Source organism: Saccopteryx bilineata, chromosome 3 (assembly GCF_036850765.1).
Source record: "Saccopteryx bilineata isolate mSacBil1 chromosome 3, mSacBil1_pri_phased_curated, whole genome shotgun sequence".
Classification (NCBI taxonomy): domain Eukaryota; kingdom Metazoa; phylum Chordata; class Mammalia; order Chiroptera; family Emballonuridae; genus Saccopteryx; species Saccopteryx bilineata.
In genome coordinates, this window is record NC_089492.1 from 257,874,544 (window position 1) to 258,162,160 (window position 287,617).

The 287,617-nt window shown below is 45.7% G+C and overlaps 3 protein-coding genes and 2 pseudogenes across 6 annotated transcripts; 2 read left to right on the forward strand and 3 right to left on the reverse strand.

Moving 5' to 3' along the window:
* Positions 1 to 232: 232 nt before the first annotated feature.
* ERI3 (ERI1 exoribonuclease family member 3) lies at positions 233 to 131,753 on the forward strand. 4 transcript variants are annotated; one of them, XM_066269382.1, is made up of 9 exons: positions 233 to 253; positions 2,609 to 2,684; positions 16,428 to 16,705; positions 33,547 to 33,663; positions 40,807 to 40,866; positions 46,274 to 46,365; positions 71,931 to 72,003; positions 103,775 to 103,907; positions 131,224 to 131,753. In XM_066269382.1, exons 3-9 carry the CDS (start codon positions 16,451 to 16,453, stop codon positions 131,304 to 131,306), a joined length of 813 nt encoding a protein of 270 aa, XP_066125479.1. In that variant the 5' UTR covers positions 233 to 253; positions 2,609 to 2,684; positions 16,428 to 16,450; the 3' UTR covers positions 131,307 to 131,753. The 4 variants fall into 4 exon arrangements, with proteins under 4 accessions (XP_066125479.1, XP_066125482.1, XP_066125483.1 ...); XM_066269385.1 differs by lacking the exon at positions 233 to 253 and adding an exon at positions 264 to 619; XM_066269386.1 differs by lacking the exon at positions 233 to 253 and adding an exon at positions 264 to 619 and having other exon boundaries at positions 103,775 to 103,874.
* Positions 131,754 to 132,159: 406 nt separating this feature from the next.
* Positions 132,160 to 141,628, reverse strand: DMAP1 (DNA methyltransferase 1 associated protein 1). Its single transcript, XM_066269381.1, has 11 exons — positions 141,549 to 141,628; positions 141,226 to 141,371; positions 140,617 to 140,708; positions 140,177 to 140,372; positions 134,190 to 134,348; positions 133,904 to 134,071; positions 133,476 to 133,661; positions 133,246 to 133,317; positions 132,922 to 132,994; positions 132,494 to 132,789; positions 132,160 to 132,274 (listed from the first exon to the last, which is right to left on the reverse strand). The coding sequence occupies exons 2-11, from the start codon at positions 141,328 to 141,330 to the stop codon at positions 132,215 to 132,217; spliced, it is 1,407 nt and encodes a 468-aa protein (XP_066125478.1). The 5' UTR covers positions 141,331 to 141,371; positions 141,549 to 141,628; the 3' UTR covers positions 132,160 to 132,214.
* A 10,133-nt stretch (positions 141,629 to 151,761) lies between these two features.
* LOC136330041 (transcription initiation factor TFIID subunit 9-like) lies at positions 151,762 to 154,063 on the forward strand (annotated as a pseudogene).
* Positions 154,064 to 205,434: 51,371 nt separating this feature from the next.
* On the reverse strand, positions 205,435 to 224,811 carry KLF17 (KLF transcription factor 17). The gene is made up of 5 exons (XM_066266556.1): positions 224,761 to 224,811; positions 218,648 to 218,716; positions 218,133 to 218,408; positions 205,993 to 206,845; positions 205,435 to 205,679 (listed from the first exon to the last, which is right to left on the reverse strand). Exons 1-5 carry the CDS (start codon positions 224,809 to 224,811, stop codon positions 205,435 to 205,437), a joined length of 1,494 nt encoding a protein of 497 aa, XP_066122653.1.
* Positions 224,812 to 231,036: 6,225 nt separating this feature from the next.
* On the reverse strand, positions 231,037 to 231,713 carry LOC136330043 (protein sel-1 homolog 1 pseudogene; annotated as a pseudogene).
* Positions 231,714 to 287,617: the final 55,904 nt, after the last annotated feature.

The window sequence follows — 287,617 nt, forward strand, 5'->3', positions numbered from 1 at the left end:
CAGTCGGAAGTGAGCTCCCCTCCCCTCTTTTCTGAGTACGTGCAACCTCAGAACTACAAATCCCATAAGGCCAGCCGCGGGGAATCACCATCTTGACATATCGTAGCGCGCATGTCGGCGGGAGAGCGAACTTTTGGAGAAAATAAACCCCGCCTACCTGCACCCCATTGGTCGAAGGAGCCGGTGGCGGGCTCAGCGGTTGGCTACTGCGCCGGCCCGTCCGCCGCGTCGGCCGGGGTCAGAGTGCGCGGAGGTGAGTCGGTGTTGTGGACTCGTGGTGCTGGCTACCGCTATTGAGGCGGCTGGGAACGGGCGGTGGAGAGCGGGCGGAGCGGGCCTTGCTTTAGTCCGGCCGACGCCGCAGTCGGCGCGGGCAGCGCCCGCTGCTGTAAACTGCCTCGAGCGCCTGCTGAGGCCGAGGGAGACGTCGGGGCCTGCACCTGGAGGGAGCCTGCCGCGCTGGCCCCAAGGAGGGGGCGTTGCCATGGCGACAGCCTCTCCCGCTGCGGACGGGGGACGGGGGCGGCCCTGGGAAGGAGGGCTGGTCTCTTGGCCGCCTGCCCCTCCCATTGCTCTCCCCTGGACTTGGATGGGCCCGAGTTGGGGGCAACACCCCGGGGTGGGTGATGTGGAGAGGCCCCCCAGATTGGGCCCGGGTTGGTGCATGCGGGGTGAGGGTCGCAGCGCGCAAATTGTGCGGCTTGGGTGTTGGCCCATGCGCTCACTCTGGATGCATGCTCTACCCAGTAATGCTCAGGCGGAGAGGGAGCGGGGTAGGGCTCTCTCTGCAAGGCAGACTGCATGAGGTGACTAAGGGTGCTGACTTCTTACATGGGATTACCAGGGAGGAGGAAGAGAGGTTTGACCAGAAAGAATAGAAAACCAGGAAGGAGAGTAGATAGAACATCCCCCGTTTCCCTCCCTAACAGCCACAGGTACACACAGGGTTAGCAGTTTGCCTCTTTGAATATCTGTAACAGGTAGTAGTGACGGTGGAAGGAGTGAGAAGGGGCCTAACAGGGCTAGCTTTCTGTTTGTTTTTCCTGCAAATGTTACAGCAACAGGTGCTTTCTTAAAATTAGCTAGCATTGGGGCTTGACTTCGAGTTCTTGCAAAATATAACTGTTCCTTCTAGATTTGGAAGATGCGGAATGTGGCCCTTAGCTGGGGGTGGGGTGGGGTTGGATTCTGTCCTTAGGGCTGGATTTTGCAAACTGGTGATGCCTATCATTGCCTCTGCAATAGGTGTCTGGCTACTTCTATGGCATTAGCTCCTGTCAGACATTTTATCCTTTTCCCAGCCGAAAGGCAAAAAACCACGAATCCCACTGGCTAAAGACTGCACTATTTGAACTATAGTAGGTTGTGATTGGCTGAATGATTTTTGATTGTAGAGTTTCTACTAGAAAGTGGCTTCATCAAATTCTGCTTTATTCTGACTTTATCATACACAGCATGCCTTGTTTTAGTGGGTTCGTGCCTGGAGCTTAAGTATATTATACCTGAATCCCTTACCATTTAAAAGCCAATTTATAAACGGGGACTTGAAGTGTGACTCCACTAATGTGTGTGTCTGTGATCTTGGTTAGAAACCCACTTGGCTGCCTTTCCTCAGAGAGGTGGGGGGTGGGGGAAGGGACCTGCCGACAAGTGATTGATAAGGTTTCCTTTATGGATTCTGTGGTGCTTCACTGGAGCTCAGAGCACTTTGGCAACTTAAGCACTCCAAATTAAAAGCTCATTAACAATTCTTCCCCAAAGATCCTGTAAATAATCGGCTAGCTAGGTCATAGAGCTTTGCTAAGAGCTCTCCTTCCAACTTAAAATTCCAAATAAAAGTGCTTTTATTTCTTTTCATCTTGAAAAGTATTTTGTTTGTGGTGGGGATCTGAGTAGAATAAACTCTTAAATATGTCTAGAGTGGTAGACAGGAATAGATTGGTTCCAAACTTAGACGTTTCTTTGTGCAAAGGGCACTGCTGGTGCATAAGGGCACCTCTGCAACTTTTAAGACCTTTGAACGATCTGAATTAGGTATAAATATGATAGGTGTCCATGGTTATTTGACTTGGGATTTGGTTACCTCGACTTCCTAAGAACTTGAGGTAGACCTGGAAGTATTCTGCAAGTGTTTCCTGTTTTATGTGGCCATTTGCAATATGGCTTTGTGATCTGTGGCAACCAACCCCTCCTCCAATCTCAGCCTCAATTCCTAAATTTTGAATGCCATCATCCTTACTAGTGTCCTCTCCTTGACAAGACTAGGATTCAGGAATTATCCAGAGAGCCACCACTTCATGGCCCTCTTTCTCAGTCCAGGCTTAGATACTGTAAATGTTTAGAGTTTCTGAGAGATAAGCCTCCTTAGGAGGAAAAGTATACCACTAGAGAACATGAATTCACCATTCCAGAAATTTATAGTAGTAGTAGTTTCTGAAACCTACACAGGGACTGTCCTTCCACATAGATGGCTATTGGCCCAAAGTAGTTTGAGTTTAGGAGTTTGAAGTATACTGTTGGTCCTTAAGTTGTTTCAAACCGTAGCGCCTCGGGATTTGATCCTTTGTATTGAAATAGATTTGTTGCAGAGATGTGTATTTATCCACAGCATTGGGGCTTTCCAGCTCTCACAGAACCTTCAGCATCCCCAGCTACCAGCCTTGGCATCTTTGAAGTAAGGAGAGGTGAGAATCCTGCTGCATGGTCAAGGTTGGCTTGACTTCTTCCTTGCGAGTATTTGGGCTTGGAGGGTGTGGGGTTGGGGCTGATACAAATTGTATTTTTCTATAGATTTTTCTGATGAGATACCATATGCTCAAATACCACTGAAACCCAAAGTCTATAAAGTATGAGAGTTGGAGGTGGGGTATCCAGACTCTCAAGTTCTGTAGTGATTTCTTTGTGGGCATTGTATAAACACCTACTTCAAAAAGGTTTAGTAGAGGCCCTGGCCGGTTGGCTCAGCGGTAGAGCGTTGGCCTGGCGTGCGGGGGACCCGGGTTCGATTCCCGGCCAGGGCACATAGGAGAAGCGCCCATTTGCTTCTCCACCCCACCCCCCTCCTTCCTCTCTGTATCTCTCTTCCCCTCCTGCAGCCAAGGCTCCATTGGAGCAAAGATGGCCTGGGCGCTGGGGATGGCTCCTTGGCCTCTGCCCCAGGCGCTAGAGTGGCTCTGGTCTCGGCAGAGCGACGCCCCAGAGGGGCAGAGCATCTTGCCGGGGGGGGGGGTGTGTGTGTGTGTCCCCATGCGGGAGTCTGTCTGACTGTCTCTCCCCGTTTCCAGCTTCAGGAAAAAAAAAAAAAAAATACAAAAAAAAAAAAAAAAAGGTTTAGTAGAGCTGGAATAATTCTTTATTCTGAGAAATAGACATCTTTAGGCAGGAAGAACACATTCATATGGCTTTTGATAATACATTTGACTAAGGGCTTTGGGATCATGGTTTAATTTGGATTATGAGTCATCTTTGGGTATATGGTTAATCCCAGCCTATCTCCATTTTACAAGGATCAGGACTGGCTAAAAAGATGGACCCTGATGATTGATATCGAGAATCTCAGAAGCTGTTTTCTTTAGGGCCACTTTGCTAGGTTCTGGGATTGTGGTGGTAAATAAGGTAGCTACTCTCCCTGACACCAAAAAGCTTACAAATTCATGAAAGAGACAGAGAGTAAAGAAACAATGATAATACACTCTGACAGTGCTATAATGTAAATGTAGGTGCTTTGGGAGTACTCAGAACTAAGTCCCTCACCCAGTCCAGTTGGCTAAGGGAAGGCTTCTCAGAGGAAATAACCTCCTCATTGGGAATTAGATAAAAACATGGGGAACCAAGTGTGAGGGTCAGAGCTTTGTTGAATTTGAGAAACAGAAGTTTAGTGTGATTGAAAGAGTACACTGTGCGCAGGGGGTAGGAAAATACGGTGAGAAATGAAACAGGAAAGGTAAACAGAGGCCAGGACCTTATCGGTTCTTAGGAGTAGGTGTGGGTGGAAAAAATAATTAGACCAGGTCAGTAAACATTTTCTGTAAAGGGCCAGTAAATACACTGCTCATAAAAAATAGGGGATATTTCAAAGTGAATATGAAGCAATAAAATATCCCGTTTTTTGTGAGCAGTATATTTAGGCTTTGTGTGTCTCTATCACTACTATTCAACTCTACTCAACTCAGCTGGTGCAGCATGAAGGCAGCCATGGTACGAAAATGAATGAGCATGGCTGTTTTCCAGTAAACTCTAAGTGGTAGCTGGATTTGGCCTGTGGACCATAGTTTGCCAGTCCTTGAATCAGACTCTCAGAAGAGCAGTAAGAATCTATGCAAAGGTTTTAAGCAGAGGACTGATAATAGATTTGTGTTTTAGAAACTTTACTCTTATTTCAGTGTTAAGAATGAATTGGAGGAGACAGTACTGGGTAAGAAATACCAGTAAGGAGGCTGTGGCAGTACATGGGGAGCATTTGGTATTTCCCTCTTTGAGGCAGTATTTTGACACTTAAAGATTGAGTGTAACTGAATCTTTGTATATCTGTATATTATTGTTCTGTATACTAATTCTCCTGGAGCTTAAAAGATGTCAACTAAAGAATTTGTTGAAGATAACCAGTTCCTAGTTCACAGACTAGGAAAGGTGTAGGAAGGGAAGATTAGTGTCAATTTATTGAAAAGACTGTGAGAGCTCTTTCCTGTTTAAAGAAGTAGGAAATAAATGGAGCCATAGCAGGGATCTTGGTCCTAGGGCTCATAGCTTAATGTCAGTTGCTTTGGACTTCTTGAATTATACTCACAGAGGAGGACGTATTTTCCTAAGCTTTCCAGGAATTATCCTCATTATATGTCCTACTCAGTCTCTCCTTGCTTGTGGCAAACTCATGACCTTTTTTCTGATTTTGGGAATGTCTCCCAGTCAGGCACAGGGGCCAAATAAAGTTGAGTGTCTGATGAACTGTCTTCCTCCTACAAGCCCCAAGTGTACTTGCGTTGCTGAAGGGGGAAGCCTTTAGGTTTTTGATGACATTGTTACATGATTTTGGCTAAGTGACTTACCTCTGAGTTTAGCTTTCCTACCTTAAAATGGAGATAATGGGACTTATTAGGTAGGGTTGGTTAAAGGATTTAATGATATAATATACCTGGTATGTCAAGTTCTTAGCACAGTGTCTTTAACTTTTGTTACTCATAGTATTTTACACAATTAATAATTTTTAAAAAAATCAGCCAGCAGTTGGGTGAGTTGGCTTTTGGCTAAGTATGTTTTGGCTTCTATGATAGAAGCATAGACCCTGGTGGAGGCAGTCCTCAGACAGGGGGAAGTTACAACTAATGCAAGGCACCGTTCTTCATAATGTAAAATTTTCAGACAGCAGGAGTCCCATTTAGAATCCCAGAACTCTCTTTAGGGTGGACGTTAGCCCCAATACCATCAATGAAGCGAACTGAGAGAGCAGCTATCCAAAAGAAATTCACCAAAGTGTGACCAGTCATTTCTCCCAGTCTGTCAGGGTCATTGATTAGTGGTGCCGCCTTGTGGCCCTATATCTTTATAAAGTGCTTCTCACAGTTTTATCACTTTTCACCACCACACTGGGAAGTGGGTCAAGTGGTCAGCATTATTATCCCTATTACCCATTGAGGAAACTGAGGCCCAGTAAGGTTAAGTGTGTTGCCTGAGGTCAAGATGTAAGGTATTGTGAGAGTTAATGCAGATTTGCTTCCAAGTGAAGTTGTGTTAGTTTATTGCTGTGATCTCTCTTCCTTTGAGTGAGAGATGTGTAGTCACTGCAGAAATGCATTCTGATGCATGCCTTGTTCAGATCTGCTAAGGCTTTATTTGGGTCCCACTTTATCCACTTGGTCCTGTTGGGTTTTAATTGATGGCTGCTAGGAACAGGTCTGTTGGGAAGCAGATTCCCTTTGGGTCATTGTGTTTTTTTTTAGCCCATCCTCCTTTGGGGACATTCTTGGGGGAGCCTTGGGTTATAAGAGATTGCTTTGATATGTTCAGAATTGTGCCTTGTGCCCCACAGCTACAGGTAAAATCAAAAGACGGATAATTTATGGGAGTGTCAGAGCTGGCCGCTGGCACCTCAGGAGGCCATTAGTATGCCTGTTCAGACCCTCTGTGTCCTTGCAATTGATTCCTCTTTGCATGAGCTTGATTTGGGAAGCTGTAGATCTGTGGGTAGTGATTGGATGTGACAGTCCAAACACTGGTCCCTAAATTAATCCTTTTAATAGTATTCCAGCACCAAGGCAATGTTGTGTGCTCTCTCTCTCTCTCTCTCTCTCTCTCTCCCTCTCCCCCTCCCTCTAACTGGGAGGACAGAATGAGGTGGTTTACTAGGAAGGAGAGAGAGACAGAAAAAGAAAAGAAGCTTTGCGTGGTGCTTAGGCCCTGCTCTGCTCTCTAACATGTTCTGATTCCAGAGCAGTTGGCATCATGACTTTGGGTATATACATTTATTCAGCAAATGTCAACTCAGTTACTTGTGCCTGGCTCTGTGCTGGGAATAAAAAAATGAATAAAATGTGGTCCTTGCCCTTAAGGATCTATGTTTAGCTCAGTGTTTCTCAGACCTTTTAAACTCATGCACTTTTTAGAAGAAAAAACCTAATCTTATGCTTTTCTTTAATGTTACTTGAAATTTTAAAAAGCATTAAAGCAGTGGTCCCAACTTTTTTGGGGCAATGGACCGGTTTAATGTCAGAAAATATTTTCACTGATCGGCCTTTAGGGTGGGACGTATAAATGTATCACGTGACTGAGACAAGCCTCAAGAGTGAGCCTTAGACGGATGTAACAGAGGGAATCTGGTCAGACCTGTGGTGGCGCAGTGGATAAAGCGTCAACCTGGAAATGCTGAGGTTGCCGGTTTGAAACCCTGGGCTTGCCTGGTCAAGGCTCATATGGGAGTTGATGCTTCCTGCTCCTCTCTCTGTCTCTCTCTCTCTCTCCTCTCTCTCCTTCTCTCTCTCCTTTCTAAAATGAATAAATAAAATAAAAATAAATAAAAAACATTTTTTAAAAATAAAACATCATTCAAACTTAAATATAGCCTGACCTGTGGTGGCGCAGTGGATAAAGCGTCAACCTGGAAACACTGAGGTTGCTGGTTCAAAACCCTGGGCTTGCCTGGTCAAGGCACATATGAGAGTTGATGCTTCCTGCTCCTCCCCCCTTCTCTCTCTCTCTCTCTCTCTCTCTCTCCCTCTCTATACTGAATAAATAAAATCTTTTAAAAAATAAATAAATAAATAAATAAATTTAAAAATAAAACATCATTCAAACTTAAATATAAATAAAATGGAAATAATGTAAGTTATTTATTCTTTCTCTGCAGACCGGTACCAAATCACCATGGACCGGTACTGGTCCGTGGCCCGGGGGTTGGGGACCACTGCATTAAAGGGTCTGACCAGAAACAAGTCAAAGAAATTATATCAGATATGATTTTTTTTTTTGTATTTTTCTGAAGCTGGAAACGGGGAGAGACAGTCAGACAGACTCCCGCATGCGCCCGACCAGGATCCACCCGGCACGCCCACCAGGGGTGATGCTCTGCCCACCAGGGGGCGATGCTCTGCCGAGACCAGAGCCACTCTAGCGCCTGGGGCAGAGACCAAGGAGCCATCCCCAGTGCCCGGGCCATCTTTGCTCCAGTGGAGCCTTGGCTGCGGGAGGGGAAGAGAGAGACAGAGAGGAAGGGGGGGGGGTGGAGAAGCAAATGGGCGCCTCTCCTATGTGCCCTGGTCAGGAATCGAACCCGGGTCCCCCGCACGCCAGGCCGATGCTCTACCGCTGAGCCAACCGGCCAGGGCCTATCAGATATGATTTTTAAGTACACATATGCCTGACCAGGCGGTGGCACAGTGGATAGAGCGTTGGACTGGGATGCAGAAGACCCAGGTTCGAGACCCCGAGGTGTTGCCAGCTTGAGTGTGGGCTCATCTCCTTTGGGCAAGGCTCACCAGCTTGGACCCAAGGTTGCTGGCTCGAGTAAGGAGTCACTCGGTCTGTTGTAGCCCCCCCCATCAAGGTACATATGAAAAAGCAATCAATGAACAACTAAGGTGCCTCAACGAAGAATTGATGCTTCTCATCTCTCTCCCTTCCTGTCTGTCCCTCTGTCTGTCACCAAAAATAAATAAATAAATACACACACACACACACACACACACACACACACACACACACGTATAAGCATACTTGCTATCTTCCATCCTCACCTTCTCCCTGAAAATGACTGGTGGGAAGAGAAACAGATAACTAAAACTTTACAATATAGTGAGATAAAAGTTATGAAATAGGGATAAACTGTGCTACTGGATCACACTTAAGCAATTAACTTTATGATAGAGTGTCAGAGAAAACTGCAAAGGGGGAGATTTGAACTGGATTTTGAAGAAGGAGCAGTAATTTGCCTGGTGAAAATGGAAGTACAGTTTAAAAGAGAGGAAGGAGCATTTGGCAAGGCACAGATTTGTAAAAGGAAACAACACATTTGGGGAGTTGAGCAAGAGCTGGTTGTTACCTGCCTCCTGCCAGTTTCTCTGCCCTGTGAGGTGGGAGCAGTTGCTCCTCCAGAATTGTGTTTGAGAAAAAGCTTTGAGTTCTTTTGTGCTGTAGTTGTTTTAATTCAGACTACCGCTTCCTGTTCCTTCTTTTTCTACTCAGGGCTGCAGTTTATTTTTCTTGCTAAAATATATATAAAGTTGTTATGCAAACACATTTGGATGAATTGGACCAACTAAATTATTGCTTGTGGTTGAGTTACTTTTAGTTAAAGTCACACCTCAGAAGAAAAACTGAAGCTGATATGCATTATTAGCTTTATGGCTGATTGGGGAATTAGCCCAGTGGGAAATGTGGGTCCTCATCCATGGGAGAGGAGAACAGAACCCCAAAGAGTTGAGTGCCTCAGAGCCTTAGTTTTCTCATATGTAAAGTAATAATACTGTTATCCATTTTGCTTGCTAGTTGAGGGGATTAAATGAGATGAAATATGTAAATTCCTAATAGTGTGCCTGGTTTATAGATTTTCAGGAAATGTTTTCTTTTTCGCTTTATCATGTGTTAACAATAGCTTCCTTTTACTGAGCACATACTGTTGTACAAAACGATGTGCATCGTGTGACTAAATTGAACCCCTAAGAGATAGGTGTTATTATAGCTATTATTACAAAGAATATGTGGTAGAGTCAGCATTTGAACCTAAGCTTGGCTAATACCAGCATTTTGGTAACTAGCTATGTGACTCCTTGTTTCTATATCAGTTCTCCGTCTTGCAGGGGTATAAAAGGTTCTGGGGTCAGATGCTGTCTACAAGTGTGCAAGGTGCTTAACTGGGTGAGCGTCCCATACCCTGGCCTTCATCCATTTCTGTCCTACTCATGGTGTGCTAGGAAATAAGCATTTTCCTCTGTGTGTGATGGGGTCACAGCTGACTTACAGGACTTTGTGAAGAGATGTTTCCCAACTCTGGCCTTCTACGGAGTTTGCCCAAGCAACTGGGTATGGCTGATGGGTTAAAAAACAGCAGGCAAATCAGTCACTTCTTTTTATGTGCTTCCTTGACCTGCTCAGACAGACGGGTAGAGTGAATCTCCAGTGGCCTGTGATGTTGCCACCAGAAATTGGTGTTCCTCAAGGTCTTTAGTGATTTTAGCTCTGCTGATAGTTTGGAATTAGCAGCTGTTTCTGATGTTGGGTGAGCTTTCTCTAGCACCACATTGGAGCAGAAGCAGCTGTAGCTTCAGGTCAAGGGAGTGACGGGTTATAGAGAGGAGAATGTTTTGTTGAGTTGAGGATCCAGCTTTAGAGTTCCTTCTTCCATTCTACTTTGGGACCATCAGGAGATTGTGTAGAGGTTCCAGGGCATGTCAAGCCTTGTTGTCTCAACCTTTACCTTTCAGCATACTAGATCTAGCTCTCCACTGTGAGACTGCATAGAAGCTTGGGGGACAGGTGATGAGGCCTTCTGTTGGGGTAGTGGCCCAAGGCCCTGAACTGGAAGTTGGGAGCCCTGGATTCTATTCTTACTCATACTTGCTGTGTGAACCTTGTGCAATCTGTTTCTCTTTTGGGGGCTAATTTTCACTGGCTGGCTAGACTGTGTCACCTCTAGGTTTTCTTTCACCTTTGACAGTCTGATTTTCATAGAAGGTGCTCTGGCATTAGATGCTTTCATTAGATTGAAGATTATGACTTTTGAAGGCATGCAGTTTATTTATATTTTTGCCAGGCTATTTTTAGCTGCCTAAGATAGAGCCTGTGACTGAATGAGTTCCAGACAGGTATTACTGTATTCTCTGTTGATGCCTTGTGACTCAGGTGTCTGAGCAGTTGTAATACAGGTCAGATTGGGACAGAGACGTGCACCAGGACTGGGCCCTGGGGAAGCTGTGGCTGATCCAGGTGCTTCCAGTCAGCTGGACTCAGAATTTGCCTCTGGTGCCTTGGATTTTTTCGGGAATCCCCTGCCTCCCTGTCTGGCTTTTAATGGAATGGATTAAATCTAGGGATATACAAGCCCATATCTTTCCCCTACCTCCCACACCCCCCAGATTCCAAGTATAGGTTGGGGAAATGGGGTAGGAGTAGATCCATATTTCATGATGGGCTTTTCTTCTTTCCTATCCCCCATGTTCCCCTGGCCTGTATATGTGGATATTAAAGGATGGTGCCCCCTCCCCTGGCCCTCCCACTCCCCCCCCCTCCAGTAATGGAAGGCTATAAAATGTCTATTTACCCAAGACACCAGAATGACTCCTCTGTGGTTCCCCTAATCTGGTGATTTGGTGCTTCTCTGGTCTCTCAGGTAAATACAGATTGAGGCTTTTTATAAAGGCATATTATTTCCCTCATTAAATGTGTGTTTTGGCACATGCGTTATTTACCTGACGGACAGTAATGGCTGCAGAGGAGCCATTGGTGTCTGTTGTGTAAATACTCTGCACAGAAACCGTCCTCCAGGGGCTGTGGCGCAGGGCTGTTTCTCCAAATCAGGCTGGCCCCATGGCAGTCCCTATTTACCCCTCCCCTGCCCCGGGGGGGCTGGTCCCTTCATTTTGAGGAGAGAGAGAATCATTCATTTTCCTCCTTGCCATAGGCTACATACTACCATTAATTTACTAGTAGAAAGAAAGGGGTATCTGAGAATAAATGTGTATAAATCTTGGTCTCTGGTGAAAGATGGTGTGCAGAAATACACAGAATCATAAACTGTTCCTTTTGTGTCCTGCCTCTCAACTAGATATCCAAAGTCCTGGTTGATAAATTCTAGTTATATGTTACAAACTGACTAAAGTATAAAGGCATCAGTAGAAAAGAGAAATCTGTAAGAAGCCAGAGAGAACAAGGGCACACTGCCCTGAGGGCAGGTGTATTTCCTGAGAAGACTCTAATGGTGGCAGGAATGCCCATTAAGGGGGTACCAATCGGGGAATCTTCTTTTTTTTCCTTCTTCTATGTGAGAAGAGGGAAGTAGACTCCCGCATGCGCCCCAACCAGGATCCACCGGGCAACCCCCCTCTGGGGCCAATGCTCTGCCTATCTGGAGCCATGCTTGCAACTGAGCTATTTTTAGTGATTGAGGCAGAAGCTCCACGGAGCCATCCTCAGTGCCCAGAGTCAATGCACTCGAGCCATGGCTGCGGGAGTGGAAGAGAGAGAGAGAAAGAGATGGGGTGGTAGGGGTGGAGAAGCAGATAGATGGTCGCTTCTGCTGTGTGCTCTGACTGGGAATTGAACCCGGGATGTCCACATGGCAGGCCTACGCTCTACCACTGAGCCAACCAGCTAGGGCCACCAACTGAGGACTCTTATAGAGACTTGGCATCCTCCCTGCCAGAGGAGAGCATGCGTCCTGTCCTCTGTGGACAGTGAGGAGATTGCTCCTTCACATACTGCCTGTTCTTGGTTTCATTTTTTTTTTTTTTGCATTTTTCTGAAGCTGGAAACAGGGAGAGACAGTCAGACAGACTCTCGCATGCGCCCAACCGGGATCCACCCGGCACGCCCACCAGGGGGCGACGCTCTGCCCACCAGGGGGCGATGCTCTGCCCATCCTGGGCGTCGCCATGTTGCGACCCTCCTGAGTGTCGCCATGTTGCGACCAGAGCCACTCTAGCGCCTGGGGCAGAGGCCACAGAGCCATCCCCAGCGCCGGGCCATCTTTGCTCCAATGGAGCCTTGGCTGCGGGAGGGGAAGAGAGAGACAGAGAGGAAGGCACGGCGGAGGGGTGGAGAAGCAAATGGGCGCTTCTCCTATGTGCCCTGGCCGGGAATCGAACCCGGGTCCTCCGCACGCTAGGCCGACGCTCTACCGCTGAGCCAACCGGCCAGGGCTCATTTTTCTTTTTTAAACCAAATTGCATATGTATGAAAAGATAATTTTTAAAAAGTTTGAAATAGGCCAAATTTACATAAAAATTGAAAGTTCAGTACAAAACAATTTTTTGAACCATTTGAGAGTTATACTACCGACCTTATACCCTATCACCCTGAATACTTTGCATGTGTTCCTACATGCAAGGATATTTTCCTACCTAACCAAAATGTGACCATTAAAACTAGGACATTAACATTGATACTGTTACCTCCATCTAACCCTCAAACCCCATGCAAGTTTTTCCAGTTGTCCCCGTAATGTCCTTTGTAGCAAAACGATTCAGTTCAGAATTGTGTATTGTATTTAATTATCAAGTCTCTTTAGTCTCCTTTAGATTTACCTAAGTAACTATACCTTGACACTTTTGAAGATTATAAGGCTCTTCCTCAATTAGGGTTTGTCTGAAATTATTATATTTAGGTATGCATCTTTGACAGGAATATCACAGAAATGATGCTTTGTTCTCATTGCGTCCTATCATGTGCTGCAGGATTTTGACTTATCCCATTATTAATGATGTTAATTTTGTTCAGTGGATTAAGGTGATATCTGCCAGGCTTCTCCATTGTAAACTTACTCCCTGTAATAAAAAAAATTTTTTGGGAAGATACTTTTAAACTATGTGAATATCCCTTATCAAACTTTAATTAATTAATTAACTAACTAATATCTTTATGGACTCATGGATTTCCTTTTTGTTCAGCACATTATAATCTATTAATATCATTATTTACTTGCCTGTGGGATCCCCTTCAAGCTAACTTCTGCATCCTTTTGATATGTTCCTATCATTGAAAATTTCCTTTCTCTCTGGCACAAAATGTTGCAGGTTCATTTTGTCCTTTCCTTGCCATAGCCCTGGAATCAGTCATTTCTCCAAAGAGCTCTGGAGAATGTTATTTAGAAGGCAACTGAGTGCTATGTGTGCTCATTGCAATTGGAGTGTTGCTGCTTCCTGGCCCTTCAGCAGACAAAGCTAGAAAATATATATATGCATGTGTTTATATATCTGTGTATGTGTGTGTGTATGTTAATATTCACATGTGCCTCTAGCTTCATTTTTATATATTATTTATCAGAAACTGAGTTTGCTCTTTTACCTTCAATTCTAATTCGACACCACAAATTTTTTCCTTTTTCCATGTTTTAATTCTATCCTCTAATAGTAAAAAACCTGGTTTCCATTACCCTTAATATATACCCTTCTTTAATTAATTCCTCTGTTCTGTATGTAAGTAATCTCCCATTGTTGCCACTTCTGTTTCCCCCTCTTGGGTGCCTTTTTAACCCTGCCCATGACTCCCCACATCAGACCCCTCCACCACTTCCCCATGGATGCCCTCTATACCTCACATGGACTGGCATGCTACATCACCTTCCTGCATCTGATGGATGCCCTCCTCACCTACTTGGGCTCTCACACTAACTTCCAGACCCATCTGCTCCCCCTACTCAGCTATTGTTGACACCTTCCTCTGCCACAACTAATGGCTCTAAAGCCATTAGACTGAATTTTTCAGGAAGGGAAGAGAGAGAGGAGCTCTCTGTTTCTTGACTTGAGTTGAACTTGGCTTTTAGAAGTAAGGGAAGAATAGAAGCTAGTGACTATTGGCATGTGGAAGCCTGGTCTCCTAATGTCTGCTGTCAAGACTTCTAGAAGAGAAGCTATTTGATGTTGGTAAGAGCAGATAGGAAAAGCAAGACCTGCAGGCAGGAAGACCTCTGGCTATCAACATATTGTTCATGGAAAGGGATACGGCATATATAGTATGCTGTATGAAAGGTCTAGTGCATTCTAAGATGTAGGAGACATTAATGTTACTCTCTGAGGTTACCTTATGCATTAAGTGGATTTACAGGCCCCAAAAATGGGGATCTAGGTTTGACAAAGTGGGCAAAGCCCAATAGGATAGTAGTAGTAATAATAGTAAGCTAATATTGGTCTATAATTTAGTTGTAAATACAGTTTGGTGCTGGGAGGAGGTGTGTAGCTGTGTAGCTTTCACTTACTCTGTGGCCATTTTGGATTCTCCCAATAGTAAGTGAATATTGAGCCCATATATACTAGATACTTCTCTTAGTGCTTTATGTGTACCCTCTCGTTTCATTCTCACCTAAGGAGTAGGAGCTGTTATTATTGTCATTTTGCAGGTGAGAATTGAACAACAGAGCTTGCACAAGGTGTCATGACAAATAACTGGCAAAGCCAGGATACGAACCTGGAAGCCCTCCTTAATCATAATGCTTAATTGCCTGTAGCATCTGGGGTCTTGTCAACTATTTATATATACACTTTATACACTATATTTACACATTGGAGGACACTAACCTAAACTTCAAAAAGTCCTTATGCATAGCCTGATTTTGATAAGTGAGAGAAGTGTTCTAAAGCCCTGAAGGACTTTAGATCCAAAAGAGAATGAATAATCTGAGCAGACTGGTGTCTCCCATCTCACAAGGCTTCAGTACTGTTCAGGAGTGGGTGGTAGAAGAGTTATTTTGAATTCCCACTTTCAAAGGGATATTGGCCCATTTGCCTTTCTAAGAGATTCCCTAATGAGACTCAAGCCAGCCTTTGTCTACCCCAGGCTGAGTTTTGGCTGTATTTTGTAGAGGCTGTGAAGCTATGGTGAAAACAAGCACAGTGCTTATGCAGGATCCTTGAAGAACTTAGAGAACTTTTCCGTTTTAGCTCTTTTCAGTCTACTCTACATGGAATCTCACTAGAAGTAGGGAAACTGAGAATGCAAACTAGCATATATCCTAATAAGTATGCAGGAAAGTTATTGTATCTCCTTCAGTGAGTCAGGGGAGAGCCAGGATGAGAAGTGATAACTTGGTGTTGTCCCCTGGCCACTCAGGTAGTAGTGACCTCATTGCCTTTGAGTATGCTCTGGACTTCACCGAATACTCTCCTCCTCCACCCTCAGTGAGGGTATAAGTGCTCGTTTGCAGCCTTGCAAAGGCAAGCTTTTGGCTCTGTAAGAATGGGCTTCCAGATTATGGCCATTTCTGTATTGGCAGTGAAATTTCTTGTTTGACTTTGAGGGAATTTGAATATTTGGTATAAAAGAGGGGAAAAACACAAAATTTTTGCTTTGTTCCTTTTTTTTTTAAAGGAAACTTGAGTTATTTAAAACATAGGCTTTGATTTTTATATTTAGTTAGCCCTCTAAGGAGCAGACATTCTGCAAATTTAAAGGGAAAACTTGAAAAGTCATTTGGATTTTTTTTTTTTTTTTGCACATGTTCACTCAGGAACTTTACTGGACTTTTAGCAGTGCCCCATTACTGCCACATCTGGGTTTTCTCTTTTTCTTCCCTATTTAAAAAAGTCCAGCAGTCATTCAAAGCCTCTAGCAGAGAGTGAGTCTAAAGGCAGCAAATGGGAAGGAAGGCCTAAGGCTGTTGCCAGCTGTGCTCTGCAGGCCTTATTCGTTCTCCCAGGGTGCCACTTACTGGTGTGGGGGCTGGGGAATCAGCAGAATACCATGAGCAAGCTGCCCTGTGATTGGTTCTGTTTGCTTTCACATTGGAGAAGGGAGGAGGGTATGTGGAGATGTCAAGAAACAGACAGGAAAGTTAGGGGCAAATGGCTCGGAATGGAACTGAGGAGAGAATCTTGGGTGTTTTCTGCTTCCTGTGAGTCTACTTAGCTCCCAGGACTGATTGTGCAACTGGCTCACCTCATATTACTTTGGAAACCTTAGCATTAATGTTAACTGAGAGCACAGAATTTTTCTCTCCTCTCATTTAGAAATGAATTTTAGAGTTCCATTTAAAGATGAGGGCCAGTGTCACATGTTGTTTTGAGAATGATCTGGGAGACTCCAAGCTGTCATAATGCTGCAGGGGCCAGTATTAGGGTCTTGAACTTCAGTAATGAATACTGTGTGATTTAGAAAAGGGTCCCAGAAACACTGGGGAGTGGTTCAAGTGTGACTATCCCAGAGACTAGGTGGAACAGGGCCACAGTGGGAGGGGAGTAACCCAGGCTCTCTGTTTTTTTGTTTTTGTTTTTTAATTTTCCTCCCCTAAGTTTTAGATGCTTCTGGATATTCAATGCTAGCACCTTTACAGACTGGAGCAGCTCGATTTTCTTCATATTTACTTTCAAGAGCAAGAAAAGTGCTGGGCTCCCACTTATTTTCTCCCTGTGGTGTTCCCGAGTTCTGCTCCATATCCACCAGAAAGCTGGCGGCCCACGGCTTTGGCGCGTCCATGGCGGCAATGGTGTCCTTCCCTCCCCAGAGATATCACTACTTTTTAGTGCTGGACTTTGAGGCCACGTGCGACAAGCCACAGATTCATCCTCAGGTAACTGTTGCATCATTGCTTCAGAAAAGGTGGGGTGGTAAGGAGGGCGGGAGGATAGTCTTGTATCCTGGGATCCAGAGGAACTTTCTCATGTCTTCCTGGCTTTTAGCTACCAGTTGGTGAATAAGAAATAAAAACAAGTAAAAAAAATGTTTTTTTTTCCCAACAGACCAACAATGAATGGTACTTGTTCAGGTTACCTAAGGCATAACAAATCATCCCAAAATTTAGTGGCTTAAAACATCAATAATCATTTATTATCTTTCAGTTTCTGTAAACCAGGAATTCAGGAGCGGTGCAGATGGCTAGTCTGGCTCAAGTTCTGTCCTGAGGTTGAAGTAAATGCCCACTGGGGCTGGAGTTCCTGCCTAGGAAGCAGGACTTGGTTCAGGCATGCTAGGGTAAGGTAGACCTAAGTTTCTGGAAAGAACCAGGTGCATTGTTTCTTTCTGACTTCAGCCTTTGGGAATCAAAATATTTCCATTTGTCCCACCCTTCCTCTCTCCTTTCCCTCCCTCCTTCCTTCTCCCACTACTGTTACGTGCTCTTTAAGGAACACTGTGGTAGTCAGCCTCCAAGATGGTCCCCAGCAGTCCTTGCTTCTTTATATTCATACCTTTGGTAGCTCCCCTCCCAGACTGAATCAGAGCTAGCCTTGTATAGTCAATACAGTGTAGTGGAAGAGACATTCTGAGGCTGTTATAAAAAGCATTGCAGTCCACTTGCTCTTTTAGATCACTTGTTCTGGAAGAAGCCAGCCACCATGCTATGAGGACACTCAAGCAGCCCTGAGGAGAGGCAGATGTGTATGGGAACTGAGGCTTTTAGCTAAAAGCCAGTACCAGCTTGCCATTCATGTTTCTTGGTGCTATCTTGGAAGTGAATCTGCCAGCCCCGTTCAGGCCTTTATATAACTCCAGCCCCAGTGGGCATTTACTTCAACCTCAGGACAGAACTTGAGCCAGACTAGCCATCTGCACCGCTCCTGAATTCCTGGTTTACAGAAACTGAAAGATAATAAATGATTATTGATGTTTTAAGCCACTAAATTTTGGGATGATTTGTTATGCCTTAGGTAACCTGAACAAGTACCATTCATTGTTGGTCTGTTGGAAAAAAAAAACATTTTTTTACTTGTTTTTATTTCTTATTCACCAACTATATTCAGAGACCTTTAAAATTAGTGCTTCTAGGAAGCTTGGCTTAGCAACAGAGAGGCTCCTATGCTGGTGATCTCAGAGTGCTTGGTGTTTGCTTTGGAGGAATGATTGGGAGCTGATATGGCAGTTCATTGTAGCGTGGGAAACTTGGGTATGCCTGGCTCTAGGACTGTAACTCTTCCCTGGGAGCCTGGGTTATCAGGTATGTAATTCTGGGATGCATAGACATGTTGGTCTGGGAATAGTAAGGAGGAGGGAAAAGGGGGCTGTGGCATTAGGCACTTGGAAGACAGGGAGAAGTGAGGTCCATTCTCCCTCACTCCCTCAGAGATAAACTGGGTTCATTTCTCATGATATAATTTTTCCAGGAAGGTGTTCTTTCTTTAGAATAGTAGATTGTTTTTCATAAAGCAAATACCACAACCCTTTTTCCTTCCCCTTTCTCCTCTTCTCTTTCCTATTCTTCCTTAAAATAGTAGTCTGCCTTTGAGGCATTGGAATCAGGCCTACTGAGGCTTGGGAAGACAGGAACAGATTGAGGAGCCCATCCTAAGGGAAAGGATTTTGTATAAAAGGGAGTACAGCTTGGAAGCTACCTGAGTCACATTTACTGCCTCAGCGCATGCTGTAGGGGCTTCTTCTCTGCCTCCCAGAACTATTGGAGAGGCTGGTGGGAGTGCCTGGGTGGTAGGTGGGAATTTTGGTTATGTAGCTTCTCTTAGGCTCAGAATCAGGGATCCCTTTCCTAATATACCATATTATTTCCCTTACTGGTATAGAGTCTGAAATCCAACACATCCATTATACATATTTTTCGTCCTTTTGAACCTGATGATTGCTTGGCACCTTTCTTATGGCCTTTCCTGCTTTCTGCCTCTGGACACATGCCTACGTGTGTTTGTTTCTGAACTTTCAGTTAGATTAGAAACTCAGATAATTATGTAGCTCTGTTTTCTTATTCTGCTGAGGGTCCTACTAATGTTGCTGAAGGTGAAGCCTGATTCATGTCTCAGTTTGGCTTGTCATTTTTAAGAGTATTGTTCTTTTTAATTTTTGTCCTTTTTATTTATTTATTGCAATGCTGAAGACATATTGTAATACAGATTTAAGCCACTTGTATCATGAACTTCCTTCCCAGACTTTGGCACCAAGGCCTTTCAGACCCAGACTGAGGTAGGGCTTCATGCTATTTACCAGGATCTGGGTCTGATTAAAGATTATCTGCAGAATCAATGAACCCTGATGATGTGATTCCAAGGGCACTTAAGGAATTGGCTGCCCTGGTTCATTATTAGCAAAGCATTAGCTGCTGCTTTAGAGAACTCAGGAAGAAGCATTTGCTGTCTTGCTTATCTTTAAAAGGGGAATACGAATGATCTTGGAAATTATAGACCCGTTAGTTTACTGTGATTCCAGAGAAGATACTTGACCTGATCGTCAGATAATCAATCAACAAACAGCTAGAAGAGCATAGGGTACTGAGTAATAACTTACATGGGTTTGTGAAGAAGAGCAAATCCTGTCAGATCAATCTAACTTCTTGCTGTGACACAGTGATGGATTTGCGTGGATCTAGGGCGAGTGATAAATGTAATGCAGCTCCCCTTCATTAAGCCTCTACAATGCTGCGATCAACAGGTAGGAACGTGAGTTTGGGGCCGGGCAGCTCTGCTGGACTGCCCATTGAACCAGTCTCAGGAAAGGGATGAGCAGCTCAGGAGAGGCTTGAGACTCATTGTTAGAGGCAATTTAAAGTGCCCTTCTTCCTCTTAAAAAAATAAAAGTCTTCCCTAAAGTTTGCAGGAGAAGTTGTCAGTCCCAGAAAGGACAGCATCCTTCCACCTAGGGCATCATAAGTCAGATTCTCATTAGAGCCTCTGTGCTCTTTTGGTCTTCTGGTCAACAAGGGCAGTGGGAAAATTGGAAAAGCTTATGATAAGAGAAATAAAAATCATTAGAGGCAAAAATAAGACTTGGGAAGAAAAGAAATTGAATATGGTTGTAGTGACTAATTGCTTATCCAGACTAAATAAATTCATCATATAGGAAGTAATTGTTCCAAGGAGCATGATGATAACTTGCCCTTCATTTTAATAAAGACAAAAAAGAAATGAATTTAAATAGCAGCAGGAAAGATTGAGATTTGGAATGTGATTGAACTTCTAGACAAGGCAGTCAAAGAACTAGAATATGGTGTGCCAGTTAGATGAGCCTTCCCTAGCGTGTTCTCAGAATGCCTTGATGGCTCTTCACTTGACAGGCAGACTTTGTGGGCAGATCTGCACGCGTCCTGGAATAGGCTTGGGATTGTGAATCAGAACCATTTCAACTCCCCTCCTGCCTGGCTCCCAGGAGCTTTCAATACTTAAGGCCCCTGCAGAGTCAACTTCTGATTCTTATGGGAGTGTGTCATTGCCCCTCAGTTATGTAGGAGGCAAAAAGGAATTTTGGGCAGGGGCCTATTTGGAGGCTTGGCATTGGCTTCATTCTCTCTGTCTCTGGTTTTCAGAAATCCCTCAATCAAGTTATTAGAACTATTCCCAAAGAAGTGCCACTAGAAAAACTAACAGGTGTAAGCTCTGCTGTGCTTGGGTATGTAACAATATTGGTTATAAACATAGTATAATGTGATATTTTCAATTTGTTATCCTTTTTACTGTTTATTTTTGTACTTTGCTCAGCCAGGTGAAACTGGAATGGTAGGTTTGCCAGTAATAGGCTTTCACTTTCTGGGTTTTGCACTCATTTTACATGTTTTAATTGAGATCAACATAATAGGTATTGGTTGAATATGAGACTTTTTCCATTTGAAAACATTTTTTTCACTTAAATTTTAATTTAGATGGTTTAAAATGCTTTAAATTGTGGTTCCTTTATCCTGCTAGCAGGGTTTCATGTTGCTCATTTTGGTTGGGGGTGTGCTTGGAATGGTGGTGGTTGTGACCCCCAGGCCCAGGGAGCAGCCTGAAAGCTTTGGTGGAATCTTTAATTGTGCATCTTTAACCTCAGGGCAGTTATCTCACCACCTCAGTGTTCAGAAATGACCAGAGCAAATGTCAGCGAGGAAAATGAGGTGTAGGCCAACACACAGGGGAGGAGGCGGTAACCTGAGCTGTGCTGATGGCCAGCGATGGGGCAGCCCAGCTCTCCTGCTCTGGGGATTTGATGTCCTGGCTGCTGCCTACGCTCCCTCCCTCAGTTCCCCCTGGTCATCCATCAGCTACCCGATCTGGTCTAAGTCTTTATCTCACTGCTCTGTAGCAGCCTTGCTGACTGTTGTCCTTTCCCTCTGTATTCAGGTGCCCCCAACTTTGGAGAAATTTGACCTTTGGGGTTGGGGGTTTTCTAGTGTTTGGTCTTTGTCCACAGGGGCTTTTTTTTTCTTTTTAAATAAGGAATTCTTGAAGAGACTCCATCTGCATTTTGAATTAGAACTATGAGCAAAGGAGTTTCTTTTTATAGAAAATTGTCCAGATGCTGGGTTATTTTGGGAGGGTAGGGTGGGGGAGGGTTGATGGTGGCATGAGAAGGAATAATTCAGGAGAGGGGCATTTGGAGAATTTCAGTATGACAGAACTGACACATAATTATTAGTCTTTTGTGAGAGACATTTTGGAAAACTTTATAGGAAATTGGTTAAGATCCCTGTAAATGAAACTATATTGATTCTCTTCTCATTCAAGGCTGAAAGGCAGGACCCCTGGTCCCCAAACCCCCACCCAGTTCACACATAATGATCTTGCTGTGGATTTAGCTTCTTCTCTCTGCTTTTGATTCCTGCACACATCAAGTACATGGAAAGGCAGTTCCCTAGAAAAAGAGCCTAACCTTTCCTCTCAGCTCACTTTTTCTGGCTGCAGCTCCTCCAAGTGGGAGGGGTCTGGGCAGGCTTTTTAGCAGGAAAGCCCAGTTGTTGGGCTGTAGTCTGTCTGCCTGTGGTCTCAGTCAGCTTGCACTTTTATTTCTGTACAGATAGGCGAAGGCGCTGACGCTATTCTTCTAAACTGGGAAATGAAATGCAAAACCGACGTTAATGTAACGTTATGGTTGAGATTAAATGCACCAAAATCAGGAAATTCAAAGTTATGCTTCCCACAGCAACTATAACTCAGCCTCATCTGGCGTGTGTAGTATTTTGTGTTAGTGCGGATGGTGTTATATGTTAAGACATTAAAGTTAACACCATAAGCAGAGCACAAAATGCTTGAGGGGGCTGAGTTATGATGACTGTGTGAGCCGTAAGTGTTCTTGCACAGGCTCCCGACTCCTGGAATAATTTTTCCCCTGCCCATCAGACCAATTATTGCCTTTCTTTTTAGTATATCTCTGCTTTAACACATCTCTTCCAGGGTCACTATAAGTGAATTCCTCTAATGGTGGCCAATGATGGTGGCAGCTTACTAGCTCCTTTTGTCCTTTTTGTTGCTGCCTCCATAAATGTGGTATTTCCTTCTCCCTCTTCCAAAGCCCCCTCCTCCACCTGCAGTTCCCTGGTGGTCCCTTTCAGGGATGGGCCTCCCCCAGTTCTCACTGTGGCGCCTCACTATTGCTTCCTGAAAGGGAATAACCATTTGCTGTGTCCTCATCTTGGCCCTGTTGTAACTTCACATGAAAACCGAAGGGCCCTTCTTTATTTGGAGCCGACATAGCAATGTAGAAGCAAAATACACAGGGAGTGGGGAACTGATGCATGGTGGGATTACATGATCAAAGTGGGCTTATTTGCTCTATTGAGATAGCTTCTCTACCCTCTACCTTTAAGTTTTCATGATGTGTATATAGTTAGGCTATGGAGTTGCCTAGGGTGGGACCAGGGACTTTCCTTAGGGAGTACTGGGTCACTGGAAACAAAATCACCACATAATTTAGTGCAAATCAGAAAGCGCCCCCCCCCCCACTCCCAGACTCTTAATATCCTGGTGGCCTCTCCAAGGCTGAGACAGCTGTTGGAATGCAGATTTTGTTAGGGACTGGGCTAAGGTTGGTGGTGGGGAAGAGCTCTAAAGAATAGGGCCATTGATAAATGGTGAATGAAATCAGGAACTGTAAACTAACGGTGACACTGAGCTGCCTTTTAAGGTTTTTGTTGGACATGACAAAACCAACCAAGTGGGTAAAGGAATGGGGAGGACCTTATTGTAACTACCTTAGAGCCCATGAAAAGGCCTCTTTTTACTCTTTGAATAGCAACTTCAAGCTCTGTGTTAGATGCTGGGGCTAGAAAGACAAGTAGAAAATGGTCCCTACCCTTAAGGAGCTCATATTTGAGGAGAGTAGACACCATTTAGCAGTATGATAACTACTGTCACATAGGTAAGTTCTTGGTACAATGGGGCACAAAAGAGGGGATTGATCAATACTGCTTGCAGCATAGGCGAGGGTTGCGTAGGCCCCCTGGTAAGAGAAACTTAGGAGACTGGAGAGGGCCAGGCAGGTTTGAGGCTTCTCAGAACTGTTGTAGAAGGTGCTCTTGGGATAGCCAGGAGGAATAATCTAAATCTGAAAAAACTGACCTGGATTGCAGGCTTGTTTGTGGGAATATTAAAAATGAAGAAGAGGGAGGATGAGGACTTTGAACCTGGCAAATATTTCACCATTTGGTTAGTAGGGTTAGTTACATGGTATTTCTCACATTCAAGCTAGACGGTCTTACTGGGATGCTGTGAGTGAGAGTATGAAGGCTGAAAGAGGTTTAAGAGAATTTTAGCCTATAAAGTGTGGGCAAAAAAGGATGAAGGTCAATGAATAAATATGTGAGCTGAGGCCCTGAGGCATCCTCAGGAAGGAGTCATCTGACACCTCAGCTGCCACTGAAGGCAGCACTGGGCCAGGCTGCTAGGTCTCTGGAGAGAGACAAGGGCTTGAGAATGACATGACACCCCACTACCACATCCAGAATTATTGGCAATTTGGATCTGGAGCTGCTAAGTATGCCTCGGGAAGACCCACCTTACATAGATCAGGGAGGTTTGTACCCTTCAAATAGGTAAATGGGTGGAAAGGATTAATGAAGAGGCAGGAGGCCTGGGTAACAAGGGAAGATTTGCTACAGCACAGAAGACTGGAAGGCATGCGGGTGGGGGTTGAGCTCCTCTCTGAGTGGCAGCAACAGGTATATAATAGCCATAGAGAGAAAGCCAGTCGGTCAGGAAGGAATAAGTGGGCAGTGAAATGCAGAGGAGTAGTTAAGTTAGGTCCACAGCTTTCGTCTTTCCCTGTCCCCATCCTTTTTTCTCCCTCAGCGTTATTGGTTACATTTCACACTTTGTAGACTGATCTCAGTTGTTTGACATGAGGAAACTGATGTTAGGAGATGCTTTCTCCATCTCTGTGTTTTGTTGGGAAAAAGGATCCTGCATCATTTTGATTAACATGCCATTGGAATGATTATTTTTTATTCTCTTATCCTGGGTGTTCACAATGCTTTAAAAGCTCCTACAGTCATACATTTATGTGATGTTTTGAGCTCTAGCTGTGAAAATTGAGTCATAGCCTAAAAGCCTGAAATGCGAATGTTCCCAGATTGACACTAGCCCCCCAGGCTGGCAGGTCTGCAGCAGAAGGGCGAGCAGGATGGGACATGCAGGGAAGGGTTTGTGTGGACTGAGTGCTGCTGCAGGCAAAATCCTGTTAGGTGCTGGGAGAATCAGAAAGGAGGTAAATAGACTGTGGAGGGAGAGACAGACAACAGGGAAGCTTTCAGTCTGAAGCTGAGGTATCTTGGGATGGACTGCAGTTTTGAGCCTATCTCTGTATGTCATTGGCCAGTGGGGGATCTTGGTCTATGGGCAGCAAAGCAGATCTGTTAAATACGTGCACCACTTCTCTTCCAGTGCTATGGTCAGTGTCTGGTCCTGGGGAGGCCCTTCTAGCCAAGGTCTGGTCCAAGGCTTAGTTGGAGACCCTGAAGTTCCTGAAAAGAAAGGAGCATACAGAGTCCACAGTGAGGCTGGGGGCTAAATTGGTGAGCCAGAATAGGAAGCGTGAATGTATTGTTGAGTGGGAAGGAAGAAACAGAATGCCCTTGCAAGCCAGAGTTCATGGGAATGGAAGGGAAGGTGCTCTAAGGGGTTAAAAATTGATACAGGGAAACTGGCTAGGAGGTATTATTTGAAAGAGATGTTAGTGGGTTGAACTAAGGTGGTGGTGGTGGGAACGGAGAGTAGTTATGTGTTACAGCCCTTAGATGTGATGGGAAAGGAATGAGCTTGAGAACCATGATTTTAAATAGCTGATAGCTCCTGTGGATACTAGTGGGCTCCTGGGAGTCAGTGGTGCTAAGAGATTTGGTAAGTAGTGGAGTGTGGAATTCAGGGTTATAAATGGAGTGCGCTGAGCTGAAGATCCATATCAGGGAGAACTGATATGTAGTAGGTGAGTTCCTTAGTGGTGATGTGGGTGGGTACTCTAGGATCTGTTTGATGAACTGTTTGGCTCTTGGCCTGTTGGGGGAGGTAGGTGGTGATGGTTGGGTGGATAGGATGATATCTGGCTAGAGAGCTTAGAATCATGCTCTCCAAAAGTGTGATGCAAACTGAGAGCCATGGCTGCAGATCGTGGTGTTGTAAATGGAGGCCAGGCACTATCTGCATTGTTCACGGGTTCTTTTTTCCCACCACTGACAGTATTTGAATGGAAAGACGAACTAATCAACTGACAAGGACTAGGGCATTAGTTGGGGATGGAGGAGCCAACTAATGGGAATGGTGAATGAAATAAAACATGGTATTTTAATAAGGTCTACTTTCACATGACTAGGAAAACAGTGTTGGGGCAGGCCTTAGAGGAAGTTCATGATGATGGTTTGGAATGTGGTGGTTGGTGAGGAGACCCCAGCTTGGCGCCTCAGCATATTGCACAGACTTTAGCAAGCATTGAATCGCCTGGAGGGTTGGTTAAAGCACAGATTGCTGGCCACACCTTCAGGGTTCTGATTCAAAAAGGCTGGGGGTGAAGGCCAGGACCTTGTATTTCTATTAAATTTTCTGTTGGGATGCTGCCTGTGAGGGACCATGTGTTGAGAATCACTGACTGCCTTATCTCTCTCCTCTGTATGGTAGTAATTCCACCTGCCTTACAGAGATGTGGGATCAAATGAGTCAGTGTGTGAGATAAGTGTTTAGCACATTGTGGGCAAGAGATCAGTCTGTGTATTACTTATTTACTGGTCAGTGATTTTCAAATATGCTGTCATGCTAGCACGGCCATATCCCTGTCCTGGCAGCTGGCTGTCAGGTGTGGACAGAGAAAAGAGAACCTATGAAGTACCCCATGGGGATGTAGTCTTCTATGACAAAACCAGCAGCCACTGGAGCTGTGGATGAGGTTGGTGAACAAGGCCTCCTGAAGCCCAGCCAGCCCCTCTGGGTTCTTATACATGTTACCTGATCAGAACCCTCTCTGTGAGTCAGTGGGCTCGGTCCTATCTTGATCACCTGTTATTCACCCCCACCTCTTCACCCAGCTAGTGAGTCATTGGTACAGTATTTGCATTGATTAGAAAACTGGCCTTTGTCTAACCCAGCCTCTGCAGTTCATCTTGTGATCTCAAGCATGTTGCATGACTTTTCCCTAAGCACGGGCTTTGGCTGCATATGCCCCAGTACCAGAATGTGGAATCTGGACCTCCAAAGTTAGGAAAGCTAGGTAGATTCTATTCAGGTGAGAAGCAATATAGCATAGTGGTTCAGAGCACGGACTCTCAAATTGGACTCTATGAATTTGAGCCTAGTCTCTACCACCTACTAGCCGTATGGCTTGTCTTGGGCAAGTTACTTGTACTCTTTATGCCTCCCTTGTCTTATTGGCAAAATGAGGTCAACAATAGTACCAGTCTTATAGGACTGTTGGGAGGATAAATGTAAGTGCTTAGAATAGTGCCTGACATGTAACAGCTATATGTGTCAGCTCTTATTAGTAGAATTACTGCTAGTATTATTCTGACTGATGAGCCTCACAGTAAGCTATTGGGGTATATAGCAGGTGGCTGGGAGGTAGGCCCTTCTTCTCTGGGGAGCATAGAGAGAGCCTGCAGGCCCTTTATCAACATAGTGGACAGAGTCAAGCACGATTTTTTCCCCCTCCAGTGGAATAGTAAGTTGGACTTGGCACCCATCCACTTCCCTGCCCTCCCTCAGTGCTGCCTCTGGGGAACCTTTCCTGTACACAACCTGAGATTTGTTTAAATTAATTTCATGCCTGACCTGTGGTGGCGCAGTGGATAAAGCGTCGACCTGGAAATGCTGAGGTCGCCGGTTCGAAACCCTGGGCTTGCCTGGTCAAGGCACATATGGGAGTTGATGCTTCCAGCTCCTCCCCCCCTTCTCTCTCTCTGTCTCTCCCTCTCCTCTCTAAAAATGAATAAATAAATTAAAAAAAAAAGAGCCTCCTAAAAAAAAAAATTAAATTAATTTCATGACAGATACATATATATATACAGGTAGCTACAAAGAAATCATTTGGTTGCTGGCTGCCCTAAAGGGTCACCTTCACAGAGACCACTAATATCTGAAGTTATTGCAATTGAATATCTAAAAATGTTTGAACTGAGGTTGATCCTGGGTCATGTGCACTTAGAGGTAGACAGAGGTGTGCATACCCTGGGTGAAGATACAGTTTCAAAGACTTCCTGTCTTCTTCTTTTATTGGTATTATGCATATTTTTAAAATTTAGCTATTAGTAAATTATAATTCACTGTGCCACTCCCCCAATAAAGAATAGCAGTATTCATTTTCAGCCTCTTTTCTACATTTTAATTGCTTTGGAGTCTGTGAGGATGGATGAAGAGGGACATGTAGGTAAAAAATCAGCCTTTTAAAGCTCCGATTTTTTTACCCTTCCTTGTCCTGAAACTTCGAGCATCAGCTCTCATCTGTCAAAGTGTAAATCAGCAATTAAAACCCAAACAGCCAAATGCCAAAGATGACCCGAAGCACAAAGCAACTGACAAACAAGTCCGGACAAATCGACGGGTAATTTATAAGCTTTGCCCTAAAATCTAATTATTTGGCAATTCGAATTTGCAGCCAGCCAGGGCTCGGCAATAAATTTAACCCGCCATAAATTATTTAGGAGCAGGCTGTGGTGTAAATCAAAACCACGAGTGTTTGTTTAAGAAATAAGCTCCTTGTGCATAAAATGTCTTTTTTTTTTCCCAAGGAAGAAACTGTTAAGCGCACCATGCCCCATCTGTTGCCCAGTGTACCCCTTACTTTTCCCTCTCGGCTTCCCTTGTCACTGTGGCCAGGAGACTCCTAGATATATTGGAGAAAGGACCTACCTTTCCGTGGGACTTTTATCTAGAAACCAAGTATTTGGATAAAACCCATGTTTTTTTTTGCCAAGTACTACTTTTTCTACCTTGTGGTGTGAGGTTGCTTTTGGATTTTATCAAACTTTTCTGTTCAGGGACACACACTTTTTGGAGTTTTCTTCAGAACGTGAAGAGAAGGGATAGATGAGTCGTTACTGCCTCTAAATTAAGGAAATACCAGTCCCTAGGTTGAGAGGGGAAGCCATGAAAATGATCTGCTCATTCCCTCATTTCACACCGGACTACAGAACCATCAGCTTAGGCAAAGGAGAATCTGTGCTTTGGAAAAAAGGTCTGTAAGCACACTACACTATTAAACCCTCTGTTCCATTCTCAAGAAATTCCAACTGTTTAACCTAGGTCCCTCCTGTTTAAAATCCTTTTTTTTGTTGTTCTGTCTTCAAATATAATCTTATCACTACAGACACTTTAGTTGAAGGGAGTTTGAATACCCTGTAACCAACCTACACATTTATTTCTTGTAATCTACTGATTGTGGGTGTGAAATTTCATTTGAAATGCTGTTACAGTTTTGTCCTCAGTTTATCAAGAAAATCTCTGGGGTTCCTAGTTGAACAATTAGAAAGCAGCTGCATTCAGAACCTTTGCTCCAACTTAAACCTCTGCTCACTTAAAAAGGTAAAAGAATATTTACTTGGTTCTTCTTTTTATCTGTCTTCCCTCCCCTTAAAAAAAAAAAAGACTTTGTAGCTGGCATTTTATTGAGAAAGACAGCAGGTACAATTGATTTAGAATCATGGATACTTTGAAAAACCCACGTTCTAATAAAGCTTTGCCTTAGTTGTTAAGTTGTGGCCAGTTTGCATGCATCATCAACTTTTTGGGTTCCAGTGCTTGACTTTAGACAGCCCAGTGGTTTAGACAACTTGTGGACGGTATAGGAAGTGGTCGGCAAACTCATTAGTCAACAGAGCCAAATATCAACAGTACAACGATTGAAATTTCTTTTGAGAGCCAAATTTTTTAAACTTAAACTATGTAGGTAGGTACATTGTTACTAATTTAATTAGGGTACTCCTAAACTGGCCTTTGCTAAAAACGTCCTCAATCTGATTGAGCTGCATGTGGCTCACAAGCCGCGGTTTTCCGACCACTGGTGTAGGGTGACCAACTGCCCCAATTTTAGCCCTGGAAGTCCTGTGTTCCAGGAAACCCTTGGTCTGGAGAAACAGCAAACTGGGACATTGGTGGTTTTTAGCAGTTGAGGGAGGATGAGAAACCATTTAAAGGTGAGAAGCAAGTGATCTGGTAGAAAGTGCTTTAGAATGTTCTATGTCTGGGTTTAAATTCTGGCTTACCATCTTTGTCACCTTGGGTAGATCACTTCACCTCTCTGTTCCTGTGGAGAGCTCTGCTAAAGCAGGGTGTTTTCTGTTAGAGCCACGTGCTTGGTCTTGCCATTTAACAGCCCCTTTATATGTCTACACACCAAAAGTTGGGAGAGTAAAGTCTGCGTGTTGGAATGGAGCTGGTTGCTGGAGGTGCAAGCTCATGGTCCCTGCCCTCCCCAGGCATGGAGCATAGTGCCACCTGTGTCACTGCAGCCGTAGTGGAAGCTGTTCAGTAGCAATTCCTAAGGACTTTCTGCCTGGAATAGTCCACATTTATTGCTCTGGTAACTTGAGAGCAGCTCTCTTCCTAGGAGATAGTAGACTGAGCTCCCTAAAGACAGTCTTTCAGACTAAAAGAATCAGATCTTTCTTAACCCTTCAGATTTCGAAAGCTTCTAGTCATACTGTTGTAAGTTTCCTTTTCCCCATGTGGAGTCCCAGCTCTGTCCCTTAGTAGCAGTATATCCTTGAGCAAGTGACAACTTCTTTTTGGGCCTTAGTTTATTTGTAAAATAGGGATAATGGTTCCCACCTCATGAGTTGTTAGGAGGATTCAGTGAGATCATTCCTGTTAGCATTTAGCAGAATATCTGCCACATAGTAAACAGTAGGTGAATGGAATGAAGTGATTTCATTTTCCACATGTCTCCAACAGTGTTGAGGTTAACCTCTCTCTACCCTTTCCCTAGACTCTGAGCACCTCACAGAGAGGAGTCACTTCTCAGTGTATGTATCTGTGTCCACACCCAGCCTGTCTGGTAAATAGTAGGTGCTTGATAGTATTGATTTATGACCTGATGATGATGATTATGATGATATGACCTATCTTCCAGGATTAATGAGGGTAAAATGGGAAAATATATTGAAAGCACATTGTAAACTGAAAAGCCTAACACTTGGTATGTCTCTCCACTAAGATACTTATCATAGTGCAGTGTTCATTATTTGTTCACGTATCTTTTCTGCTCACTAGTTTGTGGACTTCTCCAAAGCAGAGACTACAACTTAACTCTAAATCCCACTCCACCACCTGTCTGGTGTCCTGCACATACTATCGTAGATGCTCAGGTGGTTGAACTGAATGCAAATGACATACAAATTTAAGGAATTGTGAAAGTATGAATAGAAAAAGAAAAGAAGTTCTTTCCCTCCTGGTGCTACCTTTATACAAGCAGACACTCAACTCCTCCTTAAAGAAAAATAAGAAGATCCTTTTCATCATTCTAAAGGAATAATGAAATTGCGGGAGGGAAAAAGAGAAAGGGCAAGGATAAGTTTCATTATCAAAGCAGCTGCCCCAGAAGCTGGCGTGAAAGCACGTCTTCATAAGCTCTTGAGATTAATGTGACCAACCTAGTACTTGGGGTAACCTCTCTGAGTTACCCCTCTTTTTCATGGAGCCGAGGTTGGCTTGTTCTTCCTCTCTGAGAGGGTGACAGTGAGCATGAGCAGTTAGATTGGCTCCATTTCCCCAGGGGTGAAGAAGCCAGCAGCAGCCAAGTGAGGATGGAGCTGCAGTGGGGAAACCCACAGACCAAGTTTTCAGAGAATCTACTGGGGTGGGGATGCGGTGCTGGTCAGAGAGGAGCTGAAGCGCTTACTGTTTTATAATAAATACTAATGAAATTCTAGATACATAATAACATTTCAGATATCTAAAACAAGCCATGTGCTTGTAAAAAAGTGGAAAGTGATCAACTTTAAGCCATAAATTCTTGGTAATAGAGGGTTTTTTTCTATTTGTGTTTGATAGATATTTTTGTTTCCAGAGGAATGTCAACTCCTAATTTCATAATGTATCATGGGCTTAAGAAAATTGAATTTAATAAAAGCCAGAGATGAATGGCATCCTTAAAGGTCCCAACACTTGTCTTTATTAGCAGGACAAACTGCAGGTCTCCAAACACTGCTTCTCTTGAAATGAAAGTTTAAATGAAAAGTACAGTTGTGTCACAGGTTAAATTTCATTGTGGGCCCAGCTAACATTGTTACTGAGGAGCTGGCTGTATTTGTTTCCTGAGACACCAGGGCATCCAAACTCACCAGGCTGTGGAGCTCTTTCTGTTGGGGAAGTATTTTTTCTGCTTAGTGCGAGTTGAAGGGTTACATCAGAAATTGAGGAGTCAGATGAGCTGCACCTCAAAGTTGGCTCTTGGAGATCTTGGATATCTGATTTTTTAGGGGGACCAATATGTATTTTGTGTGTGTGTGTGTGTGTGTGTGTGTGTGTGTGTGTGTGTGTTCCTCAATTTTGTTTTTCAGCACCACACTCTTCTGCCTGGCCAGTTTTGTGTGCATTGTGGGGAATAAGAGGCCCAAGGAATTGGGAAACACATTGAGAGGAAGAAGCATCACTCAGCCTAAGCAGCAGTCTGGGCTTCCTCTCTGTTCCCCCTTGGCTCCAGCCTTGTTGCCTCTCTGCCCTTCCTATTTCGGGGGACTCTTGTCAGCTTCCCCATCTTTGGATATCACCCCAGGGAAACCAAGCTACCAGAACCTTTGAATCTTCATGAACTCTGACAACCTTCATTTGGTCTTCAGTCCTGCAGTAATATGTTGGATAAAAATAGATGCTTTAAAAACATGCCTGATAGTAGTGGGTCAATTTAGGGGGTAGGGGAAGGACACCTGGCTGCCCTGGGTAGCAAGGAGATCGGCCATATCTCCTGTCTTTCCGCGTGCCCGTTTCTGAGTACAGTCGGATGTCAACAGCTTCGCTGTTGCTGATCTAGGCTTTCCCTGGAGAGAACCAATTTGCCTTGATTTCAGTGATACTGGAAAGGTCCTTTCCAGAATGGGGGACCCAGGATAGGGATGCAGCCGGAACTGACTGCTGGAACCACTGAGTGGGCAGAGCCCCCCTTCTCTCCCTCTCTGCAGTGGAGGCCTTTCTCACATGCTAATTTTACTCGGAGGATTTTGCTTTTATTTATTTATTTTATTATTTCCTATTTGTCTCTTCCAGATGTTTTCAGGGCAGTTTTTTTTTGTGTGTGTTGTAAACTAATTCCATTCATGTTTTAAAAATTTATGAAAGCGCTAATAAAAATGTCAAAGTAGTAAAAATGTTAGCTTTTCCTCTGCTTTGATTAAATTTTGCAAACTGTTTTTGAATATTAAAAAGCAATAATTTTTTTTATTCTCTCTGCTCGCTTTCCCTCTTCTCTTTGGTGCATGTGTGCTCTCTCCTGCCCTCTCCCCCCTCTGGTGCATTCCTCCCTTCCCAGGAGCGATGTATGAGGCTTGCTGCACAGCCAGCGTTCTGCAAGCCTGTTTGCACATCAGGACCTTGGTGCTGTGCATCTCTATTAAATAACGGAGACAAATTAATCTTAGAGACACCAAACAAATTGTCACTCCTCCTTCTTCTCTTCCATTACGTTCCAGTGGACTGGGAAGGGCTGGTTAAGTGATTTGGAGTGGGGGGGCTTGTTGGGGGTAGGGTTTACTGCCTGAAAGAAAGGTGGGAGGCACTTGCTCCCATTACTCTTACTCAGTTTTCTCTTCTTTAATATCTCCTTTGGTTTTATTTATTATGTATCTTTTTTTTTGTAAAAACAAGAAATTCATTAGCTCTGTTTAAACTTCATATACACTGTACATTAGTCTGATGGCTGGTTATCTGTAAGGCTGGAGACCCAGGCCCCTTCAGGGCAGGGGCCTGGGCTAGGGAAAAGAGGGGCCTACTTTTAGTGAGCAAGCCTGTGCTAGAGAACCACTTGGGGAAATTGGAGCAGCTTGTGCTGCCGTCTTCCTTCCCCTTTTCCAGAGATAATGAGGATGGGCCTGTGTCCGGTCCCTGGAGCTTGTGAGGATATTCACAGTGGGCGGGTTAGGGCTGTAACTGAGTTAGCACTGCTTCACTTACTCAGTCTGGGGTTTGGCCTGGCAGAAGGTAATGAGTTCAAAATACTCCCTCGTCGTTAACTTTGAGTTATTATTTGAAATGGTTGACTTAAAAACAAACAAAAAAAACAACAACTTATTTTTCCTCTTCTATGTCTTTGCCATTGCAGGAAATCATCGAGTTCCCCATCCTGAAATTAAATGGCCGGACCATGGAGATTGAGTCTACCTTTCACATGTATGTCCAGCCCGTAGTCCATCCACAGCTTACTCCCTTCTGCACAGAGGTAAGGGCCCTGGCTCTGGGCAGCAAGGGCTACTAGGGCAAGACCTTTTGGATCATTGGTATACCAGCCAATTAAGGAAAGTTAGGTCTTATCAGCAGTTAAGGCAAGTGCACATTGGACCCAGCAGTTGGCTCTTTACAAAGTCTGCTGTTCCCCTTGGGCCAGTCTGGTCATTGGAGACCCAGGGAGAACAGCGGCACAATCTGTCCCAGCTTCCCCAGTATTTCCCCGTCCTTGTAATCCCTCCCCTTCCTGGTGACGGGGCACTTGGAGTCTAGGAGCAGGATGGTGCTTCTGGGGCTCAGATTCTTTTCAGTTTCATTTCCCTTGGGCCTCTTGGTAAGAGGTGACGATTTCAGCTTCTTAGAAGAAGAGATTCAGACTTTCTAAGCTTTCTGGCGATGTTTCGCTGTCTTTGAGAAAAGGGGTCCTATGTGAAACATTGGTTGAGTTTGTGGGAAGCACACTGAATCAATGAGGAAGGAGAAGGGCAATCCAAGTGGAGTATGAGCACAGCCTGGCCAAGGCTGAAATGTCCTTATCTTTGTCTTAGGCTGATACTATACTTAGCCACCTTATCAGCAGGTTAACAGTGGCTCCATTTTACAGACTGTGAAACCAGAACTAACTGAGATCTTCATGCTTGCTGGAGGCTCAAATGAGCCATTGACAGAAAGGAGGCACCCTTAAGACTCTCATGACTACATGGAGAGCCTGCTGTGGCTGCTTTCCCTGTGATGTGTTCTGTGATGCTCTCTGGTGGCCACGGGCTGTGGTGAAATCACAAGAATGGTCAAGAATATATAGTAACAGAAGTGATGGGAAAACATGAGTGTTTCTAGAATTCTTTTAGAAATTTGGGGCTAGGGTTCATTAAAGACTTCATGCCTTCTTTCAGAGACCTACTTTTACATATGAATGAAACAGGAGGAAAATTCTTGAGTAATCTCAAAACAATCTCCTTGGTGTGAAGGAGGCTGGAGAAGGGTCTGCCTGCCACTGATAGGAGGGCTCAGTGGGCTCTGAGGCTGACTTAGCCCGGACATGAGGTCCTGAGGGTCACTCCTGGGCTTGGTGCCAGTGTTTGCTGCCTGACTTGGGTGGGCATTTTGTTGCAGGCATCCATCTGCCAAGGTGTGTAGTCTCTCAAGCCTTTTGTTGTTCCAGGTAAACGATAATGAGGTTCTTTGTGTGTGTGTGTATGTGTGTGTGTGTGTGTGAGAGAGAGAGAGAGAGAGAAAGAAAGAAAGAGAAGGGAGATAGTGAGACAGACTTCCACATGCACCCTGACTGGGATCCACCTGGGCAACCCCTGTCTTGGGCCAATGCTTGAATCAACTGAGCTATTTTTAGCACTGAGGCTGATGCTCGACCAGTCGACCAGCTGAGCTATCCTCAGCACCCAGGGCCTATGCTCCAACCAATTGAGCCACTGGCTTCAAGAGGGGAAGAGGGCAGGGGAGAGAAGCAGATGGTCATTTCGCTTGTGTGCCCTTGGGAATTGAACCTAGGGCATCTATACATCGGGCCGATGCTCTATTCACTGAACCAGCTAGCCAAGGCAGATATTGAAGTTCTTGTTCCCTTGGGGCTTACTGTTTTTTTCCCCTTTTCCTGGGAATTATCTATATCACCAGGGAGTGTTAATCTGGTTTTTTTTTTTTGCTGCTTTTGAAAAATCAACATTTTAATGGTGATGAAAATCCCCTTCCTTATGAGGAGGGAAGGGAAAACTTTCCTTAAACCAGCCAGTTACTTGAGCCCTCCACTGGCCTGAAAATGTAATGTCTTTTGTCCTTTTCTTCCTCTTCTTTGTGAGTAGCTTCCCCTTGGGGGATCCTGCTCCAGCTAGGCTGCTTGGCATAGACAAGGAGGCCAAAGTTTGTCATGGTTGCTACCTGTTTAGGGATGACGCAGAGCACTGCTGGAACTTGGCCTGGGTAGGAGTGGATGTTCCATAATATTGGGAAAAAAGATCTTTAGAGTAGTGTTGCTGCTGCTTTTTATTTATTTTTGTTTATTTGTTTATTTTTTTAGTGAGAGGAGGGGAGGTAGAGAGACAGACTCCCGCATTCGCCTAGACTGGGGTCCACCCGGCAAGCCTGCTAGGGGGCGTTGCTCTGCCCATCTGGGGCCATTGCTCTGTTGTTTAGCAACCAAGCCATTTTTTTTTTAGCGCCTGAGGTGGAAGCCATGAAGCCAGCCTCAGCGTCTGAAGCCAACTCGCTCAAACCAGTTGAGTCATGGCTGTGGGAGGGGAAGAGAGAGAGGGAGAGAGAGAAAGGAGAGGGTGATGGGTGGAGAAACAGATGATCACTTCTTCTGTGTGCCTTTACCAGGAATCGAACCCCAGACATCTGCAAGTCGGGCTGACTCTCTACTTCCTGTTTTTTGAGGAGGAGGGATTGTGGGACTATGATGAAAGCTATGGGAAGTTTCACTCATAGACACACACAATTTGGATGGTAGTAGGCATGGTGGTGTTGGGAAATCCTTGTTTTGAAAGTGAAAGTATGGTTGTGCTGCAGGCCTTTAGTCTACAATGTCAGGGGTCTCCAAACTTTTTACACAGGGGGCCAGTTCACTGTCCCTCAGACCATTGGAGGGCTGCCATATACAGTGGTCCTCTCACTGACCACCAATGAAAGAGGTGCCCCTTCCAGAAGTGCAGTGGGGGCTGGATAAATGGCCTCAGGGGGCCGCATTGCGACCCGTGGGCCGTAGTTTGGGGACGCCTGATCTATATTTTGTCTCAGGCTTCCAGAGCTCAAAACTCTCCCTGACCTGGTCCCTGCCTTTTTGTCCAGCCTCATATCTCCCTGCTTCATCCTCCCCTCATTTCCTTCATTCACAGGTCACCCTCTCATAATCCACCTCTGTACCTGAAGGTCCTTCTCCTGGATAATGCTCCCACTCTCCTTCCCCAGCCCCTACTTGTCCCCTAGGACTCTGCTCAGAGTCACCTTCTCTGGGCAGCCTGGAAAGGCTGGGTTATGCTCACCCCAACATAACACTGATCGTATATATCATACTGTAATTATTTATCTGTCTGCCCACTAAACTGTGAGTTTCTTGAGAGCAGAAACTAGATCTGATCTATCTTTGTCCCATCATTAGGGCCTGGTACCAAGCAAACACTTAATATGTGTTTCTTAAATGAATGAATATTGTCAAGGAATTATTCAACCTCCACACTTGCTAGAATAACTGTACTGCTGACTTGCTGTGTTGAGTAAGTAGAGTCTTCTTTGAAAGACGTCAGATCATCTAAATATTGCCCTGTCTCTGCACCATGTGGAGCTGCTGTGCAGAGAGAGGCATGGACACAGGATGGGGCTATTCTCGGACCTCATCCAAGCTGGCACTAGCTGCCTTTCCAGCTAGAGGAAATCTTTTGTTAGGAAGTATGAGGAACAACCCAAAGCCCTTGCTTGTGCCTAAGCAGCTCCTCTGGTAGAATTTTCTCTCATGCACAAGAGGTTTTTAAGAACTCAGGTGTGCATACACACACGACACGAGTACACACATGGGCAAATGCTTGTGTGGAGTGGGGAGAGAACGGCTCAGTGCTGTCAGCAAGAGGAGGGATTCTGCTTTGGGTGAGTCTGTAGTGACATACGGGCACTCTTACTGCTGTGTGTGGTGAATATGTTACTGGCCTTCTTGAGGTCCTTTCTTAGTTTCAGGTGATAGTCGGCCTAGAGACATGGTTCTTACAGAGACAGGATGGGATGGGATGTGTTTTATTCTTTCTCAAGCCCTTTCCCTATCACCTCTAGAATCTGCTCCAGCTCATCAGATCTCTGTGTCTAGCAGCTGGACTGCCATACAGTCCCTGACCATGGGCAGTCTTCTGTCATTGTCATTATTGTGAAAAAAGTGGAAAAACACCCATGGTGCTAAATGCCAGTAAAGGGCTTTGTCTTGCACCTGTACTTATAAAGGGTGAGATTTATTGGTCTCTTTGAGCAAGAAAGAGTGGGTCTGATTATCAGATTGCACACCAGAGACAAGTGCTTATGTAATCAACAAACTGTCTTGGTGTCAGAATACGATTATGTTGGAGATAAACTGTGAAAGGAGAAAGTGCTGGATGCTGACATTCTGTTGGCACCAAGTATCCTGGGCTGCTTCCTGTAGTTGCTAGTATTTATGATGAAGCTGGTTCATTCCTGGACAAAGCCCTTATGTGGGTAGGGTATCTCAATAACCACCAGTCGTGTTATCTATCAGTCAGGGTCAAAAGCCCCTCACCTTGTGGTTTCCGAGTTTGGAGAAGCAGGAGTTAATCTGTAATCCCTCAGTGAAAGGATCCATAGAGCACACATAAATTCTTCCTCTCACCTCTCCTGCTTTAAGTAGTTAAGGTCTCTGAGTTCTGTTTAGCCCGTGAGCCCAGGTTCTCAGCTTAATAATACTTGGCTTTGCTCTAGTACCTTTCATTGTGAGGATGTGAAAGCTTTTTACAATTATATATTAATCTAAGTGGGAATGAGCTTAAACTGTAGCATGAAAGATTTAAGTTATGCCTAAAGTAGAACTTCCCAATATTGGTTTTATTAAATTGTCTCTCTTCCTCACAATTTGTGGTATAATTCTTTCAGGTATCTTACCTGTTGTCAGTATCAGGTATAGGGACTGACTTTTTAAACTTCACTCCTCTTCATTCAGTTCCTTGGCAGAGCTGATAACACAGTAGTCCATCCTTGGAGGAATTGACACAGGGGAATGAGGCCTCCCCCTGGAAGGTTGCCTCCAGTTGAACCAAGAGCCCAAGCCCCTGTGTTTCTGGGGGTTAAGTCCTTTAGGAAGTGAGCTGTAGCCATGTCTTGCTGGACTACAAGTTGTATGGGAAGCAGGGGGAGAGAGGGAGCTGAACTTGCTAGATTCCTCCCAGCCTGATGATGATTCTAGGATTGCTGACCACTGGAGAGGAATTTGGGAAAGCCGCGGGATCCTGGAACCCCAGCCTTTACCCTAGGGTGGGAAGAGGCAGGCCTAGTCTGTAGTGAGAGCTCCTACTGAGCAGCACCCCTGCTTTTCCTTTTTGGTAGAATGATTTTCTTTCCCAAATGAGTGATTTTCCTAGGGCCCAGAGCAGGTGCTTCTGGGGTACAGAGATGCTGACCTGAGTGCCATCTCCAAGAAGGGTTCTTGGCAAGGGTGCCATTGGTTTCCTGAGTGTCTGGAAGCCCTTTGGTGTTCAGCTCATCTGAGTGGCCCTAGGTGGGAGCCAAGAGAAGGAGTAGCCCTACCCTTGCCCCAGAAGCTCAGACTAAATATGAATCTGGCACACAGACCCTGGAGCTTTCCAAGAAGTAAGAATGGCTGTAGGCCCTCTTTTCCAGGATAGTCCTGACCCAAAGCTCCAACTCATGGCTTGGCCCTAGAAGAACTAAGCAGGAGAGAAGCTGGGCCAAAAAGGGCCCACTGGTAGTAGTTAGTCTGGCCATGGGAACTGGAGTTGATAACAAGTCTCTGGACTCTGAGCCCTGTGTGCCTGAGACAAAACACAGGGCCACTGCCCTGCTCAGTGTGTGGCTGTGGAAGGTGTTCAGGCTCTGGGTGCTAGTGGGGCGGGGCACAAGAGGCCTGCTGAGAACACATTCAGTGAAGTCTTCATGTGTTTCTTCACTGCTGGCTCCCTAGTTCCTAGAATGGGGCCCAGCATGTTGTAGGCTTTCCATGAATAGTTGTTGACTAAATAAAAGGAGTTTTAGCACTCCAAGATTAAAGCTGCTGACCCAGGGCTCATCTCCTCCTCCACCCCTCTCCCCCAGCCCTCAGTAGATAATCTTTTCTTCTCTTTGGCTCAGGCCCTCCCTCTGCTGGGCAGTTCTTTGGTCTCCCAAGCAAGGAAAGGGTGTGGAGGTGCCAGCTGGGTGGGCATGCTGTGGGTTAAAGCCTTGTGAAACAACAGTGTAGTTAATCTTTCTAATTTATTTTCCTTTTAGACCATGGGAAGTCTGTAGGCAGCAGCTGTTACCCAATTAAAATACAGATTAATATAAAAACAGTTTCTGGAATATAAAATAGAGTGGCTGTGTCCTTACACTTCCTTAAAATACCACCTAATAATGACTTGATGAACTACAGAAACCCACCTAGAGGAACTCAGCGTTCTTAAAATGAAAATTTCTTCCCTAAAAGGTGTGTATTACCATTCCATGTAAGTCGCTATGAAAATAACCTTCCCTCTTAGTGCCAGCGGTTTCTGTGAGTTGCGTATTTGGTATTCATTAAATGTAATTATAGTTTAATTGGAGTTTAATCCAACACCCCCCGAACACTTAAAAAAATAGAAGTTTCCAAGCAAGCCTTCGATGATATTCTCTGTCTGGATGTAGACAGGGCACAGTGGGCATGGCGGTTTTCAGCTGACTTCAGTTTTGTGGACAGCACCTCCTGCCTCATACCCTCAGGGCAGTCTGTTCTAGTCTGTGCTTGAGGGATATTTTCACTTCAAAACAAAACAAAGCAACAAGCTTGTTTCAACCTAAGCCTGACCTGGGTGGAACATAGGCCTGAGAGTCAGAAATTCTCTAGACCAGGTTTGCACATTAGACCTTTTAGCCTGAGTTTCCCCATCGGTTAAGGTGCCTATTTCCTGCTTGGCTGGTTGGTATTGAGGGCCCAGGTATGCTGGGTGAAGGGTGGATGCCTGTGGGAGTCCCCTGGCCCTTCCTTCACTGGCATTAGAGGGGGAAGTGCTGGATCTGGAGGCCCAGAGAAGGGGTGCACTAGAAACCAAGTGTGCCTGTCCTGTGTGATTTTTCTCTGAGTCCGACAGGACCCTCTGGGAAGTTTGGAGGTGAATTTACTTTAGATTGTAATTTGTAGGGAGTAATTGAGCCTATTGAACACACAAGACATAAAATCTTATTATTTTTCCCAAATGAAAGCTGAAGCAGGTCTGAGACATACCCTGTGATCAGTACGTAGATGTGTATCCCTATTTTGGGGCAGGGTGTTGTTGGGAAGTTTACAGTGTGTCCTGGGACTTGGTTCCCAAGGCTTCGGTCAGGTTCTCAGCCAAAAGCAGTACAGGTCAGAGCTCTTTATAGTAGAAGGAGAACGACAGAAAGGGAAGGATTCAGTCCAGCTTTGAGTTTTCCATCCATTGGTCTTTATTTTTTCTTTCAGCTCACCGGGATTATTCAAGCCATGGTGGATGGTCAGCCAAGCCTGCAGCAAGTGCTGGAGGTAGGTTGAGTGACCTTTAATTCCTGACCTTTGACCCCTTCCTGCTGCTTTTCTCTCCCTCCCCTCCTGAGAATGTCGCTGTGTAATTTGACTATGATTATGGCTTGATTAGAATAACATTTGCTGTCACATCAGTGACATGCTGTTGAGAGTATTGAACCATTGATCTGTCATCTCCAGCTGTTCCCATCAGGGTTACTGACAAGATGTCCGAGTGCTGCCAGGAGGTGTGTGGAAGGCCCCCACCCCTTCCTGCGCTGGCCAGTCCTGGGCAGGCTGGGGAGTAGGGGAGCTGTGCTGCGGCACTGTGGGACTGGCCCCTGGGACTAGAGGTGTTTTTGTTTAGCTTTAGTGTTGGCTTCTTGTGGCATGTGAGCACTTCATTAACTCACCCAGAACTCCCCATCGATGGCTTTTGTTTGCTGTCAGCTCCTCTAGGAGGTGCGGCGGGCCCGCCTGCCCCACTGCAGCTTGCCGCTGGACGCGTTGTGCCTGTCAGGTGCAGTGCCTGTACTGGGTAATGATTCCTAATCAGAATAATTACAACAATTGCCTGTGTGAGGGAAATCAAATTAAAGGCTTTAGAACCCTTGGCAGAGACCACACTTCTAGGATGTTCTCCTGAGGGAGCTGGAAAAGGTTAAGATGCAGCTTCTTGTGCTCCAGCCTAAGGGAGTGAGGGAGGGCAGTGCTCTGCCTCAGCTTGTCTCCCAGCCCCCTCTGCCTGAGGCTTTTCAGAGAGGGAGAAGACCCCTCTTTCAGGCCCCCCCTCCCACTTAGTGGCAGGAGAAAAGGCCTGTGGATCTCCTTGGGTGCTTTATTTATCTCGAAGACCAGTACACCCAAAGCTCAGCCCTTGTGAAAGCACAGGAGGAGCAGAGTATCTGGGGAAGGACAGCGCACATCTGCATCGGAGGTAGTTAGCTTAGAGCAGGGACAGTCAACCTTTTTATACCTACTGCCCACTTTTGTATCTCTGTTAGTAGTAAAATTTTCCAACCGCCCACCGGTTCCACAGTAATGGTGATTTATAAAGTAGGGAAGTAACTTTACTTTATAAAATTTATAAAGCAGAGTTACAGCAAGTTAAAGCATATAATAATAGTTACTTACCAAGTACTTTATGTTGGAGTTTCGCTAAGTTTGGCAGAGTAAATCTTTATGAAACAACTTACTATAGTTAAATCTATCTTTTTATTTATACTTTGGTTGCTCCACTACTGCCCACCATGAAAGCTGGAATGCCCACTAATGGGCAGTAGGGACCAGGTTGACTACCACTGGCTTAGAGGAAGGAGGGTGGTGGCCAGGAGAGGGAGGAAGAGCTGTTTGTTTAGCCAATAGGGCCTGTCCCACAGTGGAGAGAAGCACAGACTGAATATCCTGGGGCTCATCAAGATGGAGCCAGGGCCGGAGAAACTGGTGTAGGCTCACCCAGTGGCAGAGTGTGCATCCTGTCCCTGACAGTGTGCAAACCCAGGCTCTGCCCAGTCGGGCCCTGGGCAGGGGCAGGGTTAGGGTATCTGAAATAGATTGGGAGAAAGATAAGATGAGCTCTGAGATGTCTCCCAACCCCACTGACCTAGATGGGACCTGGCTCCTGAGGGAGGCTATAAGATAGATACCTTGTCCCTATGCAGTGTCTCTGTTTGGGGTCCTGGGAGGAAGATGCTTGTTTTGGGCTAGCACTAAACCTTGGCTGGGGGTGGTGGTTATGAGTTTGTTTTCCTCAGAGGTGCCGGTTGAGGGGGAGAGAGATATGGTCTTCAGAAGGCACCCTCCTGTGGACCCCTGGCCGGCTCTGAAGAAAAATGCTCAGAGGGTTCCGAGTCTTGCCCAGGAGGCTCATTCTACTTCTTCAGCATACTTTGTAGGAAGAGGGAAGATTTCTGGCATCACCCGAATGGGGACTCTTTGGCAAGATAAGGAGACCAGATGAGGCTCTGCTTTGTCTCACCCTAAGTTGGTTATAGAGCTAAAGAGCTACCTTTTTGTCCTAACCAAGGCCCTGAGCCAGGTGGCCAGCTAGGTGTGTGCCTGATTCATTTGTTCTTTTAAAAAAAAATCTTTTTCCTTAGCTCCTTTGGCCTGGCCATCCCCACACATCTCCCTTGTCCAGTCTGGAGCCATTAGGACCGTCCCGGAGAGAGGATATAGGAGTGAATGGTGGTCATTCCTTCATCCCAAAACAGGGTCAATGGATGGACTTTCTAGGCACCTGAAAACCTATTTATCCCTCCCTTTCACACTTCCTCCCTCCCTCCCTCCCTCCTATTAGCCATCCACACATTCATCTCCCACCCATCCAGCCATCTATTTATCCATCCATAATCTATGCATCGACCCATCCATCTACCTGTCTGACTCATTTGTTCTAAGTAGGCTCAAGCTGGGCTTCTCTAAACCTTTAGTAGCTGGGGCTGAGCAGGGCTGGCTCAGAAGATTAGGATTATTGGTGGTTCCTCCAACCCTTTATCCATTCAAACTGAGAGGAAAGGAAAAGGACAAGCCTAATTCCAAACATGGTATCACTTTCTGAGCAGGTTCATAGTAGAAGGTGCCCACTAAATATCTGCTGCATGAGTGAATGGCCTAGGCCCTAAGCTTCCAAGAACCGTAGTGAGTGTCAAGTGTTTCTTATGGTGAAAGCCTGGACTTTCTGGGTATTGCCTCCTGACAGTTCTGTCCTAACCTCCTGTCTTTTCCAGGACCACTATGCAGGAGTTGGGGCATTGGGGAGCCACCCCCGCCTCCATGCACATGGGTCACTTACTTGGGGATTTAAGGTCGGTGACCCAGAACGTTGGGTGACCTTGGGGAAAGGGTGTGTGTGTGTGTGTTTGTGTATCTGTCTGTCTGTGCAAAGGATTGGACCAAAATGATTAGAGAAACAAACCATTCAGCATTGGAAGGTCTAGAATTTAGCTACTGGGGAGACCTTTGGGCTGAGAAGGATTCTCTGGTATACTGATTATGAAGAGGATCTGCATAATCTGGCACTGGGCAGCAGCTCTGATGTTTTGCGAGATTGAACTGCCATAGCCATGGACCTAGACAGGATCCTTGGCCCTACTCAAGGACTGCTTTAACACGGGCCAGGCTTCCAGCATCTCTGAGATGTCCAGGGAGCCAACCTACACCTGCCAGAAGTAATCTCACTTCAAGATTCCCATTGGCCCTTCGTTACCTGCGGGGCACAAAAAGCCCTTCACAGTCTGGCCTAACCTAGACTCTAGCCTTAGTTTCTCTTCCTCTTTTCTATACACTGTGGACTGTGGTCACATTACTCCCTACTCACATTTCAATCAGTTGCAAATATCTATTGAGAAGATGCTGTGCTGGGTTAGAGATTAACACAGTGAATAAGACAGATAAGAGTACCTGCCTTCATGGTGGTTATAATTTGGTGGGGAAGGCAGACATTAAACAGATAATTGCTTCTCAAATACAGAATGATTGGGCCTGTGCTTCTGCTTGTAATATGCTTTCCTCTGTTCCATCCTGTCAAGTAAACCCAACCACCAAGCCCTTAATTCATTTATCTTCTATTTATTTATTTATTTATGTTTACATAGATTCTAGGGTCACCCCAAATGCATCCCCACTTCCCCCCTATTCCCCTTGCCTTCCTCCCTGCAGTGCCCTCCCCCCTTCCCTTCAGGTTTATCCCATCCTATCATCCCCTTTTCCTCTGTCTTCTTTTCCTCTGGTTCCTTTGATCCCTCCTCTGTTTTAGTTCCGTTCCTCAGTTCACAGTATTCCTTGGATTCCTCAAATGAGTGAGGTCATATAATATTTTTCTTTCTCTGCCTGGCTTATTTCACTCAACATAATAGCATTTTATCTTCTTTATGAAGCCTTTCTGACTCCTTTTCCTGGAAATGGTAGAGCTGGCCACTTCCTCCTTTTGGTCCTATAGCATTCTGATCACTTCTTTATTGCTGCATCTTTATATTATATTATGATGATCTGCCTTTTCCCACTTCTCAGCCTCTTGTCTATTTTGTGGTAGGCACTTAAATACATTATTGCATTTAATTCTCAAAACAACCTGAAAGGTTAGTCATACTACCTCATTTTATAGATGAAGGAAACTGAAGTTCAGAGGTGTTAAATGACTTTTAAATGACTTCCCATCAGTGACACAGCCAGGATATTAAAGAGCCAAGGTTAGAACCCAGTTGTGTCTGACTTTCAATCCTGCACTTCTAACTTCTGTGCCATATAGTCTTTACAAATGATCCTCCATGTGAGTGGAGCAGTGGTGTGATCTGCTCTACTCCTACTCCATGCCTGGGGATGTCTGAAAAATAGGTGATGCTTCATGAATTCTTTATGATAATTCTGTCATTATATACTGATTTTAGTATTTGTATAATTCACACTTCTAGTGTGAATGCAAATAATAAAACCCATCAAAGGGATGGAGAAAGAGACTTAAAATGTGTTTAGGAGCAATTTCTTTCCCTGTCTAGGTTGAGCTCAGCCTTCAAAAGAATTCACTGGGCCCTGGCCGGTTGGCTCAGCGGTAGAGCGTCGGCCTAGCGTGCGGAGGACCCGGGTTCGATTCCCGGCCAGGGCACATAGGAGAAGCGCCCGTTTGCTTCTCCACCCCTCCGCCGCGCTTTCCTCTCTGTCTCTCTCTTCCCCTCCCGCAGCCAAGGCTCCATTGGAGCAAAGATGGCCCTGGCGCTGGGCATGGCTCTGTGGCCTCTGCCTCAGGCGCTAGAGTGGCTCTGGTCGCAATATGGCCACGCCCAGGATGGGCAGAGCATCGCCCCCTGGGGGGCAGAGCACCGCCCCTGGTGGGCGTGCCGGGTGGATCCCGGTCGGGCGCATGCGGGAGTCTGTCTGACTGTCTCTCCCTGTTTCCAGCTTCAGAAAAATTAAAAAAAAAAAAAAAAAAAAGAATTCACTGAATTTGAATCCTCAATCAGCAGAGGAGAGCTAAGTTTGGTTAATAAACATTTGGTGGAAGAGTAAAATGAATAAGTGAATGATGGAACTGGACTGTAGTCCCTGCTTGGGGATCCAGCCTGTTCTCATGGCCTAGGACAGCCTATGTCTATGCTGGGCTGTGCCTTTGAGAACCATAGGTATTTGTACTGACTTACTGGGATCTGTCCTTATCCTATCTGGGGCAGGCTGCCAGGTAATAGGGGTGTGGAGGGGTTCCCTCCTCCCTAACACCTGGGCTTGTGGGATCTTTCTGCAGGAATTGTCCTGCAAGTGCTTCTGTAGTTCTGAGCCAAGACTGAGAGCCCAGAATGCAGACGGTTGGATAAGGTTACAGTTTTCTTCTGCTCTGATTACAAGCAGCTTATCTGCGTTTTACTGTTGTGGCTCTTCACAGACTCAGGGAAAAAAAAAAGGAAAATCTCATCTGTTCTTGTTGTGTACTTTTCAGAGGGTCGATGAGTGGATGGCAAAGGAAGGCCTCTTAGATCCAAACGTCAAGTCAATTTTTGTCACCTGTGGAGACTGGGACTTAAAAGTCATGTGAGTATGAGAAGGGCTGTTTTGCTGGCAGGGCTTGGAATTTGTGGGACCAGTTCTTGCCTTTTACAGACTTAAATACCCAAGCCTACAGGGCAGCTGGGTCAGGGAGTCCCTGGATTTTGGGGTTGTGTGGAGGAGCAGAGGGCTGGAAGCCCTGACTGCTGCCTCTGGAACAGGGGTGGACAGATCAAGGACTCTACTGGGACTGCTGTTGTTGGGGACTTCCTGCCTTTTCCAGGTCTCACTGCTGAGGACAGCCCTTCAGTTGCAGGGCTACGTGTCATTGCTCTGGAAGGAAGGAATTAAAAGAGGGTCTGTGTGTTTTAACCAGCTGCATAATGTTTATTATTTTAAGTACATTATAAATAGTAACTCATTTTATAATCAGAGGTACTCTTATTATTTCTATTTTATAGATATGAAGATTAGGGTACAAAGAAGTTAAGTAACTTGCTTAAGAACACACAGAGTCAGGATTCAAACCCAGGCAGCCTGGCTGCAGGGTCCTTTCTCTCCACCATTATACTGTGCTGTCCTCTTATCTGGGATACAGTCCACGATAGTCCACCTGAGGGCCCAGTGGTGGGATGAGAGAGGGCTGCTTTTAGGAAGCAGCCTAAGTCACCAGCCTCCTCTGTTCTTCTTTGTCCCCAGTGCCTTTTCTCCTTTGTTTCCTGATCCTGAAAGACTAAACTGGTTCCTTTGCTAGGTTGACACTTCTGCCTCTTGTCTATCCTCGTAGATACCTGGCTTCAGACAGCCCCCAGGGAGCTGAAGTGGGGTAGTGGGGGTGGGGGTATTGTTTGCTGAGGATTGATAGAATCGATAACTCTGTGTTCTTTGTGACTGAAGGTGGCAGCAAGCTGTGTGTGTATGTGTGTGTGTGCGTGTGCACATCTGTGCTTTTGAGGATAGGGTGGGGTGTTGGGAGTAGTGGTTCTGGAGTGACATTTCCTACCAAATCAGGCATTATCTTCTCACCAAGGCCCTTGTTATGCTTTTTGGATTCTGGGCATTGAGGCGAAGTTATGCACCCAGCTGCATGGGTATCAGGCCTGCAGTCGGACACTGACTCTGTAGGTGAGACAGGAGGAAGAACAAGCCCAGGTCACATAAACACCCACACACCTCATCTCCCGCACTGACTGCATTCGTCCAGGTTTGCACACACAGCTCCCGGAGCTCCAGAGGATCTCTGCTCCCAGATAACACTCTTTTGTCAGGGAAATTATATAGGCTGGGCTGATAGGAATCAGAACAGGGTTCCATGAGAGAGTTAGAAGGAGGAAGGCTATTCTTGTTTGGCGTCCTGGGCAGCTTTGAGCACTTGAAGCAGAGAAGGAACTTATGTGGAGCTCCACAGCATAGGAGAAGCTATTCGGGGTGGGACAGGATGCAGAGTGATACCCTGAGTTCCTAGGCTACCCTGGTCCAGGCCAGATGTTCCTCCAGATAGCCTCCTAGGACTCCCACTCTTCTAGTGGTTTTCAGTTTTTGGCTTGTTCATTTCATAAACACATGCATTTCAGATTCATTTGTGTTAACTGTGATTGGCATGTACATACACAAGGTCAGGCAAAAGATGGTTTACATTTGTGAGTACACGAAACAGTTTATTATTGTATTATTACTTATTATTGTATGATTTTCCATATGAACAACTGTAAGCCTACTTTTGCCCCATCTGTATGTGCCTATGACTGTTTTCCTGGGCATGAGGTTGGAAGCTTGTGGCTGGGCCTCCTAAGCTTGGAGCCTGCCCTGTGCTGGCCTGCAGCACCAATTCAGCCATTGTCATGGTGGACCCTGCCAGATTTTGGTGACTCAGAAGGCTGTTCTGTATCTTCACAAGAAGCCATGTAATCAAGAGGAGGAACTGGGTTGTTGAATCTAAGCATATATGAAAGGAAACCAAATTTTAATGAACACATAGCATATGTTATTCACTCCTCCTTTCGTCTGTGGTAGGAGGTTGTATCCCTTTTATCGCTGAAAAAAACAAAACAAAATTAAAAACTGAGGCTCAAATTGGTAAGGACTCATAGCTAGATAGAATTGAATTCTAAGACCACCTAGCTTCCAGAAAGACAAAAGGGGTTGGGCAGACTTTGGACGCTGGTCTGGTTTGGATTGGGAAAGCCAAGGAGGCTCTGCAAGAGTGTTCAGAGGAAGCAGATGTCAGGTGGCAGGCACTGGGGGGAGGACAGCTCCGTGGCTGCCTTTTAGAAGCAGGACTCCGCATAACTGCTGGGAAGGCTCTTAATTAAATGTGTAACAAAATAAAAACAGCCAGAGAGGAAACCTAAGTAGTGCTGCGTGACAGCGCACAGCTTATCGGTGTTCCTGGAACCTCTCGTCAGATGGCTCTCGGCAGAGCCCTCACCTTGTTATGCGTCTGGTAAAGGCTGATGATGAGCCTGACAAGGGTGGTGTTAACCTGACAACCACAACTTGTTAGTGTATGGCTTACTTCTTATTTTGACACCCATTTTCAGATTTAACTAAGTCCAAGAATTCAGCAAATTTTCGTGCTAGTCTCCCAGAGCCATGGCTCCTCGTGCTGTCCTTCCTCTCCCCTAGCCCCGTCTTCCCCAGCCAGCTTCACATCACTTTGGTTGGAAAGGGCCTGATTAGTGAAGCACTGAGAAATGGGAACTGAAGTGGCAGCAGAAATCCCACTGGAGAAAAGAAATCTGCTCCCATCCTAACAAAATCATTTTGTGTCCATCTTTTGTCAAAACTGGATGAGCTGATACTCCAGGTTTATGTGGGCTTTGATGCTACGGTTACAGATTCTGCTTAGGTGGGTTTTAATTTGGGAAGTGCAAATTTAATTTTCTTTCTAAGCATGTTTTAGATAGGACACTTGTTCTGGCATCAGCCCTTGATCAGCTTGCCTTCCCTACCTGCCCTATCTTTGCCTTGCCTTGCCTGGTGTTCCTGAATCTCCCCACAGGGCTTAGTGTTCTTTCACCAGTTTTCTCTCTCTCTCCTTACACAGGCAGGCAGGAATGTCTCTGTAAAGGGGTTCCATCTTTGGCATGGTGGGAGGGTAGGGCTGGTGCAGAGTGAGGGTGACACCTGCACAGGTACTACCCTTGAGGAACTCAAGATTTTAACCGACAGCTTGAAGATCTGGGTTCACCACTGAACAGCGCAGAGTGGCCAAGAAACTAGACCAGAGTATTTCCCAGTGGCCTGTGGGTCTGAGAAGAGGGGCAGATCAGGGAGAGAGAAAGATAGGGGTGGTGGTGGAAATGGAGGGGAGTAGGGAAGAGCTGACATGAGGGAAGGCCTGGCCCTCAGTGCAGTCTGGAAGAGGACCTTTGGAGAAGATCAGGATACTCAGACTCTGCTTTGCTGAAGCAAGATCTAGGGCCTGCTCAGAGTCTGTTGCCAGAACCCTCATCTAGCTCAGCCTCAGCTTCGGAATAGTTTCCTTCCATTGGAGGTTGAATGTGTAAATGCTGGGCTCCATTCCTCATGAGATATGCATACTTCACCACTCTGTTCATGGTAGACCTGAAACATTTCAGGTTTTAGAAAGTCTGGAGATCAGAAGATACTTGCTCAGATTATTCTACTCAGTTTTATTTGGGGGACATGTACTCAGTGAGGATTATTGAGGGTACCCTCAGAGCTGCATTCAATTGGCCAAGACGATTGAAGAGCTGCAGTCACCTGGAGTGAAGTCCCATCGTGATGGAACCACACACTTGGGAGAGAACTGCGGGGTAGTGACTATCCTGTGTGTGTAGGGGGTGGTTATAGGATATAGATGGGAGGCGGGGACCTCTTGGCATCATTTGAGTTGACCGTTTCATCCTTCTTGAAATGCTCTTTATCTTTACTTTTCTACGTCTCCTTTTCCTCTAGCTATTTCTTCAGTGACTTATGGATGCTTCTTTCCTTTTTTCTTAAATTTTGTGTTTATTGAATATCGACGTTTCTTTTATCTCTCTCCCAGTTGTCTTTTCCTTTTATTTTGCACACTCGCACTTACCAGAGTGATCTCATCTTTTGCAGTAGCTTCAGCTATCCTCTGTATGTTGATGTCTTGTAATTTTTTTCTGTAGCCAAGAGTTGGAAACTGACATGGCAGCAGAGATCCCACTGAAGCATCTGCTGTCTGAACTCCAAGCCTTCATATCCAGCTCCCTATTCTCTATCCTCACCTAGATATCTGTTATTCCCTTAAAGCTCAGGGGTTGGTTATCTTTCTCTCAACACTAGACTGCCAACATTCCCTCAGATGAGGACTGGTACTATCTACTCAGTAGATCTGTCAGAAACCTAAGAATCACCCTTGATTCCTTTCTCTAGCCTTAACCAATTAATTGCCAAATCCTGTTGAGTCTTACTCCCAGAGCTTTCTCAGAGTAACTGCCTTTTTTCCATCCCCATTTCCACTGGCTTTAGTTAAGGTCACAGTATTCTTTTTTATTTATTTCTTTTCCAGGTGAGAGGAGGGGAGATAGAGAGACAGACTTCCGCATGCGTCCCAACCGGGATCCACCCGGCACCTGCCGTCTGGGGCCGATGCTCTGCCTTTCTGGGGCCATGATCACACCTGAGCTATTTTTAGTGTCTGAGGTGGAGGCTTCATGGAGCCATCCTCAGCACCCTGGGCTCAAACCAATTAAGCCATGGCTGTGGGAGGGGAGAAGAGAGAGAGAGATGGGAGAGGGAAAGTGAAGGAATGAGAAGCAGATGGTTGCTTCTCCTGCGTGCCCTGACTGGGAATCAAACCCAGGACATCCACACATGTCCCGACGCTCTTCCACTGAGCCAACCAGCTGGGGCCGGTCATAGTATTCTTTGTGGTCACAGTATTGTTTGTGGATTATTACAAAAGTCTCCTAATTAGTCTATTTTTATTTATTGATTTCAGCAAGAGAAGAATTGAGGGAGAGAGAGAAAGATCGAGCTGTTCCTGTATGTGCCCCAATGGGGAATCACACCTGCAACCTATGTACCTCAGGATGATGGTCTAACCAACTGAGCTATCCAGCCAGGGCAAACCAGTATTTTTTGACTCTAGTTTTGCTGCTTCTATTCCATTTTCCTAATTGCAGCAGATTATGTCACACCTATGCTTAGCACCTGTCAAGGGTTTCCTTTGCCACAAAGTCACACTGTTTATTGAGGCTTTCAAGATTCTTGTAGCCTCATCTCTCTCTCTCAATACTGTCTATGCAACCCCCACCCCCAACTAGATGTTCTAGCTGGTCAATTCTTTTTTTTTTTTTTTTTTTTTTTTCATTTTTCTGAAGCTGGAAACAGGGAGAGACAGTCAGACAGACTCCCGCATGCGCCCGACCGGGATCCACCCGGCACGCCCACCAGGGGCGATGCTCTGCCCACCAGGGGGCGATGCTCTGCCCATCCTGGGCGTCGCCATGTTGCGACCAGAGCCACTCTAGCGCCTGAGGCAGAGGCCACAGAGCCATCCCCAGCGCCCGGGCCATCCTTGCTCCAATGGAGCCTTGGCTGCGGGAGGGGAAGAGAGAGACAGAGAGGAAAGCGCGGCAGAGGGGTGGAGAAGCAAATGTACGCTTATCCTGTGTGCCCTGGCCGGAAATCGAACCCGGGTCCTCCGCACGCTAGGCCGACGCTCTACCACTGAGCCAACCGGCCAGGGCTAGCTGGTCAATTCTTAAGGATCCCTCTGACAATCTTTTTCTGGGTGCCTTTTGAGATAAAGCACATGAAGCACATGTACTTATCCGTACATGAAGTTGTATTGGAGCTGCCTCTACTTGTCTGTTTTTTTCATGAGATTATGAGTACCATTGTAACTCTAGAACAATGCTGGACTAGTAGTTGTTCAGTAAATATTTGTTGGCCCTTGCCGGTGGTGGCTCATTGGATAGAGCAGGGGTCGGGAACCTATGGCTCGCGAGCCAGATGTGGCTCTTTTGATGGCTGCTTCTGGCTCGCAGACAAATCTTTAATAATAATAAAAAAATAACGTTAAAAATATAAAACATTCTCATGTATTACAATCCATTCATTTCCTACTGCTCATGTTGATGGTTGCGGGTGGCTGGAGCCAATCACAGCTGTCCTCTGGGACAACACGAAATTTTTATTGGATAAAGTACACAGGACGTTGTATGGCTCTCACGGAATCACATTTTAAAATATGTGGCATTCATGGCTCTCTCAGCCAAAAAGGTTCCTGACCCCTGGGATAGAGTGTTGGCCTGGCTGGCATATGAACATCCCAGGTTCAGTTCCTGGTCAGGGCATACAGGAAATGTTACCATCTGATTCTCTCTCCCTCATTCTCACCCTTCTCTCCTTCTTCCCCTCCCACAGCTGGTGGCTTCATTTGTTTGAGTGTGGCCCTTGGGTGCTGAGGATAGCTCGGTTAAGCGTGTCAGCCTCAGGTGCTGAAAATAACTTGGTACTCGAGCATTTGGCCCCAAACGGGGTTGCTGGGTGGATCCTGGCTGGAGCGCATATGGGAGACTGTTTCACTATCTCTCCTCCTCTCACTTAAAATAAGTAAATAAAGCCCTGGCCGGTAGGCTCAGTGGTAGAGCGTCGGTCTGGCGTGCGGAAGTCCTGGGTTCGATTCCCGGCCAGGGCACACAGGAGAGGCGCCCATCTGCTTCTCCACCCCTCCCCCTCTCCTTCCTCTCTGTCTCTCTCTTCCCCTCCTGCAGCCAAGGCTCCATTGGAGCAAAAGATGGCCAGGGTGCTGGGGATGGCTCTGTGGCCTCTGCCCCAGGTGCTAGAGTGGCTCTGGTCGCAACAGAGCGACGCCCCGGATGGGCAGAGCATCGCCCCCTGGTGGGCATGCCGGGTGGATCCCGGTCGGGCGCATGCGGGAGTCTGTCTGACTGCCTCCCCGTTTCCAGCTTCAGAAAAATACAAAAAAAAAAAGTAAAATAAATATGTGTTGGATAAATGACATGTAAGTAATGGAGCAGGCCTATGGAATCCCTGAAAAAGAATGGATAGTGGGTAGATTCAGGGAGAATGGAACAGAAGATGAAACATTGGGCCTTCCTGTACCTGCCAGAATGTATGGGGCTAGAGAACTGTGCTGCTAATGCCAGGAAGCTCCTGGATTTTCTCACTGCCAGCATTGCTCATTGCCCCTTCCATGGTGGCCACTGCTGAGATGACCCACAGGTCTGGGCCATGGAGAAAGAGTTTAGTTGTAGGAATATTGTGAAGGGATTTCTCTGAGAAAGTTATGCCTTTAGGACTGAGGACTGGGACTACTCTGGAAAAGTTTACATCAGCTAATAAAGATAGCCGGCATTTATTGAGTAATTTTTACATAACAGGGCTCCTCCTCTGCTGTTTACATATTATCTCATTTAACCTTTACCATAATCCTATGACTTTTTTTAACTACCTTGTTATTATAATTTTTATTTAAATAACAAATAACAAAACCAGAGTCCAGAAAGGTAAATTATTTATAAAAGGCACCCGACTACTTTATAGCAGGACAAAGATTTGAACCTCAGCATTCTGACTCTAGAGCCCGTGTGTTGAAGCACTTTGCCATCTGACCATCTGCTTCTGTCTTCCTTCATGCCCATGGCTTTGTGACTGGCGGGAATGCCCTTCCTCCTATCCTTTGTTTGCACTGAGTGACGGCCTTGGGACATTCTCTGACATTGTGGCTGCTGGTACCTGGTCTGGTGATGGAGGTCTGGACTATTCATTTTTTTTTTTTTTTTGTATTTTTCTGAAGCTGGAAACGGGGAGAGACAGTCAGACAGACTCCCGCATGCGCCCGACCGGATCCACCTGGCACGCCCACCAGGGGCGATGCTCTGCCCACCAGGGGGCGATGCTCTGCCCCTCCGGGGCATCGCTCTGCCGCGACCAGAGCCACTCTAGCGCCTGGGGCAGAGGCCAAGGAGCCATCCCCAGCGCCCGGGCCATCTTTGCTCCAATGGAGCCTTGTCTGCGGGAGGGGAAGAGAGAGACAGAGAGGAAGGGGGGGGTGGAGAAGCAAATGGGCGCTTCTCCTATGTGCCCTGGCCAGGAATCGAACCTGGGTCCCCCGCACGCCAGGCTGACGCTCTACCGCTGAGCCAACCGGCCAGGGCTGGACTATTCATTTTAATGTTGGGGGCATGGTTGGCCAGGAAGTATGGTGGGGGACGATTTGGGGCTGTCTGAGAACCTCCTTGCAGAGCTGCAAATGAATGGATCCTCAAGATTTGTTTTAAGAAAACCACTGCCAGTATTGCTTTGGTCACCTCTGTCCCTTAGTATGTTTGAAAACATCAGGTCATCTTATTATGTCTTCACTAAGCCTACGGGAGCCCTTGCCCCTTGTCCCTTGCCCATGGCAGTGCCAGACGACCCCAGCACTGAGCCTTATCACCTTTGATTAGCAGCCTGCTGGGGGAAAGGGCTTGAGTAAGAACTCCCTGGCAGTCTGACTTGTCTCATTTCCCGATACTTTTATCTGTCACTGTAAGCGCTTGGGCTCTCCTCCTGAACTAATTAAGTTTGCATGTGTTTAGACACATTGCCAAATAGGGCTTAGCAAAGCGGAACTGAGCTACATCTCTTTCTGCGTAGGGAAGGAGGGGTCTATGAATACTCCCCCATGAGGGCCCGGGAGAAGCGTGGATGACATGGAGTAGATGTGTGTACAGATGATAGGCATTCTGCTCTGGCTTTCCTAGGGGCACAGCAGGCCTGCAAAACAACCTCTGATTGGCTGGCAGGGGCAAGTGAGGCCCACCCACCAGTTGTCTTAATGAATTGGGCATTCTAAGAGAGCTGAGGATGGATAGAGGACAGGCTCTGAGGTATGATTTTTCTCCAAGGACAAACAAAACTGAATGTCAAGTTTAGTGGGATATGCAGAGGGAGTTTGTAGGGCTGTGTGCTATTTGCTGCCAGCCTGAACCTACCTAGGCCTAAAGCCACCTGTATGGCTAGTAGAGTGCAGGTGGCCTTCTTTCTATGGCTGTGAAAAGTACAATGGAAACATGGACAACTGAAGGCCCAAGTTTTTTTTTTGCCTACAGCTCACTAGTTCCCCTGCTCAGTCTCATGATCTTTGTGAGGTAGCACCAGAGGGTGATGGAGAAAAAGAGCGTAGTATTGCCTAGAATCTCCCCACCCCAGAGGTGGGGTGTAGCCTGGTGGATCACCATAGTGAGGTGATGGCTCAGTATGTTTTTGTGTCAGACTGATGCCTGCCTCTGCCCCAGTGCTGGGTGGCTTGAGGTCTGAGATGCACTGTGGCAGAACATGTTTGGGTCCTATCCAGACAGCAGGTATGGCAGCATTATCACACTGTGGACTCCTTCTCTGAGGTAGGGAGTAAGGGTGTTTTCTACAGAAGGCAGGGGAGCAGAGCCAGCGACAGCCATGGTCAAAGCATCAGTTTGATAGCTCTGAGGCCAACGAGCCAGCTTCCTGGCCATGAACAGGCTCTGTCAGGCCAGGCTCCCAGTGCACACAAAGTGTATGTGTGTGAGGGTGAGAGAGAGAGAGAGAGAGAGAGAGAGTGTGTGTGTGTGTGTGTGTGTGTGTGTGTAGGAGCGGGGGTGTTAGGTTCTGGAAGTTGTATAGGAATTCTGGACCTTTGAGCTGCAGCCAAAGCCCAGAGAGAACAAGAACCAGACCTTCTGCCCTCCCTTCAGCTTCCCTAGAGCCCTCTCGTCAGCAAAGGTGCATCGGGTTAGCCCCAAGAAGGCAGCTGGAGTTGATGGGGTCATGTTTTAGCTGCAGCTAATCCAAGTCACTCGATATAAATCTGTCCCTGCTGCCTCTCCCCCCCTCCCATCCCCAACCCACAGACAGGGAAATGAATCCTGGCCCTCACCCTGAATACATCATGGCAGGCCTCCCTCTAATGAGAGAAGGCCATTCATTGTGGGGTGAAGCTCCCTGCAGAGCCTGAGATGCCATTAATTAAAGAAGAGCCACCTGAAGCCAGTGGTGCGGTACAGCCTGCCACACGCTCAGATGGAGTGGTGGTGGGGTAGCCTCGTTAGCCTGACAGCTCCTTGGGCCGAGAGTTCGTGGGCTTGGAGGAGTGAGGGGTGCCCCGCCTCCACCTGAGACCTCACATACCTCTGGGGCCGGCATTCTCACAAAGGTTTGAGAGCCCCCTCCTGCCCATGTCTTGGGGCCTATCCATTTCTCATGGGCAGGCCCTAGGGCAAGAGCAGGTTTCTGTGGAGGCTGAGCAGGTTCCTGGTTCCCTGCCTGTGCTCCCTTCTCACTCTTCTCCATGTGGTCCTGGTGCTGCAGGCAAACAGGCAGTTCTTCTTGCACCCTTCCCTCACAGCCTGAGTTTGTGGAAGTTGGTCTAGTCTGGAAGGACCGTGGGCCTAGAGAGGCACTGGGGGGAGGGTGCTCGTTGTCTCCCTGGCACACAGCCTCTGGTGTTCCACTTTCTGGGCACTGCTAGGCTGAAGGGTGGAACTCCAGTGGCAGCCCCATCTCACTCCTTGGGAAGGCATCTGAGGGTCTGAAGAATTTTAGTGATTATAGGAACCCCTAGGATGGAGGTTTTACTCAGTTAAAATCCCAATAAAAGATAAAGATATTTATGTAGTAAATAGGCTTTGAGAGGCTTTGGTCTGCACTAGACTTGCTGACTAGATAGCTGTCTGCTGCTTCACTGAGCCTGAAGCAAGTGTTGCTGCCTATCCCTGGACTTACATAGGGAGTTCCCTTGACCATCTGTGAAGGTCTTATTGCCTCCTCTGCTAGCAGGAGGGGCTGTAGGCACTGACACATTTGCTGTAGCTCAGAGTTGTGGTAGCTCACCAGTTTCTGCCTGGGTTGTCAAGAAGACAGATTGGTCTTGTGTCCGTGACTCTTCAGAGCAGTCTTTGGAAGTCTAGTTCTCTGTGGCAGAATTTGATGATAGGCTGCTTCAGAGAGCTTCAGAAACAGATGGAGGCGTAGCTTGATGATCTGACCCACCTCTCCTTCCCTAGAGTTTGCCTAATATGTAATGGAGGTTGCATGGGACCTCCCACCAGGTCATGACACCTAGGACTTGCACTACACTCTATTGTGATTTGAACATTTTTGGATCTTGAGAGGCCCTGGCCGCTTGCTCAGGGTCCTCTGTCTCCTGGTAGATAACGGGGGTGGGGGGTGGTGGGGGGTGGAGGCTGAAGGGCTTATGCCCTGAAATCAAGGAGAAGGAGCCACCATTGCTCTTGAAATTTTTTTCCTTTGGGTGAGGTGAGATATTTTTGTGTTTTCTTTTTAAAACTCTCTGTGTGACTCTTGAGACCCAACATCTAAAAAAAGTCTTTCTAGAAATTAAGGTAAGGAAAAACTATATTGGGGTGCATAAAGTATACGAATGTGAAGTGTACAGTTCATTATGTTTTTATACATACACACACCTGTGTAATCACCACCCAGATCAAGATGAAGAAGCTTTTCCATCATCCCAGAAAGTTTCCTCCGGTCTCTTCTCAGTCAGTAAGCCCTCCCTCTCCCAGGTAACCATTGTTCTGCCATCTGTTACTTTTGTTTAGTTTTTCTTGTTCTTGACATTCACATGAATGGAAGCATACAAGATGTACTCTTTTGTATCTGACTTTCTTTGCTCAACAACAAGAGGTTCATCCATGTTGTTTTATATATCAGTTCAGCCTTTTTACTGCTGTGTAGTACTACATTGTGTTTCTATACTATAGTTTATTCTCCTTTTGTTGGACTACCTACCTTCTTTAGTCCTTGAATACATGTTTGTTGAATGAGTATGTGAATGTTTAGTCTAATAGAATCTTCCTAGGCCTATCAGCTTTTCCCAATCTGCTCATCTATTAAAATTCTAGTCCCTTGGGCATGTGTTCTTTCTTGTCTCTTCTGAACCTTACACTGGCCTCCCTCTTCTATGAACTCCTATGATAAAGAGAGGCTGGGCTGACCACAGGCCTGTGGAGTGGCCTTCAAGCCATACTGACCCATTTTTCTATTCTTTCAGCAGAAGTTTATTGAATACCCATTACATGCCTTATACTGTTGTAGGTATTGAGGATACAGCAGTGAACAAAGAGCTCAGACTTCTCAAACATCCTCCCTTCATGGAGTTTACATCCCACTGCTGCAGCTAGCACTGCCCGCTGTCTTTCGGACCCCAATGCCAGAAGAATCTTAGTCTTGTCCAGGCTCCTGTATCCTGTGAGATTCTGCAGGAGCTAAGTGGCATAGGCCCCAGCTGCCTTGACAAGGCCTCTCTAGGGCTTGTGGGCTTTGATTTCCCTTTGCTGCTGCTGCTGCTGGTTGGCATTGAAAGGGTTTCTCAATATTGGTGCTTCCCTTCCACTAGCCAGTAGTCTGATTCCCTCTGTGAGTGGAGAGAATTAATCTCCAACTTTCTACACCTGTAGGTGAGTGACCTCTGTTTTGTCAGCGCTTGCCAATCTGTCCTTTAATTCCCAGCCAGGGTAATGGAGACAGTACTTTGTGCTAAAGCAAAGCACCAGTCCTTTGAGTGCTGATGCTGCACCAGTCCAGGCACTGGGAATGACAGGGAAGTGCTGTGGGCATCTCCTTGCAAGTGCATGGGCTCCTGGAGGCTACAGGGGAGTTGGCACCTGAGCAGCTTTTGTCCTGAACTTTGTTTGGCAGATTCAAGGAAAGAAGGCACCCTGCTGTCATATTCTCCCTAACCATCATTCGTACAGTGGTGCTGTATACACACTGCTGCAGTGTGGTCTGAAATAGGTTTCTTTTGTCAGGCTCCTAAGAGCATACAAGAGGCTGTGAACACCTGGGAGCAGGGGTCTTGGAAGATGAACGTCAGGGAACTCCAAGGCTGTGGCTGGCATGGTGGCCCATGGTTTAGTGATCTGTGGACTCAGGGGCTCAGCTCTGTAGGACTTTGGGAATGGTGGCTATGAGTGGATGGGATCAATTCTCAGTGTCCCTGGCTAAAGGGTGACATGACTCAAACTTGTTAGTTCTGTAAAACTGTTTCTTCCAAAGCCTGCAGGGATGTTGGTTTGGGGAAGAAAGCCAGCCAGCCCAGAGAATCCCGGGAGCCTGACAGGCCTTTTTCTCTGCTATTCTTTCTTGCAGGCAGCCTGAGGCAGCCTGTCTCTTTGTTAACAGAGTGACAGCAATGTGACACCATGGAAATAATTACTAACAAATCACGGTGCTGACTGCAAACAGCTCTCTGTCTTCAGAGGCATGTCAGGGTGCATTAGAGCAGGACTGGAGAGCGGCAGCGTGGGGGCTGAGGCGCAGCGGCACTCAGCCACTGTCCTCTCCCCCCACCGCCTCCCTTCTGCCATGTCTGACTCTCCTGCTGGTTCCCACTGCGTCAGCTAAGGGGCCAGCTGGACAAGTGGCATGTGGCTGGTCCCACTTCCTCTGGGAAGGTGCTAGGACTCCATCTTTACTAAGTAACACCCGAGTAGTGATAAGATCCAGTAATTTTTCAATTACGGAACCTCCAAAAGTCTCCATTTCTGATTTACTCTCTGCCAGTTGGGACCAGCTTTATCTGCCAGTGTTTTGGGGGTGACAGTATTTTCTCCAGCTGGACCCAGAATGTGGAAGAAGCCTTGCCTCTCAGTGTTGGTTCATCTCCCTTCCCCCACTAGCCCTGGTTTCTTCTTCAGTTGCCATAGTCAATTTTTGGTAAGTCGACTTTGTCCATTCCCTCTTGGTTAGCAGAGTGATTGCTCTGACTGTCAGGGCTGTAAATAATGTTCCTGGTGTGTGTGGCTGGAGGCAGCCGTGTGGGGTGGGGAAAGTGGAAGGAGGAGCAGCACTCCGATGGCTCCCTCTCTCGCCCTCCTCCCCTCTCATACAATATTTATCCAGGGATGGGAGTCAGATGCAGCGACCTCAGGGGTCACCCAGTTAAATAGCTTCTGAACCTCCCTGCATTCTAATTGCTGCAGTTGTCCTTTGCTCTGGAGACTTCTCCTCCCCATTGTCTGCTGAGGCACACACTAATGGCTGTCCTCTCTGGCCCTGCTGGGAGGCATGTGTGTATGGGGGGTGGGGGGTGAAGGGCTCATTGCTACCTTCCTTTCCTCGGGGATAAGGGAATCTAGGGCCTATTATCAAGTGGCGTTCTCTAAGGAGGAGCACAGAATGCTGCTTCTCCCTTGCTCCCTCCCCAAAGCTGGCCGGAGGAGGTCCAAGCAGTGGGCTTAGTTAATGGGGCCAAGGGACTTCGCCGGTTTCTAATCCTAGTGACTCCTCTTCAGGGGAACAGACTTTTTGCATACTTAGCTGAGGAGCATCATGTTATGTTCCCATGGTCCCACATTCAGGGTTTAGAAACTTATGGGTGATATTTCCTGTTGGAATATGCTGTATTTTGCCCAAAGATGGGCCACATGCATAAGTCTCTTTGGCTCCTTGCAGGTCGATTTAGATGATTGACAATGGTAGCATGTATGCCCCAGTTGTTGATTGAAGAGTCCATGTGCCACACATCTTCTCTAGGACGTTCTTGTAAATGTCAGTTACTCAGCTTTCTTCTTCTGCGGAAACTGCCACGGAGGATGCTAAGCACTGTGTATCCTGGAAGCACTGGCATCCCAGCGGTAGCCTAAAGTTGGTCCCTGTTGAGAGCTGCCCTGGACCCAGTAAGTACTACTGTGTTGGGAACTGTAGGGATGCCAGGTGGTCAGGACAGAAGGAGCAGCATGTGCATAATTAACCACAGGCCAAAGGAGGTAGAATATGAGAATGCTATGAAGAAGATACAAAACAAATACTATGAGACCCCAGAGGAGCATAGTAGAGAGACCGAATGGGTAGTATTTCTTTTTTTAGCAGTAAACTTAAAAAAAAAAACAAAAACAAAATATGAAAGAAAGCCTAATATTACAAAATAAAGAAAAGCTGAGCTGTTCTGGTTGAAGCTGGGACAGGGCCCAGCCCCTTCTTCCTCCTCCTCTCTCAGTCCATATAGTAGCCTGGTATCCCTCCTAGAACTCTAGAGCTCCATGGAGCACAGTTTAAAAACCACTAACCCATTCTAATGCCCACCCAGAAGTGTAGCTCTCTTTATACCACACGCTTACACGTCTTGAAGAATTCAGGGGAGCTGGGATCAGTGTGGAGGAGATCAGCCAGGTGTTTAGAGGGAACAGGTGTGTCTTTGAGTATATTGGAGCAGAGGTCACACTGCATCCCAGATCCTGAATGCTTGCAGGATGCCTCTCTGTGCATCCTCCAGAGGGCAATGTAGGCCATACAAAGGCAGCCCAGGCAAAGGGTCAAGATGGCCACGGGCCACATAGAGATTAGTAGGGGATGAGTGAGGTATCTTGGAGACAGCTCTAACTGCTAAGAAGCTCCTGATTTTCCTGGCCAAAAAGAATAAATAGCTCATCAGCTGAGACACTGACCAAAGTGCCTTGGAATCCTCCTGTCACCTGCACCCCCTCTCCTCCTACCCCACTCCCTGCTGCCTGCTGAGGCCTCTGCCATTCCATCTGGAAAAGAGAGCTCTGGCCAGGTCCTGGTGGCAGCTCCAGCACTTCCCGCAGTCACAACAGGTGGGGCACGATGCCCTTTCCCTGGAAAAATTGCCCTGGGAGGGACCCTGGAAAGGCTCTTGTCTTGTTTCACTGGAGAGGGACTGGGAGATGCAAGTTACTTGATTTTATGGGGTATTGGTGGCACTGGCAAGGTGCATGTTATATTGTTCCACAGGATGTCAGTGGCACTGTGTGTTTCATGGGGATATTTATGCGGCCTCCGTATGGGAGAGATGGGATTAGATGTAGTTGGCAAGTGGGCCAAAAAGCGGTGGAGCAGAGGCACTATATACATATACAGTGCCTTTTGGAGGATTCAACAACTGACTGGCAATGGGGATTTGAGGTTGGTTTTCCCTGGCCTATGGGGCGTCGCTCTGCACCCGCCTGTGTTCTGGTTTCTGTTTGGGAACTCTCCAGAGCAGCATGTCTGGGAACACTTCCAGCTGTGCTGCCAGACCCAGACGCAGGTGACGGCCTTTCGTTTGTACCATAGGGAAACCAAGAGGAAATTAAATGTCACTTGCCCCCTGCATAGCAGATCGCTGCCAGATCAGACACTGCTGATCAGAGCTGTGCAGAGGGCACCCTTGGGAACCTTGCAGCCATGCCCTCTGAGCTGTGGTGACTCCCAGGTGATGGCCTGGCTCACTCCCAGGCCTTTCTCTGCCAGTCTGGATTCACCCTGGCCTGGAGCCCAGCTCTGTGCTACATGACAGCTGTGGCCCATGCCCGACCAGAGGTGTGTGTGTGCCAGGGGAAGAGAATGGAGGCAAAGGGCAGTAGAGGACCTACAGTAGACAGTGAGGGGATCAGCCCTTCTTCAGGGGAGCTGTATGGTATTGTGGAAAAAAGCGGGGCCTTCATTAAAAATTAAGAGACCTGGTTTCAAGTCTTGGCTGCACTAGTTGCAGGATCTTGGGAAAGTTACATAACTACTCTGAACCTCTATTTCCTCATCTGTGAAATGGAGATTGTAATAAGCTCTAGCTCTTGACATCTGTAGGGGAAGTAGGTTCCTGTTGGGATTGGTGCCAGTTTCCTTACCCCACCTCCCCTAGGTCTGGGAGAACAGTCTGGAACCCCCTGCCCATCTGTGAAGTGAGTTGGCTGAAATTGATGGGAAGTGGGGTAGGTAGTAAATCTGGCCAGGAAGGCAGAGCTGCTAATCTCTCCGTGCCTGAGACCTTCCTTGGCACCCTACTCCTCTCAGCCAAGTATCATAGGCTGTTATGAATAAGGATGGGTGATGATGGCCACCCTCATAATTATGGGCCTCAGCTGGCTCCCTCTCACCTCACACTTACACTGCCCTTTCTGTTTGGGAGGATTTCAGGGCTTGTCCCAAACCCTCCCTTGCCTTGAAGTCCTAGTGGCAGACCCTCTACGGTGACATTTATTAACAGGGCTTTGGGAAAAGATGTTTTAATACTGAGAGTTTTCCCTAGAAAACTCCCCGCCCCCACCCCACCCCACCCCACCCCCACCCCCCATCTGAAGCATGGCTTGCTGGTGGTGAAATTCATTAGTGTTCCCTGACAGGCAGTGGCGACAGAGACGCTCGCTGTCTGCTTCCCGCTCCCTTGCTCTTGTGCTCCTGCTTCACGCACACTGATATTTAAAGCTGATGGGCTGCTTATAGACTTCTTGTACCATGACAAGTTTGGGGAGGGGGGAGGGAGGAAGAGACAGACAAGGAGCCAGCTGTCACGCTGGTATTTCAAACAGTACTCTCTCCTGACCCTTTGCAGGCTCCAGCAAGTGTATCATCTTTCTGAAGCCTGTGGTTGGAATCGCAACCTGCAGCTGTCCCAGAGGAGGGGGCAAGTGTGGGGCAGAGTGGGCTGAGAAGTCGGCAGTGCATTCTCCCAGGGCTGAACAGAGCAGAGGGACAGAGTGTGTGTGTGTGTGTGTGTGTGTGTGTGTGTGTGTGTGTCTTTTCAAGCAAAGGTTTTGTAAGTGCCCCATAATTTTGTCTTTTCATCACCAGGATTGAGAAAGCCTTTAATCAATAGTCCCTCCTGAAGTAGTGATCATTGTCTTTTATTCTGTGGTTATCTTATGGGTAGACCTGGAAGCTACCTGAGTATGGGAATCAGACTTGATTTCCCTCTTCCCATTGAGGGTCCTGGTCTCAGTAATACCTGCAAATATGTGGTGGAAATTGAGGTAGAAAGTTCGATTTTGTGTCCAGACTGGGGCCTTGGCTTTTGTTCCCTAATATTTGCCTGATGATTCTTTGGATTTGGAGAATGAGTCCCAAGGTGCCTCCTCCATTCACAACTTCTTTCCTCACCCCTAAGCTTCTTGGAATTCGTTTTGCAACTGTTGAGTGGTTCTGGAAGTTCCCCTTTGGCTGTCATCCTCAGTAGTTTCTTGAGTATCCAATACCTGACTTAGGTGCTATCTTCTCAATGCACGTGGCCTAGAAACATCTTCAAAGGTTGTTGTAGGTTTGGTCTCCTCTGACCTCCCCCCCCCCCCCCTCTGACCTTCTTATAGCCAGAATCCCTCTATGAGCGCTTATTTATACAATGTTTCTCTTGGTTGGCTCCTTTAACCTTCACAGAGTAGAGTGTGAAAGTGATGTAACCTGCCTAAAGCCACGGTCACTTGACCAAGTTGTTTCCTAGTGTGACAGAGCCATGACCTGGGTGGGGATTGTATTGCACTCCCCCTCCCCTGCCCCCACCTGGGGCTCTTTTCTCCTCAGGCTCTGCAGTGGGGGAAGTCACTGGGGAGTAGACCAGACTCCTTTAGTCTTGTCAGTGCTGCCATTGGCCTCCTGAATTTTAGCACAGCAGTATGTATGTATGTGTACGTGTGTGTGTCTTGGAGCAGAGAGGGGTTATGGGTAAAAACACCCCGGACATCTGGTAGAGGTGAACCAGGATGCCTTTTCCGCCTGTAGACCTGTGTTTGTCTTGAATGTGATCACTTCCTGTAACCCCCTTTGCTCTCATCTTATCCCCCACACTGCACTCTGTCCTATAGGCTTCTAGAAGGGATTGCTGGCATGAGGCTGCTGTCCATGGGCAGTGCCTCTGTCCCTTCCTGTCCTTGCCGAGTCTGCATCGGCTGGAAGCACTGGGTGCGTGGCCTACCAAGGGAGGCCCAGGCCGTGTCTCTGCCATAGTGCCATCTCGTAGGTGAGATGGAAGCTAACTGGCTTTGATAAGTAGGAGGCTCAAGCATTAATTTTTTATACATCAGCAGCAGCCAAGTGAGTGAATTCAATTATGAGTCTGCTTTCTCTCTATCCTCCTCCCCCCAGTGTGCTGGTTCAGAGCAGAGACTAAAGAACCTGTTGAAATGAGAAACCCCTATTTCCTGGCTTGACCCCCTCACTAATTCGGGTTAAATTGCTATGCTATTGCAGTGGTGACACATTGTGCCTGCCTCTGTTTGTATAAGAGGCTGCAGTGGGGGAGGAAGGACCAATTTGTGCAGAGATAAAAGGTGTCACAGGCAGATAACTAACGTCCCAGCCTCGCGCCTGCTCTCATTGTTGCTCAATTTGTTTCGTGTGGAAGCCCAGCCTTCCCTTTTTCTCCCTTCCCTCCCCTTGCTCATATTTTACCTCGATGCCACAGTGTAATGATGCCCTGCGTAGTGGGGGAGGAGATAGGCACCTCTGGCTGACAGCCCTTCCTGATAACCAAATTCTAGCCCATCCATCACCAGCTACTCTCCTCAACTTGAAGAAAAGTGATCGTGAAAGGTGGGCCGTTTATCACCTGGGTCTGTTTATCTCCTCTGGGTGGGGGAACAGAAACAGGAGGGACAAAGAGCTGTGTCCTCGACTATTGCGGCCTCGGCTGGGGTAGCCTGCTTGCACTGGATGCAGACTTGCATCCTGCTGATTGTGGAGGCTCTGATAGGTAGGACTCTCAGACTGGGAGCCAGTGGGAATCAAGCTTTCCTGAGGCTCAGCTTCAGGACTTGGGGAGAAGCCTAGGAAGTGTGGCAGTTTTGAAATGCAGGACAGCCAGCAACAACATTCTGTGGGAATGTTTGTATTGGAATGAGCAAGTGGAGAGACCTTGTTTGGAAACAAGCCCCACCCATCCCTCATATGTGTCCCCTTGGTAGGAGTTTCCACCTGGCTGGTTGGCTGGATCTGTTGGCCAATACCTTCCCCAAACTAGGTCTTTGGTGCTTCCACTGTCTGGCTGTGGCTTTGAAGAAGATAGAGCTTTCCCCCTGCTCTTCTTCGCTCCTCAATACTTCCCCTTTTCTGCGTATCAAACAGGGCAAAATAGTTTGCCTTGGCAGGTGAGCAGTATTTGTATGTCCTAGGGCTTTTGGACACCAGAACTGGCAGCCTTTAGCAGTCCAAGGTCAGGGGCCCATGGCCTTTTCAGAGAGGGAGAAAGGGGTCAAGTATGGTTCCATATTTGGCTGACCTCCTCCTCTGTAAAGGCTTGAGTCTACTAAAAGAAATAGTGGCATGCATCTACCTGACTTGGGTTGCCCCTAAGACTTGCAGAGAGAAAAGCACAGAAGGAATAGTACCTGTGACCTTTTCTAGCACTGGTGCCTGCTCTCCTGCTGGTCCTATCAGTTGGTGTCTGCCAGGCTGTCTGTCAGACCTCCATGGATGCTGCTGGCTTCCTTGACTCAAGACTAGCAGTTCTAGCAGAGGCCCCTCAGCTCTTCAAAGCTGAGCTCCTGCTCACATGGCTTCATCCTGGCCATACCCATTAGCACGGGTGGCGTTCCCTTAATGAGCTAGTCCCCTGCCTTGGCTGGCACCCAGCTAGTCACACCTGTTTGCCATCAGGGCTGTCTGGACCCAGCCCGAGTGCTGGGCTGCAGGTGGTGGGGCTGGATGTGGAGTGGGTGGGGAAGGCCAGGCTCCTTTCGCTTTGTGCTATACACTTGTTGGGGGGCAGTTTCTCACACCCCTGTTTCTCCCACACTGTTCTCTTTTTTATGAGCAGGGAGGGCTCTCTGCTTTTCTTGTTACTTTAAAGGATAATAGGAGAACTTGAGGAGTATCCTATCTTTTCTAACTTCTCCCTGGGTGGAATAGCCAGGAGCCAGTCAGGTGTTTGAGGGTAGGGTTTGATGTTCTGTTTTGATAACTCTGGGGGCCAGTGTGATAAGAGCAGGGCCACATGTTACGTACTATAAAGGTGGAGCTCTGTCCCTAAACCTCACAGTATTTGGAAAGCAATCATATCCCTCAGTTTAGAGTCCACAGGCAGGACTGGGGGGGGGGGCTTCCTTAAAGGGGGCCCCTTGCATTCATGAAACTGAAGGAAGTTTTGATTTGGTTGAAAAAACCATTCCTTTTTATAGCCTGGACATAATTGGCTCTTTTCTATTGGCCATCAGTGATGTCATTCCGACCCTCATAAAGAAGGGGAAATCACACCTGTGGACTCGGTGCATAAAATTTCATTGGGCAGCAGTAATAAGTATGGCCAGATGATGTTTGGGCAGTTGAGGAGCTTTGTGCCCAGTGATTCCAGCTGCATGGAGACCTGGGCACCATAAACCTGCCTGCACGTTCATGCCCGCAGGCTAGTCCAGGGCCCACTGCCAGTGGCTCTTTTTTTGGGATTAGTATCTAGTAGGAACACACAGCATTCAGACCCTCCATGCCAGGGGACTTTTACCCTTTTCCTTTCCAAATTGGTGGAACCATATACCCGCTGTTACCCACACTGACCCTAGCCATAGGATCCTAAGAACCTTGGGCCCCAGTGTGACCTTGAGCAGTGACCACCGTGCTACCTACTTCTCTAAAGCCCTACTTTGCCTTCCTGGGGACTGTGAAGACCTCTGAGTGCATCTACATAACTGATGCCTTGTGTAGTCAGAAGACTTAGATTACATTTCTAGTTCTGCTCTTGGCTTGCTTTATGTTTAAGCAAGTGCTTTTTCTTCTCTGGGTCTTAGTTTCATCTTCAATGTAGGGGATAATGACTACTCAAACCCACCTTCTTCACAGATTACTCTCTTGGTGCTCTCTAAGCTGGGATAGGGTTCTGTCATAGAAATATGTAGTTGTCTTCCCATGAGGCACCTGAGAGCAAGCTGTGGCCTTTGGCTCTGTATCTCTTGTGAAGATGGGCCTGGGCCCTGCTACATCTGTATTGCTTGTGTCTTGCAGTCATAGGACTGGGACCAACCACAGGCTGGGGGGCTCAACAACTGGAATGCTGTGAGTCTGCAAACTACATGTGTACCTGCATGTGACTGGAGCCCTGAGTGAGAATGATAGTCCTGTTCTCCTCAGCTCCAGTCAGCCATGCAGTATAGACAGCAGTCAGGACTGCTGCTGAGCCATACTTGAGGCTATGTATCCAACCTGTCAATCTGTCTGTCTAGTCTGACCTCAGTATGGCCCCGCTGGTATAATTCAACCTTCAACAGGAGCAGGCAGGATTCTACTGAGCTAGACCCCTACTACCCAGGTAGAAATGCCGACAACTGATGTCTACCTTTGAAATCTTACCGAAGAGGAAGCCTCCCCCTCCCCCAGGGCTAGCCACAGCCAATAAGATTACTGGCCTGTGTCAACTAAAAGAATCAGGGTGCTGGGGCTGGCTGAGGGAGAATATGAGAGGCACCCCAGGACCTCTGCCTTTTGCTGGCCAGTCCCCTGACTTCCTTTGTAGATTCTGCTGCTTCCATTGCCCCCCTCCACTCACAGTTCTTAATGTGATTTTTCAAAAATTGCTGAGCTCAGCAAGCATTTTCACAAATACTAAGGATAAAGAACATGAAAGAAAAATTGAAGAAAATTATCCAAACATTACAGTTCTGCTTCTTAGGCAAACATATTCTCACTCCTAAGGCTCCGTTTTGTCCTTCAAAACCTTACTGGTTTTCTTACATTCTTCATCCTGGTTCCCACATGGGCACATCCTAGATACCCATCATTATGGCCTCAGCCAAAATATCCCTTCCAGGAAATTGACTAGTTGTGGTTCATGTCACTGTGTTACCTGCATGTTTGAAAACTTACCCTTCAGGTAAGATATCTCAAGTCTTAGGAAAGTAAATCCTTACCATACTGCTTGACACATAGGGATCAATTTCCTATTAGTGTTCTGTCAAATAATTGAGGAGTAATGGAAGGAAAACTGAACTGCCTTGAAACTTTCTGGGGTGGAATCAGTCATCTCAAGTGGATTCTCATTTCCAAGCTTCCTAAAAAAGGAGTTTGCACTTGTGGTCTCCACTTTTCTTATTGCTTACTTTTAAACACATCGCAGGCTGCCTTGTGCTCCCACCAGCCCACTGACACCACATTCATTGAGTTTTTCTCAGCTCTCCTCTTGCTTGACTACTCAATGGCATTTGACACTAATGACCTGCATTCTAAGCAGGTTATATACATGGTGAAGCAAAAGTAGGTTTACAGTTGTGAGTACACGAAACACAGAGTTTATTCTTGTATTATTACTTATTAGTTGTATTATTTTCCATATGAGCGACTGTAAACTACTTTTGCCCCACCCCGTATATGAGCCTAGAGAGGGGAAGTTTAGCCTGTAGTTTAGGTTGACCATAGGTGATGTGAAATGGGGACAAAAGAGCATGTGTGACTTTGGGTAACTGATACCCTGAAAATGTCCTGGAGTCCTGCCCTTCCAGAATGGGGGTGAGTTAGGTGAGTCCTGACTCATGGTACAGTATCTGCTGTGGAATTCTCTCTCTCCTACTCTTTTTAAAATTTATTTAGTTTAAAGCTAAAGTGGGTTTATTAGTGAAGCAGTGAGACAGAATGGGCTACTCCACAGGCAGAGCAGCCTCCTGTGGAATCCTAGAAGGAGCTGAGGGTCTGTGACCTGGAGAAGGGAACTCTGGGGGAAGCTTCATGGGCTCTCAGATCTTGGGAAGGTTCTGCAAGGAAGAGATGGAAGTCTCGTTCTCTGTAGTTTCTAAAGGCATACCTCAGGGTGGAAGTTATAAGGAGACAGACTTTGGATGGTCTAAGAATTGAAGGAGTACAAAATTAGAACTGACTGCTTTATGAATAGTGCATTCCCTGTGTGTGGTAATGGTCTGATAGGCGTGGCCTGGTTTCATTTTAGCTTAATAAAATATACAAGATGAGGCCCCTCTGCTCCTCTCGTTCCATACTCTTCCCAGGCAATCTTAATCTATTCTCATGGCTTTAATTTTACTTAAGTTGCATTAATGATTTAACATATTCTATCTCTAGTCCAAAAGTCTCTTTAAAGCTGGGTATCCAGCTGCTTCTTAGATATCATCCCACTGCCTAATGTCCCTTAGGTACCTCACACTCAACAGACATTGAGTGCTTACCATGAGTCAAGCATCTACCTAAAAATGCATTCCTAAAGTCATGCCTCCTTCCAGTGGTATACTAGGGATGAGGCAGGGGGAGCAGTCCACTTTGGTTGGAGCAGAAAGAAAATACACTGTATGTAGAGAATTTAAAAAGCAGTAATAAAATTGACTAAATGTCGGTCTGCTCTGGGTGTCCAGTATGCTCTTGTCTGCCCATCTCCTTCTTTATATCTGTCTTAGTGTGAACACGAAGCTAGCCACAGCGCAAACCTTTGAATTGGGTTCCACTGCTCTCTCCCTGGGCCCCACATCCCCTTTGGCCCTCCTTTACGTCTCCAGTATCTACCTGCTCGCTAGCTCTGTGACTACTGTCTAGTCTCCTGGCTACTATCCAGCTCTTTTAGTATATCGTTTTTGTTGCCTCGGAACAATCATTGTAAACTACAACCCTTCAAAGGCTCTCTATTGCCTGCGGCTAAGCTCTTCTTTTAGCAAGAAAACTCTATGATCTTCCCCAGCTGATACTTCTTTCTGGTGTCTTATTCCATCCTTCCATGTACCCCAGTGCTCCAACTTAAGGCTGTTTTGTCTACTTCTTTTATTGTCCATCCCACTGAACAAACTGTGAGCCCCTTATGAGCAGGAGTTAAGTCTTATTTTTTGAGTCCTAAGTGCCTAACTTATTAAATATCAGTAAATGTTTGGGAGAATGGATTTGTGTGGGTAAAATGGCATCGTTTAGCTAGGAGGGGAGACAGTTTATAAATTCTAATTCAAAGAAAAAACAAGAACAGACTCTTGGCTTAAATTTTGACCTCTTCTGCATGGTCTCTTCTCTATCTTCAGGAGGTCTATTGCAAGAGATGTCAATGTGAATGGAAGTCCCTGTCCAGCTATCTCTAATCATGTGGGTTTTTTTTTCTTTTGTGACAGAGAGAGGGACAGATAGAGACAGACGGGCAGGAAGGGAGAGAGATGTGAAGCATCAGTTCTTCGTTTTGTCATCTTCATTGTTCATTGACTGCTTTCTCGTATGTGCCTTGACTGGAGGGGGGAGGCTACAGTAGAGCGAGTGACCCCTTGCTCAAGCCAGCAACCTTGGGCTCAAGCCAGCAACCTTGGGCTCAAGCCAGCAACCTTGGGCTTCAAGCCAGCGAACATGGGGTCATGTCTATGATCTCATGCTCAAGCCAGTGACCCCGCACTCAAGCTGGTGAGCCCGTGCTCAAGCCAGCGACCTCAGGGTTTCAAACTTGGGTCCTCCATGCCCCAGTTCGATGCTCTGTCTACTGCACCACCACCTGGTCAGGCTCTAATCGTGTGTTTTTTCTCTCTCTTGTCTTGTATCTCTGCCTCTCTGTTTTAACAAAACAACAAGCTAGTGCACTGGAGAGATCGTAGGCTTTGGAGTGAGATAGACTTGGGTTCAGTCTTGGCACTGTCATTTTTTTAGCTATGGCATCCTAGGTAACCACTCTGAATCTCATTTTCTCATCTGTAAAATGTACGTCACACTATGTACCTCACAGCACAATTCTGAAAGAATAATGTGAAAATACAAGTAAGACACTTAATATATTGTTGGCCATCAGAAAATAGTTGCTATTATTTTGAGTAGTCTTCAGGTTGTCACATTTGGATCTGAGGGCTGGATCTGGAACCCAGAGTTCTGGGTGCTGGAGGTGGGGTGCCTTTCTTGGTGGAGTGGGACCCATGGCTGATGGGTTGACCTTTTGAGGTCTGTTTGCCTGTAGACTGTTAGCTTTCCTAGCTTAAGGAAAGGTGTGCCCAACTTGTTCTCTCCTCCCTTTCTTGTAGGCTCCCGGGCCAGTGCCAGTACTTGGGCTTGCCAGTGGCAGATTACTTCAAGCAGTGGATTAATCTGAAAAAGGTACTGTGTCTGAGCCCTGCTTGTGTGCTTCATCTGCTCTCCCCTCCCTTGCTTTCTTTTCTCATTTCTGTTCTTTTTTATTGTTCTTGTCTCTCCTTTTCTTTTTGTTATCCTCCTTTCTCTTCCCTAGCTGACGTACACTGGAAGGTTGTGGCTATTTCTGGGTGTGGGGAGCTGCCTGAGGGCCAGGCTGCTGAGTGGAGTATGTCACTTCCCTACTTGGTGTTACCCAAGTGTTCAGAGAAGTGCCAGTTAAGGGGATTTTCCAGGGTCTTGCTTAGAGCCGACTCTCTGGGTTGAGCTGCATTCCCTCTAGGCGAGATGTGGAGCTAGCTAGCTGAGCCTCTGGGAAAGTATTTTCCTTTGATGTGATCGTGAGTGTGACCTCTGACCCTCCTGCCTGGCCCTGGTAGTTTCCTGTGGTTGGGAGGTAGAGTTGCTTCAAGCTGGCTTTGGTCTTAACCTAGCCACAGCAGAGTCTTGCTCATGTGAGATGGAAACTACAGCCCAATTCTCTTTGAGCATGAGAGAGGACACTAGCACTAATGGAGCAGCAGGAGCCTGGGGAGTGGGCTAGGAGGGGACCCCATGTAGCTAGGAAAGTGGGCTCTGGCAGAGAATGACTCATTCGGAAAACTGTCCTTCCCTAGTGTGTGCTATACTACCTAGGTAAGCAGGAGATAGGAGGGGTAGGAATAGATTCCCAAGAAACCTGGCTCTAGTGCAATCCTTGCCCCAGGAAGCCACTAGAGAGGCCCACCCCATAAATCTTCTGATGTAAGAGCAGCTGCTGTGGGGCAGCCTCGGAAGCCCCATGCCACCAGTCAGCAGTGACTCCCAGGAAGCTCAGAGAAGGAAGAACACACAAGGGGTCATAATGGCTCCCTGGGGGCTCAGAGAAGAGAGGTTGTTGGAGAGTCAGGCTAGGACTGTAAGGATTTGGGTCTTGAACTGGGCATTTTCAGGGGAGGTGAGATATGGTTCTGAGGAGAGGCTTTCTAGGCAGGGGCAACAGTATGCTTTTGGGGGGGCTGGAACCAAGTAACCATGTGAAGAAACAGTGCGAGATGACCTTGGACTTGTTCCATAGGTCCTAGGAAAGCATTATTTGTTGTAACATTTGTGAAGTACTTTCCCTTCCGTCTGCACTCTGGCGTGTTTGTTGTTTGACCCCTGCCTGCCTCTCCTGCCTATCTCCTGTGCACCAGACAACAGCTACTTACTGCTGTCTTTGGCTGAGTTACCTTTGGCCCATGGCCTGCAACTTTACCTGTCTCTGAGGTGCCTCCCAGTCATCTTCATCTGGCATATTCCCTCTCCTTGAAGATTCAGCTCAGGTATCACCTTTGCTGCAAAGCTTAGCAGTCAGTCTCTTGCCTTGAGGATCTTTGACACTTTGGATCATAAAGGGTTGAAACTGAGTCTGTGTGTGTGTTTCCTTGCAGACACAGAGACTGAGTCTGGCTCCTTTCTTTGTCCCCAGTGGCCAGAGCAGGGCCAGGTACAGAGTATGTGCCTGTGAGTGACTGCTGGCTGGCTGGTCCTTGACAGCTGGCTCCACAGTCAAGTCTCACGCTAAACTTGACAGGTTGCATGTGCGGGTGTGGCTAGGCCTGCGCTCCTGGAAGACGGGGTACTGGCTGTCAGAGTGCACCTGAGGCTGCTTGCTGGCCTCGGCAAATGCAATGTGAAGGCCTGGCCAGGCGAGGCAGGCGCTGACCATGAACAATTGCTCTGTGAAGTTCACTAGACTTTTTGGTATATGTATAGCTTCCTGCCTCTAGGTTTCTTGGCAGAAAAACAGGAAAGCAGCCAACCCATGTGGTAACATTACCATTCAGGGCTACGGGGAGGTGGGGGGAGGTGGGCTGTCCTGAGCCTGTTCAGCTTGGTTTTCTGCCAGACTCTGCTGATCTTGTAGAGGGGCAGTGGGCACAAGGGGAAACTGAGGACTCTATTCCCAGATAGTCTCTTGGGTTACCTAGCTGATCTAGGGAAAACAGGTCTAACTCCTTCCTTTCTGCCCTCCAGCCAGATTATGTTCCAGCTTTGCTTGAAGGCCCAGCAGAAGAGAGGTCTTCATTCTAGGCTTTGATTCAGTCCTTGCCAGCAGCCATTCAAATTAGGGAGGCTGCAGGGCCCTGGAGGTCCAGCGTAGTGATCTGTCTGACTTTCATATTGCATGACTTAATGCAGGCTGCACAAAGATTCCTTCTCCTTTAAAAAGGATAACAATAAAAGCAAAGCTAGAGAGGTCATTGCCAAGGTTGTGGGAGTATGCAATAGCCTTACTCTGTGCCTTCTTTCCTCATGTGTGACCTATGCTCTGGCTATCTACAGGGTCCTCTTCTGTCCTTGATCTTCATTTATCTCCCCCCCCCCTTTTCTTCTCTCCTCCACTCCTCAACTCTCCTACAGAGCTTTGCCTTATGAAAAAAGTGGGGAGGGTTCTGGTCTGCCTGGCCATCTAGACCTGCTTAGGAAGTGAGCAACTGGGACTGAATTCACCATTCCCATTTCCTAAGCCTCTCCTCTGAGAAGAGGCAAAATGCTGTCTTTCAGCTGCCCTCTCCTGTTCAGAAATGCTGTGGGTTGCACCAGGGAAGAGCAACTTTTCAGTAACCAGGTTTCCACGTCTCCCGCCTCCACCTACTTCCCCTATAGCAGAGTGGAGAAAACCAATGTTTGCTGACATTTGGAGTGTCATTGAATGATCTTATACTCTTATTGAACTGTCAGCTTAGAGAGGACTTGGGGCCCTGCTTCCAGATCCCTGCAGGAAGTCAGAGCAGTCACTGAGGGGCCAGAAGAAAACACACACACACACACACACACACGTGTGTGTGCATGCATGTGCACATAAATATACACATATATAATCATGTGAATGCATACACCCAAGTAGGCATACCTAAAATTGTTTATAGGTATCCATACATGCATATACCTGTGTGCATATGTACTCACATAGTCACCTGCAGAAATATAGGGAAATATACAGACACAAATTTGTTTACATAAATAAATTCATAAAGTATAAAGACATGCCCATAAATAAACATACACATCTTTATCAACAAACAGTTATTCTTAAGTGTCCTCTGTGTTCCTGGTACTGTGCTAGGCCCTGGAGATAGAATAGAAAAGGTGGATACTAAATCGTTTTAATTGTGTTGTAATACTAAAAAGCTAAGAGTCATGGGATTGTTTCATAAGGGGATTTGACCTAGTGTGGGGTCAGAGGATGTTTCCCTGAGGAAGAGTGGCTAAGCTGAGACCTGAAGGGTGAGCAGGAATTAGCTAAGCATGTGGCAAGGCCCAGAGGTGAGGAGAAGCCTGGCGGCTAGAATGTAAGTTCCATGAGAACAGAGACTTTTTGTCTCTTTTGTTCACTGTTTTGTCCCCCTCAGTAATCATTATTTGGTGGATGAATGACTGCCGGAAGCCTACTGGATATAGGGGAGAAAGGAGAACAGCATGAAAAGCTGGAGGGGGAGGTGGGAGCTCATAGGCCCTGCTTTGGATTTTGATATTTATCCTTAAGGTAAGGGGAAGCTACTGAAGGGTACTGAACTTAGAGGCTTCAAAGGAGAGGGAAAGGACAAGAGCTGTGGGGGGACAAGTGTGGGGTTGAGGCAGGCTCTGTGTTTTAAGATGGAATATACATATGCTTGTTTGCAGGCATTAGAGAAGGAAAGGTTGAAAATATAGGAATGACAGAGGTCTCTGAGAAGGTGAAAGGAGGTGAGATGGAAAGCCAGGTTCTTGAAATTGGCTTTCTTCAGGAGGAAGGTCCCCTCTTCCATGGTGACAGGGGAAGGAGAAGAAAATGGGTGCACAAAGATGCAGGTAGGCTTGTGGATTTGATGATGGCAAGTTGAAGTAGTTCCCATCCGATAGCTTTTCTTTTTCTCTATGAAGTAGATCAGTCATTTGCTGATAACTAATAGGGGAGGGCAGAAAGTGGAAGAAGATTGCTATAGTTTTAGTAAATAGAAGTGTGAGCTGACTTGAGATGTATAGTAGGGTTTTAGGCGGTGCTGAGGATTCAGTTGAGGCTGATGACATTAATTTATAATGAAACTATTCTGTTCAGTTGCATGACTTTTATTTTAGAGAGCTCAGCTGCCTGGCTATGTGCATGCAGAAGGCAGGCATTTAGATTCATCCAGGGTGGAGATTGTTCCATGAAGTGTGATGAAAGGAACAAAGGGGCTGAAGATATTGTCAAGACAGTGGTTGCCAAGATAGACTATGGGATCTAAGCTGGATATTGAGGGAAGAAAAGACAGCAAGGGTCCTAGTAAGATAAGGATTTACATTGGGTGTAGTTGAACATGCCAGATGAAAGGATAAGAGATTATGTTTAGACAGTAGGATATCTGAACTAGTGGTTTCAGAGATGGGTCAGAAAAAGATGTTAGCAGGTTCCAAGGTATGGACATAGGAACAGGTAGCTAAGTTTGGGTGGAGGGAGATTATTGTTGTAAATAAAAGGTCAAGAAATGGATAGGTCAGATGTGACCTCCATAAGGATGTGACTAGGTGGGTATATGCGTGCATACATAATATACATAGACACATACACACACATACTCGCTGCTTATGCACGGACACGTGGGCATAAATGTGTGTACAAGTACATGCCTGCACATACATAGACACAATTCGTGTACATTCAGACTAAGCCATGTAAGTACATGTGTATACACTCACAAATGGTCTGGACTTTCCTCTGATGCCTGGATGGGTTTAGATAGGCTTTTGGAGAGGCAAGCATGCAGCCTTGGGATTCTGAGTCAGTCCTGGCAGACAGGGCTCAGCTAGTTATGCTCAGAAGTCGTAGGGATGGGGGTCACCTAGAATTTAACCGACCCAGCTGTACTAGGGTGCGAAGATTGCTTCTCCACTTTTCTTCTGCCATCTGCGCTGTCTATACCCTGCCACCATGTCTGGATGCTCTGAAGGGGGTGGATCTGGGACGAGCTGTGACAGAGGAAGAGGAAGAGACCTTGTTGGGTCCCTCCATGAACCATTTCTGCCTCCCCCTCTCCTGCGAGTGGACAGCAGGAGAAACTGCTGAAGGGAGGGTTGGTGTCTACGATTGAGTATGACTTTTCCTGACCTTGGAGCATTCAGAGTCCCAATCAGCGCAGTAATAAATTAAGGGCTTATGGAGGAATAAATTCTTGGCCTTAATGAAGTTCTTTGCTGGGGGCCATAGGTCGGGGTGATGCAGATTGGAGGCTCCAGTGAGTGAGCTGAACTAGCTGGGAAGCCATCAGAAGTGGAAGGATCTGAAACTCTGTTGGTTAGGTCACTTTTTGCTGTTGTGAAGATAAAGCTGCGTGAGTGATAGGCAGGCTGACAGAGGCTGGGACTCTATAGAATGGCAGCTGCATGGTGCCCGCTGTGGAGCCCCTCAACTGGGGCTCTTCAGAAGCTAATTTGGAAAAAAACAAGAATGAAACAAAGTGAAATTCAAGAGAGACAGGAGACTTAGGGCCCTGGCAAGGTGTTTGTTTTATTTTGGAGGGAGGAGACCACTCAGTGGTAGGAGCCCGACTGGGGCTGTGGTCCAGGTGTCTGACATCATCTGAAGTACAGTGTTGTCTGTAGGCAGTAGGCAATTATAGGCTGCTCTCCTGGTAGTTCTGAGGCCAGGGAGATAAGGGCCTCTAACTGTCTAGGAAGAAATACATGTACAGAGGACAAGGCATAGGCATCAGGTATAAATGAGGGAATGGTGGGAGCAGGAATGTGACAAGGAGAGGGCGAGTGAGAGGGCGGCCCAGTGCTTGCTGTTGGATTTGATGCTGGAGGGAAGGGGGCTGGAGGCTCCTGAACTGTAGAGCGAAACTAGAACCCAAGCCTCAAAGCTCCACATCCTGAGCTCTTCCTCTTTTTATCCCACCCTTTGCAACATCTGCCCTTGGGTTGGCGGGGAGCTCTTGGGATGTAGTCCAGTGGTAATAGAGGGAGTAGTGCTGGATTGGGAGCCAGGGGCAGTTGGAGCTGGAGAGAATGTCTCCTTTCTTCTCTTCTTCCTGCCCCATGGTGCAGTGCCCTGCCTGGGCTTTTCCTTTAAATATGTCTTACAGCTGTCTGAACTCTGAAATTTTTTTTACTCCTTCCCTCGCCTTGTTAACATGTGTTGCCTTTGGGGTAATCAGGGAAAAAATATTATGTCCTTTTACAATTACCGGGTTTTGGAATATTAAAATGTCTCGCTGCATCGGCACTGTTATTTTGATTGGTATTCTAACCTTTGACTAGCCCATAAAGCGCGCCGCTCCTGAAGCCAATATTGCAGGACTGAAATTTAATTCCGAAATGATTCCAGATAATAGGGAGACAGATAATATATGCATGAAGGATATTATGTTTGGACTAACTGCAGCAGGGCCAGGGCTGGGGAGCTGAATAATAGCCCAGAGTGAGTTATAATCTGTGGGACAGAAATGCCTTACTGTCAGGGCCAGGACAGGAACTCTTAAATCAAAGGCCTGGGAAAGGGTGCCATTGCAGTGTGCTCATTTTGACAGGAAGAACACCAGAGCCAAGAAAGTAGGTATGGAAAGCTGTGGGCCATCATTTTTCTTGAGCAAGAAACCCAAGGCCCTGGATGATCTAGCTCATTGTAGCCTACTTCATAGCTCCTGTCTCTCTAACATTCCAGCCATGTCAGACTTCTTGCTGATTTTCAAATGTACATAATGGCTTCACTTTCTTTTGCTTATTCTGTTCCCTTGGCTTACATTGCCTTTTTCCTTTTAATATGTTGGAAAAACTCCTGTTCATCCTTCAAAACCCTCTTCTGTGAAGCTTTCACTGATGTTCCCTTACTTCTGGTAGACATAGTTAATCCCCTCTTTTGTATGACTTCAGTACTTTGTAATGAATGTTTCACATGCTCCTGTGATTATCTGCTTACACCTTTATGTTTCCCACAAGACTGAGCGACTTGAGGTCTACATAACACCCATCTCTGTATTTATAGTGCTCAGCATGAGGCCTGGCACACACTGGGGATCAATAAGCTTTCATTGAACCTACAGTGAATAATATGCTCCAAAGACCAGATAGCTATTCCCTTGCCAAAATTTCCCAGACAAATAGACTTAGAAGTTAAGTAACTTGCCTAAGAGCACATAGCCAAGAATAGGTAAAGCAAAGATTTGAACCCAGGTAGGTGTGTTCTGTTCTTCAGACCATGTATCTTAGGCAGGTAAGCAGGCATGGATTTGGAGGCCAGGGTAGGAAAGACCCAGATTCCTTCTTTTCATAGCTCAGGACTTGAGACTTATTTGTTGGAAACAGCATTGTTTCTTAACATTCATGGGACTCGAGTCTTGGAAGAGATTGGGCCTCTGGTTACTACTAATGACTTTTGGACAGTTATTTCACACAAAAGATACTTCTCTATTATGACTTTATAACCAGGGGCCAGTAAAGTACCTTAAGAAAGGTACCTAAGTATGGTTTTGGAGAACTCTCAGGGAGGTAGGCAGGCAGAGTACATGGAGCTCCTAGTAATGTGTGAAAACTTCACAGACATTCCCTTCCCCCTTGAGCACTCGGTGGAACTTATATTTTGGGTGTATGGTGATAAAGTACATAATGAAAAAAGCCACAGTGAATTTGGTTGGCTTTTAAGTGGAAGGTTGTGGGCCTTCCCACATAATTATATTTTATTAATTACAATACTATTTATGTGTCCGTAGTGTGGACAAATAGTATGGCTGTATGTGCAACTTATCCTTCTCAGACTTCAGATGGTGCTTGGTGTATACACTGGCCCCTGGGGATGTGGCTCACAGACTGGAAAGCACTGGAACAAAAGATAGAGCTTTGGAGCCAGATAAGCATGGCTCAGACTTCTAATACCACTACCAACTAGCTGTGTGATCTGGAGCAAGTTCCCTAACTTCTCTGAACCAATAAAAGATGACTAATAGCTGACACACAGAACTTAGTCTCTGGAGTCCAGTAGGCTTGATTTAGAATCCTAACTGTGTACTTACTGGCTACTGGCTAAGGGGTTAAGAAGGTCACTTCACTCCTTTCAGCCCCACGGTCTTCCTCTGTAAAACAGGAAAAACAGTGCCCAGTCCTAGAGTTGTCTGAGACTGAAATGATAGCACGTTATACCTCTGTCCCCCGTTGTCCTTGCACTGTCTTTTTTATCCCTGTAACCTGGTCATCTCATGTAGGCTGCAGGGGTGAAGGAGACAAGACTCAAGGTAGACATACAAGCCTTTGTGGACAGGAGCTAGGAAAACAAGGCTCCCTGGCAGAATTCAGGGGAGCACCAGGGAGTAGGAGCTGAAGCACATCCTTGGACTAACTGACCCTCAGCTTACACTGAGGGACAGAGTCGATTAGCTCATTGTCCTTGATTCCAGCTGCCATCAGCGTTCCTGTCTATCCAGTGCTGTACAGTCACATTCACCTTCAGACAATTGCTGGCTCTGTCACCTGTGTTATGACCTTGGACGAATTACTTTTCTTCTCAGAACCTTGGTTTTCTCATTTGTAAATTAGAGATAATGATAAACATGTGCTGTTCTAAATGCTTTTTATAAATTAACTCAGTCCTCAAACGACTCTTTAAGTACAATTATTATCCATCTTACAGATGAGGAACAGGGTTCAACAGTGAGTGATAAAGTAGGCACGTGCATTTAGGCAGCAGACTTCAGAGACCATGCTCTGAACTTATTTGCTCTGTTGCCTCCAGTGCACAGGAAGGAGTCATTTTCACCTGGGAAGAAAGTCAACGAAGTTTTCATTAAGGAAACACTTGAGTTAAACCTTGAAAGAGAGCACATTTCAGAATCCAGGGTGGAAAGGGCATTCCAGACAGGGGGAGATGGGAACAAAGGCCTGGAGGGTGAACCAGCTTGCTGGACTGAAGAACTACAAACTGGTTTTCAGGTTTGTTAGATTACTGTTGTGGGCCAGCTCTGTGTATGCCTCTTAACAGAAGAGAAACAGAGCAGGTGAGCACAGTAAGAAATCATTGCCCAGCACCTAGAGTCGAGCCAGCCTAAGCTGCCTTCTAAGACTGGGGCAGTAGCTCCAGAAAACTGCTATGTTTATGTCCATGTGAGGGAAGAAAGAGTCGATGGGCCTGGGATAGCAGGGAGAGAAGGAGGCCACTGTGCCTTCTAGTGTATTGGCTGTGGGCAGCCTTAGACTGCTAGGCCAGAAGACCTCAGTATCCTTACAGCGAAATGTATGAGGAATCAATTAGATAAAGTCTGTAAAGCTCTTCAAGTGCTGGTGCTTTGTGTGTGGGTGGAGGCCTGGCATAGCCTCAGCCAGGGAGCTGAGCTGTCCTGCCTTGTTCTATGTCCTAGGTAAGTTTGGCCACAAGGGAGAAGGAGCACGGGAGGGAGTTAGGTAAAGGTAGATGGGATTTTTTCTACCTTTTAAAACATTTTTTTTATTTAAGTGAGAGAGACAGAGAGAGGGACAAAGGATGAGTAGGGACAGACAGGAAGGAAGAGAGATGAGAAGCATCAATTCTTTGTTGTGGCATCTTAGTTGTTCATTGATTGCTTTCTCATATGTGCCCTGACCGGGGGGCTCCAGCCGAGCCAGTGACCCCTTGCTCAAGCTAGTGAACTTCGGGGCTTCAAACCAACAACTATGTGATCATATTTGTGATCCCACGCTTAAGCCAGCAACCCCACACTCAAGCTGGTGAGCTTGCACTCAAGCCAGTGACCTTGGGGTTTCAAACCTGGGTCCTCTATATCCCAGGATGATGCTCTGTCCACTGAGCCACCGCCTGGTCAGGCGATTCTTACTACCTTCATGAGATTCCCTGCAGGTGCTGCTGCAAATTGCCGCTACCCTGGAGTTGCTTGCAGTGCCCTCAATGGCAGGGCTTACCAATAAGGCCCACCTTGTGGTCTGCCTGCCTCTCTCGGGCTGCTGCTCAGATTCTGTGCACTGTCAGGTGATACAACTCCTTCATCTTGGTTCCACTGTATGCCTCCTCTGTCTTTCTCTTGTGTCCTTGAGGAAATGAATTCTGAGCTCGTGCTGGAACGGGGGAGAGAAGGGAGCTCTCGGTCTGTTTGGGGCCTGAATTTAAAACTTTTTGGGACCTGGATTGGCATCCTGTCTAAAGAGAGCCTATATTCTAACCCTCAGGCCAGGCGCTAGGGCCCACAGTAGCCCAGGGTGCATGCCTCTTGGTTATTGTGTATGGCCTGATTTGTTCCTGTGCACAGCCATGAGTCATTCAAGGGAAAAGGACTAGATCTGCTTCTTGTCTGAATCAAAAGAGCTAGGCAAGCAGAGGGACCTCAGCAGGCTAGTAGAGGCATAAGTAGAGGCATAGATGCTGCGGCAGAGCTGAGGGCACTTTGAGAGAGAGGTGAGGCAGCAGGGAGAACCGGACTTATCAGTGCTCAGTATTAAGTCTGAAAGAGGTAAGGGAAACCTTACAAACCTCCCATATTTTTTGTTTTGCTTTGGTTTTTTCTTTTTGTTATTTTTGTTGTTGCTGCTGCTGCTGCTACTTTGGACCCTGGGAACTGGGAGGAATGTTACATAGAGAGAAGGGCAAGGAGACTTCCTTGAAGGCAAAAGGCACAGCCCTTCTTGCTATCTTCCACATTGCTCTGCAGACTACTTGGAAAGGCAGATTTGACCGTGTCCATGGGTATTAAGAATAGAGCATGAACATATTGAGCCCCAGTTGGTGCCAGCCTCTGTGCTGGGTGCTTTACACACATTTTTGGATGTAATCCTCACAGCTGCTCAGCAAGGAAGGGGCTGTTGTCTTTATTTAATGGGTGCTAAAATGGAGAGATTAAGAAGCTTGCCCAAGGCCACATGACCTCAATGTAAATGCAGTTTCTCTCTGTGACTTCCTTATTGTCATTTGTTCCCTAGTAGATACCACCTGAAGGTAGCTCCTCTGGTCTGGCCTGGTATAAGTGGGGCCCAGGGCAAACATATACCAGGCATTACTAGTTGTATGATTGCTGAAAGTCAGTGACTAGAGAGGGATAGGACTTGACCTCCCAGGTCTCTGGGGAGTGACACTTGTTTTATGGAGATCTCTCTGTCTGTGTAAGAGGATGTGCCTCTTTGTACATGTGTGCCTATATGTGTTATAGAAGTGTATCTCTCTAGGAATGTTTGTGTCTGTGTATACTACTAGGGTGTGTGCATATTGTCCACAATGGGAATATGGGTGAGGCTATAGGGATGGGATCTGTGGTTTAGCTAAGGTGACCTGGAAGTGAGCAGATAAGGCCCTTGTCTCTAGAGCAGTGGTCCCCAACCCCGGGGCCGTGGACCAGTACCAGTCTGTGGGCCATTTGGTACCGGTCTGCAGAGAAAGAATAAATAACTTACATTATTTCCGTTTTATTTATGTTTAAGTCTGAACAATGTTTTATTTTTTAAAAATGACCAGATTTCCTCTGTCACATCCGTCTAAGACTCACTCTTGACGCTTGTCTTGGTCACATGATACATTTATCCGTCCCACCCTAACGGCCGGTCTGTGAAAATATTTTCTGACATTAAATTGGTCCGTGACCCAAAAAAGGTTGAGGACTACTGTTCTAGAGGACAATGTGGTTCAGTACAAAGAACTCCAGACTGAACTTGAAGCTAGAAGATCAAGACTTGGGCTCTGGTGTTGTGCTGCTTGCCCTTTCTGAGGCCTCAGTTTCCTTATCTGACAAAGATTTCTACCTTTGCTATTTTTTGATCATTCATGGTAATGTAGGTTTTCTCTTTTTGCTCCCAGCAAAAAATGAGACAAATGCAAGGAAGGTGAGAGAAGGTCCTCTTTTACCCTGACCTATTTTGATCTATTACTTTGGGACTATTCTGCTCATGCACTGGTAAAAGTTGAGGGTCTGAGGAAGGCAAGGCATTGCCTGGCATCAGGTCAGGAGAGCTGGGGGCTCAGGTGTTGGGGAGGCATTTGGACAACAGGTGCCTGTCACAGTTTGAATTGGCCTGAACTAGAGCTGAATGCCATTAGGCTTTGGGCTTCTCCTTGAGAAGCTTGTTGTCTCCCTGCTCCTTTGAGGGGTCGAGGGGGGCTTCTTAAGGTAGATTGCAGCCCAAGTCCTTCCTTGGCCTTTAATCCCCTTGGTCGGTTTTCTTGGCGGATTCAGAGTGATGGCTAGGTAGACCAGGAAAGGTAGCTGGATGTATGTTCAATCTTCAAATGGGAATGCCCACTGCAGTGTCTGTGAGCTCAGCTGATCTGCTATCAGCTCTCTTGGGGGAAGAGTAGTTTAGGGTTGGGTGCCTTAATTTTCTCTGGCTTTACTCCTCAGGGCTGATCTGGGTGGTTCCTAGAAAAGGGACCTTTGTCTTTTGCATTCTTCAGGTGGGATTATAGCAGGATTTTGTCTGTTTTGTCCCATTAATTAACACCAGTTCCTTGAAATTTCCAAATTTGACTAGCTTGGTCACTAGAGAAGGAATGGGCATTGTGTGAACTCGCAGTGAAGTTCCTTCAGTGCTGATAAGAACTTCTCTGTTGGTTGGGCTTAGATCAGCCTGAACCTAAACCTCAGGTAGCAAATGACTTGTGCTATGCCTGGGCCAGGACAACTAAATTAACATCCAGCCTCCAGTCACTAACTGAAGGCCTGTGTGTTAGAGCATTTAGACTCAGATGAATCAGGTCTGCTTTCCACCTGTACAGAACTCCTGGTCTAGCAGGGAGGCTGGGTGGGTCAAGGCAGATGGGGAGAAATACAGTAGAGATGGTAGTAAGTGGGGTGATAACAATGTGCGTATGGTTTGGGTAATTATATTTTTAAATAATTTATTTCAAATTCAGCTCTGTACTGAGTTAGAAGTTATAAGGGACAGTCTATGTAAGCATGTCTGTGACCCCTACCTGTGCAACTCAGTAACCACAGAACTTCCCAGATGAGCTAGCTCTTGCTGCAGCCAGCCCTGTGACTTCATCAAGGGCCTTAAGGTGAGGTTCTTGAGAGACTGTAGGCTGCCCTACTTGGAAAAGAGGAATGGCCCGCTTGGGGAGATGAGGTCCAGGCTAGCTGCTCAGAAAGTGCTTATGTGTGGGTATGGGCAGGTGTGCTTGTGAGGGTGCACAGGCATGAGCCCAAGTGTACATATGGCAGTAGCCAGTGATCTGTCCTCAGCACCATGACCAGGTCTTATGGTGCTAGGCCTGGGCTTGACACCTACTTGGCTGCGAGCAGGAAGGCAGGCTGTAGGCAGATCCCAGAGCAGCCATGAGGCCTTCCCAGAGGTGTGTTTGCTGTGCCTAATTACCCGGCAGTTGTTTAACTATGCAAGCTGCATGCCTGCCTTTATTGCGCTGTGATTGCTGAGCTGCCTATGGGGAGTGTCATAAAAAGATATAAAATGCCCATTATCTGTCTGACGCCCTCCTCCTGGACTGTGGGTGTTTGTGTTTTATTTTATTTTTATGGCTCGAGGGAGGCTCTGCAGGAAGAAAAGGGAGGAGAGGGGAGGGGAGGACCTATAGGAATTGAAGGAGCCTCCTTCATACTGTGGTCAGCCATGAGCTGAAGGGCTCTCCTGAACAGGGGGGAGAAGTGGAAATGGTCGATCTCCAGGGTCAGGATGATGATCAGAAAATAAGGCCCAGATCTTTCCTCCTAATCCAGCTGCATGTCCTGCACTGGATTCCACTCTACCCATGCGTAGGTCTGCCTCCTTATGTGCACGGCAATCTGCAGAGGGTTCTGAGAGTGGTTCCTGGGAATGGTCTCTTATTGCCACTTAGTTCTTTACCAGCTTTGATGACTCAGGTGGCCTACTGGCCTCCTAGAGCTCCATGGCTGCTTTGGCACAAATACTGTGAGCACCATGCCCTGCTCCTGAACCTTCCACCCCTACAGTTTCAGCTTCCCTTTTCTTGTCAGCTGCAGTGATTGGTTCAAGGCCACGCCTATTCAAGAATCCACTGGGTCTCAAGGAAACCTTGACCATGAGAGGGAAGGGAATTAATATGATTTGAGCACCTGCCCTGTGCCAAACAGAACCTGTGCATTGTACTGAGGCAGAGATCAGAGATCAGACAAGGGTCCCACCCTTGAAGAGCTCAACCATGTAACCAGAGTTCTGGTATCATAGTAGGTGTTGAATAAATGTTTGTCAGAGGGGACCGAATGTAGCATAGTCATTCATTCTCATGTAGTAAATAGCTGTTGAGCACCCACTGGTTCAGGCATTCTGCCAAGCACAAGATAAAAAAAAAGTGAAAGAAATAGACAAAGTTTCAACCCTCACTAGTCATTTGAGTTTATTGAGAGAAAGATTAAAAGATTTAAACCCTAGGTATCTAACTCTAAACACCATGCCCTTTCAACTCTGACATAGTTCCCATGCTCAAACCATTGAACTCCAAGCTATCCTATACTGATCATCTAACTTCCCTAGATGAAAAGTCTATATATGCTAAATGAAGTACAAGCTCTCTAGCCCATACTTTGAGATCTACAGCGTACCTTTGCAGCTATACCAAGATAGCTTGTATGATCCTGCCTACTGAACTGCTTATCCTTCAACCTAACTCCTGTACATACTCTGAAGATTTCCAGTTTCCATTGTTAATTTCCTCCTTATTCAGATACCTATATTGGATGCCTAAGCACTGTGCCAGAGCTTTCCCTGGCCTTGTTCACTGCTGGTGAGCCTGCCATAGGCCCTTCTACTGTAGTATACTTAAAAAGTTTTATTGAGATATAATTCACATACCACTCGGTTCACCTGTTTAAAATGTACAATTCAGCCTGACCAGGCGGTGGCGCAGTGGATAGAGCATCGGACTGAGATTTGGAGGACCCAGGTTCGAGACCTCGAGGTCGCCAGCTTGAGCGTGGGCTCATCTGGTTTGAGCAAAAAACTCACCAGCTTGGACCCAAAGTCGCTGGCTCGAGCAAGGGGTTACTCGGTCTACTGAAGGCCCATAGTCAAGGCACATATGAGAAAGCAATCAATGAACAACTAAGATGTTGCAACGAAAAACTGATGATTGATGCTTCTCATCTCTCAGTTCCTGTCTGTCTCTATCTATCCCTCTCTCTGACTCTCGCTCTGTCTTTGTAAAAAATAAAAAATAAAAAAAATAATAAAATGTACAATTCAGTGTTTGTTAGTATATTCACAGAGTAATACAACCATCATCACCATCCAGGTTTACAACATTTTTGTCCCCACTAAAAGAAGAGCCTTAGCAGTCACTTTCTATTTCTCCCAAATACCCTAGCCCTAAGCAACCACTAACCTAATTTCTGTTTCTATAAATTTGTCTATTCTTATAATTCTGGGAATTTCTTATATATGGCCTTTTGTGATTGGCTTCTTTCACTTAGCATAATTTTTGAGATTCATCCATGCTGTACCATGGATCAGTACTTCATTTCTTTTTATTGTTGAATATTTCACTGTATGGATATACCATATTTTATTTATCCATTCATCAGTTGATGGGCATTTGGATTTTTTCCATTTTTTGGATGTTATGAGGGATGCTGCTATGACCATACATACACAAGTTCACATTCTTGTTTTTGCTTTTCTTTTTTTATACTTGTCTGTCTTTCTTAGTAGTGTGAGCTTCTTACCCTGAGAGTGGGGTTCACTATATTGTTTATTGCTCTATCCCCACCGCTTACCCCATGGTTAGCACTCAGTAAATGTCAGTGAATGAATACCTGCATTCTAATTCTTTTACCCCTCGGGATGTAATAGCAAATTGTAGGGACCTGTTTTAATTCCATAACTCACTCTGCCCTGGGTGTAACTGCATGTACATATCTGCTACCGTGCTGAAGCCTAAGTTCATTCATCAGTATCCCAGACCATGCCTTTTCATTCCACTGTTGACCTCTCTGGTGTAAGTCCTTGCCCAGCAACAACTGATCTGAGAGATTTTCCTGAGTTGCCCCCATGATGACAGATATAGCCTCTAACGGAACACTGAGGCAGAAACTAACTCTACCTCCCTCTCCTTCCCTCTTCTCCTGAGGGGCCTGGATTATTTTACACTAAGATGGCTGAACCTGTGGGAGAACTCTGGAGGAAGGGTTGGACTGGGTGGCCTCCAATCAAGAGGCTTTCACAGGCCAGCTTTGTGACAGCTCCAGACAGTGGGCACCTCGAGGAGGAGCAGATGCTACCCCTGCCATTCTAGAAGTAGCCTGTGCGGACCAGGCCTGTAGGAGTAAAGGAATTTCTAGAACCAATAGCTCTGATAGATTAGTAAAACCAATATTTCTCTTTTCTTTGTACTTACTCACCCTAATAGTTTGAGCCCATAATTAGAATGGGGCTTTATTAGGTTAATTAGGAGGTAGGAATGATGGCAGTACATGTGGAGATGCATCAGGGTGGTAGGCAGTAAATCTAGGGCTCTAATAGGTTTGTTCCATAGTCAGGTGGTCTGGAAGGCTGGTGGGGTGGCTGGGCCCCCTCCCCTTCCTTCTACTCCCATCACTCCTTGAAGTGGCCTTCACACTTTGCCGTCCTTGTCCTCGGTACTGGCAGCAGCTCTGGGATATGGGGGACTGGGGACAGAGGGAGGAAACCCCACCCGGAGCTTCATTGCCTATGCACGCGCCGTCCAGCCTGGCGGCATGATTACCTTGCTGAGAAATCCGTCCAGGCGCAGGGCTGCTGATAGCAATCATTGATTAAGAGGGTAATTGTCCTGAAAATTCAGATTGATCAGAAGGCAGAAATGATAACTTGTGTAACTGTGTTTAAAGCCACGTCCTGTCAATAGAAAAGACTGAGATGTATCGCACCAAGAGGGGGGCAGAACGGATGGGTGTGTGTGGGCGGTGGGCGCTGCCATCCTTCTCTCAGGGCTGAGCAGGATGTTTCTTGTCAGTAACCTGGACTATTGGAGATTCAATCACTTTTATCTCCCCCCTCTCTCAATCCAAATGCCTTTTCATATTAGGAAATTAGAATCGGCCCTGCTCATGCAAGATTTATTAGCTCTGCTGAGCAGTTGCACTGAAGAGTAAATGATTTTGCTTTGCTGGAGCTTTTTACACATTAGGACCCAACTTCTTCCCTGCTCTGTGCCGCTGGCTGCCTGGAGGAGTGGTCTCTAGAACCAGGTACTCAGGGAGTGAGCTTTCAAAGTCTAGTTGGGTGAAAAACATCACTTGGGTCTGGTTTCTTGAGCTGCCAGAGACCCTGTTGTGTCTGGCTGATTTCTTTCTGTCCCCAGACAGCTCCCTTACTGGAGGTAGGTTGTCTTGCTCAATGAAGGGGCCAACCGCCAACCCCTTGAGGGGAAGGGGTGTATCCCTCAGAGTTGGGTGACGTGGTGGAGGTGCATTTTGAGAGGAAGCACTGATATGTGTATTAGGTAAGGATTGGCAGTAGAGGCAGAAAATAGAGGGGCTGCCATGACCTCTCCTCTCAAAACCTGGGATTGTTCTCCTGTCAGGGGTAGGGATATAGGGGCTGGAGCATCTTTCTGAGCCCCTGGGAAAGCTGTCCAGGAAGTTGCTAGAGAGTTGAGCATGTAGAAGCTAGTTAGACTAAGTTTAGGGTGTCTGGGCCTGCTGGTCTACCTGTGTCTAGAGGGCTGCAGGGCTGACTGGCTGAGGCTGTCTGGTCTGTCGGCAGTGCTGGCTCTCATGGAAGAAAGGGCCTGGGACCCATGCTTTTGGAACTCTGCCATGGCCTTAGACTCAGAGGCAGTGTGGGCCTGAACTGTCAGTTGGACCTAGTCTGTACTGGAGGCCAGGGCACCAGTGGGCCGTGTTGGTTGTAGGGAAGACCATTCTTTTTCACTGAGGCTAGCCTTCCCTCTGGCCTTCCCTCTATAGCGCCCCACCTCCTTGAGCCGGTACGACCCATGGACAAACATCAGTCACTCTTATTCTTCCACCCTCCCTATTTGCAGGTGTCTGTTCCTGGAGCCTGGTGAAGCAAGTGAAAGGGTGGAGAGTCCTTCTGATATGGGGCTGAGGGAAGGTTAATGGAATTTCCGGATCTTTTGTGAAAGGGATATGATCCCAAGGATGATCTTCTACCCACTTTGCTCTTTTAATTGGCCCTGTGAAGCCTCCTTTTCTCTGAACTGTGAGTCGTTCCCCCAAGTAGAGATGTAGCTAGGCTAACCTGAGAGCTGGGACTGAAGTGATAGAATCCCCAGGAGTGAATAGTGGGAGTAGGCAGCAGTCATTTTGATCCAAAAGGAGGACTGTGTTTTGAGGCAGGGGGAAGAGGAAGGCTTTCTGGAAGAGAGAATCTGGCAAGTGTTCACAAGACATTCCCTAAATGGGACTTGCCTCTAAACAGACCACCAGGTCACCTGCTTTCTACTAAGAGTCTGCTTCAGGTTTTTCTTATCCATTACCAGACTGTCCTTGGAGAAGCCTTGACTTTCTTGGAAAGCTCCTTCTCCTAGGCTAGATTGGGCAAAGCAGGCCTTCCTTCTGCACATGTGCCATCACCCCCACCCCGCTCCCTTCTGAGGGTATGTTGAGGGATAGAATAGTAGTGGGAAGCTGGGTGCAGCAACCCCTTCCTTCCTCACCCACTCTGATGGATTGTGAAGGAAGTGGATGCAAGGACCAACTCAGCTTCCCAGTGGAGAGTGCTTCTGCCTCTGCCTCTGCCTCTGCCTCTGCCTCTGCCTCTGCCTCTGCCTCTGAGCTAGGCTTGCCAGCTGCCTAGGAGTATTTGCAATCCAGAGGGAGGGTTCTGCTTCTTAGTCTTCTGCTAGAGCTAGTTTGGGCAAAGTCAGGAAAGAATGGAAGTGCCGTGAGCAGCTTGGACTTAGGAGTAGAGAACTCAGAAGACAGATTTCCAGTGGAGTGAGACAGTCACTAAAGGGTAATGTAAATGGTGTTGCCTCCAGAGCCCAGAAGAGGGAGTACCTGAATTCTCCTGGAAGAGCTCAGATGTCTGTGAGGAGGATGGGAGTGTATTATAGAGACAGTGTGGACAAGCATCTGGGCAGAGAGATCAAGAAGTATTGCAGATAATTTGTGCTAGAACTGAGGCCGGGGCCAGTGGGGTTTATTTTCTCTGGCATACTTCTTCATTGTAGTTGAGAGATATGGGCCACCTCTCTGTTTTAGCAAACCTGAGGGGTACCTACTTTCACCATCTACCTGGGCTCCTGGGGTCTATAGGCCTTGGATTGGACCAGCTGGAGCCTTAGGTTGGAAAGATGTACAGGACAGAACATAGGGAATGGACCCCAAACACTCCCTCAGCTGTTTCTTCTTCCATTCTGCCTCAAGAGCAAGGAATGGAACAGAGGTTCAGGGTAAGGGAATGGCTCTCACGAAGCTTTAGGCCAGCTTGCTCTACCCTTGCTAAACCCATTCCTAGCCCTGCCTTGTGCTTAGATCCAGCTCTGTTGCCAGGGCCTGGCAGGGAGGCTGGGAGGAGACCGGGAAGCCAGAAGACTCATTTTCACTGGAATTTGACCTAAAGCAGGATTGGAAGGGAAGAAAAGAATTTGAACAAAAGTGCAGGCAGGAAGAAACTGTTAATGAGCCTTTCTTTCTCTTGGGGACAGAGCGGAGCTCATAGCAGGGCGCAGCGCCTGCTCTCCTCAGTGGCTCTCTAAGGTAGCCGTAGTCTCTGGCTGCTGCCTGCTCTTGCTCTCCTTTTTTCCCTCTCCTCTTTCCCGGCTCTCTCTATTATGGGGACTTGCTCCAGCTCTTTCTCTCTCTTCTGTCTCTCCTTTTGTTCTCTCTTTGTCTATTTATCACACTGTGAAGGTTGAAAGAGATGTTATTAATCTGGGAGAATGAAGGCAGGATTAGTGGTATGAATCGGATTTTGAGAGGTGTAATGATAGAAAGACTCGCTCGGCTGGCGGCCTGCGTGAGCTTGATAAATGGGGAGCACTCCAGACTGACTCGCTCCTTCCTCCGCGCTGTGCGCCCTGCCCGCTGGGGCGTGCCGCGCTCTCAGATCTGCCAGCCAGCCCACCCCGCTCCTACCTGAACCGGAGCAAAAAGCCAAGGGTAAAGCAGACACAAATATCTCCCATCGCACTTGGAGACATCATTGCTTTCAGCACCCTTTTCAAGTGGAGGCCTGTTGAGTTCTCAAAGGGCTATGGGCAGAGGGAACAGGGACCTAGGCTTCTGCCTGCTTCTAGAGCCTATGAGAGTAGAGCTTCCCCCCTGCCCCTGACATCCATGTCAGGGGGCAGGGAGTGATAAGGCAGTCCATAGACCAGTCACGTAAGAGTGCCAGACCATATGTAACATGCAATAAGCCAAGTGCTTTTGGGAGAACTGTAATAGGAACTGTGGAGGTCAGGATGGGACATGGAAGAAGGAGGAAGAGAAATCAAGAAGGGCTTCCTGAAGGTGGTGACCTACTAGACAGGTAGGATTTGGAGAGGGTAGAGAAACCATAGTGTTCAAGGTGGGAAAATAGCATAAGCAGAAATATGAGGACAGAAATAAGCCTGACTCTTGTGGGAAGTTGAAGAACCTCAGATCTGATGAATTTCACATCAAGAAGGGATGTAAGGCCTAACCTGTGGTGGCGCAGTGGATAAAGCGTCGACCTAGAAATGCTGAGGTCGCCGGTTCGAAACCCTGGGCTTGCCTGGTCAAGGCACATATGGGAGTTGATGCTTCCAGCTCCTCCCCCCTTCTCTCTCTCTGTCTCTCCTCTCTCTCTCTGTCTCTCCCTCTCCTCTCTAAAAAATGAATAAATAAATAAAAGAAGGGATGTAAGAAATCTAGAAGCAGTTGAATTGGGCACCTGAAACCTTTATGCTTTTGTTAACCAATAAATTCAATTAAAAAAAGAAATCAAGTAATTAAGTTCCTCACTTTCCAGTGAGGAAACAGGCCTGGGGACTAGAGTTGCCATTTCTATTCAAATCCTGTTGCTGTTCTAAAGGTGCCCCTTCCATCAACCTAGGACAATACAGTGAGCCTTTCCTTCTTCCTTCTGTGGCGTTGGTCACAGCCTTACAACCTTTGTTTGCAATCAGAAATCCTGGTTTAGGTTCACTGCTTCTTAGTCCCCAGCCCTTTCCCAGCCTTGGCTCAGGGTCCTCCTCAAATACTCCTGCCGCCAGCTCAATCTGCAGTCTGCGTGGAGAATCCTTTCCCAGCCAGCTGACCACTGCTTGTGCAGTGAGCAGAGGACTAAGAGGCAGTCCACCCCATTCTGAGCTCCAGATGCCTCTGAGCTTGAGCACTTTCCTTCTTTACATCGCTCCACAGTTCTCTCTAGTCACTCTCTATTGCAGTGATTGGGCGCTTATTGGTGTCCATGTCTGTTTCTCTCAAAGGACAGTGGGTTCTTAGAGAACAAGGTCTACATGTGATTCATTTGAGTCACCAGGGTCTCTGGCAAACCTTCAGTGAATGTATATAGCCTGACATATAACACGTTCTCAGTAAAGGTCGTGAATGAGTCAGTGTGATTCCAAAGTCCATACTCTTCCATCATATCACATCTGGGTAGAGTGGAGGTAGAGGTGACAAAGGGAGGTACAGGGGCAAGGATGCTGGGCGTGCCTGAAGAGGAGGCTCTGTGGGGCTGTAGTGTTCAGCTTTTCCATTTCTTAGCCTTCCTTTTTCCCTCCAAACATCAGAGAAGAAAAGGGCCTCATCTGACCCTAAAAGCTTATATTCTCTTCCTGCATGATTTTATCTACACCTAGAGTTTCATGCCCTACCTGTATACTTTCTTAGGGCTTTCTGTGTCAGCTCAGGCCACTGAACTGAGTTCTTGGTCTACATATTCATCTGCTCAGGCAGCTCACCTTGGATGTCCCACTGAAGGCCATCGTGGTCCTTCTCAGTGATTTTCTTCCAGGCTTGGTTAGAGTTTCTCTCTTGCAGAGCCTTAGCCCCTCACTGGGTGTAAGTTTACATACATGTTTACATGTCTCTCCTTCTAGTTTGGAAGCTCCCTGAAGGCAGTGGCTTAGTTTACTCGATCTGTGTGTCTCCAACACAGAGCCTGGCACATAGTAGTTGCTCAATAAGTGTGTGGGATCTGAGCAAACCAGCGAAGAGGTAGGGGGTTCTGGGTTGAAGATTTTAAACACCTTTTTTATTTTTTCAGGGGGAAAGAAAGGGAGGTGCATTTGTTTTACATACAAGTATGAACATGCCTTTGTGCTTGAGGGGTGCGTGGTGGTGGTGGTGTCATATGCTCAATAAAGGATTATATTTTAATTTGGAAAGCACTTTAGAAACTTTTAAGTGCTTTGCCTAAGTGCTGACTGCTATTAGTGTCTCCTTTTTATTAGGAAAAAGGACATGATTTTTCTCTTTTATCTTCAGGCCTGTCCAACTTCTGAGAGTCAAACTTAGCAAAATGTCTGCCCCTCACTGAGGACTAGTTACATGCCAAGTTCAAAGCTTTGGACTTGAAACAGAATTTTGCTTTAGACTGGTTCTGATACCACTCAGGGTATTAGCCAACAGCTCCGAATCAGGAAGGGGATGGGAGAGACAGGGTCATTTGACATAGTTCAAGCTGCAGTCCTGAGCCCGTCCTTTCTCCATATAGGCCTGAGTGGGAGAACATAAGAACTTGAACCATTTCGGGGAGAAAAACTCACTTGTCACACAATATGAACGACTAGACTTCAGAGAATTGGGGAGGAATGGCCCCAGGAATAATTGGGTTTGTGCTGTTTAGGGATGATTGGAACAAGAGCCAGAGACATCACAGCTGCTGGACCTGGTGATGTTGAGAGCTGCTACCACAAAGGGCTAGGTCAAAGGGAGGGAGTATGTGTAGCAGTAGTGGGAGGAATTTTTGTCCAGGAGGCCATGAGACAGGAACTTGCCATGTGTCCTGTAAGCACCTTTGAGGGTCTTGCTGGTTTGAAGAAAAGGTAACACCCCCCCCCCCATAGAGAAGATTTGGTGCTGCAATGGGAGGAGGTCTGGAAGGCCCAGCTGAGACTTGTCTTGGGCCTCTCTGTATGGCTTCTACCTAAGCTCTTCTCTGAGCAGCCACAGACAAACAGAACCCTGCTTTCACTCTGGCCTGTTTCTGCCAGCCCTGGATGCTGAAAGCTTTGCCCATGGCTGAGGCATGGGGTGGTGGGGCTTTGGCCCTGCAGTCCCATCTCCTAATCAGGCCTGATCTGGGGGAGCGAGGGCAGGGGTGGGTGGGGTGAATACATTGAGCCTTCTGCTTTAACTGGATTTCCATACCTCCTGTTGTTAATTATAGAGATGTAATAATGCAATTAGTGCACGATTAAAAAAAATCCCTGATATGATTACCATGGATTTAATATCACATGATATATCATTATATCGTTATGCAGTGACAGATGTAATTGAAATACACTTATTGGAGCCAGGGGTGGTGTTTCATTCAATCCCCAGCACCCCGGGGAGGAAAGGGCTGACTAAAAAGAAGCAATGGGAAAGGAAATTGTAATGAAAACAAAGAAAACTCACAATGTAACTCTCACCTTGGGCAATTGGCTCAGATTGACCTGCTGCCTTTGACCCTGTTACGGTACATGAGGCTCCCCAGATAGACCAGCCTCTTCTGTAGGGGCTGAGGAGCTCCTTATCTGGTTCTCATCCCAGAAATCTCAGTATCCCAAGGTCCCCTCTGACTCAGTAATGAAGCTCTGGGAACACAAGGAGATTACTCCACCTGAAAATAGACTCAGGACCCTCCTGGGATCAAACTGAGCTGGCAGCTGTTCTCCAAATGCTGTAGAGCCTGGACATGTGGTGTAGCTCCTGCCTTGGCTGTGGTGGTGGTCCAGTGCGCTACAGGCAGCTGTCCTTTTGCAGGCAGTGAGCAGGAAGGTTAAGTACACAGAGACGGTAATTATCCCACTCAAGTTCTGTTGATGGACAGAGGCAGCACAGCTCTGAGGCCCCTGAAGTATGTTGGTCGTCGGGGAACACTGTGAGCACACAGAAATACCAGCTAGAAGTAGAGAGGTAGGTTTGTGTCACCTGATATGAGTGTCCATCCTTTTGCTGCTGTCACTGTGCTGCCTAGGCCTTTGCTGGGCCTGCAGAATGGGTGCTACCCATAAGGCCAAAGAGTTCAGAAAAGGAGAAGGGGACAGGAACAGTCTCCTTTGCTGACACAGGCAACTGAACCCCCCCATTCTAAGGACAGCTGCCAGGGGATTGCTGCTCTGCTGGGCAAAAACAACAGTGGTTCCTGAAGACTGGGTAGGATTGACAGCAGTAGCAACTCTGAAAACCACGCCTTCCTGCTTGGTAAAATTATAGCCAAGATGTCTTTTTTCCCTTCTCTCAATGGAGATCATTCAAGAAGACAGCAGGTACAACCCCTGCCCTAAGAATCTCCCAGCATCATGGGGTAACAGATTTATAAGCACATCTAATGTTGCAGCTGATTTAGAGTATGGGTGGGTTTAAAGAAAGGGTGAGTTAGGAAAGAGTAAAGGAAAGTTCTTTTGAGTTAAGTGTTGAAAGAGGAATATGTGTTCATTAGGACAACATGAAGGAGAAGTCAGAGGACATTCTAGATAGGCTGAAGAAATTTCTTGAGTCAAGTCTTAGAGGCATGAAACAGCAATCCCAGGACTTAGTGGGTGGTAAGGGAAAAGAAGGAAGCAGCGCTGACCCCCACTTTTCTGATAGACCAGGTAGGTGGTAGCAGCTTTCACTGGGATTTGGAAACCCTGGATAAGAAGCTATTTGGAGAGGAGATGTTGAAATGGGTTTTTAAACATACTGAGAATGAAGTGTCTCGGTAAAATACAGGTGGAAATGCTAGGAAGGCAACAGAATACATACTGCTCACAAAAATTAGAGGTTTTTCAAAATGAATATGAAGCTATAAAATATCCCCTAATTTTTGTGAGCAGTGTATATGTTTGACACTCAAGTAGAGGTAAGAAATATCGCTTAAGAGGTTGGAGAGGCTGAAGACAAGGAAGTTGAAGAGATCACCCACAAAGAGGGGTAGAGTGTAGACAAAAACAGGAAGAGAGAGTACATGAGCACACACATAGGATGACCAGGTGTGGAAGAGACTTTGTAGGAGATTGACAGGAAAACGTCAGAGACATAGGAAAACTCAGAGTAGGCCCTGGCCGGTTGGCTCAGTGGTAGAGCGTCGGCCTGGCGTGCAGGAGTCCTGGGTTCAATTCCCGGCCAGGGCACACAGGAGAAGTGCCCATTTGCTTCTCCACCCCTCCCCCTCTCCTTCCTCTCTCTGTCTCTCTCTTCCCCTCGTGCAGCCAGGGCTCCATTGGAGCAAAGTTGGCCTGGGTGCTGAGGATGGCTCTGTGGCCTCTGCCTCAGGCACTAGAGTGGCTCTGGTTGCAACAGAGCGAACCCCCGGATGGGCAGAGCATCGCCCCCTGGTGGGCATGCCGGGTGGATCCCGGTCGGGCGCATACAGGAGTCTGTCTGACTGCCTCCCCGTTTAAAGCTTCGGAAAAATACAAAAAAAAAAAAAAAGAAAAAAAAAGAAAAAGAGAACTCAGAGTAGGATGTTGAAAAAACCAAAAGAGAAGGATTTTAAAGATGAAGCAGGCTGCTGAATGGTGAAGGCAGCAAGAACCTGAAACTGCCCATTGATGTGGGCAGCATGGTGAAGACTTAACTTTTTTGTGTGTGTATTTTTCTGAAGTTGGAAACGGGGAGGCAGTCAGACAGACTCCTGCATGTGCCTGACCGGGACCCACCCGGCATGCCCACCAGGGGGTGATGCTCTGCTGCATCCAGAGCCATTCCAGCGCCTGAGGCAGAGGCCATGGAGCCATCCCCAGTGCCCGGGCCAACTCTGCTCCAATGGAGCCTTGGCTGCGGGAGGGGAAGAGAGAGACAGAGAGGAAGGAGAGGGGGAGGGGTGGAGAAGCAGATGGGCGCTTCTCCTGTGTGCCCTGGCCGGGGATTGAAACCGGGACTCCTGCACTCCAGGCCGAAGCTCTACCACTGAGCCAACCGGCCAGGGCCAGTGAAGACTTAACTTTAGCAGGAGTTAAGTGGCATGTTAAAGCTAGAAACCAGTCTGCAGGGATTAAGGAGTGATGGGAGAGGTAAGTGGAGATGAATGGAAATAACCTTGAGAAGTTTGGCTGTTAACAGAACAGAACAGGCATCAGCTCTGGATGGGGATGTGGAGTGAATGGAAGACTTTAAAAATCATAATCTAATACTTAAATAACTTTCAAAAAACATTGTTTTCAGTACTTCATGAAATAACTCATGTAATCCTCACATCGATTCTATGGAGTTTATATCGGTTTTCCAGTTGGTATTGCTGCATAACTAATTACTCCAAAACTTCATGACTTAAAACAATAACTATTTTATTAGCTGATGGTTTTTGTAAGTCAGGAATTCAGTAAGGGCTCAGTTTAGTATCTGGCTCAGGTTCTCTCACACATTTGTAGTTAGTGACTGGAGCTGGCACAGTACAAGATGGGAGCAGCTTGGGGCTGACTGGGCATCTCTCTACCTAGTCTTCTCTATGTGGTCTCTCTGCATGGGCTTGTTTGGGCTTCCTGACAGCATGGTTGCCAAAGAGCAGGCTGACTGCTTCAGGGTGGTGAAGGGCTCTAGGGTAAGTGTTTTTTAGTGAATGAGGAGGAAGCAGCCTTAGGGTTTCTGAAATTATATAGCACTTCTTGAAGTTACATAGTGTTACTTCTACATTACTGTGTTGGTTGAAATAGTTAAAAAAAAAAGTGCTCGCTGTATTTCAAAGGGGGGTGACATATATCAGAGTCACATTGTAAGAAGAGCATGTGAGATGGGAGATAATGTTATAACCATCATTGGAAAATACAACTTGCTGTAAGGGGTATGTTAGACTGAACCCAGAAATGGGCTCCTGGGCATGCCATCCTCATGTTTACCTGTGGCCTCGATACTTGGTTCACCAGCTATAGGAGTAGTGGCCAGTTAGATAAAAAGGTTACATCTGTCAGGCTTTCTCCATCAGAGTATCATGTTTACAGCTTTGTCTGTTGGGTGTTTATGGGAATGGCATTTGGTTCCTGATCTTGGGAAATGACCTCTCAGCCTTAGGCCTAGAGGGTGACTGTCACCCAGAGGTCTGAGTAAAGACCTGTTCCTCCCCAACTTGTGGAGAGGCTGGCTAGGTTGGATATACTAGTGTTGTTTCTAGGTTTTCTGGAAGTTCTGTGCTTCTGTCTGCAGACTGAGCTGGGTTTTAGCTCCAACCCTGCCCTGCCCACTCTGTGTCCACCTGTGTGGACTCAGGGCCCTGGTAGATAGTGAATGGGTGGGCAGAGACACCCCAGCAGCTGTCCGGGCCTCTTCTTTCCTCTTTGAAGGAACTGATGCTGCTGCCGATGAGGGCTACTTCATCTATTAAACCCAATACACTTGTCGCAGCTGCTAAGCCCCCGTAAGCCGCCGGGCGCGGTGTTTGTGATGGGACTGACAGTGCATGGAGGAGGCTGATTATACACGATTCCATTTCGTGGGCCCAGCAATGTAATTTCACAGGGCGATCAGCGTTTGCATGTAATAGCAGGCTGTGCTGAGGTGTCAGAATATTAAAGGCGCTAATGGCAAAGCTCCCTGTTACACAGGGGGCCACCCGCCGCGCCTACAGCAGGGCTGCGTGGCAGGCCCGTCGCAGATGGCTGGCCACTAAGCTAATGGGGCAGCAGCCAAGGCGGGCAGAGCCGCGAGAGGGGAGAGCCAGCCGGGAGCAGCTCAGCACCTGCTTCCCTGCGCTTGGAAATTACAGCAGCCCAGGGGAAGGGAAGTGTGCATGCCTACCTGGCACAGAGCGGGATGGCGCAGTTTGGTAGACCAGCATCTCTCACCCCAACTGCACCTGCCCTGGATAGGACTTAGGCTCCTCAGACACCTTTCCACCTGCACCGCCTCTGGTCAGGTGGGCTCTGATGGCTGGGAGAAGTGCAGCTGGAAAAGTGGCACTCGAGAATTTAGAACCAGCATGGAAAGGGGGCTCAGGCAGAGATTGTAGCAAGAACTCTTAAAACAGATTCCTGTCCTTCACTGATCAAGGTCAGAAAGCTTCTGGGTCCCTAACCCCCACACCCCACAGGCTGGCAGGAGAAAGTTCGGGGATAGGAAGCAAGTGGGGGGGGCGGTAGGGAGTAGACTATAATTAGGGCCCCTCAGTTGATGCCAGTTTGCACAGGGCTGGGTGGCAGCGCCTCTAGATATGATTCCTTCCATCCATTGTTGGCTGCCGCAACAACAGCCAAGCCCTTGCCTGTGCACTTGCCAAGTTTGCTTCTGCCATTCTCCTTTGCCCTTGCTATGTCTTCTACTTGGTTCCTTCAGTAACACTCCCTCCAGGAAGCTTTCCTAACTACCTCCAATCCCCCATGGGCCTATCTGTCTCCATTGTCCCTGTAGGCAACCCATGGGGGACAGCCTCTCTGAATCCTCTCTTGCTCTGATAGTTCCCTGGGTCCCAGACTTGACTTCTCAGCCAGAATCTGAGCCACGGACCACATCATCTTGTCCTGAGCTGGTCTCCCAGGAAGGCTCTGCTAAGAATTGTGGATGGATGTCATCTCTTAGGGAGGATGTCAGGAGGGAGTGGGGAATGGAAAGATGGGTATGCTTGTGTGGGTATGTAAGCTCAATGGTATATATATTTATATATATATATATTTGGGGGGAGGGGAGAGGCTTTAGAAATGAGTGCTGGGAGTGGTGAGCATGTGGGTACAGATGCGGAGGGCAGCACGTGTAAGGATCCAGACCACACATTGGTAGAAGCACAGGTGGCTGGATGACCCTGTATTCTGGGTGGCTTTCTGTGTCTACTGGCTGTGCCTGAAGGGTACCCACGGTGGCAGGGGGAGCTTGAGGTGCTGGTTCATCGCACTGTGCCTCGAGGTTTCACTGTGACTGGTGGTCATGGGAGAGTTCAGCTCTGCATGAGTGTGTAGCAGTACCTGGAGGAGACATGCTGGGATTCTCAGCAGGGGCAGTAGGGGGAGAGCCCGGACTGAGGGAGAGCAGTTTTAATTAACCATTTTTAATATCATTTTGGACTTTGGCTGGTATGTGAAGGCCCCGCTGGAAGCAGCATTTGTAAAAATTAAATCCCTCTTATTAGGAGCTTGGCAGACCCATGTGCACATGCTGCCCCCCTCCCCCCGCCTGTGCCCCCCTGAGGAAGTGCTGGATGAGGCCATGTCACAGCAGCAATTGGTTATCACGCCTTATCTGGGAATATGAAACTGCAGCATGACACCCGCGGCCACGGTGGAGACACCAATTCATCTCGCCCTCCCTCTGACAAGCTAGACTGCCCTTCCTGAAAGGCATCCGTCAGGCAGGACTGGGGCTGCTACCTTGCTTGGCACCCCTGCTTTCCTGCCATAGGTGCTGTCTTGCCCTGGTCCAGCTTGGTCCTCCTGGGCTCTGCTGCCCTCTACCCTCCTTCCACATGTCCCAGTCTGGGGAAGTTCTTGGGGAGTCATTATTATAATAATAATCTAATCATGCTGACACGCGTCGGGGCAAGCGTCTAATGTTATCTGAAGTGGTCTTCCCGCTTAGCTGTGATAAGACTCAGGATGACGTGCAGATAACGTTGAGCTGCCCTGTCCCCGAGCCGAGAGCAGAGCAGAGGGGCCTCAGCAGCCCTGCCGCCCGCCGCTTTAAGCCGGGAAGCGGCAGCACCTGCTAATGCAAGTGTTTAATATTTGATGGGCTGGGATAAAGCAGGATCACCTTCGAATTGAATTGAGTGTCAGCCGAGAATCTATTACTGAAATTCGGGTGTGATTTGACAGCAAAGTAGACGATGTTATTCTTCACTAGTTACTGCAATCTTCTCCCCGACATCACTTAAATATTTTTTTCTTTGCTTGAGTAAACACACATTATCCTTCTTTTTTCCCCTTCCTTCCCTTTTTCCTTTTTAGAGGGGGAAAAAACCCATCCAGCTCACCTTCTCCAGGCTGATAGAGTAGATTGTTATTTCTTTATTTGTCCTATTAAATGGAATTTCTGATCGTTTAATCCGGCCTTTGTAAGTGATTTTAAAGTACTTGAAAGCCGCCCGCCGCTGCTCTCTGGCCCACTGCACTCCAGCCGTGGCCCTGACCATGCTTAGCAGCTTCTCCAGCTATGCACCACCCACTGGCTGCTTTCCCTCCCTGCCTAGTTTCCCCAGCTCCGTTTCCCCAGCTCCGCCCTGGCTTGAAGCCAGCGACCTCTCTCTCTCTCTCCTGTCCTTGAGTCTCACACTCATCCCCCAATTTGTGGTTGCAGCTGTGACCTGGTAAAGGGTGGGAGGGTTGGCTGGGAAGGTGGACCATGGCTAGTACCTCTGTGGTCAAGGAAAATGGCTTTGGAGGATGCTGAAGGTGAAGTACACTGTCTACTGGCTCCTAGTCTTTTAGTGTCTGTGGGGCCAAGGTTTGGTTCCTGCAGCTGGGAACTAAGGATACTAGCCCTCTGCCCAGCTCCCTGGCCCTGGCACAGACTCTGTGCTCAGCTTCCTGTCCTGTTCTGAACCTATGCTGGGTGCTTTTTCTTGTGAAGGAGTCTATAGTGGGATGTGGACCTCCTGGGCCCATTGATGGGTAGGGGCAGTTCAGTGCCTGGCAGACAACGGCAGCAGTCATTTTAGTATCTTTAGCGGACTCACCACCTAACTTTTGGGGATTCACCCAAGCTTCATTCCCATTGAGCACTGCCCCACATGCTGCCTGCCCTTGGGAGAATGGCAGACTAATGTTTGGGGACTTCTCGGGTGAGGGGTCAGCTAGCTATGCGAGCCCACTGGTAGAAGCCCAGGACTTTGCTAGCAGAGTGATTGGGAGTTAATTCCCGTTGGGCCACTTAATAGTGTTCTAACCTTTGTATGTCTCTTCTTTCTGGATCTCAGTTTCCTCACCTGTGACATCAGGTCATTGTGCCTGTAAGGGACTATAAGAGAAGGTTCTGGCTATCCCTGTCCTGCCATGTACCTGCCCCCTCCCATCTCATCAAGGTTGGCAGTGGCCAGGTGACAGGAGTAAGGGTTGGAGGGGGGCAATGAAGTGCTGGGGTCTGAGCAGATCGATGCCCCCAGCACTTCCTTCCCCAACCCCAGGAAAACAATTAAGTACAGATCGATGGGTGGCCGCTTTGAATATGCATAAGTGAGCACTTGACCTTCAGCAGAGATCTGCTTCCCCTAACACACACACACACACACACTCTCTCTCTCTCTCTCTCTCTTTATATGCTTCCCTCACAGCTGCTTAAGTCAACCAGGTGACCTTACCCCTCCTCAGTTGAGCCCCCACATGGCACTCAGCCTTCTACAGCCTCACATGTCTCTGGGTCAAAAGCAACTTGACCATAAGCAGGTGGTTGGCCCCCTCTCACTTCGGTTTTCCTATCTTTGAGGTTTGAATATTGGTCCAAGTCCTTCCCTACACCAGTCTCTCTGACCAAGTAATACTATGGGGGGGGGGGGGGCACACAGTAGATAGAGTGCTGGAGACTCTGGAGAGGAGGGAATCTAAGGGCAAAGGGGTACCCTGATGAGAAGAGGGGTTCTGACAAGGAGGGTCTTAGTAAATGGGAGCTCTCTAAAGGAGCTGATGAGATATTACCCAGTGAGGTCCCGGAACCTCTGATGGGGAGATGCCCAGGAGAAAGGGGGCTGTGGAAGAAGAAGGGCTTTTCTGGTGGAAAGGGAACCCAGTGAGGGGACTCTCATGAAGTGGCATGATGAGAGTAAGCCCTTGGGGGGGAGATTTGGTAGAGGGGTGGGTGAGTGATGGGGTTGGTTCAGGGGTCAGGGCCTCTATTAACCATTCTTGCCTCCTGTCTTCCAGGCTTACAGCTTCGCCATGGGCTGCTGGCCCAAGAATGGACTTCTAGACATGAACAAGGGCCTCAGCTTGCAACACATAGGCCGGCCCCACAGCGGCATTGGTCAGTCCCTCCACATGTCCCCCTGGCAGCTCGGTCAGTCCCCTGCCCGCACGCCCCAATCCCCTGGCACACAGGGGTTCTGTGACTCTTTCAATGCTCTAATGGGGTGCTCTCCGTCCGTAGCTGGGGTGAGCAGGCGAAGGGGCGGAGTGAGGGGAGAGTAGATCCAGGCTATTGGAAAGGGTCTCTCAGAACAGTATGCATGAGGAGGCTGAGGTCTGGGCTTTGGGTGGGTCACAGGTGGCCTTGGATTCAAGCCAAGGTACCCCCGCCCCTGGCTGCATCTCTGGTGTGTGATGTCCTCAGAGGGGTGGGCACATGTCAGCTTACCCACCCCCCATGGAGCTGGAGGAGGCTGTTTAATATTGTTTCAAGTCTGTGGCCACTAAACTGGGCGATCAATGGGAGTTAAGGAGATGAATTATTTAAACCTCACCAGCTTTTAATTAGTCGGGGTCCTTCTGACCGATGGCTCCGTCCACAGGGTATTGACTCCCCCGCAGGAACAGCAGCCTCCATTGAGCGGTGCCTGGGTTGGGAGGGGTCACTTGGGGTACCAGGTGGGGGTGCACCCTCAGGGAGATTACTGCTTGGGGGGGTTGGAGTGGCTGTTGTTCTAGGCACTGGAGACTCAGGCAGTCTCAGTACGGATACATGTCTGTCTGTGAGTGTGTGTGTGTGTCTGTGTCTGACAACTTCAGCTGCATGTCTCCGTGTATCCATGAATGTGTATATCTGAAGGATGTGTGTGTGTGACAGTGTATCTGTATATATTTTCCTGAGGGCATGCTTCTATGGAAGCAACCATCAGCTTGTGTGTGTATCCATCAGAAAGTGTGTCTGTTCCTGTCTGAGTGCCGTGTTGTGTGCATGTGCACACAGATGCATGCAGATGCTTTCAAGCAGGCGTTGGCTTCGTTCCAAGTGGGGAGGAACAGGGGTATTCTTGGGGGTAGCGATGACATTATCATAACCTAGGTACCTTAGGGGAGGTATCAGCGGTTGAGGGGAGGGGACCAGCAAGGTACACCTAAAGGACCCAGTCACCTGCTACAGAGAAGCCCCTCATTCTTTCCACAGACATCACAGGTGCCTGGTAGGTGCTGGGCATTCTGAATAGAAGCTCCTGTCCTCAGGGAGCTCACATCCTGGGAGGAGACAGAGGCTGAACTGGACATTTGCCACCCAGGGCACTAAGGGCTGTGATTGCAGCACCTGGGTTGTCTCAAGGGAAGTTTCCCCTGTCCTCAGTTGGCAAGGTGGCTTCTGCTCCTTCGTTTACATCTCACTGACTTCTGGAATGCCCTGTATCATTCTAGTTGCGGGGGAGGGGGGAGTGGAATTTGGGGGTACCCCGTGACAACTGACGTTCCCTCCCAACTGCTATTCCGTATAATCTAGAGTAGACCCCAAACCTAGCAAGATGCTTGGGGGGTCAGCAGGAAGTTTTCTAGAGAAGAGGACACTTGACTCCGGTGATCTTTGAAGATGAATAGTTTGCTAGGCTAAAAAAAGTGGGCAGCCTGACCAGTGGTAGTGCAGTGGGTAGAGATGTTGTGACCAGAATGCTGAGGTCACCATTCGAATCCCGAGGTCCCTGCCTTGAGTGTGGGGTCACTGGCTTGAGTGTGGGATTGTTGAAATGGTTGGTGGCTTGAGCCTAGGGTTGGCAGCTTGAGGGGGTTGCTATCTTAACTTGAGCCTGAGATTACTGGTCTGGTCCATGGCCAAGGCATGTACGAGAAGCAATCAATGCACAATTAAAGTGAAGCAACGAGTTGATGCTTTTCTCTCTCTCTCTCTTCCCCCTCCCCCAAAAAAGAAAAAATAGGGAAAAGGTTTTTTTCTTAGGGGAGAAGTGTGTATATAAAGCCTGAGGGCATGAGGAAGCTTGGCATAGTGAGAGGACTCCTCCAGATGTCTATAAATACATAGTTTCTACTGGGCCCTGGCAAGTTGGCTCAGCAGTAGAGTGTCAGCCAGCGTGTGGAAGTTCTGGGTTTGATTCCCAGTCAGGGCACACCCTCTCCTTCCTGTTCCCCCTCTGCTCTCTCCCTACAGCCATAATTCAAATTGTATGGTTTGAGCAAGTTGGCCCTGGGCGCTGAGGATGGCTCCATGGCCTTACCTCAGGTACTAAAATAGCTCGGTTGCCCAAGCAATGGAGCAGTGGCCCCAGATGGGCAGAGCATTGCCCCATAGGGGGCTTGCCAGATGGATCCTGGTCAGGGGACATGTGGGAGTCTGTCTCTCTGCCTCCCTGCCTCTTAAAAAAAAAGTTTCCACTGACTGGAAACTAACTTTTGGGTTAGGGAATGGCTAGAAAATCACCAGGGAAGTAAGTGGGCCTTGAATGCCAGGTTAAAGGGGGTAGATTTCTCAGGTGGTTTTTCTTTATTTTTTATTGAATTTGTTGGGATGAAATTGGCTAATAAAATTATATAGGTTTCAGTTGTACAATTCTATAATACATCATCTGTATATTGTATTGTGCTCACTACCCCAAGTCAAGTCTCCTTGCATCACCATTCATCCCCCTTGACCCTCTTCTTCCTTCTTGTGAGGTTTTGATGAGACAGGAAGTTTGTGAGGAAAAGAATGACATGATATAGAGCTCTGATTCAGAACCACTGAGACACTTTGTGCTACACAGACTCATTAACAGGTGCTGAATAAATTCAGATAGGTGGATGAATGAACAGGTGAGTTGATGAGTTAATAAAACAATGATGAGGCCTGACCAGGCAGTGGCGCAGTGGATAGAGCATCAGACTGGGATGTGGAGGACCCAGGTTCGAGACCCTGAGGTCACCAGCTTGAGCATGGGCTCTGGTTTGAGCAAAGCTCACCAGCTTGGACCCAAGGTCGCTGGCTCAAGCAAGGGGTTACTCGGTCTGCTGAAGGCCCGCGGTCAAGGCACGTATGAGAAAGCAATCAATGAACAACTAGGGCGTTGCAATGCGCAACAAAAAACTAATGATTGATGCTTCTCATCTCTCCGTTCCTGTCTGTCTGTCCCTGTCTATCCCTCACTCTGACTCTGTCTCTGTCAAAAAAATAAATAAATAAAAGAATGATGGAAAGGGAGGGACCAGAGAATGACGGCCAGTGAGAGGACTCATATTGGCCCAGGGGAGGAAGAACTGCCTGCAGTTGAGTCTGGCCAGTGGAACTGAGTTCCCTCAGCCTGCACAGCCCTGAGCTGGGTGCCCTGCTTCTGCATCTCTGTCCAGGGTGTGTTTTTGGAAGGAAAGTTTCCTTGTTTCCACTCTTTGCTGCCTCCTGGGACTCAGTGGTGCCCCTCTTGTCTCTTCACCCATGTTGATTCTGGATTAGGACCCCTGAAGAATTCCTTCTTCATAGAAGGTTTTTCCATCTGGGTGAGTGCCAGAGGACAGCCCAAGGCTGCAAGTGACAACAGAGTAAGGGCTTTGGAGCTAGAAGTTCTGGCTCTACCACCCAGAGACCTGTGACAGATAAGGGACAGCTGTTGGGAAGGTTTAGTGAAGTCAGCAGTGTGAAGGGCTTGTGCAGTGCCTGACACACAGTGGGTACTCAAGGACACTGGGGGTTCCTGGCATTTGGTCTTTGTATCTTTGAATGAAGAGGGCTGCCCTGGCAGCTCCTGGCTGGCTCTGAGGTGGGGGTGAGGGTGCTTGGAAGGGAGGAAGGCTGCAGGGCATTAATTGGGCTGGGAGAGGCAGGGAGGGGAGGCGTGGGTTTGAGCAGTGAGGTTAATGGCCCTCGCGCCAAAGAGACAGCTTTAATGAGCTTCAGCTGGCGGTGCCCCGAGTTACTGTGCGTGCTAAAAGGGTCGCGCTGTAAGAGTTTGATGTGGACTGTTTCCCAGCCCTGGGGTCAGGGGTCAGTCCCTGTCACTGGCCACTCAGGCTGGTCCTCAGTGACATGGTGCTAATTAACTGTCTGAGGAGCTGCCAGCCTGGAGTGGGGAGTGGTATGTATATTGGAGGCTGGGGGTGAAGCAGCTTTGGTTATGCCGGGCAAGGGTTCTGCAGATCCCACAGCTTAGCCATCCCCAGGATCTGCTTGGTTCTCCCACAATGCCATGGGGAGACAGTGGCTCAGTATGCAAGTCACCAGTGACCCTAGGCCCATTGATGATCCTAAACCTCCTTCTAAGTAAGGTAAGTATGGCAGGGGAAGCCTGTGGGGCCTACGTGGCGGGAACTCCTGCTAAGCATTGGGTGAGGAATGTGCTGAGAGAACAAGGGAGCAGACAGTGGAGGGTGGGCTGATGAAGGGGACAGCTATAGAAGGGCAGAGGGCCGCTAGGATGGATATGGGTGGCTGAACTATTTGAGGGGAGTGTGGGAATGTTCAGGCAGAGGAATGACCTGGCCAGAGTTGGGCTTTGGTCAGAGCATCCTGAGTGTACAGTAAGGACTAGTGGGGAGAAACCGCAGAAGGGGAGCTACAGTAAGGTACGTGGAGGTGACGGGTCACTTAGCGCCGGCGGTGACTGTGGGAATGGAGCCGGGTCCAGGTCAGTGAACATTTACCTTGCTTTTACTATGTGTCAGGACTGTGATAAGTGCTGGAAATGTATTGGTACAGATGACAGACACAGGGCCAGCTCGCACAGAGCTCACAGGCACAGTCCAGGATGAGGTAATGGCTTGGCCCTGGGGATAAAGGAGAGGGCTTGGGTAGAGGCAGTGAGCCCTGGAAGGAAAGGGCTAGGGGCTGTCAGCATGGCCTCTCAGTCAGGGGACGGCCACCTGCTCCTGCTCCCAGGGGAGTGGACTTGGCTTTGTGAGCCTGGGGAACAGGGTCGTGCTGGAGTGGGTTGTGGGTGAGCAGGAGCTGCGTGTGTGTAGAACTGGATGTTTCGTGGGTTCTGTCAGCTTCCTTGATTTGGGCCAAAGGCTCTAGGCAGGCAGCCTCCACCAACGACTGCTCAGTGCTGTGTGGTTCTTCTCTCATTTCAGCCAAGGGTCAGCAGGGCACACATTATTTATTTAGGGGCACTTTGTGTTAACTAATTTAATTTTTACACCAGTATTACGAAGGCAGGCATCATCATTCCCATTTTATAGGTTAGAAAACTGAGGCTTAATTAGTTAAGCAACTTGCCTGAGATCACACAGCCAGGTGAATTGAGGAGTCAGGATTCAAACCAAGGTCCATCTAAATGCAAAGTCTGTGTTCTTACTGCTGTGCTGAACTGGAAGTACCTTTTTGGTGTCAGGCTTTAAACTACCAAGATGATGAGGAAGAAAACAAGCTCACTTTCCTCATTTCCCTCAGTGTCGTGTGGCACATACAGGCCTTGACAAGGCTCCAGTATCGACAGCTGAGGAGAAGAGGCATTGCTACCCCTTCACCTCTGCTGTAGTAGTGCTCAGAGACCGGGCCTGCAGACATTGGCTTCTGACCTTCTGACCCTGACTGTTGTTACTCTTTTTTTTTTTTTTTTTTTCTTTTTTCTGAAGCTAGAAACAGGGAGAGACAGTCAGACAGACTCCCGCATGTGCCCGACCGGGACCCACCTGGCACGCCCACCAGGGGGCGACGCTCTGCCCACCGGGGGGCAATGCTCTGCCCCTCCGGGGCGTCGCTCTGCCTTGACCAGAGCCACTCTAGCGCCTGGGGCAGAGGCCAAGGAGCCATCCCCAGCGCCCGGGCCATCTTTGCTCCAATGGAGCCTTGGCTGTGGGAGGGGAAGAGAGAGACAGAGAGGAAGGAGGGGATGGGGGTAGAGAAGCACATGGGCGCCTCTCCTATGTGCCCTGGTCGGGAATCGAACCCAGGTCCCCCGCACGCCAGGGCGACGCTCTACCGCTGAGCCAACCGGCCAGGGCCCTGTTGTTACTCTTTGAGTTCAGTTTGGCTCCACCTGTTGGCTCAGGAAAACTTGCCCATCTGTTAGGGACCATCTCCTCTGGGATTCTTGCCTGGCCCTCTCAGTGTGGGTGTATAGAATACACCTTTAGGCCCCAATTATAATTTATTTGGTAATGATCAGGCCCTACGTACTTGACCTCTCTAAGGGCAAGACCCAGGCCTCCTTTGCTTCTTTCCTTTTGGAAATCTGCACAGGAAATGTTACTAAAATCTTACCAGTTGTTGTGACATGGAGGCCCCATAGACCACTGGTTTCAGCTGGCTGGGAGAATAACTGGAACCTTCCCTGATGCCCAGCTGGGTGGTCCTGCCCTGGTTGCTTAACCTACCTCAGCCCAGGGAGTGAGGAGGGTCTCTCTGAGACTCATGGTAAAGTGGGGTAGCCAGACACAAGTAGACCCTCAGGAGTTTTGTCTAGCACAGTTTGGCAAGAGAGCTGGACTGGCAGGTGGCAGGATGGGGTTCTGGCCCCAGGAGAGTAGTACTGGCCTGTGGTCTCCCCTGAAGGAGTGGGGTGTCTATCAAGAGTCTAGTCAGAGCGCATTAGCTCTGTGACATGGATCTCATTAGTGCCCGTGAGAGGTGTCACTGCGGGAGAATTGTTGGCTCAGGGAGACTCTTGTACCAAAAGGAAGAAAGGACAGTGACAGCCTTTTCTCTGCCGCCTCTGCCGCCAGCTCCCTGGGCCGCCCGCCCTCCTCCTCCTAAGTGGGGTGTGGGGGTGCTGGCTAATGAGCTCATCTACAGTGCAGCTTTGCCTTCTCCTCCTTGAAGTTCTCCGGGTCCCTCTGAAGACCTCAGGCCCAGGATTAGCACACACCAAACACCAGCCCCCCTCTTGCCCAGCAGGGAGTTCCTTCTGATCACCCTGCCTCTGCTACCATAGGCAAGGGAAAGGAGGTGGGGCAAGACAGCCACTGTGGCCAGTGGGAGGGGACTTTCACCTTTGGAAGGCTCAAGCCCTCTGTCCGCCTTGACCAGATCTGCTTCTCTGCAGCGGGCTCTTTCTTCCTGGAATTGTGACCTTCTCTGCCCCTCCCCTTTCTCTATGACATCTCCCATCCTAGCAGGGCCTCCCTGTCTTTGATGAACCTTCCTCCCAAGGCAAGGAAGAATTTGGGGACTCTGGTCCAGGGTTCGATGGAATGTGGCATTTAGATACAATCTAATACAGGATTTTCTGGCTCAGCTGGGATTTAGGAATTAGCAAGAGCCTAGTGTCTGGGCTTCAGATGACCTGATGGTGGCAAAGTATTGGTATGAGGTCCCTGCAGACCTAATAACCGTCCCTGGCTATTCTAGAGGGGCAGAGAGGTACCTCGCCTCCTCCCCCCTGCTTTAGTCATCTTGGGGCTGGGAGGGGAGGAGTCAGCACAGCTGCCTTAGGGGGAGGGTCCATAGATAGCTGGAGTACATGCTTCCCCAGCTCTATCCCCACTCCAGTGGGTTCTTCGTGGTGCAGCCCAAATAAAAGAGGATGGATAGCCATGAGAAGAGAGCACTCTCTAGGCGTCCAGAGAGTCTCCGCTGGCCTGCTTGGATAGTGCTCAAGGAGAGGGGTGCTCCCTCCCTGAGCTGGTACCCTCGGAGCCCCAGGAACATCTGAGGACTTCGTCCTTACCAGACACCATGCTGTAGTCTTCAGTAGCAACCACAGATGGAAAAAGGATAGATGTATGGACGAGTGGACTAATGGATGGAGGGAGGTTCTGGTATATGTATGTATGTGTTCTGTGTGTGTGATGCATTGGGAAGTACAATCTTTGTTTTTCTACCTTCCTAGCCGCGAGCCCCAGCCCAGCGACTCCTTGTCTCTCTCTGTATCTCCTGTCAAACCATCGCAGACGTAAATGACAAAGAAATCAGAAAGACAGATCAATGCCGGCCAAATTAGCACTTGCAGATAGACTGTGTGGGGATGTCAGCGCCCTGACCCCTGGTGATCTTGCAGCCTCCGCTGCTGATATTATGCAAATTGCATCCATCTGGCAGGACCTGCGTGCTTGCTGCTCCTACTCAGAGGAGTAATGGGTTGGGGGTGGGCGGGAGTATTGGAGCAAGAGTTGCTGGAGTGAGTGAGTGCGTGTGTGTGCATGTGTGAGTATGTGCTTGAGTGTATGTGAGGGTGTGCGGTGCCCACCAAGCACTGGGTGGTGATGGAATGATTGACAGGGCAGATAAGGGGCTGCATTGGATTCCTTTGGGCTGGGGGATTAGGAGCAGCCACAGATGGGAGATAACCGGACTTCATTTCAGTTTATTTTCCTCCTTATCCCTTCTCCCCACCTTCATTCCCCGAAAAACACAATCTCTCTAGTTTGTGTTTTCATCAATATTTGCAAGTCATTACCACTGGTTTAAGGTGAGAGACAATGTCAGGACCCAGACCCGGTCGGCCCCTCCCCCAGTCCTGTACAGTTCTAGTACCCTGAGAATGAATTCCTAGAGCAACCCAGTCTGCAGGGCAGTGGTGTTCACAGTATCCCACCTCCCTTGCCAACAGTACTCATGGGGTGAGCCGTATGTCGTGAACCAGTCCTACTGACCTACCTCATCTGACCTAATGCCCCCGACAGTCTTTAAACCTGGTTCCTGCCACTCCCACCTGTTGCTGCTGTGTGACATCTCTACCTCCAAGTGTAGCCTCCAGCTCAGGTGCTTCTGCCCCTGGTATTAGCCCTTGGGAGCTGTTATTTCTCTTCTGTGGGACTCTTAGACCCTTCCTCACAGCTCTTCTGGTCCTTAACACTACTGACCGGCATCCAGACCCAGCTGGGAAAATTGGGGCCTGTGGCCTTCGGAGAGGGGAATTTGTTTGGTCTGGTCTGAATCCCCATCTATACCAGTATCCTTCCACAACATTTGCTGAGTGTCAGATGTGACAAAGAGGCTTTATATCTATTATCCTATTGAATTCCCAAATTCTATGAGAGAAAATGTCACCAAATAGGGAACTGAGGCTCCGGAAGGTTGTCATTCACCCAAGGCTGCAGAACAAGGAACCGGAGAGCTGGAATTTAGACACTCATTTCTCCAGGGCCCAAGCTCTTAATCAGCAAGCTGTACTGTCTTGCTGCTGTGCCACCAACCCCAGACACACACATCACCATGCCTGGATTCATTTAAAGGAACCCTCCTTGTACAGTAGGCAGACAAGTTCCTTCAGCTTGCAGCCTCTGAACACAAACCCTGACCCAGATCAGATGCCCTGCCAGACTGAACCAGACAGAAGGGAACAGGATTTAAGCACATCCTGCTCTCAGGAGCTGTGCATCTGAGACACTTGGTCTGTAGCAAGAAGGACACACAGAGGACAGAATGCACCCAGCAGCTGAGCCTGCCCAGGGATATGCTGTACCACGTGGCATCTAGGCTCCTGCAACTCAGCAAGAGGGGCTGAGCAGCTCAGGCCAGCCAGCTGTGGTGGCCGAGGGCACAGCTGTCCCAGAGGCCCCCCCCAAAAGGGGGTTCCAGCTGTATCCACCCACTAGGCTGGGTTGGGAGCTGGGAGTGTTGGGGACCTGTCCGGGTACACGTGTGCAAGGGGAGCTTGTTCTAATGAGGAGAACATGGCTGCTAGTTAGGCGAGGGGCGGGCGGGGAGCCGCAGAGCTGATTGAAGGCAGGGGCAGGGGTCAGACAATTAGGCCCAGATCCGGCCGTTTGATGTGAGTTCTGAGGCCTCAAAGCCTCCCTTCAGCCCGCTCCCTCCACTCCCTACTCTCCCTCCTCTTTCCTTTCTTCTTCTGCCCAAAGGCAGGAAGGATGGAAACGCTTACTCTCACTGTTACTATTATTAAACTCTGTGGCAAGCCAGCCAGACCCCAGGATTCCTGCCCACAGGGGGGCCCCCAGGCTTCCCAAAGCCCTTGAACCCCAGGGGACATCTGGCCAGTAGCCAAGGCCAGCCTCAGGGCAGGGACAAGGTGAGACCCAGGACAGGGCAATCCTGCCTCTCCTGTTTCAGAGGCAGTAGTGAACAGGGTCTCCAGGTAGAGATTTGGGCCTGGGGCGGCTAGGGCCACATTCCAGGCCTGCTTTGACCATCACCTCTTGCAGCCAACTAGTTCTTTTCTGTTCTGTCCTTAGGTTGGGGGTGGGGACGTGGTTCACTCACGCTTATACCCCTTTACACACACAGTTGTGTGCAGCAGTCACACCACAGCCTCGCCCTGCAAGGTATAGATACACAGAGCCCCACGGTACTGTCACACTTATACCAGAGCAGTGTTCCCCTACCCCCAGCCCAGATGTCTTAACCCACATATTGTCACAGGGTCCTACTCTAGTCACACTCACTCGGGCTTGTGCAAAAGCCCTGACTGTCCCCTAGGACCCTAGGAGCTAAGCCCTTCCCCCAAAGTAGCTGGGAACTGCAGTAAGACCTTATGTCCAGTCCCCCATCACAGGAAATAAAGCCTTTTGAGCTGATACTGACCAGAGAGTGGGAAGAAGCCAGATTGGGGGGGGGGCAGTGGGGAGAGGGAGGGTGGGGGCAGAGATAAATGTTAGCTCATTTCTTCCATAATTAGTTACTCCCTCATCCCCGCGTTGTAATTGTGAACAAGCTGTAATGTTTAATTAGTCTGTAAATGAAACCCCAATTTCATAATGGCCTGGCTGACAGGGCTAAGTGAGCAGGGGAGGAGGAGAGGGGAGGTAATAGGGAAGGCTTGCAGAGGGGGAGGGAGGGATTATGGGATCACCTCCTCTTCTTTTGAGCCCCAGCCTGGCCTCTGTGGGGTAGGCTAAGTGACTGGGTCCAGTAAAGGCAGACTTGCCTTTACTAGCTTCTCAACTGGCCCTTCTTACCAGAGAAAGGGGAGGAAAGGGAAAGTTCTTGGCATCCTTACTCCACCCTCCCTGCCTCTCCTTCAACTCTGTGGTTGGGATACCACAGTCACGCCCAACTGAGAGGCTACTGGTTGGAGAAGCTGACTTTGGGGGCCCAGGCCTGTGACCCCAACAAGAAGGATGCTTCCTCCCCAGGTCCAGTATTCCCCTCCCCAAATCACCCTGCTGAGAGACCTTTGCTTAGCACCTGGACCTCAGAATCTGGTCCTACACCTAAAGGAGCCAGTGACTGGCACAGGGCCCCTCCCCCTCCAGAGCCACTGCTAGCGGAATCCAGCATCCATGCTGTGCTGACACCCAGGCCAGGCCTCATCTCCGTAGGTATCACAGCAGACTGTGATAAACTGGAGCTGCCGCAGGGGGGAGCCCCTGGCCCCACGGCTGCTCATCGGTCTCTCCCTGTCTCCCCCACAGCATCCTCACGGCCTGCACACACCCGGCCCGCCTGCCGCAGCCATAAATCTCAATTTACGAGGGTGGCTCTGGTGGGGGAGGGAGGCAGCACCACTAATGACAGCTCCTCAGCCGGATTTTTCATGTTGCACAGTCATAAATTTTTAAGAACAGCATGGGCAGCACGTTAGCGAGTTATCGAGGCTGCCTCTGTGCTGGCCGCCTAGCTCCAAGAGAGCAAGCAGAGTCTGGGGAGGGCAGGAGAGGCATTTGGGGCAGGGCCGGGGCCCAGCAGCCAGACTAGTGTGGAGGCAAGGGAAAGCCTGGGCCAGGCAGGCAGCTAGCATGAGCCTTGGCACAGGGTGGGGAGTGATGCCAGACAGCTGAACCAGGGCCAGGCGCATGGGGGGGATCAGGCTTGTAGGCACACAGAGCATGGTGTTGGGATCTGCTGATGGATGCCTCTGCTCCAGGACTTGACACCATGATGTACGGGGAGCCTGAAGACATATGGATTTTCAAAGTGGCCACTTTGAATAGAATTACAAACTCTGACCATGTGCACAGTGAGGCCTCTGCCCTGGCCGAGCTTCACTTGGTTCATAAGCCAAGTGCTTTCTAGGATTGTTCTTGGGAGTGAAGGTCCCTGGAGTTACCGAGAGATTTCTAGGGAAATGCCCACAAAGGGGGTAGATCTGTAGATGCGCTGGACCCAGGCTGACTGCATTCTAGCTAAGGCTTATCACTTCCAGGTTGGGGGTCCTGGGCAAGTCATTCACAACCCTGAGCCTCTGTTTCATCCCTTTAAAGTGGGGTTGATGATGGCTTCTACCTCTCCAGGCTTACTCTGAGGATTTGAAAATGCTTTAAAACCCTGAGTACATGTTAGATTGGTTGCGACTTAAATCTCTGGGAAGAGTTTGAGGGAAATATCTGGGGAAAGATCTCTGCTGGGCATTTGCTTTTGTTCAGTGGTTTATTCAGAAGAGGTGCGTTTGCTGAGGTCTTCTGGGTGCCCAGTGCAGTGCTGGGTTTTCAGATAAGAGGAAAGCCCCTTAGGAGGTGGTGTCAGCACTTGTGGCTGTAGTGGGTCAGTGTTCCCAGCCCTGTGCCTGGCCTGCCCTCAGGGCCATGGGCCAGACCATGTGCTGTTCTGCCATGGCACAGCTAAGCCTCAGAGTGCTGAGAGGCCCACACAGGCTCCTCACAAGCCCCCAGGCCAAATGCTCCCCAGAGTTTCCTGTCTGTGCCACTCAGGGTCAATGGTCTTGACCATCTATTGGGAGCTATTAGCACAAGGTCAAGAAAGCAGATGTTGCTCAAGTTAGCAGAGGTGATGTATGTGTTTTTATCAGGGTGTTCAGGGTGACTCCATGGTAATCTACTGGGACAGATTCTGGTTGTTTAGGGAGAAGAGTGTCCCCAAACTGGGCCTTGTTGGTATGGGGGCAGTACCCTGCCCCTTCTCAAACCATTCTCCTCATGTTCCCTGTTCTCGAGCACAGTGCGCACCCTCATTTCCTGGAACCTGCCATGCCTTCTCACCTTACGGCTTCCCACGTACATTTTTCCCTTGGGAGCCCCCATTCCCTCCCCTTGGCCTAACACACACTCATTCTTCAGAGCATAGCTCAAGTTTTGCTTCAACAGGGAAGTCTCCTCTGTAGCCATGTGCGCTCCATAGCACCCTGCACTCCCTTCATAGACTCTGTCACAGTCATAATTAAGAAATGAGTCGTTTAACGCGTCTCCCCCCAATAGATCGTAAGTTCCCTGAAGGCAGGAACTTACATCTGTTTTGTTCAGCTTGTATTCCCAAAGCATACCATAGCATCTGACTGATGTAGGCAGATAGTAAATAAAATGTATTGTTTTTAATTGAGTTAAATTGAGTCGAGATGGCCCTGGCCCACCCCTATGTGCCAGGGCAGAGGGAAGCGGACAGAGAAGTGCCTGGAGCTGAGGTGGTTCCCATTAGTCCTCATGATTAATTCACAGCCACACTGTGATGGAGTGGGCTTGTCCCCAGTCAGCGCCTCCGCTGGGGCCCACCTGTTAGCGACAAACAAACAAAGAGGATAAATAATGCATTGGGAGCTGAGCCAGGCAAGGCGGCGGTATTGAAATTAATAGGGATTAGCTGAGCAGCTTGAGGATGAAATATTTACCAGGTAAGACTGGGCTTAGGGAGGGCAGCTCCCCTCTGAGTCCCCAAGCATAGCCACCCTTCTCCAGACATCACTGGCTAGGATTGGGGAGCCCCAGCACCACTGCTGCTGCCCACAGTGCCTTGATTTACAGGACCAACTGGTCAGACTGCTGAGAGCTCAGGTCCCAGCCAGCCTCCTGGCACAGCAGTTTTAGAGAAACCAAGATACTAGGAAGGAGTGGAGGTGGGGGAAGGGCCTGGAGCCCTGGGGCACTTTAGAAACTGGGGACAGGAGCCTGACTGATTTCCGGCAGCTTTGGGTGGCAAATGTCAGGGCTGGAGGAGGTTCACTTGTGATCTTGTCACCCCATAGTTCCCTCTTTCTTTCCCCTTAATACATATAGACTAGGAGATTCTAACATTAGTGCCCTCAAGGGGTTTGTGGTCTAACAGGGTGACTGAGGTAATCACAATGGGCAAACACATAGAAGGGATTCCTAACACAAATGTGGGGGCCCAGATAAGGAACCCCAGGAAACGATAGCAAGCCCAGGTCATGAGAGTCAAGGGGGAGCGCCAGCTGAGAAGTGGAGAGAGATGTTCCACGCAGAAGGAAAAGCATGTGAAAAAGCTGAGAGGCAAGAGTCTGAACCGCCCACCTTCATCCAACGGGACAGTGGGACAGAAGGGGCCCCAGAAGGGAACCTGGGCAGGTCCCTTGGGACTTTCTAAGGAGTGTGGGCACTGTCTTGAGAACAGTGAGGCACTGGTGGAGGTGGCAGTGGTGGTTTGTTATAATTATTAACTCAAACTTTTTTACTTTGAACTTATTTTACATTAGCAAAAAAGTTTCTATATGTCTGTTACCCAGCTTCCCTGATGTTAACATCTTTATACATATAATCACAGTGCAATTATCAACACCAGGAAATTAACATTAAACTAAAGGCCTTACTGAATTTCACCAGTACTTCCACTACTGTCCTTCCTGGGTCATTGAAAGGTTTTAAGACAGGGAGTGAAATGACCAGATTTGTGGTTTAGACACCATGGTGATTTGCAGGGGGCACTGCTGTCACCTAGATGAAAGATGGTGGTGCCCTGGACTGGGATAGTAGTAGTGGGAAAATAGATTTAGAAATTATTGGAAAATATATGGTAATTAAAACTTCAGGGTGCCCTGGCCAGTTGGCTCAGCGGTAGAGCATTAGCCCAGCATGTGGATGTTCCAGGTTCAATTCCCACTCATGGCACACAGGAGAAGCACCCATCTGCTTACCCCTCTCACTTCTCTCTCTCTCTCTCACTTCCCCTCCTGCAGCCATGGCTCAGTTGGAGCAAGTTGGCCCTGGGCACTGAGGATCGCTTTATGACCTCTGCCTCAAGTGCTAAGAAGAGCTCAGTTGCTGAGCAACAAGACCAATGCCTCAGATGGGCAGAGCATTGTCCCCTAGTGGGCTTGCTGGGTGGATCCCAGTAGGGGTGCATGCAGGAGTCTATCTCTCTGCCTCCTCTAATTGAATTTAAAAATTAAATAATTAAATAAATAAATAAATAAATAAAGCCTCAGGGGTAAGTAAGGTTGCCCAGGGAAAGAGTAGAGGGTGAAAAGGGAAGAGGGCCAATGACAGCTCCAAGCAACATCCACATCTATAAAGGAGCTGGAGGAGGGTGGGATGGAAAGAAGGTTGTATCCCTAAAGCCAACAGAAGAATGTTTCAGGTTTAAGTCCATTGGGTTGAGTCCATCTAAACCTGAGAAGCTTCCATTGGACTTCACCCCTGTGAGGCCATAAGCATCATTAGAGAAAGCAGTTTGGTAACGCAACAGTGAGATCAGATTGCAGGGTGGGAGGTGGTTAAATAAGACCTTGAGTGTTAACAACTCTGAAGTTTGGCTATGAAAGGGAGGAGAGATTGGGTACTAGCCACATGGAAAAGGGAATTAAAGAGTTGTTTTTAAAGATGAGAGAGACTTAATATATTTACATGCTAATATGAAGGAACCAGTGCAGAAGAAACAGTTAGGGTTCTTCATAATGTGAGGCCCCTGAAAAGGCAGTGAGATTGGACTCCAGAATCCAGGTGGAGTGGAGGGATGGGCTTTAGCAGAGACATCAGGATTGATGCTGTCTGGTAACACGATAGGGGAGAGAACTGGCACAGATGCAGGAGAGTGGCTTCTGTATTTCCTGTGAAGTAGGAGATGAGTGGGTGGGTGAGGGAGTCAAGGGTGATGTTGTGGGGAAGGTGTTGGAGATTGTGGCAGGTAAAGAAAATTTGAAATTGTCACTGTGGAGAAAGGGAAAGAGAGCTTACACACTGACTAAATTGGCTGGGCAATTTTATACACCAGATTGAAGTTGATGACTGATTTTATGGGTGGCGTGAATCTATATGGTTGTGATTTTTTCTGATCACATTCAACTCAGATGCAGGCATAGATGAGATAGAGTTTGGGTTTTTCCTGACAAGGGTGATGGAAGGAAAAGGGGGCAAGAGAACTGAGAATATTGGCAAGAAAGGAATGAAATGATGAACCATGAAATCCAGGTTCCAAAGGGAGGTGGATCGGTTATGTTTCTAAGACAGAACTTGCTTGATACACACGCAATAGCCATTGTCCTTCTAGCTCTTAGTAGTCCCTGTATCATTAGGGGCAGCAGTGTGTACCCAGTTAAAAGACTAATGTTTTTACTTCCTCATACAGTTAGATATGGTTATGTCTCTGAGTTCTGTCTAGTGAGATAAAATGAAGTGTTGTGTGGGACCTCCAGGAACAATACTTAAAAAGAAGTGACCCAGTTAGATAATACATTCATCTTGCTTTTTCCTTCTTCCTCTTTCCTAAAATGTGGATGTGAAGGTTGGAGCTCCAGCAGCCATTTTGGACCATGAGATAACCTGGAAATTAGAAACAGCATGCTAAGAAGGGCAGAGCAGAAAGAAGCCCAAGACTGATGACTTTGTGGAGCTGTGGGGCTTTTCGTCAATTTAGATTGCAAGCCATAGGCTTAGAAAACTTTTCTAAAGTTGTATTTTCTTCCCTCTCTGTTTTCACATGGGTTCCCATCTAAACTTGACTCTTTTTGCCTTTTCAGTAACATGGCCTGTATCCTGAGCCACAACAGGAGACAATTTGATCATATGTATATAGCGAGCATAATTAGGGCTACCATCTTCCTAGCCTGAAAGCTCAGTGTCCTCATTGCCCTTGCTCTACCTCTTCCATTCAGCCAGATTTACATTCTAGGGTCCATTTGTTATGTCACTTTCTTTTCTTTACATTCTGTATCAGTTAGTGTGCTTTCAGCTACCAGAAAAAGAAACCCAATTTAAAATATGTTAAATAGCCCTGGCTGGCTGGCTCAGTGGTGGAGCATCGGCCTGGTGTGTGGAAGTCCCAGGTTTGATTCCTGGCCAGGGCACACAGGAGAAACGCCCATCTGCTTCTCCACCCCTCCCCCTCTCCTTTTTCTTTATCTCTCTCTTCTCCTCCCACAGCCAAAGCTCCATTGGAGCAAAATTGGCCCAGGCGCTGAGGATAGCTCCATGGCCTCTGCCTTAGGTGCTAGAATGGCTCTGGATGCAATCGAGCAATGGCCCAGATGGGGAGAGCATTGCCCCCTAGTGGGCATGCCGGGTGGATCCCAGTCGGGCACATGTAGGAGTCTGTCTCTCTGCCTCCCCGCTTCTCACTTCAGAAAAATACCCCCCCAAAATTAATAATAATAAAATTAAAAAGTTAAATAATAAGAGGATTTATTAGCTTACAAATGTTTAGAGCTGAGGTGATCCTCAGGATGGTTAATTTAGTATCTCAGCAATGTCATCAAGGACCTGGATTTTTTTTCCATGATCTTGTTCTTTTATCTTCAGTGTGTTCTTGGGAGACTAACTCCCCTCAAGGTCGGATGGTGACTTCTGCAGTCCCAGACCTGTGCGAGCATGAAAACAGCCAGCAGACTATAAAGGGCTCTTTCCCCCTTGTGCTTCTCTTCTTAAGAGTGAAGAAATTTTCCGTGAAGGTCTTATAGCAAACTTGCCCTCTGATCTCAGTAGCCAGAACACATGGTCACCCCTAAATCAGTGACTGGCAAGGGGAAGAGGGTCATCACAAATGGCTGAGACCATGGAGCGTTCACATGAGTGAAGAAGCAGTGGCTCTGCCAGTGTGGCAGAGGGAAGGGCTGTCGGGGAAGCAGTCAGAAGTGGACAGGGAGAACGGCGAAGGTAGGAGGGGTGACGTAGGCAGAGAAGCAAAGGTAGAAATGGTTTCAAGTGAGATGAAAAAAAAATATTACCAGAAGCTAGGAATATTTGAATTTAATATTTCAAAGAAGGAGCAGTAGAGAGGGTGTTAAAAAGGTTGAGGGTATGACTAGAAATGGTAGAAATAACATACAGACATACAGTGGACAAAGGCATTAGTGCTGAGGTCATAGAACCGAGGGGCTGGCAGCAAGTTTCTCAAAGAATAGAGGCTGTCGCGGGCCATGGTATGGACTTTCACACATGCTCACAAGGAATTCCCCAGCTAAGCCGATGGCACATGGGTCTGGGACCAGGTCACAGGTGCCTGGGGCAGCCTAGGCAAGCAGCCAAACCTCTCTATGTCCCAGTGTCCCCATTTTGGAAAGCATCTGCCCTGGTGAGTTAAGCCATTTAGGAACAGGTGATGCCCTGTCACCCTCCTATTGGAGCTACCCAAGGACCCCCAGAAGACAGTCCCACAGGAGACTCTTTAGGGACAAGTTACGGTGGAAACTTGGTTGGAGCAGAGGTGGCTGCCGCAAATGGTAGGTGTGCTCAGATGTCCTCAGTAACCCCTTCTTCCTCTCATCCCTCTCTGGCCAGGGCCCCTTCACGTGACCTTAGCTTTATCGGGTTGTCCTCTGGCATTTCTAGCTATGGCATTCCAGGGCCAGGAGGAGGGTGAGGCTCCTTGGCCCTCTACCTGGATGGGGCTTTGGCTAGGAATGGGGGGGCAGGGGGGCAGGCACCCGTTGTAATGGCCAGAGCAGCCACCCTGTTACTACGGCGTATTTCACTTTTAATTCTGACATATAATGTAATGATCTTTTTTAAGGCCCGATGATATTATCTGCCTGACTAGATTATTGAGTCTTCATCATCTCCAGATAAATTTATGGCCAGGACGAGGCTCAGGATTTATCATCAGTCAATAGAGCTCGATACTCTAACAAGGCGTGTAATAAGATATACATATTTAATGATCCAAGGGGAGGAGCGCTAATAGGAGCCCAGAGTAAGTGGTCCACAGGGCTGGGGCTCTGCCCTAGGGCTGCCATAGCTATAGGGGAATGGATATGGTCTTTGCCCAGTGGTCCCCAACTTTGGCCTTTCTCAGGACTGCCTCAGTCTCCTCCTTGTCAAGACCCTGAAGTAGAGGCAGACAGGGACAGGGCGAGGCAGCACTGGGACAGTATCAAAGCTAGGGCCTAGGCCTCTTCAGCTCAGAGGGTTCATGCATCCCACTGGGGAACTCTTTCTGCTTCTGGGCCATGGAACGGTTTGGGGGTCTCCTTAGACCTGTACTCCCAGGCCCCTGAGCACGAGGGCGGACCCACAAGGGGAGGGAGTGCTGGGGCTACGTGCCCGGGCTGCTGATGGTGACGGATGGTTTTTCATTACAGCCTCTCAGGTCCTGCCCGCGCCCTGTGTGGAAATTCTATTTATTCCCTAATTTGTAAAAATTCCCTCTTTATCTGATCCCAATCAGGGCGGGGTAATTGGCTCTCTGGGGCAGCGGCTGGGGTCCTTGATGAAGAGCTATGTGGATGTACCCAGCCCGGCCCCCGCCCGGCCCGCCACCAGGGCCCACAATTAATAATGATTTGCAAATGGCAGACAAGCAATAACACAGAAAGATGTGGCGTCCGCGCTGCCTCTTCATTTCCTCCCCTCGCAGATATAAATGGCCACAGAACAAAAACCCAGCACTATAAATTCTGGAATTAGTTATTCACCGGGATAAATGGGGCCTGGAGCTACTGGCCCTATTCCTGCCACCCTTCTTTCCTCCTTTCCCTGATCCAAGTCTGTATCCTAGGTGTATTCAAAACCTGGCCTCTGACTCCTCAGCATCTTTGGCTCCTGTCTCGGTTCCCCAGCTTCCTCCCAGCCCCTTCCTGTGTGGCCCAGAGTGGGGAGTGGTCACCTGTTGTGGGTCTGGAGCTTCCTCAGCCTACACCTCCTCTCACTGTCCAGCCTGGCTTCTGTCCACACTCTGCACTGGGATGTGAATGGAGTTGACATATCCTGCCAGGCCTGGGAGTCTAGATCAGGGTTGGTCTTGGGTGTCTTCTCTGGCTTTTAGGACCAATCTAGTTGCCTGGCCAAGTCTGAGTTGGGCTCCTGGTGGCCAAATGTGGTGTGACATAAGGGGTGTGACGCTGTGCCTACTGGTCAGGCTGTTGTGGGATGTTGGCACAGGCGGTTCCGGGCACTCTGCCCTCTCGGCCAGGCGCATCCTCTCCCCACCCCCAAGTGGCTGTGAGATGGCGGGTAATGGGCGTGTAATGGCCTCATTTCCATGCCCGGCCTCCAGGAGCAGCGGTAAGTGTTTGATTGCCTTAATTTCCAAACACATCATTATCCCAGCTTTACCAGCGCTTAATAAACACTTTATGAGGATTTTTTTAAAAACATCTTCGGTCCGCATACTTCTCTGAAGTGATAAACTCTAATTAAGTCTAATATTTAAAAATATGGTAATGGTGAGTTGTTTGAATAAGTGGACTGCATTTCTGTAATTTCATTATTACGTAAAACACGCTAATTATTTGGAGCGTGCTTATTATGGAGAGAGAAATCGCCTGCTAATCAAGATGAAATTGCCTTTTCCCCTTATTGTGGAACCACCATCATCCTTCACCATCAGCCCTGTGGCACCTCCAGGCACCTCAGTGGGATGGGGGGGGGGGGCTGAAGAAGGGGTCACTTTAGAGTTGAGGCTCTGTCCTGGCTGTGGGGAGGGGGGAGCTGTGGGAGCGGTGTCTGTGAAGAGATAGTCTCTCAGTGGAGGGGACATATTATATTAGGTCGGCCAAGGTGGAGCTGTTTGGGGGCCAAGGGGACTGTGGGCCACATCTGGGACAAGAAACAAGGTTAGGAAATAGCAGAGTGTTACTGTTGGAATAACACTATTATTATTGGATGTTATTAGGATAACAACAATTACTAGACCAGCCACTATTTTAAGCACTTCACAAATAAAAACTCATTTCATCATTTTAACAACCCTTTGAGGGAAGTAATTGCTATAATTATCATTTTCATTCCCATTTTAGAGAAGAAGAAATCGAAACCAGAGAGGTTAGATAAAGTACAGCAACTTGCCCAAGTTCACAGTTATTAAGTGGTAGAGTTTGGATTCAAACCCAGAATGTAAGGACATGCAGGGTCCCTCTGCTGGTTCAGTCCCAGATTCACTGCTTTGACCCCTGTCTTCCCTCTGAGCTACCATTGGATGTAACCTGAACTGCACCCAGCTGTAGCTTAGGATGCTAGCCCACAGCATAGAGTTGCTGATTTCGGTAAATAAAAATATAGGACTCCAGTTAAATCAGAATTTCTGATAACCAACAATATTTTTAGTATATATATGTCTCATGTTTAGCTGGGGACATATTTAATCTGGCAAGCCTGTGTCAGGCAGGCTAGGTTGACCCACTGGCCCTTTGCCCTCAGGCATGCTGCCGCCAAGATGTGCACACAAACAGAAGGATGTGGGCTAAAAGGAGTGTGAGTATGTACACACTCGGGTTTCTTGCTCTTGCATTCGTACTGTGGTTCTGCTCCTTGCACTGTTCTCCCCACCCCACCTTTGCTGGTCCCTGCTCCACGGGTTCTGGCACCATTCTTGACCACCCCCTAATAAAGGTATGTTACGAGGCTGGGCTTTTGGCCAGGAGGCCTCAGGTTGTCTGAATCCTTCTTTAGGCCATACTACCTCATATTCCTATAAGGCCATCAGCTTGTCTCCCTGCTACCTTTGATGTCACCTTTGCCTCTTTGATTGTTTCACATTCATTCTCTTTCCTGGCTCCAATAGACCCATGTATGGGGATTGTACATATGATACAGGCATCATTTCAAAACGATGGGGAAAGTACGGATAGTTCAAACAATGGGTATGGACAACTGGCTATCCATTAGTTACAAAATAAAGTTAGATTTTCTTTTTCTTACCATGTACAAATAAATTTCAGACAGTTTAAAAAGTTAAACATAAAAACTGAAAGTATTAAAAGAAAATATATGATAAGTTTTTAATAACACTGGAATACGCAAGGCCTTTTTAAGCAGCATATAAAGCCTAGAAGCCATAAAGGAAACATCTGGTAAATTTTGATGTCCTATTAGGAACTTAAAGACTTAACACATCCTGTCTGACCCACGGTGGCATAGTGGATAAAGCATCGACCTGGGCTGCTGATGTCCCAGGTTCAAAACCCCAAGGTCACCGGCTTGAGCGCAGGCTCATCTGGCGTGAGCACAGGGTCACCAGCTTGAGTGTGGGATCATCAATGTGATCCCAGTGTCACTGGCTTGAGCCCAAAAAGTTGTTGACTTGAAGTCCAAGGTCACTGGCTTGAACAAGGGGTCACTGGCTCACCTGGAGTCCACCATTCAAGGAATGTATGAGAAGCAATCAGTAAACAACTAAAGTGATGTAACTATGAGTTGATGCTTCTCATCTCTCTCCCTCTCTCTCTAAAAAAAACAAAAAACTTACCACATCCAGAGCTAAATTCATTACTGCCCCAAACCTGCACCCTCTCTTGGTTTGCCTTATCTCAGTGAGTGTCACTAAGGTCCTCAATTCCCTCCTTCAACCCTTCTGATCACCTCATTAAGGTTTGCTCATTTGATTTTCTTAAAATCTCTTGCCTACGTCCATTTGTCCACATCACTGATAGATCTCCACCTCCATCTCTGCCGCCACTGGCCCAGTTCTAGGCCGTTTCTGGCCTGGACCGTAGTACAGTCTGCTAATTGATGTGTCTCCCTTGAGGGTTAATCCCTCCAATCCTCAAATTATAATTCTGAAACACAGATTTGGTCCTGTCATGCTCCTGTTTAAACATGTTAGTATCTCCCCATCATTCCCAGAATAATAAAATTTTAAAACTCCCCAGCTTAGTATTTGGAACTCTCTGGGGTTTCCTCTGGCCAGTCACTGCTGACCTCATTAGCTTCATCTCTTGCCACTCCCCTGCCCCATATTCTTCATCACCCCCCACCATCTGCTGAACTTTGTTATTTTTGGACGCTCCATATTTCCCCTCCAGAATGTGCCTATGCTGTTCACTATGCAAGGACACCTCCCCATTTCAACCCCAGTTTGCTGGCTAGCCCCCTCCCACAGGCCCCTCAGACCTCTGCTTAACTTGTCCTCCCAGGAATCCTTTCCTGATCCTCGGACTATACTAGCTAACTTTTCTGTGCCTTCTTTTCTCATAGCGCTGTTCACGCTGCACCACCTACAGGTCTGTCTCTGAGCTCTTTGAGGGCAGGGAGCTACAGAGTCTGTGCAGCCCTGTGCCCACACCATGCATGGTCCATGTGCACCCAGCACACAGAAGAAGATATGTGTGTTTGCTGAATGAATGACCCTGTAAGACATTCCTTGGGTCCCTTGCCTCCTGGAGGTGGCCCTGGCCCATACCCTGCTTCTTGTCCTTTACTGTTCTATTCCTAAACAGGTGCAATTAACTGGAGCATGTCAGCCTCAGGTGGTTGCCCTTTGAGCTCTCACTGGGTGTCATGAGTTATCTGAGCTACCCTTCCACTAGCAGCTCCTGTGACAAGTAGATACAGGACTACCCTTGGGCTCAGCCAACAAGCTTATCCTCTGTTAGGTGCTAGCTCCACTCACCTCCCTCTTTGAGAGATTTATGCCACTGCACCCCTCCCATTATGATCTTGGCAATATAAAAATATTTCCAACATTAAGAATATTAATGCTCATAAAAAGAAGAGGCTCATTCTTTGACAGGTTGATGACCCTACAAGAATATAAAACAGGTTAGTCTTCTAGAATTTGGAGGTGAGGAAGACCTATTCTTGGATGCCTTCAATGTGAGCACAGGCCATGTCCCACCCTCTCTTGTCCCCCACCCTATAACAGCTTCTCACACCTCATTAGCTCAGTGAGAGATGCCAGAAGGTGGGCTGCTGACCCAGGTGGCCCCAGGCTTCAAGGTGAGGACTCTGAGAGGCCATGCTGTCATCAGGCTCACCCTGCTGCTGTCTCTCTCTGATTGTATGCCCTATTAAAAGACTCAGATTTGTCTCTGTACTTCTGCCCAGTTTCCTCATTTTCTAACTGCCATTGACTGTTTAAACTGATCAGAAAGTAGGTTGCACTGACTCTTAGGGAGGCTTCAAGGGGCAGGAAAAGAGCCTGTGCTGGAAGCCCATAACTGCTATGCCACTGACTTCTGGATGGACTGAAGCAAGTGTCTCCCCAGTCCGGGTCTCTCTTTCTTCATTGTAGTGTACCAATTGCAACAGCTTGGACTCCAGTATCCCAATAAACAGAACCAGCAGTAGTCAAAGTTGGAGTGAATGACAGTTGGTTTCACCAGGTGTGCCAACCCCTATGTCATCTATGCCATAGATTGTACAGAATATACTTTCTCACCATTGGGCCATCCAGAGAGCTAGCATCATTGCCTTCCCTTTTGGGAGAGGAGAAGAAAAGCTGTGGGGGAAGGAGGAGGAGAAGAGGTATTCCAAATAAAAAACCTGTACAAAGACATGTGCATGCGTCACCTGTTCAGCCCTTGTAACACTGAGGCAGTGTCCATTGTCACCCTAGTGGAGATCCTGAGGTTCAGGGTAACTAAGCACTTGCTGCAGGGCATGCAGCTAGTGGGCCAAGCTAAGACCACAGACAGGTCTAACTCTAGAACCTTTGCTGTCATTTTCAGAAAACAGTAAGTAGTTCCTTGACACTAGGAGAAGACAGAGAAAAGGATGCGATCAGATCTGTGTAAGAAAGAGCACTTTGGTGACAAGAGAATGGATTAGATGGAAAAAGAGGACAAATTGTAAAAGCAAGAAAGGACAGGCTGGCCAAGGGGATGATTGCAGAATGATGGGAAGTAGATGTTGAAGACAGAAAATAAGATACAATCTGTAGTTTGTGCTTGATTATATTTGGGGAGTGGGAGAGAAGGCAGGGGGTGAAGCCTGACTCAGGTTTCTTATTGGAGTGTTTTAGGGGTCCTTTTTGGGGGATGGAGAACACAAGGGAGTCAAGAGTTTGGGGAAGAAAATCAGTTTATTACTGGACATTTTTTTCCCCCTGTATTTTTCTTAAGCCGGAAACGAGAAGAGACAGTCAAGTCAGACTCCCGCGTGCACCCGACCGGGATCCACCTGGCACGCCCACCAGGGGGCAACGCTCTGCCCACCAGGGGGCGATGCTCTGCCTCTCCGGGGCATTGCTCTGTTGCAACCAGAGCCACTCTAGCGCCTGGGGCAGAGGCCGAGGAGCCATCCCCAGCGCCTGGGCCATCTTTGCTCCAGTAGAGCCTTGGCTGTGGGAGGGGAAGAGAGAGACAGAGAGGAAGGAGAGGGGGAGGGGTGGAGAAGCAGATGGGCGCTTCTCCTGTGTGCCCTGGCTGGGAATCGAACCCGGGACTTCTGCACGCCAGGCCGGCACTCTACCACTGAGCCAACCGGCCAGGGCCTTATTACTGGACATTTTGAGTTTGTATGGATATCTAGAAGGAGATGTTCCAGAGCACTGGGGTCTGTGGTCTGGAGCTCGGGAGAGAGGTCCAGGTTGGAGACAGTGATCCTCAGGGGCATTGAAGCTCTGGATGTGGGTGAAGCCATCTCGTGCATAGAGGGAGAGGTCAAGGACAGGGACTGGGGCACTGGTTCATCTCCCGGCTCAGGACCAGACACAGGTGGGAGGTCAGTGCTTGCCTTCTGGATGGCTGGTGGCTTGGGGGGAGGGGCAAGGCACTTCTACTTGGGCCAGGGGAGGCAGATTGAGCGATTTGTCCAGCAATGAGGGAGGAGCCAGATGAAGTCAATAGAAAACTAATTTTCTTTTCTGCTGGAAGAAATGAGGTGTGTGGCTGCTGGGTAATTGCAGATAACGAGGGGACTTATTCTTAATATGCAGAGCGGCTATGGTCCCCAGAGTACAGGAGACAGGAAGGGTTGGAGATGTCCTGACAAGACCAGACTTCTTTGGGAAGAAAATCACCCTATCAGAGCCCCTCTGATGGTGCTATCACAGCCCTGGGCCCTATCGTAAACCCTCTTCCCAGGGTTCTTCCTGCCCCATTCCCCTTCCTGTCAACTGCCTACTTCCTCCTGTCACAGCCCCCTCCCTCCACCCTCCACCCCCACCCCCACAGCATGGGCATACACACTAAGGGAGACAAATGACAGGGCCTCAGATGAGCGGGGCGCGTGTCCGGCCCATAAACCACGGGGATGGGTCACGTCTGGAGTTGCCATGGCCGCCACTACCCACCCATCTGTCTTTCCTCTGTTCTGCCTCAGGCCATCTCATGGTTTCCCAAGTCCTTAGAGGAAAAAGGTGTGCCTGTGTCTAGGTCCTGGGTCACCTTTCCATGCTCACATCCACCATTGGTACATTCATGAACTCTGCAGACAGGCCCTGTGAGACTTGTCTGGCCTAAGCAGGGGCTGCAGAGCGGGTGTCTGGCTAATGATACCAGCCCTGGGATGACCAGACTTCTCCCATTCCCGCAACCCTTTTCTAGTTCTGGTGGGCCCCCTTTCCTAGTCTACGGTCTTGGCAAGGGCCAGTTGGGGGACTCAGTGGAAGGGGTTGGTCCTTGACAGCTGTGGAGACCTCCTGACCCCACCTTGACCTCGCCATCCCCCACACCTGTTTACGACATTGATGTATAATGCTTCCGCCATCATAGCCGTTGATCCTATGAGGGCTGGTGGTGGCTAAGGCCCTGGTTATGGCCCAGGAGCACCGGTGGGAAGTGGGAGAGGTTTGGGAGAAGCTGGTAAAGGGATGGAGTTGGCAGCCACTCTGGGCAGTGGAAAAGAAAAACCCAGGCGCTTGAGTTATTCCTGTCCTGGGCTTACTATAGTGGGACAAGCTCTGGGCAGTTGTACTGCCTGCTGGTCATAACAGAACACACCCTGGCCCATGTCCATGATACTGAGACCCTGGAGTACCTGTTCCTGTGGCCACCTGGGTTCTAGGACAGCTTTGAGAATGGGGAATACTGGTGAAGTTGCCATGACAGGGTCTGGCAGACATAGACATATTTAATCTGAGATACAGCCAGACAGGGCTAAAGCCTGACCAGCACCAGCCCTGAGCCTACTGGGGTGTGAGAGGCAGGTCTTGGGCCCAGGTGTGTCCAGTAGGTTTCTGGCCAGGGTATTAGGGAGCCATGAACCTGCCACCCATCTGGGGCTACACAGAAGCAGGTGTCTAGGCAGCTTGCTGTTTGAGCACATAAGCCTGGAGCCCAGGGCAGGTGTTTCCCACAGCTGTGGTCCAGAAGTGCCGAGGCTTGTGCCTTGTCACCAGTGATTATGGCCTGGACCACATCTCCAAAACATACGCAAGTGCTGGCAAAGTCACCCTGGCCGTGGGCGTGATGAATGGCCGCACAGTAATGAAATGGAGACATCAAGGCGGGTGGTGGGAAGACGGAGTGTGGCGGACAGGCCGTCCCCACGCAGCAGCAACAAGAAGGATCGCCCAGCGGCCGGGGGCCGTCAAGGGAGAAATTACACATTTACTCTGCCTTTTTCTTACTGCGACGGCGTCCATACATCACCGCTGGGGCCGGGCGGGACATGCCGGCCAATTTCCAGCATGAATTATGGGGCTGAGAAGCATTGAGACCAGGCTTCCTGCCGGGCCAGCATCACCCAGCCCAACCTAAAGCTAGAGATCCTGCCACAAGGGGATGGGACCCCCTGGTTTAGAGGCTGTGGCTCCTGAATCTGACACTGCTTCCCACCCCTACCCATGTAAGAGCACCTACAGGCATGGTGGGGAAGGATCTGGGGCCCATCTAAATGTCTTCTCTTCTTTTTAGATGACTGCAAGAACATTGCCAACATCATGAAGACACTTGCATATCGAGGCTTCATCTTCAAGCAGACATCAAAGCCGTTCTGATTGGCCGAGGATGGGATGGGGCAGTACAGGGTAGCTGCTTGACCCAGCTAAAAACCCTCCTCCCCCTCACGAGAGGGGAAAATGGAGTGGCACAGCTCTACGTCCAGAGTGTCCCCAAGCCTGCCCTGTGGGCTTGTGCCCTTAGTAAGGGCTTGGCCACTTAATCCCTCTGGAACAGACACTTTGTGGCCTCCCTACCCCCCACCTCTCAACGTCAGCCCAGTACTAGCCCCTCCCATTATGGGCCTGGGCTAGGGGGACCCAGGCACTCATCGCCTCCTCCCTGGTATACAGGCTTCTGCTGGGGCTACCAGGCCCTCTTGTGCCCCCTCCCATCCGTAGTGCATGGTGTGTGGTGCCCCCAGGGCTCCAAGACAGATCTGGCCCCACCTGTGTCCACCCCTTCTCCGCTGTGAACGTGCCACTGAATAAAGTCGGGGAAATGAAGCCCTGGGTCTGTGTGTAGACCGGGTGTGCTGTGCCTGACGCTGTCAGGAAGGGTGGGGTCAGAGCGTGTTCCAGACTACTCTGCTCAAGGCCCCCAGTGCAGCTAGTTGTCACTGAAGTACCTTGGAGACTCTCACTGAATGTGCACGGGGCCACGGGAACTGAAGGCTGTCTGAAGCTACCAGTATCTGAGGCCACCGCTGCACGTGAACCATCTTGAGCAGAGAACCATAGGCATTCCTAGGCACAGGTGTTTGGGCAACATGGGCCATGGTTAATGGTTAGAGGGCTACTAAGAGCTTCCATGTACCCAGTGCCACCCGTGAAGTAGGTGTGGTGACCCCTCCTGCCCACCCTCCTGGCCAGGGGCATGAGAAGTGCTGGGAAGGAAAAGGAAGTAGCCCAGTCCAGCTCAGCAGCTCTATTTACACAGCAGCATCCCCCACACCTCGTGGGGCCCCTCATGGCTTCTTGGCTTTCTTCACAGAAGAGGAGCTGGAGGCCGATTCCCGTCGCTTCCTCTGAGGAGACACAAGGTGTTGAGGTCAGTGGCCCCCTGAGGCCTGATTCGGGCTAGGTCGTGCATGTTTCACACTGGCCACCCACTCCTGCCCTCAGTCTCAACCCCTCAGTGACAATGCCCACTGCGGACAGTAGAGGGAGCAGAGCCTGCACACAGGTGTGCGCGTGCTCACATGCAGGACCAGTTCACACTCCCAACAGCCTGTCCGAGTGCTTACCGAATTGGGCGTGAGGGGTGCACCCACCACATCAATGATGGTGTCTTTGGCGGGGTCAGGCCCGAGACCAGATTCAGGTACTGCTGATTCAGCAGAGGCCGGCGCCGGGCCAGACGCTGGTGTTGCAGGGCCTCCCAGCACGCCAGCCCGGGCCAGTGCCTCGTGACGGTGCCGCAGCATCTGCAGCTCGTACTCGCAGTTGGCGCAGGCCTGCTTGAGCTCGTAGAGCAGCACCAGGTCACTCCGCAGCTCATTGAACATGTGCACCAGCTCCTCCGTGGGTGTGGGGCTCAGCTCTGCGGGTGGGCAGGTGGAAAGACACTGGCAACAGAACTGCCCTCCCCCACCTTTATCCACAGCTTCTGATGGGTGGGCCCATCCCGCCACCCAGCCATCCCGCTATCCCACGCCCCAGCCTCCACACTCACCCACACCCAGATCCAGCAGCATCTGTTCCAGGGCCTTGATCTTCTTCTGTCCCACAGAGCTTGGCAGCTTCATCTACAATGAGCCAGCACTCAGCCCTACCCCCACAAGCAGTTTAGGATGAAGGGGACTAAAGGCAGTGGGGGGTGGAAGGAAGTTAACCCCTGGAGGCAGCTCTGGGTCAGAAAAGGAAATGGCCAGCAAGGGGAATACAGTGAAAGCTGGGACTTCAGCCTGGCCACCTACCTGAGGCCACCTCTATCTGGAGCACATGGCACAACCTCTCCCCCGGGGCCCAAAACACTGAAGGAGGTGACAACACATACCCGCTGGCTCCGCAGTGTAACTCCTGCAGACTTGAAGTCTGGGAACTTGATGCCTGCAGTCTCAGGAACAGCCTAGGAGAGAGAGTTACGGAGACCAAGGTGTCATGGGAGAGGACCCGGTATTAATCCCAGCACCCTGGCAACTCTGGGTGCTCTCAGAGCCTTCCACTAGGGGTGCCCTGTGCCAGGCGACCCCTCTACCCTGAGCTGGGCTAATTTAGACTCCATACCGGCTTCTCAGCCTCCTTTTTCTGGGGTAACTTCTTCTTGGGGGCCTTGCGCTCAGTGCGCCGCTGCTCTGCAGTGGTGTCTGCCGCTGTTATCAGCTTCTGCAGGTCCTGGCTGCGCTTCTCCCGCTCCTTCTTCCGGGCCTCAATCTTGCGCAGCTCCTGTAGCAGGTACTCCTCCTCTGCCACCTGGGAAGTGAGAGAGGCTAAGAAACACGTGCAGGCACATGGGCGAGTGGGGGGAGACGGGGAGACGAAGGGGCGCTCGCTGGGCTGCCTGAGGGAACAGAGAAGCGAGACCAGGAGGAGGTACAGGGCTAGGGAGAGCAGGGTGGGTGGCCAGGGGTAGGGGCAGGGGCTGAGCTGAGGGCATGGAGGATGGAGGCAGTGGGTTTTGGGCATGGAGAAGAGTGTGTGGGGCTTGGGCTGACCTGCTCTGGGGTCCGGTTGTAGAGACGCTCCAGCTGCTCTTTCCGCCGTCGCTCATGCCCAGCATCAAATACTGGTATCTTAAGGTCTGTGCCTGGCACGGCCCGTACGTTGGCAAGCTTGGCACAGATGTGGTAGTACCGCTCCTTCAAATCCTCCACAGAACGCCTCTGACAATAAAGACATGGGGTGCAGGGTACTCAGAGGCATGTGGAAGGGGTGGCAATGGAAGCAGTGGGCCTGCTAGGCCCGGGGTTAGGCACACACGCAAATGCAGAACACACTCACCTTGAACTGCTGGTGGTCATACCGGTCATGGATAACTACAAAACGAAGATCAAAGCGGCGGCTGAGATCAAAGAGGTGATCAGTTTCTGCTTTAGTCCAAGCGTCATCATGAAGGTAGAGTTGGTACTCCTGCTCTGAATACACAGGCACCTGCACCATCTACTGGCACAGAGGGGCAGAGTGGGGGCATGCCCACATCATGTCATGTCCAGTGGGCTCGTCTCCTATGACCACAGCCCCTCCTGTTTACTGCCAATCCTGGGCCAGACAAAAAGCGAATCCTCTGTCTAGGGCCCCGCACAGGGCAGCCTGGAGAGGGTGTTTCCACGGTGAGGAGAGAAACTGCCTGACCGGAAGCCACGGCAGGCTCTAGGACTGCAGCCCGCTCCTGCCTTCATTCCAGGAGCCACTTCACCAACCTGCGGCTCCAGAGCCCCGCTAACAGCATACATGTTCCTGTCCCCATGGTAGGGTGAGAGGCCACTTGTAAGCACTGCTATGGAGTCCAAAGGTCAACTCTGGAGTGGGGCAGATGGCTAAATACTAAAGAAAGGCCCAGGTGCTCCTAGTTCATGAAACACTTGTCTGAAGCACTCCTGCCACCCAGTGGTGACAGTGAGACTTGCCGCTCCCTCAGAGCAGGCGATTGCCCCTCTCTCTCTACAGAAAAGGCACTTGAATTCTACTTCCAACATATGCACCCCAGCGCATGCCTCATCCCCTAGACCTCCCTCAGAGACACACCACCACCACCACCTGGGTCTGCCAGTCAGACACCCCAAAAGGAGTCAATGCTAGGTTGATCCAGGGAAGTTTCTCTGTCAAAAACCACAGGGCTCTGAACCTGCTCTTAAGACCCTTAATACCAGCTGCCTCTTGAACATCTCTGGAGGTCCCACATACAATTTAAACTTAATATGTTCAAGTGACAGATATTAACAAGTGGTAATCATGTTGCAGTATATACAAATATTGAACCATTATGGTATATACCTTAAACTAATAATGTTATATGTCAATTACACCTTAATTTAAAAAGAAAAAACAGCCTGACCTGTGGTGGCGCAGTGGATAAAGCGTCGACCTGGAAATGCTGAGGTCGCCAGTTCGAAACCCTGGGCTTGCCTGGTCAAGGCACATATAGGAGTTGATGCTTCCAGCTCCTCCCCCCTTCTCTCTGTCTCTTTCTCCTCTCTCTCCCTCTCTCTCTCCTCTCCAAAAATGAATAAATAAAATTTAAAAAAAGGATTTAAAAAAAACAAACCCTCTTCTAGCTCTTTAAAAAAAAAAAGAAAAGAAAAGAAAAGAAAAAACAGCCTGACCTGTGGTGGTGCAGTGAATAAAGTGTCACCCTGGAATACTGAGGTCAAAACCCTGGGCTTGCCTGGTCAAGGCACATATAGGATTCCCCCACTCTTCGCCTTTCTCTCTCACTCTCCTCTCTCTAAAATCAACAAATAAAATCTTAAACTAAACAAATATGTTCATACTTAGCTCATCACCCTCCTTCAAATTTTTATCTCCTCCAGTCTAGCTCCCTGTCAATGTCACCATCACTCAACCCAAATGCCCAAGCTGAAAACCAGAGAGGCTACCTTTACCCTTGACTCCCCAACCCCACCAAACTGTGGCTTTTACCTCTGGAATCTGTCTCTCCACTGCCGCATCCCAGTCCAGATCACCACTACCACTTTCCTGGATCAGAGAAACAGCCTCCCATGCTCTGACTCCATTCAACCCTCCCCCCAAGCAACCCTCCATCCACAGCCAAGACAGGACCTCGGACCAGTGCTACTTAAAGGACAGCCTCCTGGCCAGTGCTGTTTGCAAACTGTTATCACTGGTGTATGGTAAGTAAGGAAATTGAGAGTAGGCACTTAGAAACCTTTATAACAATTTTACAGTTATAAAATGATGAGTCTAATATATGAAGAAACATGGACTTGTATTTTGTCTTGTCATTTTGCCGTCTTTATCATCTGATGGATTGGAAAAATTTTTAAATGTCCTTTACCATAGATCATTTGAGAAGCACTGTTCTAGAATATACATCTGATCATATCACCCAGCCATCTATTTTTAAACCGCTCAGAGGCTCCCCACTGCTCTAAAATTATCTTAGAGATAATTTGCAAACTCCTCAAGAGCAAGGGTTGCTTGGTTATTTCCTATCTTCAGAGTTCAGCACAGGGCTGGGAACTCTGTAGGTATCACTGAATATTTACTGGACCAATCAGTGGACAGGGTGAAAGAGCTCTCTCTCTCTCTGCAGCCACTGTCCCTCATGGACCCTAAGTTCCAGCCAAACGACTAACAGTGTCTGTAGCACACCAGACTCTCCTCCTCGGTCTTTGCTGTTCTTGCCTGTAATGCCTTCCCACTTCCACACTCCTTCTCCCTAGATAACTTCTCATCTCCTCTGAGAGAAGTCTCTGGTTTCCCGGGCTTGGTTAAGTATCCCTCCTATGCATTTCAATTCCATTTAATTAAAGAAAAAAAAAAATACTCAGGCCCTAGCCCGATAGCTCGGTTGATTAGAGTACTGATCCGATATGCAGGTTTGATCCCTGGTCAAGGCACATATAGGAACAGATCAATGTTTGTGTGTGTGTGTGTGTGTGTGTCTGTCTGTCTCTCTCTCCCCCCCCCCTTCCTCTCTAAAATCAATAAATAAATTAAAAGAATAAAACACACCAAAACCTCAGGAACTGTGTAGCCAGCCCTGTTCTCAAGGCGCTCACAGTCAAGTGAAGGAGCCATTCATTCATTCAACATATCCTAGGCCTGCTGCTGAATAAGATGGACAGGGATCCTACCTTCTCAGAGCTCCCAGTCCGGCTGGAAAAACAATTTAGTACAGTGTGGCTAGTCTGATGACAAAGGTATGCCTGGGGTGTCATGAATGACACTGATCCAGCCTGGGGACAGGGTTGGTTGGGTAGGGGTAAATGAGACCTGGTTCAGTCTGGAGGTCAAGCAGAAGTGAGCTACCTCCAAGATGGTAGATAAAATCCTAGGCAGAGGGGGGTGACAAAAACAGTGATGAGAGAGAAATAGCCTAATGTGTAGAGGTTGGCAGTTAGGGACATGTTAGGGAAACAAAGTGTGAGGCAGGAGGCATGAAAAGAGCAGAGGCCAGCCGCTGCAGGCCTTGTGTGCCCTCAGGGTGACTGAAGATAATAGGCTAGTTTTAAAGAAAAGAGTGAAATGGTCATAATTCTCTTTTGCAAAGAGCACCCTGGCAGCAGTGAGGACAGATGGGGTGAATCAAGAGTCTGGGAGACTAGCTGGCAGGGTTTAGAAATAACCCAGGTGAGACGTAAAAGAGACCTGGACTAAAACGTCAAAAGCGGAAGGCTGAGGAAAGGGCAGATCTGACCTGACAACGGGACAGGAGGGGTGGGAGCCGTGCTGTCACAGGTGACTCCTGTTTCTGGCTTGAGCAAGAGGGCAGCTGGGCAGCCACAGACTAAGAGTGGGGGCTCCAGGAATCAGTAGTATTGGAGGTAATATCATTTGTTCACTTAACTACAACTTCATTCTCCACCTGTTGTCACTATGATCAAAAACTGAAATTTGATCCTGAAACTACTCTACTTAAAATCTGTCAGTAGCGGCCCTGGTTGGTTGGCTCAGCAGTAAAGCATCAAACTGGCGTGTGGAAGTCCTGGGTTTGATTCCCAGGTAGAACACACAGGGGAGGTGATCATCTGTTTCTCCACTCCTCCCTCCCCCTCCCCCTCCCGCAGCCATGGCTTGATTGGTTTGAGTGCCTCAGCCTGGGTGCTGAGGATGGCTCCGTGGAGCCTCTGCTTCAGATGCTAAAATTAAATCGGTTGGAACATAGCCCCAGATGGGGGTTGCTGGGTAGATCCTGGTCGAGTCACATGTGGGAGTCTATCTCCCCCACTCTCACTTAAAAAAAGGGGAAGGGGATCTGTCAGTAGCTACCTAAACACATCAAGTCAAAGGGCAAATTCCTAAGCTTGGCTGCCAAGCCCTGCCTATCAGCCTCTGATTTGTGCCTTTTCCTCATGCTGTCCCCTCTGCCAAAAAAAAAAATCACTGCACTACTTTCCTAATATCATCTTATGACATCCTTCAAGACTCAACTCAAGACCTGACCAGGCAGTGGCGCAGTGGATAGAGTATCGGATCCGGACATGGAGGACCCAGGTTTGAAACCCCACGGTCACCAGCTGAAGCGCGGGTTCATCTGGTTTGAGCAAAGCTCACCAGCTTGAGCCCAAGGTCACTGGCTTGAGCAAGGGGTTACTTGGTCTGCTGTAGCCCTCTGGTCAAGGCACATATGAGAGAGCAATCAATGAACAACTAAAGTGCTGCAATGAAGAATTGATGCTTCTCATCTCTCTCCCTTCCTGTCTGTCTGTCCCTATCCCTCTCTCTTGTCTCTCTCTGTCAAATACAAAAATAAAAATAAAAGACTCAAGCTCTAACTTCTCCAGGAAGCTTCTATGACTTTCAGATCCTCCCACTACAACATGTATCCTACAAGGATATGTAATTGCCTGAGCCTCTCCCAACCCCTTCCCCAACAACGTGTCTTATTCATTTTTGTGTCCTCTATGCCCAGGGAGTATTTACTACATGCAACATGAACATTCTTTTGTCTTCACTTTGAATTGTCTCATCTAACCTTCCTTCCCATTGCCTCAAATGCCTCACTTCTTGGTTGTCCCTTCTCAATCTTACATCTCCAGCCTCTCCCTGGACCTGAGGGAGCTAAGATAGCGGTGAGGTGGAAGAAACCAGCTTCTGGGGCACCGGGGAGAATGGGTCACACGTGGACGTGCTGAGTCTGGGTAGCCTGTGAGCCATCAGGGGAACGTGCCCAGGTGCAGTGGGATATACTGGGCTGAGGGGAAAGAAGTTGGGACTTGGGAGTCCTGGGTTTAAGCCCCTAGTGCTTTCAGGCTCAGAGTCTAGGCTACTCTAGGCTGCAGGGAATGCAAGGTCATATTGTGCAGCAGCCTAAAAAGTCCTAGCCCAACCCAGCTCTGCCTCTCACTCACTGGCTGAGTCTGGGTAAGGCCCTACTCCATCGAAGCCTCAAAAATCTAAAGCAAAGATAATTCAGGTTACACTAGGGTGCTGACATAGAGTATGAAAAACAGGAAGAAGTGACTTATTACAGAAACGGAATCAGTAGGACTCAATGATTATCACTCAAGTCTAGCTCAAATGCCACTTTCTCAGAGAGGCCCTCCCAAGCCATGCTATCTAAGGAAGTTACGCCTATACCTACAAGTTCACTCTTTATCCCATTTCATATCCCATTTCATATCCTAGATTCACTTTGCTGATGGCTGTTATCTGAAAGAATCTAATTTCTTTGCTTACATGTTTCTGATCTGTCTTCCCCTACCTTCTTTGTCCTGTTGTTGATAAAAATAATGTGAGAGCTCAGGGAGAAACTAAGTCAAGAATGATTTACAAGTTTCTGGTTTGGGCAACTGCATGGATAGCGGTGCCATTCACTGATACAGGGGACAGGTTTGCGGGTAGGGGATAGAGAGAACCTACCTGAACTAAAGAACCTGTGGGACTTTAAGGGAGAGACGTTAAGTAAAAAATTGGAACTGTGGGAACTGCTGCTCTGGGCTAGAGATATTAAGTTGGGGTCAGTGGCATACACAGGGTAACTGGAGCCACAGGATAAAGGAGACACAACAAAGGAAAAAGTACAGCATGAGAAGAGTAGAGCACCCAGGACACAGCTCTCAGGAGTAGCAACATTTGAAGGGTCAAGAGAAGCCACCAAAAACCAGAGCAGGTCCAGAAAAAGACAGGATCCCATGACAGAAAAGACCCGGAGAGTCCCAGCCCACAGTTATTTGCCACAAGGACTGAATGCGTAACGATGGCTGAAACAAAGCCTTGATTGAACCTGCCTCTCGATCCCACACAAGTGGCTCACAGTGTGTGGACAACCTTGGCCTATGTCCAGATGGTGGGTGGTGGCTCACCTTATTGAACCTGGCGAAGGGGTAGTCTTTGCCCTCCTCAGCTGCTCGTCGCCAGTGGAAGAACATAGCGCCATCCTTGCGGGCTGGGTTAGTGAATGGCATCCACTTCCAGGGCCGTACCTTCTTGGAGCCCAGCTTGGCCTTCACTGTGCGGTAGCCCTGCCCAGTGTCACTGGGTAGCAGTGGGGGTGCATCCCTGGCAGCAAGGTTTAGGGAGGTGAGAGGTTAGAGTCAGCGGTGTGAAGAGAGCCTCTGGACCCAGGTCTACCCAGGAAGTCAGGCCCTGGAGCGAGAGACCTGAGCTCCTCCTGCCTCCTACTAAGCAAGCAGGAGCCCTGGCTAGGGAGGAGATACAGGGGACAATTGGCAGAGAAAACCAAAAGAGACATGAAGGTGGGTCAGAGAGCAGAGCCTGCAGGACATGAGATTTTAATACTTGCTTCTTGTCAGAGTAAAGCAGTGCATAGACCTCCCGGTGCATGCCCTCGGGCCTCTTGAAAGTCAATGTCTCAGAAGACTTCTTGGACTTTTTCTGAGAAGGGAAATCACAGGAGAGGAACCACAGACTAGACTCCCTTTCCTAAAAATTCTTTATCCCAGCTTAATCCCTGAACAAACCAGCACCTACAGGAACAATGACACATATCCACTATGACAAATAATGAAGGCACAGAAATCCACTCACAAGGGCACCCCCAGTCTGAGCAGACCATTCCCCTCCCCAGCCTCACCTCACTTGGGTCGAGTCCCAACTGGTCAGAGTAGAAGATACTCTCCCACCATCTCTCAGAAAGTCACACTGCTTTGGTGCCCCCACCCCAATATTTTCCAAGTGTCACAGCCTCTGGGTCCCCATCACTTCTCACAGGTGTTCAAACTCCATCCCATCTCATCAAAGTGGCACATGTTCTCTGCCCCATTATGTCACCCCTTCACAGCCCATCTCACTAGAAGTGTAGCACCCCATCACCTCACCCATCTTTCTACTGTTGTCACTCGTCCCCACCACTTCATTCCTGCTACCCAACTCTCTCAGGCGCCCCTGCTACCTTGTCCGGGTTGATAATGTCCTTCTTGCTGATGGTCCCGGAGGCCGCATCTCCTTCTGGACCCCCAAGTTCTAGAATGTCCCGCACATCTGCACCCGTAGCCATCGCGCCCGATGGAAGAGCTCCCCGAGGTCAAGGGTCAATGCCTGAGGAGGGACCAGGCTCAGATGAGGGGGCAGAGCCACTTCAGCCCAAGTGGGGGCGGGGTGAAGAGGCGAGCTGCGAGGAAGGCCGCCCGGGTCAGGTCGGGATTCCGTCTGCGTCCCGCCGCTTGGGTCTCCTTAATGGCCCCATCTGTCTCCCAAGCCCCAGTGCCTCCGCACCTGTAGTCCCCAACAGCGGCCACCGCCGCTCCCCTGTCCCCGCAAAGCCGCGGACGGAAACTTCCGGTCGCGCTCATCAGAAATGCGATCGACAGGAACTCTTCCGGTCTGTGCTCAGCCGTAAGGGAACCCTTCAGCAACACTGTGTGAAAGCTACTGAGCGCAGGGAACATGTCGCGGTCCCTGGCTCCCACCAGCCCGCCAGTGTTCCTGCACTACTTGCTTTCTGGCAAATTTCTCTCTACGTTACTCTGTTGAATTTTGGGCCATGAAAGGCGTGCGCAGAGCTTTGTGACTTTGGAAGTCTTTTAATGGGTTCTCTGAACCCATTTCTTTATTCTTTTCCTTTTTTTAAAAAAAAAGAAATGTATTGTGGTGACACTGGTTAACAAAATGATATAAATTTCTTCGTTCGTAAAATGGAAATTGTAATGGTATCTATTTTAAATCAAGTCCCGATAATCCATGTAAAACACTGACACTTTGCCTGGCACGTTTAATTTTTTTATTACATAAATTAGTGCTATTAATTTCCCCTGTTCATTAAGTGCTGAGTATATAGTAGGCACTTTGCTAAGCATTGGAGATGAAGAGATAAACCAGACAAGGGCTACCCAGGGGGCTGCCAAGATTGAATGAGGTCTGGATCCTCACTTGCACCACCTTTGAATGAAGTATGTATCTACCTGTGTGTCCATGTCTTGTGGGGCTTTCCTGCAGCCCAGCTTCCTGAAACTTCACTAGTAGAGGAGATAACTGCATTAGTGTGGATTACAAAAAGGACCAAGACAATTGCAGTTAGCAGGGAGTAGCGGGAAGAAGTATCTCTCAAGGGAAGAAACATGCCAATCTACCTAGAATGAGAAACTTCTGGAACACGTGGTCCTTTAGAAGAGCAAAAGGGATGGCAGAAGCAGCTCCCATCTTTAGCTTCTGAAAAGCAGCCTGCAAACCAGGAGGATACAGTGGACATTGAGAGTAAGTGGGGTGTCTACAGCCATACCACCCTGAGCATGCCTGATCTTGTGTAATCTTGGAAGCTAAGCAGGGTCTGGCCTGGTTAGTACTTGAATGTGAGAATAAGTGGGGCTTGTAAAGGCATTAAGGAGACCAGTGCCCAAGCGGAAGCCTGCTAAGAATCTAAGCAGGGACTGGAGGAGCAGACAGGCCACACAAGTTGGCTATCAATGTAATCTGTTCTGGCTTGGAGGATACAGGGACACAACAGGTGCAGCCATAAGCCTAGCTAGACCCAAAAACTTTGGAGTACTGGACCTGGGGGTACAAACCTTGCCCTGGTCTTAAGGCCTGGTTCCTAGGTAAATTCTCTGAGCTCTGAACAGTTTTCCGGGGAAGCCAGGGTCTTTTTTTTTTTTTTTTTTTTTTTTTTACAGAGACAGAGAGTGAGTCAGAGAGAGGGATAGACAGGACAGACAGACAGGAACGGAGAGAGATGAGAAGCATCAATCATTAGTTTTTCATTGCACATTGCAACACCTTGCTGGAGCCAGCGACCTTGGGTTCAAGCTGGTGGGCTTTTGCTCAAACCAGATGAGCCCATGCTCAAGCTGGCAACCTTGGGGTCTCGAACCTGGGTCCTCTGCATTCCAGTCTGACGCTCTATCCACTGCGCCACTGCCTGGTCAGGCGGAAGCCAGGGTCTTGAGGCAGAAATTGCCCACAGGGTGAGGGAATGGTCCTTGGAGACACAGCAGGCAGGGCAGAGGAGAGGGTCTTGCACCTCTGCCTCAAACACTGGACTTTACATATAGTTAATTCATTGTGTAATTATTTGTCAAATATGTATTTCCCTTAGTAACTCATTTTTGTGAGGATAGGGGTCATGGTACTTAAATGTATGTATTTTCAGACACAGTCCTAGGCTCTGAGGATGCTGTGAGTGAATGAGAAACAAGTGCCTCTTGGTGGGCTTATCTAGTGGAGGAAGAGAAACACTGAACATATAAACAAAGTAATGAAACTTTTAATGGTGATAAGAGCAATGAAAAAAATAAAATAGCTTAATAGAATGGGGGACTACTTTACATAGCATGGCCAAGGATGGTTACTCTGAGGAGCTTGAAATCAGAGGTGAGTTTATATAATGTAAACAGCCACAGAATACCTGAGGATAGAATGTTTCAGACAGGAGGAATAACAAGCGCAAAGTACCTAAAATGGAAGGAACTCTATATGTTGGAAGAACAGAAATAAAAAGATGACTGTTGGGTGGGGAGGGGGGAGATAGGAAGACTTAAAATCGGGGGTAGGCATTGGAGGCCATAGTCAGGAGTTTGGGTTTTAACCTAAGGGCAGTCATATGTCATCCTGTCTCGGCCATAGTCTGGACTCTACCCCCATCCTTGGAGTGCCACCTTAGCTACTATCATTGGGAATGCTCCAGGATGACTGGCCCAGAGCTTCTCATCCCTTGGAGAAACTGAGTCAGGTATTGGGGGAAAAAGGGGGAAAGAAGGATGCCTCTCCCTTGTTCCTCCCAGGAAGCCACTGCCTGCACTTCCTGTACCAGACTGCAGGTGGCATTAGGTCCCACTGCCAGTCCTTGAGGAGCTTGCTCTGCAGTGTCATCCAGCTGGTCCACTTGGGGGAACCAGAGTCACTTCTGAAAAGTCTCTTGCACAACTGTAACCTGGTAAGGGGCCTGGGAGAAGGACTTGAGGCTGGACTCTGGGGCTCCAGAGACAACTTTGACGGAGGTTTTACTTAATCTTGAGAGAAATATAAAGCCATTGAAGGGCATGGTAGTGGTGGTAGGGGTGAGCAGGAGATTTGGGGAGGAGGCTGAAAAGAGTCAGATTCATCTTTTAGAAAAATCACTGCTGACCTGCTCATGGGGAAGGTGGAGCTGGAAGCAGGAGAACCAGGAAGGAGCAATGGAGAATCAGCTGGAACTAGGAGCTGACTGGACACGGCTTTAAGAAGCAGAATATAAGGGTTCCACAAACCCATTTCTCCTCAGCCTATCTGTTCACAAGTGGACCCAGAAATAGTAGACTGGAAGTCCTAAGTACCTGGCCTGGTTTCTCTCCTTCCTTTCCAACTCTCCCTTCTCCCTTTCCGCTCTACCTCATCACCCTCCTCCCTTCTTCCTACCAAGACTATGCACACCTTAAAGAGTGACAGTAGGCCCTGGCTGATTGGCTCAGTGGTAGAGCATCGGCCTGGCATGCGCAAGTCCCGGGTTCGATTCCTGGCCAGGGCACACAGGAGAGGCGCCCATCTGCTTCTCCACTCCTCCCCCTCTCCTTCCTCTCTGTCTCTCTCTTCCCCTCTTGCAGCCAAGGCTCCATTGGAGCAAAAGATGGCCCGGGCGCTGGGGATGGCTCTATGGCCTCTGCCCCAGGTGCTAGACTGGCTCTGGTCGCAACAGAGCAACGCCCCAGATGGGCAGAGCATCGCCCCCTGGTGGGCGTGCCGGGTGGATCCCGGTCAGGTGCATGTGGGAGTCTGTCTGACTGCCTCCCCGTTTCCAGCTTCAGAAAAATACAAATAAATAAATAAATAAATAAATAAAGAGTGACAGTAGGTCTCCTCATCCTCTGAGCTATCCTAGCATGTGGTATGCATGTGCCCTATTGACAGGGGCTCCTTAGAAACTGTGGGAAAGAGGAGGTCATTAGTATATGGTGTGACCAAGATCCAGAGCATCTCAACCTGACCTTGTCTTGCTCAGGTTAATTATAAACAACATTTTTTCAACCAACTGGAAAAAATTTCTCACTTATTAAAATGGACAAAGAACATGATTAGTAAGTCACAGAAGAGGAGCAACAACTATAAAATGTACAGGTAATCATTTGGCCTCCCTGATATTCAAAGAAATGAAAAATTGCAAATTATAATTATATACCATTTTTTTGCCTACCAGATGGATCAAATTTTAAAATAGTTGTAGTATGCCCTGGCCAGTTGGCTCAGCAGTAGAGCGTCGGCCTAGCGTGCGGAGGACCCGGGTTCGATTCCCGGCCAGGGCATACAGGAGAGGCGCCCATTTGCCTCTCCACCCCTCCGCCGCGCTTTCCTCTCTGTCTCTCTCTTCCCCTCCCGCAGCCAAGGCTCCATTGGAGCAAAGATGGCCCGGGCGCTGGGGATGGCTCTGTGGCCTCTGCCTCAGGCGCTAGAGTGGCTCTGGTAGCGACATGGCGACGCCCAGGATGGGCAGAGCATCGCCCCCTGGTGAGCAGAGCTTCGCCCCTGGTGGGCGTGCCGGGTGGATCCCGGTCGGGCGCATGCGGGAGTCTGTCTGACTGTCTCTCCCTGTTTCCAGCTTCAGAAAAAAAAATAAATAAATAAAATAAATAAAATAAAATAAAATAGTTGTAGTATGCATTCATGACAAGGATATTGGTGAAATAAGCAATCCAAGAAGACCACCAAGTATCATATTTCAACTATCATATTTCGACCATCAACTGAAAGGTATGGGGGGGCAGTGTGAATGTACTAAATTGCTCTGAATTTTTCCCTTTAAAATGGTTAATTTTATTATTTGAATTTTACCTCCATAAATTATTTTTAAGTGAATCAGTGAAATATGATATTCTGTCTCTTTCATGTGATAGGATGGAGCAATGTGAAGCAACTTGTTCCGTGGAACACTCCCAATCTCCAGATCCTGGACACCAAAGCTCCAGAAACATCACTGAGATGTATTTCATGGGGTTAACCTTTTTTTTTTTTTTAATTTTTATTTATTTAATTTTTTTACAGGGACAGAGAGAGAGTCAGAGAGAGGGATAGATAGGGACAGACAGACAGGAACGGAGAGAGATGAGAAGATCAATCATCAGTTTTTCGTTGGGACTCCTTAGTTGTTCATTGATTGCTTTCCATATGTGCCTTGACCGTGGGCCTTCAGCAGACTGAGTAACCCCTTGCTCACGCCAGCGACCTTGGGTCCAAGCTGGTGAGCTTTTTTTTTTTTTGGCTCAAGCCAGATGAGCCTGTGCTCAAGCTGGCAACCTCGGGGTCTCGAACCTGGGTCCTTCCTCATCCCAGTCCGACGCTCCATTCACTGCGCCACCACCTGGACAGGCGGGTTAACCTTATTTCATTAGATTTAAGATGCTTTGATCCTGGCACATTCTTGATTTGTCAAGAGGTGTCAACAGAAGGCTTTCACAGATCTCTGTCACTCTTTCCTCTTACCGACAAGGATTGTCAGAAGTCACTTATTAGCCTTAGCAGAGGAAGCGGTGCAGTTCTACACAAGGTTCAAGGAGGTAGGATTTTGTATCCTCTGTGTCGTCTTTTCTGGTCAGTACTGCAACATTCTCATAGTGATCTGACAGGGCTGTGAATGTAACTGACATTGTAGTACAGAATCTCAGTATTATACTTTGTACTTGATTTTCAGGTATGATCAGTCACGTGGCTGCAAGCAATAAATTATGTTTAGCATAGACATAGAAAATCAATGGCTCAAACTTTAGTGAGTCAAAATTTTAGTGTCTTGAGCTTGACATTCCTTTTTTTTTTTTTAATTCTCTTAAGAAAAAAAACCCTCTTCATTGCAGTTTACCAGGCCCGTCTGCCCCCATCTGCCCTTCATACTGTTCTGTGGCAAAGGTCATTTGGTTCCCCAAAGCTTTGCCTTCAATGCATATTTCGTTCCGGTGGTAATTGATTTCAGGTAATAATCTATTAGAAGCAGGCCAAGGGCTGCCTTTAATATTAGCTGGATTTTTACTGCCCCCCAAAATACTAAATTTATGCCTGTCCCAATGCCAATATTTTTTAGCAGTTAAAGCTCATAATTCTTATTTATGTCTTCTCATAAAAACAAGTAGCCAAAATTATTCTAAGAATTAGAAAATCAAATAGAGCAATAGCCAAAGAAAAAGACTAAAAATATTGTTGTTGAGCTATAATTTTAAAAGGTAACAGGCTGAAAATTACAAATAAGTGAGTTCTCATTGACCTTCAAAGAACAGATTATTCTGCATTTATTCCCTTTGACTTTAAAGGAGTGTTTTTCAACTGCTGGTCCACGGACCAATCTGGCAGAAATTTTGTGCTGGTCTGTGAAACAGTTAACCTTCCTGATGTTATATGAAAATTATAGTGCTGGCCAGATAGCTTGGGAGCATCATCCTGAAGTACAGAGATTGCTGGTTCAAACTCGGGTCAGAGCATATACAGGAACAGATCAATGTTCCTGTCTCTTCCTCTCTCACTAAATCAATACATTTTAAAAATAAAAATAAAAATGAAAAGATAATTATAGACCCAATGATCTTAGTCAAATTCACTTATTCTCAGGGTGATTGCCACTTATTAGCCTGTGTCATGTATGAAAATGCTATTGAAGTTGTTTTAGGTATCTTTGGAACTTGTAGGCTCATTTGAACAACCTTTTGCACTGTGCAGAGCATTTACAAACCATGAGCAATAGACAAAAAACATTCGGACAGACTTAAGTCATATTCAATGCATTGTACATGTGGAGTTCAGAAACCAAGCACTAGTTGTACCCTGTTGCACTTTGGTGAGCAGTACAATAAAACTTTATCTGTTGCAGTTTCTGTTTCCAGACCCTTCCCTCTCTCAGTAGTACATTTTTTTTTTCATTCTTGGACAAATAGTCATGCATGCACCCATCACATCATGTCCATATTGTTCGCAAATAAATTATTATGTGTTCAGTGTCATTATGCTGTAAATTTTAAACCCTAGAAGATGGAAAGAAAGAAACAACAAAATATTTAACCTTCTTCAAAAGCAAAAACAATAGTCAACAGAAAAGTAGTGATGACATCAAAAGTAAACCCAGTACCAGAGCTTCAAGTTTAAAAGAAACAGTGAAAAAGAAATGTGTTGACAATTTGGAAGGTGCAACAGGAGCTGAAGAAGAAAAAGAAACTTTGTTAGGTAGTATGATAAAGAGTATTTAAAACTTGATTTCACTACAGCATGTGGTAGTGAATTATCGCCATGGCCCTTCTGTGTAGTATGTTCAGAAATTCTGTCCAGTGATGGCAAAGAAACTTTCATTCGCATTCAAATCACAGCAATCTTATTGAGAAGCCACTGGATTTTTAAAAAAAAGATTACACAATCAGGGCCTGGCCAGTTGGCTTAGTGGTAGAGTGTAGTCCCAGCAGGTTCGATTCCCTGTCAGGGCATTTAGAAGAAGTGACAGAAGAACCATCTGCTTCTCCACCCCTTCCCCTCCCCTTCTCTCTCTCTACTCTCTCTTTCTCTCTCTTTCTTTCCCACAGCCATTGCTCAATTGGTTTGAGTGCATCGGTCCTGAAAGCTGAGGATGGTTCCATAGAGCCTCTGCCTCAGGTGCTAAAAATAGCTCAGTTGCGAGCATGGACCCAGATGGGCAGAACATCAACCCCAGATGAGGATTGCTGGATGGATCCCAGCTGGGTCACATTCATGAGTCTGTCTCTCTATCTCCCTTCCTCTCACTTGGAAAAATAAATAAATAAATTTAAAGAATAAAAAAATTGAAAAATCAAAGATTACACAACCAAATGAAAAGTCAGAAAATTCAAATGAAGAAAATTATGACTAGTGACAAGTCACTGTTTTGAGCATCTTATTTAGCTGACCATTGAATATAAAAATAGCCTGACCTATGGTGGCGCAGTGGATAAAGCGTTGACCTGGAATGCTGAGTTCGCTGGTTCAAAACCCCGTGCTAGCCCGGTCAAGGTACATAAGGGAGTTGATTCTTCCTGCTCCTCCCCTCTTCTCTTTCTCTCTCTCTCTCTCTCTCTCCCTCTCTCTCTCTCCTTCTCTCTCTCTCTCTCTCCTCTCTCTCTAAAAATGAATAAATAAAATCTAAATAAATTTTTAAAAAATAACAAACATTTACTGTTGATAAAGAATTAGTAAAGCCTTGCATCTTTGAAGTCACTGGGGAAATTTTGGGTCCTCATGCCACACAAATATTTGAGGCTAGACTGCTTTCTGAAAATACTATTCAGAGAAGAATTATTGATATGGCCAACAATACTGAAGAGCAAATTGTAGAGTGGATAAAGCAAAATGTTTTGCCATGCACTTGACCACCTGACATGCATAACCATGCTATTCTAATTTGCCTCGTGAGCTACATTGACAAGAAGGACTTTAGGGAAGAACTACTCTGTAGTCTTGATCTACCTAGTCAGGGTAGTTCAGAGATATTTAATGCTCTTAATGAATACTTTCATACAGAAGGCTTAGACTGGGGAAAGTGTTTAGGAGTGTGTATGGACAATGCAGTGAGCATGTTTGGACATCACTCAGAGGTAGCTGTGAAAATAAAGGACATTGAACATCCAGAAATGTTGTCCGTGCACTGTATGATTCACTGGCAACATTTAGTTGCAAAGAAGCTTGTCCCTGAATTGAATACAGTGATGAATGATGCAGTGAAGATTGTTAGTAATATTTGCAGTCCAGGTTTGAATTCCAGACCATTCACAACACTATGTGAAAGCATGGATTCACAACACCAGCATTTCCTTTTCAATATGTAAGTGAGGTGGATCTCAAGAGGAAGGATTCTTTCACGCCTTTTCAAGCTGAGAAAGGTGAACAGTTTCTGCAAAAGTGAAATTGCATTAGTAGAGCTTTTGTTGGATGAAGAATGGGTGGCTAAGCTTACATGTATAGTGGACATATTTAGCCTCTTCAACAAACTAAATATTTCTTTTCAGGGGTTTAACACAAACATTTTTACATTAAGAAATAAGACAGATGCATTCAAACTTGTTCTTTGGAAAAGTTGCACGCAGGAAGAAGATATAAAAATGTTTCCACTTATCCAAGACTTTTTGATTGCTTCAGACATCAACTGGAAATTCATGTTTAATAAAATTAGTCAACATAAGAGCATTAGTTCAAAACTTTGACCATTATTAACCTGAAAATGAGGATTCCTGTAAAGGTAACCTCTGGATCAATAACCCATTCATGAACAATATCAACCCCTGCTCCCTTAATCATTGTGAAAAAGAAAAACTGATAGATTTATTTTCTGATGTCAATGTGGTGTCCAAACATAAAATAAAATCATTGTCACAATTTTGGATAGCACTGGAAGAAGAATATATATCTCTTAGTTACAAAGCTATTAAAATTTTAATTGTATTTTCTACTACCTACTTGTGTGAGAAGACTTTTTAGCCCTTTCACTAATTAAAACCAGACAGAGAAACCAAATGGATGTCAATGCAATGCTTCATCTGTTGGAAGCAAAACTGCTGCCTCAGTTATCAAGTATTCTTACAAAGAAACAACAGCAGATTTTTTTTTTTGTATTTTTCTGAAGTTGGAAACGGGGAGGCAGTCAGACAGACTCCTGCATGAGCCCAACCGGGACCCACCTGGCACGCCCACCAGGGGGCGATGCTCTGCCCATCCGGGGCGCTGCTCTGTTGCGACCAGAGCCATTCTAGCGCCTGAGACAGAGGCCACAGAGCCATCCTCAGCACCCGGGCCAACTTTGCTCCAATGGAGCCTTGGCTATGGGAGGGGAAAGGAGAGACAGAGAGGAAGGAGAGGAGGAGGGGTGGAGAAGCAGATGGGCGCTTCTCCTATGTGCCCTGGCCAGGAATCGAACCCGGGACTCCTGCACACCAGGCCGACACTCTACCACTGAGCCAACCAGCCAGGGCCAAAGCAACAGCAGATATTTCACTGGTTTTACTTGAATTAAATATTACTCTCTAGAAAATTCATTTGTATTCTATTTAGAAGTTTTTTTTACTGTTCATCTGGTTATTTTAGAGAATTTTCCTTTTATAGTACTATAATTAAAAGATAATGCACAAAATACTAATAATGGTTTTTATTTCTGCCTTAGTGGTCCCTGAAATAATTCTCCTATTTTCATAGGTCCCCAAGTGTAAAAAAAAATAGAACACCACTGCCTTAGAGCATCTAAGAAGTTGAAAAATTTCTAAATTCAATCTATGAACATAGTACAATATCAAAGCCTACTAAAGAGAGAAACGGCTTTGAAGAATACGTAATTCTCACCTTATAAAAAATACTTAAGAAAATAAGAAAAGGCCGGAACATCCTGCTCACAGGTCAGGGTGAATGGCAGCGTGGAGCTGGAGGATGAAATAGGCAAGGTACACCAGCAACTGGAAACACCATGCTCGACAAAACTTGCATGATGACCAAAACTGAAATACATTCATGTGGGTGATATATTATAGTTTGAGAAATCTGGTCACTGAATATCATGGAGTCTGGCAAGATGGCATCTCCCAAGAGCATGTGAGAGATGCACAGATGACAACACAAATCCTGAAGGAGCCTGACCAGGCGGTGGTGCAGTGGATAGAGCATCGGACTGGGATGCAGAGGACCCAGATTCGAGACCCCGAGGTCGCCAGCTTGAGCGTGGGCTCATCTGGTTTGAGCAAAAGCTCACCAGCTTGGATCCAAGGTCACTGGCTTGAGCAAAGGGTTACTCAGTCTGCAGAAAGCCCATGGTCAAGGCACATATGAGAAAGCAATCAATGAACAGCTAAGGCAGTGATAGTCAACCTGGTCCCTACTGCCCACTAGTGGGCGTTCCAGCTTTCATGGTGGGCAGTAGCAGAGCAACCAAAGTATAAATAAAAAGATAGATTTAACTATAGTAAGTTATTTTATAAAGATTTATTCTGCCAAACTTAGCGAAAATCCTACACAAAGTACTTGGTAAGTAATTATTATATGCTTTACCTTTCTGTAACTCTGCTTTATAAATTTTATAAAGTAAAGTTACTTCCCTACTTTATAAATCACCATTACTGTGGAACCAGTGGGCGGTTAGAAAATTTTACTACTAACAGAGATACAAAAGTGGGCGGTAGGTATAAAAAGGTTGACTACCCCTGAACTAAGGTGTTGCATCAAAAAACTGATGATTGATGCTTCTCATCTCTCTTCATTCCTGTCTGTCTGTCCCTATCTATGCCTCTCTCTGACTCTCTCTCTGTCTCTGAAGAAAAAAAGAAAGAAAAGAAAAAAACAAATCCTGAAGGATATGGGGGCTACAGACTATGAGCAAGAGTTATAAATCAGATGTTGGAGTCTGCCTTCCAATTTGTGACACAGTTGTTTGTTTGTTTTTTTATTTTATTTATTCATTTTTAGAGAGGAGAGAGAGAGACAGAGAGAGAGAAGGGGGGAGGAGCTGGAAGCATCAACTCCCATATGTGCCTTGACCAGGCAGGCCCAGGGTTTCGAACCGGCGACCTCAGCATTTCCAGGTCGATGCTTTATCCACTGCACCACCACAGGTCAGGCTGTGACACAGTTTTAAACGATGCAAACATTTATTTAAGACCTGCTAAGAAAGCTACTGTTAGTGCAAGTGATGTACTAATTGGCAATCCAGTGTTGCGTTGACCAGCTTTTAACCTCTTATCCTCCTTTTTTTTTTTTAGCCAGAAAGAGGAAGAGAGAGAGAGAGAGAGAGAGAGAGAGAGAGAGAGAGAGAGAGAGAGATAGGAACAGACTGGAAGGGAGAGAGATGAAAAGCATCAACTTCTAGTTGCGGCTCTTTAGTTGTTCATTGATTGCTTCTCATATGTGCTTTGACTGAGTGGCTCCAGCTGAGCCAATGACCCCTTGCTCAAGCCAGTGACCTTGAGCTTTAAGCCATTGACCTTTGGGCTCAAGCTAGTGACCATGGGGTTATGTCTATGATCCTGTGCTCAAGCTGGTGACCCGACGCTCAAGCCAGATGAATCCGCACTCAAGCCAGCAACTTTGGGGTTTTGAACCTGGGTCCTCAGTGTCCCAGGCTGATACTCTATCCCTGCACTACCACCTGGTCAGGCTTCTCCAAGAGGTTTTTTAATTTGATTTTGTGCCTGACTTGTGGTGGCACAGTGGCTAAAGCATCGACCTGGAATGCTGAGGTCGCCAGTTTGAAACCTTGGGTTTGCCCGATCAAAGCACACACGGGAAGCAACTACTACAAAGTAATGCTTCCCATTCCTCCCCCTTTTCTCTCTCCCTCCTCTCTCTAAAATCAGTAAATAAAACATTTTTAATATTTTTATCTTGTAAGGCAAGTAAATCAACCTCCTTTGCCATTCATTGATCAAGCCATATTCATGCCCTAGATTGCCACTTGATAGATATTGCTTGACTGATTCAAACTATAGACTTAAGTCTTTACAAAAAAAGGCATATACTTCTGCAGGAGAATAACAGTTCCATAGTTAAGTGTTGGCTCAGTTGCAAACCAAGATCACTCTAGGCATACCAACACCGTAAGCCACGTCTGATTCAACTAAAATAAGGATTCCAATGTCCCTCACAGGGAAAGGTCTACAATACAGATCCCACTTCATTACGCAGCTATAAAAACATCAATTCCTGCAACATCAGCAGTTCAGAATGTTCTGGTTAATTAATCATTAATGGAGTCCAAAAACATTCTTATTATCACTAACATGATATCATCACAAAATACTTCCAATGAACCATCACATGCATTAGAAGAAAACAGAGATGATAATATGATGACAACTAAGATCATTTGAAACCTAGCCTTAATATAAGTAACATGTATACTGGGTCTTAAATCCATTGTTCTGAAATTAAACGTGTATGCTCAAAGTTTTCAAATTGTTTAAAAAAATTTAATAGTATTGCCTGACCAGGCGGTGGTGCAGTGGATAGAGCGTCAAACTGGGATACGGAAGGACCCAGGTTCGAGACTTCGAGGTCGCCAGCTTGAGCGCGGGCTCATCTGGCTTGAACAAAAAGCTCACCAGCTTGGACCCAAGGTCGTTGGCTTCAGGAAGGAGTTACTCGGTCTGCTGAAGGCCCCCGATCAAGGCACATATTAGAAAGCAATCAACGAACAACTAAGGTGTTGCAACAAAAAACTGATAATTGATGCTTCTTATCTCTCTCCATTCCTGTCTGTCAGTCCCTATCTATCCCTCTCTCTGACTCTCTCTGTCCCTGTAAAAAAATAAATAAATAAATAAAATAAATAAAAATAAAAAACTTAATAGTATTTAATGAGTAAGTATAGTTACCATTCTTTTCAATTCAAATGTTGTATTTTCTTTAATAGGATTAGTAATCCTTTTCATTAGCCTTTCAGTACAAAAAAATAAAGTTGTCATTCATAAAATAAAAAAAAGATAGAAAGCAACCCAACACATTTTACTGACTAGCAAATCCTGAAACCAAAGCCATACAAGACCTGTAAGAGAAAAAATTAATATACATGATTCTAAGTATGAACAACAAAGCAAAAACCCTAAATAGAATGTTAACAAATTAAATTCAACAGTGTATTAAAAGAACCCACAGAGGAGTCATTCCAGCATTGCTAAGATGGTTCAACATTAGAATATATATCAATTTAAGTTATTACATTACTACATTGAAAATAAAAATATCTTAAATTCAATAACCATTATTGATATAAAAGTAAAAGTCCTCTAGCAAAGTAGAAAAAGAACAGCCTTAACTTGACATAATTTGTTTTTAATAAAATAATGATAAAAACCTACTGCAACTATCATACTTAATGGTGAAACAATAGATACATTCCAATCGAAGTCAGAAACAAGACAAGAATGACCTTTAACATCACTGCTATTCAAAATGGTACCAAATGGTCTAATTCAAAGTGCGAAGGAAAGAAAGAAGAGGTACAAACATGAGAATAGAAGAGGCAAATTGGGGTTATTTGTAGATGACACTATTGCTTACACAGAAAAGCATAAGAAAATCAATTGACAAACTATTAGAACTAATAAGAGAATTCAGCAAGCTAACCACATATAAGATCAACATGCAAAAATCAATAGCTTCCCTATATACCAGCAATAACCAATTAGAAAACGTAATAGAAAATAAGACTCCATTCACAATCGCAACAAAAACTATTAACCACCTAAGAGTAAATCTAAAAACAGAATTCATTTTGGGCCCTTAAGGGACAGTTAAAAATTAGGAAATCCATCACATTCATAAAGTCAAATTGAAAACTATAAAATTATATTATGTAGTAGCTAAAAAAAAATTCAAGAACTATTTTTGGTAGAAACTTGTAAGTAAACCAAGAGACAGAGGACATTTCCTAACTATGATAAAGAGTTGAGCCTGGCCTTGATGGCTCAGTGGATAGAATGTCAACCTGAAACGCTGAGATTGCCGGTTTGAATCCCTAGGCTTCTCTGGTCAAGGCACATAGGAGAAGCAACAAGCAAGCAATGAACAACTAAACTGAAACATCTATGAATTGATACTTCTCATTCCTCCTCCTCTCCCTTCACTCTGTAATCAATAAATAAAATCTTTAAAAAAAGAAGTGGTTTGTTTTCTTCTTCTGAGACACTAAGAGCAAACATAATAAATGGCTAACTATTAAATGCACTGTCATTAAAGTTAGGAACAAGGCAGGACCATTGCTATTCCTCAAAATTGTTTTGTGTAAACTCTTGAGCAAGGGGTTTACTTAAGTTACATTTTTGTTTTCTGTTTCTAAGAAAGAGCATACATACATTGTTTTAGAGCAAAAGCCCAGAGTAAGTTGGAGGTGAGATGAGGGGTTGTTTCGAATTTCCTCATAGCTTCGCATGGAAATGGACAGAAAGTACTGTGCCTTGAAGCCCAAGGTCGCTGGCTTGAGCAAGGGCTCACTGGCTTGGCTGGAGCCCCCACCCCCGCCCCATCAAGGCACATATGAGAAAAAAAAGAAATAGAATTTGAAAATGGGAGTAACAACAGAAAGCAGACACTATTCAGAGTTTGCCAAAATATAGAGGAAAATGCCCCTTTTATAAACAAGATTACTTTGATTTTATATTACACAATAGGATGGAAATTGAAATCTTACCCTAAGACAAAAACTTTTCAAAAGGGTCTTAATTTTCTTTCTCCCTATCAAAGCCATGGCTATCCACTATTCAGATACTACTTCTACTGCTCTGTCCTCTGCTTGAAGGAAAGATTTTTAAATTATCAGAACAATCCTGAGACCCTGAGCTAATTTTTACCATGAGGTAACGGGGACCGATGACAGGAGTGCCTGATACACAGCTAAGCCTCTGAGGGTGCCGATGGGGTTTTAACATCTTTTACTATTTGCCACATTCTCACAAATTATAGGTATATTTTGATAGTCTATCACAATTCTTACCTTGTTCTGGATAATGAGGGCTAGGTTTACCTTAAAAAACAAACAAAAAAACTCCTGCCCTGGCCGGTTGGCTCAGTGGTGGAGTGTTGGCCCAGCATGTAGAAGTCCTGGGTTTGATTCCCAGTCAGAGCACATAGGAGAAGCAACCATCTGCTTCTTCCCCCTTCCCCCTCTCCCTTCACTCTCTCTTTATCTCTCTTCCCTACTCACAGCCATGGCTCAATTGGCTCAATCACATCAGCCAGGTTGCTGAGGATGGCTCAGTGGTGCCTCCACCTCAGGTGCTAAAAATAGCTTGGTTGTGAGCATTGCCCCAGATGGTCAGCGCATCAGCCCAGTCTGGGGCGGGGGGGGGGGGGAAGGGGGGTGGCGAGGTTTGTTGGTGGATCCTGGTAGAGGCGTATGTGGGAATCTCACTGTCTCCCCTCCTCTCACTTGGAAAAAAAAGAAAAACTAAATTAATAAAAAATAAATAAAAGTTAAGCATTTAAAATAAAATAAAAGCAAGATGGATTCTGAATAAGTTGGAGGGTGGAACTCTTGAGCAAGGGGTTTACTTAAGTTACATTTTTGTTTTCTGTTTCTAAGAAAGAGCATACATACATTGTTTTAGAGCAAAAGCCCAGAGTAAGTTGGAGGTGAGATGAGGGGTTGTTTCGAATTTCCCCATAGCTTCGCATGGAAATGGACAGAAAGTACTGTGCCTTGAAGCCCAAGGTCGCTGGCTTGAGCAAGGGCTCACTGGCTTGGCTGGAGCCCCCACCCCCGCCCCATCAAGGCACATATGAGAAAATAATCAATAAGCAACTAAGGTGCTACAACTATAAGTTGATGCTTCTCATCTCTCTTCCTTCCTGTCTGTCCCTGTCTGTCCCCCCTTAAATAATAATAATAATAATAATAATAATGTAAAATAAAATAAAAGGATGAACAAATATATACCAGGCAAAATGTCACACACAAGGAGAGCAGGATTGTGATGTTGATATCTGTTGAGGAAGAATTCTGACCAAGAGCATTAAGAAGAAAAAGTAAAAAATAAATAAATAAATAAAATAAAATAAAAAATTAAAAAAAAGAAGAAGAAAAAGTAGGACTTTTTATAATGCAAATAGTGATAAAATAACAAGGCTTCCCCTCCTCCCCTGTCAAGGCACGGTCAAGAAAAATATAAGTAGCAATCAATGAACAACTAAAATGCCGCAACTACGAATTGATGCTTCTCATCTCTCTCCCTCCTCCCCTCTTTAAAAAAAAAGGGGGAAAATACTATTAATAGTTATAAGGAAGACTCTGAAACAAAGGGAACTTTCTATACCATCTTTTTTTTTTTAATTAGGAAGTGTCCTAGTAGAGCCCAAGCTCTATGTCGGTCAGGGTCCCTGATTCGACTTCCCCACACAGTGGGGCACTCTTGCTTAACAGCGGGGCTGGCAGCCTCTCCGAGACCACTCTTGAGGCGGCTATGAGGATTCTACTTATCAGTGCCGAGACCGACTGCCACTGGAGGAAAGACACGACTGACACACAAGTTAGTTGCAAGAATCACAAAGGCAGTTTATTACTCACAAATCCTTTTGGCATGCCTGGGTACAGTTTAAGGGGGGCCCAGTCCGCGTGCTCCTCGTGGCTGTCCTTGGTCAGAGCAGCGTGGAGACAGTCCATGTTCAACGTTGGAGTCTGGGCAACTACCGCAGCAGCAGCGGGCCCTCAGCTTTAGTACCTTTTCTGGCCTACACCTTCTAACAGGTGTCAATCTACAGAATTATCACCTCAAACCGCCTTTTTTGGGAGTTCCTCGCAGAGAACCCTTTTGATGTTGATCTACTAAAATGTCACATCAAGCCACTTTTAAGGCCTTCCTAAGGAAGCTTCTAGTTTATGTTAACCTACAGAGTTATCACATCAAGCCACTTCTTACCTATATATAACTTCACACACACACTAACTGGACCCTGCACGGAAGGCAGAGTCTGCCTATCACATCTGTACACACTATATTAATTCCTATCTAGATGGCATAACTCTAATTTCCTTAATTGCTTTTAATATTATATCCTAATTATTTCTATATATCTTCCACATTTTTCTATGTTTCTATATATTTAATTATTGTAACATTATATTACTGCCACAGGAAGCTTGTATTCCAGCTTGGCAATGCACTTTATATTGAGATGAACGCTAAGTGAAGCTGGAAGGGAAGAAAACGGTATGCTGCGTAAATTAAAAAAACAAGCTTACCTTCATCTTGGCAGAATTTTGCCTTTGGTCCACACATTTCTATCTAAACACTACATACAATTCTGTTCTAAATGTACACTGTTAATCTATTCAAGTTAATTTACTCAATTTATTAGTTTTCTTAGACCAGTCCTTTTTCTTCTATTCAGAAACCTGATGCCTGTTTGAGGAACTAGAGAAAATATATATTACTTCAACAGAAAAGACTCTATTTAACTTTGAAACCAGACAGACTTAAGAAACCTACCAACCAAATGCAATATATAGATCTTATTTAGATCCTGATTTAAATAAGCCCACTATGAAAAAACATTTTGAAACAATTGGTAAAAACTGAACCTAAACTGATTATTAAATAACATTAAGGCCCTAGGCTGGGTGGCTCAGTGGATAAGGTGTCAACCTGGCCCTGGTTAGGACATGTATGAGAAGCAGTCAAAGAGTACACAACTAAATGGAACAACTAATTGAAACAAGGAATTGATTCTTCTCTCTCTCTCTCTCTCTCTCTCTCTCTCTCTCTCAAATCAATGGGGGAAAATTTTAAGGTAATATTAAGGTTTATTATCATTTTTTCTGAATATGATAATGAAATTGTGGTTATGTTATGACTATAATATTAGTCTATATGTGTTAGAGGTTTTTGCTAAAGAATTTACAAGTGAATAATATGTCTTGGAATGTTTTAAAGTATTACAGCAAAAGAAAAAAGTAGTGGTGGGAGGATAGAGTATAAATAAGAACAACAGAATGTTAGTGATTGTTGAAGCTAGGAAATGGCTACATGGAGGCTTATTATAGCACTTTCTCTACTTTAAGTATCTTCAGCGTCTTTCATAATAAAAAGGTATGAATACCCTCACTCGTGTCTCCCCAGGTGAAGCCATTGAACTCAAAAGAGAAAGATCAAATGTTAAATCAAATAAAAATTGTATAATATATATTACTTTTCTTAAGTTAATTTCTTTGGTCTTGAAACCCTTTCAAAAGATAGATGTTAAAATATTATGGAAAAATAAAAGACCATTGTCACAGTCTGTTAATCCCATACGCTTCCCACGAGAAGGGTGAAATAGTTATATGGCATTTTTATAGGATCCAGGGCCCAATACAGGAAAACTTCCCAAAGGGTTCTCTAACACTCCATCTTTTCTATGTTTGGGTTTTTGTTTTTTTTTTAGTTAGTGTGTTTTTTAAATCAGTGGAGCAGATTGGTGTGTGTGAGGGGAATTAAGCATGAAATAATCTCTAATTTGACTAATTAGAGTAAAGTAAAGACGGGGGCAGTAGCCTTTGGTTTGAGATACTCTGGTTTGATAGAAACATAAGAACATTAGCGCAACAAGGACAATCATTTGGTACTGCCAGGTGAAGCTGAGTCTTCCCTAATAACTAGAGTACCATACAGAAAGCAGGCCCTCTTTAGCAAGTGCGTCTTCTTTTGAGAACTAGCACCTGGCCTGCTTCTGGACTCTAGGAAAGTATAAAAACACTTAACAATGAAATACTCAGTGACTATGCAACCCAAACTTGTCCCAAACCATAAAATAGAGAACACACCATCCATCAGGTAAAAGTGGTACTTATAAGACCAGGCTCACATCTTAATATACAAGTTAGTTCCATGAGCTGGCTGCTTGCATTTACAATATGGCTACTTCTACTAAAATATCATTCATCCCTCAGCTATATCTACGACTTCACAGAGAGTTTGCTATGATCAAGTGAGCCAAGAGAAACAGCTTTTAGCCTTGTCATGGAATACTTAGTACAATGTTCTATTGTATTACTATATTATGTTCAGGGTGTCCCTGAAAGACTGTAGAGAAGGGAAATTCTTCTAGTGGGTAGCACTTCAAGTATCACAGCTTGTTGTCCACCTTCCCTATTAGAGATATGTCCTGAGGTAAGGTCTTATGGTGATAAATAAAAAGTGGCAAATTGTTAAGCTGTTTGGTCAGGGACTGGAGTAAGCGAGATAAGAAAATTGATGACAAGGAAGATTTGAAAAAAGGTATGTAGATGAGCCTGACCAGGCAGTGGCGCAGTGGATAGAGCATTGGCCTGGGATGCAAAGGACCCAGGTTCAAAACCCCAAGGTCGCTGGTTTGAGTGTGGCTCACCAGCTTGAGCATGACATCATAGACATGACCTCATGGTTGCTGGCTTAAGCCCAAAGGTCGCTAGCTAGAACCCTAAGGTCGCTGGCTTGAAGTCCAAGGTTGCAGGCTTGAGCCCAAGGTCACTGGCTTGAGCAAGAGGTCACTGGCTTGGCTCTAACCCCCCAGTCAAGGCACATGTGAGAAAGTAATCAATGAACAACTAAATTACTGCAACGAAGAATTGATGTTTCTCATCTCTCTCCCTTCCTGTCTGTCCCTATCTGTTCCTCTCTCTGACTCTCTCACTAAAAAAAAAAAAAAAAGTATGTAGATGAATTTAAGACCTTGAAATGGTTCAGACTATGCTAGTATTTATTCACTTTTTGAATCCTCAAACTGGAGGAGACACTCCATAATCTGGTAGACAAAATAACCAGTTCTGTGGGTGTTAGTCTCATTCCCTAGTGACCCTGGTTTGTTCAATGGATTCATAAATAAAATGGACTTAATGACAAGACTTCTCCTTACCTAGGTTGACATTCTTGTTGCTATTACTGATGTCTAATTTGGCAGCAACAGTAGCTAATATTTAGCCCTTTAACTTAGGGACAGACAGACACACCTAGAGGCAAAATGATCACATCATAAAGTAACAGTGATTTGACCCCTCACTAGAAGAGACACTTATTCTGATTTGGATTTTTTCCCCTGCTCACCATGTCTCTGGGAGCACTGCTGTCCAAGGCTGGTTAAGTGTCTCTGGACAGTTATGGTATCATACTCACGAATAATGTTAATTAAAATGCAAAGAAAGCAGTCAACTAAATGGGAGATTATATTTTCAAACAACAGCTCCAATAAAGGGTTAATATCCAAAATATATAAAGAACTCACAAAGTTCAGCAACAAACAAACAAACAATCCAATTTTAAAATGGAGAGAAGATCTGAACAGACACTTCTCCCAACAGGACATACAAATGGCCAACAGATATATGAAGAGATGCTCATCTTCATTAGCTATTCAAGAAATGCAAATCAAAACTACAATGAGATACCACCTCACACCAATTAGATTGGTTATTATCAACAAGACAGGTAATAACAAATGTTAAAGAGGCTGTGGAGAAAAAGGAACCCTCATCCACTGCTGGTGGGAATGAGAATTAGTATAACCATTATGGAAGAAAGTATGGTGGTTCCTAAAAAATTAAGAATAGAATTTACCATATGACTCAGCAATCCCTTTACTGGATATCTACCCCAAAAACATAAAAACATTTTTACATAAAGACACATGTGCTCTCATGTTCATTGTAACATTATTCACAGTGGCCAAGACATGGAAACAACCAAAGTGTCCCTCGATAGAGGGTTGGATAAAGATGTGGTACATATATACAATGGAATACTACTCAGCCATAAGAAATGATGACGTATTGCCATTTATGACAACATAGATGAACCTTGAGAACATTATACTGAGTGAAATAAGTAAATTTAAAAAGCTAAGAACTGTATGATTTCACACATAGGTGGGATATAAAACTGAGACTCATGAACAAAGATAAAAGTGAAGCGGAGAGCGTCAGCCCAGGGTGTGGAAGTCCCGGGTTTGATTCCCAGTTAGGGCGCGCCCATCTGCTTCTCCACCCTACCCCCTCTCCTTCCTCTTTATCTCTCTCTTCCCCTCCCGCAGCCAAGGCTCCACTGGAGCAAGGTTGGCCTGGGCGCTGAGGATGGCTCCATGGACTCCTCCTCAGGTGCTAGAATGGCTCCAATTGCAGCAAAGCAACATCCCAGATGGGCAGAGCATCGCCCCCTGGTGGGCATGCCCGATGGATCCTGGTCGGGCGCATGTGGAAGTCTGTCTAACTGCCTCCCGCTTCTAACTTTGGAAAAATAAAAAAATAAAAAAAAAAGTGAAGTGGTTACCAGGAGGAGGGTGACATGGGGTAGGGATGGGGAGGCAAGATGTAAAGAGGGACAAATATACAGTGACGGAAAATGATTTGACTTTGGGTGATGGGTATACAACATAATCAATAGTTCAAATGTTATAGAAATGTTTACCTGAAACCTATGTGCTCTTTTGATTAATGTCACTGTGTTAAATTTAATTTTATAAATAACTTTTTAATGCAAAGAAAGGCACCCACCCATATTTTTTAATATGAAATTCCATTAGTCATAGATTTATTGTATTCTTAAGCTTGAAAGGAAAAGACAAAATTTTTAATCACGTGCAATAAAGAAATTATAGTATAAAATTGAAAATATCTTTTTTTTTTTCCCCTGACCAGATAGCTTGGTTGGTGAAAGTATCATTCTAAAGCTTAGAGGTTGCCGTTCGATCCCTGGTCAGGGCACATACAAGAATAGATCAATGTTCCTGTTTCTCTCTCTCTCTCTCCCTCTCTCTCTCTCCTTTCACCTCTCACTCAAATCAATAAAATAAAAACTATTTATTTGGATTGTTGGGAAATACTTTTCCCCTGTAGAGATACCATGTTCTAGGTAGTGAATCCAGGGCACAATAACTGTATTTTTTTTTTCACAAAAACATGTGGGTTTTTTAGGCTGTACAAGAAAGATGTTTTATTTGCCGGCACCTACTGAAGGAAAGAATGGCAGTAGATCATCACTATGTTGAATAAGACTAAACAACCAGGAAACATATTATTTAAGCTCTTTTAAATAATTTAATAAAATATGGTTATTCCCCACCTAACAACGGGGATACATTTTGAGAAATATGTCATTAGGTGATTTTGTTGTGCAAACATCATAGAGTGCACTTACACAAATGTAGATGGTATAGCCTACAGCTCACCTAGGCCGTATATATGGCATAGCCTATTGCTCCTAGGCTACAGGCCTATACAACATGTAGCTGCATAAAACATCGTGGGATTAAATGAATCACAAGAGAAAATGATGTAATCGAGGGGCGTGGTAAACACGAGAGGTATGAGGTTATTGTCAGTGTCATACGGCATATTATTTCACAGCAAACGTTTTTTAATAAGTAGAAAAAGGACACTCTAAGATAATGATAAAAAGTATAGTCTAGTAAATACATAAGCCAGTAACATATTCATTTATTATCATTATCAAGTGTTAGGGCAAAATGTATCTTCAGGGATCAAAATTGCCCTCTCCAAACCCTTCCTAAGTCAGTATGTGATGAACTGTACTTAACCTTTAAGTTGACCAAACAGAAGCCTATTACCAATGGAGGCAGAAGGTAAAACAGCAGAAGGAACCTGTTACCAATGGAGGCAGGAACCGAAACAGAAGAATACCATAAGCCCAGGCCAGATGCCTGGTAACCAGCATCAACAGAAATTGGCAGAAGGAGGCAGCAGAGTATAAAATTAACCCTCTCACCCCTGATTGGGGCTGACTCCCTTATCGAACTCAGCCCACCTGCACCCAGGGGCCTACAATACATTCTCTTTTCTATACTTTGGGCTCTGTGTTGTTGATGTGATGGGTCTAGAACCTTTCATCAAATATTATGTACTGGGCATAACTGTATGTGCTGTACTTTTATACACTGGCAGTGCAGTGTTTGTTTATATAAGCATCACCACAAACATGTGAATAATGCATTATATCATACTATATAACATTACTATGGCTACAACCTCACTAAGTGATAAATTTCCAGCTTCATTATAATCTTATGGGACCACCATTGTACAAGTGGTCTGTCATAGACTGAAACATTGTTATGCAGCACATGACTGTAGATAGGCCTTGGAATGTTTTCTATGTAGATTAGAATAGAGAAGTAGGTGGTTCCTAAATCTGTGATTGTGAAATATTTAACAGTAGGTGGTATGTCAATGTAGTGGTTGATTAGAAGCAATTGGAAATGAAAGCAATATTGCTTCATTTACAGAATAGAGATCTCAAGTTAAAAAATAGGTGTTTTTTTTTGTCCTGGCCAGTCACTCAGTGAATAAAGCATCTTCCCAGTGCACCGAGGTCATGGGTTTGATCCCCAGTCCGGGAACGTATGAGAAGCAACCAATAAGTGCACAACTAATGGAACAACTAAGTGGAACAATGAGTTGATGTTTCTCCCCCACCTCCTTTCTCTTCCTCTCTCTCTCTCTCTCTCTCTCTCTCTCTCAAATCAATGAAAAAATAAGATAGGCATTTTTTTTGCTAACTTTGTAGCCTCCCTAGAAGGCATCCAAGTACGTATTTAAAAGGCACTACATGGCCCTGGCCGGTTGGCTCAGTGGTAGAGCGTCGGCCTGGCGTGCAGAAGTCCCGGGTTCGATTCCCGGCCAGGGCACACAGGAGAAGCGCCCATCTGCTTCTTCACCCTTCCCCCTCTCCTTCCTCTCTGTCTCTCTCTTCCCCTCCCGCAGCAGAGGCTCCATTGGAGCAAAAGAGGGCCCGGGCGCTGGAGATGGCTCCTTGGCCTCTGCCCCAGGCGCTAGAGTGGCTCTGGTTGCAACACCCCCGGAGGGGCAGAGCATCAACCCCTGGTGGGCAGAGCGTCGCCCCCTGGTGGGCGTGCCGGGTGGATCCCGGTCGGGCGCATGCGAGAGTCTGTCTGACTGTCTCTCCCCGTTTCCAGCTTCAGAAAAATACATAAATAAATAAACAAATAAAAGGTACCACATTTGCCTGGAAAAGTTGAATCAGTCAAATCAACTCTAACACATATTTGGGTAGAATTATTAGACTGTAAAGACAAAAACTCTCTTATAGACTCCAAACAGAAAGACAAGGGGCATTATGTTACAGACATAAATGTTCAATACAAGAGAACAGTGAGATAGCACCTACACAGAGAAAAAAATGTGAAACAGTTAACCTAATATAATATCAAGGTTATATGAAAGCACTTTTAAACATGCCAGAACTCAGGGAATATTATTTCCATTAGCTCTTCCTGAAAGGGGGTGGAGGATGGAGCTGCACAGGAACTGTATTTGTATGCTATTGAAGTTAAGCTGGTATAACTTAAAATCAGAGTCTTAAAACTTTAAGATTTAAAACATAGCCCCCATGGTAACCACAAAGAAAATAGTTATAGAATATATATAAAAGAAAATAAGAATTAAACCCTACAAAAGGTCAACTAAATAAAAAAGAAGACAGTAATGCAGGAAATAAGGAACAAAAACTTTATAAAGCATTCAGAAAACGGCCTGACCTGCGGTGGCACAGTGGATAAAAGTGTCAACCTGGAACACTGAGGTCGCTGGTTCAAAACCTCAGGCTTCCCTGGTCAAGGCACATATGGGAGTTGATGCTTTCTGCTCCTCCCTCCTTTCTCTCTCTCTCTATCTCCTCTCTCTAAAATGAATAAATAAAACCTAAAAAAAAAAATAATGGAAAGTAAAGCATTCAGAAAACGAATAACAAATGGTAGAATTAAATGTCTCCTTGTCACTAATTACTTTACATGTAATTGGATTAAACTCTAATCTAAAAATAGAGATTGATGGAATGGTTTTTTAAAAAGGATGCTGTTAGCCTGACCTGTGGTGGCGCAGTGGATAAAGTGTCGACCTGAAAATGCTGAGGTCGCCGGTTCGAAACCCTGGGCTTGCCTGGTCAAGGCACATATGGGAGTTGATGCTTCCAGCTCCTCCCCCCTGTCTCTCTCTTCTCTCTCTCTCTCTCTATCTCTCTCTCTCTTCCTCTCTCTCTCCTCTCTAAAATTAAAAAAATAAAATAAAATAAAAAGTAATAATGTTAACTTAAAAAAAAAAAGATGCTGTCTACAAGAAATTCGCTTTAGATCCAAAGGTTGATAAGAGGACTTGAACAACACAAAAACCCAACCAATTTTGACTGCTGTATAGAGCATTCAACCTAAAACCAGAATACACTTTCTTCTCAAGTGCACATGGGACATCCTCTATTACAGACCATATATTAGGCAACAAAGTTTTAATCGTTTTTTTTTTTTTTAAATAAGATACAAAATATTGTCTCTGAGTACAGCAAGATGAAGTTAAATCAATAATAGCCTGACCTGTAGTGGCACAGTGGATAAAGAGTTGACCTGGAATACTGATGTTGTAAGTTCAAAACCTTGAGCTTGCCTGGTCAAGGCACATGCAAGAACAACTACTGCAAGTTGATGCTTACCACTCTTCCCCCTGCCTTTCTCTTTCTATCCTCTCGTTAAAGTCAATCAATAAAACGTTTTTAAAAATTAATAACAGCCTAACCAGGTGGTGGCGCAATGAATAGAGCATCGGACTGGGATGCGGAAGACCCAGGTTCGAGACCCCGAGGTCGCCAGCTTGAGCGTGAGCTCATCTGGCTTGAGCAAAAAGCTCACCAGCTTGAGCCCAAGGTCGCTGGCTCAAGCAAGGGGTTACTCGGTCTGCTGAAGGCCCACAGTCAAGGCTCATATGAGAAAGCAATCAATGAACAACTAAGATGTCGCAACGAAAAACTGATGATTGACGCTTCTCATCTCTCTCCGTTCCTGTCTATCTGTCCCTATCTATCCCTCTCTCTGACTCTCTGTCCCTGTAAAAAAAAAAAAAAATTAATAACAGAAGGAAAATTGAAAATTTCTCAAATTTGTGGAAATTAGACAACATACTCTTAACTAACCAAGTCAAAGAGGAAGTCATAAGGGAAAATAGAAAATACTTAGAGATGAATGAAAATACACTCTTTTCCTTTGCACAGTAATAACAATGCACAATAAAAATAACAGAACTTGTGGGATACAGCCTGATCAGTGGTGGCACAGTCGATAGAGTCAAGCTCAGGTCCCAGGTCTGAAATCCTGAGGTTGCTGGCTTGAGCGCAGGCTCATCAGCCTGAGTGCAAGCTCACTGGCTTGAGCACGGGGTTGCCAGTTTGAGAGTGGAATCATTGAAATGAACCTATGGTCACTAGCTTGAGCCCAAGGTCACTGGCTTGAGCAGGGGGTCACAGGCATGGCTTGAGCCTCCCAACCCCCATCAAGGAACATATGAGAAGCAATCAAGAGTTATACAACTATGAGTTGTTGCTTCTCATCTCTCTCCCTTCCTGTCTGTGTCTCCTCCCTTCTCTCTCACTAAAAACAAACAAACAAAACTAGTGGGATACAGTGGGAGCAGTGCGATGAGGGAAATTAAAGCTGTAAGTGCTCATGTTAAAAAAAGAAGAAAGATCTCAAATTACCAACCTAACTTTACACCTTAAGGGATTAGTTAAGAAGAGCAAACTAAACCCAAAACTATCAGGAGGGAGGAAGGAAATAAAGATTAGAGCAGAGATAAATGAAATAGAGAATAGTAAACGAACAGAGAAAAATCAATGAAACCAAAAGTTGGTCCTTCTAAAAGATTAACAAAATGGACAAACTTTTAGCTAGATGAATTAAGAAGACTATATTAGAATTTCAACAATTTTTTCCTACTGTTTTTTCTCTTTTTTTAGACTCCAGCACAGGACACATTTCATTAATTGTCATATTTCCTTAGTCTCCTTCAGTCTATGATAGTTCTTATGTGTTGCCTTGGGTGTTTTTGGTTTTTTAAAAATTTTTATTTATTTATTCATTTTAGAGAGGAGAGTTAGAATGAGAGAGAGAGAGAGAGAGAGAAAGGGGGGAGGAGCAGGAAGCCTCAACTTTCATATGTGCCTTGACCAGGCAAGCCCAGGGTTTTGAACCGGTGACCTCAGTGTTCTAGGTCAATGCTTTATTCACTGCGCCACCATTGGTCAGGCTGTTGCCTTGTTTTTAATGACCTGGACAGTTTTGAAGAGTACTTAGTCAGCTGTTTTGTAGAATGTTCCTCAATGAAGGTTTTTCTAAAGTTTTCTCATGATTAGATTGGATTTATGCATTTTGGGGAGGAATCCATAGAGGTAAAGTACCCTGTTGGGGTACATGGTATGAACATGACTCTATTTTTTAATATTTTATTTATTGTGCCTGACCAGGAGGTGGCACAGAGGATGGAGCCTCGGACTCGGATGCGGAGGATTCAGGTTCGAGACCCCGAGGTCGCCAGCTTGAGCGCGGGCTCATCTGGTTTGAGCAAAAGCCAGACCTTGGACCCAAGGTCGCTGGCTTGAGCAAGGGGTTACTCGGTCTGCTGAAGGCCCATGGTCAAGGCACATATGAGAAAGCAATCAATGAACAACTAAGGTGTCGCAACGAAAAACTGATGATTGATGCTTCTCATCTCTCTCCGTTCCTGTCTGTCTGTCCCTGTCTATTCCTCTCTCTGACTCTCTCTCTGTCTCTGTAAAGAAAAAAAAAAGATTTTATTTATTGATTTTAGAGAGAGAGGAAAGGGGTGGGGAGAGCAGGAAGCATCAACTTGTAGGTCTAGTTGCTTGTATGTACCTTGATAGGGCAAGCCCTGGAGTTTCAAATGAGTGGTGACCTCAGCATTCCAGGTCGGAGCTTTATTTTTATTTTTATTTTTTAAATTTTTATTTATTTATTCATTTTAGAGAAGAGAGAGTGAGAGTGAGAGAGAGAAAGGAGGAGAAGCAAGAAGCATCAACTCCCATATGTGCCTTGACCAGGCAAGCCCAGGGTTTTGAACTGGTGACCTCAGCGTTCCAGGTCAACGCTTTATCCACTGCGCCACCACAGGTCAGGCAGGAGCTTTATTCACTGCACCACCACAGGTCAGGCTGAATATGACTCTTCTAGGTAGAAACAACCATATGACGTTCCTGAAGTTTTTCTCTGTTTTAAATTTTCCCCACATTGGGAAAATGGCAAATGAGGCAGTTTTTATTGCATCGTTGAACAACTCTGGAAGAATTGGAAGCACAGAAATTTTTTTTCTTTTTTTTATAAAGATTTTTAAATACTGATTTTAGAGAAAAGAGAGAGACAGGCAGTGGGGGAGGAGTGGGAAGTGTCAACTCACAGTTGCTTCTCCTATGTGCCTAGATTGGGCAACTCCAGGGTTTCTAACTGGCGATCTCAGCATTCCAGGTTCATGCTTTATCCACTGCGCCACCACAGGTTGGTCAGGCAGATTTTTTTTCTAAAATCCCTTTGATGTTACATTGCCTTACCATGTCCAAGCAAGTTAAGCCCAAGTTAAGGAGCAAACCTTTGGTGATAGTAACTATCTGGACAGGGACACATTCTTGCTTATGTAATCAACAACAAGATTTTACTACATCCTGACAGGAAAGTAACATCAGGATCATTAGAAATTTCTACTTCTTTAAGGGTGATTAGCCTTTTTTTTTTTTTTTTTTTGGTGTGTGTATTTTTCCGAAGTTGGAAACGGGGAGACAGTCAGACAGACTCCCGCTTGCGCCTGACCGGGATCCACCCGGCACGCCCACCAGGGGGCGATGCTCTGCCCATCTGGGGCGTCGCTCTGCTGCAATCAGAGCCATTCTAGTGCCTGAGGCAGAGGCCACAGAGCCATCCTCAGCGCCCGGGGCCATCTTTTGCTCCAATGGAGCCTTGGCTACGGGAGGGGAAGAGAGAGACAGAGAGGAAGGAGAGGAAGGAGAGGAAGAGGGATGGAGAAGCAGATGGGCGCTTCTCCTGTGTGCCCTGGCCAGGAATCAAACCTGGGACTCCTGCACGCCAGGCCGACGCTCTACCACTGAGCCAACTGGCCAGGGCCAAGGGTGATTAGCCTTATTGTTTCACAAATGTCTCAATTTGAACTTAGCAAAAATATATTACATCCGTCCAAATGTTAACAGATTCTTTTTTTCCCCCGAAGTTAGAAGCAGGGAGGCAGTCAGATAGACTCCTGCATGCGCCCCACTGAGATCCACCAGGCACACCCACCAGGGGGCCATGCTCTGTCCACCTGGGGAGTTGCTACATTGCAACCAGAGCCATTCTAGCACCTGAGGCAGAGGCCATGGAGCCATCCTCAGTGCCCGGCCAACTTTGCTCCAAGGGAGGCTTGGCTGCCAGAGAGGAAGAGAGAGATAGAGAGAAGAGAGGGGGAGGGGTAGAGAAGCAGATGGCAATTCTTCTGTGTGCCCTGGCCGGGAATCAAACCCGGGAGTTCCACAAGCTGGGTCGACGCTCTACCGCTGAACCAACCGGCCAGGGCCATGTTTACAGATTCTTTTTTTTTTTTTTTTACAGAGGCAGAGATAGACAGGGACAGACAGACAGGAATGGAGAGAGATGAGAAGCATCAATCATCAGTTTCTCTTTGCGCGTTGCGACTTCTTAGTTGTTCATTGATTGCTTTCTCACATGTGCCTTGACCGCGGGCCTTCAGCAGACCGAGTAACCCCCTGCTGGAGCCAGCGACCTTGGGTCCAAGCTGGTGAGCTCTTTGCTCATGCCAGATGAGCCCGCGCTCAAGCTGGTGATCTCGGGGTCTCGAACCTGGGTCCTTCCGCATCCCAGTCCGATGCTCTATCCACTGCGCCACCACCTGGTCAGGCCATGTTTACAGATTCTTAAGGATAGGATCCATGCTTGGGTGAGGGCAGCTAGGCAGAAGTGATAAAAGAAAAAACAACATTTTTTTTTTTACCTAGTGTTAAGTGCAGATTATGTATCCAGAGGCCAAATATTTTTTTATCTGTGCCCCAGTCTCTTTTATACATTTCTTATATTTGCTAACTTTATTATACATTGATAATTAAGTATGTACAGCTACACGTATTTATAAAGTCATGTCAAACAATATGTTTACATTTTTTAATTTATTTATTTATTTATTTTTTACAGAGACAGAGAGTGAGTCAGAGAGAGGGACAGACAGGCAGGAACAGAGAGAGATGAGAAGCATCAATCATTAGTTTTTCATTGCGCGTTGCAACACCTTAGTTGTTCATTGATTGCTTTCTCACATGTGCCTTGACCGTGGGCCTTCAGCAGACCAAGCAACCCCTTGCTGGAGCCAGCGACCTTGGGTCCAAGCTGGTGAGCCTCGCTCAAACCAGATGAGCCCGCACTCAAGCTGGCGACCTCGGGGTCTTGAACCTGGGTCCTTCCACATCCCAGTCCGACGCTCTATCCACTGTGCCACCACCAGGTCAGGCCAAACAATATGTTTAAATGATAATATCATGTAAAGCTTTAAAGTGTTTTGAAAATAAAGTAATCTAGTCAGTCTCATTCTGGGGTACAGTTATACAAAATAGTTTATTGGTCTACAGCATCATTTCAGAGCTTGTTAGGTTCAACTTCTCTGGCCCCACTCCAGACCTGCAGGATCAGAACCATCCGAGGTAAGAACTAGGAATCTGTATTGTAATAAACTCTCCAGGTGATTCTTATAAACTAAAGCTAATGCAAAGATGCAGTATGGTAAGGCAATGACTTTATGATATAGGTTCGTTCTACATCTTCATTTGAACATTACGAAGAACAAAAGTATAGGCATTCTTATGCACTGGTTAAAAATTCATTTGAAGATTGAATGACAATTAAGAATTTTATTTTCGCCTGACTTATGATGGCACAGTGGATAAAGCTTCTATCTGGAACTCTGAGGTTGCCAGTTCAAAACCCTGGGCTCGCCTGGTTAAGGCACATATGGAAGTTGATACTTCCTGCTCTTCCCTTCTTCTCTCTAAAATGAATAAATAAAATCTTTAAAAAAGAGAGAGAGAATTTTATTTTCTTCACTTCTCTGAATTTTAATTTCTTTGGAGGCTACCAGGTAAACAGTGACTGCTAATTATCTCAATATTGTTTATGTTTTAACTCAAGACCCTGAAATCAGCTAGCAATTTTAGATAGCATAATTCCATAGGCTCACATGATTTTTATTTATTTATTATTTATTATTTATTTATTTATATTTTTTTGTGACAGAGACAGACAGAGAGAGGGACAGAGAGGGACAAACAAACCAGAAGGGAGAGAGATGAGAAGCTTCAATTTTTCGTTGCGGCACCTTAGTTTCTCATTGATTGCTTTCTCATATGTGCCTTGACCCAGGGGCTAGAGCAGAACAAGTGACCCCTTGTTTTAGCCTGTGACCTTGGGCTCAAGCTGGTGAGCCTTGCTCAAACCAGATGAGCCCATAATCAAGCCAGCGACCTTAGAGTTTTGAACCTGGGTCCTCTTATGTCCCAGTCTGACACTCTATCCACTGTGCCACTGCCTGGTCAGGCTGATTTTTATTTTGATCTGAAGTTTACAAGGACAAAATTTATAAAGATACAAGTTAATTAAATTATAATTCAACTTAATTGTACACCCCTGTTTACATGTAGAGTTCTTAAATATTAGTGTAAATAATATTAACTGTATGGCTTATAAGCAATTTAAAGGAATTAGGTAACCCTTTCAATTCAGCCTTTTCAGTTCAACCAAATCCAGTCATACATAAATTGAAATGACATATTTTCATGTTTATTTCTCACCGTGGTGAAATCAATTAGGTCCTATAGCCATCTTTTAAGCCCCAGATATGGCTGAAAATTTAATTAATTAATCAAAAGGTATATACCTTATTAGATGTATTAAATTAATTTTGATAAAATTTTAATTTCCTTGATTTAGTTTCCTTTCTAAATTTCAGTTGTACAGGATGTGAGGGTGGTCTGGCTGTGACATCTGTCACCCCATTGATTGTCAGGGTTGACTCAACTGATCTGGCTAGCTAAGTGGGTGTCCCCTTCCTCTGTCTCCGCTCAATGTGTCTCCTTCCTGAAGAACACTCTCGTGTGGTGGAAGAGGATGACCTTGTACAGCAGTTGTGCTTCCCCAGTAGGACCTCCAAACAAGCTCTCAAGGTCCCTTTGTTGGAAAAGGTAGGACAGTTAAGCTTCCCGGACTCCAGATACATTCAAATGAGACGCTGCATGTGGCAGTCTGCTTTTCTTAAAAAAAAAAAAAGAAAGAAAGAAAGAAAAGAAAAGTGGCGGGGAGGCTTAGTACAAAAGAATTTCTTAAAACGTTTTTTTAATGACTACTGGTTATTGACTTCATGTCAACTTTCACATCTTCATTCTTTTTTTTTTTTTTTAAATAAATTTTTATTAATGGTAATGGGATGACATTAATAAATCAGGGTACATATATTCAAAGAAAACATGTCTAGGTTATTTTGTCATCAAATTATGTTGCACACCCCTCGCCCAAAGTCAGATTGTCCTCCGTCACCCTCTATCTAGTTCTCTGTGCCCCTCCCCCTCCCCCTAACTCTCTCCCTCCCTCCCTCCCATGTCCTCCCTCCCCCCCCACCCTTGGTAACCACCACACTCTTGTCCATGTCTCTTAGTCTCATTTTTATGTTCCACCAATGTATGGAATCATGTATTTCTTGTTTTTTTCTGATTTGCTTATTTCACTCCTTATAATGTTATCAAGATCCCACCATTTTGCTGTAAATGATCTGATGTCATCATTTCTTATGGCTGAGTAGTATTCCATAGTGTATATGTGCCACATCTTCTTTATCCAGTCTTCTATTGAAGGGCTTTTTGGTTGTTTCCATGTCTTGGCCACTGTGAACAGTGCTGCAATGAACATGGGGCTACATGTGTCTTCACGTATCAATGTTTCTGAGTTTTTGGGGTATATACCCAGTAGAGGGATTGCTGGGTCATAAGGTAGTTCTATTTGCAGTTTTTTGAGGAACCACCATACTTTCCTCCATAATGGTTGTACTACTTTACAGTCCCACCAACAGTGAATGAGGGTTCCTTTTTCTCCACAGCCTCTCCAACATTTGCTATTACCCGTCTTGTTGATAATAGCTAATCTAACAGGAGTGAGGTGGTATCTCATTGTAGTTTTGATTTGCATTTCTCTAATAACTAATGAAGCTGAGCATCTTTTCATATATCTGTTGGCCATTTGTATCTCTTCCTGGGAGAAGTGTCTGTTCATGTCCTCTTCCCATTTTTTTATTGGATTGTTTGTTTGTTTGTTGTTGAGTTTTATGAGTTCTTTGTAAATTTTGGATATTAGGCCCTTATCTGAGCTGTCGTTTGAAAATATCAGTTCCCATATAGTTGGCTGTCTGTTTATTTTGATATCAGTTTCTCTTGCTGAGCAAAAACTTTTTATTCTGATGTAGTCCCATTCATTTATCTTTGCCTTCACTTCTCTTGCCATTGGAGTCAAGTTCATAAAATGTTCTTTAAAACCCAGGTCCATGATTTTAGTACCTATGTCTTCTTCTATGTACTTTATTGTTTCAGGTCTTATATTTAGGTCTTTGATCCATTTTGAATTAATTTTAGTACACGGGGACAGGCTGTAGTCGAGTTTCATTCTTTTGCATGTGGCTTTCCAGTTTTCCCAACACCATTTATTGAAGAGGCTTTCTTTTCTCCATTGTGTGTTGTTGGCCCCTTTATCAAAGATTATTTGACCATATATATGTGGTTTTATTTCTGGGCTTTCTATTCTGTTCCATTGGTCTGAGTGTCTATTTTTTTGCCAATACCATGCTGTTTTGATTATCGTGGCCCTATAATATAGTTTAAAGTCAGGTATTGTAATGCCCCCAGCTTCATTCTTTTTCCTTAGGATTGTTTTGGCTATTCGGGGTTTTTTATAGTTCCATATAAATCTGATGATTTTTTGTTCCATTTCTTTAAAAAATCTCATAGGGATTTTGATGGGAATTGCATTAAATTTGTATATTGCTTTGGGTAATATGGCCATTTTGATTATATTTATTCTTCCTATCCAGGAACAAGGAATATTTTTCCATCTCATTGTATCTTTTTCGATTTCCCTTAACAATGCTTTGTAATTTTCATTATATAGGTCCTTTACGTTCTTTGTTATGTTTATTCCTAGGTATTTTATTTTTTTTGTTGCAATCGTGAAGGGGATTATTTTTTTGAGTTCGTTTTCTAATATTTCATTGTTGGCATATAGAAAGGCTATGGACTTTTGTATGTTAATTTTGTATCCTGCGACCTTACTGTATTGGTTTATTGTTTCTAATAATCTTTTTGTGGAGTCCTTCGGGTTTTCGATGTATAGGATCACATCTTCATTCTTTATCTTCAACTCAGCAAAATACTAGAGCCAGCATTAGCTTTTCTCTTTGTTATACAACAAACTCTTTAGGCAAAGAAATTATGTTAGAAAAATATTACTACAGGGTGTGGCAAAAGTAGATTTATAGCTGTAAATATGCAAAACAAAGTTTTTAATTGGATTATTTATAATTATTGCATTTATTGTTTTCCATCTGAACAACTATAAACCTACTTTTACCCCAGTCTGTATTTAAAATTTTGCCAGTGCCTGACCAGGCGGTGGCGCAGTGGATAAAGCGTTGGACTGGGATGCGGAGGACCCACGTTCGAGACCTCGAGGTTGCCAGCTTGAGCGCAGGCTCATCTGGTTTGAGCAAAAAGCTCACCAGCGTGGACCCAAGGTCACTGACTTGAGCAAGGGGTTACTTGGTCTGCTCTAGCCCCACGGTCAAGGCACAATGATGAGAAAGAAATCAATGAACAACTAAAGTGCCACAACGAAAAACTGATGATTGATGCTTCTCATCTCTCTCCGTTCCTGTCTGTCTGTCCCTATCTATCCCTCTCTCTAACTCTCTCTCTGTCTCTGTAAAAAAATAAAATAAAATAAAATTTTGCCAATAACTTAGTTGTTTACATGGTTACTCACATGAAGTTCTAAATCTTCAGTGGAGTGTAATATTTACCTTTTAAACAGTTTTACAATTTATTCTAGTCCAATTTATTATTTTCACTTGGCAAACATGTTTTTCTTTTTTTCTTTTTTTAAAAATTTTAATTTAATTTAATTTAATTTAATTTTTTTACAGAGACAGAGAGAGAGTCAGAGTGAGGGATAGACAGGGACAGACAGGAACGGAGAGATGAGAAGCATTGTGACACCTTAGTTGTTCATTGATTGCTCTCTTATATGGGCCTTCAGCAGACCGAGTAACCCCTTGCTTGAGCCAGCGACCTTGGGTCCAAGCTGGTGAATTTTTGCTCAAACCAGATGAGCCCACGCTCAAGCTGGCGACCTTGGGGTCTCGAACCTGGGTCCCTCCGCATCCCAGTCTGACGCTCTATCTACTGCGCCACCGCCTGGTCAGGCTTTTTTCTTTTAAAAAAATTTTTTATTTATTCAATCATTTTAGAGAGGAGAGAGAGTTAGAATGAGAGAGAGAGAGAGAGAGATGAGAGAGAGAGAGAGAGAGAGAGAGAGAGAGAGAGAGAAAGGGGGGAGGAGCAGCAAGCATCAACTCCCATATATGCCTTGACCAGGCAAGCCCAGGGTTTTGAACCGGTGACCTCAGTGTTTCAGGTCAACGCTTTATCCACTGCAACACCACAGGTCAGGCGCAAACATGTTCTTCAAAAACAGAAAACCACCATTAAAAGTCAGACTACTAAAGACTAATTTCTTGGAAAATGGTTTGACTTTGGGTGGTGGGTACACAATGCACTATACAGATCAGGTATCAAATATACAACTTGATACTGATATGACCTTATTAGCCTATGATATTCCAATAAATTTAATAAAAAAGAGAAAGCAAAAGAAAGACTAATTTTGTCAAACTACTTACTGTATTTTTTAAACCAATCAATGTAAACTAAGTTAGCGACCCTGAATTTGAGAGACTTACACCCTTTATTTTCTACACCTCTATGAGGGTCAACTGGTCTGCCTTATTCAAAGATAATTTCTCAAAGTATTCAAAGGAAACCTGAAACCCGACTTTCCTTTGCCCTGCTGGCTGGCTGCTCACACCAAAGGTTTCCTTACTTGCCCTGTTTCAGAATCTGAAAAGCCCGTCTCTCCTAGGACCCAAAGTCCTTTTGTGTGGCCCCTCCTCATTCTCTCAAATCACACAGGGGGAAAGTTAAAAAAATAAAAGCACACTAGGTCCTGCCTGACCTGACGGTGGCACAGTGGATAGAACGTGGGACTGGGATGCGGAGGACCCAGATTCTAGACCCTGAGGTCGCCAGCTTGAGCTCATCTGGTTTGAGCAAAAAGCTCACCAGCTTGGACCCAAGGTGGCTGGCTCAAGCAAGGGGTTACTCGGTCTGCTGAAGGCCCACGGTCAAGGCACATATGAGAAGGCAATCAATGAACAACTAAGGTGTCCCAACGAAAAACTAATGATTGATGCTTCTCATCTCTTTCCGTTCCTGTCTGTCCCTATCTATCCATCTCTCTGACTCTCTCTCTGTCCCTGTAAAAAAATTAAAATAAATAAAAGCACACTAGGTCCTGATGTGTGGCTTCGTGGACAGAGTGTAGTCCCTGGGGAGCCGAGGTCGGGGAGTTCGATCCCTGGGCACGTACCAGAAGCAATCAATGACTGTACAACTAAAGGGAACAACAGATTGATGCTCCCCCCCTCCTTTTCCCCCACTGCTAAAATCAATGGAAAAAAACTTTCAGAATAATGCCATTTATATAAATTTAAAATCAGTATACATTTATATACATGAAAAAAATACATACAGTGGAAAATAATAGATCAGTGGCTGCCTGGGGATGGAGGGGTGGGGTGAGAATACAGTCTGGATTAACATTTATCCTATAATAATAGCAGCTGCCTCTGAGTGAGGGGAGAACACGGCGACTGGAGTGGCGACAAGGGCCGGCCTTCCAGCAGCTCCCCTCAGGCTCCCACTGGCCACTGGCCTCACATGGACAACCCACCCAAGGCTCGAGGCAAAGGGGCGTGGGCGGCCAGCTTAAAAATAGTAGAAACCAGAGGCTGGCAGAGGACGCTGAGAGGACTGGGTCTCCCGAACAATCACTCAAACCCCAGGCTTGCTGGTGATGGATAGGCCGTAGGTGATAGGGACCCAACCGAGACCCAGAGCAGAGTAGCGGGGGCTCAGAAGTCACGCACGTGACTGGATTGAAACAATCTCGGTGGGACCTGAGTGGTGGGGGGAGGGGCGATGGGCATTCCAAAAATGCCATTACAATTTCTAGGTGATCTGATCAAAATTCTTACGCTGTCACGCGATAGAAGTAATTTGATTAAAACTACAACAATCAGCCTGACCTGCGGTGGCACAGTGGGTAAAAGCATCGACCTGGAACCCTGAGGTCGCCCGTTCGAAACCCTGGGCTTTCCTGGTCAAGGCACATATGGGAATTGATGCTTCCTGCTCCTCCCTCCCTTCTCTCTCTCTCTCTCTCTGTCTCCTCTCTCTAAAATGAATAAATAAAATCTAAAAATAAATAAATAAAAAGAAAAAAACAAAAAACCTACAACAATCGAGAGATGGTATCTGTAGAATGAGCTGTGATTGGATTTAGGGATTAAGGCCTCGTGTGTGTTTATGGACTCCGGCAAAGCTGTTGGAGTTCAAATCTAGAATGCACGATTTGCTCTTTGTGGCTCCCAGCAAAGTAACCTCTTTGGGCCTCAGTTTCCACACCGTATGATGACAATGAAAAGTCCACCTGATAGGACTGTGGTGAGGAGGAACGTGGGTACACTTGGGAAATGATTGCAGGAACGTCCTCGCAGGTAACGCAGTCCGTGTCCTGAGAGGTGGAGACTGCAGCAGACAGCGCTCCGGGCTCCACCCTGAAGGGCGTGGCAGACCCGCGTGCCAATGGGCATCTCAGTGCCTCCGGCTGCGGGCTCTATAAGAGGCCAGATCAGGCAGCCCACAGCTCAGTCCTGGTTCAACCTTAGCCTGCGGCGGAGGGGTTCCTGACCCCATGCTGAATGAACTGATGGTGAGTCTGTGCCTTCCAACGCAGGGGCAAAAGTCTGGGTCCGGGTGGGGGATCAGAAACTCCCAGGTGTACAGTCGGGAATCTTACGAGGCCGTCCACTCATGGGAGAGGAAGGGCTGAAACATGAAAATGATTCTTTTCTTTGAGTATGTTCACTGTGCACTCCTGCGTGACTGCACTGCTCACGGAGGTGCCCTCCTGCAGACAGAGGCAGGCCTGCAGAAGAGACAGTGATGGGACAGGTCCTGTTGACTGCCATCCCCAAAGTTCTTCCGGGGCGTGACCGCTGCCTTGCTGGTCCCCTGGAGTACCCAGACCACCACCTGGTCCTGGGCAACTGCGAACGTCTGTAGAAGGGATGGAAGGAGGTGAAGAACCCGAGAGAGATGAGTCGAGGGGCCTGGGTGGATTGGGTTCAATATTAAAGACCAGGAAGGTGGGACTAATTTCTTTCTGTCTTTTGATTTTACCTTTTTTTCCTTCCCTGCTTCTTTCCTGGAAAATCTTTTTATTTTTATTTTCTCCAGCTTTATGCTTTATGAGGTATAATCAACAAACTAGCATACATTTAAAATATATATATAAAGTATATATATATAATGTGATAATTTGATATATGTGTAAGTTGTGAAACAGTTGCTACAACCAAGGTAATTAACATGTCCATCATCTCAAGTAACTACTTTTTTGCTTTTTTTTTTTTTTTTACAGAGTCAGATAGAGGAATAGATAGGGACAGACAGACAGGAATGGAAAGAGATGAGAAGCATCATCATTAGTTTTTCATTCCAACACCTTAGTTGGTCATTGATTGCTTTCTCATATGTGCCCTGACCTTCAGCAGAGCGAGTAACCCCTTGCTCAAGCCAGTGTGACCTTGGGTCCAAGCTGGTGAGCTTTGCTCAAACCAGATGAGCCCGTGCTCAAGCTGGTGACCTCAGGGTCTAGAACCTGAGTCCTCCGCATCCCAGTCCGACGCTCTACCCACTGCGCCACCGCCTGGTCAGGCACTCTTTTGCTTTTGGTGAGAATGCTTAAGCTCTTACTCTTAGCAAATGACAAGTGTACAACACAGCATTATTAACTATAATCACCATACTGTCCATTGATCCTCAGAACTTATTCATCTCATGACTGACGTTTATACCCTTTGATGTTGTACCAATATTTCCCATTTCTCCACCCTCCACTTCCTAGCAACCCCCATTCTACTCTCTGATTCTGAGTTTACCTTTTTTAAAATTTTATTTTACATACAGTATTTTACTTCAGCTATGTTGCGTATCATTATGTTCTCCAGGTTCATCCATGTTGTTGCAAATGACGGATTTTCTTTATTTTTCATGGCTGAATAATATTCCGTTGTACATGTACCACTTTTTTTTTTTTTTTTGTATTCTTTCGAAGTGAGAAGCAGAGGTAGGGGAGGCAGACAGACTCCCGCATGAGCCCAACTGGGATCCACTCGGCATGTCCACCAGGGGGCAACGCCCCCCATCTGGGGTGTTGCTCCACTGCAATCCGAGTCATTCTAGTGCCTGAGGCAGAGGCCATGGAGCCATCCTCAGTGCCCGGGCCAACCTTGCTCCAGTGGAGCCTTGGCTGTGGGAGGGGAAGAGAGAGATAGAGAGAAAGAAGAGGGGGAAGGATGGAGAAACAGATGGGCACTTCCCCTATGTGCCCTGGCCAGGAATTGAACCGGGGACTTCCACACGCTGGGCCAACGCTCTACCGCTGAGCCAACCGGCCAAGGTGTACATGTACCACATTTTATTTATTCATTCATCATTGACAGACACTTAGGTTGTTTTTATATCTTGACTATTGTAAATGCTGCAGCAAACATGCTTTTGCAAATATCTCTTTGGTATGCTGAACTCATTTCCTTTGGATAAATATCTAGAAGTGGAATGACTAGATTATATGGTAGTTCTATTTTTTTTAAGATCTTCTATACTGTTTTTCATAATGTATGTACCAACTTACATTTCCAACAGTGCACAAGGGTTCCCTTTTCTTCATATCCTTCCCAGAATCCCTGGGGACACCCAGGGAGGTCCCTGAGGAAAATATATACAGTGGTTGTAAGTTTGTGAACACCCAGAGCCAGACAGGTCCAATTCAAGTTAAGAGTCTTCCACTTGGGCCAAGTCACTTCCCCTTCCTGGACTTCTGTTTTCTCTCCTTTAAAATGGGATTAATCATGGTTCCTGTTTTCTAGGGTCATGGAGGGAATGAAAAGAGATATGTTTGAAAGTTCATTAATTTAACCAAATCCAGTCCCATGTCTGAAAGGCAGGGTACATTTGGGAAAATTTCTGGGACAAGATCTCTGCAGGGAATGGTGGAGCATTTGGGTATTCATCTAGATTCCCATCTCCATTGGTAGATAGGAGCAGCATAATAAGGTTTATGCTTTATTTTATTTTTTTAATTGATTGATTGATTTATGAGAGAAACATTGATTAATTGTTCCACTCATTCATGCATCACTAGCTGATTCCTGTATGTTCCTCGACCAGGGATCAATCTGCAACCTTGGTGTATTAGACAATGCTCTAACCAACTGAACTACCTGGCCAGGGCAAGAGTTTACATTTTAGAAATGTTTTCCTGACTGTGTGTGTGTGTGGGGGGGTGTACACTGGATGGAATCAATTCTAAACTCAGGCTAATTAAGAAGTGAGGTAAGGCCCTGGCTGGTTGGCTCAGTGGTAGAGCGTCGGCCCGGCGTGCAGAAGTCCTGGGTTTAATTCCTGGCCAGGGCACACAGGAGAAGCACCCATCTGCTTCTCCACCCCTCCCCCTCTCCTTCCTTTCTGTCTCTCTCTTCCCCTCTCACAGCCAAGGCTCCATTGGAGCAAAGTTGGCCCGGGCGCTGAGGATGGCTCCATGGCCTCTGCCTCAGGCGCTAGAATGGCTCTGGTCACAACAGAGCAACGCCCCAGATGGGCAGAGCATCGCCCCCTGGTGGGCATGCCAGGTGGATCCCGGTCGGGTGCATGCGGGAGTCTGTCTGACTGCCTCCCCTTTTCAAACTTCAGAAAAATACAAAAAAAAAAGAAGAAGAAGAAGTGAGGTAATTGCAGGCTTTTAAGCAAAAGATGATGGTGGACTAGACTAGGATAGGCTCAACAAGTGATGGAAAGGAAGGGTGTGTAGAACTGGGATTTGAGTTGGCTAGGATTCCTGAACTTCTAACTTTTTGGCAGGATCCCATGACTGAAGATCCCGTTCACTCTTTACATCCAACACTTGAAGAAATTGAGGAGTTTCTTCAGGATGTTTCTGAGACACATGAGACTAGAACCCCAGCTGTACCGGAGCTGCAGCTCCATATGCCTTTGACTGCCCATGGTGAGAACAGCCAACATTGGTCAGGTCAGAACCAGGTGCTGACTCCCTGGAGGCCCACAATGATGATTTCTACACGTTCTAATATCCCTGGGACAGTTTTTGACCAGAACTCAACAACACTCCATGTTAATGCCTTTCATATGGCCCCTGAAAATCTAAGTGAGAATTTTTCCAAGGGTCAGAAGGTGAACTATGTTGATCAGAGAAAATCCACAGCAACCTCCTGGGTGACAGATGTTACTAACAACCCAAACACACCATTCACTGATTGCCAAAAGACAATCAGCAATGCAAACAACATGACAATCTCCAATGAAAGTAGCCAGATGAAGACCCTCTACGGAGACCAGATGCCCTTCAGCAGTTACCAGACCCTCTACGGAGACCAGATGCCCTTCAGCAGTTACCAGACCTTCTACAGGGGCCAGATGAAGAGTCTGAATGATGACCAGACCCTCTATGGAGGCCAGATGAGAGATTTTAAAGGGGGGTTTACAAAGATCTTTACTGGGGGCCAGATGACAACATACAGTGGTGACCAGATCCTCTATGGGAGTCAGATGGTAACCCGTAAGTGGGACCAGATAACAACCTTCACTGATGACCACAATATCTATGAAAGCCATATGATGCCATGTCAGTCTTCATTGCCATACCCAGGATATTTGTACTTTTCAAGTCTCCATTTGACACAAGGACAATTCCTAGAAAAGCAGAAGTCAAACCTCAAGACCCAGAGACGTCATGTCCAGAAGAATCCTGACATTCTGAAGCCCCACACTTGCACACACGAGGACTGTGGAAAATCATACACAAAGCGTTCCCTCCTCCGAATCCATGAGCGCAAACACACTGGTGAGTAGAGACCAAGGGCTTGGGGTGACAGGTAGATCTGAAGATTTGTGCTTTTACAAAGCTTTGGGATGATTTCAGATTGTTGTCCCTTTAGGACTGGGACTCCATGAAGCCTAGGAAAGGTTGGCAGATTTGAAAGGGTGGATCAAGCAGTCTAAAGGACCGACTCTAGTTCTGAGCCAGAGCCAACCTGGCTGCCGCCTTTTGTGCTGTTGCTTGTGCTGGAATGATGGGAACAAGTGGAGGGGTTTGCTTGACCTTTTCTGGGTGGTTTTGACGCTGCCTTTACTGGGACTATCACTTCATGGACCCCTCCTTATGCGAAACAGACCCCTCCCTCAACCTCCTTACCCTTCCCGTCTCCTGATCCCCCTACTTCTCCTATTTTGTTTCCTTTCCCTCCTTCGCAGCTTTCTTCTCATCCTTCCTTCCAGCTCATGCTGCCCTCCCTTTCTTCCTCTTTCACTCACCCTCTCCAGTTTCCTCTCCTCTGGCTCCTCCACCCCATCAACATACTCAAAACCATTTTAGCCTGACCAGGCGGTGGCGCAGTGGATGGAGTGTCGGACTGGGATGCTGAGGACCCAGGTTCGAGACCCCAAGGTCACCGGCTTGTGCGCGGGCTCGTCTGGTTTGAGCAAAAAGCTCACCAGCTTGGACCCAGGGTCACTGGCTCGAGCAAGGGGTTACTCGGTCTGCTGTGAGCCCACGGTCAAGGCATGTATGGGGGGGGGCGGTCAGTGAACAACTAAGGTGTCGCAACAAAGAACTGATGATTGGTGCTTCTCATCTCCCTCCGTTCCTGTCTGTCTGTCCCTGTCTATCCCTCCCTCTGACTCTGTAAAAAAAAAAAAAAAAGCATTTTATTCTCTGTTCACTTTTAACTTCCTTGTCCCATGTTAGCTTGAAACATGACGAGTCTCTTTCTTTCTGGTCCAGGGGAGAAGCCCTACAAATGCAGCGTGGAGGGATGCACAAGGGAATTCGCCCGTTCAGATGAGCTCATCAGACACAACAGAAAGCACAGTGGGGAACGACCTTACCTGTGTACTCTATGCAACAAGACATTTGCCCGATCTGATCACTTAAAGCAGCATCAGAGAATCCACATGTGACTATGAACCCATCAGGCCATGAGGAAATGAGCACAGCCAAAAGATTCTCCCTACTGAGTTTCTGTTTGCCCGGCACCTAGCACTGTGCCACCACATAGTAGTGCTTAATACTATTTTCGAAAATGGGAATATATGTATGCATTCCAATAGAATCAGAAGTGTTTAATCTATTCAAAAGCTTAACCTCCTATCATAGTTCTTTCTTTTAAGCAAAGTGTCTCCTTTTCACCTGTGTGTTCTCAATACATTGTCAGAATACGGGGGGTGGTGTTGGAGGAGGGATGGTCAAGTGCTGGCTAACAGCAGAGGACCTATCCCCTCCGCTGGACTTTGGGCCCTTTTCTTCATTGGTTCTGTCGACATGTCTGGCAATGGGGTGGCCTGCAGCCCGTTTTCCTTTGCATGGGCATGGCTTGACAACTGCAGCTGAGGAGCTTAGCCATCTTCCCTGCTATTAGGTCCTCTCCCAGCTCTTGCAGACCCTGGCCTCTCCGCTTTGACTTTGACTCCTACTCAGCCCCCTGTGTAATGTCCCCCATGGCAAAGAGCTTAGGATAAAGTCAAGACTGTGATCTAAAAAAAAAAAAAAGAATGTGATCTAGTTCTGACCTGTGGTGGTGCAGTGGATAAAGCATCAACCTGGCACACTGAGGTTGCTGGTTCAAAATCCTAGGCTTGCCTGGTCAAGGCACATATGGGAGTTGATGCTTCCTGCTCCTCCCTTTCTTCTCTCTCTCTCTCTACTTTCTCTCAAAATGAATAAAAAAATCTAAAAAAAAAAGAATGTGATCTATTGCACTTCTCATTTCCAAGGGGGAGGGGGACACTTCAGATAGCTCTTTCCACCCAGAGCCCTAAAAGGGAAGTGGATCAATCCTCAAGGCTTCAATCTGCCCTGCAACATCAAAGTTCTACCCACTCTTACCTTAACAAAGGCCCCAGAAGCTAGATCCCCATCTTTGAGGGACCCGAACAGCATTTTAAATCAACAGTGTGGGCAGTTATTTCTTTTTCTACCCTAAGCAGCCAGTATTGTTTTGGGTAGACAATGGTATTAGCTATTGGTCAGCAGTTGGGTAGGTTCAGAGGTTATCCACATGGCCTGCTAAAATGCAACAGTTCTTAATTGAAATTTGGGACAAAGGCAAGTAGCATACACATAGACAATTCATCTATACCAATAATATATTCAAAGGGGGTGCCATACACCACAAGGGAGGTCTGTAGAGACCTAAAAAGACCTGCTGATCTCCCTCACATCCTCATTGAACCTTGGCCCTGGCATAAGGCTTCCAGTCCCCTGTGGCATCAGAGGGACCTTGGCCTGACCCTTATAACCTTATTTATTTTTGAATACCAAGTGGTCCAGGTAAGGTTGGCAGTACTCTCCGATTAATCTCCAGGATCACTGAGAGCCCCAACAGGTGTCCCATGACCTGGTACTCGGTCCGGAATTTCTTGGGCTATCAGTCTCCTCTTTGAGACTGCCAGAAATCAAATTCAGAGATCTTTGGGGGAAGGCCCTTGCTTAGGTTGGCCAGAAGAGGGCACTAGGTTATTAGTCTTAGTTGCTCTTTGTTCTGGTCAGTCTGCTATTTTGCCACTCGCCACTTTTTTCATGTCCAAGAGGTTTTTCAGTTAAAACTTGGACTGTGTCGTGGACCAATTTACCTGACTTCGAAGGAGGTTTAACAGGGCCGGTGACCAGTGTCAACAGGTACAGCATGGACAAACTTGGAATTTTGAGTTTGGCTAATAGTCTTACCCTCTACTGTTCTCAATCCCCTCACAGTACACCCACAGGACCGCAAGAATGGCTTACAGGGATATTAGAACCTCTGCAAGTGTGGCCCAAACAACGACTTTGTCATGGGTGGGCCAAACCTCCAGAGTCAAACAGTACCCACTGAGGAAGGAGGTCTTAGATGTTCATTCCTTCTCATCTTCCTCCTTGGGCAAAGTTGCCAGTGTCACGGCATTTCGAAAGAGTGATTTTGTAGTAATGCACCTTATAAGGCACCACTCTCCATCACAAAATTTAACAAGATGATCTTTTTGAAAGTGAAAGCAGACTAACCAAGTCACTAAGGTCTCTTTGGGCCACCGGACAAAGTGATCCTGAAAGACTATACACTCTTACGGATGGCATGGGATGCAATAACATGCAACATCACAAGATAGTCATCCGTGGTTCCAATGACCTACTTTAGAGACTATAGTTGTTTGATGCAATTCAGCATGTGAGCCCTCTCATAGCTTTTGGTCCCCTTGCTGCAGGCCCTTGCATAGCAGCCAGAGAACTGCTTCTGCAGTTTCCTAGAGTTCCTTTGCTGTATTTCTAATTTGACCCACTGAACAAGCCCAGGCGCGGATTTGATGAAAAATAGTTCCCCTCAGAACTGAAAAGTTTCTGTAACTAATCCACCAGCACTCCCCAAGGCCCATGGGCCTGACTGTAAAATTGCCCCCTGGGACCCTCAGGTTTTTTATTCCAGAACGGCTTTGCACTCAACTGGATACCCTGCTCACTTCATCAATTAGTTGAGTTGCCGAGTGCCAAGATGGTCAATTAGGACAATGAGTCAAACTGAAGGTAAAAGTCAAAACTTTATTCACTTACTGGGATGATGCAAGAAGAGGTGAGAGGGACAGCTGCTGGCTCCCTGTGCTCTATTTTCTCCAAGGAATAACACCAGACAGGGTCACATGAACACAGGCAGATGGGGATTATCTCACTACCTGCAGCCCCGACCTAAAGGTTCCTGCCTCTTCATGGACCTGGAGGACCTGAAGGAGGAAGAGGAGGAAAGGCTAGGAGTAGAAAAGTACTGAGGGCCCTGGCCGCTTGGCTCAGTGGTAGAGCGTCAGCCTGGTGTGCGGGAGTCCCGGGTTCGATTCCCAGCCAGGGCATACAGGAGAGGCGCCCATCTGCTTCTCCACCCCTCCCCCTCTCCTTCCTCTCTGTCTCTCTCTTCCCCTCCCGCAGCCGAGGCTCCATTGGAGCAAAGATGGCCCGGGAGCTGAGGATGGCTCTGTGGCCTCTGCCTCAGGTGCTAGAATGGTTCTGGATGCAACAGAGCGACGCCCCAGATGGGCAGAGCATCAGCCCCTGGTGGGCATGCTGGGTGGATCCCGGTCAGGCACATGCGGGAGTCTGTCTGACTGCCTCCCTGTTTCCAGCTTCGGAAAAATGCAAAAAAAAAAAAAAAAAAAAAAAAAAAAAAAAAAAAAAAAAGAACGAAAGAAAAGAAAAGTACTGAGTCAGAGTGATGATAGTGTCTCACCAAGGACTCCAGGAAGGTGGCCCCTGAAGGAGGTGACTGAGCTAGAAAGGCCAATATGCACAAGGGTGTGTCTGGCTCAGAGGGCCCTGAGTCTGTGCAATTCCCTTCAGAGAACACGGTGCCCCGGCTGTTACACCAGGTCTGCTGTGGCTCGGAGGGCAGCTTCCCCTGTGAAGCCAACCAGGCAATGCCTTATGGTCAGGCCTGAAAAATTATAGAGCACTTTGGCCAGGAGCCAGACTCCCCACCCAATTTAAGAATTGGAATATTATTGATACTTTAGTACACGTATGTGCTTCCTCCATCGACCTTCTGTCTATCCTTCAGAATTAATTGCTACTCTGAACTTTGTGTTTATAAATCCCCTTGATTTTCCTTGAATAGATTTATCACAAATGTATATGCTGTATTCAAAAGGTTTATTTTGAGCTTCATATAAATTATGTTAAGCTGTATATAATTTTCTGGAACTGGTTTTGTCCTTGACTCAACATTGTATTTCTAAGATTCATCCATGTTTTTGCTAAGATTAAAAAAAAGAATCCTAGCCTTGGCAGGATAGATCGGTTGTATAGAGCATCGTTAGGAAGTGCAGAAGTTGACAGTTCAATTCCCAGTCAGGGCACATACAAGAATAAACTGAGGTTCTTGTCTCTCTCTTCCTGCTTGACCAGGTGGTGGTGCAGAGGACAGAGCATCAACCTGGGATGCTGAGAACCCAGGTTCGAAACCCAAAGTTGCCGGTTTGAGCACAGCCTCATCTGGCTTGAGCACTGGCTTACCAACTTGAAAGCAAGGTTTCTGGCTTGAGTGTGGGATCATAGACATCATTGAAGGTGTAGGTGCAGAGGTGATTTGTAGTCTTTGGGGAAGCAGAGCTGGCCCAGTCACTGATCAAGCAGGGAGTAGTCCTCCAGGGTGCAGGTGAGCTATAGACAGGGCAGGGTGCGGGGGAGGGAGCGGAGGTGTTGGTGCAGGCAGGAGGCATGGAACATGCTGTGCCCCAGGTAGAGGGCTGTGGTGTTGGGAGGGACAGGGGAGACAGCCTGGGGAGCTAGGCGAGGGACGGAGGGCGCTGTTGCGGGTGGGAAGCCTGGAGTGTAGGGTGTCTGCTGTACGAGGCTATAGGAGGGTAATCCTCAGGCTGGGCACTGCAAGGTCAGTGAATAATGTGAGGCTAGTGACAGAAGAGACAAATAGGTCAGTGAATTAAAATAAGAAGTCCATAAATAGACACCAGTACTTATAGAAAATAAGTATATGATAAAAGTGACAAAAAACTGGAGCAAAGATGAATTTTAAGAAATTGTGCTACTTAACCTATTAGCAAAAGCTAAATTAGATTTGTACCTAATCCCATACATAAGAATAAACTCCAAATGGATCAGATGTCTAAAAGTAAACATTGTCCTGGCCAGATAGATTGGTGGTTAGAGCACCACCCCGATGCATAAAGGTTACCGGTTCAATCCTGAGCACGTGCAGAGACAATTGATGTTTCTCTCTTTCAATCTCTCTCCCTCTCTCTCCGTCAAATCAATAAATAAATTAAAAAAAATAAAAGTAAAGTATAAAACCATATAAGTATTAGGGAAAAAATAGGTGAATTCCTTTATGACCAGACTTTTGACAAAAGGTTCTAACTACAACTCAAATCCAGATGCAATAAAGAAGAGAGGCCTGACCAGGCAGTGGCACAGTGGATAGAGTGTCGGACTGGGATGCGAAAAGGACCCAGGTTCAAGACCTCAAGGTTGTCAGCTTGAGCGTGGGCTCATCTGGCTTGAGCAAAAAGCTCACCAGCTTGGACCCGAGGTCACCGGCTTGAGCAAGGGGTTACTCGGTCTACTGGAGGCCCACAGTCAAGGCACATATGAGAAAGCAATCAATAAACAACTAAGGTGTCACATTAAAAAACTGATGATTGATGCTTCTCATCTCTCTCTGTTCCTGTCTGTCTGTCCCTGTCTATCTCTCTCTCTGACTCTCTCTCTGTCCCTGTAAAAAAAAAAAAAAAAAAAAAAAAAAAAGAAGAGGGTTGGTAAAATTGCATGAAAATAGAAATCTTTCACATTACAAAAAAAAATAGATAGCTAGATAGATAAAATCAAAAGACAACTGGTTAATCTGACTTGTGGTGGCACAGTGGATAAAGCCTCAACCTGGAATGCTGAGGTCTCCAGTTCAAAACCCCAGGCTTGCCTAGTCAAGGCACATATGGGAGTTGATTCTTCCTGCTCCTCCCCCTTCTCTCTCTCTCTCTCTCTCTCCTCTTTCTAAAATGAATAAAATCTTTAAAAAAAATTTAAAAAGACAACTGGTGAACTTTTTTTTTTTTCTTTTTACTACAACAGAGACAGAGACAGAGAGGATAGACAGACAGGAAGGGAGAGAGATGAAGCAGCATCAATTCTTCATTGTGGTACCTTAGTTGTTCATTGACTGCTTTCTCATATGTGCCTTGACTGAGGGTGCTACAGCAGAGCGAGTGACCCCTTGCTCAAGCTGGTGACCTTGGGCTCAAGCCAGCGACCTTGGGCTTCAAGCCACAGTGACTTTTGGGCTTAAGTCAGCGACCATGGGGTTATGTCTATGATCCCACGCTCAAGCCAGCAACCCCATGCTCCAGCTGGTGAACCTGTGCTTAAGTCGGATGAGCCTGTGCTCATGCAGGCAACCTTGAATTTTAAACCTGGGTCCTCAGAGTCCCAGGCCAATGCTCTATCCACTGCGCCACCACCTAGTCAGGCATCAATTGGTGAATTCTTAAAAACTTTGAGGAAAAGACACCCAAAACCCAAAACCCTGAGGAGAAAAATAGACAAAATCACGGACAATCGCAAAAAATAATTCAATAGTCCATAAATACATAAAAAACAATTGAATTCTCATTTAAAATTTAAAAAGTGCAGCCTGACCAGGTGGTGGTGCAGTGAATAGAGCATCGAACTGGGATGCAGAGGACCCAGGTTCGAGACCCTGAGGTCGCCAGCTTGAGTGCCGGCTCATCTGGTTTGAGCAAAAAGCCCACCAGCTTGAGCCCAAGGTCGCTGGCCTGAGCAAGGGGTTACTCGGTCTGCTGAAGGCCTGCGGTCAAGGCACATAAGAGAAAGCAATCGATGAACAGCTAAGGTGTCGCAACGCACAATGAAAAACTGGTGATTGATGCTTCTCATCTCTCTCCGTTCCTGTCTGTATGTCCCTGTCTATCCCTCTCTCTGACTCACTCTCTGTCTCTGTAAAAAACAAACAAATAAACAAAAGTAAAATTTAAAAAGTGCAAATTAAAACAATTAAAATGACATTGGTGAAAATGAGGGAGTAGGGACCTCCAAAATTTTCCTCCATAAAAGTGATGAGAACACTAACAAATTGTTAGAATCATCATTTCCAGAACTCAGGAGATTAGATTAATCAAAGACTTGCAGCAATTTGAGGAGCATTTATTCCTGAAAAATGGCAGGGTGGCTTGACCTGTGGTGACACAGTGGATAAAGCGTCAACCTGGAACACTGGGGTCACGGGTTCAAAACCCTGGGCTTGCCTGGTCAAGGCACATATGAAAGTTGATGCTTCCAGCTCCTCCCTCCTTCTCTCTCTCTGTTTCTTTCTCTCCCTCTCTCTCATCTCTAAAAATGAATAAATAAAAAAATTTTTTTTTAAATGTCAATATCAGTAAGAACAGCGAGCTTTGTGGTATTTCAACTTGTCCTATTCCCATCTACCCAAGCTCTATGGTAACTTTGAAAACCAACAGCCTGCAGTCATGGTGAAAACCAATAGCCCAGCAAGCCACTGGGGACCGAACAGAACTGGAGTTCTTTAATGCTCCGTGCCCAGGGAACTATCATTATTTGACCTGTCTGTGCGTCCCTGGAAGACTCCACTTGGCAAGACGGTCTATATTTGACCTGACTCAGAAATTGCCCAGTGCTAACAGCCTTTCCTCTGGGGGCATTTATGAAAAATGAGCAGAAGCAATTGTTGAACATCATACCTACCTGAAGCAGTGAAGAACAGTCAGGAGCAAATAATAAGCTAACTAAATTGGTTTAAAAGAAAAACTGGGGAATAAGATGTTTGTAGGAGACCTTGGAAAGCTGTAACATTGCTGGGAGTCTAAAGGGCCAAGCACAGACAGAGGGCTGTGCTCGTGCCCAGGGCACCGCACAGGCTCAGGCAGGCCTGAGGAGGCTCGGAGCTCTCAGCTCTGGCTAGCCCTGAGGCTTTGTGCCAGCAGCTGGTGAAGGCTGAGACGGGGTGTCAGTTGCCTGGCTGAATGTTGAAGATGTGCTACCCCAATAAGCACGCAGAGCCAGTAAGTAAAGACTGGGGGACCTACTGGTTCCAGGCATCTAAGGAAATTTCTGCCCCATCATTAGCTGACCACTAAGGTCAGTAGAGACATCGCCGATCACACACAACAAAGAATATGGCCTTTGTAGAATTTGAAAATTTATTAATTCAGAAAAGTCATTAGGCAAATAACAAAGCAAATGACAACCAACCTCAGGGAGGAGGGGAATCAGATTTCTAGAGTTGCCACATTATATGATTTAGGGTTTTTGTTTTTTGTTTTGAGAGAGGAGAGGGAGAGACAGAGAGAGAGAAGGGGGGAGGAGCTGGAAGCATCAACTCCCATATGTGCCTTGACCAGGCAAGCCCAGGGTTTCAAACCAGCAACCTCAACATTTCCAGGTCGATGCTTTATCCACTGTGCCACCACAGGTCAGGCCACATTATATGATTTAAAATGCCCAGTTTTCAACAACAACAACAACAAAAATAATGAGACCTGAGAAGAAACAAAAAGGCATGGTTCATACATAGTGGCAAAATAGTCAGTAGAAAAAAAAATAAAAATTAAAAAAAAATAGTCAGTAGAAATTTTACCTGAAGAAGCCCAGACATTGGACTTACTGAACAAAAAGTTTAAATCAGCTATTTTAAATATATTCAAAAAAACTAGAGAAAAGTATGAAAATGATGTCTCAGCAAACAGAGTATCAGCACAGAAACAGAAACAGCCGATATCCACATGCAAAAAAATGAAGTCACAGCACAGATAAAAATTACCTCCAAATGATTAAAGGCCTAAATATAAGAGCTAAAGCTAGAAAACTCTTAGAAGAAAACATCGGGGTAAGTCTTTACGACCTTGAGTTATTCTTAGATATGACACCAAAAGCTCAAGCAACCAAATTAAAAAGATAAGCTGAACTTCATTGAAATTTAAAACTTTAGTGCTTCAAAGAACCACATCAAGAGTACGAAAATAGCATCCACAGAGTGAGAGAGAGAAGTCATAAATTGTATATCTGATAAGCATCTAGTATCCAGTATATATAATAAAAAAACCTTACAACTCACTGATAAAAACACAAATAAGCCAATTAAAAAAATGAACAAGAGATTAGAATAGACATTTCTCCAAAGAGAATACAATTGCCAATTAGACATATCTGTAAGAAAAATACAAAAAAGATATACAAATAGCCATAAAAAGATGCTCAACATCTTCAGTGATTAGGGAAAGGCAAGTCAAAATCACAGTGAGATACCACTTCACACCCAGCAGGGTGGCTATAATCCAAAAGATGGACAGCAAGTGTTAGTGAGATGGAGAAATCACAGCCCGCATACATTGCCAGTGGGAATGTAAAATGGTGCAGTCACTTTAGAAATAGTTTAGCAGTTCCTCAAAATGTTAACTAAGTTACCTATGACTCAACAATTCACACCCAAGAGAATTGAAAACACATGTCTACACACAAAAAAAACTGTATAGTATGTTTATAGCACCATTCATAGTAATCAAAAGAAGTGGAAACAATCCAGGTGTCCGTCAACTGATGACTGGATAAACAAAGTGTGGTATAGCCATACAGTGAAATATTCTACTTTTTAAAATTGATTTGAGAGAGAGAGAAACATCAACTTCTAGTTGATTTACTTTATTTATTTATTTATTTTTTATATTTTTAAAATTCATTTTAGAGAGGAGAGGGGGAGAGAGAGAGAGAGAGAGAGAGAGAGGAGAGACAGAGAGAGAAGGGGGGAGGAGCTGGAAGCATCAACTCCCATATGTGCCTTGACCAGGCAAGCCCAGGGTTTTGAACCGGCGACCTCAGCACACCCAGGTCAACGCTTTGTCCCACTGCGCCACCACAGGTCAGGCCTCTAGTTGATTTACTTTAGTTGTTCATTACTTACTTCTCATATGTGTCTTGATGGGGGTTGTGGGTGAAACTCAAGCCAAATCAGTGACCTCTTGCTCAAACCAGTGATGCTGGGCTTCAAATCAGTGACCTGGGGATTTTGTCAACAATCCCACTCTCAAATCAGTCACCCTGTGCTCAATCTGACAAGCCCGTGCTCAAGCCAGTGACCTCAGGGTTTCATACTTGCACCCTCAGCATTCTGGGTCAGTGCTCTATTCACTGTGCCACCACCAGTCAGGCTGGAGTATCCTTTAGCCCAGGGGTCTCAAACTCGCGGCCCACGGGCCGCATGCAGCCCGCCGAACAATTTTGTGCAGCCCGCAGACTAATCCACAAAGTTCAAAATATTTTGGATAAAATTAAGTAAGCCTAGGGGCCTACTTGTTTTTTTCATTTCTCTAGCATCCTAGCTAGATATTAGCTTAGTTAACAGCAGTTGTGATGTGAACTACAGTTTCTGGTCGTTTTGTGACACTGAGTAAACTGCATGTACGATTGTGCTTGTTGTACTGATTTTTTTTTTTGTTTTCAGCTGCAGTGAGAAAAGTGTCGCGTAACAGTTGCCTTTTGTAGACCTAGTGCGGCCCGCCAAACGGCTGTGATCTTGCTCTGCGGCCCACATGCTGAGTTGAGTTTGAGACCCCTGCTTTAGCCATAAAAAGAAATGTAGTCTTAATTCATGCTAACCTAGATGGGCCTTGAAAACATGCTAAGTGAAAGAAGCCAGTCACAAAGGGCAGTGTGTTGTATGATTTCATTAATATGAAATGCCCAGAAGGCAGATCCATGGATACAAAAGATTACTAGTTGCCCAGGTTAAAGGAAGAAGACAGATGTGCAAGTGACAGATGTGCTAGTGGGTATGGGGTTTCTTTTGGGGGTAATGAAAATGTCAGAATTAGATAGGGGTGATGATTGCACAACTTAGTGAATATATTTAAAAATATTGAATGTTCACTTAAAAGGATGAATTTTATGTTATGTGAATTATATTATTTGGATATGTTAGTAAATGAATAAATAAATATGCTATTCTGGATGTAATTCTGAAATAGAAAATAGACATTGGGTAAAATCTAAGGAAGTCTAAATAAATTATGAACTTTAGTTAGTAAAATGGTATCAATATGTTTATTAATTGTAGCAAATAGTAATGTGAGGTGATAATAAGAGAGAAAACCAAGTATGAAGTATATCAGAACTCCCTGTATTGTCTTCCTTTTTAAAAAAAAATTATTCATTTTAGAGGAAGAAGAGAGAGAGAGAGAGAAGGGGGGAAGAGCAGGAATCACCAACTCCTATAAGTGCCTTGACCAGGCAAGTCCAGGGTTTTGAAGTGGCAACACCAGTTATCTTCCAAAGTTTTCTTTTCTATTTTTTTATCCAGTGGGAAGAAGGGAGACAGTGAGGCAGACTTCTGCATGCACCCCAACCAGGATTCACCTGGCAAACCCACTAGGGGGGCGATGCTCTGCCCATCTGGAGAGTTGCTTTGTTGCTCAGCAACTGAGTTCTTCTTAGTGCCTGAGGTGGAGGTCATGGAGTGATCTTCAGCACCCGGAGCCAACTTGCTCCAATAGAGCCAGGAGGGGAAGGGAGAGAGAGAGAGAGAAGTGAGAGCGAGAGGGGGAGGGGTGGAGAAGCAGACCAGTGTTCCTCCTGTGTGCCCTGACCCAGAATCGAAACTGGGACATCCATACACTGGGCCAACACTCTACTACTGAGTCAACCAGCCAAGGCCCTAGTTTTTCTATTACTGCTCTAATATAAAGTTTAACTGCACCCCAAAAGCAATAAAGTAAATCATTAAGACTAAATGTAATCACAATTGAAATAAACTATTCTATTAAAAGAAAAATAACTTTCTCCAGATTATAGCATTGGTCATAGCAAATTAGCTATCCTTTTTATCCTTCAATAGAAAACTGATTAAATAAATACAATATGTTCGTACAATGGAATTATAAGAATTTAAAAGATTTTGGTAGTTCTATATTTGCTGACAGAAAACAAACTTCAAGATGGACTGACAAGTAAACAGCAAGAGAACCAACAGTGTGAATAATATGCGTGTATCATAGACAGGTCTGGAAGGCACATAACAGAAAGTTGCATCACATTCAAAGAGAGAGGTTCAAAGGTAGCAGGACTTATCACTTAGTAATATGTTCTACCTTTTGAATTTTGTACTATGTGTACATATGATTTATTTAAGATATTTTAATATTTAATGAAGAGGCAAAGGAAAAGAAGGGAAGAAAAAGAATACACTAAAAGTTAGAGGGTTTATCTTTTATCTCAACTCAACTAAAAGTATAGTATGTGTCAGCCACTGAAAACTGAATAAATGAACTAAGCAACAAAGGAAGAAATGAATACCTAAGAAACCCAAAGGAGAGGCCCTGGCTGGTTGGCTCAGTGGTAGAGCATCAGCCTGGCGTGCAGGAGTCCCAGGTTCGATTCCCAGCCAGGGCACACAGGAGAAGCGCCCATCTGCTTCTCCACCCCTCCCTGTCTCCTTCCTCTCTATCTCTCTCTTCCCCTCTCACAGCCAAGGCTCCACTGGAGCAAAGTTGGCCCGGGTGCTGAGGATGGCTCTGTGGCCTCTGCCTTAGGCACTAGAATGGCTCTGGATGCAACAGAGCAGCGCCCCAGATGGGCAGAGCATCGCCCCCTGGTGGGCATGCCAGGTGGATCCCGGTCGGGCACATGCGGGAGTCTGTCTGACTGCCTCCCCGTTTCCAAATTCAGAAAAATACAAAAAAAAAAAACCACAAAGGAGAAATTTATTAAAATGGAACATTTTCTTGCTATATTGCAGGTAAGAGTAGAATAGACGTGTCAGTGTTTTCTATTGTAAAAGCCTTTTTACAAACCATCTCTCCTACCTCTCCCTGCCCTTCCCCCAAAAAACTTTTTCTGTGCCCACCCAAGACTTAATTCAAAGGGAGCTTCTACTTCCACTTACACAGAACCTAGGATTCTCTTTAATAACTGTCTCTCCAGTCTGTGGAGGATGACTGAATTCTACACCAGCCTATACAGGAGAGGGGGACGTGCCCTCCTCTGGCCCTGGCCACGCCCAGGAAAGTTGCCTTCAGGACAGCATTAGATGTTGTCCTAGACCCCAAAGCCAGGCAGCACCCTTCTTGACAAAAACAGAATCATGTGTACCCTAGCACCTGGGGATGTTGCCAGTACAACCTGTCAGCAGGTATCATGGCTGGGGGTTGGGAAGGTACCTATAACATAAAGTCAGGAGAAATTTTTCAGCTCAAATACCTCATCCCAAACTCTGCTCCTTGCAATCTGCTTGACTGTGCACACCCCCATCTGCCCCTTCCCCATATGCTGTTGTCTACTCTTCAGCCCAGATCTCCCATCTATCCTCCACACAAGACAACGAATATAGGCTTCCCGGACATAATATAATCATGTTTCTGGGTCAGCCTTTCCTGCCCTTAGTCCAGAGCTCCAGGAGGAGCTAAGATTCAGCTGACCACTTGGCCCTGTATTCCCAGCACCGAGATCCCTGGGCACCCAGGAGTCAACCAGTAAATTCTTGATCAAAAACTGAGAATAAAACGAGGGCTCCAAACCTGCAGACTCAATGTCTGAAAGACCACTGGCAAACAACTTCCACCTTTCCAGGTCTTATTGCCCATCTTCCCCCAAGCGTCCTCCCAAACTACCCCATTGTACCCTCTTGAACTCCTGCTCCATCATCTGGGGACTCCCCGACCTCCTCCACTTCTGCCAGGAAGCTCCTTCTTCTGTTTGCCTTCATATCCTGCCATATCTCTACGTCGTGGAGACCTCTCATTCTCCCAATCCCACATATCTTTGAATCTCACCATAAAGCTACTTAAAAATCTCTGTTCTCTATCAAAAAAAACCCTGTTCCATTGACTACACTCTTCTAGTCACTATTCTCCACTCATCTCCCTAGTCACTTTCACTCATTCTTAGAATTTGTCACCTGCCTCATGTACTCCCTCTCCACTTAAGGTTTAGCCAACATTCTGAGCACGATCCAAGGATGACCCAAATAACACCCTGAACTCTATATATTTCCAAAACCCTTCTCCTCTAGTCCACCCTACTCCAGCATACACATCCCATATCTCACCATCATTCCACCTCCAAAAACACCTACTCAACGTGCAAATCTCCACCACTATTTCTCTTTCCAGCCTCACTCAACTATTTCTAACACATCAGTGGTCTGACTTCATTGGGACTTATCGACAGCTATACTGTGCCTATACCTCAACCTCCTCTGGACTTCACATCCCTCACCACCCCAACCTTGTCTTAAATTCCAGGATTCTTTAAACTCTCCTCTTTGTCCTGCTGTGGAACTCACCTGACAAAACCTTAACCCCTGCTGACTCTAAATCCACAACTACAGAAGCAACTGATGCCATAGGAGAAAACGCCAAAACAGAGTAGATGAAACAGTTTTATAAATTACACTGACACCAAGCTCAGCAAGGTTTGCCACCTTGCCCTTCAATCTTTCTGTTTCTCTAGTCAACTCACAACCCACTGAGTTAATAACTACCCTTTGAAAAATGCTTCAAAAACTTATCACAAGTGCAGCAGCAGGTTGAATCAGGAATATTTAAGGAAGCACTGTTCTCAAAAACAAAAAAATTGAAAGTGACCCAGTAGAATACATAAATCATTTATTGATATAATGGAATAATAAACAACAGTGAAAATGAACAACTACATATGCATATATGACATTAATCATCACAAAAGCATAATTGTGAGCAAAAATAATAAATTCACAGAATTCATTACAATGATTCTATTTAGATGCATTTATTTTAAAGATGGAGTAAGACACTGAATTTAACTTCAACAACTAGAGAACCATGCAAAATACATGAAGCAGTGTATTTCAGCAGGGGACAATAGGCAGCGCAGGACTATAGTCCCTGAGAAAAGGGAGGAAACCCGAAACACAGCGTGGAGGTCTGCGTTGAGGACACAGACTGAAGTTTGAGAAGACTGAGGTGGCTAGAACTTGTGAGGCAGAACGCTTGAGGGGACAGAGTATATACTCTGATCTTGATCTTGCTAAGAGCGTATGCTCAAGATCTTGAGAAGTGTCCTTCTGAGTCTTGGACTGAGTACAGACAAAACACAAGAGTTACCCAAGACTAGGAAAAAGATCACTGACCAGAAGTAGGCAGGAAGCTTGAAGCTCACACAGAGCTGGAAAAGGTCTGTTTCCACTAGCCAGAATAGAGAGACATACTAATACACAGATCAGGCAGAACCCTCAGGATTTTACCTTAGTAGTGGGACTCAATTATATCTAGAAAAAGGAGTTTTGGGCCAGGCCTTAAAAAGTTTAAAAGTAAGCCACAGATAAAAATTTTCTGAGGATAAAAGGCTCAAAAGGATCCAAAAATTCTAAGTAAAATGCATGCCAGAAGGAAAAGCCAACTCTATTTAAAGGAACAAAACCCAACAATGTAAATTTACAATTGTCTGGCATCCAGTAAAAAATTACCAGCCATTAAAAGTAGCAGGAGAGCCTAACCTGTGGTGGCGCAGTAAATAGAGCAACAACCTGGAATGCTGAGGTTGCCGGTTCAAAACCCCAGGCTTGCCCAGTCAAGGTACACATACAAAAAGCAACTCTGAGATGATGCTTCCCATTCCCCCCCCCCCACTTTCTCTCTCCTCTTTAAAAATCAATAAATAGCCTGACCAGGCGGTGGTGCAGTGGATAGAGCATAGGACTGGGATGCAGAGGACCCAGGTTCGAGACCCAGAGGTCGCCAGCTTGAGCACCGCCTCAGCTGGTTTGAGCAAAAGCCCACCAGCTTGAACCCAAGGCCGCTGGCTCCAGCAAGGGGTTACTCAGTCTGCTGAAGGCTCGCAGTCAAGGCACATATGAGAAAGCAATCAATGAACAACTAAGGTGTTGCAACGTGCAATGAAAAACTAATGATTGATGCTTCTTATCTCTCTCCATTCCTGTCTGTCCCTGTCTATCTCTCTCTGACTCATTCTGTGTCTCTGTAAAAAAATAAAATTTTTTAAAAATCAATAAATAAAAACTTTAAAAGAAACAAGAGAATAAGGACAACTACAGGATAAATTTCATCAGTTAATACAGACCCAGAAATGACAAATATGAGCATCTGAGGCATTAAAACAGCTATTGTAACTATGCTTCACAACAGTGGTCCCCAACCTTTTTTGGGCCACAGACCAGTTTAATGTCAGAAAATATTTTCACAGACCCGGCCTTACACGGAAATAATGTAAGTTATTTATTCTTTCTCTGCAGACCGGTACCAAATGGCCCATGGACCGGTACTGCTCCACAGCCCGGGGGTTGGGGACCAGTTTTAGAATATAGAGAACAGCATGAGCACGATAAGGATAGACAGGGAAGATTTTTTTTTTTAAAGGATCCAGATGGAATTGCTAGAGAAAAAAAGTACAGTATCTGAAAAGAAAAACACATTTTCTGGAACTGATTAGACACTATGGAAGAAAAGATCGGTTAGCATGAAGATATCTAAAAAGAAGCAGAAAAAGTAAAGACTGAAAAAAATGGACAGGGCCTCAGTACCCTGCGGGACAATATCAAGCAGTCTATTATATGAGCTGACTGTGGGTCAGGAGAGAGGGAGGGACAAAAGATTGACAAAACAAAGGCCAAAGTTTTTATAAATTTTATTAAGACTATAAGACTTTGGATTGAAGAAGCTCAATGGACCCCAAACAGAATAAACAAAGTTTAAAACATTAAAACCAATTACAATATATATTGTTTAAGAATAGATACAGCCTGACCTGTGGTGGTGCAGTGGATAAAGCGTCGACCTGGAAATGCTAAGGTCGCCGTTTCAAAACCCTGGGCTTGCCTGGTCAAGGCACATATGGGAGTTGATGCTTCCAGCTCCTCCCCCCTTCTCTCTCTCTGTCTCTCTCTCCTCTCTCTGTCTCTCTCCTCTCTAAAAATGAAAAAAAAAAAAAAAAAAAAAGGATACAGCCTGACCAGATGGTGGCACAGTGGATAGAGCGTCGGACTGGGATGTGGAGGACCCAGGTTCGAAATCCCGAGGTCGCTACTTTGAGCACGGGCTCATCTGGTTTGAGCAAAGCTCACCAGCTTGAGCCCAAGGTCGCTGGCTTGAGCAAGGGGTCACTCGGACTGCTGTAGCCCCCTGGTCAAGGCACATATGAGAAAGCAGTCACTGATAAACTAAGGTGTTGCAACAAAAAATTGATGCTTCTCATCTCTCTCCTTTCCACTCTGTCTGTTCCTCTCTCTGTCTCTGTCACACACACACACAAAGAATAGATACATATATGGTAAAAACAACAAATTAAAGCAAAGGGAAGATAACAAAGCCCTGACTTGACTGGGTAGCTCAGTTGGTTAAACAATCATCCCAATACCCTGAGGTTGCGGGTTCAATCCCCGGTCAGGGCACAGGCAAGAATAAACCTATGGGGCCTGACCCGTGATGGCACAGTGGGTAAAGCATCGATTTGGAATGCTGAAGTTGCTGGTTCAAAACTCCAGGCTTGTCTAAGTCAAGGCACATATGGGAGTTGATGCTTCCTGCTCCTACCCCCCTATCCCCTTCTCTCTCTCTCTCTAAAATGAATTTTATTTTTTTAAAAAATAAACCTATGAATACATAAAGAAGTAGAACAACAAATAGATATTTCTCTCTCCATCTAAATAAAATCAATAGAATTTTTTTAAAAATTAACCAAAATTCAGAATAGCGGTTACCTCTATGAAGGATGGGGGAATGAGGTCAGAGAGGGGAGCTCAAAGGTTTCAAAAGTAAAGTTTTATTATTCTTTAAATTATATACATACAAAATAACTCTTTGCATGTGTAACAGAGATAATAAAAAACAGAAAATTAATGAAGTCCATTCATTCTTCTGTGCTAATTATAACACAAGCCAAAAACTTGGAGTCACCCATGATCACTCCCTCAACCAAATCCAATTATCACTCCTAAACCTTTCTAATCTTCCACCTCCACATCCTGGTCTAAGCCTCCTCCAGTTCTCACCTGGAACACTGAAATCTCTTCCTTTCCCTTAAGGCAGCCAAAGAAACCATTTTTTTTAAAGCACGTAATTTATTGTATCTTTTTAGTTTGAGTTCAATCTTGCTCACTTGCTATCTGAAGCAGAGATAGGTACATAAATTGCTCAAGACCACCCAGCCATCTACCAGTCTTAGAGAACCCACCATGTCTTCCCACCCGCTATTCTGCCTCATGTTGAACAAGATAATACTAGGAGGCTTAGCCTGAACTTGGTGTAGGGCAGGAGTCCCCAAACTACAGCCCACAGGCCACATGCGGCCCCTTGAGGCCATTTATCTGGCCCACTGCACTTCCGGAAGGGGCACCTCTTTCATTGGTGGTCAGGGAGAAGAGCCTAGTTCCCATTGAAATACTGGTCAGTTTGTTGATTTAAATGTACTTGTTCTTTATTTTAAATATTGTTATTTGTTCCTGTTTTGTTTTTTTACTTTAAAATATGTGCAGTGTGCATAGGGATTTGTTCATAGTTTTTTTTATAGTCCGGCCCTCCAACGATCTGAGGGACAGTGAATGGCCCCCTGTGTAAAAAGTTTGGGGGCCCCTGGTGTAGGGTAATCACAGGTTAAAGGAGAGACTGATTTCTTCTCTGATCACTCCCTCACCATGGCAGGGACCTGGTGCCCAGATGGGAATGAGTGATCTTTGGTACTTGAAACCAGAGTCTTTGGGGCCAGTAATTGGGCCACAAATGACCACCCTCTGGTCCTACCTTTTTAAAATATCATATCTACTCCCCTTACTTGGAATTTGGGTAGAGGTCACCTGGATACCTGGCTCAGGTACGCTGGGGCCACCAGGGGAACAGAGCAAGGTGGCCATGTAGAAAAGCATTAGGGTGGGGGAGAGGGGCAGGCAGAGCCAAGGCTGTGCGACTTCCCCAGCTGCCCAGGATACGTTCGAGCCCGGAGGTCCAGTTCTTCACCTTGGCAGCACTTTCAGAAGTTTTGTCCACGATCTTTCTGTCCTGCAGCAGGCACCGTCACGTTCTGAGTTCTTAGTGTCCAGCACAAGCACGACCAAGGGTAGGCATCCAGGAAGTGAGAGGTCTGGCTAAGTCCCGTGAGCCCTTCAGGTCTGACTCAAGCATCTCCTTGGGAAGTCTCTCTTCTCTGACACTCTTTTATTGTTTCCACGCCATCCACCGTTGAGTCCCCACAGCTGTGATGCTCTCTGAACTGTGTGCTCAAAAATACTTGCCAAATGATTGGAAACTTGTGGGCTGACTCCTCTGAGCAGTTGCCAGTTACAGTGTTCTCTCTGCTTGGAATTCTCTTTACTCTTCATTTACCTGCTTGGTTTACTTCAACATTTAAGGGATTCCTAAACATTACATACACTTGCTTACTGAGCTCTTCCAAAAAGCCTTTCTGACCTTCCTCTTTAGGTGAGCCTCCTCTCTTTGGTCAATGCATCTATGTGGACCTCTCAGCTCCTACAGCAAATGGTTCCTGGACCATAGGGACCAGTGCTGACTCATCTCACTGTGGCCATCATCTGGCAGTGCTCGGCATCAGTCTAAGCACAGGCAGCACCTGTAGAAGGCATCATATCTTAGTTAAGAGATCTACTAACTAAGTAGAGTAAGTAAGCTGGCTAGAATCCCAGCTCTGCCATTAGAGAGCTTGGGCAAGTTCTTATCAGTTTGCTGGTCAGTAAAATGGCTGGCTGAGAAGTCCAGAAATGAGGTTCTGAACTACCTGGCTGAGTTGCCAGGATAGCCACTATACCCTTAACCCTAGGGGAGAGGCAGGGCAGGCTCTTTAATACATGATATTTTGTATCCAGGCACCTGAACTCTAAAAAGAGGACAGGAAGTTTACAGTGGGGCCTGTCCTTCTCAGCCTCAGTCTAACACCTTCCACCTCCAGTTCACCTAGAAAACAGCCTCAAACAAGAACTAAGCACCGATGTTTTATTTGGGTGGCGTAAACCCAAAGCACTGAGAGTGAGAAAAGGAAAGCAAGGAGGGGAGAACAGGAGATAATACAAGGTGAGAGCAGGAGGGGTCCTGCTTCACAAGACCCCAGGAAGCACAACAGGTGTTCTTTGGGCACTTGGGGGACCTCCCCATGGGCTGCACTGTTTGGAGAACTGGTGCCTTCCAGCCATTTATGGGAGGGAAGCAGAAATTTATCTGCCTGGGTCTGTCTCACTTCTCAGGAGTCAAACATTATTATCCCAGGAGCATAAACCCCCACATTTCTGGGGTGCTTGTGGCTACTTGAGATGCCAGATCCCATGCCCTTGCAGTGGGGCATTCCATCCAAGTCTGGAAGTAGTCGGAGGAGGCAGAAATTCTGGGCACGTGGCTAGTAAGTGCTGGATAGAATCTGATTCAAAACATAAGATGTGTCCCAAACAGTCCATCCAATACTGTTTTTCTCATTTACCAGAAGAGGAAATATGGCACAGTACTCAAAGACCATTCCCAAGGTCACATGGCTGGTAAGGAGTAAATCCAGGATCTGAACGTGGCCTGGCTCTGGAAACGTGGAAGGCCAAGATTAGGAAATTATCTTGGATTTTATGGAGTAGGCAAAGCAGAGTCACTAAAGGGTTTCAAGGTGGAGAATAACATAAGATAGAGAGCTTTTAAATAAAACTCCCAATGTATTTTGCTCTATCTTCCCATGTGGCTAAACTCAGCAAATGTAGGTGGCCTAAAGACGTAAGGGCATCCAAGACAGTTTTTGAAGAGCCCCTGACAGGGTCCAAAGCTCATATGGGTGTCACTCAACACTGCCTCATAATCCTTCTTGGTCTGCATCTAAGCCTATACCCAACAAAGAGACTAGTCAGTCAGAGACAGGCACGATCTGGGTGGAGAAGCCAAAATGAGGGGAAGAGGACATTGACCTAAAGACCAGGAGCAGGAAGACCAGCTGTCTGTCCATTGTCTGCCTGTGAATTGGGGGATCCTGGCAAGCGCAGGTGAGTCTTCTGATGTTGCTTGAGATGGTCAGATCTCATGAACTGTCGGCCACACTGATGACATCTATGTGGTCGGTACTTGGTGTGTATTCGCATGTGTCGTCCAAGCTCATCAGAACGGAAGAAAGACCACATACAACCTTCCCACGTGCATTTATAGGGCCTCTCACCTGGGAAAGTGACAAGGGAGAAAAGGAATTAAGTAGAGGAATTTAGGCCAGCAGGTGGGAAGGAAGGAGTCTCACTCTATGAGGCAAGAGGATCAAGGTTGAGGAATCAAAAGGATAGCACAATCAGCAGCCCCACCATCCCGGTGCAACCATTCTGGACTGTAGGAAAGCAAGGTGCTGAGGACAGTGTAGCTTGATCCCAAAGTTGAAGGCTGACAGGCTAAGCATCAGCCATGACAAACCAGTGGCCCAGCACAAATCTAAAGCCCAGACACTCCTCCACCCCACCCCAACTGCCTGACGCCTCATTTACCTGTGTGTTTGCGTTGGTGACTCACAAGATGGGAGCGCTTAGTGTAAGCTTTTCCACAGTCCTCATACTGGCAGCAGTAAGGCCTTGCAACCAGGGACCTCCTCCTGGGATCCCTTTCCTGAGCCATGCAATTCTGCTCTGCTCTTTGTGGAGCAGGTATGGGCTGCTCAGGGCGGAAGGGGTCTTCCTGGAAGGCTGTCTGGCTAACAAAGGAGCCCTGGGATTCTGAAGTCAGCAGTGATGGGGACCCAGGTGGGGGCATTCTGCAATTGTGGAGATCTCCAGGGGGCAACATCTGAGCCAAAGAGGGGAGCATTGCCTGGCCCTCGGCAGAATGCATGGGTGAGGTCAACAACATTTTAGGTGTTAAAGAGTCTCTATTGGAAGGCATTATTGGGTGGCCAGAATAAGGCATTGTTGGTGCCCTAATGTGGGACATCACTGGGATTCCACTGGGAGCTGTGACTGGTAGCCCATTGAGGGGCATCTCTGGATTCCCCTTGAAGGTCATGGCCACTCCTGGCTCTCCTGAAGATGTCATCTGGGGTCTCTTGAAAATCATTCTTCCTGGTTGAGAAGGAGACATTCCCCGACAGTAAGTCATTTGGGAAGGTAGTAGAGCCACTTGGGGGCAACAGTTCACATCATGCTCAGGCAAGGATACACTGAGATGTGGCCCCATTTCATTTGCATTCTGCATGGGTGCCTCAGCAGAAACCAGGGGGATCCTCTCCAGCTGTGGACACGGAAGGATGTGTTGAATGCCTGATGAGTCATGGTTCCAAGAGGCGTGCACTCTACTGCTTCTGAGAGATGAAGACATGTCCAAGCTGCACACTGACTTCTCAGCATCCTTGGAGTAAGAAAGAGGGAGGGTGTGTGAAATTCATCCTACTTCAAATTCCAGTCTCACAGGTTCAAATTCCAGTCTCAAATTCCTCCCCATTGCAAGACTCCACCTGAGCCCAAACCTACATCATCACTTCTTTCAATTATCCTCCCCCTAGGCCATTCTCCAGCTGGGCTTTTCTGAGATGCAGGTCTGGCTGATAGGACAGAGGAAGCTCAGGTGTGACATATCTCATTTCCTCCTTGTGATGTTTTTGTTTATTATTTCATAAAAAGCAACAAAGAGAGCAAATATATTCCACAAACTACACTGTCAACAAAACTGAGAAAACTGCCTGACCAGGCGGTGGCGCAGTGGATAGAGCATCAGACTGGGATGCGGAAAACCCAGGTTCGAGACCCCGAGGTCGCCAGTTTAAACAAGAGCTCATCTGTTTTGAGTAAAAAGCTCACCAGCTTGAACCCAAGGTCGCTGGCTTGAGCAAGGGGTTACTCGGTCTGCTGAAGGCCCGTGGTCAAGGCACATATGAGAAAGCAATCAATGAACAACTAAGGTGTCACAATGAAAAACTGATGCTTCTCATCTCTCTCTGTTCCTGTCTGTCCCTCTCTCTCTCTCGCTAAAAAAATAAAAATAAATAAAAATAAATTAAAAAAGAATAAAAAAATTAAAGATGGTAATTTCTCAAAAGAAAGATAAAATTCATCAGAAAAATGCTGCCACAAATCTTTTACACCAATTACAGAATCACAGAGCAGAAATAGAGGAATTCAAGGAAGTTATGTCCTGACAATAGGCTACAATTTATATTAGAGGAGAAGTAGGAGGCCCCTGGAGGGGTTTCTGTGGTATGACATTGCTTCACAAGTCTTTACTTTGTGATTATTCATTAAGCTGCACACTTTTTTTTTTTTCAGAGACAGAGAGAGAGTCAGAAAGAGAGATAGACAGCCTGACCTGTGATGGTGCAGTGGATAAAGCGTCAACCTGGAAACGCTGAGGTTGCCGGTTCAAAACCCTGGGCTTGCCTGGTCAAGGCACATATGGGAGTTGATGCTTTCTGCTCCTCCCCCCTTCTCTCTCTCTCTCCCCCCTCTCTATAATGAATAAATAAAATCTTTAAAAAAAAAGAAAAAGAAAGAGAGATAGACAGGAACGGAGAGATGAAAAGCATCAGTCATTAGTTTTTCGTTGCGCATTGCAACACCTTAGTTGTTCATTGATTGCTTTCTCATATGTGCCTTGACCACGGGCCTTCAGCAGACCGAGTAACCCCTTGCTCAAGCCAGCGACCTTGGGTCCAAGCTGGTGAGCTTTTGCTCAAACCAGATGAGCCCACACTCAAGCTGGCGACCTCGGGGTCTTGAACCTGGATCCTTCGCATCCCAGTCTGACGCTCTATCCACTGCGCCACCACCTGGTCAGGCAAGCTGCGCACTTTAAATGTTTATAACATTGAACATTTAAGGAAGAACATCAACGTTTTTCCAATTCTTTCCAAAAACTGAAGAAGGGAATACTTCCTAACTCGTTTTATGAAACCATCATTATCTGACAAAATATAGAAGCCTGACAAAAACATCACAAATAAAGAAAACAATAGATCAAAACTGTTATGAATATAGATGCAAAAATCTTCAACAAACATTAGCAAATCAAATCCATCAGCACATTAGCTGATTATCCAACATTAGGAGATAGTGGAATTTATCCCAGAAATGTTGATCAACATATGAAAATCAATCAATGTAATAAATGAAGGGGAAAAACACATAATCTCAGCTGATGCAGAAAAGGCATGAAATAATTCAACACCTTTTCATGATTAAAAATCACTCAAGCCTGACCAGGCAGTGGCGTAGTGGGATAGAGCGTCGGAGTGGGATGCGGAAAGACCCAGGTTTGAGACCCCGAGGTTGCCAGCTTGAGTGCGGGCACATCTGGCTTGAGCAAAAAGCTCACCAGCTTGGACCCAAGGTTGCTGGGTTACTCGGTCTGCTGAAGGCCCGCGGTCAAGGCACATATGAGAAAGCAATCAATAAACAACTAAGGTGTCACAATGAAAAATGATGATTGATGCTTCTCATCTCCCTCCGTTCCTGTCTGTCTGTCCCTATCTATCCCTCTCTCTGACTCACTCTCTGTCTCTGTAAAAAAAAAATTTTAAATAAAAAAATAAAAATTACTCAAAAACTAGAAATAGAAAGAAACTTCCAACATAATAAGGGGCGTTCATGAAAAACTCACTGCTAACATACTCAGGTGAAAGACTGCAGGCCTTTCTTTAAGATCAGGAACAAGACAAGTATACCATATCCACTTTTACCTCCTCCATTCAACATTATTGGGCCTGGCCAGTTGGCTCGGTGGTAGAGCGTCGGCCTGGCGTGCGGAAGTCCCGGGTTCCATTCCCGGCCAGGGCACACAGCAGAGGCACCCATCTGCTTCTCCACCCTTCCCCCTCTCCTTCCTCTGTTTCTCTCTTCCCCTCCTGCTGCCGAGGCTCCATTGGAGCAAAAGATGGCCCGGGCGCTGGGGATGGCTCCTTGGCCTCTGCCCCAGGCGCTAGAGTGGCTCTGGTCGCAACAGAGCGACGCCCCAGATGGGTAGAGCATCGCCCCCTGGTGGGCAGAGCATCGCCCCCTGGTGGGCGTGCCGGGTGGATCCCGGTCAGGCGCATGCGGGAGTCTGTCTGACTGCCTCCTCGTTTTCAGCTTCAGAAAAATACAAAAAAAAAAACAAAAAAAAAAACCCAAAACATTATTATCGGCAGTTCTAGCCAGAAGAATTAAGCAAGAAAAGAAACAAAAAGCATCCAAATTGAAAAAAGAAGTAAAACTATCTGTTCTCAGGTAACACAATCTTATGTGCAGAAAATCTGAACGACTCCATATACACGGACACAAACCTGTTAGAACTAATTAACAAATTCAGCAACATATTAGGATACATATAGAAAATTAGGAAGACAATTCAATTATGATAGCATAAAAAAATTAAATACTTAGAAATAACCAAAGTTAACTTAATCCCTGAAAACTATAAAACATGCCTGAAAGAAATTAAAGACTTAAATAAATGAAAAGATATGTTCATGGATTAGAGAATTTAAGAGTTATGATGTTGATGTTACCCAAAGCAATTTATAAATTCAACACAATCTCTATCAAAATCCTTTTTGGGGAGCAAAAATAGAAAAATCCACCCTAAAATTCATATGAAATCACACGAAAGCCCAAATAGTAAAAAAAAAAAAAATCTTGAAAAAGAGCAACAAAATTGGTTAAGTTACACTTGCTCATTCAAAACTTACTACAAAGTTACAATAGTCAAAACAATATGCCTGACCAGGCGGTGGTGCAGTGGATAGAGCATCGAACTGGGATGCCAAGGACCCAGGTTTGAGACCCCGAGGTCACCAGCTTGAGCGCAGGCTCATCTGGTTTGAGCAAAAGCTCACCAGCTTGGACCCAAGGTCGCTGGCTCGAGCAAGGGGTTCCTCGGTCTGCTGAAGGCCCACGGTCAAGGCACATATGAGAAAGCAATCAATGAACAACTAAGGTGTTGCAATGCGCAACGAAAAACTAATGATCGATGCTTCTCATCTCTCTGTTCCTGTCTGTCTGTCCTTGTCTATCCTTCTCTCTGACCCTCTTTCTCTGTCTCTGTAAAAACAAACAAACAAACAAAAAAAAACAATATGACATTGGCATTAAGGATAGACCTATAGACCAACAGAAAGAAATAGAGTCAAGAAGTAAACCCTCACATACATGGTCAAGTGATTTTCAACAAGGTTGCCAAGACCATTCAATGGACTATCTTTTCAATAAATGTTGCCATAAAATTCTTAGAAGAAAAGATGGAGTAGCTTCATGACATTTGATCTGGCAATGATTTCTCAGATTGTCACCAAAGGCATAAACAAAACAGGACACTATCAATGGTATAAAGGCAAAGAACAGAATGGAAAAAAAAAATTTTGCAATTCACATATCTGGTAAGAGATTAATATTCAGAATATATATTTAAAAACCTCCTTGGCCTTGGCCGGTTGGCTCAATGGATAAGGCATCAGTCCCTCATATGAACATCCAGGGTTTGATTCCCATCAGGGCACACATGTGAAAAGACCATCTGCTTCTCTCCCTCTTCCCCTCCTGCAGCCAGTGGCTCAATTTGTTCAAGTATTGCTCCAGACACTGAGGATAGCTCAGTTGGGCCAAGTGTGTCAGCCTCAGGTGCTGGAAATAGCTCGGTTGATTCGACCATCGGCCCTACACAAGGGTAGCTAGATGGATCCTGGTCAGGATGCATGCAGGAGTCTGTTTCACTATCTCACTTCCTCAAAAAGAAAACAAACACCTAAAACTTAATGAAAAAACAACCCAATTCAAAAATGGGCAAAGGACTTGACTAGACATTTCTTCAAAAACATACAAAAAGACACACAGTTCCTGCTATCACAATTGCAGGGGCTCCCCTGATCCCTTGCCCTTCATGGGAAGAGCTGGTTTTCTGCTTTTCCCTTGTCTTCTTTTGTGGTTTGCCTGTCTTGGTGAGACACCAATAAATAGGATGGCCCCCCATCCTCTGACTCCGCCATTTCTTTATCGCCTGCCCGAATCCAATGGGAACCTGCATGTGAATGGTCACGATGACGGCTCCTGGCCTTACAACTGGCGTAGTTTCCGGCAGGATTCAGAGATTGGTATGGAGCCACCACCCTTGAGGGGTGGGATAGAGTAAAAAAAAAAAAAAAAAAATACAAAAAGGCCAATAAACACATGAAAAGGTCTTCAACATCACTAATCATTTGCATAGGGAAATGCAAATCAAAACCACAATGAGATACTACTTCACACCCATTAAAATGACTATTATCAAAAAAACAACTGTTAAAAAAAAGCTGTTAGCAAGATGTGAACAAATTAGAATCCTTGTGCACTGCTGTTGGGAATACAAAATGATGTAGCCACTATGGAGAACAGTATAATGGTTCCTCAACAGATTATCATATGTCCAGCTATTCCTCTTATGGGTCTATATCTGTAAGAATTAAAAGCAGGGACTGGACTAGATATTTGTACCACCATGTTCAGAGCAGCATTTTTCCACAATAGTAAAAATGTGGAAGCTACCCAAGTGTCCATCAAATGATGAATGGATAAACGTATATGGAATATCTATCTAACAGAATATTATTCAGCCTTAAAATGGAAGGAAATTCTGGCACATGCTTCAACTGGAGTGAACTATGAAGACATTATGCAAAGTAGAATGTACCAGTCACAAAAGGACAAATAACGTATGATTCCATTTATATGAGGTAGTCAAGGAAGTCAAATCCAAAGAAACAAAGTATAACGTTGGTTTCCCAGGACTGAGAAGTGAGGTGGGGGACAATTAGGAAGTTGCTGTTTAATGGTTAGGGAGTTGTAGTTTTGGAAGATAAGTACACAGAGCCTGACCAGGCGGTGGCGCGGTGGATAGAGCGTCGGACTGGGATGCGGAAGGACCCTGGTTCGAGACCCAGAGGTCGCCAGCTTGAGCGCGGGCTCATTTGGTTTGAGCAAAAGCTCACCGACTTGGACCCAAGGTCGCTGGCTCGAGCAACGGATTACTTGGTCTGCTGAAGGCCCGCGGTCAAGGCACATATGAGAAAGCAATCAATGAACAACTAAGGTGTCGCTTAAAAAACTAATGATTGATGCTTCTCATCTCTCCATTCTTGTCTGTCTGTTCCTGTCTATCCCTGTCTCTGACTCTTTCTGTCTCTGTTAAAAAAAAAAAAAAAAAAAAAGGCACACAGAAGGGGTCTCCAAATTTGTGAAAATTTGAGAATCAAAAAGAATATTGATTTCAAAAGATTGAATCTATGAAAATTTATGAGCCAGAAGTAACAAAGGGTCAGCTCCTACCCCAGCTTTACACATTGTGAATTGACGCAAAAGAATTCAGCATTTATTCTGTCTCTCCAGGAGAAAACTATTATTTTTAAATCACCAAATGATTCTAGTTGTTTAGGAAAAATCCTATTTTACAGAAGAATACATGGTAATAAATGTAGAGGGAATGGTAGAATTAAAATATCATTACTTTACAACCCCTAATGAAACTTTTGGTTGGAGAAAATGAGTATTTTCACCAGTAGGTGAAAGCTTGGTGGGGAACTGGGACATTTGGATGCATCCAAGGTAACAGTACACAGATTACTTTCTGACTGCAAGGCTAAAGATAAACCTGAATGGAGAGAGCATTCAAGATTTTTGTTACCTCAATTCAAGGGCCAAGCTGAAAGTCACCAAATGTGAAGAGCCAGGTGAGCCTTCTGATACAACGCAAGATGAAGTTTACTGAACCTATGAGACAGTCTTACCAAAAATCAAGAATCCAATTAAGCCTGACCAGGCAGTGGCACAGTGGATAAAACATCGGACTGGGACGCTGAGGACCCAGATTTGAAACCCCAAGGTTACCTGCTTGAGCACAGGCTCATCTTGTTTGAACAAGGCTCACCAGCTTGAGCTAGGGGTCACTCGGTCTGTTGTAGCCCCCTGGTCAAGGCACAGATGAGAAAGTAATCAATGAACAACTAAGGTGCTGCAACGAATTGGTGCTTATCTCTCTCCCTTTCCGTCTGTCTGTCCCTATCTGTCCCTCTCTGTCTCTGTCACAAAAATAAGTAAAAATTTAAAAATCCAATTAAGCTTTAAGATCTCATTTAATTCGGAAGTAATAAAAAGATAGAATGCCAAGCTAAATGATACCATGAGAAAGTAATCTGATAAATCCACAAGAAGGAACATGAAAAAGGCAAGTTACTCAGGCAAAAAGAAAACCATTCTGATTTCAAAGAGATCCAAAGGATACCGCAACCAGATACAATGTGTGGTATGAAATTGGATCCTCGCTTGGACATATCAGCTAAAGCAGTGGTCCCCAAACCCCCAGCCGCGGACTGGTACCGGTCCGTGGGCAATTTGGTACCGGTCTGCAGAGAAAGAATAAATAACTTACATTATTTCTGTTTTATTTATATTTAAGTCTGAACGATGTTTTATTTTTAAAAAATGACCAGATTCCCTCTGTTACATCCGTCTAAGACTCACTCTTGACGCTTTTCTCGGTCACGTGATACATTTATCCATCCCACCCTAAAGGCCGGTTCATGAAAATATTTTCTGACATTAAACCGGTCCATGCCCCAAAAAAGGTTGAGGACCACTGAGCTAAAGGATATTTTAGGGACAACTAAGAGAATTTGAATAAGAATTGCACTAACGCCTGACCAGGCGGTGGCACAGTGGATAGAGCGTCGGACTGGGATGCGGAAGGACTCAGGTTCGAGACCCCGAGGTTACCAGCTTGAGCACGGGCTCATCTGGTTTGAGCAAAAGCTCACCAGCTTGGACCCAAGGTCACTGGCTCCAGCAAAGGGTTACTCGCTCTCCTGAAGGCCCACGGTCAAGGCACATGTGAGAAAGCAATCAATGAACAACTAAGGTGTCGCAATGCGCAACGAAAAACTGATGATTGATGCTTCTCAGATCTCTCCTTTCCTGTCTGTCTGTCCCTGTCTATCCCTCTCTCTGACTCTGTCTCTGTAAAAAATAATAATAAATAAAATTTAAAAAATATATATAAAAAAAAAAAAAAAAAAAAAAAAAAAAAGAATTGCACTAAGCCCTGGCCGGTTGGCTCAGCGGTAGAGCGTCGGCCTAGCGTGCGGAGGACCCGGGTTCGATTCCCGGCCAGGGCACATAGGAGAAGCGCCCGTTTGCTTCTCCACCCCTCCGCCGCGCTTTCCTCTCTGTCTCTCTCTTCCCCTCCCGCAGCCAAGGCTCCACTGGAGCAAAGATGGCCCGGGCGCTGGGGATGGCTCTGTGACCTCTGCCCCAGGCGCTAGAGTGGCTCTGGTCGCAACATGGCGACGCCCAGGATGGGCAGAGCATCGCCCCCTGGTGGGCAGAGCATCGCCCCTGGTGGGCGTGCCGGGTGGATCCCGGTCGGGCGCATGCGGGAGTCTGTCTGACTGTCTCTCCCTGTTTCCAGCTTCAGAAAAATGAAAAAAATAAAAAAAGAATTGCACTAAGATGACATTTAAGAGATCATCTACCATCAATTTTGATAGGTTTGATTTTTTTTTTTTTTTTATTCAGTGAGAGGTGGGGAGGCAGGCAGACAGGCTCCTGCATGCCCCCTGACCAGGATCCTTGCAGCAAACACCCTAGGGGTGGGGGTGCTCTGTCCATCTTGGGCTGCTGCTCAGTTGCTAAGCTATTTTAGCCTCTGGGGTGAGGCCATGGAGCTATCCTCAGCATGGGACCAACTTGCTCAAATCATTTGAGCCATGGTTGCAGGAGGGGAAGAGAGAGAGAGAGAGAGAGAGAGAGAGAGAGAGAGAGGAAGAGAGAAAGAGAAGGGGAGAAGTGGGGAAGTAGATGGGCACTTCTGTGTGCCCTAAGCAGGAAAAGAACCTGGGACTTCCACAATCTGGACCGATGTTCTACCACTGAGCCAACTGGCCAGGGCTCGGTTTGATAATGCTTTGACTATGGAGAGAAAAAAAAAATCTTTAAACCTTAAAAGTGTTGAGGAGCTCCTCTTTTCAACACTATATGCTCAGCAACTAGCATAAGTAGACAGGTAATATGTCCCAGATAAATAATGGATATTTATCTGGGGCCTAATACTAATAGATGAGTATTTCTGGAGTGTCCATACCCTTCTCCCTCCAAGTTTCTTATTTTTCTAATCCTTCACAGTCAAACTTTTTGGAAAATATCTAAACTCACCTTACCACTTCCTTACCTATTATTCCCCCAAATTCACTCTGGCCCCCATCACTCCATAGAATGAACTTGCATAAAGATCACCAACGGGGGGGAAAAAAATCACCAATGTGCCTGACCAGGTGGTGGTGCAGTGGATAGAGCGTTGGACTGGGATGCGGAGGACCCAGGTTCGAGACCCCGAGGTCGCCAGCTTGAGCGCGGGCTCGTCTGGTTTGAGCAAAAGCCCACCAGCTTGGACCCAAGGTCGCTGGCTCCAGCAAGGGGTTCCTCGGTCTGCTGAAGGCCCGCGGTCAAGGCACATGTGAGAAGGCAATCAATGAACAACTAAGGTGTTGCAAGGCGCAAGGAAAGACTGATGATTGACGCTTCTCATCTCTCTCCGTTCCTGTCTGTCTGTCCCTGTCTATCCCTCTCTCTGACTTACTCTCTGTCTCTGTAAAAAATAATAAAAATATATATATATAAAAAAAAAAAATCACCAATGTCCCCCATGTCACTAAACCTAAAACCTTGTCAGACTCCTTTCTGCCTGACCTTTCAGGAGCTTGAGTCTACTGGCTACACTCTTCTTGAAATGTTTCCTTCCCGTGGCCTCAGGAACACATTTGTAGGAACACCTTGACACACACTTGCATAGTCCTAGATTTCTCCTTCCCTTCTCTCCAGCCTGCCTCCTTCTTAGTCTCCTTTGCAGGTTTCCTAGGTGCTCTCTTTCTCATGCTAATGATCCATTTCTGTTTATTTTCCAATTATTCTTCAAACAATAGCTCCAGGGCTGATCTCTCCTGAATCTCCAGCTGCCTAATGCTCGGATCCATCAGGAAGGATAGCCCACAGGCACTCTGGACTATGTCCAAAATTCCTGATCATCCTTACCCACCCCCAAGGCACTCCCAAGGAGAAAAAATAAAAAACTTAATCCTGTTTCTGCTGCTCCTGTCCTTTCTCAGAAAATGTCATGATGATTCTCACCAGAAAGCTGTTACCGGATACCTCCCTCACCACCTAGAAGATCAAAGCAATTACCAATTCTTGGGGTGTCCACGTCCGAAGCATCTCCAGGATACCCATCGCCACTGTCACCTCTCTAGTTAGGCCACCGTTTTAATTTCCACTTGGATTATCACAATAGCTTTCTAACTATTGCCTTGAATTCTGCCCGTAACCACCAGAACACACTTTGGAAAAAATGGAAATCTAACCCTGGCCGGATAGCTTAGTTGGTTAGAAGCATCAGCCCGATACACAAAGGTTGCAGATTTGCCCTGCTCAGGACACATACAGGAACCGATCGATGTTTCTGTTTCTCTCTTCCTTTCTCTCTAAAATCAATCGATACATTTTTAATTTTAATTTTTATTTTTGTATTTTTCTGAAGCTGGAAACGGGGATAGATAGACAGACTCCCGCATGCGCCCGACCGGGATCCACCCGGCACGCCCACCAGGGGCGATGCTCTGCCCACCAGGGGGCGATGCTCTGCCCCTCCGGGGCGTCGCTCTGCTGCGACCAGAGCCACTCTAGCGCCTGAGGCAGAGGCCAAGGAGCCATCCCCAGCGCCCGGGCCATCTTTGCTCCAATGGAGCCTCGGCTGCGGGAGGGGAAGAGAGAGACAGAGAGGAAGGAGAGGGGGAGGGGTGGAGAAGCAGATGGGCGCTTCTCCTGTGTGCCCTGGCCGGGAATCGAACCCGGGACCTCCGCACACCAGGCCGACGCTCTACCACTGAGCCAACTGGCCTGGGCCGATACATTTTTAAAGAAAAGAAAATCTAAGTTTGAAAAAATACAAATCTAATTGAGACTCATCATGGTTAAACTCATCAAGGGCTTCTTCCTGCTCTTGCAATAACCAACTCAAGCCCTGCATGACCTCCACGGTGCCAGAATCCGTGCCTCGCCTCTCCTGGGGCCACTCCCCATCACTCTCTTGGCCTTATTTCATAGCCCATCTCTCACTTCTTCTCAGCTCAGGACCTGCAAACCCTTCACCCAACCAGTCCCCCAGTCCCAAACCAGAGTGTCCACTGTCTTCTCCGTGTCCTAAACCGATCAAACGCCTCTGCTGTTTGCCCCCCGAAGTCCCTGTACTTCTCCGTCACAGTACATACACTTTCAATCATTCAGTGATTTATTAATAAAATGGTAATCATGTCTCATAGAAAACCAACCATGTATTCCCAGGGTTTCACAAAGGCCTGCCATTTTGTAGGGCTCTAGTAAATAGTTAATTTTTCTTCCCTACACGTGTCCCACTGAATTGCTAACTTTGCCTTCTTTCCTCAGCACTCAAATCCCTCTCCTGGTGGCTAACAGGCGTTAAGGCTCGGTGAATATTAATTGAATAAAGAAATGGGATTATTTTTTGCAATTTCATTTACTATAATGACTCATGATCTCGCATCCCTCCCAACCCCGTCCCTCCAACTCCTCCGGCCCAAACCTCTGCTCCGCTCCACTTCCCACGCGCGGCCCGGGGCTGATGCCTGACCCACCTCTGTGAACTGCTGCAGGGCCGCCTGCCACTGGCTCAGCCCCTCGAACTCGTGCTCCATCTCAGCCTGGGTTCCGCTACACCTCGGAACTGTGTGCAGGCCTATCTCAAAGCAGAGCAAAGCAGAGCCCAGCCACCTTGTCGTCGCAAGTCGTGTGCCGCATATCACCACGCCACAATGACAGCGTTCCACTGCTGCCGGCAGGCGCCGGTGGGGGGCGGGGTCAAGGGCCGCACCCACGGACCCACCCAGCAGCCGTAACCCCACCCTGTCTGACTGCGGGCCAAATCAGGGCCACGACCTCAGACCTTCACCACACGTCTTACGTCCGCCCCACCCACCACCCTATCCATCCTTCACCTGAGCATCCTAGGCCCAAATGGAGGTGGGGACACAGGTTTCAGACTGCAGCCTGGCTTTGTTGACCTCTGAATGGAGAAGCCTCGAAGGAGACTGGAGAGAGAGGCAGATCCGGCTGTAGGGCCTCTGCAGACTGGAGAGCACCGTCACCCAACCAGGTCCCGGCTCTTGTCGTATAAGCTCCGGGAGGCCCGGATCTTCTCCACTAGAGACGCCTGTCCCTTCTGCAGACAAGCCCAGGGCTGGGAGCTCCATGGCACAATGCCTTTATGCTATGATCTGTATGGAGTACCTACTATGTGTCAGGCAATTTTTTTTTGGAACTAGGGATACAGTGGCAAACAAGACAGTACAAAGTCCTTGCTCTCAAGGAATTTTCATTCTATATGGGCAGACGATAAATGAATATAATAAAGCCAATAATATAATTTTTTATGGTGGCAAGTCCTATGAAAAAAACATAATAGAGAAATGTGAGCTGAGAACTAAGGGCCTAAAAGGAACCATGGATAGGATGATTGAAGGGATCTGAGTCAAGAAAGAGCTTGGCGTGCTAAGCGAAAAATAGGACAGCCAGGTGGCCTTAGTGACGTGAGCAAGGGGAGAGAGGAATAACATGAGGACCGAAGGACAGGGCCTTGAAGATCATGGACAGTAGCTTGGATTTTATTTATGCTAAGTGTGATGGGAAGCCAATGAAATATTTTAAGCAGGAAATTGATGTGATCTAATTTAGGTAAGTTTTTAAAGCAATCATTGGGCTCCTTTGAGGCTTATGAGTTATAGGGGACAAGATGGAAGCAGGGAACCAGTTAGAAAGCTAAAAAAACTCTCCCAAAAAAGATGTCATTGTTTGGTGGGGGTTGATGACAGTGATTAGAGAATATGTTAGAATTAAATGGGACAGATTTGATAATGAATTGGAGTAATAAAGGCCTGGGAGGAAAAAAGGAATCAAAGATGATTCGCCTGACCAGGCGGTGGCACAATGGATAGAGCATCGGACTGGGATGCAGAAGGACCCAGGTTCAAGACTCCGAGGTCACCAGCTTAAGCGCAGGTTCATCTGGTTTGAGCAGAGCTCACCAGCTTGGACCCAAGGTCACTGGCTCGAGCAAGGGGTTACTCGGTCTGCAGTAGCCCTATGGACAAGGCACATATGAGAAAGCAATTAATGAACAACGAAGGTGTTGCAACAAAAAACTAATGATTGATGCTTCTCCTCTCTCTCTGTTCCTGTCTGTCTGTCCCTATCTATCCCTCTCTCTGACTCTCTCTCTGTCTCTGTAAAAAAAAAAAAAAAAAAGATAATTCCTAGATTTTTGGCTTGAGCATCTGAGCAGTGACTGCACCATTTGATGATATGGAGAAATGGGAAGGGAGCGGATTTGCAAGCAACTGAAACAAGAATTCCACTTTAGACATGTTGATTTTAAGATGGCTGTGAAATACACTCAGGGAGAGGCCAGGACTGTGAATGTACCGTAAATTTGGGTGTGGTCAGCATAGACATGGTGGTTATAAAGCCATTAGAGTAAAATAGACAAAGGCTGGAGACCTCCTATATTTAAGGCCCAGCAGAGCAGTGTGGTCATCCAAAGAGATTCTAGAAATCACAGCCAGAGAAGTAGGGAAAAAGTCAGGAGACTCTATTTTAAGAAGCCAAGAGAAGCCCACACTTAAAAGAGGGACTGTTCATCTGCATCAGATGTTGCTAAGAACCAGGTGAGTCTGACCTGTGGTGGCGCAGTGAATAAAGCGTCAACCTGGAAACGCTGAGGTTGCCGGTTCAAAACCCTGGGCATGCCCGGTCAAGGCACATATGGGAGTTGATGCTTCCTGCTCCTCCCCCCTTCTCTCTCTCTCTCTCTCTCTCTCTCTCTCCTCTCTATAATGAATAAATAAAATCTTAAAAAAGAACCAGGTGAGTGCCCATTGGTTTTGGCAAGATGGAGGTTACTGGTGACTGACAAGCAGTTACAGAGGAGACAGAAGCTGACTGGAGTGGGGAGAAAACAGGCACTGCTGAGATGGAGACACTGAGACACCATAAACAACTCTCAAAGAAGCTTTGCTATGAATGGGAGTGGAGAAATGAAGTGATGGTTGGAAGGGGGATTAAGGGAGGCTGACAGGGATCCACCAATAAAAAGAAAACAATACTGAAGCAGAGAGAGGGCTTAATTATAGGAGCAATATTGGTAAGTCAAGAAAGGACAGGCCTGCCTCACCTGTGATGGTGCAGTGGATAGAGCATAGACCTCGAATGCTGAGGTTGCCAGTTCAAAACCCCAGGCTTGCCTGGTCAAGGCACATATGAGAAGCAACCACTATAGTTGATACTTCCCGCTCCTCCCCACCCTTTCACTCTCACTCTCTCCTCTCAAATCAATAAATAAAAATTTTTTTAAAGATTTTATTTATTCATTTTAGAGAAGGGGGGAGAGAGAGGAGGAGGAGGAGCAGGAAGCATCAACTCCCATAAAAATTTAAAAACAACAAGACAAGACCCAGGATCCGAATAGACAATGGGCCTTTGGTGAACTCAGAGACTTTTACTCTCTCGTAACAGGTAAGATAACAATAGTCCTACATTCTCTTTGTGTCTCCCACCACTAGCCTGGTATGGAGCTAAGAGCAGGCTCTTGAGAAATAGTGGCTATGTGTTACATCCCGGCGAGATAGGCCACAGCAGACACAAAGTGAATTTTATAAGTTTTATTGCAAACCTGCACAGGGACTGCAGGCAACCCATGCAAGGGAGCACTGAAACCCCCCAAACCTGCACAGGGACTGCAGGTAACCCACACAGGGGAACACTGCAGCCCCCCAAACCTGCGCAGGGACTGCAGGCAACCCACGCCTCCGAAGAGAGTGGAGCACTGCAGCCACGAGCTTCTAAAATGGCTCCTTTTTTTTTTTTTAATTTTATTTTATTTTCATTTTTCTGAAGCTGGAAACAGGGAGAGACAGTCAGACAGACTCCCGCATGCGCCCAAACCGGGATCCACCCGGCACGCCCACCATGGGGCCACGCTCTGCCCACTAGGGGGCGATGCTCTGCCCATCCTGGGCGTCGCCATGTTGCGACCAGAGCCAGTCTAGCGCCTGAGGCAAAGGCCACAGAGCCATGCCCAGCGCCCGGGCCATCTTTGCTCCAATGGAGCCTCAGCTGCGGGAGGGGAAGAGAGAGACAGAGAGGAAGGTGCGGCGGAGGGGTGGAGAAGCAAATGGGCGCTTCTCCTGTGTGCCCTGGCCGGGAATCAAACCCGGGTCCTCTGCACGCTAGGCCGACGCTCTACCGCTGAGCCAACCGGCCAGGGCCTAAAATGGCTCCTTTTTATAGGATGGCTATCTAGGATGAGCAAGCATCATACAGAAGCTGATGTGGCTGTTAGTCATTGGCTAGGGAGGTCGTGCGCAGTTACGGGAGTGGGGGGGTGGTATTGCTCAGTGGAGAATTTCAAACATAAACTTCTGATAAGGGTCTCTGACTCAATGCAGGATGTTGCTGAACTCTTTGTTCTCAGCATCACAGGGACCTTGTACACTCTTGGCAGCCCCCGCATGTCAGTACTCCCTGAATCTAACACTATGCTTCTACGGTGAACACCTGTTAAGGTATCAGTCTCCTGGGGCCGTGTTGACTGATTTGATGCCTCTGCCAGTTACCATGTGCCTAGTGCGTTTCCCAACATGGCACTAAGAAAATATTTGTGGGGAGCCTCACTGTATGGCTCACTCGGTTAGAGCATCATCCCAATACACCAAGGTTGTGTGTTTGACCCCTGGTCAGAGCATATACAGAAATCCACCAATAAATGCATAAATAAGTGGAACAGCAAATTGATGCTTCTCTCTCATTTTCCCTTCCTCTCTCTCTCTCTCTCTAAAAAGAAAATAAATAAATTAAGAAAATATTGTGGAATGAATCATTTGACAGTGACATAGAGCAGGTCATTTTTTAATACCTCACTCTTCTGTAGGGTAAAATTATTTTCATAATTCAAATTTCATATTTCAAATAAATAAGCATGAAATGAAATTAATAATAATAATGGCCAGAAATGTAAAAGTGAAAATTTTCTTTTACAAATCTTTGTATGTATATTCATGCCAGTTAAATAAATATATACAGTTAATATATAGTGAAAAAATACAACTATTTATTTCAATCATTTTCATATCTACCTTTTTGAACTCTGATACTTTTATTCTTTTAATATAGACTGATATAATACCTTATGTGAATGATCTTTCAACAACTAAAGAGTTTTTTTAAAGAGAGCGAGAGACAGGAAATGAGAGAGATGAGAAGCATTAACTCATAGTTGTATCACTTCAGTTGTTTATTGATTGTTTTCTCATATGGCCTTGATCACTGGACTCCAGCTGAGCCAGTGACCACTTGCTCAACTCAGTGACTTTGAGCTTCAAGACAGTGATCTTTGGGCCTGACCTGTGGTGGCGCAGTGGATAAAGCGTTGACCTGGAATGCTGAGGTTGCCAGTTCAAAACCCTGGGCTTGCCTGGTCAAGGCACATATGGGAGTTGAAGTTTCCTGCTCCTCCCCCCTTCTCTCTCTCTCTCTCTCTCAATCTCTCTCTCTCCTCTAAAATGAATAAATAAATAAATATTTAAAAAAAAAAAAAAAAAAAAAAGACAGTGATCTTTGGGCTCAAACGAGCAACCATGGGATCATGTCGATGATCCCCCGCTCAAGCTGGCAACCTAACATTCAAGCTGGTGAGCCCACACTCAAGCCAACAAACTCGGGGTTTTGGACCTGGGACCTTAGTGTCCTAGGTTGATGCTCTATCCGCTGTGGCACCACTGTCCAGGCTAAAGTGAATTTTAGTTCACAAAACTGCTAAATTGCACCACTGATATGACATTATTTTCCTGATTCATCTCTCACTTTAAAATAAAACAAAACAAAACAAAAATAAAATAAAAAATAAAAATAAAACAACAGTTTTTTTCAACTAACAGTTTTTAAAGAATAAACTTCCATATCAAAAGTATAATTCAAATTCAGTAAAATATTTCATGTATGAGCTAAAATTTGCACTTAATGAAACAAAAATATTTTGCCTCTCATTTTGCACTGTTTTATTTTTTTAAATTTCAACACAAAATTTCAGCTGGTTACATTGAATGATAGAATTAAAGTAAGTCAAGTTCTATTTCTTTGCCTTTATAATCACCAACTATAAATCATAATTATTCATTGTGAAGCTACTGTATAAACACAGTGGGAACTAATACCACAAGATTGAAGTCATGACCTGTGCCTAAAGAGAGCTCCAAACATGTGTGGCTGAGTACATATTTTTCTACATATAATTGGCATTCTCCAAATTAACTTCCATATAGAATATAATGTTTATTAAAGGGTCGGTAATAAAAATATGCTAATGTAAGCTTACTTATATAATTTTATGTGGTTTTCATTGAAAATTTTTTACTGGAATATAACTGACATATCATATTAGTTCCAGGTGCATAACAATGATTTTTTTTTTTTTTTTTTTTTCTGAAGCTGGAAACAGGGAGAGACAGTCAGACAGACTCCCGCATGCGCCCGACCGGGATCCACCCGGCACGCCCACCAGGAGCGAGGCTCTGCCCACCAGGGGGCGATGCTCTGCCCCTCCGGGGTGTCGCCATCTTGCGACCAGAGCCACTCTAGCGCCTGGGGCAGAGGCCAAGGAGCCATCCCCAGCGCCCGGGCCATCTTTGCTCCAATGGAGCCTTGGCTGCGGGAGGGGAAGAGAGAGACAGAGAGGAAAGCGCGGCGGAGGGGTAGAGAAGCAAATGGGCGCTTCTCCTGTGTGCCCTGGCCGGTAACAATGATTTTTTATTCATATATTGTGAAATGATCATACAATAAGTCTAGCTAACATCTATCACCATATGTAGTTATAATTTTTTCTCTTAGCAATTTTCAAATGTACATTAGAGCAGTGGTCCCCAACCTTTTATGGGCCACAGACCGGTTTAATGTCAGAAAATATTTTCATGGACCGGCCTTTAGGGTGGAACAGATAAATGCACAAAATAAAATTATGCAACCGGCGTAAAAACTGTGGTATTTTTAAATATGTATATAAGTGTCGAACTTACGAGACAAGTGTCAAGAGTGAGTCTTAGACGAATGTAACAGAGGGAATTTGGTCATTTTTAAAAAATAAAACATCATTCAGACTTAAATATAAATAAAACGGAAATAATTTAAGTTATTTATTCTTTCTCTGCAGACCGTTACCAAATGGCCCACGGACCGGTACCGGTCCGCGGCCTGGGGGTTGGGGACCATTGCTTTACAATATTACTAACTATAGTCACCGTGCTATACATTAGATCCCCAAAACTTATCTATAACTGGAAGTCTGTACCCTTTGACTGCCTTCACCCATTTTACCCATCCCCACCTCTGACACCACCAATCTGTTTTCTGTACAGTATTTCTAAGTTTAGTTTTGTTTCATTTAGTTTTGTTTTATTTCGTTTTAGATTCCACACATAAGTGAGATCATACAGTGTTTGTGTTTCTCTAACTTTTTTCATTTAGTATAATGCCCTCAAGATCCATCCATGTTGTTTTTTTAAATAAATTTATTTATAATTTTAGAAAGCAAGTGGAAGGGAGAGAGAGAAAAGAAAACATTGATTTGTTTTATTTATGCATTTATTGGTTGAGTCTTTTCTTTCTATATTTTTTCTTTCTTCCTTACTTTCTTTGTTATTTTATTTGAGGGAGAAGAGAGGGAAAGGGAAGAGAGAGAGAAAAGCATCAACTCATTGTTTCGCTAGTTGTGCACCCATCATTGATTGATTCTTGTATGTGCCCTGACTAGGGATCGAACCCACAACCTTGGCATACTGGGTCGACACTTTAGGCAACTGTGCTACCCAGTCAGTACTCTATTCCATGTTGTTGCAAATGGCAATATTTTCTTCTTTTTTTTTATGTCTGAATAATATTACATTGTATATATGTGCCACATTTTCTTTATTTATTCATCCATTGATGGACACTTAAATTGCTTCTATGTCTTGGCTCTTTTAAATAATGCTGCAATGAACATGGGTTGCAGATATCTTTTCAAGTTAGTGTTTTCTTTTCCTTCAGATAAATACTCAGAAAAAGAATTATTGAATTATACGGTAGTTCTCTTTTTTTTTTTTTTTTAGGAATCTCCACACTTTTTCCATAGTAGCTGTACCAATTTATATACCCATCAACAGTGTACAAAGGTTCCTTTTTCTCCATATCCTCACCAACACTTGTTATATTTTGTCTCTCTTTTTTTTTTTTTGTATTTTTGTATTTTTCTAAAGTTGGAAACGGGGAGGCAGTCAGACAGACTCCCACATGCGCCTGACTGGGATCCACCTGGCATGCCCACCAGGGGGCGATGCTCTGCCCATCTGAGGCATTGCTCTGTTGCAACCAGAGCCATTCTAGTGCCTGAGGCAGAGGCCACAGAGCCATCCTCAGCGACCGGGCAAACTTTGCTCCAATGGAGCCTTGGCTGCGGGAGGGGAAGAGAGAGACAGAGAGGAAGGAGAGGGGGAGGGGTGGAGAAGCAGATGGGCGCTTCTCCTGTGTGCCCTGGCTGGGAATTGAACCCGGGACTCCTGCATGCCAGGCCAACGCTCTATCACTGAGCCAACCGGCCAGGGCCTATTTTGTCTTTTTTATGATAACCATTCTAACACGTGTGAAATGATATCTCAAATTGTTTTGATTTGTATTTCCTTGATGATTAGTGATTTTGAGCACTTTTTTGTGTACCTGTTGGCCATCTGGATGACCTCTTTGGAAAAATATCTATTCAGATCGTTTGCCCATTTAAAAATTTTTATTTATTAATTTTAAAGAGAGAGAAAGAGGGGGAGGGAGAAACATCAGTTTGTTGTTCCACCCATCCATGCATTAATTGGTTGATTCTTGTAAGTGCCCTGACTAGGAATTGAACCCTCAACCTCAGCATGTTGGATGATTTCCCAACCAACTGAGTTACCCTGCTTGGTCCTGTAAACTTTCTAAATGTACCATCTGGTTAAGAAGTGAAGTCTGAAATTGGGGCCTGGGTTTGAATTCCAGTGTTGGCTCTGGTTCTGAGATTTTGGGATCTGTGATTTAATCTTCTTGATTCTATATTTTTCTTAGCAATCAGCACATGAAAGGATTAGCTTTGTGATTTATGAATGATTCATTAATTCCATCCAAAAATAATCCATTTATTCCATTAAACCCCCCAGGGCAAGGCTGGACAGGACGAGCCTGCCCCTCCCTTTAGCTTTTTGACCTTGAGCTTTTTTTTGTTGTGGACATCTGGAATGCCAGGGCTCATGGGGAAGAGAAGTTACTCTGGAACCTTGCCTCCTTCCCCAACCTAAACTACACCTCATTAGGCCCTGGCCACACTCAGTTGGCTAGAGCGTCATCCTCATATGTCAAGGTTGCAGGTTCAATACCAGTCAGGGCACATACCAGAATCAACCAATGGGATGACGTCAGAGTAATGGCGGGGTAGGAAGCGATACCGATAAATCTCCCCCAAAACTCAACAAGATCTTCAACCAGAAACAGAAAAACCTATACTTGGAGCTTCCAGATGCTTCGCAATACACCCAAAGGTATGATTGAGTGAAAAATTGGCTAAATATATAACTAAACCCCGAAGGAAATAGGGAGTAAGAAATGCTCCGCCTTCCTCACTAACCAGAATCAACCAATGAATGCATAAGTAAATGGAACAACAAATCAATGTTTCTCTCTTACTCTCTTTCTCCTTTCCTCTGTCTAAAAATCAATAAATAAAAATTAAAAAAACAAATACACTCCATTATCTGATGACTATCCTAGAGAAACATGCCTGGGGCCTGGGAATGACTCAGGGACAAGCATGTCCCCTTGTTTTCCCTGTCACTCTCCCAGAACCTGGGTCAGTGAGCTGTCCACCCACCCAATGCTCCCAAGGAAGGAGGGAGTCATGAGACCCTCGCATCGGTAGCCAGTCAGTCAGAAGCACAAGTAACAACCTGAGCTTACTACTGGCTCTGAAGTGGAAGGGAGTGGGGGGGAGGGGTCAGTGGAGGCGGGGGATGGGGGGGCAGGGAAGTCTTGTAGGACTGAGCCCTTAACCTTTGGAAGCTGATGATGTCTTCAGGTAATAGTGTCCAAATTGAGTTGAATTATAAGACACCCTGCTTGTGTCCAAGAATTGCTTGTTGGTGTGGGGAAGCTTCCTCCCTCACCATCCCCACATACACATTCATACACATTGGAATTTGGTCCAAGAACCTAAAAAAGTTTGATAAAATGTTTGTTTATGATAAATGGTTCTTAATATCTTACTCCCCATTCTCTCTCATAAGGAAAAACTAGTTACTTTGATAAAATGTATAGCAAGGTGATTGAGGCTGTGCCAGTAGCAACTGCGGCAGATTTGGAATGTTCATATCAGCTACTCTCTTTATGAGAAAACAAAAGCAAATCTTTTTATTTTTATTTTATATTTTTAAGTTTGTTGATCCTACAGAGAGAGAAGAAGAGAGAAAGAGAAACATCCATTCACTGTTTCACTTATTTATGTCTTCATTGGCCGATTCCTGTATGTGCCTGACTGGGGATCAAACTCACAACCTTGGCATATCAGGTTGAGAGAGAGAGAGAAAGGGGGAGGAGCAGAAAGCATCAACTCCCATATGTGCCTTGACCAGGCAAGCCCAGGGTTTTGAACCGGCAACCTCAGCGTTTCCAGGTTGACACTTTATCCACTGTGCCACCACAGGTCAGGCACAAAAGCAAATCTTAAAATCAAACTGAAATATATGTTCATATTATATTCTACACTGGTAAAATCAGGAAAAAGATATGTTTGTTTTTAAGGCAAAATTTCAGATCAGTCCAAAGATTAAATCTTGCTGGATTACATGAATTTGGGTTTTATATAAAATGGCTTCTGAGCTAGCAGTATCTATGAGAAAGATTTTCTGTTTTATTTTGTTGAACCCATTTAAAGCATTAGAAGTTCAGCTGCTTTGTTTTCTGGGATTTGGGGCAATATTGGATTCAGGTAAGCTCTTATTAGTCTCTATAAACCAATCAGAACAAATCCACTTGAACCTAAGTCTTCATAATCTAATTTGTTAATACCCTTAGGAGGTAGGAAAACATTCCACAGGTGCATAATGGGATTTAAGGCTTTTCTCGCTTACAGGCTTCCAGATACCCAGTTTGCAGCTTCAGTGTGATGTCAGTCGTAGCTGGAGCAGACACAGAACCACAGAAACTCACCTCCAGGTTTCAAAGTGCTCTTCTCCTTTCAAGTGATGTGGTCCTACAAATCAACAACCAGACAAACAAAAAGAACTAACAAACCAGATTCTCTGTTACCTCTCACTCTACAGAGAGATCTCGTCATCCACCCGGCGGAGATCAACAATGGTCAAGCCGTGAAAGCAGGCTCCTGACCACTGCTGCTCCCCATGGGGAAAACACATGGTCCTGTAAATTAGACTCGTGTTTACACAGACTGGTGCAGGAAGTGACCGACGGAAGATAGACACTCAGATAACTCAATCAATAAAGGAAGGAGAATTTATTAAGCTGGTGGAGCTCGTGGGATTGTAGCTCCAAAACACGGGCTCCCTGAATTTGATTTTTTTATAGATTATAAACCTTTACAGTATCTAAGCAATGTGCATGTGATTTCTTTGTTTAAGGTTTCCCAGGACTCAAGGAGAGGGGAGGGAAAGCTTCGGTGGGGCAAACAAGGGGGAAGAGGTTCCCAGACCACTGGCCATAGTTACATACAGATCTTGCTGTTCTTGTTTTGTATTGTAACTATGGGATATAGATAATTTATCACTGGCTGACTCAGTTACCCCAACTGGCTCCTTTCCCTTGTATTCTTTTTGTTTCTTCCTTCTAAGGGAAGAGGGGGCCTGCCCTTCCTTCCACAAGACTGCCTTCTTAGCAATGCCATCCAGCCTGGCCTAGGGGTCTGATACCCTTTGTAAAGGAAGATTTTCCACCTCCTTAGTAGGGCAAAACCCAGTTCTTCCCTGTTATGTCTTCATTCCCTTGTCTCCTTTACTTTTACATAGAACACTTCACTTCTACCCTACCAAGCATTTCTCCAACACCAGCTGGGTATGCAATTTAACTCAATTCTGACACTATTTATCCAAAGATTGCATCAGATTCCAGTGTGGAGAGCTCAGTTTTACAAGACCGGCCCCACCACAGACCGACCTGAGCTTTTGTTCTACCCACCATAGTTGGCAGGTTCCAACAAACCCTTCCTTGGGTCTGAATAATTTGCTAGAGCGACTCATAAAATTTCAGGAACCATTTTAGTTTTTAGATTACCGGTTTATTATAAAGGGATACAACTCAGGAACAGCCAGATGTAAAAGATTTGGACAAGGCATGGGTAAGGGGGTGGAGCTTCCACACTCTTTCCAAGTGCGCTCCTCTCCCTGCATCTCCCTGTGTTCCCCAACCTGCAAGCTCTCTGAACCTGTTCTTTCCACTTTTTTAAAAAAAATTTTATTTATTCATTTTAGAAAGGGGGGGAGAGAGAGAGAGAAGGGGGGGGGGAGCAGAAAGCATCAGCTCCCATATGTGCTTTGACTGGGCAAGCCCAGGGTTTTGAACCGGCAACCTCAGGGTTCCAGGTTGATGCTTTATCCACTGTGCCACCACAGGTCAGGCCTTTCCACTTTTTATGGAAGCTTCATTCCATAGGTATGACTGGTTAAATCGTTGGTCATTGGTGGTTGAGTCAATCTCCAGCCCCTCTACCCTCTCAGATGTCAAGGGGATGGAACTGAAAGTTCCAACCCTCTCATCACATGGTTGGTTCTCCAGGGCAACCAGTCCCTAGCCTTAGGTAGGATCCAAAATGACCTCATTCACAATAACGAAAGTCACCTTTATGCTCTCCTCACTTAAGAAATTCTAAGGGTTTTTGGAGCTCTGTGCCAGAAACCTGGATGAAGACCAAATATTATTTTCTGTTAAAAATCACAACATCACAGTAGGGAACTGGCAGAGTAACTTAAGCTCAACTAGCTTCCACGGTGGACTGGCCTACAGGCAACTCTAAATCTCAGGAGCACAGGTTGCTGCAGGGTAGCACCCTCCTGTTACCCTGCCATCTCTCTCCAATTCCCTTCCCCATCTGAAATGCCAGTGGCCATGGCCAATTTTTTTTGTGTGTGTGTGTGGCAGAGAGAGTCAGACACACAGGAAGGGAGAGAGATGAGAAACATCAATTCTTTGTTGCGGTTCCTTAATTGTTCATTGATTGATTTCTCATATGTGCCTTGACCCAGGGGGCTATAGCAGACCAAGTGACCCCTTGCTTGAGCCAGCGACCTTGAGTTCAAGCTGGTGAGCTTTTGCTCAAACCCGATGAGCCCGCACTCAAGCTGGTGACCTCAGGGTCTCGAACCTGGGTCCTCTGCGTCCCAGTCCGACGCTCTATCCACTGTGCCACTGCGCCATTGCGCCACCACCTGGTCAGGCTCTCTCAGGGCTTTTTATATGGTTCATGCTTGCTGTTTTTTTAAAATACCTATATATAATATTTCTCTCTTTTTTGGCTTTTCTTAGTGCTTCCATTGAGGATTTTCATCCCAGTCTGTTATGTCATTTCTGCTTCCTTCATTTGACGTCTTTTAGTAGCCTCTTCTTCAGTTTCACAAAAGTCCTGCTTTTCATCTGCCTTGTAGTCATAGGTTGTAGCACACCCTCGTCTGCCATCTTCCCTCCCATCTGACACACACTCATCAGATTCCTTATCCAGGAAAAGAAAAGGGAAGGGGCAGGTCTTCCCAAGTGCTGTACCTTTAATGGAGGTCAAAGCTGATTTCTGTACTTTCATTGCATCTTCATAATTCTGGTTTTCTGGATTTGAAGATTCTAGAAAGCTGATTTCTTCTGTGACACTTTTCCTTTCTTGGGTCCTGAGGCTGTCTTCCTCCTCTTGAATAGGTGATTCTAACTCTGATTCTTCTGAATCAAGAAATATCAGACTGGCTACTACTCTGCCTGCTGTGCTATGGTTCTTCACTGACTCATCTGATGGCAAAGAAGTCTACAGACTCATCCTGGCTGTCTTCTTCATCCGAGGAAGCCGACGCCATGCCCAGAAGTACCGCGCAGAGCAGCAGCGTCAGCCCGACCCAGACCCACATCCTGCTCTTGGGGCCCTGCCACCTCCTGGAGCTGTCTCCTTCGCCTCTGCCACCACCAACTCAGCCGCCGCCGCCTCACCACTGCTCTTCCTGGAGCTCTCGACCTTGTGCTGCCTCTCACACACAGCCCTTGGTTTCCTCTCGGAAGATTGTCGAAAACACCCATCCCACAGTCCCCAAAAGGGTAGCCCCCAGGAACCATACCCTGAAGAGCAACAACCACTCCTCTACCCCACCCTTCAAGGGTATTGGTGGCTCCACAGCTCCTTTACCATCTGCCCGAATCCAATGTGAACCTGCATGGCCGTGGCCACCGGCCTTACACTGCTCAGCCGGTCACAGAAAGCAGACCAAATCCACCGCACGTCCAGCATGGGCCCGGCATGCCAGTCTCCTCGTGACTGCCTCCAACATCTCTGCAAGTGATTCTCTCAGACCACCCTTTCTCAGATAAGGGTGTGAAATATCCTCCTCCTCCCTCAGGTAAAGGTGGAACAAAGCCATGAATCTGCTCCCAAGGCCGAACACTCACATCTTTAACTCCCTTGTTTCCCTCTCTCCTTCCTTCCCTTCTGCTTACATGGAGATGGGGAGTTTAGGGTGATGGTTAGGGGTCGCAGAGCTACTGGGTTAACTCAGGTCCTCAAAGGGGTGGCTAGCCTTTAATTATTGCAGGTTTCTTTTTAGAATCTGGAGTACTCGGTACTGCTTTGTCTTCCACTCTGGTCCTAGTGGGCCCTCTGGAATATCAGGAAAAGTCCCTTTCAACATCCTTTTATAACCATTGTTATTGACTTGTTTTCTCCTCCAGGTATAGATGTGCTTTTCCCCAGTATGAACTGAGCATTAATCAGAACAAGGTATGCTCCTTGTATAAAGTGAGTTATATTGCCCTGGCAGGATAGCTTGGTTGGTTAGACTTAGAGCATCATCCCAAAGCTCAGAGGTTGCTGGTTGGAATCCTGGTCAGGGTACATACAGGAACATATGTACATACAGAGGCTCCTGTCCTCTCTGTCTTATCTTCCTCTCTCTATAAAAATTCACAAAATAAACATTAAAAAACCCCACTCAATATTGAAAAAATAATTTAAAACTAACAATTTGAGTTATAACATATTTTAGGAGAACGTTCCCAAATGTTTATAGCCTGAGGCAGTCTTCCAACTCTTATTCTTCCAGCCCTTAGTTGGTAATTCTTAGCCTTTTACAAATATTTTACAATATTCTTGTCATTGGAGTCTTCTTTTGGATTACATTGAATCTATTTGGAGAAACTCGACACATTTAAACTATTGACTCTTCCACCTGACCTGTGGTGGCTCAGTGGATAAAGTGTCGACCTGGAACACTGAGGGTGCAGGTTCAAACCCTGGGTTTGCTGGGTCAAGGCACATATGGGAGTTGATGCTTCCTGCCCCTCCCCCCTCTCTCTCATTCTCTCTCTATATCCATTCTAAAATGAATGAATAAAATAAAAAAATATATTGACTCTTTGAATTCATAAACATCTTTCTATCTAGTTAGATCTTCTGCAATATCTTTTCGTTTTATAATTTTAGGTAAAAAGGTCTTGTACATTTTTTTTTCTTTCTTTTTTCTGGAGGAGGGACTAGAGAACACAGTGAAGGGAGGGGCCCCTGGCCAGCAGGGGAGGAGAAAGAGAGATGGTAGTAGATGGCGAATAAGAAACAGGTTTTTCCAAAGGGAGGGGAGGGGGCTCTCAGAGGGAAGAGACTCGAGCACAAAAGAGGTCCGCAGAGGGACCAGAGAAAAGTCCTGAGAGAGGTGTGCCCCAGAGGTCAGACAGAAGGGAGAGAGAGTTGGGAGTCCACGGAGAAGAAAAGATTAGGAGTGGAGGTTTTAGGTGAGGTTTTTCTGGCCAGGAAAAGGCCTGTGCGGTGTGGGACAGGCAGCACAAAGATTAAGGACGGGTGCGTGAATAATTAGAAGCCGTGTATGTAAGAGATCTTCAATCAGTTCCCAACTTTTTTGGTGATAGTTAAATTGGTGAGGGTGTTAACACCGAAAGTCCCTTCAGGAGGCTAATTGAGTGGGTTCTATGGCCTGGCCACAGCGGAGAAGAAGAACAGTTTCTTCTTCCTTAGGGAGGGAGATTCCTGTGCCCCAACAGCTGCCCTCAGTTCTTGGAGTGGTCAGACCTGAGCATTAGCGTCCTAAAAACTCAAGGTCCAGCCACAGACTAAAGTGGATGTGCTTGGGGAGGTCTCCACAAGCACACGCACTCAGACGGATGGAAAAGACTTCCCTGACGTAGCTACGGTTTCGGACAGGGAGTCTGGGAGGAAAGAACCAAGAGGAATGCTGGAGGAGGGGACTTACCGCACCATGCACCAAAGTGGGTGGAAGTCGGAGATCCTGGTTCTTTCTCGGAGGGGAGGGGAAAGGAGCGGTCCTTGCAGACTTCTAACTCCTTCCAGGTTTTCGGCACCAAAATGTAAGGTATTTTTCCACGCCGAGAAGGAAGGAAGGAACCGGCACTGTGGTTCAAGTTTTTCCTCTGCCCAGACCTGCTTCTTCCCCTTCTTTTCATAGGTGTTGATCTCTAGTAAACTCACATCTCAGAATTCCATCTCAGCCTCTGCTTTTGGGAAGTCCATCTACGATGTGGATTGCAAATATCTTCCTCTGTGACTTGCGATTGAGTGTGCTACACCCCCCCCCCCCCCCAGCAGTCCTGCCTTATTGCCATCATCTACCACTCTAGGTTGTTCCCTTCCTTCCTTGGAGATGTAATACCTGGCTCACTGGCACTCTCTGCAACATACTCCTGTGATAATGCCTGGTAATTTCAGTATACAGAGTTGCTCTTTCTTTTTCTTTTTTTTTACAATTTGTTTATTTTTTACATTTTATTTATTCATTTTTTTAGAGAGAGGAGACACAGAGAGAGAAAGAGAGAGAGGAAAGAGATAGAAAGAACAGAGGGAAGAGCAGGAAGCATCAACTCCCATATGTGCCTTGACCAGGCAAGCCTGGGGTTTTGAACCGGTGACCTCAGTGTTCCAGGTCGACGCTTTTACCCACTGCACCACCACAGGTGAGGCGCTCTTTCTTTTTTTTAATAAAAATAATTGTATTTACTTAGAATCATTTAAAATGTCAACAAAACAGCTGCAAGTTTACTTTTGCAATTACAAAACAGTATTCAATTAATAACAATTACTTCATATAAGCTGCATCAGAGACAACTGAATATGAAGAAACTACCATCCCCATATGTAGCTAGTTTGTGCTGTGCACCAGCAAGAACCTGCTTTAAATTTCAACCCCCCTCCTGTAGCAGGCAAGGTTAGTTGCTAATGAAAATACTATAAGGATAGAGCTATCTAAAGACAAACTGAGTAGTGTATTAACTATACAAAAAAAAAGTTTAAAAACAAATCTTACACCACCTTACATTTCAATTTTTAAACTTTTTATTGATTGATTGATTGATTTTGAGAGAGAGAGGAAAGGGGAGAGAGATAGAAACATCAATTTGTTCCACTTTTTTATATGTTCACTGGTTAATTTTTATTTTAATTTAATATATTATGTGAAATAAATCAGAGAAAGACAAATACTGTGTGATCTCACTTATATGTGGAATTAAAAACAATGACAAGGCCCTGGCCAGTTGGCTCAGTGGTAGAGTGTCAGCCCAGCCTGTGGATGTTCTGGGTTTGATTCTTGGTCAGGGCACACGGCAGAAGTGATCATCTGCTTCTCCACCCCTTCCCTGCCCCCTGCCCCCACTTTTCTCTCTTCTCCTCTTATAGCCATGGCTCAATTTCTTCGAGTGCATTGGCCCTGGATGCTAAGGATGGCTCCCTGGAGCCACCGCCTCAGGTGCTAAAAATAGCTTGTTTGTGATAATGGCTCCACCCAGATGGGCAGATCATCAGCCCTAGATGGGGATTGCCAGTTGGATAGCAGACAGGAGCCTGCCTCACTAGCTCCCCTACTCTCACTTGAAAAAGAAGGAAAAACCAAACAATGACAAACAAGCAAAAAGCCAAGCTCGCAGATACAGAGAATAAACTGGTGGTTGTCAGAGGTGGGGTGGAAGGGCAAAATGGGTGAAGAGGGTCAGAAGGCACAAACTTCCAATTATAAAATAAATAAGTCATGGGGATATAATGGTAACTGTAGCTAGTAATACTATATTGCATATTTGAAAATTGTTAAGAGAATAGATCTTAATATTATTTCATTTTATTTATTTATTTTTTTTACAGAGACAGAGAGAGAGAGTGGGGGATAGACAGGGACAGACAGACAGGAACGAAGAGATGAGAAGCATCAATCATTAGTTTTTCGTTGCGCATTGCAACACCTTAGTTGTTCATTGATTGCTTTCTCATATGTGCCTTGACCGTGGGCCTTCAGCAGACCGAGTAACCCCTTGCTCAAGCCAGCGATCTTGGGTCCAAGCTGGCGAGCTTTTTGCTAAAGCCAGATGAGCCCGTGCTCAAACTGGCAACCTCGGGGTCTTGAACCTCGGTCTTCCGCATCCCAGTCTGACGCTCTATCCACTGCGCCACCGCCTGGTCAGGCAAGAGAATAGATCTTAAAAGTTCTCATCATAAGAAAAAAAATTGTAACTGTGTAGGTAAAGGATGTTAATTAGGTTTATTGTAGTGATCATTTTGCAATATATACAAGTGTTGTACAGCTGAAACAAATATAAAGTTATATGTCAGTTTTACCTCAAAGAAGAAGAAGAAGAAGAAGAAGAAGAAGAGGAGGAGGAGGAGGAGGAGGAGGAGGAGGAGGAGGAGGAAGAGACTCCAGATCTCTCTCTCTTTCCATGCACATAAGAGAGGCCACATGAGGATGCATGAGGAGGCAGTTGTCTGCAAGCCAGGAAGAGAAGCTTGACTAGAAATGAACCCTGCTGGCACTTTGTTCTTGGACTTACAGCCTCCAGAATTTTGAGAAAACAAACATCTATTGTTTTAGTCACCTAATCTATGGTATTTTGTTATGTCAACCTGAGCTGACTAAAATAGTACATTTTCTTACCCAGTTCTATCATAACCAACCATTGTAAACACCCTCGATGCCTTTGGCCAGATCTCAATTTGTATTACTTGCTTGGCAAAACCCAAACCTTGTTGAAATCCAATTCTCCCAGTTACTCCATGTCTGCATCAGTGCTGCTGAATATGGCTGAAGGAAAGCAACTATGTTAGCTGGACTACTTTAAATTCATGACCGCTTATCTCCAGTGAGCACTTACCTTCCCAGCAATCATTCTACATTTTTCTAGTCCATTAACTCTCTTAGTTAATTATTTCACATCTTTTTCTCCCTTTTCATAAAGGTTCCATCCCAAACTCCCTGCTGATGACCTTGCTTCTTGTTTGACTAACAGATGCCACCAGGAGAGAGTTTCCACGGCTCCCACCGTCACTTCCACCAATCTACCAGCAGTTCTCCACAAGCACTCTGCCTTCTCTCCTGGGCTGTCTGTGCCCTCATTCTGATCTTGCAATTTCCCTAGCTCTCCCAGAGCATGGATATTCACCTCTAGTGGATAATTGCCACCAGCATTAAGAGATGCTGTATTATCTCCCAACACCCTTCCTCCCTCCAGAATAAAAAAGGAAAACAATAAGGCAAAGACTTCCCTTTACCTTATTTCTTATTTCCCCTTCTAGCTATTGTACTACTTCTCTGCTTTCAAGCAAAACCCCTCAGAATAATAGTTTATACTCACCGTCTCCACTTTCTCTCCATCTGTTCTCCCGCAAAGGCACTTCAGCCAGGTTTGTACTCTGTTGCTCCCCCAGAGTGGCTCACTCTCCCCTCATCTTCTGACACAGCTGGTCACCCTCTTCTCCTTGAACACATTTTCTTCACTTGGTTTCCAGAACAATATATTTATCTTTCTACCTCAGCACAGCTTTTACTGGTTCTTTCCTGTATCCCATACCTCTAATAACAGGAAGGCACCGGACCATTTCCCTCTTTAATTTTTTTTTTTTTTTTTGTATTTTTCTTAAGTGAGAAGCGGGGAGGCAAAGAGACAGACTCCCACATGTGCTCGACCAGGATCCACCCGGCATGCCCACCAGAAACGATGCTCTGCCCATCTGGTGCGTTGCTCTGTTGCAATCAGAGACATTTTAGTGCCTGAGGCAGAGGCCATGGAGCCATCCTCAGCTCCTGGGCCAACTTTTGCTCCAATGGAGCCTTGGCTGCAGGAGGGGAAGAGAGAGACAGAGAGAAAGTAGAGGGGGAGGGGTGGAGAAGCAGATGGGTGCTTTTCCTGTGTGCCTTGGCCGGGAATCGAACTGGGGACTTCAACATGCCGGGCCGACGCTCTACTGCTGAGCTAGCTGGCCTGGGCCTTAAATTTTTTCTTTTTTTAATTTATTGGTTTTAGAGAGAGAAGAAGGAAGACAGACATTAGGGAGAGAAAAACATCAATTTGGTGTTCCACTTACTTATGCATTCACTGGTTGATTCTTGTCTGTGCCCTGACCAGGAATTGAACCTGCAACCTTGGCATATCAGGACGATGTTCTATCCAGCTGAGCTACCTAGCCAGGGCATTTTCCTCTCTTTTGAAATGTACCTTCACTGAATAGAACTTACTAATAACCTTAGCAAGCTCTTCTCTCATATGTATATCCACATGGCTTTCTTTTACTTTCTTCTGGCTTTATTTAAATGTCTCCTTCCCTATGAAACCTTGCCCCGGCCACTGTATCTAAAATTGCAAGTCTCACCATCTATCACATACACATGTTCTATTCTTTTTCTTTGCTTTATTTTTCTCATTAGAAAATACATACTACTTAAGATAATATATATATATATTTTTTTAAATTTCTGTACCTTGTTTGTTTTCTGTCTTCCCCATTGAGATATGAGCTTCATGAGGAAAGGAATGTTTGCCTTCCTTAGTCACTACTATATCCCCAGCATCTGGAACAGTGCCTGGTATATGGCAGGTGCTCAATCAATATTAATTGAATGAATGAACAGTAATACCAACTGGCACATAAATACAAGTAGCTCATCATCTACCACAAGAACATTTGTAAATATTTTGGTTATTTCTACCACACAAAGAAAGGTTCATTTGATTATGACTTGGTAATTCACGGATGTTTGTAGAACAGAGGTAAACTCTGCAATGAGCAAAGATTTTTACAGTCACCATTAATCGAAGACTTCTAAAGAGCTTCACTCCCAGGTTTGAGCAACTTTATCCTTTCATAGTGCTCAGGGCCCTCAGTTTTCAGGTCAAATTGTAAAGAAAATGTGTAAAGCATTATTGACACTAATGTCCTCACTGCTCATATCACCTACAATTAGCTCAAGATGGTAAAAAGCCAAAACGAGATTTCAAGAAGTAAATTGACCAAATGTGGAGTCCAAAATGGCTCGGTGTCTTGCCCATAATTCTCAAGACCATGAGCTCTATAGCCAACAGAAATGCCGGACAGACTCAGGAAACTTTCTGCTACCTATTTCTAACGGCCATCCACTTGGAAAACATTTATGGATTAACTGTCATTTTGCTACATTATTACAAATTGTTGCTGAAGTGTGTTGCAACTTTCTATTTACAGGAACAAGAAGCCTAAACAAACCGTAGAAAAACTGAGCTATAATCTACAAACTGAAAATTAAATACACATTAAGATTTATCAGTGGCCCTGGCTGGTTGGCTCAGTGGTAGAGCGTCGGCCTGGCGTGCGGAAGTCCCGGGTTCGATTCCTGGCCAGGGCACACAGGAGAAGCGCCCATCTGCTTCTCCACCCCTCCCCCTCTCCTTCCTATCTGTCTCTCTCTTCCCCTCTCGCAGCCAAGGCTCCATTGGAGCAAAGTTTGCCCGGGCGCTGAGGATGGCTCTGTGGCCTCTGCCTCAGGCACTAGACTGGCTCTGGTCGCAACAGAGCGACGCCCCAAATGGGCAGAACATCACCCCCTGGTGGGCGTGCCGGGTGGATCCCGGTCAGGCGCATGCGGGAGTCTGTCTGACTGCCTCCCTATTTCCAGCTTCAGAAAAATACAAAAAAAAAAAAAAAAAATTTATCAGAGGAAAGAGGCAGCACTTGAACTTCACTGGGGGGATCATACCAGCTTGTACTTACCACCCATGTAGCCTGGTCCAGGCTTCCCACCTCAAGAAGATGTCTGCCCCGAGGGCATGGCAGCTTCTTATATATGTTTCATGGATTTTAATTTTTAAAAAAATTTTTTTTTTTACAAAGACAGAGAAAGGGATAGATAGGTACAGACAGACAGGAACGAAGAGAGATGAGAAGCATCAATCATTAGTTTTTTGTTGCAACACCTTAGTTGTTCATTGATTGCTCTCTCATATGTGCCTTGACCGTGGGGCTACAGCAGACCGAGTAACCCCTTGCTCGAGCCAGTGACCTTGGGTTCAAGCTGGTGAGATATGCTCAAACCAGATGAGCCCATGCTCAAGCTGACGACCTTGGGGTCTTGAACCTGGGTCCTCCACATCCCAGTCCGATGCTCTATCCACTGCGCCACCGCCTGGTCAGGTTATTTCATGGACTTTTAACCTGAAGAACAACTTGTTGGTCCTGACTAGGGGTGGCTCAATGGGTAGACCAGGAGTGGCCAACAGTTTTTGCCCCCAGGCCAGATTAGAAAGAAAATTTTTGTCACGAGCCGGACAAGATATTAAAATTAAAAAATGTTAAATACAAAAATGATTTAAGTAAACAAAATTTTATTATGTAATTTGTTTATGAATAAATGTAACAGTGAAAAAATTTTAATATACAATATTATTTTAATATAATTACATACCATATAAATATCCAAACTATCACAATCAATTGAAACAAAATTTAATTAATAGAATGAGCTTGAAGGGGTTATATCGGAAATAAAACAATTATTTCGTTTTACAAACAGCCTGGACACGTTTTCAGTTATCAACTGCAGCTATTGTCTGCTACAGTGCCACTTGATTCAGGACACTTGACCACAAAAATAACAAATTGTTTGACCTTGGGTGCGCACTGGCAAACTCCGCCTAAAAGAATGTGGGTTTCACATTGCTGCTAAATATCAAACAGTTCATATCTAGTACAGATGAGTTCAAAAGTTGTAAATCTTTATAATGGAATTTTTAAAAAAAATAAATATCGCAAATTCATTCGACCAATTATTGGAAGTTAACCCTAGATTAGTCACACGTAGAATTCTTTTCCACGTATCACTATCTTCTTAAATATCTTGATTTCCAATAATTAAAGATGCTTCCGCTTCTGAGTAGCTGAGATTTGAAAGTAGTGGAGAATATTAAAAATTTAATCATAGGCCGCATAAACTCATTACGCCAGCCGGATCCGGCCCACGGGCCATATGTTGGCCATGCCTGGGATAGACTGTCAACCTGGAATGCGAAGGTCTCAGGTTCGAAACCCTGAGGTTGCTGGCTTGAGCACAGGCTCACCAGCTTGAGCTTGGGATCATCAACATGATCCTATGGTTGCTGGCGTGAGCCCAAAGGTCACTGGCTTAAAGCCCAAGGTTGCTAGCTTGAGCAAGAGGTCACTAGCTCTGCTAGAGTCCCCCAGTCAAAGCATGTATGAGAAGCAAGCAATGAATAACTAAAGTGACAAAACTACAAGTTGATGCTTTTCATCTCCCCCCCCCAAAAAAAGAACAACTTGGTAAATATTTTATATCATTATTTGCTCTCTGGATGTCAACTTGCTTTGTTATCCTAACAAAAGAAGCTGGGAGTGGGCTAGTTTGTGAACAATATAAGAGGTACAACTTGAAAGAGAATAATTGTGGCCCTGGCTGGTGGATCAGTAGATGAAACATTGGCCCCAGCTATGGACATCTGGGGTTCAATTCCCAGTCAGGGCACATAGGAGAACCAACCATGTGCTTCTCCTCCTCCCCTTCTCCCCTCTCTCTGTTCTCCCCTTCACAGCAACTGGTTTGATTGGTTTGAGCGTCACCCGGGTGCTGAGGATGGCTTGGTTTGAGTGGGTCAGCCTCATGTGCTAAAAATACCTCAGTACTCAAGCATGGGCCCTAGATGGGGTTGCCAAGGCACATGCGGAAATTTGCCTTACTATCTCTCCTCTTCTCACCTAAAAAAAAATTTTAATGATAATTAAAAAAAATAAAGAAAATAATTGTTATTTACCTCTCTCTTGCAAGTTTTTTTTTTTTTTTTTTTTTTTTTTTTGAAAGAGGAAAGAGAGAGAAGGAAGGGAGCAGGAAGCATCAACTCATAGTAGTTGCTTCTCATATGTGTCTTGACCAGGCAAGCCTGGGGTTTTGAACCAGTGCCTTCAGCATTCCAGCTTTATCCACTGCACCACCACAGGTCAGGTGAAAAATATATATATTTTTAAATTAGCTATTCTTTATCCACTGGACCAAAAAAAGGAGGGGGTGGCTCAGTTCTTATCTTAAAAATTTATAGACACAGTGAGTGTGCCGGTCTCCTCTCCTCTTGCAAAGAGACCAAATGATAGGTCAACTCCACCAGGCAGTCACCGCAGCATCTCCAAGTGTTGGATCAGTTCCCGTGGGACACCCATGATACTAGTGCCCCCCCCCCTCAAGAGGGACATTTGAAGCCCGAGAACACAAAAAAGTTGTTTCTGATTGCTGCTGGAAGAGGACCAATAAAACCTTCCAAATGCAGCCTGTCCCTGGTGTAATTTCCAACACTTCCATACTCTTTCCACAAATAGCTATCACCATTAAAGGGTTTTAATGTTTCATTCAAAATGGATTAGTTCCTGTGGCCAGTAGCCAATGTAATTATAATGAATGTTGTATTAATTCTTACGATATTTCCCTGAATTCAATACATCACTGTATCTTAATCTTCCGCTATTCAGTTGCTCAATTGCCCAATTAGACTGTTGGTGATCCTTTATGGGGACTATTTCATCTGTGGTACATGAGCTTACTTTTGGCACCCAAGAAATTGGTCTGGCGTATGCGATTATGGGGATATTATCCTTGTTATGCACCACTTCTAGTCTCTCCCCTAAGCAAAATTATAGAATCTTAGAGAAGTGACTGAAACAGAAAGGCTTTGGACATTAATTTTCCCAATATATGGTATTGCCAGGTCCATTAAGAAGAATTATCTAACATTCTAGAATAAGTTGGCAATATCACATATAGTAATATTCTAAAAGAAGTTACAACAAAAAGACTTCTGCCACCAACAGTATAACTCACTAGATATTTTGAAAATCCCTCCTGCTTAAAAACATACTAAAACTGAATAAAAATTTTTTAACTGAATAAATTTTAACAAATGCATATTGATGCACTTTGCTAGAATTTCAGGACTCTGGAAAATCTCCAGGGACCTAAAACAGATACAAAGAGGTGAAATTAGTGATATGTCAACTTGGAAACTAGGTTATCATGAGGAAATTGCCAAAATCAGAAAGCTAGAATCAGGGTGTGAATAATGTCTATGTATTCCCAAATGGAAAATGGAAAGCAAGTCTTGGGCCTATACAAATCAGGGTGATAAGAAAAATCCTGGCCTGACCAGTGGTGGCACAGTAGATAGAGCATTGACCTGGGATGCATAGGTCACAAGTTCAAAACCCAAGGTCACCGACTTGAGCAGAGGATCACTAGCTTGAGCTTGGGGTCGCCGGCTTGAGCATGGGATCATACCAAGGTTGCTGCCTTGAAAAGGGGTCACGGCCCTGGCCGGTTGGCTCAGCAGTAGAGCGTCAGCCTGGCGTGTGGGTGACCCGGGTTCGATTCCCGGCCAGGGCACACAGGAGAAGCGCCCATTTGCTTCTCCACCTCCCCCCCCTCTCCTTCCTCTCTGTCTCTCTCTTCCCCTCCCGCAGCCGAGGCTCCATTGGAGCAAAGATGGCCCAGGTGCTGGGGATGGCTCCTTGGCCTCTGCCCCAGGCGCTAGAGTGGCTCTGGTCACAGCAGAGCGACACCCCGGAGGGGCAGAGCGACGCCCCGGAGGGGCAGAGCATCGCCCCCTGGTGGGCAGAGCGTCGCCCCTGGTGGGCGTGCCGGGTGGATCCTGGTCGGGCGCATGCGGGAGTCTGTCTGACTGTCTCTCCCCATTTCCAGCTTCAGAAAAATACAAAAAAAAAAAAAAAAAAAAAAAAGAAAAGGAGTCACTGGCTCAGCTGGAGTCCCCGCACTCCCTGTTAAGGCACAGATAAGAAGCAATCAATGAACATCTAAAGTGACACAACTACAGGTTGATGCTTACCTCTCTCTCTTCCTCTCTCTCTGAAAATAAAAAAAGAAGAAAAAGAAAAGCCTTGTCTATGTCAGTTGTGACTTTGAGTGAAAATAGTAATAATAATGGCCTCCTCTGAGAAGTTTTAAGCATGAACCTACCCTCCCAGGAGTCTGTGATTCAAATTTACACAATCTTAATCATAGAGACTGTTCAGCCATATATTAGCAAACAATAAAGAAAGAAAATTGGTTCTGGCTGGTTAGGTCAGTGGTAGAACATCAGCCTAGCATGTGGATGTCTTGAGTTTGATTCCTGGTCAGAGTACACAGTAGAAGCACCAATCTGTTTCTCCACCCCTCTCCCTCTTGCTTCTCTCTCTCTCTCTTCCCTTCCTGCAGCCATGGCTCAACTGGGGCAAGATGGCCCTGGGTGCTGAGGATGGCTCCAAGGCCTCTGCCTCAGGGACTAAGAAAACCTCAGATGCTGAACAACAGAGCAATGCCCCTGATGAGCAGAGCATCGCCCCTTAATGGGCTTTCTGGGTGGATCCCATTCAGGATGCATGAGGGAGTCTGTCTCTGTGCCTCCCCTCCTCTCACTGAATAAAAAAAAAGAAAGAAAATTAACCATTTGAATAAATAAACCACCATAAGATAGATTCAGCAGAAACAGCAACAAAGAAACAGATTTAGAGTTTAACCTTTAAAAAGCAATCAGCCATAAGAAATGATGTCATAGTACCATTTACAACAACATGGATGGACCTTGAGAACATACTGAGTGAAATAAGTAAATCAGAAAAAGCTAAGAACTGTATGATTTCACACATAGGTGGAATATAAAACTGACACTCGTGGACACAGATAAAAGTGAAGTGGTTACCAAGGAGAGGGGAATGTGGGGGAGGGGCTGAGGGGGAAGGGTGTAAAGCAGGGTCCCCAAACTTTTTACAGAGGGGGCCAGTTCACTGTCCCTCAGACTGTTGGAGGGCCAGACTATAAAAAAAAAAAAAAAGAACAAATCCCTATGCACATTGCACATATCTTATTTTAAAGTAAAAAAACAAAATGGGAACAAATACAATATTTAAAATAAAGAACAAGTAAATTTAAATCAACAAACTGACCAGTATTTCAATGGGAACTATGCTCCTCTCACTGACCACCAATAAAAGAGGTGCCCCTTCCGGAAGTGCGGCAGGGGCCAGATAAATGGCCTCAGGGGGCCACATGCAGCCCACGGGCTATAGTTTGGGGATCCCTGCTCTAACCAACCAAGCTACTCATCAGAGCACAAACTCTTAAATTCAGTAGCATTTTAATTTTTCTCCAACCCTTCCAGTAATTGTGATCACCAAGATGCAGCTCTCTATTTTAGAAGTTAACTTACTCCACTGATTTTTCTCAGACTATTTCCAACTTTTCTTTAAATTAAAGTTGATGTTTCCTTTAAATTTTTTTAAATGCCCCCCTCCCAAGGAGGTAATAATAGTTTGGACAGGCAAGGTATCAGTAGAGATGAAGAGAAGGGGTAGATTAAAGAAACACTTTAGAGGCGAGATTAACAGGATTTGGTGATGGTTCCTAGGATTCTGGCTTGCCTATTAGATGGCAAATTCACTAAGACAAAGAACACTGGAAAGGTGTCACAGAATGAGGCTGGCGAGTTAGGTCTTAGACATATTAGGGTTAAGATGCTTTTGAGACACTGAGGTAAAGATGTTTACTGGATAGTGGGCTTGTCTTCCATTGGTCAGAAGCTTAGACGGGAAGTTCTCTGGGCTGGAGACACAAAGGTGTGAATCATCAGCAAATGGATTGCAATCAAAGCTATAAGCATGGATGAGATCACCAGGGAGAAAGTCTAAAGGGTGATGGAAAATGATGTGACTTGGGTGATGGGTATACAACGTAATCAACAGTTCAAATGCTATAGAAATGTTTACCTGAAACCTATGTGCTCTTATTGATCAGTGTCACTCTGTTAAATTTAATTTTCTAAATAAAAGTTAAAAAAAAAAGCAATCACTTAGGCCCTGGCTGGGTTGCGCAATGGATAGAGCAAATGAAGTCTGAGGAAGCAACCAGAGTATACAACTATGTGGAACAAATTGATGCTTCTCTCTCTCTCTCTCTTCCCCATCCCCCATCTCCCCTCCTCCTTTCTCAAATCAATGGGGGGGGGGGAATTTTAAACATAAGTAGAAAAAAAAATTTGATGAAATCCAACATAACTGCAAAGAAAATGTAAATGGTGAAAGGATATAATATACTAGATACCAAGACTATTATAAAACAGGATATACTTAAGTCATGAAGGTATTAGCATAGGCACAGAAAGATAGAAAAAATGGGATATAATATTAACCCTAGAAACAAACTCAAGCACATATGGACTGTTGGTGTCTGACAAGCTGTCACTGAAGAGCAATGGAGTAGCGAAGGTCTGCTCATTAAGTGGTGCTGACACATTGGCTATCTGTATGGAAGAGGGAAGTTGGATTCCTATCTCAGACCATACACAAAAGCATTTCCAGTTTGGTTAGATACTTAGAGGGCTGCTGGGCTAAAGAAACCACACCAGTAATTTGAACTGGGAAATTTTAACAGAAAGATTTACTACCTAGTTCCAGGGGATTAACAATTTAAAAGAATAGAGAACTTCAAACCATATAGGCCTAGCAGATGCAAGGAGCAGCCACCACCTCCATAGCTGATGCACAGTACCCGAGAAAGGAAGAAACTGTGAAGAGAGCCCCACCCAAGGCCAAGATGCAGGCCTTGTTGATGGGGTGCAGCTGGGCCCCACTGTATGGAAGAGAAGTTGCCACAGACCAGGACTGGCTGGCAGGAAACTGCCCACAGTGCTGCTGGTGAAACTTACTAGGAATACGTCTGTCAAGTGCCAGCAAAACTCTCTGGGAATCCACCTGATGGCCAAGAAGCCATTTACTAGCAGCCACACCCTTGAAGCAAGAAGTACAAATGTCCCAACTAGGAAAAGTACCCTCTTCTTACAGTGTCCCTCCAGCACCCTCTTCTGGCAAGACCTAGCATTGTGTCAGAATAATTTCAAGATACAGCTCCAGCATGACAAAGCAGGGACAAGGAGACCGGATTTGCAGCTGAGCAGTAATAAATTAATAACCACATAAATATATAGTATGTGAAAAGCAGAACAATAAAGCTTTTATTTAAGAATAATTTATTTTATTTTATTTAGATTTTATTTATTGATTTTTGGATAGAGGAGGGAGAGAGAGAGAGAAAGAGCAGGAGAATGAGAAAGATGAGGGAGAAGCGGGAAGCATCTACAAGTACTAGTTGCTTCCTGTATGTGCTTGACCAGGCAAGCCCAGGGATTTGAACCGTTGACCTCAGCGTTCCAGGTTGACGCTTTATCCACTGAGCCACCACAGGTCAGCTATTTAAAAATAATTTTATTGAACTCATTAAGGTGACATTGGTTAATAAAATTATACAGATTTCGGCCCTGGCCAATTGGCTCAGCGGTAGAGCGTCGGCCTGGTGTGCGGGGGACCCAGGTTCGATTCCCGGCCAGGGCACATAGGAGAAGCTCCCATTTGCTTCTCCACTCCCCCCCCTTCCTCTCTGTCTCTCTCTTCCCCTCCCGCAGCCAAGGCTCCATTGGAGCAAAGATGGCCTGAGCGCTGGGGATGGCTCCTTGGCCCCTGCCCCAGGCGCTAGAGTGGCTCTGGTCGCAACAGAGCGACGCCCCCTGGTGGGCAGAGCGTCGCCCCTGGTGGGCGTGCCGGGTTGATCCCGGTCGGGCGCATGCGGGAGTCTGTCTGACTGTCTCCCCGTTTCCAGCTTCAGGAAAAAAAAAAAAAAATTATACAGATTTCAGCCTGACCTGTGGTGGCGCAGTGGATGAAATGTCGACCTGGAATGCTGAGGTTGCCAGTTCAGAACCCTGGGCTTGCCCGGTCAAGGCACTTACGAGAAGCAATGACTACTATTTGATGCTTCCCGCTCCTCCCACTCCCTTTTCTCTCTCTCCTCTCTCTTAAATCAATAAATACAATCTTTTAAAAAGAAAAAAAGAACTCTCCTTTAGGGTGTCTTTAAAAAAAATTATACAGATTTCAGGTGTACAATTCTATAATACACCATCTGTATATTGCATTGTGTGTTCCCCACCCCAAGTCAAGTTTCCCTCCATCACTATCTATCCTCCTTCAACCTCCTCCACCTTCCCTGACCCCTCTTTCCCTGCTGCAGTCCCCACACTATTGCCTGTGTCCATAAATTTTTTTCCTTTGCTTAATTTCTTCACCTTTTTCACTCAGCCCCACCAACCCCATACCCTCTGACAGCTGTCAGTCTACTCTCCATATCTCTGAGTCTGTTTCTGTTTTGTTTGTTAGTTTATTTTGTTCATTAGATTCCACATATAAGTGAAATCATGTGGTCCATAAGAACCATAAAACTTTTAGAAGATACTCTAAAATAATAGCTTCATGGCCTCAGTGTTCCCATGACAACTATAATACCAACCATAAAAATTTGATCATTTAATTTTTTAAATTTATTTTTATTTTTTATTTTTGTATTTTTCTGAAGTTGGAAATGGGGAGGCAGTCAGACAGACTCCCGCATGTGCCTGACCAGGATCCACCTGGCATGCCCACCAATGGGTGATGCTCTGCTCATCTGGGGCATCGCTCCACTGCAATGGAGCGATGCATTCTAGCTCCTGAGGCGGAGGCCATAGAGCCATCCTCAGCGCCCGGGCAAACTTTGCTCCAACGAGCCCTGGCTGCGGGAGGGGAAGAGAGAGACAGAGAGGAAGGAGAGGGGGAGGGGTGGAGAAGCAGATGGGCGCCTCTCCTGTGTGCCCCAACCAGGAATCGAACCTGGAACTCCTGCACACCAGGCCAACGCTCCACCACTGAGCCAACCAGCCAGGGCAAAAAAAAATTTGATCATTTAACTAAATTAAAATAAACTTTTATTCAACAAAAGATATCAAGACAGTGAAAAACTAATCCTGCAAATGGTGGGAAAAAAATTACAGCATTTATAATCAACAGAGGACTAATATCCAGAAAATATAAAGAACTCCTACATATGGTCAACTTTTTTCCTACTAGGTCTTTTCCAAAGATTGCATCATCTCTACCCCATGTGTTCTTATACAATCTGACTTTGTGCTCTTTCATTGAAAAGCAAGGTCTAAGCTCCCTCCTCTTAAGAGATTGCCTTGTAATCAACAGAAGACAGCAGAAGTGATGCCACGTAATTTCCAAGGCCATTCCACTCCTGCTGGGTTCACTTGGGACACTTGCCATTGAAACCCTGATCTGACTGACATGTAAAAATTCTATCCTGAGGCCTGTGTTTGAACAAGCTCCGGTCATATGGAGAGGCCCCATGAAGGTGTTCCAGCCAACTGGACCAGCCAAAAGCCAGCATCAGCCACCAACATGTGAGGGAAGATGCCTCCAGATAAATGTACCACCTCCCATCACTGACTCTCTCCTGGGCTTTGAGGACACCCAGCTGAGGCCCCAGACAGCACAGAGCAGAAAGAGCCAAATCTACTACATCCTGTTCAAATTCATGAATGACAGAATCCGTGAGCATAGTCAAATGGTTGCTCTATGCCACTAAGTATTGAAATAATTTGCTATGGAGCAATAATTAACTGAAACATCTTACAAATCAATAAGGAAAAAAAAGCCAATAGATATGAAGAACAGATTCATGATTGCCAGAGGTGGTAGTTGGAGGGTGAGAGAAATGAGTAAAAGGACTAAAAAAAAATACAGTAAATTAAGAACCTGGCCAGTTGGCTCAGTGGTAGAGCATTGGCCTGGTGTGTGATGTCCCAGGTTTGATTCCTGGTCAGGGCACACAGAAGAGGCAATCATCTGCTTTTCCACCTTTCCCTCTTCTCTCTCTCTCCCTCTCCTGCAGCCATAGCCTGATTGATTTGTGGAAGTTGGCCCCAGGTGCTGAGAATGACTCCGTGGCCTCCACCTCAGGTGCTAAAAGTGGCTCAGTTGCTGAGCAATGGAGCAACACACCAGATGAGCAGAGCATCGCCTCATAAGGGGCTTGCTGGGCAAATTCAGTCATGGCACATGTAGGAATCTGTCTCTCTGCCTCCCCTGCTCTCATTTAATTTAAAAAAATAGTAAATTAAGTAAAAAATTTAAACAGGCATTTCACATTAGGCAATCTAATGTCCAATAAACATAAAAAGTTAGCCAACCTATCCTGACTTGTGGTGGTGCAGTGGATAAAGCATCAACCTGGAATGCTGAGGTCTCCAGTTCAAGACCCTGGGCTTGCCAGGTCAAGGCACATATGGGAAGCAAGGTGATGCTTCCTACCCCCCCCCCCATCCTTCTTCTCTCTAAAATCAATAAATAAAGTTTAATTTAAATTTTTTTTTTTTTTTTTACAGAAACAAAGAGAGAGATAGATAGGGACAGACAGACAGGAACTGAGGGAGATGAGAAGCATCAATCATCAGTTTTTCATTGCGACACCTTAGTTGTTCATTGATTGTTTTCTCATATGTGCTTTGACCGCGGGCCTTCAGCAGACTGAGTAACCCCTTGCTCGAGCCAGCGACCTTGGGTCCAAGCTGGTGAGCTTTTGCTCAAACCAGATGAGCCCTTGCTCAAGCTGGCGACCTCAGGGTCTCGAACCTGGGTCTTCTGCATCCCAATCCGACACTCTGTCCACTGCGCCACTGCCCAGTCAGGCTAAAAAAAATTTTTTTTAAGTTAGTCGACCTCATTAGTAATAAAGAAGGTAAAAAATAAAACTAGAATGAGATCCACCCAATAGAATGACAAAAATTTTAAAGTCTAACAATTTCAAGAGTTGGTGTGGAAATGGGGTAGTGGGAATTTTCTAAACCTGGATGCTCTAGAAATCAGAGCCTGAGACAAGATGTAAGATGCTAAAGCTTTATTTGGGATGTGCCCACTGAGGGCAGTAGGTAGAGGAGGAAGATAAGTGAGGCAAGGAAAGCTAGAATGCAATATGAGCTGTTACTGTTATTATTGTCTGATTATGGCTTTGGAACTAGCTTCAAAAAGATATAGCAAGTTGTTCATTAAACGTGGTCATTCTTGCCTGACCTGTGGTGGCGCAGTGGGTAAAGAATAGACCTGGGATGCTGAGGTCGCCAGTTTGCAATCCCAGGCTTGCCTGGTCAAGGCACATATGAGAAGCAAGTATGCATTAATGCTTCCTGCTCCTCCCACTCCCCTGCCTTTCTCTCTCTTTCTTCTCTCTAAAATCAATAAATAAAAATCTTTTTTAAAAAATTCGTGGTCATTCTTCATGTCGGAAGGGTTGCAAAGAGGAACTACACCTCAGAAGAGAGAAAGCAGGCTTCTGGCTCCCTCCAGTTCCTGTTTCTACTAGTCAGGGTTTACGTCACATGAACTCACTGCCCTGCACATGCAGACTGCTTCTGTGGCTCTCTGGCAGATCTCATGGTGTGGATTTCACCCAAATCTGGAAGTGACCAGGTGACCAGGCGTGGTTCAGGTGCTCAGAAAGGGGAAGAGAGAAAAAAATGTGGCTGAGGGACTCTGAGAGAACACATGATGTTTGTGCCACAATAAATGACATTCACATGCACTGCCAACAGGATACTGAATTTGGGTGGCCACTTCAGGAAAAGGTTTCGCAGCATCTGGAAAAGTTGACGATGTGCATGCCGTCTGACCTAGTGATTTTACTTCTAGGTTAATACCTTTTAAAAATCTGTGCATGTGTAAACCAGTTCACATGAGCAAAAATATTTATAGCGACATTATTTGTAGCTGTCAGAGCTAGAAGTAATCCAAATGCCCATCAACAAGAGAATGAACAAATAAGTTATTTGTTCTTACCCTGTTTACTTACACACTGAAAATTAACAAAGCACAATTACACACTTCCATGTGGATAAACTCGAGAACAAAATGCTAACTGAAAAGAGCAAGTCACTGCAGTACAGATACATTATGGCACACAATACTTTGAGTATTTCTGCAATAATCAAAGATACACAAAATTGAATATTTCTAGGGTTATGTACATAATCTGCAATAAAATGATAACAAAAAGCAAGGGGATCACAAAATTTTAAATCATCATTATCCTTGCAGGGGAGGGAGGAAAATGCAATTGGGAAGGATCTTCCAAAAGGCTTCAAAAGCATTGGTGAAGCTGGGCTTCCCCAGCTGAATGATGGGTACACTGCTGTCCATTTATGCCTTATATATTTATACATTATCATTCCCTATAGTATTATCATTTGTTTAGTCATTGGGATGCAAAACTAATCTGTTTAATAATGTATAAGAGAACTTTTTTTTTTTTAGAGAAAGGAAGGAAGGTGGGGAGGGATAGAAAAAGAGAAAAGCATCGCCCTGGCCGGTTGGCTCAGTGGTAGAGCGTCGGCCTAGCGTGCGGAGGACCCGGGTTCGATTCCCGGCCAGGGCACACAGGAGAAGCGCCCATTTGCTTCTCCACCCCCTCCGCCGCGCTTTCCTCTCTGTCTCTCTCTTCCCCTCCCGCAGCCAAGGCTCCATTGGAGCAAAGATGGCCCGGGCGCTGGGGATGGCTCTGTGGCCTCTGCCTCAGGCGCTAGAGTGGCTCTGGTCGCAAGATGGCGACGCCCCGGAGGGGCAGAGCATCGCCCCCTGGGGGGCAGAGCGTCGCCCCATGGTGGGCGTGCCGGGTGGATCCCGGTCGGGCGCATGCGGGAGTCTGTCTGACTGTCTCTCCCTGTTTCCAGCTTCAGAAAAATGAAAAAAAAAAAAAAAAAAAAAAAAAGAGAAAAGCATCAACTCATTGTTCCATTTAGTTGTGCATCCAGTGATTGCTTCTCATACACCCATTAATTGCCCTGACTGGGACTCAAATCGGCAAGCCCTAGGGTGGCGCTGGTGACCCCAGTGCTCCTGGACAGTGCTCTATACACTGCACCACTGGCTAGGGCAGAAAAAATTTTTTTAAATGTCCATCTGAAGGATCATGGTTAGTACTGACTATAAGAAATCACTCATCTAACCTTGAACCCTCTATGACTTGGATTGGGGAACTTTAGTTAAAAGCCCTGAGTGGGCTTTAAGGGGCTTGAAAGCAACCAGGCTAGGCTGGGCGGGGCGGGACTAAGAGAGGGTAAAGAATGGGAGATGGGTAAAAAAAAGCCCTGAGTGGCCTGATCAGGCAGTGGCGCAGTGGATAGAGCAGGGGTCCCCAAACTTTTTACACAGGGGGCCAGTTCACTGTCCCTCAGATCGTTGGAGGGCCAGACTATAAAAAAAACTATGAACAAATCCCTATGCATACTGCACATATCTTATTTTAAAGTAAAAACACAAAACATGAGCAAATACAATATTTAAAATAAAGAACAAGTAAATTTAAATCAACAAACTGGCCAGTATTTCAATGGGAACTATGCTCCTCTCACTGACCACCAATGAAAGCGGTGCCCCTTCTGGAAGTGTGGCGGGGGCTGGATAAATGGCCTCAGGGGGCCACATGCGGCCCGCAGGCCGTAGTTTGGGGACCCCTGGGATAGAGCGTCTGACTGGGATGCAGAAGACACAGGTTCGAGATCCCGAGGTCGTCAGCTTGAGCGCGGGCTCATCTGGTTTGAGCAAGGCTCACCAGTTTGGACCCAAGGTCCCTGGCTCAAGCAAGGGGTTACTCGGTCTGCTGAAGGCCCACGGTCAAGGCACATATGAGAAAGCAATCAATGAACAACTAAGGTGTCGCAACAAAAAACTGATGATTGATGCTTCTCATCTCCCTCAGTTCCTATCTGTCTGTCCCTATCTATCCCTCTCTCTGACTCTCTCTGCATTGGAAACAAAATAATAAATAAATAAATAAAAAGCCCTGAGTGAATGCAAACACCAAGAAACTATGTGAGTGAGTGACATCTGTGCAGACACAAAGGAATGCATGTAAACGTGCTTTAGAAAATTAGTCTAGAGGTTCTAGATTTCCCCTTCCTTTGTGCTTGTTAATTAGCAAAAGAAAAGAATGTACTGACCCAAATTAGCCCTTTCTTCATGTCAGCAAAACGGCCATTAGTCATTCTTTCCCCTTATCACCAGTCCTCCCTCTCTTGTAATCTTTTTTTAAAATTTTTATTTATTTATTTATTTTTTACAGAGACAGAGAGAGAGTCAGAGAGAGGGATAGATAGGGACAGACAGACAGGAACGAAGAGAGATGAGAAGCATCAATCATCAGTTTTTTGTTGCGACACCTTAGTTGTTCATTGATTGCTTTCTCATATGTGCCTTGACCGTGGGCCTTCAGCAGACCAAGTAACCCCTTGCTTGAGTCAGTGACCCTGGGTCCAAGCTGGTGAGCTTTTTGCTCAAACCAGATGAGCCCGCGCTCAAGCTGGCGACCTCGGGATCTCGAACCTGGGTCCTCGGCATCCCAGTCCAACGCTCTATCCACTGCGCCACCACCTGGTCAGGCCCCTCTCTTGTAATCTTATTACCTCTGTTCTACTTCTGATCAATATAAGCTAAAAGAGAAGAAAATTCAGGAGGTCTTCTTTGCTTCCCTTGGCAAGCCTCCCCCTCTTCTTCTTATTTTTTTTTGAATTTTATTTATTCATTTTTATTATTAGAGAGAGAGGAGAGAGAGAGAGGAAAGTGATAGAGAGAACAGAGGAAGAGCAGGAAGCATCAACTCCCATATGTGCCTTGACCAGGTAAGCCCGGGGTTTTGAACCGGCAACCTCAGAGTTCCAGGTCGACGCTTTACCCACTGCGCCACCACAGGTCAGGTCCCCTCTTCCTCTTGACATAAGTCTGTGCCTTGAGTAGGTTTCTTCCATGTGACACTGGTAGTTCCCAGCGGGCTGAAGTACTACGACCGATCTTAAACAAAATAGGATTCTGAGAAGTGATTCTTAAATTGATGATACTTACTTACCCAAGCATTTTATAGAAGAGAAAGTAAAATGGCCCAGGAATTCTATGTACTTGATCTCAGTGACAATGTATCCTTACTTTAGCAATCATTTATTAGCTCCCAATGCAAATAAGTCTTTTTTTAAAACAAACATTCTTTAAGTCAAATTTATATACAACAGTAACAGTAGCAAATTCAACCAAAGTTTTTACAAAATTATGTCTCTTTATTCTAGCCAAGGAAAAGGACTAGTAAAGAACATTGCTATATATTCCACACAATTCCAGAGAAAAGGTGTTGAAAACCAAACTGAAAGTTGAGACCTTTGATCTTGGGTTGATATCTTACTAAGAAAACTAGGAATAGAATTACATAAGAAATCATAATTATATTGGGAATAACATTTTTGTTAATATGACAGTAACTAGTTATATGTTAATTAATTATAATAATATATAATTATTTGGTCCAACCTTAACTAGAAGGGAAGTCTAGGTCACAAACTGGTATAAGGGAAAAACAAAGAGAGTACAAAAATCTAAAAATGCTGAGTATATTTATTCAGGTGCGCGGTTGATAATTTCTATTGAAGATAAAGGATAGAGTCAAGACTTTCTGTAGAACCCAGTGAGCAATGCAAAAGCCGGTGAGCTGGCTAATCAGCCTGGGGCAGAGACTGGAGTTCTAAGTGAGATTCAGTTTTAGTTGCTCTGGGTTTTTTTTTTATCATAACTTCCAGATACTGTCCCGGTGTTTCCTGAAATTAGAAATTAAGAAGAAAAGAGCCCTCTGAGAAATCAGATTGTTTCATATTTTACTTTTTTTTTTTTTTCTGAAGTTGGAAACGGGGTGGCAGACAGACTCCCACATGCGCCTGACCGGGATCCACCCGGCACGCCCGCCAGGGGGCAATGCTCTGCCCATCTGGGGTGTTGCTCTGTTGCAACAGGAGCCATTCTAGTGCCTGAGGCAGAGGCCACAGAGCCATCCTCAGCACCTGGGCCAACTTTGCTCCCATGGAGCCTCGGCTGCAGAAGGGGAAGAGAGAGACAGAGAGGAAGGAGAGGGGGAGGGGCGGAGAAGCAGATGGGCGCCTCTCCTGTGTGCCCTGGCCGAGAATCGAACCCGGGACTCCTGCATGCCAGGCTGACGCTCTACCACTGAGCCAACCGGCCAGGGCCTTGTTTCATATTTTAGAAAACTTAAAGTCATTTATTATGTGTATTGTAGGGAATAGTGCTAGGTCATAAAATATGCTTGTTAATATTGACTTAAGTCACTGTAAGAATCAGCTCCATCTGTCTTTCTTCCCACAGCTGCTGTATTAACCATGGCCCTGGCAGCTTCTAACCAGTACACAAGGAAAAGCTGTGTTGGTTTCCCAGGGTAATGAGACAGATTAGGCGATGGTGGTGATAGGATGGCAGAAGGGAATGGGGAAGAGATGATGATGAAAATGAATACTGCATGTTGATGGCAAGAGAATGGAATTGGAGAGGGTGGAACAGAGACGTTGTTGGAAACTGGGATAAAGGCAACCAGGGTGATGGGATCAGGATGAAGAGATGGGATGTGGGTCGGGAGAAATTAATATGGGAGACTGAGGAGACAAGACAAAGATGAGATGAGACGGATACCCATAGGATAAGGACATTGGTGGGGGGTATGGGATAATGAGGGTGCCAATGGAGATGAGACTGAATATTTTCTAGGATGAATGGGGAAGGAGAATGGAAAGAGATGTGGCTTATAGAAGACTAATAAAAATCAGGATAGAGTGAGAACTGAATGTGCTGTAATAGGCATGAAGGAAAGACTCACTTGTTCCTTCGTTCCCAAATATGTTCTGGGCAGCTACTGTGTGAGGTTCTGGGGATGCAAGGGTAAACAAGACCAAGTCTCTCCTTACAGAGAATTTATAGCCTAATGATGAAGACAGAAAATAAGCAAATTTGTTATATAATATTATTATAAGAAATGCTGCTAATGAAAGTCAAGCCGGATAAAATGACAGAGGATAGCAGCATTCTGGAAGGGTGGTCAGGAAAGACCTCTCAACGAGCAGATACTGGAGTGCGTGAAGGGAGGGAGGAAGCCATGCACAAAGCTCCCACGAGCTCCTGTCTCAGGCCAACCTCTCTGCTCAGGGGATAGGTCCCTTCCTCCCTCAGCCCCTCAAGGATTCTGTTCTTCGAATATTCTTCTCTCTTGCTCCATCAGTCTTGTCCTCTCTGTGGATTAATCCCATAAATATACAGGAATAATCTGGTTAATTATCCCATTTTAAGAAAAACTCTCATGGCCCTACCTTGTTCTCTAGCTAGCATCTATTTTATGGTACCTTTTTACAGAAAAAAAATGCCTCAAAAAATTGCCTATTCACCTAACAGCAACTCTTCTCTGTCTTTTCTCTCTTGGACATACTCCCATGAACTCATACCATTTCCTGAGCTGCTCTTGTCAACATCACCAATGACCTTCCTGTTACTTAATCTAGTGGTCAATTCTCAGACCTCAGTTTACTTGACCTTTGACACAGTTGACCACTTCCTCCTCCATCATATCCCTTTTCCACTAGGCTTTCAGGATGCTGCATTTTCCTGCTTTTCGTCCTACATCATTATCTGTTTCTTCTGAGGCTCACCTCTCCCGCCTCTTGACACGCTGACGGCTCTTGGGCCTCTTCTATTCCCTATCTACCCTTATATCCTTGGTGGTCTCATAAGACTTCAAGTCTTATGGCTTTAAGTTCCACCTCCACACTGATGATTCACAGATTTCCAGCTCTAGCTCAGGTCAGTCCCTAAAACCAGACTCATATACTCTTTTTTTTTTTTTGGAAAGAGAGAGAAACAGATGACAGACAGACAGGAAGAAAGGGAGAGATGGTAAGTACCAACTCACAGCTGCATTACTTTATTTGTTCATTGATTGCTTTCTCATATGTTCCTTAACCAGGGGGCTCAAGCTGAGCCAGTGACCCCTTGTTTAAGCCAGCAAGCTTGGGCTCAAGCCAGAGACCTTTGGACTCAAATCAGAGACCAAAGGATCATGTTGATGAGCCCATGCTCAGGCCAGCAACCTCGGGGTTTCAAACCTGGGACCTCAGCGTCCCAGGTCAACACTCTATCCACTGCACCACTGGTCAGGTCAAACTCATATACTTAACTGGATTTCTAAAAAGCATTTTGGTTAATACATCCAAAACTGAACTCGTCTTCCTACCCAAACCCATTCTTCCCACCATCTTCCCAATTCTGTTAGTAGAACTCATTCTTTCTAGTTATATAGGCAAAACACAAAAAACAAGAACCCCACACTGGGAGTAATCTTGGACTTCTTCCTTTTTCTCTCCCCACTTCTAAATCCATCAGCAAGTCCTGTTGTATCTGCCTTCAAAGTATGTCCAGAATGTGTCCAACTCTTACTACATCCATCACCCCACCTAAATCCAGTCACCTTCCTCTCTCGCCTGGTTCCTCCCAGAGGAGGAAGAGCAGCAGAGAGAAAGGGCAGTCCAAGCAGCAGAGGGGAGAAACTGTGATGAGGCAGAGGACACGTTTCAGGTAGCTACATGTTACTGGAACAGAGAGTGAAGGGCCAATAGTAGGGAGAGCTAATGCTGAGGTGGTGTCAGGAGCCTGAATATGGAAAGTCTGAAATGCCAACCTAAGGAGCTTGCATTTATCCTGAGCCAATGAGAAATCATTGAAACCTCACCAGACTGTCTTCAGCTTGGAAACTAGATTGAGCAAGTAGAGACAGGGGGAGACTAATTCAGGGACGACTACAGTCAAGTATATGAGAGATGATGATGACTTGAACATGGGTAGTGACCATGAAAACAAAGTGGAGAAGCCCTGGCTGGATAGCTCCGTTGGCTTTAGCATCATCGAGAAGCACAGAGGTTACTTGTTTGATCCCCAATCAGGGCACAGACAGGAACAGATGTTCCTATCTCTCCTGCTTTCTCCCTTCCTCTCTCTAAAATCAATGAAATAAACATTAAAATAAAAAATAAAATAAATAGAAGAAACAGGCAAATTCAAAATATTTAGGAGATAGGCCCTGGCTGGTTGGCTCAGCGGAAGAGCGTCGGCCTGGCATGCGGGGGACCCGGGTTCGATTCCCGGCCAGGGCACATAGGAGAAGCGCCCATTTGCTTCTCCACCCCCCCCTCCTTCCTCTCTGTCTCTCTCTTCCCCTCCCGCAGCCAAGGCTCCATTGGAGCAAAGATGGCCCGGGCGCTGGGGATAGCTCCTTGGCCTCTGCCCCAGGCGCTAGAGTGGCTCTGGACACGGCAGAGCATCGCCCCCTGGTGGGCAGAGCGTTGCCCCTGGTGGGCGTGCCGGGTGGATCCCGGTCGGGCGCATGCGGGAGTCTGTCTGACTGTCTCTCCCCATTTCCAGCTTCAGAAAAATACAAGAAAAAAAAAATATTTAGGAGATAGAATCAACAGGACCAGGTAGTTGATTGTAGATGAGACGTAGGAGAGAAAGATTTTGAACTTGGGGACCGAAATGATGATGATGTTACTCACTGAAATGGGGAACACTAGAGAAGGAAGGTATGGAGGAGATGGGATGGGAAATCAAGTACAGACTTAGTGGATTTAGCTAAGGGTCTCAAGGAGCCCAGGCTTGTGCTTCCGAGGTGCATAGGCAGGCCCATGGATGCTCCCCAGCCTCTGCTGCCCCTCTCCACTCCCCAACCACACACCCATCCTGATCTGGTCCCAGACAGCTAAGGAGCTATGGCTGAGCTAGGGAGAGCTATTTGGGTGTAATCTAAGTACAGATGGTGACTGAAAGCATAGAGGTGAAGGACCTAGAACAGGAGAGATGTAGAGGGACAGAGGAGAAGACTCAGATCAGAACTCAGGAATATGGACATTTTAGGGAGGAAGAAGGACCCAGAACAAGTCAGAAGGGGAGGGGTTTAAAAAGTAGAAGAGAAAGCCAGAGAGCAGCTGTCACAGAACCCACAGGAGAGCTTTCCAAGACTAAGGTGACTTCTGCAGACATGCTCATCAGTTTTATCAACGTGAAGCTCATTGGTGGCTTTGGCAAAAGCAAGTAGTAACTCAATGGCCAATGAAGCCACACTGGGTTGAAGAGGTGAGAAAGAGGTTTTTACCTATAGGGCTGAATTAACACCTTTAAATGATTAGGGTTCCCATGCCTCCTATATGTAATGCAAAATACACTTTCTAAATTTTTATTTATTTTTAAATTTTTTATTTTTTAAAATTTATTATGTTAACATGGATTCAAGTGTCCCTTTGCCTCCTTCCCTCTGACTCCCTCCCTCCTTTCCCTCTGGGATTTGCTGTCCTGTTAGCTGTATCTATCTGTTATGTATATATGTGTAATTTCACTAATTCCTTCACCTTCTCTGGTCCTGTGCCCTCATCCCCTTCCCTCTGACAGCTGTCCCTCTGCTTTCCATGACCCCGCCTCTGCCTCTATTCCTCAGTTCACAGTGTTCATTAGATTCCACATGTAAATGATATCATGTGATATTTGTCTTTCTTTGCCTGGCTTATGTCACTTAGCATAATAATCTCTGGGTCCATCCATGTTGTCGCAAAAGGTAAGATTTCCTTCTTTTTCATGCGTTGCTAGGACTTCCGGAACCATGTTGAAGAAGAGTGGTGAAAGGGGGCACCGCTGTCTTGCTCCTGATCTTAAGGGGATTGCTTTCAATTTTTGCCCATTGAGTATGATGTTGGCTGTCAGTTTGTCATATATGGTCTTTATTATGTTGAGATATGTTTCCTGTATTCCCACGTTGCTCAGTTTTTTATCATAAAGTATCCCATTGTGTATATGTACCACTGCTTTTTTATCCACTCGTCCACTGATTGATACTTAGGCTGTTCCCAGGTCTTGGCTATTGTAAACAATGCTGCAATAAACATGGGGGTGCATATCTTCTTTTGAATTAGTGTTTTGGGATTCTTAGGATATATTTCTAAAAGTAAGATAGCTGGATCAAAGGGCAGTTTCATTTTTAATTTTTTGAGGAATCTCCATACTGTTTTCCACAGTGGCTGCACCAGTCTGCATTCCCACCAGCAGTGCAGGAGGGTTCCCTTTTCTCTACACCCTCTTCAGCACTAGTTGGTTGTCTACTTTCATTTTTTTTTGCATGTACCAGTCCAATTTTCCCAACACCATTTATTAAAGAGACTGTCTTTACTCCATTGTATACTCTCACCTTCTTTGTCAAATATTAATTGACCATCAAGGCGTGAGTTTATTTCTGGGTTCTCTGTTCTGTTCCATTGATCTATATGCCTTCTCTTATGCCAATACCAAGCTATTTTTTTTTTTCTAGTTTTAATTTTCTGAAGCTGGAAACAGGGAGAGACAGTCAGACAGACTCCCGCATGCCCCCGACCGGGATCCACCCGGCACGCCCACCAGGGGCGGACGCTCTGCCCACCAGGGGGCAATGCTCTGCCCCTCCCGGGCATCGCTCTGCCATGACCAGAGCCACTCTAGCGCCTGGGGCAGAGGCCAAGGAGCCATCCCCAGCGCCCGGGCCATCTTTTGCTCCAATGGAGCCTTGGCTGCGGGAGGGGAAGAGAGAGACAGAGAGGAAGAAGGGGTTGGGGGTGGAGAAGCAAATGGGCGCTTCTCCTATGTGCCCTGGCCGGGAATCAAACCCGGGTCCCCTGCACGCCAGGCCGATGCTCTACTGCTGAGCCAACCGGCCAGGGCAATACCAAGCTATTTTGATTACAATGGACTTGTAGTATAACTTGATATCAGGAAGTGTGATACCTCCCACTTTGTTCTTCATTTTCAAGATTGGGTATTCGGGTTCTTTTTTGGTTCCATATAAATTTTTGGAATATTTGTTCTAGATCTGTGAAGTATGCCATTGGTATTTTAATAGGAGTTGCATTGAATCTATAGATTGCTTTGGGTAGTATGGACATTTTAATGGTGTTTATTCTTTCTATTCGTGAAACGGTATATGCTTCCACTTGTTTGTGTCTTCCTTGATTTCTTTTTTCAATGTCTTATAATTTTCCTAGTACAAGTGTTTTACCTCCTTAGTTAAATTTACTCCTAGGTACTTTATTTTTGTTGTTGTTGCAGTAGTGAAAGTTATCGTTTTCTTAATTTCTTTTTTTTGACAGTCTATTGTTGGTATATAAAAATGCAACTGATTTCTGAATATTGATTTTAAATCCTGCCACATTACCGAATTCATTTATCAGGTCTAGTAGTTTTTGACTAAGACTACATACAGGGTTTTCATCATGCCATCAGCAAATAATGACAGTTTTACTTCTTTTCCAATTTGTTTATTTATTTATTTTTTACAGAGACAGAGAGTGAGTCAGAGAGAGGGATAGACAGGGACAGACAGACAGAAACAGAGAGAGATGAGAAGCATCAATCATTAGTTTTTCATTGCGCGTTGCAACACCTTAGTTGTTCATTGATTGCTTTCTCATATGTGCCTTGACCGCGGGCCTTCAGCAGACCGAGTAACCCCTTGCTGGAGCCAGCGACCTTGGGTTCAAGCTGGTGGGCTTTTCCTCAAACCAGATGAGCCCGCACTCAAGCTGGCGACCTCGGGGTCTCGAACCCGGGTCCTCTGTATCCCAGTCTGATGCTCTATCCACTGCACCACCACCTGGTCAGGCTTCTTTTCCAATTTGGATGCCTTTTATTTCTTCTTGTCTGATTGCTGTTGCTAGGACTTCCGAAACCATGTTGAATAAGAGTGGTGAAAGGGGGCGCCCCTGTCTTACTCCTGATCTTAAGAGGATTGCTTTCAATTTTTGCCCATTGAGTATGATGTTGGCTCTCAGTTTGTCATATATGGTCTTTATTATGTTGAGATATGTTTCCTGTATTCCCACGTTGCTCAGTTTTTTTTATCATAAATCAGTGCTGGATTTTATCAAATGCTTTTACTGCATCTATTGATATAATCATGTGATTTTTATCCTTCATTTTTTTATGTGATGAATTATATTTATTGATTTATGAATATTGTACTAGCCTTGCCTCCCCAGATTAATACCACTTGATCATGATGTATAACCTTTTTAATGTATTGTTGGATCCAGTTTGCTAATATTTTCTTGAGAATTTTAGCATCTATATTCATCAGGGATATTGGCCTATAGTTTTCTTTCTTTGTAGTGTCTCTACCTGGTTATGGAATGAGGGTAATACTTGCCTCATAAAATGAGTTTGGAAGTCTTCCCTTCTCTTGAATTTTTTGGAAATAGCTTGAGAAGGACAAGTGTTAGTTCTTCTTTGAATGTTTGGTAAAATTTGCCTATGAAGCCATCCAGTCCAGGACTTTTGTTTGCTGGGAGATTTTTGATAACTATTTCAATTTTTTTTAAGCTTTTTCTTTATTTTTATTTTTTATTTATTTTTACAGAGACAGAAAGAGAGTCAGAGAGAGGGATAGAAGAGACAGACAGGAACAGAGAGAGATGAGAAGCATCAATCATCAGTTTTTCATTGCAACACCTTAGTTGTTCATTGATTGCTTTCTCATATGTGCCTTGACCGCAGGCCTTCAGCAGACCGAGTAACCCCTTGCTCGAGTTAGCGACCTTGGGTCCAAGCTGGTCAGATTTTTGTTGTTGTTCAAGCCAGATGAGCCCGCTCTCAAGCTGGCAACCTCGGGGTCTTGAACCTGGGTCCTTCCACATCCCTGTTCAACGCTCTATCCACTGTGCCACCGCCTGGTCAGGCTCAATTTTATTTGTTGTAATTAGTCTGTTTAGGTTTTCTGATTCTTCCAGATTGAGTTTTAGATGATTGTGTTTCTAGGAATTTATCCATTTTGCCTAAGTTGTCCAATTTTTTGGCATATAGATCTTCATAGTATTTTCTTACAATCCTTTGTATTTCTGTGGTGTCAGTTTTTACTTCTCCACTTTCATTTCTCCATTTATTTATTTGGGTCCTCTCTCTCTTTTTCCTTGATGAGTTTGGTTAAAGGTTCATCAATCTTGTTTACCTTTTCAAAGAACTAGCTCTTGGTTTCATTGATCTTTTGTATTGTTTTTTTAGCCTCTATGTCATTTATTTCCACTCTGATCTTTATTATTTCCTTCTACATCCTCTGGCCTTTATTTGTTGTTCTTTTTCTAGTTTTTTTAGGTTCAGGGTTAGATTGGTTTATTTGAGGGTTTTTGTTTTGTTTTGTTTTGTTTTTGCTTCTTAAAGTATACCTATAATGCTATGAACTTCCTTCTCAGGAGTGCTTTTGCTGTGTCCCATAGATTTTGGGTTGTTGTATAATCATTTTTGTTTCATGGAAATTTTTTATTTCTTCCTTGATTTCATTTTTAACCCATTCATTAATAACATTATTTAGCCTCCAAGTGTTTAAATGTTATTTCAGTTGTAGTATTGTTGACTTCTAGTCTTATGTCACTATAATCAGAGAAGATGCTTGATATGATTTCAATCTTCTTAAATTTATTGAGACTTGTTTTGTATTCTAACATGTGATCTATCCTAGAAAATGTACCATGAATGAGCACTTGAAAAGAATGTATATTCTGCTGCTTTGAGGTGAAAGGTTCTGAAGATATCAATTAAATCCAGTTGATATAGTGTGTCATTTAAGGCCTCTATTTCTTTGTTAATTTTCTGTCTGGAGGATATGCACATTGGTGTTAGTGGGGTGTTAAAATCCTCTATTAAAGTATCATTGTTGATCTTGCCCTTTATGTCCATCAAAATCTGCTGCATATATTTAGGTGCTCCTATATTAGGTGCATAAATATTTACAGTGGTTATATCCTCCTGTTGGATTTCTTCCTTTATCATTATGTGATGACCTTCTTTATCCCTTACTATAGCCTTTGTTTTTGTTTTGTTTTGTTTTGTTTTTTTAATTTTTATTTATTTATTTATTCATTTTAGGGGGGGAGAGAGAAGGGGAAGGAGCAGGAAGCATCAACTCCCATATGTGCCTTGACCAAGCAAGCCAGGGTTTTGAACCGGTAACCTCAGTGTTTCCAGGTTGACGCTTTATCCACTGCACCACCAAAGGTCAGGCTGTTTTGGTTTTTTTTTACAGGGACAGAGAGAGAGTCAGAGAGAGGGATAGACAGGGACAGACAGGAACAGAAAGAGATGAGGCACATCAATCATCAATTCTTTGTTGCAAGACCTTAATTGTTAATTGATTGCTTTCTCATGTGTGCCTTGACTGCGGGCCTTCAGCAGACAAATAACCCCTTGCTCGAGCCAGCGCTAAAGCTGGTGACCTTGGGGTCTCGAACCTGGGTCCTTCCACATCCCAGTCCGACACTCTATCCACTGCGCCACTGCCTGGTCAGGCCTTTGTTTTAAAGGCTATTTTATCAGATATAGGTATTGCTACCCCAACTTTTTTTTCATTTCCATTTGCATGAAATACTTTTTTTTTCCATCCCTTCACTTTCAGTCTATGTGTATCTTTTGTTCTGAGGTGTGTCTCTTGTAGACAGTATATATATGGATCCTATTCTCTTATCCATGCAGCTATCCTATGTCGTTTGATTGGAACATTTAATCCATTTACATTTAAGGTTATTATTGATATATACTTATTTATTGCCATATTATTCTTTAGTCCTATAATCCTTTTCTCTCAATGTCTTTTTTCTTTTGCTCTTTTTATAACAGGCTCCTTAACATTTCTTGCAGTACTGGTTTGGTTGTAATGAATTCTTTCAGTCTCTTTTTGTCTAGGAAGCTTTTTATTTCTCCTTCACTTTTAAATGATAGCCTTATTGGATAGAGTAGTCTTGGTTGTAGGTTCTTATTTTGCATTACTTTGAATATTTCTTGCCAGTTTCTTCTGGCCTCAAATGTTTCTGTTGAGAATTCAGATGACATCCTTATGGGGGCTCCTCTGTAGGTAATTAACTGCTTTTCTCTTACAGCTTTTAGTATTCTTTCTTTGTCTCTTAACTTTGGCATTTTTTTTTAAAGATTTTTTTATTTATTCATTATAGAGAGGGGAGAGAGAGTGAGAGAGAGAGAGAGAGAGAGAGAGAGAGAAGGGGGGAGGAGCAGGAAGCATCAATTCCCATATGTGCCTTGACCAGGCAAGCCCAGGGTTTTGAACCGGCAACCTCAGCGTTTCCAGGTTGACACTTTATCCAATGTGCCACCACAGGTCAGGCCCTTAACTTTGGCATTTAACTGTGTCTTGGTGTAGGCCTCTTTGAGTTCATCTTTTTTTTTTTAATTAATTAATTAATTAATTAATTTTTTACAGAGACTGAGAGTGAGTCAGAGAGGGATAGACAGGGACAGACAGACAGGAACGGAGAGAGATGAGAACCATCGATCATTAGTTTTTCATTGCATGTTGCGACACCTTAGTTGTTCATTGATTGCTTTCTCATATGTACCTTGACTGCGGCTTTCAGCAGACCGAGTAACCCCTTGCTGGAGCCAGCGACCTTGGGTCCAAGCTGGTGAGCTTTGGGTCAAACCAGATGAGCCCGCGCTCAAGCTGGTGACCTCGGGGTCTCGAATCTGGGTCTTCCACATCCCAGTCCGATGCTCTATCCACTGCGCCACCGCCTGGTCAGGCTTTGGGTTCATCTTTAATGGGACTCTGTGCTTCCTGAATTGTGTGACTTTTTCCTTCATCAATTTAGGGAAAGTTTCAGCTATGCTTTCTATTTTTTTTTATTTATTTATTTATTTATTTATTTATTTTTGTATTTTTCTGAAGCTGGAAATGGAGAGAGACAGTCAGACAGACTCCCACATGCCCCCGACCGGGATCCACCCGGCACGCCCACCAGGGGCGATGCTCTGCCCACCAGGGGGCGATGCTCTGCCCCTCCGGGGGGTCGCTCTGCTGCGACCAAAGCCACTCTAGTGCCTGGGGCAGAGGCCAAGGAGCCATCCCCAGCGCCCGGGCCATCTTTGCTCCAATGGAGCCTTGGCTGCAGGAGGGGAAGAGAGAGACAGAGAAGAAGGAGGGGGGGTGGAGAAGCAAATGGGCGCTTCTCTTTTTTTTTTTTTTTTTTCATTTTTCTGAAGCTGGAAACAGGGAGAGACAGTCTGACAGACTCCCGCATGCGCCCGACCGGGATCCACCCGGCATGCCCACCAGGGGCGACGCTCTGCCCACCAGGGGCAATGCTCTTGCCCATCCTGGGCGTCGCCATGTTGCGACCAGAGCCACTCTAGCACCTGAGGCAGAGGCCACAGAGCCATCCCCAGCGCCCGGGCCATCTTTGCTCCAATGGAGCCTTGGCTGCGGGAGGGGAAGAGAGAGACAGAGAGGAAAGCACGGCGGAGGGGTGGAGAAGCAAATGGGCGCTTCTCTTATGTGCCCTGGCCGGGAATCGAACCCGGGTCCCCCACACGCCAGGCCGACGCTCTACCCCTGAGCCAACCGGCCAGGGCCCAGCTATGCTTTCTTCAAACAGGTTCTCTACCCCTTGTTTGTTCTCTTCTCCCTCAGGAACCCCTATGATGCAGATGTTATTTCTCTTCATATTATTGCAGAGGTCTCTTAGAGTTTCCTCAGTCATTTTGAGCATCTTTTCTTTTTGTTGCTCTGCTTCTGTGCTTACATTTATCTTGTCCTCTAAATAGCTGATTTGATCCTCCACTTCATCCAGCCTGCTGTTGATTCCTTCTAGTGTAGTCTTCACTTCTGGTATTGTATTTGTCATTTCTTACTGGTTCTTTTTTATGATTTTAGTGTCTTTTTTGGTGCTTGCTATCTCTTTGTTTAAGTTCTCATTGTGATCATCCATGTTGTTCTAATATCCTTGAACATCCTGAAAATTATTATTTTATTTATTTATTTTAAAAATATTTTATTTATTGATTTTTTAGAGGGGGGGAGAGAGAGAGAGAAGGGGGAGGAGCAGGAAGCATCAACTCCCATATGTGCCTTGACCAGGCAAGCCCAAGGTTTCGAACCAGCAACCTCAGTGTTCCAGGTTGACGCTTTATCCCACTGCACCACCACAGGTCAGGCCAAAAATTGTTATTTTAAACTCTGTGTCTGGTAGTTTAGTTACTTCAATTTCATTTAGTTCTCTTTCTGGGGATTTCTCTTGGTGATTCATTTGGGCCATATTTCTTTGTCTGCCCATTTTGTCTGTGTATTAGGTAGTGCTGTCTGAATTTGAAATTTGTTATGGTGTCTTCATGAGGAAGATGGGCTCAGTGATACTACCTCCAGGCCACCTGAGTTACTTCCTCTAGGAATGTTTCTTGAGAGTAGTACTTAGCCTAGTGTTGTATGTGAGTTGGTCCTTTCCTGGGTGCAGTTATCCACTTAGGTTGGCTGGCTCTAAGGGTCTACTTTGATTATGTGTATTAGATTCTGTGCAGTGTCTGTCTTGTTGAGCGTATTTATTCTCCGTAGTGTCTGGTGCCTGCTGGTTTCCTCCTTTGGGTGTGCTGCTTGTGTAGCTAGTTGAGTCTAGTGCTGGTGCTGTCTGCTACTACTAGTTGTGTTGGTTCTGGGTCTTCTTGGGTTGGCATCAGCTGTTGTTTGTAACCTGCTGTGGGCTATTTGTCTGGAGCTACTGCTCTGTTCACTGTTTGCGTCTGCATTTTCTGTGCCTAGGTAGTGTGGAGAGGGCCAACCTGTGTATAAGGATCAGCTTCCTCCTGCTTAGAGATAACAACAGCTCCATGAAAGCCCCAAGCTCTGTAAGATTTGCTTCCACTTTCAGCTGCTCCACCTCCTCTTTCAGCTGCCTGGTCTTCCCACAGAATCTTCTGTAGAAAGACTGTGGTGTAGGCTCAGACTGACCTCACCCAACCAACCTATCTACAGGTTGTAAGCTTGATGGGTTAGGGCAGCTGAGGTTGGGAATTCAATGTTAGTGGGACCCCCTATTTCAGGGTCTCTTGGTCAAGAATTCAATATGGGGAATGTGGCCCCCTACTCCAGAGCTTAATCCCTCAGACACTGCTGGATACTCCAATTCTATTTATATTTCTCCCCAGTGAGATGAGCAGCAGGTTCAGATTGGGTGGGGCCAATAGTCCCCTCTGCAGATGTTCTTCCAGCTGGTGAGCCCCTGGTCTCAGGGAGGAAGACTGAGAGAGTCCTCTCCTGGGGCTGACTGTACCCCCCCCCCAAAGTAGATAAGCTTCTCAATCGGGCCCAACAATAGGCTCATGAGGACCCACACTTTAAATGTCCATGCTGCAAGCCTCTCTCCCTTCCCCTTATGGAACCTAGCCCAGCCGGGTAGGATGTCCAGCACCCGAGCAGGCCAGCTGATGTGAAGCTCCACCCTATCCAATGTGCATGAGCAGCTGTGCTGGTGCCCAGTGAGCCCTCCCTCAGGACACACTGCCAGCAAGGGTCGTTAGGTCCTAAACCAATGCTCTCCGCAGCTAGCCACTGGGCCTATCTGGAAGGAACCTGATGCAGACCAGAGGGGGACACTGCCCGTGACTGGCCCTCAGCAACCTTCTTGGAGCTACAAGCAATCCAGAGTTTGTGGTTGCCTCTGCTGGGCCCAGGTGCACATGCAAATACCAAGCCACACACTTAGGCTGGCTTTTTCCCACTCTGGGCCTGGGGCAAAAGGACAAGTTCCCTAAGCCCCACCTCCTGCAGCATGTATCTGCTGGCTGCTTTTTGGGCTTGGCCACTGAAAAAAACCTCTGGTGGAGTTTAGAGCCTGGGGCAATTCAGGGATCAGCAAGGGTGGTGGGTGTGACTCTGCCCCTCAGACCCAAGTGTCAGTCTGTCCAGACTTTTTGCACAGATCAGTAGGGTGTGGTCCCCAGGAGTCCAGTGGGTGTGGCCTCTGAGACCCAAAGATGTGGTCTGCCCTCAGTCCAGACAGTAGCTACTAAATCTCCTGTGAGGCAGCTGCACCAGTCATAGACTCAGGAGTTTGGGAGGGGGGAGGGGATTGCAGGGAAGCACCAGTCTCAACTACAGAAACTGAGTCACTGACACATCACCTGCTTCTTGGCTTCTCAGAACAGCCCAGCCTCCATAAGGTGAGGCAAGAGGGATTCCCAAGGGTGGGGCAGTTGCTTTCCCTCAGGCTGATGCTGCACAGAGGGGACTGCTCTACCTAAGAATGATGGCAAATGCAGTATTGAAAAATGACTCAGCACAGGGGTTCCGGTGGCCATCCCACACAGTGTCTCTCCCTGGGTGTAAAGCCAGGAGCCAAGGCCAGGGCCACTATCAGAGGAGCCCAGCCCATGCAGGTTCGCATTGGATTCGGACAGTCGGTAAAGAAACCATGGAGCCAAAAACTGGTGGGCCATAGTCTTTAATCTAGCTTGCACCCGGCGGGCAAGTAAAAATACACACTGGGCTCCAAAACCCAGTCACATTCAGTGCTCACAAAGCTACTGATTTATCCGAGTTTCCTAGAATCAAAGGTTTCTAGCTCAACAGCCTTATTCTCCTCAGTTCCCCATTTCCTTCCTTATCCCAGATACAAACTCTGTACAAACTGGCATCTCACTCAGTACTCCGCCATCTTGGCTGCTTTTCCTGGCCTTCTCCACGTGGCCTCCTCCCGCTGCTGGCTCTATTCTCTCTGCTCTCTCATGCTAACCTCAGGAACCAAGAGCGCAAACTCCCGCTCCGTTCCCATTTTATAGTGTAGAAATCCAAACCCTTAATCCAATATACATAATGGGGAAGTCTCTAATACAAAATCACTTCTATGAGGCATGATAGGATTGTACCACCTCACACCAAAAAGGGTGGGACAGGCTTAATCCCAAAACCAAGCCTCAGGCTACAACAATTCTCAACACACATTAATATCACCTGGGCAACGGCCTCTTTAACAAAGTGAGCATAATACATTTTATCTGCCCAACACTGGGCCACCAACTTCACACTCTTCTCTCAGTCCTCCCTCCACTGAAGCCCCAGGTAAGTAGCTGTGAATGAGATTTTCTGCACTGGCCCTTTAAGATGGAGCCTTCATTTCCCAGAGCTCCCGGCTCTTTCTCACAGAAATAAACCTTGATTCTTTTCACCACCAAATGCTATGTGGGCACCTCTTCTAGGCTCTGGGGCTCTAGGCTGGGGCACTGGCCCTGTAGCTTAGGACCCTCCCCTCTCAGGGCGAACCTCCCTGCAGTGAGAGTCCCTCTGAACCCTCTGCTGCCATTAGCTCCTGGGAGCCGGGCAGCCCTTTCCACTCTCTGTCCTTCCTACCAGTCTCACTGTGGATTCTTCTATGATCCTTGGTTATAGCCTCCTCTTCATTTAGTCCAAAGTTGGTTTTTCAAGATGAATGTTCTTAAATTAAGTTGTAATCCAATTTGGTCCTGGGAGGTGGCAGTTGGAACATCTGCATACTCTGTCGCCATCTTGGAATCCTGCAAAACATGCTTTTGACTTTTAAAATAACATCAAACTAACCTGTATGCTAAAATTCAAATAAGCTTTTTCTAAATTATTTTAAACGCAATGTAATTTATTGCCTCTTTTCACTGGAAATGATTCCTGCAATTGTGTTGGAAAGAGAAGTGGGCCAGGGGACACACAGTTTTTACTCAGATGAACTGTTTCTTAGATGGCCTGGTGAGAACTTAGAAGTGCATGGAGTGTCTAAAACCCACCGCAAGGCTTCCTTTCAGTGCCATCCTGGAGAAAATAATTTCAGAACCCTCGGGTCTGGCTCAAGAGAGTCATGCTGGCAGGGCAGGGGTTAATGACCCTGGGCTGCCCTTCTACAAGGCCAGAATGTTCCACTCCAGAATGAGGCAAGCAGCTTGAGAAAAAACTGCCCATCACCCAATGAACCATATACCACATTGAACGGAGCATTCTCAGAGCCTGAGATCAAGGCCCAGGCGGGGGGGGAGAGGGTGGAAGAGGCAGGTTGATAAGAGAAAAGCCTCAGTTCTCTCTGTCCGAGTAAAAGGGAGGGTGACCCTGATGGCCGGGGTTAGGGTGATGAGGTGCTTGGGACTCACTGGAATGAAAAGCTAAGGGGAACGCTTGGCTTGTTCATCCCATGTCCAGATGGGGAAGAGGTCACTGCTACATGAGGCCAAGTGCCAGGGTCTCAAGGAACCCAGGCTTGTGTCCCATGTATGTGTGCACAGCTCCTCCTACCCCTCTTCCATCTCCTGCTCCAGTCCTGATCTGGTCCCAGGTTGCCCCCACCCTTCCCAGTGAGGTCAGGCAGATGTTGGTCACTGCTCTTGCTCTGTCCTGGTCGGTGTGCCCAACCTGAGCTGCTATGACAGCTGGTTGCTCCTTCTCTGAATACTGTCCTTTAGCCACTTGAGAATCAAATTCCCCAGGGAGTTGTACACCCTCCCTGGGGTACAAAGGGCTGTTCTATCCCACCTGCCTAAAATAGGAGCCAATTCTGTGATACAGTTCACGCTCTGAGCTCCTGCAGAACCAGGCAGAGGACTCTATGTGAAAGCACTTCCACACCCTTGCTGAACTTCCCTTCGCTGTCCTCTCCTGCCCTTCACTCGTGCTCTCCTGAGAGAACTCCTTCAATAAGCCCCTTAAATCAAAATCCCCATGCCAGGCTCTGTTTTAGGAACCCCAAGCCCACAAAAACCTTTGTTACTCATAACCAGCATCATCCAGACCCCTTGTCAGCCAAACCCATAGTCTTTCAAACTTTGGCTTTACCAAATACATAATACCTTATAATAAATCCCTTTCTGTTTGAACTGAGTATTGTAGATTCTGTGGTCTGCAGCGAAGAACCCTGACTAATACAATGATTCACACAAGAAACCATTGCTAGCTAACCCTTAAGGGAGTGGGAGTCTGGCCTAGGAGTGGGGTTGTTCACCTGACCTGGTTAGGTCTGAAGGCAATGAAGACCCTATTAGTACCAGAGGATGAGACAGTGAGAACTATTTATTTATTTATTGGTTTTGTTTTTTTAATAACCTAATGAACACCCATGAGTCCGACACTCACTCTAACAGGTAAAATATCAGTAACTTAGGTCTATCCCTGTGCGCCTCTCTTGTCCAGGACGCCTGCATCCCCAAGAGGTCACCATTGCCTGAGGGGCTTTAATACATATTGTAGATGCCTAAGTATATTGTTTTGTTTTGTTTTTCTTCTTATCTTTGTTTTCCTTCTTTTCTTTCTTTCTTTCTCTCTTTTTTTTTTTTTTTTTTTTTTTTTGAGAGAGAGAGAGAACAGACAGACAAGGAGAGCATCAATTCATAGTTGCGGTACCTTAGTCGTTCATCAATTGCTTCTCATATGTGCCTTGACTGGGGGGCTGGGGGGCTGGGGAGCTCCAGCCGAGCCAGTGACATCTTGCTCAAGCCAGTGACCTTGGGCTCAAGCCAGCGACCAGGGGGTCATTTCAATTATTCCATGTTCAAGCCGATGACCTCATGCTCAAGCTGGCAACCTTGGGGTTTTGAACCTGGGACCTCATTGTCCCAAGTCAATGTGCTATCCACTGTGCCACCACCAGTCAGGCTTTTCTTTCATTTTTTTCAATTGAATTTATTGGAGGGACACTGGTTAGCATAATTATACAGGTTTCAGGTGCCCACATTTCTGTATATTTGTTTTAAATCTTTATGAATACAGTAGTCTTTTTTTTTTTTTAAGATTTTAAAGAGACAGAAGAGAGAGGGAGAGGGAATGAGAAATAGCAACTTACAGTTGCTTCACTGTAGTTTTTCATTGCTTGATTGCTTGTCGTATGTGCCTTGACCAGTCAAGCCAGGATTTCAAATTGGTGACATCAGTGTTCCAGGTTGACATTCTATCCACTGCATCACCACAGGCTAAATACAGTAGTATTTTTATTATTTTTTGTATTTTTCTGAAGTTGGAAACGGGGAGGCAGTCAGACAGACTCTTGCATGCACCTGACCAGGATCCACCCGGCATGCCCACCAGGGGGCGATGCTCTGCCTATCTGGGGCGTTGCTCTGTTGCAACCAGAGCCATTCTCAGCACCCGGGCCAACTTTTTTGCTCCAATGGAGCCTTGGCTACAGGAGGGGAAGAGAGAGACAGAGAGGAAGGAGAGGGAGAGGGGTGGAGAAGCAGATGGGCACTTCTCCTGTGTGCCCTGGCCGGGAATCAAACCCGGGACTCCTGCACGCCAGGCTGACACTCTACCACTGAGCCAACCGGCCAGGGCCTACAGTAGTCTTTTGAGACTTGCTTTTTCACTCACATTATGCTTAAGATTTATCCATGTTGTGGTATGTACAGGAATATCATTCATTTTTACTGCTGTGTGAATAATACAACACAATCTGTTCATTCCGTGGTCAATGGGCATTTGGAATTTGCTCTTACAAATAGTTCTATTGACGATATTCTTTTTTTTATTTATTATTATTATTTTTTACAGAGACAGAGAGTGAGTCAGAGAAAGGGATAGACAGGGACAGACAGACAGGAACGGAGAGAGATGAGAAGCATCAATCATTAGTTTTTCATTGCGTGTTGCAACACCTTAGTTGTTCATTGATTGCTTCCTCATATGTGCCTTGACCGCGGGCCTTCAGCAGACCGAGTAACCCCTTGCTGGAGCCAGCGACCTTGGGTTCAAGCTGGTGGGCTTTTCCTCAAACCAGATGAGCCCGCACTCAAGCTGGCGACCTCGGGGTCTCGAACCCAAGGCCTCTGCATCCCAGTCCGACGCTCTATCCACTGTGCCACCTCCTGGTCAGGCTATTGATGACATTCTTATCACATGTCTTCTGATGTATTTGGCAAAATGTTCTCTTGGGTATATATCTAAGAGTTGAATTTCTTGGTACATGATTGTTCAATAGCATAAGATAACGCCAAATTGTTTTTCAATGTAACCATTCAATTTGCACAACCACTATTAATATATAAGAGATCCTATTGATCAAAATTCTACTCAGAAGGTTTTGTCATACTTAGTTTTTGCCAACTGAATGTATGTAAAATGATATCTTATTCTGGTCTTGATTTACATTTCCTGATTAGTAATAAAGTTAAACATTTTTCATCAATTTATTGACTATACGTTTCCTTTTCTGAGAATGCCTTTTGTCAATTTTTACTTTTTTCTTTCATGACAGAGAAAGAGACAGGAACAGAAACAGAGAGAGATGATAAGCATCAACCCATAGCTGAGTCACTTTACTTGCTCATTGATTGCTTTCCCATATGTGCCTTGACCAGGGGCCCCAGCTGAGCCAGTAACTCCTTGCTCAAGCCAGTGACCTTGGGCTTCAAGCCAGTGATCTTTGGGCTCAAGCCAGCAAACCCGTGGGATCTACACTGCTCACAAAAAATAGGGGATCAGGGAACGTGCAGATACTCCAGTACTTTCAGCCTTTTGTGTAGTGCATTTTCACCAATGAAATAAAAGCTGGTTTGCATCTCATTTGCATAATCAAACAACTTTCTTGTACTTGTCGTTTGCTTATCTTTTTTTTTTTTTTTTTTTTTGTCGTTTGCTTATCTGATGTTCCTGTTTAATAAAAAAAAATCAAATGCTTCTTTTTCTTACGCTTAATCATTTTGAATATCCCCTAATTTTTGTGAGCAGTGTACATGATCCCACGCTTAAGCCAGAGACCCTGCGCTCACGCTGGCGAGCCAGATACGTCCCAAGTTAACCCTCTATCCACTGCGCGACCACAGATCATGCAAACTTATGTCAGTTTTATTTTACTAAATTGCTTCTCCTTTCCTTATTGTTTTATAAGAATTATTTACATATATTAAATATTAATTCTTTGTTGGTTATATGAGTTACAAATATCTTCCCTTTGCTTGTGGCTTGAAATTTTATTTTCTGGGGTGTCTTTTAATAAAGAGAAGTAATACTGCTATTAAAGAATATTTTGATTAATATTTTGGCATTGATTTTTATATTTATTTTTTAAATACTTTATTATCTTTTCAGTTATATTTTTTAAGGTTTTACTTATTCATTCTAGAGAGAAGAGAAAGAGGGAGAGAGAAAAGGGGGGGGAGCAGGAAGCATCAACTCTTATATATGCCTTGGCCAGGCAAGCCCAGAGTTTTTAACCAGCGACCTCAGTATTCCAGGTTGATGCTTTATCCATTGTGCCACCACAGGTCAGGCATTTTCAGTAACATTTGATGCACAATATTACATTAGTTTCAAGTGTAAAGCATAGTGATTATTTATATAACCTACAAAGTGATCTCTCCAGTAAATCTAGTACCCATCTGACACCATACATAGTTATTACAACATTTTTATTGCATTCTCTATGCTGTATTTTTTTTTATAGGGACAGAGAGAGAGTCAGAGAGAGGGATAGAAAGGGACAGACAGACAGGAATGAAGAGAGATAATCATCAGTCATCAGTTTTTTGTTGCAAGACCTTAGTTGTTCACTGATTGCTTTCTCATATGTGCCTTGACTGCAGGCCTTCAGCAGACCGAGTAACCCCTTGCTGGAGCCAGCGACCTTGGGTCCAAGCTAGTGAGCTTTTGCTCAAACCAGATGAGCGGCACTCAAACTGGCGACCTCAGAGTCTCAAACCTGGGTTCTTTGCATTCCAGTCTGATGCTCTATCCACTGCGCCACCGCCTGGTCAGGCAGTATTTTTTTTTTAATCAAGTGAGAGTCAGGGAGGCGAAGAGACAGACTCCTGAATTTGACCCGACCGGGATCTGCCCCAGCATCCCTGTCTGAGGCTGAAGTTTTCCCCTCTTGGGCTGCTACTCCATTGCTTGGCAACCAAGCTATTTTAGCGCCTGCAAGGCCGTGGAGCCATCCTCAGCACCCAGGGCCAACTCACTCATTCAAGCCATGGCTGCAGGAGGGGAAGAGAATAGTAGGAAAGAGGAGGGGTGGAGAAGCAGATAGTCACTTCTCCTATGTGCCCTGACCAGGAATTGAACCCAGACTTTCACATTCCCAGCCGATGCTCTACTGCTGAGCCAACCAGCCAGGGCCCTCTTTGCTGTATCTTTTATCCCTATGACTGTTTTGTAACTACTAATTTGTACTTCTTAATTCTTTCACCCTTTTCACCCATCCCCTTTACCTCCTCCTGTCTGGTAACTGGTAACCATCTATTTGTTTTTTGTATCTATGAGTCTTATAAACAGTTCTTGACTTTAAAAAATATAAGGTTCTGTGACCAGGCAGTGGCGCAGTGGATAGAGCGTCGGACTGGGATACAGGCGACCCAGGTTCGAAACCCCGAGGTCTCCAGCTTGAGCGCAGACCCATCTGGTTTGAGCAAAGCTCACCAGCTTGGACCCAGGGTCTCTGGCTTGAGCAAGGGGTTACTCGGTCTGCTGAAGGCCCACAGTCAAGGCACATATGAGAAAGCAATCAATGAACAACTAAGGTGTTGCAATGAAAAACTGATGATTGATGCTTCTCATCTCTCTCCGTTCCTGTCTATCCCTATCTATCCCTCTCTGACTCTCTCTCTGTCTCTATTAAAATAAATAAATAAATAAAATAAGGTTCTTTCTAAGGATAACCAGTTAACATACTTTCTCTTAAAAACTGAGTAACTGGCAATCTATTTCCATATTTAGTTATTTCAAAATTCTTAGTCATTGTTTTTGTACACACAGTCTGAAGCTTTCAAATCATCATTAATTATTATAGCATTTTACTCATGAAATATTAAATATATATTTATACTTCAACTAACATAGAATTCAGCATATAAACCAAAAAAAAACCTCACATTTTTGCTGAGGCATTACATCTTGAATAGTTACTTATATTTGAAAGTGAACATTTAGATATTAATAATAAAACTAGGCCTTGACTGGTTGGCTCAGTGAATAGGGCATCAGTTCAGCATATGGATGTCCTGGGTTTGATTCCCAGTCAGGGTGCACAAAAGAAGCAACCATCTGCTTCTCTCCCCCTTCTTATTCCCCCTTTTTCTCTCTTCCCCTCCCACAGTCAATGACTCCATTGGTTTGAGTGCTAGTCCCAGGTGCTGTGGATAGCTCAGTTGGTCTCCTCAAGTGCTAAAAATAGCTCAGTTGATTCAAGCATCAGCCCAAGACAGGGATTGCCAGGTGGATCCTGGTCAGGGTGCATGTGGGAGTCTGTCTCAGTATCTCCTCTCTTCTCAAATAAATAAATAAATCCAAATGATACTCCTTGCTTAATTTACTGATACTGTTATTTGATGAAATGTGATGGAAATTTGCACAGTCATGACCATGGATCAAGCACAAGTTCACAGATGTCAGAAATGACACTGAAGTAGGTATTTGGCTATTGAAGTTTCTAAAGGCTAAGGCCAAAGCCAAGAGCAGATGTGAGCCAAATAGTCTGCAGCTAAATTTTGGCACATTCCTGATACAAAATTATTTCACATTGTATATTATAAAAGTATTTCTATCTAGCCCTCTAGGTGTATTTGCATAGAAAGGTGCTAGAATGATGAACAAATGTTAAAGATTATTGTTTTAGGGCAGTGGCATTTGAGGTAATTTTAAAAACCTTTCTTAGTACTTTCTGTATTAATTTTTATAATGAGCATATATCTTTTTACTAGAATTTATTTAAGACTCTTTCCACATCACATTACCAATTGGTACTTATGCTTAACCATAGATTTTACTGTTTTGTTGCTCATTTGCTATGTTCAGAATATTATGCCTTTCCTGCTTTTCAGCTAGTTTCCGTCTTCTCACCTGGCTGAAGCACTTCCGCTCACAGTCCGGTCAGAGCGGCTGCGTGGGCGGCTGCGCCCGGCCTTCTCCATGCGCCCTTTCTGGTGCGCTTGCTGCTCTTTGCACCTGGCTCTGTGCTGCCCTTTTGGTTGTCCCGGCTTCCTAACAGCATCCAGTGCGGAGTTGGCTCCTGCTTCCCTAATTCCTTCTCAGCACAAACCCAAACCCAAGTCTCCCCTACTGAGAGAGCCCCGAGATTCCTTTGGGATGCATTCTCTCGATAGCAGCAAGACAGCTAAACCTAACTTACTAACTACAGGCGTGCTCCTGGTAGTCTTAGCTGGTGCATTTGACGGACTACACAAACCCACTCCCCCTAAATCTCTGTCTGGAGGAATAAAAATTTGCAAATTAAAAGCAAAGTGTTATTATTCTTTTTATTTATTTATTTATTTATTTTTATTTTTGTATTTTTCTGAAGCTGGAAACGGGGAGACAGTCAGACAGACTCCTGCATGAGCCCGACCGGGATCCACCCGGCACGCCCACCAGGGGGCGATGCTCTGCCCCTCCGGGGCGTCGCTCTGCTGCGACCAGAGCCACTCTAGCGCCTGAGGCAGAGGCCACAGAGCCATCCCCAGCGCCCGGGGCCATCTTTGCTCCAATGGAGCCTTGGCTGCGGGAGGGGAAGAGAGAGACAGAGAGGAAGGAGAGGGGGAGGGGTGGAGAAGCAGATGGGCGCCTCTCCTGTGTGCCCTGGCCGGGAATCGAACCTGGGACTTCTGCACGTCAGGCCGACGCTCTACCACTGAGCAAACCGGCCAGGGTGAGTGTTATTATTCTTGAGCTGTGTCAAGACCCCACAAAGAGTCAGAATACATCCAAACAATGATTTCTTTAAAAAGAAAACAAAATTAGATGGCAACGGCCAAATCTTATAATCAATCATTTTTGGAGTAACCTAAATGAAGTGTGCTCCCAAATATTACAGAAGAAACAGTTTAGTACTTCCTTTTCTTATGACATGCCTGTGAGAAATGGTCCTGTCATGGGACACTCTAATGCCAGCTAAATATAAGAAAAAGGGTTAGTCCTCACCAGGCATAAAGATCTGACTCTAACATCCCTCTTTTCTATTGAATTTATTGGGGTAACATCCATTAATAAAATTACTCAAGTTTCAGGTGTACAATTCCAAGGCAAGTCTCCTGCCATCACCGTTTATCCCCCCTTCCTTTTCTACCTCCCCTTACCCCCCCCATAACATCAGTCTTAATAATAGGCAGCTACGCGATCTTTTCCATTTTATTGGAATATAATTTAGGTAGACTATGTGTACAAATAAACTCTAAATACATGTACCCCATGTAATCACCACTCAGATCAAAAATAGAATAAGTTTAGCTTCTCAGGAAATTCTCTCGTGTCCCCTGCAAGTTAGTAGTACCCACTCCTGCAGTAGTACCCACTTCTGCAGGTAACCTCTGCCTGGCCTCTACCCACTGTTAACTAGTTGTGCCGGTTTCTAACTTCAGATAATTATAATCACACAGTATGACTCTTTTTTTTTTTTTTTTTTTTTTTACAGAGACATAGAGAGAGTCAGAGAGAGGAATAGATGAGGGATAGATAGGGACAGACAGACAGGAATGAAGAGAGATGAGAAGCATCAATCATTAGTTTTTCGTTGCAACACCTTAGTTGTTTATTGATTGCTTTCTCCTATGTGCTTTGACCGCGGGCCTTCGGCAGACCAAGTAACCCCTTGCTTGAGCCATCGACCTTGGGCTCAAGCTGGTGAGCTTTACTCAAACCAGATGAGCCCACGCTCAAACTGGCGACCTAGGGGTCTCAAACCTGGGTCTTCCACATCCCAGTCGGACACTCTATCCACTGCGCCACCACCTGGTCAGGCAGTATGCCTCTTTTATGTCTGACTTCTTTTAGTCAGAATATTGTGAGACTTGCCCAAGTTGCTGTACAGTAGTCTCCTCTTATCTACATTTTTGTTTTCCATGGTTCTTTTACCCTCAGTCAACTGCAGTCTGGAAATAGTGAATGGAAAACTACAGAAATAAACAATTCTTTTAAACAAATTTATTGATTGATTTTTAGAGAGAGAGAGAAAAAAAACATGGGTTTGTTGTTCCATTTATTTATGCATTCATTGGTTGATTTTTGTGTGTGTCCTGACCAGGGTTCAAACATGCAATCTTGGCATATTAGGATGACACTGTAGCCAACTGAGCAATTCTTAAGTTTTAAATTGCACACTATCTGAGTAGTGTGATGAAATCTTTCAATGTCCCACTCCATCCTACCTGTGAATCATCCCTTTGTCCAGCATATCCACTTTCCATGTGCCACCCACCCATCCGTCAGTCACTTAATAGCTGTCTGGGCCATTAGATTGACTGTTGAAGTATCACAGTGCTCAAGTAACCCTTATAGTAGCACAGCACTGTGTCACAATGCCTATGCTATTCACCTGACTTCATCTCATCAGGTAGACATTGTATCATATCACATTATCACTAGAAGGGTGAGAGTACAATACAATAAGATATTTTGAGAAAGACTATACCCTCATAACTTTTATCATAGTATATTGTTATATTTATTCTATATTATTATTAGTTATCATTCATTTTTACTGTGCCTTATTTATAAATTAAACTATCATAGGTTATGTACATATAGGGAAAAACATAGTATTTACAGGGCATGGTACTATCTGTGGTTTCAGGCACCCACGGAGGGTCTTGGACTATACTCCCCATGGATAAGGGGAGCCTGCTGTTTTATCCAGACCTTATTATTTTTTATTTCTGTGTACTATTCCACTGTATGAATACATCACAATGTATGTACCCATCCTATTGTTGACAAACATTTGGGTTGTTTCCAGGATGGGTTGTCATGAATAAAATTGCCATGCACATTCTCGTCCATGCTTCTGGTCAACAGAAACCCTCGTTTCTGCCGGGTGCAAACCCAGGAGTAGGCTCACTGGTCATGGGTGTCTGTGTGTTTAGCTTTAGTAAATATCACATGAGTTTTCCAAAGTAGTTGTGCTGAGTTACACTTTCACAAACAATGTAAGATTGTCTTGGTTTTTCCTCATCCTTGACATTAAAATATATGATTTTTAAAGGACTAATAAATAATGTCATCGTTTTTAAATTTGAGGAATGTCTGTGTGTATAAAATAAGAGCTGTCTAACTACTTGTATATTTGATCTTAATAAAATAAAAATAACCTCTAAATTAGATATATCACACTAGAATTAAAATTTTGATCAAAATTTTTTTTTTACAGAGACAGAGAGAGAGTCAGAGAGAGGGATAGACAGGGACAGACAGACAGGAATGGAGAGAGATGAGAAGCATCAATCATTAGTTTTTCGTTGCATATTGCAACACCTTAGTTGTTCATTGATTGCTTTCTCATATGTACCTTGACCGCGGGCCTTCAGCAGACCGAGTAACCCCTTGCTCAAGCCAGCGACCTTAGACTCAAGCTGGTGAGCTTTTGCTTAAGCCAGATGAGCCCGCATTCAAACTGGCAACCTCGGGGTCTTGAACCTGGGTCTTCCGCATCCCAGTCTGACTCTTTATCCACTGCGCCACCGCCTGGTCAGGCACTCAAAAAATTTTTAACATTTCTTTTGGTGGGGAAAAGGCTGACAATTCCAAGTATTAGAAGGCATGTAGAGTTTTTGTGACAGTGGGTGTTGGCCTTGGTATGCTGGTAACTATTTAACAACTGGTTCTTTAAGAGAGAAACGGATCTGTAGAAGTTGCTAGTTTCTGTGGATTAAATACTTTCTACCAGGGCTGAACTCTCACATATTGCTGCTAGGAGTGTAAATTGGTACTTTATAAAATCATTGAATGACTTCTACTGAAGTTGAATATATGCATGTGCTGGGAGACAGCAATTCTGCTCCTATAAATGTGCCCTGAAAGATTTATATTATTTATAATAGTCAAAACCTGAGAAACTAGCATGGATAAATGATTGTGTATTCATTCAATGAAATGCTATACAACAATCGAAACAAACAAGCTGCTACCACACATAGCAACATGGCTGAATCTCATAAACACAAGAATGCGTGCCATATAATGGCAACTATATAAAGCTCAGTACCAGGCAAAACTATTCAATGGAGTTAGAAGTCAGGACAGTGATTGCCTTAGAGAAGACTGAGAGTGTAGTGATGGGAGGCATTCTTATTGTATGGTTGTTATATTGACTGAATGTGTCCCCCAAAGTTCATATGTTGTATCTGTAATTCTTGATGTATTAGGAGATGGGCCCTTTGGTCGGTAATTAGGTTTGATGAGGTCATGAGGGTGAGGTCCCCATCATGAGATTAGTACCCCTATGAGAAAAGACCAGAAAGCTTCCCCCACCTCTCTTTCATTCTCTCTTTCTCTCTTTTCGCACTCTTTCTCCCCCTTCCTTCCTCTCTCTTCCTCTCCCTCTTCACCATGTGAAGACACAGCAAAGAAAGCAACTTTCTGCAAGCCAAGAAGAGGGTTCTCACAGAGAACTGACTCTGATGGCACCTTGATCTTGGACTTCTCAGCCTCAAAATCCGAGAAATAAAAGTCTGAAGTTTGAGCTACCCAGTCTATGGTATTTTGTTATAGCAGCCAGAGAAGACTAAAACAGTTATTTTTACACTGGTGTGTTCAAGTTGTAACACATTAACTTATATATTTCTGATTTATGAACTTTTCTGTGTGAGTGATTTCAATTAAGTTTACTAAACTAATATATTTATGTATTATTTGCACACACAAACCTAAAAAACTTAAGATCATTGTTAAAATAAATCAAATATCAACCTTTCTAATTTATAGATAAACCTTCCTGTGTGCATAAACTAAAGTATTATTAAATTATACCATGGCCAAACACATGAAAAGAATTTCACCAGGAGAAATTCAGGCTCACAATGAAGCAATTCATTTACATACATAAGAGAAAACAATCAAACAAAAAGAATATTTTCTAAATTCCAAACACAAATTTTTAACGAAGTAGCTTTAAATTCAGTCGTATCAAAAAAGTTTCAGGCTTTGCCTGATCAGGTGGTGGCTCAGTGGATAGTGCGTCGGACTGGGATATGAAGGACCCAGGTTGGAGGTCGCCAGCTTGAGCGCGGGCTCATCTGGTTTGAGCAAAGCTCACCAGCTTGGACCCAAGGTCGCTGGCTTGAGCAAGGGGTTACTCAATCTGCTGTAGCCCCCAGTCAAGGCACATATGAGAAAGCAATCAATGAACAACTGAAGTGCCACAATGAAAAACTAATGATTGATGCTTCTCATCTCTCTCCTTTCCTGTCTGTCTGTCCCTATCTATCCCTCTCTCTGACTCTCAATCTGTCTCTGGATAAAAATTTAAAAAAATAATAATAAATTAAAAAAAAAAGTTTCAGGTTCAACACACAAAGAGTGTGGTATCTTCTTAGAAGGAGAAAACATTAAATACACATTTAAAGACAAAAAGTCACCGTTCAGAAGAAACCTCTAACTCATTAGCTTTTATCTTTCCTCCCCCCCCACCAAACCCTTCTATTTTCTCATTATGACAAACGCGTCACTTCATTTCACTGTGGGTGTGAGAACTCTGGGCCCACATTCTGTTCTGGCTGAGTCAAGGCCAGCAGTGGAATCAGAGTGTTTCTCCACTTAACAGAAAGTCCTGAATCACCAGGCATGCATCCGGTTCTGCCTGGAAAGTTATTGGTTGTGCCTTCTTATTAAAACCACCTTAGTCTACTTCAAGAGAGGGGAAAGTTCCTATCTCCACAGCCTTTGGTTTTCTCACATTTTTAAATAAAATCTTTGGTTCATTGCCATCAGTGACTCCCACATTTTGCCCTTACTTTTGCATGGTGAAGTTACGAGAAGCCACACAATTCCCAACACAGACCCATACAGACACACACACACACACACACACACACACACACACACACACACAAAATGATCTCTTATGGGCCTGCTTTCCAAACATTCTGGAGGCCCACCCCCTGGTAAATAGCCTTGCCCTTGATGGCTTTAGCCTACTTTAATTTGCCACATCCCAAATCAGATGTGGCATAAATTCCTAAAGCGTCCACTAGAGAGCACTATAATCCCACTTCTGACACTAATTTGTTGCAGACCAGCTTCTGGGAATTCCCAGGGGTATCTTCTTTCTATCTAACCCACACTTTTCTATCTGATTATTCCTTATACTAAGAAGGAAATAGGTGACGTGAAGAAGGAAGGAAGTAGCCCCTAGTCTCAGGCCCCCGGCCCCAGGGCAAGTTACTCTCATGACCCAGGCATTCTTTCCCTTGAAGTTAGTTGGTTTGACAGTGCTGGATCTTTGTCAATGCACCAGGAAAAGTCAAAGGAGTGAATTGGGTCTTTGGTCATCATTCAAACATGAAGGATTTGTCAGCTATGGCAGTCCCATCTCCTGACCTGGCTGGGTCCTAGTTAGAGTAGTTCTCCTGGTCATCACCACCTCTTCCCTCTAAAGCCTCCTCCTCCTTTCTCCAGCCTGCACTCTTGACCCCAGGACCAGCACTTACCATTTTCTAAAAAGTCATGACTGATCTCTCATTAGCCCACTCAGAGGAATGGGTGGCTTAATGCTATCAGCACAACTGCTTTATCTTAGAAAAACAAGAATGAGCCTGACCTGTGGGGGCGCAGTGGATAAAGCGTCAACCTGGAAATGCTGAGGTTGCCGGTTCGAAACCCTGGGCTTAATGCCTGGTCAAGGCACATATGGGAGTTGATGCTTCCAGCTTCTCCCCCCCTTCTCTCTCTCTCTCTCTCTCTCTCTCTGTCTCTCCCTCTCCTCTCTAAAAATGAAAAAAAAAACAAGAATGAGCAAACTTCTGTAATGAAAACATTTCAATGACCAAGGCTTGCTAACTATACAACATTATTCTTATTATGCATTTAGAAATCAAAACCAACATATCTAAACATAAATATATTCTATATGGTGGCTGTTGGGAGTGTATGTTTTAAAGACAGACTGCCTTGGAGCAAATCCTGGACTTGTTATTGACCAATCATGTGGCCTTGGGCAAGTTGGTTTCCTTAGCTGTTCAAAGACCAAAGTCAGAGTATCTACTTCACAGAATTATGACAATTGGAAGAGTTCTATCTATGTATATGATAAATTGATATATAAAGTGTTTAGAACTGACCTGATACTACTAAGTACTCAATAAGTGTTGGCTATGATTATTATTTTCACCAAAGCTTGTGGAAAATTCCTCAGACATGGCTGATATCTCTTTTATTTTTCTTTATTTGTATTTCCACTTAATCTCATCCTAAATGGAGTATTAATAACTTTTTAAATATTTTATTGAATTTATTCAAGTGACATTAGTTAATAAAATAATACAGGTTTGGGATATTAACACCTTTCCTACATACGACAACACTGAGTGATGATGAATTATGTCTGGATGGCACAAGTCTGTGTCACATTAGCTAGTGATGATGCTAGCTAGCTAGGTTACGTGCAACTTAGAGTGATTCCATGTTGTTGATGACAGGGTCTTCGAACAATACGTGACCATGGGAGATACACACTCTGAGTAAAAAATGGGGTTTGCATTAATTAAACTGGGGCTAAATAGTTTTAGTGTAACACTGGGTTACGTGTGAAACTGGGTTATAGTTGAGAAGTGATTTGAGTGACATAAGGTTGTGGGTAAGAAGAGTCTAATAAAAGCAAGTTTTCATGTCATTGGGCAGTAGTATGCTGGTAACTGCTTAGCTATTGTCTCTCTAACAAAAACAAGAAATTCTGATTTGTAACATTTTCACATTCTGTGGTGTAAACACTCCCATAATGGCAATTTCAAGCTAGCAGTGAGCTAGCTTAATGAGCCACTTAGAGAGGGCTAAGAGAAAGTCTGGGATTGAGCTTTGAGCACCTCCACCATTTCTAAGCTTGGTGAGAGGAACTAGAAAGCAGACTGAGAAGTTGCCACCAGAGAGGAAGCAGAGAAATCAAGAGATGATGTTATCAAAAAAGCTAGAGATAAAGTGTTATAAGGAGAGTGGTCAACAGAGTTGAATATTTCTGAGAAGTTAAGACAGACACGTTCACAGAAGACATTGGACACCATCGCACCCATAACCCTCACAGATCAGATACTACGGTAACCCAGGTTCATGCACAAGCCCTGGAGAAGGGCACTGTCACCTCGGCCTGCACAGGAGCCCCTCCCTCCTTGGTAACAGCATCCCCGCTCCCATGGAAAACAACTTACCTCCCCAATCAGACGCTCTTTTATTTTCTTTTTCTTTCTTTTTTTGTTTTGTGACAAAGACAGACAGAGGGACAGATAGGGACAGACAGACAGGAAGGGAGAGAGATAAGAAGCATCAGTCTTTGCTGTGGCACCTTAGTTGTTCATTGATTACTTTCTCATATGTGCCTTGACTGGGGGGTTACAACAGAGCGAGTGACCCCTTGCTCAAGCCAGCGACCTTGGGCTCAAGCCAGTGACCATGGGGTCATGTCTATGATCTCACGCTCAAGCCACTGACCTCATGCCTAGGCTGGTGAGCCCACGCTCAAGCCAGCAACCTCAGGGTTTCAGACCTGGATCCTCTGTGTCCCAATCCAATGCTCTATCCACTGCACCACCGCCTGGTCAGGCCCCCCCCCAGTCAGGTGATTCCAATCTCAATCAGGGCGCCCTGCAAAACAGGGGCAATCACAGGACTGAGCTGAGCCAATCAGAGCTGGTCTTCCAGATTTGTAAGTGCTGGAGCAGGGAAAAGCTTAGGTCTTGGCCCTGGCCGGTTGGCTCAGCGGTAGAGCGTCGGCCTGGCATGCGGAAGTCCCGGGTTCGATTCTTGGCCAGGGCACACAGGAGAAGCACCCATCTGCTTCTCTACCCCTCCCCCTCTCCTTCCTCTCTGTCTCTCTCTTCCCCTCTTCCCCTCCCTCAGCCAAGGTTCCACTGGAGCAAAAGATGGTCCAGGTGCTGGGGATGGCTCTTTCGCCTCTGCCCCAGGCGCTAGAGTGGCTCTGGTCGCGACAGAGCAATGCCCTGGATGGGCAGAGCATCGCCCCCTGGTGGGCATGCCGGGTGGATCCCGGTCAGGCGCATGCGGGAGTCTGTCTGACTGCCTCCTCATTTCCA

What these genes read in the sequence shown, in the direction of transcription:
- ERI3 (XM_066269385.1), top strand. Translation starts at nt 485, where the DNA reads ATGGCGACAGCCTCTCCCGCTGCGGACGGGGGACGGGGGCGGCCCTGG. An exon ending in GCCTGCAGCAAGTGCTGGAG is followed by an intron (nt 40,867 to 46,273) that starts GTAGGTTGAGTG and finishes TGTACTTTTCAG; the next exon opens with AGGGTCGATGAGTGGATGGC. An exon ending in AGTGGATTAATCTGAAAAAG is followed by an intron (nt 72,004 to 103,774) that starts GTACTGTGTCTG and finishes CCTGTCTTCCAG; the next exon opens with GCTTACAGCTTCGCCATGGG.
- DMAP1 (XM_066269381.1), bottom strand. Translation starts at nt 141,330, where the DNA reads ATGGCTACGGGTGCAGATGTGCGGGACATTCTAGAACTTGGGGGTCCA. An exon ending in ATGACCACCAGCAGTTCAAG is followed by an intron (nt 134,072 to 134,189) that starts GTGAGTGTGTTC and finishes CTTTATTGTCAG; the next exon opens with AGGCGTTCTGTGGAGGATTT. An exon ending in AAAAGGAGGCTGAGAAGCCG is followed by an intron (nt 133,318 to 133,475) that starts GTATGGAGTCTA and finishes TCTCTCTCCTAG; the next exon opens with GCTGTTCCTGAGACTGCAGG.
- KLF17 (XM_066266556.1), bottom strand. Translation starts at nt 224,811, where the DNA reads ATGGTCCCCAACCCCCAGGCCGCGGACCGGTACCGGTCCGTGGGCCAT. An exon ending in ACGACAAGAGCCGGGACCTG is followed by an intron (nt 218,409 to 218,647) that starts GTTGGGTGACGG and finishes TTTGGCCCGCAG; the next exon opens with TCAGACAGGGTGGGGTTACG. An exon ending in TCACCAACGCAAACACACAG is followed by an intron (nt 205,680 to 205,992) that starts GTAAATGAGGCG and finishes TCACTTTCCCAG; the next exon opens with GTGAGAGGCCCTATAAATGC.